The sequence below is a fragment of the Salmo salar genome, unplaced genomic scaffold, assembly GCF_965601325.2.
Source record: "Salmo salar unplaced genomic scaffold, fSalSal1 ptg000408l, whole genome shotgun sequence".
In the NCBI taxonomy this organism is placed as follows: domain Eukaryota; kingdom Metazoa; phylum Chordata; class Actinopteri; order Salmoniformes; family Salmonidae; genus Salmo; species Salmo salar.
Genome location: NW_027675377.1, coordinates 739196 through 1027553, shown reverse-complemented (window position 1 = coordinate 1027553; position 288358 = coordinate 739196). Strand labels below are relative to the sequence as shown.

At 42.1% G+C, this 288358-nt stretch overlaps 6 protein-coding genes and 1 long non-coding RNA gene across 8 annotated transcripts in view; 3 read left to right on the top strand and 4 right to left on the bottom strand.

Annotated features, from left to right (window-relative positions):
• The window catches only part of LOC145875968 (uncharacterized), an 18712-nt gene extending 18084 nt beyond the window's left edge, over positions 1–628 (bottom strand). Inside the window, exon 1 of the mRNA XM_082971738.1 lies at positions 334–628. Within this exon, the coding sequence (XP_082827864.1) occupies positions 334–628 (295 nt within the window). The remainder of the gene's footprint in view (positions 1–333) is intronic.
• Positions 629–50871: 50243 nt separating this feature from the next.
• On the top strand, positions 50872–271804 carry LOC145875960 (uncharacterized). Of its 2 annotated transcripts, none has more exons than XM_082971732.1 (2): positions 50872–51410; positions 54016–56690. In XM_082971732.1, the coding sequence occupies exons 1-2, from the start codon at positions 51056–51058 to the stop codon at positions 54501–54503; spliced, it is 843 nt and encodes a 280-aa protein (XP_082827858.1). In that variant the 5' UTR covers positions 50872–51055; the 3' UTR covers positions 54504–56690. The 2 variants fall into 2 exon arrangements, with proteins under 2 accessions (XP_082827858.1, XP_082827859.1); XM_082971733.1 differs by lacking the exon at positions 54016–56690 and adding an exon at positions 271640–271804 and having other exon boundaries at positions 50880–51410.
• LOC123732966 (uncharacterized) lies at positions 61658–74907 on the top strand. The gene is made up of 2 exons (XM_045712308.2): positions 61658–62578; positions 73887–74907. The coding sequence occupies exons 1-2, from the start codon at positions 62239–62241 to the stop codon at positions 74771–74773; spliced, it is 1227 nt and encodes a 408-aa protein (XP_045568264.1). The 5' UTR covers positions 61658–62238; the 3' UTR covers positions 74774–74907.
• LOC145875972 (uncharacterized) lies at positions 88960–204865 on the bottom strand. The gene is made up of 4 exons (XM_082971740.1): positions 204808–204865; positions 201638–201838; positions 111653–112468; positions 88960–89015 (listed from the first exon to the last, which is right to left on the bottom strand). Exons 1-4 carry the CDS (start codon positions 204863–204865, stop codon positions 88960–88962), a joined length of 1131 nt encoding a protein of 376 aa, XP_082827866.1.
• On the bottom strand, positions 174475–180974 carry LOC123741873 (uncharacterized). Its single transcript, XM_082971734.1, has 2 exons — positions 180959–180974; positions 174475–176111 (listed from the first exon to the last, which is right to left on the bottom strand). Exons 1-2 carry the CDS (start codon positions 180972–180974, stop codon positions 174643–174645), a joined length of 1485 nt encoding a protein of 494 aa, XP_082827860.1. The 3' UTR covers positions 174475–174642.
• Positions 205679–217655, top strand: LOC145875959 (uncharacterized). Its single transcript, XM_082971731.1, has 2 exons — positions 205679–206187; positions 215344–217655. The coding sequence occupies exons 1-2, from the start codon at positions 205920–205922 to the stop codon at positions 216060–216062; spliced, it is 987 nt and encodes a 328-aa protein (XP_082827857.1). The 5' UTR covers positions 205679–205919; the 3' UTR covers positions 216063–217655.
• Positions 271805–284600: 12796 nt separating the features above from the next.
• Positions 284601–288358, bottom strand: part of LOC106593703 (uncharacterized) — a 4349-nt gene continuing 591 nt past the window's right edge. Inside the window, exons 1-2 of the long non-coding RNA XR_014391377.1 lie at positions 288280–288358; positions 284601–286149 (exon numbers count right to left, since the gene is read on the bottom strand). The exon at positions 288280–288358 is cut by the window's right edge and continues 591 nt beyond it. This is a non-coding gene — a long non-coding RNA (uncharacterized LOC106593703). The remainder of the gene's footprint in view (positions 286150–288279) is intronic.

The following is a 288358-nucleotide window of genomic DNA, read 5'->3' as shown; positions in this document are numbered from 1 at the left end:
CTTCAACGGGTTCAATGTTATTTATGCTGAGCACCCATTCATTTTCTCCTTTGGTTATTGTTAAGTCACATCCTTTCGGATCCCAAATCACTTCTCCCTTCGTCTGATGATGAGTCCATCCACAGTACGCGACATCAGGTAGGGGTTTTACCCTGTATATCGTGACCGATCTTTGTTCTCCTGTTTCCGTTATGATCTGAGGTGGGACTGGAATGCTAACCTTGTTTGTCCTACCCGGTTGTTCGGCAGGTTCCTCTCTTTTTTTCCTATTCAATTGTTCATCAAGGGGACCGGGTGAGTGTCGAGAAGTCAATTGTGGGAAAAGTCCCTTGCCCTTCGGCCCTTGGAACGTCTCCCTCTTTTCTCCATTGGGAAGTTTCTCCTCCTGCTGTTTGAGTAGTCTCTCCTTCAGTAGCTTCTGTTGGGATATTTCCTTCTTCAGTGGCTCCTGTAGGGGTATTTCCTTCTTTAGCTTGTGGATCTCCCTCCTCCCCTCCCCATCTGGGTAGTCATTAATTCCAGGGAATAATTGTTCCCATTCTCTGGGGTGTACTTCTGGGTCCCATTGTATTGGGCTTTCGCCATAGATATCTGCCACAGCAGGCATATCACCAGGAGTATCAGGCATATCGTTTCCCCCCCCTTGGAGTCTCTGGTCCCACAGGTTTGAATATTGTTGGTTGGCAGGTTTCTTCTCCCGCCCTGTTTCTTCGTTTACTTCTTCTGAGAGCAGTTGGTGGTGTATCAGTTGTTTCTTGGCTTCCACTTGGCCTGTTAGCTTCCTGGCTTCCTTTTGGAGCCACAATTTCTTCCGCTGCTTCTTCTCCTGTCGCGCCCCCGTTTGGTGTATCAGCATCCTCTTTTCTATCCGGTTGTTTCTTCCTTTCTGTTGGGACTCTGGTGCAGTGGTTGAGATGATACCACGTCTTGCTTCCTTTCACCTGGACGGCTGTTGATGTTGCTTCGGCCACCTCCTTCTCTCCTTGGTTGATCCCACTTTCTCCGGAACACCCGAATGTAGACCAGATCCCCTGGTATCACCTGGCGTGGCCCCTCTGGTCTCTACTCCGGTTCCTTCTTTTTCTCCTGTGAATATATAACTTCATGTATCTTGGTTAGGTGCTTTACATATGATTTTAGTTCTGTTTCTAGTATGTCTAAAGAGGGACCTTTGTACAGTCCCCCTAGTGATGGCACAGGCATGGGTCGACCCGTAAGCATTTCATGCGGTGACAAGTGCGTGTTTCTGTTAGTTTCCATGCGACTGCTCATTAGTGCAAGCGGCAAAGCATCTACCCAGTTAACCTCTTACATCTAGACGTTCCGCTAGCGGAACACCTGCTCCAATATCCAATGATAAGCATGGCGCGAATTACAAATTCCTCAAAAATACAAAAACTTCAATTTTTCAAACATATGACTATTTCACAGCATTTTAAAGACAAGACTCTCCTTTATCTAACCACACTGTCCGATTTCAAAAAGGCTTTACAGCGAAAGCAAAACATTAGATTATGTCAGCAGAGTACCAAGCCAGAAATAATCAGACACCCATTTTTCAAGCTAGCATATAATGTCACAAAAAACAAAACCACAGCTAAATGCAGCACTAACCTTTGATGATCTTCATCAGATGACACACCTAGGACATTATGTTATACAATACATGCATGTTTTGTTCAATCAAGTTCATATTTATATCAAAAAACAGCTTTTTACATTAGCATGTGATGTTCAGAACTAGCATACCCCCCGCAAACTTCCGGGGAATTTGCTAACAATTTACTAAATTACTCACGATAAACGTTCACAAAAAGCATAACAATTATTTTAAGAATTATAGATACAGAACTCTATGCACTCGATATGTCCGATTTTAAAATAGCTTTTTGGTGAAAGCACATTTTGCAATATTCTAAGTACATAGCCCAGCCATCACGGGCTAGCTATTTAGACACCCGGCAAGTTTAGCCTTCACCAAAATCAGATTTACTATTATAAAAGTTTGATTACCTTTTGTTGTCTTCGTCAGAATGCACTCCCAGGACTGCTACTTCAATAACAAATGTTGGTTTGGTCCAAAATAATCCATCGTTATATCCGAATAGCGGCGTTTTGTTCGTGCGTCCCAGACACTATCCGAAATGGTAAATCAGGGTCGTGCGCATGGCGCAATTCGTGACAAAAAATGTCTAAATATTCCATTACCGTACTTCGAAGCATGTCAACCGCTGTTTAAAATGAATTTTTATGCAATTTATCTCGTAAAAAAAGCGATAATATTCCGACCGGGAATCTCCTTTTCGGCAAACAGAGGAAAAATCACAAAGACGGGGGCGGCCAGGGCACGCGCCTAAGCCCACAGTCCCTTGATCGGCCACTTGAGAAAGGCGATAATGTGTTTCAGCCTGGGGCTGGGATGACGACATTCTGTTTTTCCCGGGCTCTGAGCGCCCATGGAAGACGTAGGAAGTGTCACGTTAGAGCAGAGATCCTTTGTAAAAGATAGAGATGGCAAAGAAGTTCAAGAAATGGTCAGACAGGCCACTTCCTGTAAAGGAATCTCTCAGGTTTTGACCTGCCATTTGAGTTCTGTTATACTCATAGACATCATTCAAACAGTTTTAGAAACTTTGGAGTGTTTTCTATCCAAAGCCAATAATTATATGCATATTCTAGTTACTGGGCAGGAGTAGTAACCAGATTAAATCGGGTACGTTTTTTATCCAGCCGTGAAAATACTGCCCCCTAGCCATGTGAAGCCCTGTGAATAGGCAAATCTTTAATGCAAGGCTGCCAATCCCTGATAACAGGGTGGGTAGCCTTGGGCTACTGGATCTAATTTAGTACTGTAGCACGCAATAGGCTGTTTCTTCCTACCACTACATGTTTCCTGCATGAGAATAGCAGCCGCATAGTTGTCACACCTATTTGCTACGTATAACAAAAATGGTTTAGTGTAGTCGGGGGCCGCTAGGGCCGGTGCTGTCTGCATCTCTTTTTTAAGTGTTTCAAACGCAACTACAGCATCCGCGTTCCACTCCAGCGGTGCTCTTAGATTAAGCTGTCCTGCTTCCTTCATTATTTCTCTCAGAGGAGCTGTCTTGACTACATACTCCTTTGTCCAGTCAGGTTAAGTCCTGTCATTCCTAAAAAGGTCATCATTTGCGCTACCGTTTGTGGTAATGGTGCTTTGCTAATACCCTCTAGCTGTCCTGGAGCTATGGCTTTGGTTCCATTGGCTATTGTTCTGCCTAAGTACCTGGGGTTGACAGTATTGTAATTTTGTTTTAGAGACCTTGTGTCCTCCGTCTGCTAACCGCTGCAGTACTTTTAGTGAGTCTGAGTGGCACTGTTCTACTGTGGAGGCACAGATTAACAGGTCATCTACATATTGGATCAGAGTGCCGTCAAGCATTAATTCTTCTAGATCTGCTCTCAATATTTGATTGAACAAGTGCGGGCTATTTTTAAATCCTTGGGGGAGACGAGAGTAAGACAGAGTTTTTCCTCTGTACCTAAATGCAAACAAGTACCTACATTCCTCCGCCAGGGGGACACAAAAAAATGCTCCACATAGATCAATCACGGTGAAGTATTTGGCATCTGGGGGAACGTTAGTCAACAGCGTGTGAGGATTGGGAACTTCCGCTGGACAATCTTGTGCTATATCATTAATAGCCCTTAAGTCATGTACCAATCTCCATTTTTTTACCATCGGCTTTAAGCACAGGTAGCAAAGGTGTATTGCAAACACTTGGCATCTCAATCAATACTCCTGTCTTGATCAATCCTTCAATTGTTGAATTTATTCCTTCTTCAGCTTCAGGCTTCATAGGATACTGGGCTTTCCAGGGGAGTTTGGCGTCTGGTTTTACTTTTATGTTGATCGGACTTGCTGATTTGACAAGCCCCACGTCGGTGTCATGTTGTGACCATACTTCTGATGGTATGGTTTTTTTCCATTTCTTCTCTAAGCTCACTAAGTAGCCCTATCCCTTCACCTAACACTACTTGTTGGCCTGCACTGACCTCTATCTCCCTAGAATCGCCAATCATCATTGTAGTGGTTACTATCTTGATAAATGCTTTATCTTCGGAATGGAAGATCAATGGATTGTCTGTTTTGTCCCATATTGTCTTTTTAGCTTTCCTCATCATGGGTCCTAGATCTTTTGATGTGAAACCTTGATTCACCAGCAATGTGATGTGAGGGATAGAGTCAGAAACATTGAACCATTTTTGTACAAATTCAGATCCATCTTCGTCCATCACATCCATGGCTGCTCCCTGTTCTCCAATGATTATATATTGGGACATAATTGGTGCTTTCCTACCATTTGCCCCCATAACCCAGAGCTGTTCTAATAATGGGTCCTGATGTGGGTCAAATTGCATTGTGCAGTGATATTCAGCTTTTGCTCTAACGGCTTTAGGTATTTGGGCCTGAATAAATTTACCCCATCTCCTCGCTGTTCTGTCTACATCTGTCTCAATTCCTCCTAACCAATATACGTTGGCCATGACTCCTGTGCTTACCACTGGTAATTGTAGTCCTATTTTTTCTATTATCACCCCGTCGGGGGAACATTTAATTTGTATACCCATTTTGCATAGGGCATCTCTTCCTAAAAGATTAACTGGTGTTTGATCTGATACCAGTATTGGGATTGTGGCTGATTTACCATTGGCAGTAAGATGAACTGGAGCGGTCATTGGAATTAGCTGCGTATTTCCCGAGAATCCTATTGTTTTGGCATATTTACCAGACATGGGGAGATGAGAGGCATAATTTGAACTCACACATGTGTAAGTGGCTCCAGTATCTATCATCATGGGTATGTCTTTATTCTCTATTTGAACCTGCAACACAGGTTCTTGGTCAGCTCTTGTGGTTAGAATTGGGAACTGACCCTCCCCTTTAGGATTCTCTGGGCACCCCTAGTACGTCTGATTGGTTCCTGACCATGGGTTCACAGGGCCCGGGGGTGGGTTTTGGCTGCCCTGCCATCCCCCAGTAGGGCCCCAGCCATTCTGGTTTCCACCAGCAGGTGGCCGCCAGCCACCGGAGCTGTTGTTTGTTGGTGGACGCCTATTGTAGGTGTTATCCCCAGTCCGATCCTGCCACGGGTTTGCGGGACATTCACGTCTGGTGTGTCCTGGTTGGTAGCAACCCCAACACACACCAGGCGGCCCCCGCGGGGTCCTGGGCCCTCTCCCTTGATCCACCTGTATGTTTTTCTGTTGTATATTCCCACCATTCCAATTCGGGGGCTGTGCATACACATTTGCTACTGGCAATGGGGCAGGCACTTGGGTCCGGCCGGGGGTTAACGGTTGCGGCCCTCCTGGGGAAACAGCAGCCATTGTTCCAATCTCGGGCACAGGGGTGGTTACTGAGGCCTGGACTTTCTTCTTTCCCTTGGTCAGTTCTTCCAGCTGCAACTGGGCCAACCTTCTCTGGAATTCCTTTCCTTGTTCAGCTTGTTTCTGCTCTTCCTTTCTATGTTTCTCCACAGCGTGAATTACATAGTCACAGAAATTCTTTGTAAGGTTTTGAAGTAAGTCCCACTACGTCCTCCAGTTGGTTCCTTACTGGCTGGGGCATAGCTTCCACCACTGAGGTCCGGAATATTGTTGTCATCAGTTCATTTTCCTCCGGGTCCTGCTCTGTTTCCATTCTCCATCTTTTCAATTGTCCATGCAGGTATGCAGCCGGGTTTTCTGTATCTCCAATGGCCTCTCCCCTTAGTGCCTTGGGGTCCACTTTTGTTGGGTATGCTGCCCTTAGGGCCCTCCAGACGGCAGGCCTATACCTGTCAAACATCAGTCCATCCCTTGACACTTCCCACTCTGTGCCGTTGATTCCTCCCTCCTGCATGATTTCTCCCATTCTCTGCACGTTCGTTACCCTTGCCAACAATGCCCTTATGTCGCCTACCGCCAGCAATTTCCCCATTGTAAATTCTTCAAAGGTCCTGATCCACTTTCCAGCTCCCTCATGGAGGTCCGGCAACCGGGCAACCAACCCTTCCAGGTCCTGCGTAGCCCATGGTATGTAGTGTCCTTGATTTCCTTTAATCAGGATTGGACTTTGTTTATTCGGGACTATAGTGTCCTGCTTTCTTCTTTGCCCCTTCTCTGAGTACTCTGCGATCTGTTTCTGTGGGCTCATATCTCAGGCTCTCCTGTAGGTTGCGAGCTATCGCCTCATCTTGTCTTTCTTGCTCTTGTACATATTCTTCCTGTGCTCGTTCATACTCCTCTTGTATCTGTTGTGTTAATAGTTTACTTCTTCTTTCTAGTTGATTTATACCAAGTCTACCACTTTCTTCCTCTTCTTCAGATTCTTCACCAAGACTGTTCCCTATTTGGGATTCCTCTGGTGTTTAAAAGGGCTTCCTTGGTTGCTCTTTCTTCTGGTCCTTTTCTTTTCTTCCTTCTTTTGTGTTTCAATGTTTCCTTTTTCCCTATTTCTGTTTCCATTGCTTTTAGGGCTTCCATCAATCCACCATAGCAATTGAAACCTTCTTCTTCAATTCTTGTGTGTCTCTTTGTTTTTGTTGGGCCTCTTCCTGTTGAGTGAGAGGGTGCGCATTCTGCTCCAGGTGTGCAGGCCCCCTCTTCCTCCGTTACTTCTACCGTTCCTCTTATTTCCATGTGTCCGGTTATCATGGGAATCTGTCCATGGGAGTAAGGTGGGGGTTCGTTCTCCCTCTTCCTCATGGGAATCTGTCCATGGGAGTAAGGTGGGGGTTCGTTCTCCCTCTTCCTCATGGGAATCTGTCCATGGGAGTAAGGTGGGGGTTCTCCCTTTTCCTCATGGGAATCTGTCCATGGGAGTAAGGTGGGGGTTCGTTCTCCCTTTTCCTCATGGGAATCTGTCCATGGGAGTAAGGTGGGGGTTCGTTCTCCCTCTTCCTCATGGGAATCTGTCCATGGGAGTAAGGTGGGGGTTCGTTCTCCCTTTTCCTCATGGGAATCTGTCCATGGGAGCAAGGTGGGGGTTCGTTCTCCCTCTTCCTCATGGGAATCTGCCCATGGGAGTAAGGTGGGGGTTCGTTCTCCCTTTTCCTCATGGGAATCTGTCCATGGGAGTAAGGTGGGGGTTTGTTCTCCCTCTTCCTCATGGGAATCTGTCCATGGGAGTAAGGTGGGGGTTCGTTCTCCCTTTTCCTCATGGGAATCTGTCCATGGGAGTAAGGTGGGGGTTCGTTCTCCCTCTTCCTCATGGGAATCTGTCCATGGGAGTAAGGTGGGGGTTCGTTCTCCCTTTTCCTCATGGGAATCTGTCCATGGGAGTAAGGTGGGGGTTCGTTCTCCCTCTTCCTCATGGGAATCTGTCCATGGGAGCAAGGTGGGGGTTCGTTCTCCCTTTTCCTCATGGGAATCTGTCCATGGGAGCAAGGTGGGGGTTCGTTCTCCCTTTTCCTCATGGGAATCTGTCCATGGGACGTTCTCCCTCTTCCTCATGGGAATCTGTCCATGGGAGTAAGGTGGGGGAATCTGTCCATGGGAGTAAGGTGGGGGTTCGTTCTCCCTTTTCCTCATGGGAATCTGTCCATGGGAGTAAGGTGGGGGTTCGTTCTCCCTCTTCCTCATGGGAATCTGTCCATGGGAGTAAGGTGGGGGTTAGTTCTCCCTCTTCCTCATGGGAATCTGTCCATGGGAGTAAGGTGGGGGTTTGTTCTCCCTTTTCCTCATGGGAATCTGTCCATGGGAGTAAGGTGGGGGAATCTGTCCATGGGAGTAAGGTGGGGGTTCGTTCTCCCTCTTCCTCATGGAAATCTGTCCATGGGAGTTAGGTGGGGGAATCTGTCCATGGGAGTAAGGTGGGGGTTCGTTCTCCCTCTTCCTCATGGGAATCTGTCCATGGGAGTAAGGTGGGGGTTCGTTCTCCCTCTTCCTCATGGGAATCTGTCCATGGGAGTAAGGTGGGGGGTTCGTTCTCCCTCTTCCTCATGAGAATCTGTCCATGGGAGTAAGGTGGGGGAATCTGTCCATGGGAGTAAGGTGGGGGAATCTGTCCATGGGAGTAAGGTGGGGGAATCTGTCCATGGGAGTAAGGTGGGGGAATCTGTCCATGGGAGTAAGGTGGGGGAATCTGTCCATGGGAGTAAGGTGGGGGAATCTGTCCATGGGAGTAAGGTGGGGGAATCTGTCCATGGGAGTAAGGTGGGGGAATCTGTCCATGGGAGTAAGGTGGGGGTTCGTTCTCCCTTTTCCTCATGGGAATCTGTCCATGGGAGTAAGGTGGGGGAATCTGTCCATGGGATTAAGGTGGGGGAATCTGTCCATGGGAGTAAGGTGGGGGTTCGTTCTCCCTCTTCCTCATGGGAATATGTCCATGGGAGTAAGGTGGGGGAATCTGTCCATGGGAGTAAGGTGGGGGAATCTGTCCATGGGAGTAAGGTGGGGGAATCTGTCCATGGGAGTAAGGTGGGGGAATCTGTCCATGGGAGTATGGTGGGGGTTCGTTCTCCCTCTTCCTCATGGGAATCTGTCCATGGGAGTAAGGTGGGGGTTCGTTCTCCCTCTTCCTCATGGGAATCTGTCCATGGGAGTAAGGTGGGGGTTCGTTCTCCCTTTTCCTCATGGGAATCTGTCCATGGGAGTAAGGTGGGGGTTTGTTCTCCCTCTTCCTCATGGGAATCTGTCCATGGGAGTAAGGTGGGGGTTCGTTCTCCCTCTTCCTCATGGGAATCTGTCCATGGGAGTAAGGTGGGGGTTCGTTCTCCCTCTTCCTCATGGGAATCTGTCCATGGGAGTAAGGTGGGGGTTCGTTCTCCCTTTTCCTCATGGGAATCTGTCCATGGGAGTAAGGTGGGGGTTCGTTCTCCCTCTTCCTCATGGGAATCTGTCCATGGGAGTAAGGTGGGGGTTCGTTCTCCCTCTTCCTCATGGGAATCTGTCCATGGGAGTAAGGTGGGGGAATCTGTCCATGGGAGTAAGGTGGGGGAATCTGTCCATGGGAGTAAGGTGGGGGAATCTGTCCATGGGAGTAAGGTGGGGGAATCTGTCCATGGGAGTAAGGTGGGGGAATCTGTCCATGGGAGTAAGGTGGGGGAATCTGTCCATGGGAGTAAGGTGGGGGAATCTGTCCATGGGAGTAAGGTGGGGGAATCTGTCCATGGGAGTAAGGTGGGGGAATATGTCCATGGGAGTAAGGTGGGGGAATCTGTCCATGGGAGTAAGGTGGGGGAATCTGTCCATGGGAGTAAGGTGGGGGAATCTGTCCAAGGGAGTAAGGTGGGGGAATCTGTCCATGGGAGTAAGGTGGGGGAATCTGTCCATGGGAGTAAGGTGGGGGAATCTGTCCATGGGAGTAAGGTGGGGGTTCGTTCTCCCTTTTCCTCATGGGAATCTGTCCATGGGAGTAAGGTGGGGGTTCGTTCTCCCTTTTCCTCATGGGAATCTGTCCATGGGAGTAAGGTGGGGGAATCTGTCCATGGGAGTAAGGTGGGGGAATCTGTCCATGGGAGTAAGGTGGGGGTTCGTTCTCCCTCTTCCTCATGGGAATCTGTCCATGGGAGTAAGGTGGGGGAATCTGTCCATGGGAGTAAGGTGGGGGAATCTGTCCATGGGAGTAAAGTGGGGGAATCTGTCCATGGGAGTAAGGTGGGGGAATCTGTCCATGGGAGTAAGGTGGGGGTTCGTTCTCCCTCTTCCTCATGGGAATCTGTCCATGGGAGTAAGGTGGGGGTTCGTTCTCCCTTTTCCTCATGGGAATCTGTCCATGGGAGCAAGGTGGGGGTTCGTTCTCCCTCTTCCTCATGGGAATCTGCCCATGGGAGTAAGGTGGGGGTTCGTTCTCCCTTTTCCTCATGGGAATCTGTCCATGGGAGTAAGGTGGGGGTTCGTTCTCCCTCTTCCTCATGGGAATCTGTCCATGGGAGTAAGGTGGGGGTTCGTTCTCCCTTTTCCTCATGGGAATCTGTCCATGGGAGTAAGGTGGGGGTTCGTTCTCCCTCTTCCTCATGGGAATCTGTCCATGGGAGTAAGGTGGGGGTTCGTTCTCCCTTTTCCTCATGGGAATCTGTCCATGGGAGTAAGGTGGGGGTTCGTTCTCCCTCTTCCTCATGGGAATCTGTCCATGGGAGCAAGGTGGGGGTTCGTTCTCCCTTTTCCTCATGGGAATCTGTCCATGGGAGCAAGGTGGGGGTTCGTTCTCCCTTTTCCTCATGGGAATCTGTCCATGGGAGTAAGGTGGGGGTTCGTTCTCCCTCTTCCTCATGGGAATCTGTCCATGGGAGTAAGGTGGGGGTTCGTTCTCCCGTTTCCTCATGGGAATCTGTCCATGGGAGTAAGGTGGGGGTTCGTTCTCCCTTTTCCTCATGGGAATCTGTCCATGGGAGTAAGGTGGGGGTTCGTTCTCCCTCTTCCTCAGGGGAATCTGTCCATGGGAGCAAGGTGGGGGTTCGTTCTCCCTTTTCCTCATGGGAATCTGTCCATGGGAGTAAGGTGGGGGTTCGTTCTCCCTCTTCCTCATGGGAATCTGTCCATGGGAGTAAGGTGGGGGTTCGTTCTCCCTCTTCCTCATGGGAATCTGTCCATGGGAGTTAGGTGGGGGTTCGTTCTCCCTTTTCCTCATGGGAATCTGTCCATGGGAGTAAGGTGGGGGTTCGTTTCTCCCTCTTCCTCATGGGAATCTGTCCATGAGAGTAAGGTGGGGGTTCGTTCTCCCTCTTCCTCATGGGAATCTGTCCATGGGAGTAAGGTGGGGGAATCTGTCCATGGGAGTAAGGTGGGGGTTCGTTCTCCCTTTTCCTCATGGGAATCTGTCCATGGGAGTAAGGTGGGGGTTCGTTCTCCCTCTTCCTCATGGGAATCTGTCCATGGGAGTAAGGTGGGGGTTAGTTCTCCCTCTTCCTCATGGGAATCTGTCCATGGGAGTAAGGTGGGGGTTCGTTCTCCCTCTTCCTCATGGGAATCTGTCCATGGGAGTAAGGTGGGGGAATCTGTCCATGGGAGTAAGGTGGGGGTTCGTTCTCCCTCTTCCTCATGGAAATCTGTCCATTGGTGTTAGGTGGGGGAATCTGTCCATGGGAGTAAGGTGGGGGTTCGTTCTCCCTCTTCCTCATGGGAATCTGTCCATGGGAGTAAGGTGGGGGTTCGTTCTCCCTCTTCCTCATGGGAATCTGTCCATGGGAGTAAGGTGGGGGTTCGTTCTCCCTCTTCCTCATGGGAATCTGTCCATGGGAGTAAGGTGGGGGAATCTGTCCATGGGAGTAAGGTGGGGGAATCTGTCCATGGGAGTAAGGTGGGGGAATCTGTCCATGGGAGTAAGGTGGGGGAATCTGTCCATGGGAGTAAGGTGGGGGAATCTGTCCATGGGAGTAAGGTGGGGGAATCTGTCCATGGGAGTAAGGTGGGGGAATCTGTCCATGGGAGTAAGGTGGGGGAATCTGTCCATGGGAGTAAGGTGGGGGAATCTGTCCATGGGAGTAAGGTGGGGGAATCTGTCCATGGGAGTAAGGTGGGGGTTCGTTCTCCCTTTTCCTCATGGGAATCTGTCCATGGGAGTAAGGTGGGGGAATCTGTCCATGGGATTAAGGTGGGGGAATCTGTCCATGGGAGTAAGGTGGGGGTTCGTTCTCCCTCTTCCTCATGGGAATATGTCCATGGGAGTAAGGTGGGGGAATCTGTCCATGGGAGTAAGGTGGGGGAATCTGTCCATGGGAGTAAGGTGGGGGAATCTGTCCATGGGAGTAAGGTGGGGGAATCTGTCCATGGGAGTAAGGTGGGGGTTCGTTCTCCCTCTTCCTCATGGGAATCTGTCCATGGGAGTAAGGTGGGGGTTCGTTCTCCCTCTTCCTCATGGGAATCTGTCCATGGGAGTAAGGTGGGGGTTCGTTCTCCCTTTTCCTCATGGGAATCTGTCCATGGGAGTAAGGTGGGGGTTTGTTCTCCCTCTTCCTCATGGGAATCTGTCCATGGGAGTAAGGTGGGGGTTCGTTCTCCCTCTTCCTCATGGGAATCTGTCCATGGGAGTAAGGTGGGGGTTCGTTCTCCCTCTTCCTCATGGGAATCTGTCCATGGGAGTAAGGTGGGGGTTCGTTCTCCCTTTTCCTCATGGGAATCTGTCCATGGGAGTAAGGTGGGGGTTCGTTCTCCCTCTTCCTCATGGGAATCTGTCCATGGGAGTAAGGTGGGGGTTCGTTCTCCCTCTTCCTCATGGGAATCTGTCCATGGGAGTAAGGTGGGGGAATCTGTCCATGGGAGTAAGGTGGGGGAATCTGTCCATGGGAGTAAGGTGGGGGAATCTGTCCATGGGAGTAAGGTGGGGGAATCTGTCCATGGGAGTAAGGTGGGGGAATCTGTCCATGGGAGTAAGGTGGGGGAATCTGTCCATGGGAGTAAGGTGGGGGAATCTGTCCATGGGAGTAAGGTGGGGGAATCTGTCCATGGGAGTAAGGTGGGGGAATCTGTCCATGGGAGTAAGGTGGGGGAATATGTCCATGGGAGTAAGGTGGGGGAATCTGTCCATGGGAGTAAGGTGGGGGAATCTGTCCATGGGAGTAAGGTGGGGGAATCTGTCCATGGGAGTAAGGTGGGGGAATCTGTCCATGGGAGTAAGGTGGGGGAATCTGTCCATGGGAGTAAGGTGGGGGAATCTGTCCATGGGAGTAAGGTGGGGGAATCTGACCATGGGAGTAAGGTGGGGGAATCTGTCCATGGGAGTAAGGTGGGGGTTCGTTCTCCCTTTTCCTCATGGGAATCTGTCCATGGGAGTAAGGTGGGGGTTCGTTCTCCCTTTTCCTCATGGGAATCTGTCCATGGGAGTAAGGTGGGGGAATCTGTCCATGGGAGTAAGGTGGGGGAATCTGTCCATGGGAGTAAGGTGGGGGTTCGTTCTCCCTCTTCCTCATGGGAATCTGTCCATGGGAGTAAGGTGGGGGAATCTGTCCATGGGAGTAAGGTGGGGGAATCTGTCCATGGGAGTAAAGTGGGGGAATCTGTCCATGGGAGTAAGGTGGGGGAATCTGTCCATGGGAGTAAGGTGGGGGTTCGTTCTCCCTCTTCCTCATGGGAATCTGTCCATGGGAGTAAGGTGGGGGTTCGTTCTCCCTCTTCCTCATGGGAATCTGTCCATGGGAGTAAGGTGGGGGTTCGTTCTCCCTTTTCCTCATGGGAATCTGTCCATGGGAGTAAGGTGGGGGTTTGTTCTCCCTCTTCCTCATGGGAATCTGTCCATGGGAGTAAGGTGGGGGTTCGTTCTCCCTCTTCCTCATGGGAATCTGTCCATGGGAGTAAGGTGGGGGTTCGTTCTCCCTTTTCCTCATGGGAATCTGTCCATGGGAGTAAGGTGGGGGTTCGTTCTCCCTCTTCCTCATGGGAATCTGTCCATGGGAGTAAGGTGGGGGTTCGTTCTCCCTTTTCCTCATGGGAATCTGTCCATGGGAGTAAGGTGGGGGTTCGTTCTCCCTTTTCCTCATGGGAATCTGTCCATGGGAGTAAGGTGGGGGTTCGTTCTCCCTCTTCCTCATGGGAATCTGTCCATGGGAGTAAGGTGGGGGTTCGTTCTCGATTATCCTCATGGGAATCTGTCCATGGGAGTAAGGTGGGGGTTCGTTCTCCCTCTTCCTCATGGGAATCTGTCCATGGGAGTAAGGTGGGGGCTCGTTCTCCCTTTTCCTCATGGGAATCTGTCCATGGGAGTAAGGTGGGGGTTCGTTCTCCCTCTTCCTCATGGGAATCTGTCCATGGGGGTAAGGTGGGGGTTCGTTCTCCCTCTTCCTCATGGGAATCTGTCCATGGGAGTAAGGTGGGGGTTCGTTCTCCCTCTTCCTCATGGGAATCTGTCCATGGGAGTAAGGTGGGGGTTCGTTCTCCCTCTTCCTCATGGGAATCTGTCCATGGGAGTAAGGTGGGGGAATCTGTCCATGGGAGTAAGGTGGGGGAATCTGTCCATGGGAGTAAGGTGGGGGAATCTGTCCATGGGAGTAAGGTGGGGGAATCTGTCCATGGGAGTAAGGTGGGGGAATCTGTCCATGGGAGTAAGGTGGGGGAATCTGTCCATGGGAGTAAGGTGGGGGAATCTGTCCATGGGAGTAAGGTGGGGGAATCTGTCCATGGGAGTAAGGTGGGGGAATCTGTCCATGGGAGTAAGGTGGGGGAATCTGTCCATGGGAGTAAGGTGGGGGAATCTGTCCATGGGAGTAAGGTGGGGGAATCTGTCCATGGGAGTAAGGTGGGGGAATATGTCCATGGGAGTAAGGTGGGGGAATCTGTCCATGGGAGTAAGGTGGGGGAATCTGTCCATGGGAGTAAGGTGGGGGAATCTGTCCATGGGAGTAAGGTGGGGGAATCTGTCCATGGGAGTAAGGTGGGGGAATCTGTCCATGGGAGTAAGGTGGGGGAATCTGTCCATGGGAGTAAGGTGGGGGAATCTGACCATGGGAGTAAGGTGGGGGAATCTGTCCATGGGAGTAAGGTGGGGGTTCGTTCTCCCTTTTCCTCATGGGAATCTGTCCATGGGAGTAAGGTGGGGGTTCGTTCTCCCTTTTCCTCATGGGAATCTGTCCATGGGAGTAAGGTGGGGGAATCTGTCCATGGGAGTAAGGTGGGGGAATCTGTCCATGGGAGTAAGGTGGGGGTTCGTTCTCCCTCTTCCTCATGGGAATCTGTCCATGGGAGTAAGGTGGGGGAATCTGTCCATGGGAGTAAGGTGGGGGAATCTGTCCATGGGAGTAAAGTGGGGGAATCTGTCCATGGGAGTAAGGTGGGGGAATCTGTCCATGGGAGTAAGGTGGGGGTTCGTTCTCCCTCTTCCTCATGGGAATCTGTCCATGGGAGTAAGGTGGGGGTTCGTTCTCCCTCTTCCTCATGGGAATCTGTCCATGGGAGTAAGGTGGGGGTTCGTTCTCCCTTTTCCTCATGGGAATCTGTCCATGGGAGTAAGGTGGGGGTTTGTTCTCCCTCTTCCTCATGGGAATCTGTCCATGGGAGTAAGGTGGGGGTTCGTTCTCCCTCTTCCTCATGGGAATCTGTCCATGGGAGTAAGGTGGGGGTTCGTTCTCCCTTTTCCTCATGGGAATCTGTCCATGGGAGTAAGGTGGGGGTTCGTTCTCCCTCTTCCTCATGGGAATCTGTCCATGGGAGTAAGGTGGGGGTTCGTTCTCCCTTTTCCTCATGGGAATCTGTCCATGGGAGTAAGGTGGGGGTTCGTTCTCCCTTTTCCTCATGGGAATCTGTCCATGGGAGTAAGGTGGGGGTTCGTTCTCCCTCTTCCTCATGGGAATCTGTCCATGGGAGTAAGGTGGGGGTTCGTTCTCGATTATCCTCATGGGAATCTGTCCATGGGAGTAAGGTGGGGGTTCGTTCTCCCTCTTCCTCATGGGAATCTGTCCATGGGAGTAAGGTGGGGGCTCGTTCTCCCTTTTCCTCATGGGAATCTGTCCATGGGAGTAAGGTGGGGGTTCGTTCTCCCTCTTCCTCATGGGAATCTGTCCATGGGGGTAAGGTGGGGGTTCGTTCTCCCTCTTCCTCATGGGAATCTGTCCATGGGAGTAAGGTGGGGGTTCGTTCTCCCTTTTCCTCATGGGAATCTGTCCATGGGAGTAAGGTGGGGGTTCGTTCTCCCTCTTCCTCATGGGAATCTGTCCATGGGAGTAAGGTGGGGGTTCGTTCTCCCTTTTCCTCATGGGAATCTGTCCATGGGAGTAAGGTGGGGGTTCGTTCTCCCTCTTCCTCATGGAAATCTGTCCATGGGAGTTAGGTGGGGGAATCTGTCCATGGGAGTAAGGTGGGGGTTCGTTCTCCCTCTTCCTCATGGGAATCTGTCCATGGGAGTAAGGTGGGGGTTCGTTCTCCCTCTTCCTCATGGGAATCTGTCCATGGGAGTAAGGTGGGGGTTCGTTCTCCCTCTTCCTCATGGGAATCTGTCCATGGGAGTAAGGTGGGGGTTCGTTCTCCCTTTTCCTCATGGGAATCTGTCCATGGGAGTAAGGTGGGGGTTTGTTCTCCCTCTTCCTCATGGGAATCTGTCCATGGGAGTAAGGTGGGGGTTCGTTCTCCCTCTTCCTCATGGGAATCTGTCCATGGGAGTAAGGTGGGGGTTCGTTCTCCCTCTTCCTCATGGGAATCTGTCCATGGGAGTAAGGTGGGGGTTCGTTCTCCCTTTTCCTCATGGGAATCTGTCCATGGGAGTAAGGTGGGGGTTCGTTCTCCCTCTTCCTCATGGGAATCTGTCCATGGGAGTAAGGTGGGGGTTCGTTCTCCCTCTTCCTCATGGGAATCCTTCCATGGGAGTAAGGTGGGGGAATCTGTCCATGGGAGTAAGGTGGGGGAATCTGTCCATGGGAGTAAGGTGGGGGAATCTGTCCATGGGAGTAAGGTGGGGGAATCTGTCCATGGGAGTAAGGTGGGGGAATCTGTCCATGGGAGTAAGGTGGGGGAATCTGTCCATGGGAGTAAGGTGGGGGAATCTGTCCATGGGAGTAAGGTGGGGGAATCTGTCCATGGGAGTAAGGTGGGGGAATCTGTCCATGGGAGTAAGGTGGGGGAATATGTCCATGGGAGTAAGGTGGGGGAATCTGTCCATGGGAGTAAGGTGGGGGAATCTGTCCATGGGAGTAAGGTGGGGGAATCTGTCCATGGGAGTAAGGTGGGGGAATCTGTCCATGGGAGTAAGGTGGGGGAATCTGTCCATGGGAGTAAGGTGGGGGAATCTGTCCATGGGAGTAAGGTGGGGGAATCTGACCATGGGAGTAAGGTGGGGGAATCTGTCCATGGGAGTAAGGTGGGGGTTCGTTCTCCCTTTTCCTCATGGGAATCTGTCCATGGGAGTAAGGTGGGGGTTCGTTCTCCCTTTTCCTCATGGGAATCTGTCCATGGGAGTAAGGTGGGGGAATCTGTCCATGGGAGTAAGGTGGGGGAATCTGTCCATGGGAGTAAGGTGGGGGTTCGTTCTCCCTCTTCCTCATGGGAATCTGTCCATGGTAGTAAGGTGGGGGAATCTGTCCATGGGAGTAAGGTGGGGGAATCTGTCCATGGGAGTAAAGTGGGGGAATCTGTCCATGGGAGTAAGGTGGGGGAATCTGTCCATGGGAGTAAGGTGGGGGTTCGTTCTCCCTCTTCCTCATGGGAATCTGTCCATGGGAGTAAGGTGGGGGTTCGTTCTCCCTCTTCCTCATGGGAATCTGTCCATGGGAGTAAGGTGGGGGTTCGTTCTCCCTTTTCCTCATGGGAATCTGTCCATGGGAGTAAGGTGGGGGTTTGTTCTCCCTCTTCCTCATGGGAATCTGTCCATGGGAGTAAGGTGGGGGTTCGTTCTCCCTCTTCCTCATGGGAATCTGTCCATGGGAGTAAGGTGGGGGTTCGTTCTCCCTCTTCCTCATGGGAATCTGTCCATGGGAGTAAGGTGGGGGTTCGTTCTCGATTATCCTCATGGGAATCTGTCCATGGGAGTAAGGTGGGGGTTCGTTCTCCCTCTTCCTCATGGGAATCTGTCCATGGGAGTAAGGTGGGGGCTCGTTCTCCCTTTTCCTCATGGGAATCTGTCCATGGGAGTAAGGTGGGGGTTCGTTCTCCCTCTTCCTCATGGGAATCTGTCCATGGGGGTAAGGTGGGGGTTCGTTCTCCCTCTTCCTCATGGGAATCTGTCCATGGGAGTAAGGTGGGGGTTCGTTCTCCCTTTTCCTCATGGGAATCTGTCCATGGGAGTAAGGTGGGGGTTCGTTCTCCCTCTTCCTCATGGGAATCTGTCCATGGGAGTAAGGTGGGGGTTCGTTCTCCCTTTTCCTCATGGGAATCTGTCCATGGGAGTAAGGTGGGGGTTCGTTCTCCCTCTTCCTCATGGAAATCTGTCCATGGGAGTTAGGTGGGGGAATCTGTCCATGGGAGTAAGGTGGGGGTTCGTTCTCCCTCTTCCTCATGGGAATCTGTCCATGGGAGTAAGGTGGGGGTTCGTTCTCCCTCTTCCTCATGGGAATCTGTCCATGGGAGTAAGGTGGGGGTTCGTTCTCCCTCTTCCTCATGGGAATCTGTCCATGGGAGTAAGGTGGGGGTTCGTTCTCCCTTTTCCTCATGGGAATCTGTCCATGGGAGTAAGGTGGGGGTTTGTTCTCCCTCTTCCTCATGGGAATCTGTCCATGGGAGTAAGGTGGGGGTTCGTTCTCCCTCTTCCTCATGGGAATCTGTCCATGGGAGTAAGGTGGGGGTTCGTTCTCCCTCTTCCTCATGGGAATCTGTCCATGGGAGTAAGGTGGGGGTTCGTTCTCCCTTTTCCTCATGGGAATCTGTCCATGGGAGTAAGGTGGGGGTTCGTTCTCCCTCTTCCTCATGGGAATCTGTCCATGGGAGTAAGGTGGGGGTTCGTTCTCCCTCTTCCTCATGGGAATCTGTCCATGGGAGTAAGGTGGGGGAATCTGTCCATGGGAGTAAGGTGGGGGAATCTGTCCATGGGAGTAAGGTGGGGGAATCTGTCCATGGGAGTAAGGTGGGGGAATCTGTCCATGGGAGTAAGGTGGGGGAATCTGTCCATGGGAGTAAGGTGGGGGAATCTGTCCATGGGAGTAAGGTGGGGGAATCTGTCCATGGGAGTAAGGTGGGGGAATCTGTCCATGGGAGTAAGGTGGGGGAATCTGTCCATGGGAGTAAGGTGGGGGTTCGTTCTCCCTCTTCCTCATGGGAATCTGTCCATGGGAGTAAGGTGGGGGTTCGTTCTCCCTCTTCCTCATGGGAATCTGTCCATGGGAGTAAGGTGGGGGTTCGTTCTCCCTTTTCCTCATGGGAATCTGTCCATGGGAGTAAGGTGGGGGTTTGTTCTCCCTCTTCCTCATGGGAATCTGTCCATGGGAGTAAGGTGGGGGTTCGTTCTCCCTCTTCCTCATGGGAATCTGTCCATGGGAGTAAGGTGGGGGTTCGTTCTCCCTCTTCCTCATGGGAATCTGTCCATGGGAGTAAGGTGGGGGTTCGTTCTCCCTTTTCCTCATGGGAATCTGTCCATGGGAGTAAGGTGGGGGTTCGTTCTCCCTCTTCCTCATGGGAATCTGTCCATGGGAGTAAGGTGGGGGTTCGTTCTCCCTCTTCCTCATGGGAATCCTTCCATGGGAGTAAGGTGGGGGAATCTGTCCATGGGAGTAAGGTGGGGGAATCTGTCCATGGGAGTAAGGTGGGGGAATCTGGCCATGGGAGTAAGGTGGGGGAATCTGTCCATGGGAGTAAGGTGGGGGAATCTGTCCATGGGAGTAAGGTGGGGGAATCTGTCCATGGGAGTAAGGTGGGGGAATCTGTCCATGGGAGTAAGGTGGGGGAATCTGTCCATGGGAGTAAGGTGGGGGAATCTGTCCATGGGAGTAAGGTGGGGGAATATGTCCATGGGAGTAAGGTGGGGGAATCTGTCCATGGGAGTAAGGTGGGGGAATCTGTCCATGGGAGTAAGGTGGGGGAATCTGTCCATGGGAGTAAGGTGGGGGAATCTGTCCATGGGAGTAAGGTGGGGGAATCTGTCCATGGGAGTAAGGTGGGGGAATCTGTCCATGGGAGTAAGGTGGGGGAATCTGACCATGGGAGTAAGGTGGGGGAATCTGTCCATGGGAGTAAGGTGGGGGTTCGTTCTCCCTTTTCCTCATGGGAATCTGTCCATGGGAGTAAGGTGGGGGTTCGTTCTCCCTTTTCCTCATGGGAATCTGTCCATGGGAGTAAGGTGGGGGAATCTGTCCATGGGAGTAAGGTGGGGGAATCTGTCCATGGGAGTAAGGTGGGGGTTCGTTCTCCCTCTTCCTCATGGGAATCTGTCCATGGTAGTAAGGTGGGGGAATCTGTCCATGGGAGTAAGGTGGGGGAATCTGTCCATGGGAGTAAAGTGGGGGAATCTGTCCATGGGAGTAAGGTGGGGGAATCTGTCCATGGGAGTAAGGTGGGGGTTCGTTCTCCCTCTTCCTCATGGGAATCTGTCCATGGGAGTAAGGTGGGGGTTCGTTCTCCCTCTTCCTCATGGGAATCTGTCCATGGGAGTAAGGTGGGGGTTCGTTCTCCCTTTTCCTCATGGGAATCTGTCCATGGGAGTAAGGTGGGGGTTTGTTCTCCCTCTTCCTCATGGGAATCTGTCCATGGGAGTAAGGTGGGGGTTCGTTCTCCCTCTTCCTCATGGGAATCTGTCCATGGGAGTAAGGTGGGGGTTCGTTCTCCCTCTTCCTCATGGGAATCTGTCCATGGGAGTAAGGTGGGGGTTCGTTCTCGATTATCCTCATGGGAATCTGTCCATGGGAGTAAGGTGGGGGTTCGTTCTCCCTCTTCCTCATGGGAATCTGTCCATGGGAGTAAGGTGGGGGCTCGTTCTCCCTTTTCCTCATGGGAATCTGTCCATGGGAGTAAGGTGGGGGTTCGTTCTCCCTCTTCCTCATGGGAATCTGTCCATGGGGGTAAGGTGGGGGTTCGTTCTCCCTCTTCCTCATGGGAATCTGTCCATGGGAGTAAGGTGGGGGTTCGTTCTCCCTTTTCCTCATGGGAATCTGTCCATGGGAGTAAGGTGGGGGTTCGTTCTCCCTCTTCCTCATGGGAATCTGTCCATGGGAGTAAGGTGGGGGTTCGTTCTCCCTTTTCCTCATGGGAATCTGTCCATGGGAGTAAGGTGGGGGTTCGTTCTCCCTCTTCCTCATGGAAATCTGTCCATGGGAGTTAGGTGGGGGAATCTGTCCATGGGAGTAAGGTGGGGGTTCGTTCTCCCTCTTCCTCATGGGAATCTGTCCATGGGAGTAAGGTGGGGGTTCGTTCTCCCTCTTCCTCATGGGAATCTGTCCATGGGAGTAAGGTGGGGGTTCGTTCTCCCTCTTCCTCATGGGAATCTGTCCATGGGAGTAAGGTGGGGGTTCGTTCTCCCTTTTCCTCATGGGAATCTGTCCATGGGAGTAAGGTGGGGGTTTGTTCTCCCTCTTCCTCATGGGAATCTGTCCATGGGAGTAAGGTGGGGGTTCGTTCTCCCTCTTCCTCATGGGAATCTGTCCATGGGAGTAAGGTGGGGGTTCGTTCTCCCTCTTCCTCATGGGAATCTGTCCATGGGAGTAAGGTGGGGGTTCGTTCTCCCTTTTCCTCATGGGAATCTGTCCATGGGAGTAAGGTGGGGGTTCGTTCTCCCTCTTCCTCATGGGAATCTGTCCATGGGAGTAAGGTGGGGGTTCGTTCTCCCTCTTCCTCATGGGAATCTGTCCATGGGAGTAAGGTGGGGGAATCTGTCCATGGGAGTAAGGTGGGGGAATCTGTCCATGGGAGTAAGGTGGGGGAATCTGTCCATGGGAGTAAGGTGGGGGAATCTGTCCATGGGAGTAAGGTGGGGGAATCTGTCCATGGGAGTAAGGTGGGGGAATCTGTCCATGGGAGTAAGGTGGGGGAATCTGTCCATGGGAGTAAGGTGGGGGAATCTGTCCATGGGAGTAAGGTGGGGGAATCTGTCCATGGGAGTAAGGTGGGGGAATATGTCCATGGGAGTAAGGTGGGGGAATCTGTCCATGGGAGTAAGGTGGGGGAATCTGTCCATGGGAGTAAGGTGGGGGAATCTGTCCATGGGAGTAAGGTGGGGGAATCTGTCCATGGGAGTAAGGTGGGGGAATCTGTCCATGGGAGTAAGGTGGGGGAATCTGTCCATGGGAGTAAGGTGGGGGAATCTGACCATGGGAGTAAGGTGGGGGAATCTGTCCATGGGAGTAAGGTGGGGGTTCGTTCTCCCTTTTCCTCATGGGAATCTGTCCATGGGAGTAAGGTGGGGGTTCGTTCTCCCTTTTCCTCATGGGAATCTGTCCATGGGAGTAAGGTGGGGGAATCTGTCCATGGGAGTAAGGTGGGGGAATCTGTCCATGGGAGTAAGGTGGGGGTTCGTTCTCCCTCTTCCTCATGGGAATCTGTCCATGGGAGTAAGGTGGGGGAATCTGTCCATGGGAGTAAGGTGGGGGAATCTGTCCATGGGAGTAAAGTGGGGGAATCTGTCCATGGGAGTAAGGTGGGGGAATCTGTCCATGGGAGTAAGGTGGGGGTTCGTTCTCCCTCTTCCTCATGGGAATCTGTCCATGGGAGTAAGGTGGGGGTTCGTTCTCCCTCTTCCTCATGGGAATCTGTCCATGGGAGTAAGGTGGGGGTTCGTTCTCCCTTTTCCTCATGGGAATCTGTCTTTGGGAGTAAGGTGGGGGTTTGTTCTCCCTCTTCCTCATGGGAATCTGTCCATGGGAGTAAGGTGGGGGTTCGTTCTCCCTCTTCCTCATGGGAATCTGTCCATGGGAGTAAGGTGGGGGTTCGTTCTCCCTTTTCCTCATGGGAATCTGTCCATGGGAGTAAGGTGGGGGTTCGTTCTCCCTCTTCCTCATGGGAATCTGTCCATGGGAGTAAGGTGGGGGTTCGTTCTCCCTTTTCCTCATGGGAATCTGTCCATGGGAGTAAGGTGGAGGTTCGTTCTCCCTTTTCCTCATGGGAATCTGTCCATGGGAGTAAGGTGGGGGTTCGTTCTCCCTCTTCCTCATGGGAATCTGTCCATGGGAGTAAGGTGGGGGTTCGTTCTCGATTTTCCTCATGGGAATCTGTCCATGGGAGTAAGGTGGGGGTTCGTTCTCCCTCTTCCTCATGGGAATCTGTCCATGGGAGTAAGGTGGGGGTTCGTTCTCCCTTTTCCTCATGGGAATCTGTCCATGGGAGTAAGGTGGGGGTTCGTTCTCCCTCTTCCTCATGGGAATCTGTCCATGGGGGTAAGGTGGGGGTTCGTTCTCCCTCTTCCTCATGGGAATCTGTCCATGGGAGTAAGGTGGGGGTTCGTTCTCCCTTTTCCTCATGGGAATCTGTCCATGGGAGTAAGGTGGGGGTTCGTTCTCCCTCTTCCTCATGGGAATCTGTCCATGGGAGTAAGGTGGGGGTTCGTTCTCCCTTTTCCTCATGGGAATCTGTCCATGGGAGTAAGGTGGGGGTTCGTTCTCCCTCTTCCTCATGGAAATCTGTCCATGGGAGTTAGGTGGGGGAATCTGTCCATGGGAGTAAGGTGGGGGTTCGTTCTCCCTCTTCCTCATGGGAATCTGTCCATGGGAGTAAGGTGGGGGTTCGTTCTCCCTCTTCCTCATGGGAATCTGTCCATGGGAGTAAGGTGGGGGTTCGTTCTCCCTCTTCCTCATGGGAATCTGTCCATGGGAGTAAGGTGGGGGTTCGTTCTCCCTTTTCCTCATGGGAATCTGTCCATGGGAGTAAGGTGGGGGTTTGTTCTCCCTTTTCCTCATGGGAATCTGTCCATGGGAGTAAGGTGGGGGTTCGTTCTCCCTCTTCCTCATGGGAATCTGTCCATGGGAGTAAGGTGGGGGTTCGTTCTCCCTCTTCCTCATGGGAATCTGTCCATGGGAGTAAGGTGGGGGTTCGTTCTCCCTCTTCCTCATGGGAATCTGTCCATGCGAGTAAGGTGGGGGAATCTGTCCATGGGAGTAAGGTGGGGGAATCTGTCCATGGGAGTAAGGTGGGGGAATCTGTCCATGGGAGTAAGGTGGGGGAATCTGTCCATGGGAGTAAGGTGGGGGAATCTGTCCATGGGAGTAAGGTGGGGGAATCTGTCCATGGGAGTAAGGTGGGGGAATCTGTCCATGGGAGTAAGGTGGGGGGATCTGTCCATGGGAGTAAGGTGGGGGGGATCTGTCCATGGGAGTAAGGTGGGGGAATCTGTCCATGGGAGTAAGGTGGGGGAATCTGTCCATGGGAGTAAGGTGGGGGAATCTGTCCATGGGAGTAAGGTGGGGGAATCTGTCCATGGGAGTAAGGTGGGGGAATCTGTCCATGGGAGTAAGGTGGGGGAATCTGTCCATGGGAGTAAGGTGGGGGTTCGTTCTCCCTTTTCCTCATGGGAATCTGTCCATGGGAGTAAGGTGGGGGAATCTGTCCATGGGATTAAGGTAGGGGAATCTGTCCATGGGAGTAAGGTGGGGGTTCGTTCTCCCTCTTCCTCATGGGAATATGTCCATGGGAGTAAGGTGGGGGAATCTGTCCATGGGAGTAAGGTGGGGGAATCTGTCCATGGGAGTAAGGTGGGGGAATCTGTCCATGGGAGTAAGGTGGGGGAATCTGTCCATGGGAGTAAGGTGGGGGTTCGTTCTCCCTCTTCCTCATGGGAATCTGTCCATGGGAGTAAGGTGGGGGTTCGTTCTCCCTCTTCCTCATGGGAATCTGTCCATGGGAGTAAGGTGGGGGTTCGTTCTCCCTTTTCCTCATGGGAATCTGTCCATGGGAGTAAGGTGGGGGTTTGTTCTCCCTCTTCCTCATGGGAATCTGTGCATGGGAGTAAGGTGGGGGTTCGTTCTCCCTCTTCCTCATTGGAATCTGTCCATGGGAGTAAGGTGGGGGTTCGTTCTCCCTTTTCCTCATGGGAATCTGTCCATGGGAGTAAGGTGGGGGTTCGTTCTCCCTTTTCCTCATGGGAATCTGTCCATGGGAGTAAGGTGGCGGTTCGTTCTCCCTTTTCCTCATGGGAATCTGTCCATGGGAGTAAGGTGGGGGTTCGTTTCTCCCTCTTCCTCATGGGAATCTGTCCATGGGAGTAAGGTGGGGGAATCTGTCCATGGGAGTAAGGTGGGGGAATCTGTCCATGGGAGTAAGGTGGGGGTTCGTTCTCCCTCTTCCTCATGGGAATCTGTCCATGGGAGTAAGGTGGGGGTTCGTTCTCCCTCTTCCTCATGGGAATCTGTCCATGGGAGTAAGGTGGGGGAATCTGTCCATGGGAGTAAGGTGGGGAAATCTGTCCATGGGAGTAAGGTGGGGGAATCTGTCCATGGGAGTAAGGTGGGGGAATCTGTCCATGGGAGTAAGGTGGGGGAATCTGTCCATGGGAGTAAGGTGGGGGAATCTGTCCATGGGAGTAAGGTGGGGGAATCTGTCCATGGGAGTAAGGTGGGGGAATCTGTCCATGGGAGTAAGGTGGGGGAATCTGTCCATGGGAGTAAGGTGGGGGAATCTGTCCATGGGAGTAAGGTGGGGGAATCTGTCCATGGGAGTAAGGTGGGGGAATCTGTCCATGGGAGTAAGGTGGGGGAATCTGTCCATGGGAGTAAGGTGGGGGAATCTGTCCATGGGAGTAAGGTGGGGGAATCTGTCCATGGGAGTAAGGTGGGGGTTCGTTCTCCCTTTTCCTCATGGGAATCTGTCCATGGGAGTAAGGTGGGGGTTCGTTCTCCCTTTTCCTCATGGGAATCTGTCCATGGGAGTAAGGTGGGGGAATCTGTCCATGGGAGTAAGGTGGGGGAATCTGTCCATGGGAGTAAGGTGGGGGTTCGTTCTCCCTCTTCCTCATGGGAATCTGTCCATGGGAGTAAGGTGGGGGAATCTGTCCATGGGAGTAAGGTGGGGGAATCTGTCCATGGGAGTAAAGTGGGGGAATCTGTCCATGGGAGTAAGGTGGGGGAATCTGTCCATGGGAGTAAGGTGGGGGTTCGTTCTCCCTCTTCCTCATGGGAATCTGTCCATGGGAGTAAGGTGGGGGTTCGTTCTCCCTCTTCCTCATGGGAATCTGTCCATGGGAGTAAGGTGGGAGTTCGTTCTCCCTTTTCCTCATGGGAATCTGTCCATGGGAGTAAGGTGGGGGTTTGTTCTCCCTCTTCCTCATGGGAATCAGTCCATGGGAGTAAGGTGGGGGTTCGTTCTCCCTCTTCCTCATGGGAATCTGTCCATGGGAGTAAGTGGGGGTTCGTTCTCCCTTTTCCTCATGGGAATCTGTCCATGGGAGTAAGGTGGGGGTTCGTTCTCCCTCTTCCTCATGGGAATCTGTCCATGGGAGTAAGGTGGGGGTTCGTTCTCCCTTTTCCTCATGGGAATCTGTCCATGGGAGTAATGTGGGGGAATCTGTCCATGGGAGTAAGGTGGGGGAATCTGTCCATGGGAGTAAGGTGGGGGAATCTGTCCATGGGAGTAAGGTGGGGGAATCTGTCCATGGGAGTAAGGTGGGGGAATCTGTCCATGGGAGTAAGGTGGGGGAATCTGTCCATGGGAGTAAGGTGGGGGGATCTGTCCATGGGAGTAAGGTGGGGGAATCTGTCCATGGGAGTAAGGTGGGGGAATCTGTCCATGGGAGTAAGGTGGGGGAATCTGTCCATGGGAGTAAGGTGGGGGAATCTGTCCATGGGAGTAAGGTGGGGGAATCTGTCCATGGGAGTAAGGTGGGGGAATCTGTCCATGGGAGTAAGGTGGGGGTTCGTTCTCCCTTTTCCTCATGGGAATCTGTCCATGGGAGTAAGGTGGGGGAATCTGTCCATGGGATTAAGGTGGGGGAATCTGTCCATGGGAGTAAGGTGGGGGTTCGTTCTCCCTCTTCCTCATGGGAATATGTCCATGGGAGTAAGGTGGGGGAATCGGTATATGGGAGTAAGGTGGGGGAATCGGTCCATGGGAGTAAGGTGGGGGAATCTGTCCATGGGAGTAAGGTGGGGGAATCTGTCCATGGGAGTAAGGTGGGGGTTCGTTCTCCCTCTTCCTCATGGGAATCTGTCCATGGGAGTAAGGTGGGGGTTCGTTCTCCCTCTTCCTCATGGGAATCTGTCCATGGGAGTAAGCTGGGGGTTCGTTCTCCCTTTTCCTCATGGGAATCTGTCCATGGGAGTAAGGTGGGGGTTTGTTCTCCCTCTTCCTCATGGGAATCTGTCCATGGGAGTAAGGTGGGGGTTCATTCTCCCTCTTCCTCATGGGAATCTGTCCATGGGAGTAAGGTGGGGGTTCGTTCTCCCTTTTCCTCATGGGAATCTGTCCATGGGAGTAAGGTGGGGGTTCGTTCTCCCTTTTCCTCATGGGAATCTGTCCATGGGAGTAAGGTGGGGGTTCGTTCTCCCTTTTCCTCATGGGAATCTGTCCATGGGAGTAAGGTGGGGGTTCGTTTCTCCCTCTTCCTCATGGGAATCTGTCCATGGGAGTAAGGTGGGGGAATCTGTCTATGGGAGTAAGGTGGGGGTTTGTTCTCCCTTTTCCTCATGGGAATCTGTCCATGGGAGTAAGGTGGGGGTTCGTTCTCCCTTTTCCTCATGGGAATCTGTCCATGGGAGTAAGGTGGGGGTTCATTCTCCCTCTTCCTCATGGGAATCTGTCCATGGGAGTAAGGTGGGGGTTCGTTCTCCCTCTTCCTCATGGGAATCTGTCCATGGGAGTAAGGTGGGGGAATCTGTCCATGGGAGTAAGGTGGGGGAATCTGTCCATGGGAGTAAAGTGGGGGAATCTGTCCATGGGAGTAAGGTGGGGGAATCTGTCCATGGGAGTAAGGTGGGGGTTCGTTCTCCCTCTTCCTCATGGGAATCTGTCCATGGGAGTAAGGTGGGGGTTCGTTCTCCCTCTTCCTCATGGGAATCTGTCCATGGGAGTAAGGTGGGGGTTCGTTCTCCCTTTTCCTCATGGGAATCTGTCCATGGGAGTAAGGTGGGGGTTTGTTCTCCCTCTTCCTCATGGGAATCTGTCCATGGGAGTAAGGTGGGGGTTCGTTCTCCCTCTTCCTCATGGGAATCTGTCCATGGGAGTAAGTGGGGGTTCGTTCTCCCTTTTCCTCATGGGAATCTGTCCATGGGAGTAAGGTGGGGGTTCGTTCTCCCTCTTCCTCATGGGAATCTGTCCATGGGAGTAAGGTGGGGGTTCGTTCTCCCTTTTCCTCATGGGAATCTGTCCATGGGAGTAAGGTGGGGGTTCGTTCTCCCTTTTCCTCATGGGAATCTGTCCATGGGAGTAAGGTGGGGGTTCGTTCTCCCTCTTCCTCATGGGAATCTGTCCATGGGAGTAAGGTGGGGGTTCGTTCTCCCTTTTCCTCATGGGAATCTGTCCATGGGAGTAAGGTGGGGGTTCGTTCTCCCTCTTCCTCATGGGAATCTGTCCATGGGAGTAAGGTTGGGGTTCGTTCTCCCTTTTCCTCATGGGAATCTGTCCATGGGAGTAAGGTGGGGGTTCGTTCTCCCTCTTCCTCATGGGAATCTGTCCATGGGAGTAAGGTGGGGGTTCGTTCTCCCTCTTCCTCATGGGAATCTGTCCATGGGAGTAAGGTGGGGGTTCGTTCTCCCTTTTCCTCATGGGAATCTGTCCATGGGAGTAAGGTGGGGGTTCGTTCTCCCTCTTCCTCATGGGAATCTGTCCATGGGAGTAAGGTGGGGGTTCGTTCTCCCTTTTCCTCATGGGAATCTGTCCATGGGAGTAAGGTGGGGGTTCGTTCTCCCTCTTCCTCATGGAAATCTGTCCATGGGAGTTAGGTGGGGGAATCTGTCCATGGGAGTAAGGTGGGGGTTCGTTCTCCCTCTTCCTCATGGGAATCTGTCCATGGGAGTAAGGTGGGGGTTCGTTCTCCCTCTTCCTCATGGGAATCTGTCCATGGGAGTAAGGTGGGGGTTCGTTCTCCCTCTTCCTCATGGGAATCTGTCCATGGGAGTAAGGTGGGGGTTTGTTCTCCCTTTTCCTCATGGGAATCTGTCCATGGGAGTAAGGTGGGGGTTCGTTCTCCCTCTTCCTCATGGGAATCTGTCCATGGGAGTAATTTGCGGGAATCTGTCCATGGGAGTAAGGTGGGGGAATCTGTCCATGGGAGTAAGGTGGGGGAATCTGTCCATGGGAGTAAGGTGGGGGAATCTGTCCATGGGAGTAAGGTGGGGGAATCTGTCCATGGGAGTAAGGTGGGGGAATCTGTCCATGGGAGTAAGGTGGGGGAATCTGTCCATGGGAGTAAGGTGGGGGAATCTGTCCATTGGAGTAAGGTGGGGGGATCTGTCCATGGGAGTAAGGTGGGGGAATCTGTCCATGGGAGTAAGGTGGGGGAATCTGTCCATGGGAGTAAGGTGGGGGAATCTGTCCATGGGAGTAAGGTGGGGGAATCTGTCCATGGGAGTAAGGTGGGGGTTCGTTCTCCCTTTTCCTCATGGGAATCTGTCCATGGGAGTAAGGTGGGGGAATCTGTCCATGGGATTAAGGTGGGGGAATCTGTCCATGGGAGTAAGGTGGGGGTTCGTTCTCCCTCTTCCTCATGGGAATATGTCCATGGGAGTAAGGTGGGGGAATCGGTATATGGGAGTAAGGTGGGGGAATCGGTCCATGGGAGTAAGGTGGGGGAATCTGTCCATGGGAGTAAGGTGGGGGAATCTGTCCATGGGAGTAAGGTGGGGGTTCGTTCTCCCTCTTCCTCATGGGAATCTGTCCATGGGAGTAAGGTGGGGGTTCGTTCTCCCTCTTCCTCATGGGAATCTGTCCATGGGAGTAAGCTGGGGGTTCGTTCTCCCTTTTCCTCATGGGAATCTGTCCATGGGAGTAAGGTGGGGGTTTGTTCTCCCTCTTCCTCATGGGAATCTGTCCATGGGAGTAAGGTGGGGTTTCATTCTCCGTCTTCCTCATGGGAATCTGTCCATGGGAGTAAGGTGGGGGTTCGTTCTCCCTTTTCCTCATGGGAATCTGTCCATGGGAGTAAGGTGGGGGTTCGTTCTCCCTTTTCCTCATGGGAATCTGTCCATGGGAGTAAGGTGGGGGTTCGTTCTCCCTTTTCCTCATGGGAATCTGTCCATGGGAGTAAGGTGGGGGTTCGTTTCTCCCTCTTCCTCATGGGAATCTGTCCATGGGAGTAAGGTGGGGGAATCTGTCCATGGGAGTAAGGTGGGGGTTTGTTCTCCCTTTTCCTCATGGGAATCTGTCCATGGGAGTAAGGTGGGGGTTCGTTCTCCCTTTTCCTCATGGGAATCTGTCCATGGGAGTAAGGTGGGGGTTCGTTCTCCCTCTTCCTCATGGGAATCTGTCCATGGGAGTAAGGTGGGGGTTCGTTCTCCCTCTTCCTCATGGGAATCTGTCCATGGGAGTAAGGTGGGGGAATCTGTCCATGGGAGTAAGGTGGGGGAATCTGTCCATGGAAGTAAAGTGGGGGAATCTGTCCATGGGAGTAAGGTGGGGGAATCTGTCCATGGGAGTAAGGTGGGGGAATCTGTCCATGGGAGTAAGGTGGGGGAATCTGTCCATGGGAGTAAGGTGGGGGAATCTGTCCATGGGAGTAAGGTGGGGGAATCTGTCCATGGGAGTAAGGTGGGGGAATCTGTCCATGGGAGTAAGGTGGGGGAATCTGTCCATGGGAGTAAGGTGGGGGAATCTGTCCATGGGAGTAAGGTGGGGGAATATGTCCATGGGAGTAAGGTGGGGGAATCTGTCCATGGGAGTAAGGTGGGGGAATCTGTCCATGGGAGTAAGGTGGGGGAATCTGTCCATGGGAGTAAGGTGGGGGAATCTGTCCATGGGAGTAAGGTGGGGGAATCTGTCCATGGGAGTAAGGTGGGGGAATCTGTCCATGGGAGTAAGGTGGGGGAATCTGTCCATGGGAGTAAGGTGGGGGAATCTGTCCATGGGAGTAAGGTGGGGGTTCGTTCTCCCTCTTCCTCATGGAAATCTGTCCATCGGAGTTAGGTGGGGGAATCTGTCCATGGGAGTAAGGTGGGGGTTCGTTCTCCCTCTTCCTCATGGGAATCTGTCCATGGGAGTAAGGTGGGGGTTCGTTCTCCCTCTTCCTCATGGGAATCTGTCCATGGGAGTAAGGTGGGGGTTCGTTCTCCCTCTTCCTCATGGGAATCTGTCCATGGGAGTAAGGTGGGGGTTTGTTCTCCCTTTTCCTCATGGGAATCTCTCCATGGGAGTAAGGTGGGGGTTCGTTCTCCCTCTTCCTCATGGGAATCTGTCCATGGGAGTAAGGTGGGGGTTCGTTCTCCCTCTTCCTCATGGGAATCTGTCCATGGGAGTAAGGTGGGGGAATCTGTCCATGGGAGTAAGGTGGGGGAATCTGTCCATGGGAGTAAGGTGGGGGAATCTGTCCATGGGAGTAAGGTGGGGGAATCTGTCCATGGGAGTAAGGTGGGGGAATCTGTCCATGGGAGTAAGGTGGGGGAATCTGTCCATGGGAGTAAGGTGGGGGAATCTGTCCATGGGAGTAAGGTGGGGGGATCTGTCCATGGGAGTAAGGTGGGGGAATCTGTCCATGGGAGTAAGGTGGGGGAATCTGTCCATGGGAGTAAGGTGGGGGAATCTGTCCATGGGAGTAAGGTGGGGGAATCTGTCCATGGGAGTAAGGTGGGGGAATCTGTCCATGGGAGTAAGGTGGGGGAATCTGTCCATGGGAGTAAGGTGGGGGTTCGTTCTCCCTTTTCCTCATGGGAATCTGTCCATGGGAGTAAGGTGGGGGAATCGGTCCATGGGAGTAAGGTGGGGGAATCTGTCCATGGGAGTAAGGTGGGGGAATCTGTCCATGGGAGTAAGGTGGGGGAATCTGTCCATGGGAGTAAGGTGGGGGTTCGTTCTCCCTCTTCCTCATGGGAATCTGTCCATGGGAGTAAGGTGGGGGTTCGTTCTCCCTCTTCCTCATGGGAATCTGTCCATGGGAGTAAGGTGGGGGTTCGTTCTCCCTTTTCCTCATGGGAATCTGTCCATGGGAGTAAGGTGGGGGTTCGTTCTCCCTTTTCCTCATGGGAATCTGTCCATGGGAGTAAGGTGGGGGTTCGTTCTCCCTTTTCCTCATGGGAATCTGTCCATGGGAGTAAGGTGGGGGTTCGTTTCTCCCTCTTCCTCATGGGAATCTGTCCATGGGAGTAAGGTGGGGGAATCTGTCCATGGGAGTAAGGTGGGGGTTTGTTCTCCCTTTTCCTCATGGGAATCTGTCCATGGGAGTAAGGTGGGGGTTCGTTCTCCCTTTTCCTCATGGGAATCTGTCCATGGGAGTAAGGTGGGGGTTTGTTCTCCCTTTTCCTCATGGGAATCTGTCCATGGGAGTAAGGTGGGGGTTCGTTCTCCCTCTTCCTCATGGGAATCTGTCCATGGGAGTAATTTGCGGGAATCTGTCCATGGGAGTAAGGTGGGGGAATCTGTCCATGGGAGTAAGGTGGGGGAATCTGTCCATGGGAGTAAGGTGGGGGAATCTGTCCATGGGAGTAAGGTGGGGGAATCTGTCCATGGGAGTAAGGTGGGGGAATCTGTCCATGGGAGTAAGGTGGGGGAATCTGTCCATGGGAGTAAGGTGGGGGAATCTGTCCATTGGAGTAAGGTGGGGGGATCTGTCCATGGGAGTAAGGTGGGGGAATCTGTCCATGGGAGTAAGGTGGGGGAATCTGTCCATGGGAGTAAGGTGGGGGAATCTGTCCATGGGAGTAAGGTGGGGGAATCTGTCCATGGGAGTAAGGTGGGGGTTCGTTCTCCCTTTTCCTCATGGGAATCTGTCCATGGGAGTAAGGTGGGGGAATCTGTCCATGGGATTAAGGTGGGGGAATCTGTCCATGGGAGTAAGGTGGGGGTTCGTTCTCCCTCTTCCTCATGGGAATATGTCCATGGGAGTAAGGTGGGGGAATCGGTATATGGGAGTAAGGTGGGGGAATCGGTCCATGGGAGTAAGGTGGGGGAATCTGTCCATGGGAGTAAGGTGGGGGAATCTGTCCATGGGAGTAAGGTGGGGGTTCGTTCTCCCTCTTCCTCATGGGAATCTGTCCATGGGAGTAAGGTGGGGGTTCGTTCTCCCTCTTCCTCATGGGAATCTGTCCATGGGAGTAAGCTGGGGGTTCGTTCTCCCTTTTCCTCATGGGAATCTGTCCATGGGAGTAAGGTGGGGGTTTGTTCTCCCTCTTCCTCATGGGAATCTGTCCATGGGAGTAAGGTGGGGTTTCATTCTCCGTCTTCCTCATGGGAATCTGTCCATGGGAGTAAGGTGGGGGTTCGTTCTCCCTTTTCCTCATGGGAATCTGTCCATGGGAGTAAGGTGGGGGTTCGTTCTCCCTTTTCCTCATGGGAATCTGTCCATGGGAGTAAGGTGGGGGTTCGTTCTCCCTTTTCCTCATGGGAATCTGTCCATGGGAGTAAGGTGGGGGTTCGTTTCTCCCTCTTCCTCATGGGAATCTGTCCATGGGAGTAAGGTGGGGGAATCTGTCCATGGGAGTAAGGTGGGGGTTTGTTCTCCCTTTTCCTCATGGGAATCTGTCCATGGGAGTAAGGTGGGGGTTCGTTCTCCCTTTTCCTCATGGGAATCTGTCCATGGGAGTAAGGTGGGGGTTCGTTCTCCCTCTTCCTCATGGGAATCTGTCCATGGGAGTAAGGTGGGGGTTCGTTCTCCCTCTTCCTCATGGGAATCTGTCCATGGGAGTAAGGTGGGGGAATTTGTCCATGGGAGTAAGGTGGGGGAATCTGTCCATGGAAGTAAAGTGGGGGAATCTGTCCATGGGAGTAAGGTGGGGGAATCTGTCCATGGGAGTAAGGTGGGGGAATCTGTCCATGGGAGTAAGGTGGGGGAATCTGTCCATGGGAGTAAGGTGGGGGAATCTGTCCATGGGAGTAAGGTGGGGGAATCTGTCCATGGGAGTAAGGTGGGGGAATCTGTCCATGGGAGTAAGGTGGGGGAATCTGTCCATGGGAGTAAGGTGGGGGAATCTGTCCATGGGAGTAAGGTGGGGGAATATGTCCATGGGAGTAAGGTGGGGGAATCTGTCCATGGGAGTAAGGTGGGGGAATCTGTCCATGGGAGTAAGGTGGGGGAATCTGTCCATGGGAGTAAGGTGGGGGAATCTGTCCATGGGAGTAAGGTGGGGGAATCTGTCCATGGGAGTAAGGTGGGGGAATCTGTCCATGGGAGTAAGGTGGGGGAATCTGTCCATGGGAGTAAGGTGGGGGAATCTGTCCATGGGAGTAAGGTGGGGGTTCGTTCTCCCTCTTCCTCATGGAAATCTGTCCATCGGAGTTAGGTGGGGGAATCTGTCCATGGGAGTAAGGTGGGGGTTCGTTCTCCCTCTTCCTCATGGGAATCTGTCCATGGGAGTAAGGTGGGGGTTCGTTCTCCCTCTTCCTCATGGGAATCTGTCCATGGGAGTAAGGTGGGGGTTCGTTCTCCCTCTTCCTCATGGGAATCTGTCCATGGGAGTAAGGTGGGGGTTTGTTCTCCCTTTTCCTCATGGGAATCTCTCCATGGGAGTAAGGTGGGGGTTCGTTCTCCCTCTTCCTCATGGGAATCTGTCCATGGGAGTAAGGTGGGGGTTCGTTCTCCCTCTTCCTCATGGGAATCTGTCCATGGGAGTAAGGTGGGGGAATCTGTCCATGGGAGTAAGGTGGGGGAATCTGTCCATGGGAGTAAGGTGGGGGAATCTGTCCATGGGAGTAAGGTGGGGGAATCTGTCCATGGGAGTAAGGTGGGGGAATCTGTCCATGGGAGTAAGGTGGGGGAATCTGTCCATGGGAGTAAGGTGGGGGAATCTGTCCATGGGAGTAAGGTGGGGGGATCTGTCCATGGGAGTAAGGTGGGGGAATCTGTCCATGGGAGTAAGGTGGGGGAATCTGTCCATGGGAGTAAGGTGGGGGAATCTGTCCATGGGAGTAAGGTGGGGGAATCTGTCCATGGGAGTAAGGTGGGGGAATCTGTCCATGGGAGTAAGGTGGGGGAATCTGTCCATGGGAGTAAGGTGGGGGTTCGTTCTCCCTTTTCCTCATGGGAATCTGTCCATGGGAGTAAGGTGGGGGAATCGGTCCATGGGAGTAAGGTGGGGGAATCTGTCCATGGGAGTAAGGTGGGGGAATCTGTCCATGGGAGTAAGGTGGGGGAATCTGTCCATGGGAGTAAGGTGGGGGTTCGTTCTCCCTCTTCCTCATGGGAATCTGTCCATGGGAGTAAGGTGGGGGTTCGTTCTCCCTCTTCCTCATGGGAATCTGTCCATGGGAGTAAGGTGGGGGTTCGTTCTCCCTTTTCCTCATGGGAATCTGTCCATGGGAGTAAGGTGGGGGTTCGTTCTCCCTTTTCCTCATGGGAATCTGTCCATGGGAGTAAGGTGGGGGTTCGTTCTCCCTTTTCCTCATGGGAATCTGTCCATGGGAGTAAGGTGGGGGTTCGTTTCTCCCTCTTCCTCATGGGAATCTGTCCATGGGAGTAAGGTGGGGGAATCTGTCCATGGGAGTAAGGTGGGGGTTTGTTCTCCCTTTTCCTCATGGGAATCTGTCCATGGGAGTAAGGTGGGGGTTCGTTCTCCCTTTTCCTCATGGGAATCTGTCCATGGGAGTAAGGTGGGGGTTCGTTCTCCCTCTTCCTCATGGGAATCTGTCCATGGGAGTAAGGTGGGGGTTCGTTCTCCCTCTTCCTCATGGGAATCTGTCCATGGGAGTAAGGTGGGGGAATCTGTCCATGGGAGTAAGGTGGGGGAATCTGTCCATGGGAGTAAGGTGGGGGAATCTGTCCATGGGAGTAAGGTGGGGGAATCTGTCCATGGGAGTAAGGTGGGGGAATCTGTCCATGGGAGTAAGGTGGGGGAATCTGTCCATGGGAGTAAGGTGGGGGAATCTGTCCATGGGAGTAAGGTGGGGGAATCTGTCCATGGTAGTAAGGTGGGGGAATCTGTCCATGGGAGTAAGGTGGGGGAATCTGTCCATGGGAGTAAGGTGGGGGAATCTGTCCATGGGAGTAAGGTGGGGGAATATGTCCATGGGAGTAAGGTGGGGGAATCTGTCCATGGGAGTAAGGTGGGGGAATCTGTCCATGGGACTAAGGTGGGGGAATCTGTCCATGGGAGTAAGGTGGGGGAATCTGTCCATGGGAGTAAGGTGGGGGAATCTGTCCATGGCAGTAAGGTGGGGGAATCTGTCCATGGGAGTAAGGTGGGGGTTCGTTCTCCCTTTTCCTCATGGGAATCTGTCCATGGGAGTAAGGTGGGGGTTCGTTCTCCCTTTTCCTCATGGGAATCTGTCCATGGGAGTAAGGTGGGGGAATCTGTCCATGGGAGTAAGGTGGGGGAATCTGTCCATGGGAGTAAGGTGGGGGTTCGTTCTCCCTCTTCCTCATGGGAATCTGTCCATGGGAGTAAGGTGGGGGAATCTGTCCATGGGAGTAAGGTGGGGGAATCTGTCCATGGGAGTAAAGTGGGGGAATCTGTCCATGGGAGTAAGGTGGGGGAATCTGTCCATGGGAGTAAGGTGGGGGTTCGTTCTCCCTCTTCCTCATGGGAATCTGTCCATGGGAGTAAGGTGGGGGTTCGTTCTCCCTCTTCCTCATGGGAATCTGTCCATGGGAGTAAGGTGGGGGTTCGTTCTCCCTTTTCCTCATGGGAATCTGTCCATGGGAGTAAGGTGGGGGTTTGTTCTCCCTCTTCCTCATGGGAATCTGTCCATGGGAGTAAGGTGGGGTTCGTTCTCCCTCTTCCTCATGGGAATCTGTCCATGGGAGTAAGGTGGGGGAATCTGTCCATGGGAGTAAGGTGGGGGAATCTGTCCATGGGAGTAAAGTGGGGGAATCTGTCCATGGGAGTAAGGTGGGGGAATCTGTCCATGGGAGTAAGGTGGGGGTTCGTTCTCCCTTTTCCTCATGGGAATCTGTCCATGGGAGTAAGGTGGGGGTTCGTTCTCCCTCTTCCTCATGGGAATCTGTCCATGGGAGTAAGGTGGGGGTTCGTTCTCCCTCTTCCTCATGGGAATCTGTCCATGGGAGTAAGGTGGGGGTTCGTTCTCCCTTTTCCTCATGGGAATCTGTCCATGGGAGTAAGGTGGGGGTTCGTTCTCCCTCTTCCTCATGGGAATCTGTCCATGGGAGTAAGGTGGGGGTTCGTTCTCCCTTTTCCTCATGGGAATCTGTCCATGGGAGTAAGGTGGGGGTTCGTTCTCCCTCTTCCTCATGGGAATCTGTCCATGGGAGTAAGGTGGGGGTTCGTTCTCCCTCTTCCTCATGGGAATCTGTCCATGGGAGTAAGGTGGGGGTTCGTTCTCCCTCTTCCTCATGGGAATCTGTCCATGGGAGTAAGGTGGGGGTTCGTTCTCCCTCTTCCTCATGGGAATCTGTCCATGGGAGTAAGGTGGGGGTTCGTTCTCCCTCTTCCTCATGGGAATCTGTCCATGGGAGTAAGGTGGGGGTTCGTTCTCCCTTTTCCTCATGGGAATCTGTCCATGGGAGTGAGGTGGGGGAATCTGTCCATGGGAGTAAGGTGGGGGTTCGTTCTCCCTCTTCCTCATGGGAATCTGTCCATGGGAGTGAGGTGGGGGAATCTGTCCATGGGAGTGAGGTGGGGGAATCTGTCCATGGGAGTAAGGTGGGGGAATCTGTCCATGGGAGTAAGGTGGGGGGATCTGTCCATGGGAGTAAGGTGGGGGAATCTGTCCATGGGAGTAAGGTGGGGGAATCTGTCCATGGGAGTAAGGTGGGGGAATCTGTCCATGGGAGTAAGGTGGGGGAATCTGTCCATGGGAGTAAGGTGGGGGAATCTGTCCATGGGAGTAAGGTGGGGGAATCTGTCCATGGGAGTAAGGTGGGGGTTCGTTCTCCCTTTTCCTCATGGGAATCTGTCCATGGGAGTAAGGTGGGGGAATCGGTCCATGGGAGTAAGGTGGGGGAATCTGTCCATGGGAGTAAGGTGGGGGAATCTGTCCATGGGAGTAAGGTGGGGGAATCTGTCCATGGGAGTAAGGTGGGGGTTCGTTCTCCCTCTTCCTCATGGGAATCTGTCCATGGGAGTAAGGTGGGGGTTCGTTCTCCCTCTTCCTCATGGGAATCTGTCCATGGGAGTAAGGTGGGGGTTCGTTCTCCCTTTTCCTCATGGGAATCTGTCCATGGGAGTAAGGTGGGGGTTCGTTCTCCCTTTTCCTCATGGGAATCTGTCCATGGGAGTAAGGTGGGGGTTCGTTCTCCCTTTTCCTCATGGGAATCTGTCCATGGGAGTAAGGTGGGGGTTCGTTTCTCCCTCTTCCTCATGGGAATCTGTCCATGGGAGTAAGGTGGGGGAATCTGTCCATGGGAGTAAGGTGGGGGTTTGTTCTCCCTTTTCCTCATGGGAATCTGTCCATGGGAGTAAGGTGGGGGTTCGTTCTCCCTTTTCCTCATGGGAATCTGTCCATGGGAGTAAGGTGGGGGTTCGTTCTCCCTCTTCCTCATGGGAATCTGTCCATGGGAGTAAGGTGGGGGTTCGTTCTCCCTCTTCCTCATGGGAATCTGTCCATGGGAGTAAGGTGGGGGAATCTGTCCATGGGAGTAAGGTGGGGGAATCTGTCCATGGGAGTAAGGTGGGGGAATCTGTCCATGGGAGTAAGGTGGGGGAATCTGTCCATGGGAGTAAGGTGGGGGAATCTGTCCATGGGAGTAAGGTGGGGGAATCTGTCCATGGGAGTAAGGTGGGGGAATCTGTCCATGGGAGTAAGGTGGGGGAATCTGTCCATGGGAGTAAGGTGGGGGAATCTGTCCATGGGAGTAAGGTGGGGGAATCTGTCCATGGGAGTAAGGTGGGGGAATCTGTCCATGGGAGTAAGGTGGGGGAATATGTCCATGGGAGTAAGGTGGGGGAATCTGTCCATGGGACTAAGGTGGGGGAATCTGTCCATGGGAGTAAGGTGGGGGAATCTGTCCATGGGAGTAAGGTGGGGGAATCTGTCCATGGCAGTAAGGTGGGGGAATCTGTCCATGGGAGTAAGGTGGGGGTTCGTTCTCCCTTTTCCTCATGGGAATCTGTCCATGGGAGTAAGGTGGGGGTTCGTTCTCCCTTTTCCTCATGGGAATCTGTCCATGGGAGTAAGGTGGGGGAATCTGTCCATGGGAGTAAGGTGGGGGAATCTGTCCATGGGAGTAAGGTGGGGGTTCGTTCTCCCTCTTCCTCATGGGAATCTGTCCATGGGAGTAAGGTGGGGGAATCTGTCCATGGGAGTAAGGTGGGGGAATCTGTCCATGGGAGTAAAGTGGGGGAATCTGTCCATGGGAGTAAGGTGGGGGAATCTGTCCATGGGAGTAAGGTGGGGGTTCGTTCTCCCTCTTCCTCATGGGAATCTGTCCATGGGAGTAAGGTGGGGGTTCGTTCTCCCTCTTCCTCATGGGAATCTGTCCATGGGAGTAAGGTGGGGGTTCGTTCTCCCTTTTCCTCATGGGAATCTGTCCATGGGAGTAAGGTGGGGGTTTGTTCTCCCTCTTCCTCATGGGAATCTGTCCATGGGAGTAAGGTGGGGTTCGTTCTCCCTCTTCCTCATGGGAATCTGTCCATGGGAGTAAGGTGGGGGAATCTGTCCATGGGAGTAAGGTGGGGGAATCTGTCCATGGGAGTAAAGTGGGGGAATCTGTCCATGGGAGTAAGGTGGGGGAATCTGTCCATGGGAGTAAGGTGGGGGTTCGTTCTCCCTCTTCCTCATGGGAATCTGTCCATGGGAGTAAGGTGGGGGTTCGTTCTCCCTCTTCCTCATGGGAATCTGTCCATGGGAGTAAGGTGGGGGTTCGTTCTCCCTTTTCCTCATGGGAATCTGTCCATGGGAGTAAGGTGGGGGTTCGTTCTCCCTCTTCCTCATGGGAATCTGTCCATGGGAGTAAGGTGGGGGTTCGTTCTCCCTCTTCCTCATGGGAATCTGTCCATGGGAGTAAGGTGGGGGTTCGTTCTCCCTTTTCCTCATGGGAATCTGTCCATGGGAGTAAGGTGGGGGTTCGTTCTCCCTCTTCCTCATGGGAATCTGTCCATGGGAGTAAGGTGGGGGTTCGTTCTCCCTTTTCCTCATGGGAATCTGTCCATGGGAGTAAGGTGGGGGTTCGTTCTCCCTCTTCCTCATGGGAATCTGTCCATGGGAGTAAGGTGGGGGTTCGTTCTCCCTCTTCCTCATGGGAATCTGTCCATGGGAGTAAGGTGGGGGTTCGTTCTCCCTCTTCCTCATGGGAATCTGTCCATGGGAGTAAGGTGGGGGTTCGTTCTCCCTCTTCCTCATGGGAATCTGTCCATGGGAGTAAGGTGGGGGTTCGTTCTCCCTCTTCCTCATGGGAATCTGTCCATGGGAGTAAGGTGGGGGTTCGTTCTCCCTTTTCCTCATGGGAATCTGTCCATGGGAGTGAGGTGGGGGAATCTGTCCATGGGAGTAAGGTGGGGGTTCGTTCTCCCTCTTCCTCATGGGAATCTGTCCATGGGAGTGAGGTGGGGGAATCTGTCCATGGGAGTGAGGTGGGGGAATCTGTCCATGGGAGTGAGGTGGGGGAATCTGTCCATGGGAGTGAGGTGGGGGAATCTGTCCATGGGAGTAAGGTGGGGGAATCTGTCCATGGGAGTGAGGTGGGGGAATCTGTCCATGGGAGTGAGGTGGGGGAATCTGTCCATGGGAGTAAGGTGGGGGAATCTGTCCATGGGAGTAAGGTGGGGGAATCTGTCCATGGGAGTAAGGTGGGGGAATCTGTCCATGGGAGTGAGGTGGGGGAATCTGTCCATGGGAGTAAGGTGGGGGAATCTGTCCATGGGAGTGAGGTGGGGGAATCTGTCCATGGGAGTAAGGTGGGGGAATCTGTCCATGGGAGTGAGGTGGGGGAATCTGTCCATGGGAGTAAGGTGGGGGAATCTGTCCATGGGAGTAAGGTGGGGGAATCTGTCCATGGGAGTGAGGTGGGGGAATCTGTCCATGGGAGTAAGGTGGGGGAATCTGTCCATGGGAGTGAGGTGGGGGAATCTGTCCATGGGAGTAAGGTGGGGGAATCTGTCCATGGGAGTAAGGTGGGGGAATCTGTCCATGGGAGTAAGGTGGGGGAATCTGTCCATGGGAGTAAGGTGGGGGAATCTGTCCTATTCATTTTGAGGGTTATCTATACCTCAGCTTTACTTTATTCAATCCTTTTGTTTTTTGTTTTCTTATAATGTCTATTCTTTTCTTTTTATATTTATTTGCTCGCTAGTTTGTCCGATTGCTTCTTATTGCTTCGTTCCTATTTTATTCTGTCTATTTTATTATTCTGTCTGTTTATTTTATTCTGTCTATCTTAGTCCTGGTTCCTATTTTTCAGGGTTTTTCCAGCCCCTCTCTGTCTCTCCTAGTTATCGTAATCTGATCCTTTTTCCCCTAGGCTGCGGCCCCCTAGGGAACCAGCAGCTCTATGGTATTTTATTCTTTACTAGTGTTTCTACTGCGCTATGCTATAACTTTATATCGCGGTTCGGTGTTTTATGCTAGAATAAAATAACTTGGCTTTATTTAACTAGTCTCTGTAGTTTATATTTTATTCTTTACTAGTGTTTCTACTGCGCTATGCTATAACTTTATATCGCGGTTGGGTGTTTTATCTTAGCTAGAATAAAATAACTTGGCTTTATTTAACTCTGTAGTTTATATTTTATTCTTTACTAGTGTTTCTACTGCGCTATGCTATAACTTTATATCGCGGTTGGGTGTTTTAGCTACAATAAAATAACTTGGCTTTATTTAACTCTGTAGTTTATATTTTATTCTTTACTAGTGTTTCTACTGCGCTATGCTATAACTTTATATCGCGGTTGGGTGTTTTAGCTAGAATAAAATAACTTGGCTTTATTTAACTACTCTCTGTAGTTTATATTTTATTCTTTACTAGTGTTTCTACTGCGCTATGCTATAACTTTATATCGCGGTTGGGTGTTTTATCTTAGCTAGAATAAAATAACTTGGCTTTATTTAACTCTGTAGTTTATATTTTATTCTTTACTAGTGTTTCTACTGCGCTATGCTATAACTTTATATCGCGGTTGGGTGTTTTAGCTACAATAAAATAACTTGGCTTTATTTAACTCTGTAGTTTATATTTTATTCTTTACTAGTGTTTCTACTGCGCTATGCTATAACTTTATATCGCGGTTGGGTGTTTTATCTTAGCTAGAATAAAATAACTTGGCTTTATTTAACTCTGTAGTTTATATTTTATTCTTTACTAGTGTTTCTACTGCGCTATGCTATAACTTTATATCGCGGTTGGGTGTTTTAGCTAGAATAAAATAACTTGGCTTTATTTAACTCTGTAGTTTATATTTTATTCTTTACTAGTGTTTCTACTGCGCTATGCTATAACTTTATATCGCGGTTGGGTGTTTTAGCTAGAATAAAATAACTTGGCTTTATTTAACTCTGTAGTTTATATTTTATTCGTATGTTTTTCCTGCCTACACACTATGTGTATGCGTTTACTGCTTTTTATTGTATCCTATGTATTTCCCAGTTTTATCAGTTTAACATACTTTATTATATCAATGTTCTATTTTTACATATAGCTTTCCTTATCCGTTATCTATTGGTTTTGTCGCCTTTTCCCCAACGAGAGTTTAACCCCACTCTCCCTCCTATATCATATATCAAGCGGCTGTTACAGCGCCTCACAGTTCCTCCTATGTCCCGAAATAGCTCACACACACACACACACACACACACACACTATTTCTTCTTCTTGCTCCACATTTCTGGCTCGCTTGGATATACCTCCTCAGCCTAGAGAAACTTTCACTCATCAGCCTGAAACTGAGGGTTTGTACATTAAGTGTTTAACAAATTGGCCCATAACTTCACCTAGCAACAACATAGACCTACTGTAGGACCCATAACTTCACCTAACAACAACATAGACCTACTGTAGGACCCATAACTTCACCTAACAATAACATAGACCTACTGTAGGACCCATAACTTCACCTAACAACAACATAGACCTACTGTAGGACCCATAACTTCACCTAACAATAACATAGACCTACTGTAGGACCCATAACTTCACCTAACAACAACAACAACATAGACCTAGGACTATAAATCATTTAATATTTCAGGTGAAACATGGACACTAAAATGTCTTTGTTGTGACATTTCATAACCTGATCACCAGATAATTTTGTGAATAATCCCACTAGGCTACTCTGTAATGTGTTGTCATTCTAAATGTCCTGAATAAAGGAAAATAGCTCTGTGTGTTGTACAATAGCCTATCCACCAAGGAACAGTTCTCTACACATTATGAGCTAAGTATCTCTGTGTCCAAACAGACTAACGAGACCCTACAGTAAATCAACCAGACAATAACACATTATAAACATCAATTTGTTAGGGATGTTGGATCCAACATGGAGCACGGAATAACTGTCTTTACCAGAGTAATGAATGAAGAAGCACTTTGGTAAATTTTTTTATTTCACCTTCATTTAACCAGGTAGGCTAGTTGAGAACAAGTTCTCATTTACAACTGCGACCTGGCCAAGATAAAGCAAGGCAGTGCGACAAAAAAACAACAACACATGGGATAAACAAAAGTAGTCAATAACAATAGAAAAGTCTATATACAGTGTGTTTTCAAATGGAGTAAGGAGGTCTCCAGCTTCGGCAATTTTTGCAATTCGTTCCAGTCACTGGCAGCAGAGAACTGGAAGGAAAGGCGGCCAAAGGAGGTGTTGGCTTTGGGGATGACCAGTGAGATATACCTGCTGGAGCGCGTGCTATGGGTGGGTGTTGCTATGGTGACCAGTGAGCTGAGATAAGGTGGAGCTTTTACTAGCAAAGACATATAGATGACCTGGAGCAAATGGGTCTCGCGACGAATATGTAGCGAGGGTCAGCCGACAAGAGCATACAGGTCGCAGTGGTGGGTGGTATATGGGGCTTTGGTGACAAAACGGATGGCACTGTGATAGACTGCATCCAGTTTGCTGAGTAGTGTTGGAAGCTATTTTGTAAATGACATCGCCGAAGTCGAGGATCAGTAGGATAGTCAGTTTTAGGAGGGTATGTTTGGCGGCGTGAGTGAAGGAGGCTTTGTTCCTCTGAGGAGATGGGAGAACCTTCCAGAAGGACAACCATCTCTGCAGCACTCCACCAATCAGACCTTTATGGTAGTGGCCAGACAGAAGCCACTCCTCAGTATAAAGCATATGACAGCCTGCTTGGAGTTTGACAAAAGGCACCTTAAGACTCTAAGACCATGAGAAACAAGATTCTCTGTCTTGATGAAACAAAGATTGAACTCTTTGGTCTGACTGCCAAGAGTCATGTCTGGAGGAAACCTGGCACCATCCCTACGGTGAAGCATGGTGGTGGCAGCATCATGCTGTGGGGATGTTTTTCAGCAGCAGGGACTGGGAGACTAGTCAGATCGAGGGAAATATTAACAGAGCAAAGTGCAGAGAGATCCTTGATGAAAGACCTGCTCCAGAGTGCTCAGGACCTCAGACTGGGGTGAAGGTTCACCATCCAACAGGACAACGACCTTAAGCACACAGCCAAGACAACGCAGGAGTGGCTTCGGGATAAGTCTCTATGTCCTTGAGTGGCCCAGCCAGAGCCCGGACTGGAACCTGATCTAACATCTCTGGAGAAACCTGAAAATAGCTGTGCAGTGACGTTCCCCATCCAACCTGACAGAGGGGTCTGAATACTTTCCGAATGCACTGTATACAGCAACACCTCCCCCATAGGCATTCCTGTCTTTTCTGTAGTTGTTATATTCCTGTATTGCTACTGCTGTATCAAAGGAATTATCTAAGTGAGTTTCAGAGATGAGCACTACAGCGCATTCCAAATTCAATAGGCAGGCTAGTAAACAAAAGTTTCCAAAGAAAAACTTTTCCAGAAAATGTCAAAACGTATAATGCCCGTCCAAGAGACTGTCGACCAATCGCATTTCACATTGTGATGCTGTGACACACAGTTCCTAAGCTAATTGTCACAAAATCTCTTTTAAAAGCCCGGGGGAACACAAGTAAGCTTCATTCACCAGAAGTTATGCATGCTAGCCAACGTTAGTCAGGAGGCTCTTTAGTCTAGCTAGGCTAGGTAGGGCTGGGCGATATGGACAACATTTTCACTATTTTTTTTTATTCAAAAAGTTGGTGAAGCAGCAACTGTACTGGAATGAGAACAATATAGATGCTACTTCGAGAACACAAACTCTCATCTTTCACAGCAAAGAGCAGGGAGTCCAGGGGATCACTGGAGGAGCAATGGAGGAAGCATTGTGGGATTCTCTTGGTGTGAGTACAGTTGGTGAGACTGAGTGGACGATGGTGAAGAACAGTGACTCTGTACAGTTGGTGAGACTGAGTGGATGATGGTGAAGAACAGTGACTCTGTACAGTTGGTGAGACTGAGTGGATGATGGTGAAGAACAGTGACTCTGTACAGTTGTGCAGACTGAGTGGACGATGGTGAAGAACAGTGACTCTGTACAGTTGGTGAGACTGAGTGGATGATGGTGAAGAACAGTGACTCTGTACAGTTGGTGAGACTGAGTGGATGATGGTGAAGAACAGTGACTCTGTACAGTTGGTGAGACTGAGTGGACAATGGTGAAGAACAGTGACTCTGTACAGTTGGTGAGACTGAGTGGACGATGGTGAAGAACAGTGACTCTGTACAGTTGTTGAGACTGAGTGGACGATGGTGAAGAACAGTGGAGTGAAAGGGGTTAAAGTTGGTAATGAACAGCAGTTTATGGTTGGAGTGGGAATCATCAGCAAGGATGTTTTTTAGGGTGACCTGTTAGCGGTCTCAAAGATGGTGAAGGATGAATTGGGTAAAGTGGAATCGGTTCGAGTGACCAGGAGCGGTATGATGCTGATTGTGTGTCAACAGCACAAAAGAAGAAGCTCTGTGACTCAACAAGATGTGGACGTACGATGTGGAAGGCTATGACTTTCAGAGTAGGGCACCGGTTAAAAGTGTCATCTCTGGTGTTGCGTTGGACATAGAGGCTGGGTGGTTTAGGGAAAACATTCCAGGTATACGCACGTCAATAAAATGAATGATAGCAGGAAGGTTTTACTGTCGTTTGGTGAACTGATTCTCCCATCTTATGTAAAACCTGGGTATGTGAGATATGCGGTGAGACCCTATGTACAGAAGCCGCTGCGGTGTTACAATCGTAAAAGTTTGGACACGCGGCAAGTGTTTGTCCAAGGAATAAATATGTCGTAGTTGAAGAGTCAGATGAAGCATGTTGTTGTAATTGTGATGGGAATCACGTTCCCAAGATCCTGGAGTGCCCTGTACGGATGAAGGATGTCACAGTAGCTAGGATCAGGCCCATCCAGCAGGTGTCCTATGTGCAGGCAGTGAAAATAGCTGAAGGAGTGAGTAGAGAGAAGGTAGTGGATGTCCCACAGTCTGCAGTGAAGCCATGCAGGAGAAGGATCCCAACACACTAATAGTGTAGAAGGTGGACTGAGTTGTGTTTATAGCGCAAGTGAGAAATTGCACTAGTCAAACTGTTTATTTTGTATTCTATCATTTTAATTAGAATGATACAACCCCATACAGTAGGTGGCAGAAATACACCTGATGAGTGTAGACTGACAATAAACCTCAGCGAAGAAGAAGACATGGTAAGAACCAAAGTGTTGGTCAGTGTTTCCAGATGACCCTAATTAGATGTTACATTACATGTTTTCTTACTTCATGTAGCCGGCTAGCTAGCCAACATATTCAAACTTCTTATTCCTCTCTGATAAGATACCGCTGCACAAACATGCTTATCTATGCCTACACCAGCACTGGCACCAGGCAGTATTAGCCAGCTACGTTTGACTCTTAATACATTTAGCAAGCTAGCTAGCGATTAGCAGCTAACATTATTTTAGCAACACCTTGCTAAGAAAAGACAAATGTTCGCCTTCAATGTAATGGCATGAAAATAATTGCCAGAATATTATACAATGACTTATCAACAGCTCTAACAATTTGACCCCCACAGGAAATCTTCACTGGCAGTTACAGAAAGACCCATTTACCATCTAGCCATTGATTCTTGAAGAATATAACTTATAAATGCCTCAAATGATTCAACTGTATTACCCCATCAGAAACCAAAACATGAGCTCGTATAAGGCCACTGTTTGTAAACCAATACTATATGGCTGAGGAGTAGGGTCGATCTAAGCGTTCTGACCTCACAAAGACAGTAAAGCAAAGACTAAGCGAACTGGCTACCGTTGGATAGCTTGCTAGACACAAATGAGAAAAAACCTCACTCTTACCATTTTACTTGCCCTAGCAGAGCTGGTTAGGCTGTTTTCATGTTATCCAGAGCGTTGGTGACTAACTGTGCTGCTCGCAACAATTTAATTTGAGCTTTTTTTAACGTTTACTGACACCTGGACATATTCAACGGGTGTTGAGCGCTAGTAAATTGTTCAGTTATTCTAAGCTCCGGTACACTCAGACGAGAGTGCTCTGAAATCGGAGTAGAGAGCCAGAGCGAATTTAGGAACGCACCCGAATTAACAATGTCCACTGAGAAAGCACACAACCCCTTGGCTAAGAATGATGTGAATAATCAAGTCAATAAACGTTGGGTAGTTAGTTAGAATATAGTTAATATACTGGTAAGTTTGATGTATAAGTAGCCAACTAACGTTAGGTAGCTACAGTTGAAGTCGGAAGTTAACATACACTTTAGCCAAATACATTTAAGCTCAGTTTTTCACAATTCCTGACATTTAATCCTAGTAAAAATGCCATGTCTTAGGTCAGTTAGGATCACCACTTTATTTTAAGAATGTGAAATGTCAGAATAATAGTAGAGAGAATGATTTATTTCAGCTTTTATTTCTTTCATCACATTCCCAGTGGGTCAGAAGTTTACATACACTCAATTAGTATTTGGTAACATTGCCTTTAAATTGTTTAACTTGGGTCAAACGTTTCTGGTAGCCTTCCACAAGCTTCCCACAATAAGTTGGGTGAATTTTGGCCCATTCCTCCTGACAGAGCTGGTGTAAGGGAGACAGTTTTGCAGGCCTCCTTGCTAACACACGCTTTTCAGTTCTGCCCACACATTTTCTATGGGATTGAGGTCAGGGCTTTGTGATGGCCACTCCAAGACTTTGACTTTGTTGTCCTTAAGCCAATTTGCCACAACTTTGGAACTATGCTTGGGGTCATTGTCCATTTGGAAGACCCATTTGCGACCAAGCTTTAACCTCCTGACTGATGTCAGACAAGTTAAAGTGTAGGAAGCATGAGTTTTTACTCACCAGCGTAACAACACAGTATGGTTAAAGACTTAGTAAGCTAGTTGTAGTCACAATATGGTTACCTATAAGTACAAACAGTTATGTTTTTGCATTATTACAAATGTATTAACTTATTTTGGTAAATCTTCTAAACTACCCACAATTCACTATTTCCCAACGTCATATGTATTATCAACTCTATACTACCGAGTTTGTATGCCAGTGTAACGGTGTAATGAAGTTACATTTTTTTTATTTTATTTAACCTTCATTTAAACAGGCAAGCCAGCTAAGGACACATTCTTATTTACAATGACGGCCAAACACCTGCCAAACCCTAACCCAGACGATGCTGGGCCACTGTGCGTTGCCCTATGGGACTCCCAATCCGGCCTGTTATGATACAGCCTATTTTTGAACCAGGGTCTGTAGTGACACCTCTAGCACTGAGATGCAGTACCTTAGATCGCTGCTCGTGTGTTTACATTACAGTCAGTGATAAAGGATGTGATTCTGGGTAACCCAATGTGATTCTGGGTAACCCACAGCAGATTTTTTGGAGAAATTGGAAATTGAGTGGTCCTGGGATAGAAATGTATGAAGTTGACATTACATCATAAAATCCAACTTTTACATCATAAATTAGCAATTTATGTTTTAGTAACTTCTGTTGGCCTCTCTTTATATGTAATTTGATGAATCTCAGTTTTCCATGTGGGTTTTATGCTAAAGTTCCCTCTTTCAAGTTGGTAGCAAACTGGAAAATGCCTCATCTTAGGAGTGCTATTTATATCCTGATCATTCATCCACACTGCATCTTCTTTAGGAGTGCTATTTATATCCTGATCATTCATCCACACGGCATCTTCTTTAGGAGAGCTATTTATATCCTGTCGACTACTGATCATTCATCCACACTGCATCTTCTTTAGGAGTGCTATTTATATTCTGATCATTCATCCACACTGCATCTTCTTTAGGAGTGCTATTTATATCCTGATCATTCATCCACACTGCATCTTCTTTAGGAGTGCTATTTATATCCTGATCATTCATCCACACTGCATCTTCTATAGGAGTGCTATTTATATCCTGATCATTCATCCACACTGCATCTTCTATAGGAGTGCTATTTATATCCTGTCACTACTGATCATTCATCCTCACTGCATCTTCTTTAGGAGTGCTATTTATATCCTGATCATTCATCCACACTGCATCTTCTTTAGGAGTGCTATTTATATCCTGATCATTCATCCTCACTGCATCTTCTTTAGGAGTGCTATTTATATCCTGATCATTCATCCACACTGCATCTTCTTTAGGAGTACTATTTATATCCTGATCATTCATCCACACTGCATCTTCTATAGGAGTGCTATTTATATCCTGATCATTCATCCACACTGCATCTTCTATAGGAGTGCTATTTATATCCTGATCATTCATCCACACTGCATCTTCTATAGGAGTGCTATTTATATCCTGATCATTCATCCACACTGCATCTTCTTTAGGAGTACTATTTATATCCTGTCGCCTACTGATCATTCATCCACACTGTGTGTCTCATCAATGCAGGTAATTTATGACATGTATAAAGTATGTGTTTTATAAACTCATGAACACCAGCCAGTTTATCAGCCCCGTACTGTTAGTTTAGGTGGATTATACTTCTTCACCACCAGCGGGGGATGTTGAGTAATATTTCAGGTTAATTTGATATATACTGCTCAAAAAAATAAAGGGAACACTTAAACAACACATCCTAGATCTGAATGAAAGAAATAATCTTATTAAATACTTTTTTTCTTTACATAGTTGAATGTGCTGACAACAAAATCACACAAAAATAATCAATGGAAATCCAATTTATCAACACATGGAGGTCTGGATTTGGAGTCACACTCAAAATTAAAGTGGAAAACCACACTACAGGCTGATCCAACTTTGATGTAATGTCCTTAAAACAAGTCAAAATGAGGCTCAGTAGTGTGTGTGGCCTCCACGTGCCTGTATGACCTCCCTACAACGCCTGGGCATGCTCTTGATGAGGTGGCGGATGGTCTCCTGAGGGATCTCCTCCCAGACCTGGACTAAAGCATCCGCCAACTCCTGGACAGTCTGTGGTGCAATGTGGCGTTGGTGGATGGAGCGATACATGATGTCCCAGATGTGCTCAATTGGATTCAGGTCTGGGGAACGGGCGGGCCAGTCCATAGCATCAATGCCTTCCTCTTGCAGGAACTGCTGACACACTCCAGCCACATGAGGTCTAGCATTGTCTTGCATTAGGAGGAACCCAGGGCCAACCGCACCAGCATATGGTCTCACAAGGGGTCTGAGGATCTCATCTCGGTACCTAATGGCAGTCAGGCTACCTCTGGCGAGCACATGGAGGGCTGTGCGGCCCCCCAAAGAAATACCACCCCACACCATGACTGACCCACCGCCAAACCGGTCATGCTGGAGGATGTTGCAGGCAGCAGAACGTTCTCCACGGCGTCTCCAGACTCTGTCACGTCTGTCACGTGCTCAGTGTGAACCTGCTTTCATCTGTGAAGAGCACAAGGCACCAGTGGCGAATTTGCCAATCTTGGTGTTCTCTGGCAAATGGTTGGGTTGTTGCCCTCCTACGGCCTCCTCCACGTCTCCTGATGTACTGGCCTGTCTCCTGGTAGCGTCTCCATGCTCTGGACACTACGCTGACAGAAACAGCAAACCTTCTTGCCACAGCTCGCATTGAGGTGCCATCCTGGATGAGCTGCACTACCTGAGCCACTTGTGTGGGTTGTAGACTCCGTCTCATGCTACCACTAGAGTGAAAGCACCGCCAGCATTCAGAAGTGACCAAAACATCAGCCAGGAAGCATAGGAACTGAGAAGTGGTCTGTTGTTCCCACCTGCAGAACCACTTCTTTATTGGGGGTGTCTTGCTAATTGCCTATAATTTCCACCTGTTGTCTATTCCATTTGCACAACAGCATGTGAAATTTATTATCAATCAGTGTTGCTTCCTAAGTGGACAGTTTGATTTCACAGAAGTGTGATTGACTTGCATTGTGTTGTTTAAGTGTTCCCTTTATTTTTTTGAGCAGTGTATTATAATTCAATGAAGAATAAAAAAAGTTTTCCCTCCTCAACTGCGTTTCCTCCCTCCAGACAGCAGATGGCGATATGTGTCTTTCAGGCGATTTTTCTTGTGTGACGTATAATCTAGTGGACGGAACGCTTCTTCAACAACTGCAGCCACCTCGGTAGCTCGCTAGCCGACAAAGTCTGAACATTCAAGTTCTTTAGACAATTTCGTGGTTTAATTGCCACTATGATTTAAACATACTTATGTGGAAACAACTAGCTACCCCATTTCATTTAATATTTACGTTGTAAGTCAACTATCTGGCTGGTTAAATTAGCATTAGCCTAGCTAGCTAACATCTCCGACCATGCGCTCACTAAGCTACTCTCCTCCTGCTAAAGAAGAGGTCTGCTGGACGGAGAAAGAGGGAGTGTGGCAGAACGTTGTCGTGAAAGAGGAGAAGGAAGAGGAGGATGTCACATTACAAAGACAAGTAGAAGGTGAGGCTGTTACAGTGAAAGAAGAAGAGAAAGACGTTACAGTTAAAGAAGAGGAAGACGCGTTCAGAGTGAAAGAGGAGGAAGATGCAGTTTTTGGAGTGGAGGATGAAGTGAAAGATGAAGACGTTTTTGGAATAAAGGATGAAGAGGGGGAGATTACTGTCACATTAGAGGAGGACGAAGAAGAGAAGACTGGAGAACTGATTATTACCAGTAAATACAGTGAGTACTATCTAATAAAACAGGGACATTGATCTGATTAACACCAGTAAATACAGTGAGTACTATCTTATAAAACAGGGACATTGATCTGGTTAACACCAGTAAATACAGTGAGTACTATCTTATAAAACAGGGACATTGATCTGATTAACACCAGTAAATACAGTGAGTACTATCTAATAAAACAGGGACATTGATCTGATTAACACCAGTAAATACAGTGAGTACTATCTAATAAAACAGGAACATTGATCTGATTAACACCAGTAAAAACAGTGAGTACTATCTAATAAAACAGGGACATTGATCTGGTTAACACCAGTAAATACAGTGAGTACTATCTAATAAAACAGGGACATTGATCTGATTAACACCAGTAAATACAGTGAGTACTATCTAATAAAACAGGGACATTGATCTGATTAACACCAGTAAATACAGTGAGTACTATCTAATAAAACAGGGACATTGATCTGGTTAACACCAGTAAATACAGTGAGTACTATCTAATAAAACAGGGACATTGTTCTGGTTAACACCAGTAAATACAGTGAGTACTATCTTATAAAACAGGGACACAAACTCTGCAGTTGTTGAACTAATGTGTGATTTTAAAAGGGCATTCTACACTTGAATATGTTTTTGTACTGTATGAATTGTTCATGACGTCCTCCAGGGATTTTTTAACTTTTCCTGTTGAAAAGTGATATATAAATACAGTAAAGTATAAACACACTAAAGGGAAACAAATAAATGTTTTGAGCAAAATAGTGTTTTTTTAACAACTGCAAACTAGAAGGAGTGAGTGATGTCATAGTAAGGCCTTCAAGGAGTTGGCTTGATGGGAAGTCGTGATGTCATCCAATAGGCGACTGATCTTCATGTGAATATTCATTATTCTTTTTAAAATCCTTCCTGTTCTGTCAAGTTGGTTGTTGATCATTGCTTGAAAGCCATTTTCAAGTCTTGCCATTGACTTTCAAGATGATTTTAGTCCAAACTGTAACTAGGCCACTCAGGAACATTCAATGTCATCTTGGTAAGCTCCTCCAGTGTAGATTTGGCCTTGTGGTTTAGGTTATTGTCCTGTTAGGACAGTTTTTTGTATTCAGATCTCTGAAATGCTCTCTACCTACGTAACATTTAGTGTCTCCTTATGTTACGCTGGGAAAACAGTTTTCATGGGCACAGAAATCCTAAATCATTTCAGAGTTTGCTAAATCCAATGGTTCTAACCGAGTCACCTTAACTTTATTGACAACACCCAAATGGATACTGTCATTAACGTCGTTCTTCAATAATTACACATAATTCTTAATACTGTAGCTGTTTAGTTACAGTCACATGTTCAACTATCATCAGCTGATCCAGGAAATCATTTTCTGAATGACAGTCACATGACAAACATCACGACATGCAACAACAACCAAAGTGCTTCTTCATTCATTACTCTGGTAAAGACAGTTGTTCTCCACGTTGGATCCAACATCCCTAACAAATTGATGTTTATAATGTGTTATTGACTGCTTGATTTACAGTAGGGTCTCATTAGTCTGTTTGGACACAGAGATACTTAGCTCATAATGTGTAGAGAACTGTTCCTTGATGGATAGGCTATTTTACAACACACAGAGCTATTTTCCTTTATTCAGGACATTTAGAATGACAACACATTACAGAGTAGCCTAGTGGGATTATTCACAAAATTATCTGGTGATCAGGTTATGAAATGTCATGAAAGACATTTTAGTTTCCATGTTTCACCTGAAGTATGAAATTATTTATAGTCCTAGGTCTATGTTGTTGTTAGGTGAAGTTATGGGTCCTACAGTAGGTCTATGTTGTTGTTAGGTGAAGTTATGGGTCCTACAGTAGGTCTATGTTGTTGTTAGGTGAAGTTATGGGTCCTACAGTAGGTCTATGTTGTTGTTAGGTGAAGTTATGGGTCCTACGGTAGGTCTATGTTGTTGTTAGGTGAAGTTATGAGTCATACAGTAGGTCTATGTTGTTGTTAGGTGAAGTTATGGGTCCTACAGTAGGTATGTTATTGTTAGGTGAAGTTATGGGTCCTACAGTAGGTCTATGTTATAGTTATGGGTCCTACAGTAGGTCTATGTTGTTGTTATGTGAAGTTATGGGTTCTACAGTAGGTCTATGTTGTTGTTAGGAGAAGTTATGGGTCCTACAATAGGTCTATGTTATAGTTATGGGTCCTACAGTAGGTCTATGTTGTTGTTAGGAGAAGTTATGTTAAACACTTAGTGGACAAACACTCATTGTCAGGCTGATGGCAAAGCGCAATATTAGCAAACACAGAAAGGGGCCAATATTGGAGACCAAAAGTCGTCTGGCACACTGCTTAGAGTTTCATCAACTTTAATAACTTATTTCTAGCCTACAATCATCGATGTTACTACTAATGTGAAAACAAGACAAAATATTACTTTTCTTGCTCATTTTAAGACAAATGTCAAATAATTTTAACATTCATTACAGACATCAATTGTTGTCCAACATCATGGCGCCGCTGTTGGCATCACCTTTTACAGTGGATTACCGCTGTTGTGGGCCTTTAATCATCTGTCTGACTTTGTTGTTCACACAGGAGAGAAACTTTACTATTGTGGATCCTCTGGGGAGCCTCAACAACATCATGATGCTGAAGAGGCAGAGAAGAGTCTCTCCACATCAGAACACCTCAAGAAACACCTGCAGAGACCCACAGGGAAGAGAACTCACTGCTGCTCTGACTGTGGGAAGAGATTTACTTCCTCATCAGGCATTAAAATTCATCAGAGAACACACACAGGAGAGAAATCTTATAGCTGTGGTCAATGTGGGAAGAGTTTTGGTCAATCTTGCCATCTGACTCAACACAAGAGAATTCACACAGGAGAGAAACCTTATAGCTGTGGTCAATGTGGGAAGAGTTTTAGTCAATCTAGCTATCTGACAATACACCGACGAACACACACAGGAGAGAAACCTTATAGCTGTAATCAATGTGGGAAGAGTTTTGTTTCATCTAGCGGTCTTACAGTACACAAGAGAACACACACAGGAGAGAAATGTTATAGCTGTGACCAGAGATAATCTGATAAAAGACTTCTGATCAAATATCAGAAAATACATACATGAAGGAGTTGTTTCATGATATCAATGAATTAATGTCACAATGTAGAATGTTTAAACATTGTAGTAGGAGTATATTAATGATGTCACAATGTAGAACCCTAAACGTTTGTCCCCTGTTCTATTGATTTCAGCATGATATGGATATTAGCCTCAGGGGGAAAATCCAGGCTCTGAAATGGAAGAGTTACTATTTATGAGATTTAACAAAAAGTGACTAACAAAAAAAGAGTTGTGTTCCACTTACCACGTTGGTGACCCACTTGAATCAAAATGTAGCTAGCTGTTTTCTACAAATTGTCCTCTAACCAGGGATATACACATTATTCCCAGATTCCGTGTGGTTTTTGAGCTGTTAGTTTTAACAGGACTTGCAACCTCATCTCCCTCCTCTCGCACAATTGATTTCAACATGATATCGATGAGTTATGACAAATAAATGTTGTGTTCCTTTGTTTAGCGACCCCTAAATTGAAATGTATCACTCCAAAATGTAGCTGACTGTCTTCTGCAGGTTGTCCTCTAACCAGTGAGGTAAAATATATCTCCCATTTCCATGTGTTTTTTTTAGTTGTGTTAGTTTCAACAGCACGAACAACCTGATTTCCCCCCTAATATCAGTGATTTATTGCTACTTGTCAAAACAAGGTGCTTGTTTAAAAAAAATACAAGTAATATGATTATTGTGGCAGATGTTTGTGTATATAGCACATTTTATGTTTAGGTTTTCAATTTATCACAAACTGTTTTTGCATATTGGTTATTGATTAGGACACGTTAAAACTGTGTTTTGACATTGGGGATATCCCACCTAGCAACATGTAATTGAAAAGACTTTGAAAATAAGACATGCAACCAAATATTTCACATTTACATTTCATGGAACATTTAGTAATGATTATTATTAATGTAACCAACTGACAATTGTTTTGTACAATTATATTGACATTGTTGCCCTGCTTTTAGAATATCAGGGTTCATTCCCAGATGTGCCAAACCAAATGTACTAGAACATGACATTGGGGACTGGGCCCCGTTCCAACAACATGCCTATCTAGTGAACCCTGAATAGAGAGAGAAGCTCTGTAGTGAGGTGGAAAGTTACTATGGATATTGCAGGAGTTTCCTCTTGAAATCAGACATGTCTGTGTCCTATTGGAGATGAGTTTTGTTTGGGCTCGTTCCAAGAGGACGAGAGTTCTAGAAGCTAAGGAAGGATTGTATAGAACGAAAGATGAAGGAGAAAAGATACTGTATATTATTTAGACATTTTTTTTCTTGTTTTTAATTGTTGACAGCCAGTAGACACCATGTTTATATTGTAGAAGGGAATCATTTTAGTTGATTATAATGTGAAATGGAAGTTGTTTTCTGTTGGTGGTGAGCAAACTTTTCCAAAAGAAATATAGGATATATTTGTTGTCTTAAGGGGGAAGGTGTTACAGGCTTTGGTTTTTCCATTTATGTTTTGAGGTTGGACTTTAGCATGTCTAACTCGTTAGCCCGTCTAGCTCGTTAGCCCGTCTAGCCCGTCAGCACGTCTAGCTCGTCAGCCCGTCTAGCTCGTTAGCCCGTCTAGCTCGTTAGCACGTCTAGCTCCGTTAGCACGTCTAGCTCCGTTAGCACGTCTAGTTCCGTTAGCACGTCTAGCTCGTTAGCACGTAGGACGCACTGATTGGTGTCACCTCGTTAGTCAGTATGTGTTACACCTGTGCTGGCTTGTCCATCTCGTTAGTGGGAAGGTGTTTCACCTGAGCTGGTCCAGGTTCTATTTAAGAGTGTCTGGCCCAGTGCTCCAGTTGTCTTGATACATGTGGAGAGTCAACACCTTTAGTTGCTCCACCTTTTTGGTTTACTTCCTGTCTTTAAGTTTGGTGTGGGATTTTCTTTTGTTTGCCTCTTCTTGGGCAGATTTAGTGGGTCTCATGGTGGGTGTCTTTTTAGGTCCCAGTCATGTAGGTTGAAAGGGGTGTATCTTGGCTGTAAAATACCTTTGTACTTTTGTATTGTGGCTCTCAACGAATCATCTGGGGGGGAGTTGTTGACCAGCCATCATTATCGTAGAGCACTCGTTTGATTAATTTTGTATGTGTACGTTGTATTGCCCTGCTCCATTATTAAGTGAATAAAGATTTAGTTTAAGAATAACTCTGACTTGTGTGATAAGTTTGTCTCCTCAATTGATTTTAAAGAAATTAACCACCAAATTTGGGGATGTGAATCTTGACTTGGTGACCGCTCCTGATGACCTGGGTAAATGGTGCACGAGGGATCCCTCTAACTTGGGATCTCAGGGAGACCACACTTGGGATATCCTCAATTGATTAAGACACGTTAAAACAGTTTTAACGTGTCTAAATCAATAACCAATATGCAGAAACAGTTTGGGATAAATTGAAAACCTAAACATAACATGTGCAATATACACAAACATCTGCCACAATAATCATATTACTTGTATTTTTTGAAACAAGCCGCTTATAAACTGCACAAGCACAAAAAACGCTGTTGTTTTGACAAGTAGCAATAAATCACTGATATCGATTAGGGGGGAAATCAGGTTGTACGTGCTGTTGAAACTAACACAACTAAAAAAACACATGGAAATGGAGACATATTTTACCTCACTGGTTAGAGGACAACCTGCAGAAGACAGTCAGCTACATTTTGGAGTGATGCATTTAAATGTAGGGGTCCCTAAAATAAGTAACACTTATTTGTCATAACTAATCAATATCATGCTAAAATCAATTGTGCCGAGAGGAGGGAGATGAGGTTGCACATCCTGTTAAAACTAACAGCTCAAAAACCACACGGAATCTGGGAATAATGTGTACATCCCTGGTTAGAGGACAACTTGTAGAAAACAGCTAGCTACATTTTGAAGTGATGCATTTTGATTCAAGTGGGTCACCAACGTGGTAAGTGTAACACAACTCTTTTTTTGTTAGTACTTTTTGTTAAATCACATAAATAGTACTCTTTCAATTCAGAGCCTGGATTTTCCCCCTGAGGCTAATATCCATATCATGTTGAAATCAATAGAACAGGGGACAAACGTTTAGGGTTCTACATTGTGACATCATTAAAATACTCCTTCTACAATGTTAAAACATTCTACATTGTGACATCATTAAAATACTCCTACTACAATGTTTAAACATTCTACATTGTGACATTATTTCATTGATATCATGAAACAACTCCATGTATTTTCTGATGTTTGATCAGAGATCTTTTATCAGAGTATCTCTTGTCACATTGACCACAGCTATAAGGTTTCTCTCCTGTGTGTGTTCTCTTGTGTTGAGTCAGATCTCCAGATTGACCAAAACTCTTTCCACATTTACCACAGCTATAAGGTTTCTCTCCTGTGTGTGTTCTCTGGTGCACTGTCAGATGTCCAGATTGACCAAAACTCTTCCCACATTGACCACAGCTATAAGATTTCTCTCCTGTGTGTCTTCTCTGGTGTACAGTCAGAATGCTTGATGTAGTGAAACTCTTCCCACATTGATCACAGCTATAAGATTTCTCTCCTGTGTGTATTCTCTGGTGTACTGTCAGATGATCAGATGTAGTAAAACTCTTCCCACATTGATCACAGCTAAAAGGTTTCTCTCCAGTGTGTGTTCTCTGGTGTAAAGTCAGTTCTCCAGATTTACCAAAACTCTTCCCACATTGACCACATATATAAGGTTTCTCTCCTGTGTGTCTTCTCTGGTGTACAGTCAGAATGCAGAGGTCTCGAGGTCAACTATTTTTGATGTGTTTTCGCGTATCATTTTCTCCAGACCATCGGCTCTTTCGTTTCTCTTTGCAGAGACAGCATCGATTATGTTGACCTGTAATTCGCGCAAAGATAATTCTTTATGTGTCTTTTTGGGTGCAGGACTATTGACTGCATTTTCAGAATCAACCGAATGTCCAGAATCCTCCATTTCTTCTCCTGAGGAGTCAGGTGGCGGTTTTTCTCCAACGTATGAGTGCTCAGCTAGCAACTGCCTTCTCCTCCCTTTGCTCTTTCGCACATTTTTTCCTTCCATTTCTCGAAGTTATGAATCAAATTATCGGTCAACTAAGCGTTGTTCTCTATTGTGTTTACTATAAGCCAAGTTCCGTTACATTTAAGTTTGAGAGGGATAAAAGTTAAGGTTACTCGGAGCAAGCTGAAATCTCGTCTACACTCGCCGCCATCTTCCAGCGCCCCCCCCAGCCCAGGTGTGTCCCATTTCACTGACGACCCTCCCGGCTCCGCCCACCGACATCCTATTAAGGAAGAGCAAAGAGAAAGAATTCAGCAGACAGAGTGGGAGGGTCACAGCAGTCTGGTGATATACCAGGGACTGGGGATGTAGTTAGGTTTGTACAGTCTGGTGATATACCAGGGACTGGGGATGTAGTTAGGTTTGTACAGTCTGGTGATATACCAGGGACTGGGGATGCAGTTAGGTTTGTATACAGTCTGATGATATACCAGGGACTGGGGATGTAGTTAGGTTTGTACAGTCTGGTGATATACCAGGGACTGGGGATGCACTTAGGTTTGTACAGTCTGGTGATATACCAGGGACTGGGATGCAGTTAGGTTTGTACAGTCTGGTGATATACCAGGGACTGGGGATGCAGTTAGGTTTGTACAGTCTGGTGATATACCAGGGACTGGGGATGTAGTTAGGTTTGTACAGTCTGATGATATACCAGGGACTGGGGATGTAGTTAGGTTTGTACAGTCTGGTGATATACCAGGGACTGGGGATGCAGTTAGGTTTGTACAGTCTGGTGATATACCAGGGACTGGGGATGTAGTTAGGTTTGTACAGTCTGATGATATACCAGGGACTGGGGATGCAGTTAGGTTTGTACAGTCTGGTGATATACCAGGGACTGGGGATGCAGTTAGGTTTGTATACAGTCTGATGATATACCAGGGACTGGGGATGCAGTTAGGTTTGTACAGTCTGGTGATATACCAGGGACTGGGGATGCAGTTAGGTTTGTATGCAGTCTGGTGATATACCAGGGACTGGGGATGCAGTTAGGTTTGTATGCAGTCTGGTGATATACCAGGGACTGGGGATGCAGTTAGGTTTGTATACAGTCTGGTGATATACCAGGGACTGGGGATGCAGTTAGGTTTGTATACAGTCTGATGATATACCAGGGACTGGGGATGTAGTTAGGTTTGTATACAGTCTGATGATATACCAGGGACTGGGGATGCAGTTAGGTTTGTACAGTCTGGTGATATACCAGGGACTGGGGATGCAGTTAGGTTTGTATACAGTCTGATGATATACCAGGGACTGGGGATGTAGTTAGGTTTGTATACAGTCTGATGATATACCAGGGACTGGGGATGCAGTTAGGTTTGTATGCAGTCTGATGATATACCAGGGACTGGGGATGCAGTTAGGTTTGTACAGTCTGATGATATACCAGGGACTGGGGATGCAGTTAGGTTTGTACAGTCTGATGATATACCAGGGACTGGGGATGCAGTTAGGTTTGTACAGTCTGGTGATATACCAGGGACTGGGGATGTAGTTAGGTTTGTACAGTCTGATGATATACCAGGGACTGGGGATGCAGTTAGGTTTGTACAGTCTGATGATATACCAGGGACTGGGGATGCAGTTAGGTTTGTATGCAGTCTGATGATATACCAGGGACTGGGGATGCAGTTAGGTTTGTATACAGTCTGATGATATACCAGGGACTGGGGATGTAGTTAGGTTTGTACAGTCTGATGATATACCAGGGACTGGGGATGCAGTTAGGTTTGTACAGTCTGGTGATATACCAGGGACTGGGGATGCAGTTAGGTTTGTATGCAGTCTGATGATATACCAGGGACTGGGGATGCAGTTAGGTTTGTATGCAGTCTGGTGATATACCAGGGACTGGGGATGCAGTTAGGTTTGTACAGTCTGGTGATATACCAGGGACTGGGGATGCAGTTAGGTTTGTACAGTCTGGTGATATACCAGGGACTGGGGATGCAGTTAGGTTTGTACAGTCTGATGATATACCAGGGACTGGGGATGCAGTTAGGTTTGTACAGTCTGGTGATATACCAGGGACTGGGGATGCAGTTAGGTTTGTACAGTCTGGTGATATACCAGGGACTGGGGATGCAGTTAGGTTTGTATACAGTCTGATGATATACCAGGGACTGGGGATGCAGTTAGGTTTGTATGCAGTCTGATGATATACCAGGGACTGGGGATGTAGTTAGGTTTGTACAGTCTGGTGATATACCAGGGACTGGGGATGCAGTTAGGTTTGTATGCAGTCTGATGATATACCAGGGACTGGGGATGCAGTTAGGTTTGTACAGTCTGGTGATATACCAGGGACTGGGGATGTAGTTAGGTTTGTACAGTCTGATGATATACCAGGGACTGGGGATGCAGTTAGGTTTGTACAGTCTGGTGATATACCAGGGACTGGGGATGCAGTTAGGTTTGTATGCAGTCTGATGATATACCAGGGACTGGGGATGCAGTTAGGTTTGTATGCAGTCTGATGATATACCAGGGACTGGGGATGCAGTTAGGTTTGTACAGTCTGGTGATATACCAGGGACTGGGGATGCAGTTAGGTTTGTACAGTCTGGTGATATACCAGGGACTGGGATGCAGTTAGGTTTGTACAGTCTGGTGATATACCAGGGACTGGGGATGTAGTTAGGTTTGTACAGTCTGATGATATACCAGGGACTGGGGATGCAGTTAGGTTTGTACAGTCTGGTGATATACCAGGGACTGGGGATGCACTTAGGTTTGTACAGTCTGGTGATATACCAGGGACTGGGATGCAGTTAGGTTTGTACAGTCTGGTGATATACCAGGGACTGGGGATGTAGTTAGGTTTGTATGTAGTCTGGTGATATACCAGGGACTGGGGATGCAGTTAGGTTTGTATACAGTCTGATGATATACCAGGGACTGGGGATGCAGTTAGGTTTGTACAGTCTGATGATATACCAGGGACTGGGGATGTAGTTAGGTTTGTACAGTCTGATGATATACCAGGGACTGGGGATGCCGTTAGGTTTGTACAGTCTGGTGATATACCAGGGCCTGGACATGCAGTTAGGTTTGTTTTCCTCTAGCTACTCTCCAGTTTGCTCCCAGCAGCGTTAATAGAACATAGATCACTGTTCAACTAGGCTGCAGAGTTCCTATTTTGACAGATAATTCAACCAGTGTGACCAGTGGGTTTCTTTAAATGAATGAATATGAAACTGCCTTAAATACAGATGTGAAGGACAGTATGTTTTAAATTCTCACTCAAAATATGCACTGCTCTTTTTGAACGTCTCAATATAATATTATTATTTAATGAAAGGAATGAAAAATACATTTGTGTGCAACAACAACTGCGTTTCCCTCCAGTCAGCAGACGGCGATGTGCGTCTTTCAGGCGATGCTGCAGCGTGACGTATAATCTAGTGGACGGAACACTTCTTCAACAACATCTAGTCAGCCACCTCGGTAGCCAACAGCCGAAACATTTAGACTGTTTCTGTGCATATTTGCCTCTGTTTTTTAAATATACTTCTGACATCTAGTTAATTTCCCCCATTTAAATGTTATAGGTACATTGTTAGTCAACTAGCTGGCTTGATAAATTAGCCTAGCACTAAACTAGTCGCTCATGCTAACTAGCTAGCTAGCTAACATCCCCGAACATGAGCTCCCTAAACTACTCCCCTCCTGTTAAAGAAGAGGAGGTCTGCTGGACGGAGAAAGAAGCTCTGGGGCTGAACATTGTCGTGAAAGAGGAGAAGGAAGAGGAGGATGTCACAGTAAAACAAGAAGTAGAGGGTGAGGCTGTTACCGTGAAAGAAGAAGAGAAAGACGTTTCAGTGAAAGAAGAAGATGCGTTCAGAGTGAAAGAGGAGGAGGATGTTACAGTAAAAGAAGAGGAAGAGGTGAAAGAGGAGGATGTAGTTTTTGAAGTGAAGGAGGGGAAACAGGGAGAGAGAACTGTCATATTGACAGAGGAGTCAGGAGATCTGATTACCACCAGTAAGTACTGTCTTAAAAACGGGCTCTAACTGCAAAGGTTTTGAACGAATGTGTTGTTTTAAAGCAGCATGCTACTGAAATTCTATACTTGAAAATGTTGTTCTGTACTATAGGAATTTATGTTATAATATAATGTTGAAGCTACATTTTAAATCCCTGAATGCTGATTGGCTGACAGCCGTGGTATATCAGGCCGTATACCATGGGTATGACAACATGTATTTTTACTGTTCTGATTACGTTGGTAACCAGTTTATAATAGCAATAAGACACCTCAGTGATAGATGGCCAATATACCACGGCTAAGGGCTGTATCCAGGTACTCTGTGTTGCGTCGTGCATAAGGACAGTCTTTAACCGTGCTATATTGGCCATATACCACACTTCCTCTGGTCTTATTGCTTAACTGTAACATGTGTATACCATCAGAGTCCCTCCCACCACAAAATCACAACTTAATTGTCTCACAGAATGGCAAACAAGTTATAAATGAAACTTTTGATGTGTGTCTATTGTAGGCCTTGTGTGGAGTGTGTATACCAACAAAAAGCAGATTTCTAAATAATGTTGGAGAAATACATAAAATAAGATGCATTATTGACATGAAATGGACATGTGTTATGGGGAGACTGAACATATTAGCAAAAGGACAAGCGTTTTGGGGAGACTGAACATATTAGCAAACGTTTGTAAGTCTACAAAAAAACATAAAATAAAATAGCCATTTCAAGGAAAGGCTGAACTAAAGAATTATCATTTAGAAAGTATGGTAATTATTACTTTAGAGATGAAGTGGGACACCAACAAAATGTTATTTACATTGGATCAAATACAGCCTATAACATGACATTATCTATTATTATAGAGCTCTGATCAGCCTATAACATGACATTATCTATTATTATAGAGCTCTGATCAGCCTATAACATGACATTATCTATTATTATAGAGCTCTGATCAGCCTATAAACATGATCTATTATTATAGAGCTCTGCTCAGCCTATAACATGACATTATCTATTATTATAGAGCTCTGATCAGCCTATAACATGACATTATCTATTATTATAGAGCTCTGCTCAGCCTATAAACATGACATTATCTATTATTATAGAGCTCTGCTCAGCCTATAACATGACATTATCTATTATTATAGAGCTCTGATCAGCCTATAACATGACATTATCTATTATTATAGAGCTCTGATCAGCCTATAACATGACATTATCTATTATTATAGAGCTCTGATCAGCCTATAACATGACATTATCTATTATTATAGAGCTCTGATCAGCCTATAACATGACATTATCTATTATTATAGAGCTCTGTTCAGCCTATAAACATGATCTATTATTATAGAGCTCTGATCAGCCTGTAAACATGACATTATCTATTATTATAGAGCTCTGATCAGCCTATAACATGACATTATCTATTATTATAGAGCTCTGATCAGCCTATAACATGACATTATCTATTATTATAGAGCTCTGATCAGCCTATAAACATGACATTATCTATTATTATAGAGCTCTGATCAGCCTATAACATGACATTATCTATTATTATAGAGCTCTGATCAGCCTATAAACATGACATTATCTATTATTATAGAGCTCTAATCAGCCTATAACATGACATTATCTATTATTATAGAGCTCTGATCAGCCTATAACATGACATTATCTATTATTATAGAGCTCTGTTCAGCCTGTAAACATGACATTATCTATTATTATAGAGCTCTGATCAGCCTATAAACATGACATTATCTATTATTATAGAGCTCTGTTCAGCCTATAAACATGATCTATTATTATAGAGCTCTGCTCAGCCTATAACATGACATTATCTATTATTATAGAGCTCTGATCAGCCTATAAACATGACATTATCTATTATTATAGAGCTCTGATCAGCCTATAACATGACATTATCTATTATTATAGAGCTCTGATCAGCCTATAACATGACATTATCTATTATTATAGAGCTCTGATCAGCCTATAAACATGACATTATCTATTATTATAGAGCTCTGATCAGCCTATAACATGACATTATCTATTATTATAGAGCTCTGATCAGCCTATAACATGACATTATCTATTATTATAGAGCTCTGATCAGCCTATAAACATGACATTATCTATTATTATAGAGCTCTGATCAGCCTATAAACATGACATTATCTATTATTATAGAGCTCTGATCAGCCTATAAACATGATCTATTATTATAGAGCTCTGATCAGCCTATAACATGACATTATCTATTATTATAGAGCTCTGATCAGCCTGTAAACATGACATTATCTATTATTATAGAGCTCTGATCAGCCTATAACATGACATTATCTATTATTATAGAGCTCTGATCAGCCTATAACATGACATTATCTATTATTATAGAGCTCTGTTCAGCCTATAAACATGACATTATCTATTATTATAGAGCTCTGATCAGCCTATAAACATGACATTATCTATTATTATAGAGCTCTGATCAGCCTATAACATGACATTATCTATTATTATAGAGCTCTGATCAGCCTATAACATGATCTATTATTATAGAGCTCTGATCAGCCTATAACATGACATTATCTATTATTATAGAGCTCTGATCAGCCTATAACATGACATTATCTATTATTATAGAGCTCTGATCAGCCTATAAACATGACATTATCTATTATTATAGAGCTCTGATCAGCCTATAAACATGACATTATCTATTATTATAGAGCTCTGATCAGCCTATAAACATGACATTATCTATTATTATAGAGCTCTGATCAGCCTATAAACATGATCTATTATTATAGAGCTCTAATCAGCCTATAAACATGACATTATCTATTATTATAGAGCTCTGATCAGCCTATAAACATGACATTATCTATTATTATAGAGCTCTGATCAGCCTATAAACATGACATTATCTATTATTATAGAGCTCTGATCAGCCTATAAACATGATCTATTATTATAGAGCTCTAATCAGCCTATAAACATGACATTATCTATTATTATAGAGCTCTGATCAGCCTATAAACATGACATTATCTATTATTATAGAGCTCTGATCAGCCTATAAACATGACATTATCTATTATTATAGAGCTCTGATCAGCCTATAAACATGACATTATCTATTATTATAGAGCTCTGTTCAGCCTATAAACATGATCTATTATTATAGAGCTCTGCTCAGCCTATAAACATGACATTATCTATTATTATAGAGCTCTGATCAGCCTGTAAACATGACATTATCTATTATTGTAGAGCTCTGTTCAGCCTATAAACATGACATTATCTATTATTAAAGAGCTCTGTTCAGCCTATAAACATGACATTATCTATTATTATAGAGCTCTGATCAGCCTATAAACATGACATTATCTATTATTATAGAGCTCTGATCAGCCTGTAAACATGACATTATCTATTATTGTAGAGCTCTGCTCAGCCTGTAAACATGACATTATCTATTATTGTAGAGCTCTGCTCAGCCTATAAACATGACATTATCTATTATTATAGAGCTCTGCTCAGCCTATAACATGACATTATCTATTATTATAGAGCTCTGATCAGCCTATAAACATGACATTATCTATTATTATAGAGCTCTGATCAGCCTATAACATGACATTATCTATTATTATAGAGCTCTGATCAGCCTATAAACATGACATTATCTATTATTATAGAGCTCTAATCAGCCTATAACATGACATTATCTATTATTATAGAGCTCTGATCAGCCTATAACATGACATTATCTATTATTATAGAGCTCTGTTCAGCCTGTAAACATGACATTATCTATTATTATAGAGCTCTGATCAGCCTATAAACATGACATTATCTATTATTATAGAGCTCTGTTCAGCCTATAAACATGATCTATTATTATAGAGCTCTGCTCAGCCTATAACATGACATTATCTATTATTATAGAGCTCTGATCAGCCTATAAACATGACATTATCTATTATTATAGAGCTCTGATCAGCCTATAACATGACATTATCTATTATTATAGAGCTCTGATCAGCCTATAACATGACATTATCTATTATTATAGAGCTCTGATCAGCCTATAAACATGACATTATCTATTATTATAGAGCTCTGATCAGCCTATAACATGACATTATCTATTATTATAGAGCTCTGATCAGCCTATAACATGACATTATCTATTATTATAGAGCTCTGATCAGCCTATAAACATGACATTATCTATTATTATAGAGCTCTGATCAGCCTATAAACATGACATTATCTATTATTATAGAGCTCTGATCAGCCTATAAACATGATCTATTATTATAGAGCTCTGATCAGCCTATAACATGACATTATCTATTATTATAGAGCTCTGATCAGCCTGTAAACATGACATTATCTATTATTATAGAGCTCTGATCAGCCTATAACATGACATTATCTATTATTATAGAGCTCTGATCAGCCTATAACATGACATTATCTATTATTATAGAGCTCTGTTCAGCCTATAAACATGACATTATCTATTATTATAGAGCTCTGATCAGCCTATAAACATGACATTATCTATTATTATAGAGCTCTGATCAGCCTATAACATGACATTATCTATTATTATAGAGCTCTGATCAGCCTATAACATGATCTATTATTATAGAGCTCTGATCAGCCTATAACATGACATTATCTATTATTATAGAGCTCTGATCAGCCTATAACATGACATTATCTATTATTATAGAGCTCTGATCAGCCTATAAACATGACATTATCTATTATTATAGAGCTCTGATCAGCCTATAAACATGACATTATCTATTATTATAGAGCTCTGATCAGCCTATAAACATGACATTATCTATTATTATAGAGCTCTGATCAGCCTATAAACATGATCTATTATTATAGAGCTCTAATCAGCCTATAAACATGACATTATCTATTATTATAGAGCTCTGATCAGCCTATAAACATGACATTATCTATTATTATAGAGCTCTGATCAGCCTATAAACATGACATTATCTATTATTATAGAGCTCTGATCAGCCTATAAACATGATCTATTATTATAGAGCTCTAATCAGCCTATAAACATGACATTATCTATTATTATAGAGCTCTGATCAGCCTATAAACATGACATTATCTATTATTATAGAGCTCTGATCAGCCTATAAACATGACATTATCTATTATTATAGAGCTCTGATCAGCCTATAAACATGACATTATCTATTATTATAGAGCTCTGTTCAGCCTATAAACATGATCTATTATTATAGAGCTCTGCTCAGCCTATAAACATGACATTATCTATTATTATAGAGCTCTGATCAGCCTGTAAACATGACATTATCTATTATTGTAGAGCTCTGTTCAGCCTATAAACATGACATTATCTATTATTAAAGAGCTCTGTTCAGCCTATAAACATGACATTATCTATTATTATAGAGCTCTGATCAGCCTATAAACATGACATTATCTATTATTATAGAGCTCTGATCAGCCTGTAAACATGACATTATCTATTATTGTAGAGCTCTGCTCAGCCTGTAAACATGACATTATCTATTATTGTAGAGCTCTGCTCAGCCTATAAACATGACATTATCTATTATTATAGAGCTCTGCTCAGCCTATAAACATGATCTATTATTATAGAGCTCTGATCAGCCTATAAACATTATCTATTATTATAGAGCTCTGCTCAGCTTATAAACATGACATTATCTATTATTATAGAGCTCTGATCAGCCTATAAACATGATCTATTATTATAGAGCTCTGCTCAGCCTATAAACATGATCTATTATTATAGAGCTCTGTTCAGCCTATAAACATGACATTATTTATTATTATAGAGCTCTGATCAGCCTGTAAACATGACATGATCTATTATTATAGAGCTCTGCTCAGCCTATAAACATGACATTATCTATTATTATAGAGCTCTGTTCAGCCTATAAACATGACATTATCTATTATTATAGAGCTCTGATCAGCCTATAAACATGATCTATTATTATAGAGCTCTGCTCAGCCTATAAACATGATCTATTATTATAGAGCTCTGTTCAGCCTATAAACATGACATTATTTATTATTATAGAGCTCTGATCAGCCTGTAAACATGACATGATCTATTATTATAGAGCTCTGCTCAGCCTATAAACATGACATTATCTATTATTATAGAGCTCTGTTCAGCCTATAAACATGACATTATCTATTATTATAGAGCTCTGCTCAGCCTATAAACATGACATTATCTATTATTATAGAGCTCTGTTCAGCCTGAAGACATGACATTATCTATTATTATAGAGCTCTGATCAGCCTATAACATGACATTATCTATTATTATAGAGCTCTGATCAGCCTATAACATGACATTATCTATTATTATAGAGCTCTGATCAGCCTATAAACATGACATTATCTATTATTATAGAGCTCTGATCAGCCTATAAACATGACATTATCTATTATTATAGAGCTCTGATCAGCCTATAAACATGACATTATCTATTATTATAGAGCTCTGATCAGCCTATAAACATGATCTATTATTATAGAGCTCTAATCAGCCTATAAACATGACATTATCTATTATTATAGAGCTCTGATCAGCCTATAAACATGACATTATCTATTATTATAGAGCTCTGATCAGCCTATAAACATGACATTATCTATTATTATAGAGCTCTGATCAGCCTATAAACATGATCTATTATTATAGAGCTCTAATCAGCCTATAAACATGACATTATCTATTATTATAGAGCTCTGATCAGCCTATAAACATGACATTATCTATTATTATAGAGCTCTGATCAGCCTATAAACATGACATTATCTATTATTATAGAGCTCTGATCAGCCTATAAACATGACATTATCTATTATTATAGAGCTCTGTTCAGCCTATAAACATGATCTATTATTATAGAGCTCTGCTCAGCCTATAAACATGACATTATCTATTATTATAGAGCTCTGATCAGCCTGTAAACATGACATTATCTATTATTGTAGAGCTCTGTTCAGCCTATAAACATGACATTATCTATTATTAAAGAGCTCTGTTCAGCCTATAAACATGACATTATCTATTATTATAGAGCTCTGATCAGCCTATAAACATGACATTATCTATTATTATAGAGCTCTGATCAGCCTGTAAACATGACATTATCTATTATTGTAGAGCTCTGCTCAGCCTGTAAACATGACATTATCTATTATTGTAGAGCTCTGCTCAGCCTATAAACATGACATTATCTATTATTATAGAGCTCTGCTCAGCCTATAACATGACATTATCTATTATTATAGAGCTCTGATCAGCCTATAAACATGACATTATCTATTATTATAGAGCTCTGATCAGCCTATAACATGACATTATCTATTATTATAGAGCTCTGATCAGCCTATAAACATGACATTATCTATTATTATAGAGCTCTAATCAGCCTATAACATGACATTATCTATTATTATAGAGCTCTGATCAGCCTATAACATGACATTATCTATTATTATAGAGCTCTGTTCAGCCTGTAAACATGACATTATCTATTATTATAGAGCTCTGATCAGCCTATAAACATGACATTATCTATTATTATAGAGCTCTGTTCAGCCTATAAACATGATCTATTATTATAGAGCTCTGCTCAGCCTATAACATGACATTATCTATTATTATAGAGCTCTGATCAGCCTATAAACATGACATTATCTATTATTATAGAGCTCTGATCAGCCTATAACATGAAATTATCTATTATTATAGAGCTCTGATCAGCCTATAACATGACATTATCTATTATTATAGAGCTCTGATCAGCCTATAAACATGACATTATCTATTATTATAGAGCTCTGATCAGCCTATAACATGACATTATCTATTATTATAGAGCTCTGATCAGCCTATAACATGACATTATCTATTATTATAGAGCTCTGATCAGCCTATAAACATGACATTATCTATTATTATAGAGCTCTGATCAGCCTATAAACATGACATTATCTATTATTATAGAGCTCTGATCAGCCTATAAACATGATCTATTATTATAGAGCTCTGATCAGCCTATAACATGACATTATCTATTATTATAGAGCTCTGATCAGCCTGTAAACATGACATTATCTATTATTATAGAGCTCTGATCAGCCTATAACATGACATTATCTATTATTATAGAGCTCTGATCAGCCTATAACATGACATTATCTATTATTATAGAGCTCTGTTCAGCCTATAAACATGACATTATCTATTATTATAGAGCTCTGATCAGCCTATAAACATGACATTATCTATTATTATAGAGCTCTGATCAGCCTATAACATGACATTATCTATTATTATAGAGCTCTGATCAGCCTATAACATGATCTATTATTATAGAGCTCTGATCAGCCTATAACATGACATTATCTATTATTATAGAGCTCTGATCAGCCTATAACATGACATTATCTATTATTATAGAGCTCTGATCAGCCTATAAACATGACATTATCTATTATTATAGAGCTCTGATCAGCCTATAAACATGACATTATCTATTATTATAGAGCTCTGATCAGCCTATAAACATGACATTATCTATTATTATAGAGCTCTGATCAGCCTATAAACATGATCTATTATTATAGAGCTCTAATCAGCCTATAAACATGACATTATCTATTATTATAGAGCTCTGATCAGCCTATAAACATGACATTATCTATTATTATAGAGCTCTGATCAGCCTATAAACATGACATTATCTATTATTATAGAGCTCTGATCAGCCTATAAACATGATCTATTATTATAGAGCTCTAATCAGCCTATAAACATGACATTATCTATTATTATAGAGCTCTGATCAGCCTATAAACATGACATTATCTATTATTATAGAGCTCTGATCAGCCTATAAACATGACATTATCTATTATTATAGAGCTCTGATCAGCCTATAAACATGACATTATCTATTATTATAGAGCTCTGTTCAGCCTATAAACATGATCTATTATTATAGAGCTCTGCTCAGCCTATAAACATGACATTATCTATTATTATAGAGCTCTGATCAGCCTGTAAACATGACATTATCTATTATTGTAGAGCTCTGTTCAGCCTATAAACATGACATTATCTATTATTAAAGAGCTCTGTTCAGCCTATAAACATGACATTATCTATTATTATAGAGCTCTGATCAGCCTATAAACATGACATTATCTATTATTATAGAGCTCTGATCAGCCTGTAAACATGACATTATCTATTATTGTAGAGCTCTGCTCAGCCTGTAAACATGACATTATCTATTATTGTAGAGCTCTGCTCAGCCTATAAACATGACATTATCTATTATTATAGAGCTCTGCTCAGCCTATAAACATGATCTATTATTATAGAGCTCTGATCAGCCTATAAACATGATCTATTATTATAGAGCTCTGCTCAGCTTATAAACATGACATTATCTATTATTATAGAGCTCTGATCAGCCTATAAACATGATCTATTATTATAGAGCTCTGCTCAGCCTATAAACATGATCTATTATTATAGAGCTCTGTTCAGCCTATAAACATGACATTATTTATTATTATAGAGCTCTGATCAGCCTGTAAACATGACATGATCTATTATTATAGAGCTCTGCTCAGCCTATAAACATGACATTATCTATTATTATAGAGCTCTGTTCAGCCTATAAACATGACATTATCTATTATTATAGAGCTCTGATCAGCCTATAAACATGATCTATTATTATAGAGCTCTGCTCAGCCTATAAACATGATCTATTATTATAGAGCTCTGTTCAGCCTATAAACATGACATTATTTATTATTATAGAGCTCTGATCAGCCTGTAAACATGACATGATCTATTATTATAGAGCTCTGCTCAGCCTATAAACATGACATTATCTATTATTATAGAGCTCTGTTCAGCCTATAAACATGACATTATCTATTATTATAGAGCTCTGCTCAGCCTATAAACATGACATTATCTATTATTATAGAGCTCTGTTCAGCCTGAAGACATGACATTATCTATTATTATAGAGCTCTGATCAGCCTGTAAACATGACATTATCTATTATTATAGAGCTCTGATCAGCCTGGAAACATGACATTATCTATTATTATAGAGCTCTGATCAGCCTGTAAACATGACATTATCTATTATTATAGAGCTCTGATTAGCCTGTAAACATGACATTATCTATTATTATAGAGCTCTGCTCAGCCTATAAACATGACATTATCTATTATTATAGAGCTCTGATCAGCCTGAAGACATGACATTATCTATTATTATAGAGCTCTGCTCAGCCTATAAACATGACATGATCTATTATTATAGAGCTCTGATCAGCCTATAAACATGACGTTATCTATTATTATAGAGCTCTGATCAGCCTATAAACATGGCATTATCTATTATTGTAGAGCTCTGTTCAGCCTATAAACATGATCTATTATTATAGAGCTCTGCTCAGCCTATAAACATTATCTATTATTATAGAGCTCTGATCAGCCTGTAAACATGACATTATCTATTATTATAGAGCTGTGATCAGCCTGTAAACATGACATTATTTATTATTATAGAGCTCTGCTCAGCCTATAGACATGACATTATCTATTATTATACAGCTCTGCTCAGCCTATAAACATGATCTATTATTATACAGCTCTGCTCAGCCTATAAACATGACATTATCTATTATTATAGAGCTCTGCTCAGCCTAAAATACGACATTATGTAGCCTGGCAGGTAGGAGCCAGTAACCGAAAGGTTGCTGGATCAAATCCCCGAGCTGACAAGGTAAAAACGCTGTCATTCTGCCCCTGAGCAAGGAAGTTAACCCACTGTTCCCTGGCTGCCGATGACGTGGATGTCTATTAAGGCAGCCCCCCGCACCTCTCTGATTCAGAGGGGTTGGGTTAAATACGGGAAACACATTTCAGTTGAATCCATTCAGTTGACTAGGTATCCCCCTTTCCCTATTGTAGAGCTCTGCTCAGCCTATAAACATGTGAGAAAGATTAGATTTTATGTTCTACATTATTATTATTATTAGGGCAGCCACCAAGTTTTTATTAAATTATGTAATGTTCTGAAAACTGACTTCAGGTTTTTGAGGAATCTAGCCTCACAGGAAGACAGTTTTATTTTATGGAGGTTTAATTCAGTTCTCTGTTTAATATTGAACTAAATACTCTGTCTTTGGTAGGAGAGGGACCAGACTCTCACTCTGACAGCGGGGAGACTCCTTCAGGGGAACCAGACCCAGAGACGCCCAAACCAGCGAGACAACACCACTGTTCCCAGTGTGAAAAGAGTTTTAAGTGGTTAAGGAACCTGAAAGTACATGAGAGAACGCATACAGGAGAAAACCCTTACGAATGCTCCCACTGTGGAAAGAGTTTTACCAAGTTAGGGAACCTAAAAGAGCATGAGAGGACACACACAAGAGAAAAGAGTTTCCAATGTTCCCAGTGTGGAAAGAGGTTTACCCAGTTACGGTACCTGAAACAACATGAAGAAATACACACAGAAGATAGGAAGACCTACCACTGCTCTCAGTGTGGAAAGATATTTACTGGGTTAGGGAACCTGAAAATACATATGAGAAGACACTCTGGAGAGAAGCCGTACCACTGTTCCCACGGTGTAAAGAGTTTTACTCAGTTAGGGAGCCTGAAACCACATGAGAGGGGACACACTGGAGAGAAGCCTTATCACTGTTCCCACTGTGGAAGGAATTTTAGGTGGTATGCGAGCCTGAAGGAGCATGAGAGAATACACACAGGAGAAAAGCCTTACCACTGTTCCAATAGTGAAAATAGTTTTACCCATCGAGGGAGCCTGAAAGCGCATGAGAGAATACACTCAGGAGAAAAGCCTTACAAATGTTCCCGATGTGAAAAGAGTTTTACCCGGTTAGGGAGCCTGAAAAAGCATGAGAGAACACACACAGGAGAAAAGCCTTTCCAACATACTAATACACAGGAGGAGAAGACATACCACTGCTCTCATTGTGAAAAGACATTTTCCCAGTCAGAGGACCTGAAATCACATGAGAGAATAGAGAGGCTGTGTTCTGACTTATGTTTTTGATTGAGAAATTGTGTTTTTGTTCATTCTACATTAAATAATATTGTATGAATGAAATCATACTGAAAAATAGGTCTACATGTTTTTCCCAGCTCAAGACATGATCATGTCGAAAAAATCGGACTAAAAGAGTAAAAAAAAATGTTTTGATTATGAACTTAAGATTGATTGAATGCAGGTGTAAACCCCTAAATGTTGTTCACTATATCATTGGGATATTTCAAACATGTTAATTATTAAATATATTGATATTAGTATTTCTTCATTCAGATTGTCATTGTAAATGCGTATTGGTTCTCAATTGACATATCTGATTAAATAAATGTGAAATAAAGTAAATGCCATATTATTTTTGGGAAGTCTATTTGGTTCTATGTTGGGACTATAAGAATATTTTGAAGATAAATACACAAGGCAGAGTACGAGAGAGACAGAGGACGAGAGGTCAGTACAGTACTAACAACCAATGGAAATAGTGTTTTTTCCTGTAATAGGGAGTTATTGATCAGTGGTTCAGCAACATGGGAGGATGTAGATGTACACTACCGTTCAACAGTTTGGGGTCACTTAGAAATAACCTTGTTTTTAAAAGAAAGCAATTTTTTGTCCATTAAAATAACATCAAATTGATCTGAAATACAGTGTAGACATTGTTAATGTTGTAAATGACTATTGTAGCTGGAAACAGATGATTATTAATGGAATATCTACATAGGCGTACAGAGGCCCATTATCAGCAACCATCTCTCCTGTGTTCCTATGGCACGTTGTGTTAGTTAATCCAAGTTTATCATTTTAAAAGGCTAATTGATCATTAGAAAACCCTTTTGCAATTATGTCAGCACAGCTGAAAACTGTTGTTATGATTAAAGAAGCAATAAAACTGGTCTGCTTTAGACTAGTTGAGTATCTGGAGCATCAATGTAACCTCTCAAATTCATAGACAGGTGTCGCGTCTTTTTTACCCAAAAGTAGTTTTTTACCCGGAGACTGTAGTGCTACTTTCTCAAAATGAACATAAATGCTGTAGGGGGAGGGTTCTGGTGTTTTACCAGGAGACTGGGGCCGATCCCCATTTAGGAATGTATGTCTTGCTTACTCACACTCTGCATGTGTTGATACCTGGCTGAAAACCCTCACAGTTGTTGGCCAACAGATTTTGTCATGGAGTTTTCATTCAATAGGGTTTAGAGTACATTTCATCTTAAGCCATTCTTTTAAATACGGTAATACCTTTAATTAGAATGTTGTGCCTTTAAATACCTTTTCATTCTAATTTTGTTGACGGACTCAATAGAATACACGGAGTCAGAAACTAGGGATCAATTCAAGAAAGTCATCATTCGTCTCTGTTTCAACACCAACTGGTAGATTTAAAAATACTCTGATCTTATAGATTATTTAGGTACATTTTAGGGTTAGGAAAGTATGTATGAATCATAAAAACAATAGTCCTATAAATCTACCCTAATTCTTACTAATCATGGAAGTTTGATGACAACGGCCCAATCCTACATTTACATAAGTGTTCAGACCCTTAACTCAGTACTTTGTTGAAACACCTTTGGCAGCGATTACAGCCTTGAGTCTTCTTGGGTATGACACTAGAAGCTTGGCACATCTGTATTTGGGTAGTTTCTTCCATTCTTCTCTGCAGATCCTCTCAAGCTCTGTCAGGTTGGATGGGGAGCATCGCTGCACAACTATTTTCAGGTCTCTCCAGAGATGTTTGATCGGGTTCAAGTCCGGGCTCTGGCTGGACCACTCAAGGACAACAGTGCAATAATATGTAACAACTTCACAACAAATACACACATCTAAAGTAAAGGAATGGAATTAAGAATATATAAATATTTGGATGAGCAATGTCAGAGTGGCATAGACTAAAATACAGTAGAATAGTATAGAATACAGTATATACATATGAGATGAGTAATACATAGACAGATACAGTAGAATAGGATAGAATACAGTATATACATATGAGATGAGTAATACATAGACTAAGATACAGTAGAATAGGATAGAATACAGTATATACATATGAGATGAGTAATACATAGACAGATACAGTAGAATAGGATAGAATACAGTATATACATATGAGATGAGTAATGCATAGAGAGATACAGTAGAATAGGATAGAATACAGTATATACATATGAGATGAGTAATACATAGACAGATACAGTAGAATAGGATAGAATACAGTATATACATATGAGATGAGTAATGCATAGAGAGATACAGTAGAATAGGATAGAATACAGTATATACATATGTGATGAGTAATACATAGACAGATACAGTAGAATAGGATAGAACCTAGTCTGTTCATTATATACTTCTACATGATGTATTGTTACACCATGTAGGAGCAGTATAGACCTAGTCTGTTCATTATATACATCTACATGATGTATTGTTACACCATGTAGGAGCAGTATAGACCTAGTCTGTTCATTATATACATCTACATGATGTATTGTTACACCAACACAAAAAAAGGAAATTATATTATTTTATACTAATACAATTGCTCAGAGAAAGAGATTTAGTTTAAAATGTAATTCTCAAAAGGTTGGGGTCTGAATTATTGCCACCCATGTTTTCAATACTCCAGCACCCTCCCCTTGGGAGGATAATGACACTGAAATGTTTAATGAGATTAGAGAACACATTGGGTGGGATCTTAGACCATTCCTCCAAACAGAATCTCTCCAGGTCTTTGATTTATTTAGTCTGTCTTGTGGACTGCCCTGTTCAATTCAAACCACAGGTTTTCAATGGAGTTCAAGTCCGAAGACTGAGATGGCCATTGAAAATGTTGATTTTGTGCCCAATTAACCATTTCTTCATGGATGTTGATGTGTCTTGCTGGAAGATCCACTTATGGCCAAGTTTCAGCCTCCTAGCAGAGAGGTAACCAGGTTTTGGGCTAAAATATCCTGGTAGTGGGTAAAGTTTATTTATTTATTTTATACAGTAATTTTTGCTCGTCTTTATCAAGGGTATCAATAACTAGGTGCTTATTTTGATATCTAGTTATTTGACTGAATCAGAAATACAGATGTGGAGTAGATGTAGAGTTTGTTTTAAATTCTCATAAAAATCTGAACTAATCAAACAACACTTGTTGCTCTTTGTACGTGTTGATATAATATTCATATTTAATGGAGAGAAAAAAACGTTTCCCTAAACTGCTTTATAATATTATAATTCAATGAAGAATAAAAATAGTTTTCCCTCCTCAACTGCGTTTCCTCCCTCCAGACAGCAGATGGCGATATGTGTCTTTCAGGCGATGTTTCTAGTGTGACGTATAATCTAGTGGACGGAACTCTTCAACAACTGCAGCCACCTCGGTAGCTCGCTAGCCGACAAAGTCTGAACATTCAAGTTCTTAAGACAATTTCGTGGTTTAATTGCCACTGTGATTTAAACATAGTACTCCATTTTATGTAATATTTACGTTGTAAGTCAACTAGCTGGCTGGTTAAGTTAGCACTAGTCTAGTCGCTAATGCTAACTAGCTATTATCCCCGACCATGAGTTCACTAAGCTACTCTCCTGTTAAAGAAGAGGTCTGCTGGACGGAAAAAGACACTCTCGTGGAAGAGGAGGCTGTTTCAATACAAAAACAAGTAGAGGGTGAGGCTGTTACCGTGAAAGAAGAAGAGAAAGACGTTTCAGTTAAAGAAGAGGAAGACGCGTTCAGAGTGAAAGAGGATGAGGATGTTACTGTGAAAGAAGAGGAGGAAGATGCAGTTTTTGGAGTGGAGGATGAAGTGAAAGAAGATGAAGACGTTTTTGGAATGAAGGATGAAGAGGGGGAGATTACTCACATTAGAGGAGGACGAAGAAGAGAAGACTGGAGAACTGATTAACACCAGTAAATACAGTGAGTACTATCTAATAAAACAGGGACATTGTTCTGGTTAACACCAGTAAATACAGTGAGTACTATCTAATAAAACAGGGACATTGATCTGATTATTACCAGTAAATACAGTGAGTACTATCTAATAAAACAGGGACATTGATCTGGTTAACACCAGTAAATACAGTGAGTACTATCTAATAAAACAGGGACATTGATCTGATTAACACCAGTAAATACAGTGAGTACTATCTAATAAAACAGGGACATTGATCTGATTAACACCAGTAAATACAGTGAGTACTATCTTATCAAACAGGGACATTGATCTGATTAACACCAGTAAATACAGTGAGTACTATCTAATAAAACAGGGACATTGATCTGGTTAACACCAGTAAATACAGTGAGTACTATCTTATAAAACAGGGACATTGATCTGATTAACACCAGTAAATACTGTGAGTACTATCTTATAAAACAGGGACATTGTTCTGGTTAACACCAGTAAATACAGTGAGTACTATCTTATAAAACAGGGACACAAACTCTGCAGTTGCATTCTATACTCATATGTTTTTGTACTGTATGAATTGTTCACTTTTCCTGTTGAAAAGTGATATAAATACAGTAAAGTATAAACACACTAATGGGAAACAAATAAATGTTTTGAGCAAAATAGTGCTTTTTTAACAACTGCAAACTAGAAGGAGTGAGTGATGTCATAGTAAGGTCTCCAAGGAGTTGGCTTGATGGGAAGTCGTGATGTCATCCAATAGGAGACTGATCTTCATGTGAATATTCATTATTCTTTTTAAAATCCTTCATGTTCTGTCAAGTTGGTTGTTGATCATTGCTAGAAAGCCGTTTTCAAGTCTTGCCATAGACTTTCAAGACGATTTAAGTCCAAACTGTAACTAGGCCACTCAGGAACATTCAATGTCATCTTGGTAAGCTCCTCCAGTGTAGATTTGGCCTTGTGGTTTGGGTTATTGTCCTGTTAGGACAGTTTTTTGTATTCAGATCTCTGAAATGCTCTCTAACTACGTAACATTTAGTGTCTCCTTATGTTAAGCTGGGAAAACAGTTTTCATGGGCACAGAAATCCTAAATCATTTCAGAGTTTGCAAATCCAATGGTTCTAACCGAGTGTCACCTTAACTTTATTGACACCCAAATGGATACTGTCATTAACGCGGTTCTTCAATAATTACACATAATACTGTAGCTGTTTAGTTACAGTTACATGTTCAACTATCATCAGCTGATCCAGGAAATCATTTTCTGAATGACAGTCACATGACAAACATCACGACATGCAACAACAACCAAAGTGCTTCTTCATTCATTACTCTGGTAAAGACAGTTATGCCGTTCTCCACGTTGGATCCAACATCCCTAACAAATTCATGTTTATAATGTGCTATTGTCTGGTCGATGTACTGTAGGGTCTCGTTAGTCTGTCTGGACACAGAGATACTTAGCTCATAATGTGTAGAGAACTGTTCCTTGATGGATAGGCTACTGTACAACACACAGAGCTATTTTCCTATATTCAGGACATTTAGAATGACAACACATCACAGAGTAGCCTAGTGGGATTATTCACAAAACTATCTGGTGATCAGGTTATGAAATGTCATGACAAAGACATTTTAGTTTCCATGTTTCACCTGAAATATTGAATGATTTATAGTCCTACGTCTATGTTGTTGTTAGACCTACTGTAGGACCCATAACTTTATCTATGTTATTGTTACGTGAAGTTATGGGTCCTACAGTAGGTCTATGTTGTTGTTAGGTGAAGTAGGTCTATGTTGTTGTTAGAAGTTATGGGTCCTACAGTAGGTCTATGTTATTGTTGTGTGAAGTTATGGGTCCTACAGTAGGTCTATGTTGTTGTTAGAAGTTATGGGTCCTACAGTAGGTCTATGTTGTTGTTAGGTGAAGTAATGGGTCCTACAGTAGGTCTATGTTATTGTTAGGTGAAGTTATGGGTCCTACAGTAGGTCTATGTTGTTGTTAGGTGAAGTTATGGGTCCTACAGTAGGTCTATGTTATTGTTAGGTGAAGTTATGGGTCCTACAGTTATAATCCAAAGTAGTGTGAAATGCATTCATAAGCAACCTGGAAATGGAGGCTATATTTGCTGTCAACCTATGAGAACTCCCCTGAGTTTTCCCCCACGGTGGTGAATTAGTGAATAGACACAGAGCTTAATGTGAGTTTCCTTGAGTAGCACTCCTGATCTTGTCCTGACATTGAGCTGTAATATTCAGAAAACGTTGTGGAAAACTTAAATCTTCGCTCACCATTTTTGGTTTACCAGATATACTACATCCATAACTAGTGGTTTCCTCATTACCAGATATACTACATCCATAACTAGCGGTTTCCTCATTACCAGATATACTACATCCATAACTAGTGGGTTCCTCATTACCAGATATACTACATCCATAACTAGTGGTTTCCTCATTACCAGATATACTACATCCATAACTAGTGGTTTCCTCATTACCAGATATACTACATCCATAACTAGTGGTTTCCTCATTACCAGATATACTACATCCATAACTAGTGGTTTCCTCATTACCAGATATACTACATCCATAACTAGTGGTTTCCTCATTACCAGATATACTACATCCATAACTAGTGGTTTCCTCATTACCAGATATACTACATCCATAACTAGTGGTTTCCTCATTAGCAGATATACTACATCCATAACTAGTGGTTTCCTCATTACCAGATATACTACATCCATAACTAGTGGTTTCCTCATTACCAGATATACTACATCCATAACTAGTGGTTTCCTTATTAGCAGATATACTACATCCATAACTAGTGGTTTCCTCATTACCAGATATACTACATCCATAACTAGTGGTTTCCTCATTACCAGATATACTACATCCATAACTAGTGGTTTCCTCATTACCAGATATACTACATCCATAACTAGTGGTTTCCTCATTACCAGATATACTACATCCATAACTAGTGGTTTCCTCATTACCAGATATTCTACATCCATAACTAGTGGTTTCCTCATTACCAGATATACTACATCCATAACTAGTGGTTTCCTCATTACCAGATATACTACATCCATAACTAGTGGTTTCCTCATTACCAGATATACTACATCCATAACTAGTGGTTTCCTCATTACCAGATATACTACATCCATAACTAGTGGTTTCCTCATTACCAGATATACTACATCCATAACTAGTGGTTTCCTCATTACCAGATATACTACATCCATAACTAGTGGTTTCCTCATTAGCAGATATACTACATCCATAACTAGTGGTTTCCTCATTACCAGATATACTACATCCATAACTAGTGGTTTCCTTATTAGCAGATATACTACATCCATAACTAGTGGTTTCCTCATTACCAGATATACTACATCCATAACTAGTGGTTTCCTCATTACCAGATATACTACATCCATAACTAGTGGTTTCCTCATTACCAGATATACTACATCCATAACTAGTGGTTTCCTCATTACCAGATATACTACATCCATAACTAGTGGTTTCCTCATTACCAGATATACTACATCCATAACTAGTGGTTTCCTCATTACCAGATATACTACATCCATAACTAGTGGTTTCCTCATTACCAGATATACTACATCCATAACTAGTCGTTTCCTCATTACCAGATATAGTACATACATAACTAGCGGTTTCCTCATTAGCAGGGAGGAGTTTCTACAACCAAATTGCGTGTGCATCGCCCTCGTGCCGCAATTTTAGCAAACACAGAAAGGGGCCTATATTGGAGACCAAAAGTCGTCTGGCACACTGCTTAGAGTTTCAACAACATGAATAACTTATTTCTAGCCTACAATCTTAATGTTACTACTAATGTGAAAACAAGACAAAATATGACTATTCTTGCTCATTTTAAGACAAATGTCAAATAATTTTAACATTCATTACAGATGTCAATTGTTGTCCAACATCATGGCTCCGCTGTTGGCATCACCTTTTACAGTGGATTACCGCTGTTGTGGGCCTTTAATCATCTGTCTGACTTTGTTGTTCACACAGGAGAGAGACGGGACTATCGTGGATCCTCTGGGGAGCCTCAACAACCTCTTGATGCTGAAGAGGCAGAGAAGAGTCTCTCCAGATCAGAACACCTCAATAAACACCTGCAGAGATCCACAGGGAAGAGAACTCACTGCTGCTCTGACTGTGGGAAGAGACTCACCTCATCAGGCATTAAAATTCATCAGAGAATACACACAGCAGAGAAACCTTGTAGCTGTGATCAATGTGGGAATAGTTTTACTACATCTGATCATCTGACTTTACACCAGAGAACACACACAGGAGAGAAACCTTATAGCTGTGATCAATGTGGGAAGAGTTTTGGTCAATCTGGAAAACTGAGAGTACACCAGAGAATACACACTGGAGAGAAATCTTTTAGCTGTGATCAATGTGGGAAGAGTTTCACTACATCAAGCATTCTGACTCTACACCAGAGAATACACACAGGAGAGAAATCTTATAGCTGTGGTCAATGTGGGAAGAGTTTTGGTCAATCTGGCTCTCTAACTCTACACCAGAGAATACACACATGAGAGAAATCTTATAGCTGTGGTCAATGTGGGAAGAGTTTTGGTCAATTTTGCCATCTGACTCAACACCAGACAACACACACAGGAGAGAAATCGTATAACTGTGATCAATGTTGGAAGAGTTTTGCGTGATCTGGAGAGCTGACAGCACACCAGAGAACACACACAGGAGAGAAACCTCATCTCTGATTAAACATCAGAAAATTCATGAAGGAGTTGTTTCATGATATCAGTGAAATAAAATGTAGAATGTTTAAACATTGTAGTAAGAGTATTTTAATGATGTCACAATGTAGAACCCTAAACGTGTGTCCCCTGTTCTATTGATTTCAACATGATATGGATATTAGCCTCAGGGGGAAAATCCAGGCTCTGAAATGGAAGAGTTACTATTTATGTGATTTAACAAAAAGTGACTAATAAAAAGAGTTGTTACACTTACCATGTTGGTGACCCACTGGAATCAAAATGCAACACTTCAAAATGTATCTGGCTGTTTTCTATGAATTGTCCTCTAACCAGGGATGTACACATTATTCCCAGATTCCGTGTGGTTTTTGAGCTGTTAGTTTTAACAGGACGTGCAACCTCATCTCCCTCCTCTCGCACAATTGATTTCAACATGATATTAATGAGTGATGACAAATAAGTGTTGTGTTCCTTTGTTTAGTGACCCCTACATTTAAATGCATCAGTCCAAAATGTAGCTGACTGTCTTCTTCAGGTTGTCCTCTAGTGAGGTAAAATACATCTCCCATTTCCATATGTTTATTTTTTAGTTATGTTAGTTTCAACAGCACGTACAACCTGATTTCCCCCCTAATCGATATCAGTGATTTATTCCTACTTGTCAAAACAACAGCGTTTCTGGTGCTTGTACAGTTTTATAAGGTGCTTGTTTTAAATAATACAAGTAATATGATTATTGTGGCAGATGTTTGTGTATGTATTACATTTTATGTTTAGGTTTTCAATTTATCACAAACTGTTTCTGCATATTGGTTATTGAAAGTTGAAAAGAAAACAATTTAATTTCAACTTACTTGCAGCCTATACACATAGTCGCAGTACAATAATCAATTATATGAACAATCCTACATCACTCCAGTATTTATTTACAACATTCAAGTACTAATTGTCTTTATTCCACTACTGAAGAAGCAGGACTCAAACATTCAGCCTGACAAAAGATACATTTTATGCCTCACCATTAAGGGAATTATTGCTAATACATATTAACAAAGGGGTGTACATTTGGTTTTTATATTTCATGTTTAATATTCATGTAAGATTTAGTAATCATAATTATTTATGCAACCAACTGACAATTTTTGGTACAATTACATTGACATTGCTGCCCTGCTTTTAGAATATCAGGGTTCCTTCTCAGATGTGCCAACCCAAATGTACTAGAGCATGACATTGGGGACTGGGCCCCGATCCAACAACATGCCTATCTAGTGAACCCTGAGAAGAGAGAGAAGCTCCGCAGTGAGGTGGAAAGTTACTATGGATATTAAGGAGCTAGTTCTAGAAGCTAGTGAGTTTTAGGAAGACGAGAGTTCTAGAAGCTAGTTAGTTTTAGGAAGACGAGAGTTCTAGAAGCCAGTGAGTTTTAGGAAGACAAGTGTTCTAGAAGCTAGTGAGTTTTAGGAAGACGAGAGTTCTAGAAGCTAGTGAGTTTTAGGAAGACGAGAGTTCTAGAAGCTAGTGAGTTTTAGGAAGACGAGAGTTCTAGAAGCCAGTGAGTTTTAGGAAGATGAAAGTTCTAGAAGCTAGTGAGTTTTAGGAAGAAGAGAGTTCTAGAAGCTAGTGAGTTTTAGGATTCTATAGAAAGAAAAAGGCAAAAAAAAGAATATGATTGTATATTATTATTTAGAAATGCATGTTTTTAATTGTTGACAGCCAGTAGACACCATATTTATATTCTAGAAGGTGAAGCATTGTAGTTGATTATAATGTGAAATGGAAGTTGTTTTCTGTTGGTGGTGAGCAAACTTGTCCAACAAAAATATAGGATATATTTGTTGTCTTAAGGGGTAAGGTGTTACAGGCTTTGGTTTTTCCATTTATGTTTTGAGGTTGAACTTTAGCTCGTTAGCACGTCTAGCTCGTCAGCTCGTTAGCACGTCTAGCTCGTTAGCACGTCTAGCTCGTTAGCACGTCTAGCTCGTTAGCACGTCTAGCCCGGCTAGCTCGTTAGCCCGTCTAGCTCGTTAGCCCGTTAGCACGTCTAGCTCGTTAGCACGTTTAGCTCGTTAGCCCGTCTAGCTCGTTAGCCCGTTTAGCTCGTTAGCCCGTTAGCACGTCTAGCTCGTTAGCACGTCTAGCTCGTTAGCACGTCTAGCTCGTTAGCCCGTCTAGCTCGTTAGCACGTAGGACGCACTGATTGGTGTCACCTCGTTAGTCAGTATGTGTTACACCTGTGCTGGCTTGTCCATCTCGTTAGTGGGAAGGTGTTTCACCTGAGCTGGTCCAGGTTCTATTTAAGAGTGTCTGGCCCAGTGCTCCAGTTGTCTTGATACATGTGGAGAGTCAACACCTTTAGTTGCTCCACCTTTTTGGTTTGCTTCCTGTCTTTAAGTTTGGTGTGGGTTTTTCTTTTGTTTTCCTCTTCTTGGGCAGATTTAGTGGGTCTCATGGTGGGTGTCTTTTAGGTCCCAGTTGTTGTTACTAGTCAACTTCCAGTGGACACCCCCATAGTGTCTTTCAGAGACCCTCCTAAAAAACAAGTTATATTTTGGGTTGGATATTGCATCATATTGTTGATATTTTAATCAATGGCATTTCCTTACAATGCTCATTAGTCTTTCAGTTGTTATTATTGTTTTTTATCCTCATATTTGTGTACTAAATATTTCTGATTATTTTCATAGTTTTTTCCTGTGAAGCCATTGTGTTGCATCCATGTCTGAAATGTGCTTTATAAATAAAGCTTGATTTGATGTCAACAAATTGTAAAACAAATTAACCCAATGACTGACCAATCAACAAACTATTGGTCCACCTTAGTATGAAAAACAGTATCAATCCCACTTTTCCAGCCTGCTGAAGGCGTGGTGGAGTGGTAAACACCACCCCCGGCTCTACCAGGGGCTTGAGGTGGTCTCCCACAGCTCTGCTTATGTCATGTTCTGTGGCCTTGCTGTTCCATTTCTTGACTGCCCCTGCAACACAGAAACACATTTAGTCATATTATATAAAACACAGAGCCGGTTTCACATAGAAGGCTTAAGCTTAGTCCCAGACTAAAATGCTTGTTTGAGCTGTCTTAACTCAAAGCGACTTGCACAGACTTATCTTAAAATAGTCGTAGATTTAGACTGTTCTGGACAAATCAAAGGCGATTGCAAGAGGGAGGATTAGAGCTACTCCAGGACTAAATGGAAGATTAAATGAATCTTTCAAAGAGGCAGGTTTAACTTCTACTTAGTGCTGTTTGTGAGGGAGCCTGGATGATGTGGAATGTCTAAAGGAAGACCAGCATGCACTACAGAGGCCAGACCAGTACTTGTGGATAGGAGGAATCCATTACATTACCTTGAGACCGCTTTCTTATGTACAAAGAAAATGCATTGGAGATTATATCTCTGCTTGAGCCTAGACTTTCCTCTCTGTCTCAAAGAGGAAGGCCTTCACCCAATTCTCTCCAAGTTCTGATCACTGTGAGATTTTTGGCATCTGGAATCTTTCATTGTGAAACTGGTGATTTGTGTCGGTGCCAGTGAAGCAACTGTGTGTTTAATAGTTCACAAAGTCTGCAGGAGGAGTCTTTACATCTAGTTTCCTGATGCTGCTGGCCAAGCCAACTATAAAGTCTGCAGGAGGAGTCTTTACATCTAGTTTCCTGATGCTGCTGGCCAAGCCAACTATAAAGTCTGCAGGAGGAGTCTTTACATCTAGTTTCCTGATGCTGCTGGTCAAGCCAACTATAAAGTCTGCAGGAGGAGTCTTTACATCTAGTTTCCTGATGCTGCTGGTCAAGCCAACTATAAAGTCTGCAGGAGGAGTCTTTACATCTAGTTTCCTGATGCTGCTGGCCAAGCCAACTATAAAGTCTGCAGGAGGAGTCTTTACATCTAGTTTCCTGATGCTGCTGGTCAAGCCAACTATAAAGTCTGCAGGAGGAGTCTTTACATCTAGTTTCCTGATGCTGCTGGCCAAGCCAACTATAAAGTCTGCAGGAGGAGTCTTTACATCTAGTTTCCTGATGCTGCTGGCCAAGCCAACTATAAAGTCTGCAGGAGGAGTCTTTACATCTAGTTTCCTGATGCTGCTGGTCAAGCCAACTATAAAGTCTGCAGGAGGAGTCTTTACATCTAGTTTCCTGATGCTGCTGGCCAAGCCAACTATAAAGTCTGCAGGAGGAGTCTTTACATCTAGTTTCCTGATGCTGCTGGTCAAGCCAACTATAAAGTCTGCAGGAGGAGTCTTTACATCTAGTTTCCTGATGCTGCTGGTCAAGCCAACTATAAAGTCTGCAGGAGGAGTCTTTACATCTAGTTTCCTGATGCTGCTGGTCAAGCCAACTATAAAGTCTGCAGGAGGAGTCTTTACATCTAGTTTCCTGATGCTGCTGGCCAAGCCAACTATAAAGTGCAATATGAATATCTGAATGTGGGCAGCTCCCAGGAGTGATTGGCTGGTTAGATGGATGTCATGTTCCCATCAAGTGTCCATCAACTCCTGATGCTGCGGGGTACCGTAACCATAACAACTGGTTTTCCATCAACTCCTGATGCTGAGGGGTACCGTAACCATAACAACTGGTTTACCATCAACTCCTGATGCTGAGGGGTACCGTAACCATAACAACTGGTTTACCATCAACTCCTGATGCTGAGGAGTACCGTAACCATAACAACTGGTTTTCCATCAACTCCTGATGCTGCGGAGTACCGTAACCATAACAACTGGTTTTACATCAACTCCTGATGCTGAGGAGTACCGTAACCATAACAACTGGTTTACCATCAACTCCTGATGCGGAGGAGTACCGTAACCATAACAACTGGTTCTCCATCAACTCCTGATGCTGAGGAGTACCGTAACCATAACAACTGGTCAACCATCAATGTTCAGGGTGGATGCTAATCCTCATTTAGAGTTCTCAAACATTGTTGCCTGTTGGAAAGGTGCAACTCACCATTGAAGGATTTCCCTCAACTCTTCATTGGTCTCAGTTTCAGAGAGGACAACATAGTGGACTACTAGAGTAACTTTTTATTCACTCCAGACATAAATCCCACAACAGCTGAGCAGCAAAGATACAACAGACCTCATATCCACACGAGAGGGATGGTCCAGCGTGTGTTTGGCGTATGGAAAAATAGATTCCAGTGTTTTCGCAATACACTTGGTTTCAAGCCAAGAAGTTGCTGCAAGGTGATCATTGCTACAGCTGTGCTGCACAACTACCTGAAGCAGCATGGCTGTCCTGATCCTCCCATGATCAGCATCAAGCAGATGTACCCATGACTGTCCTGATCTTCCCATGATCAGCATCAAGCAGATGTTCCCATGACTGTCCTGATCCTCCCATGATCAGCATCAAGCAGATGTACCCATGACTGTCCTGATCCTCCCATGATCAGCATCAAGCAGATGTACCCATGACTGTCCTGATCCTCCCATGATCAGCATCAAGCAGATGTTCCCATGACTGTCCTGATCCTCCCATGATCAGCATCAAGCAGATGTTCCCATGACTGAGGCAGATGTGATTGAGGCAGATGTGTCCATGACTGAGGCAGGCAATGACCAACGAGGACTTGCACAGTTGCACAGGGAGATGCTTCACATTGCAGCACTTCAACTAGATGAGATGCATTTAAATATGGAATGTATTCATTATGGATTATTTTTGCTTTGATAATGTTTGTTCTGTACACAATTCAAATAGTGTGGAGCAAAATGAAATGAGTGACTAAACCAAGGCTGGTTTAAAATGTAGTTTGTGGTGTTTAAAATACTCTCATGAATATCCAAATGACAAAACATGTATTGTTTTACATATCATATTGTTCACCATGGCTGGTCATCACTATTGTCTCATTACTGTCTCTTTGTTGGATCATACCTCTCTCTTCCAACTTCATATCCAATTCAACCTGGACAATTCTCATCTCATGTTCTTCCTTCAGATATTTCATTTTATGCTCATGGAATTCTTTGGTTAACGTTTCATGCCTGGTCATCTACTTTGTTCTCTGCTGAAAGGTGGTGGCAGCATCTTCTCTCAGGGATGTTATAGCAGATGTGGAGGGAACACACTCACTGTGTACTGGCTCTTCCAACCTGTTCACATTACACCCTCACTGTGTACTGGCTCTTCCAACCTGTTCACATTCCACCCTCACTGTGTACTGGCTCTTCCAACCTGTTCACATTACACCCTCACTGTGTACTGGCTCTTCCAACCTGTTCACATTACACCCTCACTGTGTACTGGCTCTTCCAACCTGTTGGTCATCATCTGGTATACCATCTAGAGGTTGGTCATCATCCGGTATACCATCCAGAGGTTGGTCATCGTCTGGTATACCATCCAGAGGTTGGTCATCATCTGGTATACCATCCAGAGGTTGGTCAACATCTGGTATACCATCCAGAGGTTGGTCATCGTCTGGTATAGCATCCAGAGGTTGGTCATCGTCTGGTATACCATCCAGAGGTTGGTCATCATCTGGTATACCATCCAGAGGTTGGTCATCGTCTGGTATACCATCCAGAGGTTGGTCATCATCTGGTATACCATCCAGAGGTTGGTCATCATCTGGTATACCATCCAGAGGTTGGTCAACATCTGGTATACCATCCAGAGGTTGGTCATCGTCTGGTATAGCATCCAGAGGTTGGTCATCGTCTGGTATACCATCCAGAGGTTGGTCATCGTCTGGTATACCATCCAGAGGTTGGTCATCGTCTGGTATACCATCCAGAGGTTGGTCATCGTCTGGTATACCATCCAGAGGTTGGTCATCGTCTGGTATACCATCCAGAGGTTGGTCATCGTCTGGTATACCATCCAGAGGTTGGTCATCGTCTGGTATACCATCCAGAGGTTGGTCATCGTCTGGTATACCATCCAGAGGTTGGTCATCGTCTAGTATACCATCCAGAGGTTGGTCATCATCTGGTATACCATCCAGAGGTTGGTCATCATCTGGTATACCATCCAGAGGTTGCTGCTGCTCTATTTTTCCTGACAGGAAGTCACTCAATTCATCAGTGTTGTCTTGTTTTGGTGGTCCACCACCAGTAGTAAATCTCTCTCTTCCAATCTGCTTTCTCTCTTTTTAAAGTCAGTTTAAGGTTCTTCCACAGTCTATAAAAGGCAGACATCATTTAATAATAAAAGTGATGTCACAAAAATATGAATATGAGAAATGTGTAATCCTGATAATAATGCAGATATCTCACCTCTAGTTGTTGTTTCTTCCTGTAATCCTGATAATAATGCAGATATCTCACCTCTAGTTGTTGTTTCTTCCTGTAATCCTGATAATAATGCAGATATCTCACCTCTAGTTGTTGTTTCTTCCTGTAATCCTGATAATAATGCAGATATCTCACCTCTAGCTGTTGTTTCTTCTTGTAATCCTGATAATAATGCAGATATCTCACCTCTAGTTGTTGTTTCTTCCTGTAATCCTGATAATAATGCAGATATCTCACCTCTAGTTGTTGTTTCTTCCTGTAATCCTGATAATAATGCAGATATCTCACCTCTAGTTGTTGTTTCTTCCTGTAATCCTGATAATAATGCAGATATCTCACCTCTAGTTGTTGTTTCTTCTTGTAATCCTGATAATAATGCAGATATCTCACCTCTAGCTGTTGTTTCTTCCTGTAATCCTGATAATAATGCAGATATCTCACCTCTAGTTGTTGTTTCTTCCTGTAATCCTGATAATAATGCAGATATCTCACCTCTAGTTGTTGTTTCTTCCTGTAATCCTGATAATAATGCAGATATCTCACCTCTAGTTGTTGTTTCTTCCTGTAATCCTGATAATAATGCAGATATCTCACCTCTAGTTGTTGTTTCTTCTTGTAATCCTGATAATAATGCAGATATCTCACCTCTAGTTGTTGTTTCTTCCTGTAATCCTGATAATAATGCAGATATCTCACCTCTAGTTGTTGTTTCTTCCTGTAATCCTGATAATAATGCAGATATCTCACCTCTAGTTGTTGTTTCTTCCTGTAATCCTGATAATAATGCAGATATCTCACCTCTAGTTGTTGTTTCTTCCTGTAATCCTGATAATAATGCAGATATCTCACCTCTAGTTGTTGTTTCTTCCTGTAATCCAGATAATAATGCAGATATCTCACCTCTAGTTGTTGTTTCTTCCTGTAATCCTGATAATAATGCAGATATCTCACCTCTAGTTGTTGTTTCTTCCTGTAATCCTGATAATAATGCAGATATCTCACCTCTAGTTGTTGTTTCTTCCTGTAATCCTGATAATAATGCAGATCTCACCTCTAGTTGTTGTTTCTTCCTGTAATCCTGATAATAATGCAGATCTCACCTCTAGTTGTTGTTTCTTCCTGTAATCCTGATAATAATGCAGATATCTCACCTCTAGTTGTTGTTTCTTCCTGTAATCCTGATAATAATGCAGATATCTCACCTCTAGTTGTTGTTTCTTCCTGTAATCCTGATAATAATGCAGATATCTCACCTCTAGTTGTTGTTTCTTCCTGTAATCCTGATAATAATGCAGATATCTCACCTCTAGTTGTTGTTTCTTCCTGTAATCCTGATAATAATGCAGATATCTCACCTCTAGTTGTTGTTTCTTCCTGTAATCCTGATAATAATGCAGATATCTCACCTCTAGTTGTTGTTTCTTCCTGTAATCCTGATAATAATGCAGAAATCTCACCTCTAGTTGTTGTACTCTTCTTGTAATCCTGATAATAATGCAGATATCTCACCTCTAGTTGTTGTTTCTTCTTGTAATCCTGATAATAATGCAGATATCTCACCTCTAGTTGTTGTTTCTTCCTGTAATCCTGATAATAATGCAGATATCTCACCTCTAGTTGTTGTTTCTTCCTGTAATCCTGATAATAATGCAGATATCTCACCTCTAGTTGTTGTTTCTTCTTGTAATCCTGATAATAATGCAGATATCTCACCTCTAGTTGTTGTTTCTTCCTGTAATCCTGATAATAATGCAGATATCTCACCTCTAGTTGTTGTTTCTTCTTGTAATCCTGATAATAATGCAGATATCTCACCTCTAGTTGTTGTTTCTTCCTGTAATCCTGATAATAATGCAGATATCTCACCTCTAGTTGTTGTTTCTTCCTGTAATCCTGATAATAATGCAGATATCTCACCTCTAGTTGTTGTTTCTTCCTGTAATCCTGATAATAATGCAGATATCTCACCTCTAGTTGTTGTTTCTTCTTGTAATCCTGATAATAATGCAGATATATCACCTCTAGTTGTTGTTTCTTCCTGTAATCCTGATAATAATGCAGATATCTCACCTCTAGTTGTTGTTTCTTCCTGTAATCCTGATAATAATGCAGATATCTCACCTCTAGTTGTTGTTTCTTCTTGTAATCCTGATAATAATGCAGATATCTCACCTCTAGTTGTTGTTTCTTCCTGTAATCCTGATAATAATGCAGATATCTCACCTCTAGTTGTTGTTTCTTCTTGTAATCCTGATAATAATGCAGATATCTCACCTCTAGTTGTTGTACTCTTCTTGTAATCCTGATAATAATGCAGATATCTCACCTCTAGTTGTTGTTTCTTCCTGTAATCCTGATAATAATGCAGATATCTCACCTCTAGTTGTTGTTTCTTCCTGTAATCCTGATAATAATGCAGATATCTCACCTCTAGTTGTTGTTTCTTCCTGTAATCCTGATAATAATGCAGATATCTCACCTCTAGTTGTTGTTTCTTCCTGTAATCCTGATAATAATGCAGATATCTCACCTCTAGTTGTTGTTTCTTCCTGTAATCCTGATAATAATGCAGATATCTCACCTCTAGTTGTTGTTTCTTCTTGTAATCCTGATAATAATGCAGATATCTCACCTCTAGTTGTTGTTTCTTCCTGTAATCCTGATAATAATGCAGATATCTCACCTCTAGTTGTTGTTTCTTCCTGTAATCCTGATAATAATGCAGATATCTCACCTCTAGTTGTTGTTTCTTCCTGTAATCCTGATAATAATGCAGATATCTCACCTCTAGTTGTTGTTTCTTCCTGTAATCCTGATAATAATGCAGATATCTCACCTCTAGTTGTTGTTTCTTCCTGTAATCCAGATAATAATGCAGATATCTCACCTCTAGTTGTTGTTTCTTCCTGTAATCCTGATAATAATGCAGATATCTCACCTCTAGTTGTTGTTTCTTCCTGTAATCCTGATAATAATGCAGATATCTCACCTCTAGTTGTTGTTTCTTCCTGTAATCCTGATAATAATGCAGATATCTCACCTCTAGTTGTTGTTTCTTCCTGTAATCCTGATAATAATGCAGATCTCACCTCTAGTTGTTGTTTCTTCCTGTAATCCTGATAATAATGCAGATCTCACCTCTAGTTGTTGTTTCTTCCTGTAATCCTGATAATAATGCAGATATCTCACCTCTAGTTGTTGTTTCTTCCTGTAATCCTGATAATAATGCAGATATCTCACCTCTAGTTGTTGTTTCTTCCTGTAATCCTGATAATAATGCAGATATCTCACCTCTAGTTGTTGTTTCTTCCTGTAATCCTGATAATAATGCAGATATCTCACCTCTAGTTGTTGTTTCTTCCTGTAATCCTGATAATAATGCAGATATCTCACCTCTAGTTGTTGTTTCTTCCTGTAATCCTGATAATAATGCAGATATCTCACCTCTAGTTGTTGTTTCTTCCTGTAATCCTGATAATAATGCAGAAATCTCACCTCTAGTTGTTGTACTCTTCTTGTAATCCTGATAATAATGCAGATATCTCACCTCTAGTTGTTGTTTCTTCTTGTAATCCTGATAATAATGCAGATATCTCACCTCTAGTTGTTGTTTCTTCCTGTAATCCTGATAATAATGCAGATATCTCACCTCTAGTTGTTGTTTCTTCCTGTAATCCTGATAATAATGCAGATATCTCACCTCTAGTTGTTGTTTCTTCTTGTAATCCTGATAATAATGCAGATATCTCACCTCTAGTTGTTGTTTCTTCCTGTAATCCTGATAATAATGCAGATATCTCACCTCTAGTTGTTGTTTCTTCTTGTAATCCTGATAATAATGCAGATATCTCACCTCTAGTTGTTGTTTCTTCCTGTAATCCTGATAATAATGCAGATATCTCACCTCTAGTTGTTGTTTCTTCCTGTAATCCTGATAATAATGCAGATATCTCACCTCTAGTTGTTGTTTCTTCCTGTAATCCTGATAATAATGCAGATATCTCACCTCTAGTTGTTGTTTCTTCTTGTAATCCTGATAATAATGCAGATATATCACCTCTAGTTGTTGTTTCTTCCTGTAATCCTGATAATAATGCAGATATCTCACCTCTAGTTGTTGTTTCTTCCTGTAATCCTGATAATAATGCAGATATCTCACCTCTAGTTGTTGTTTCTTCTTGTAATCCTGATAATAATGCAGATATCTCACCTCTAGTTGTTGTTTCTTCCTGTAATCCTGATAATAATGCAGATATCTCACCTCTAGTTGTTGTTTCTTCTTGTAATCCTGATAATAATGCAGATATCTCACCTCTAGTTGTTGTACTCTTCTTGTAATCCTGATAATAATGCAGATATCTCACCTCTAGTTGTTGTTTCTTCCTGTAATCCTGATAATAATGCAGATATCTCACCTCTAGTTGTTGTTTCTTCCTGTAATCCTGATAATAATGCAGATATCTCACCTCTAGTTGTTGTTTCTTCCTGTAATCCTGATAATAATGCAGATATCTCACCTCTAGTTGTTGTTTCTTCCTGTAATCCTGATAATAATGCAGATATCTCACCTCTAGTTGTTGTTTCTTCCTGTAATCCTGATAATAATGCAGATATCTCACCTCTAGTTGTTGTTTCTTCCTGTAATCCTGATAATAATGCAGATATCTCACCTCTAGTTGTTGTTTCTTCCTGTAATCCTGATAATAATGCAGATATCTCACCTCTAGTTGTTGTTTCTTCCTGTAATCCTGATAATAATGCAGATATCTCACCTCTAGTTGTTGTTTCTTCTTGTAATCCTGATAATAATGCAGATATCTCACCTCTGGTTGTTGTTTCTTCCTGTAATCCTGATAATAATGCAGATATCTCACCTCTGGTTGTTGTTTCTTCTTGTAATCCTGATAATAATGCAGATATCTCACCTCTAGTTGTTGTTTCTTCCTGTAATCCTGATAATAATGCAGATATCTCACCTCTAGTTGTTGTTTCTTCCTGTAATCCTGATAATAATGCAGATATCTCACCTCTAGTTGTTGTTTCTTCCTGTAATCCTGATAATAATGCAGATATCTCACCTCTAGTTGTTGTTTCTTCTTGTAATCCTGATAATAATGCAGATATCTCACCTCTAGTTGTTGTTTCTTCCTGTAATCCTGATAATAATGCAGATATCTCACCTCTAGTTGTTGTTTCTTCCTGTAATCCTGATAATAATGCAGATATCTCACCTCTAGTTGTTGTTTCTTCCTGTAATCCTGATAATAATGCAGATATCTCACCTCTAGTTGTTGTTTCTTCTTGTAATCCTGATAATAATGCAGATATCTCACCTCTAGTTGTTGTTTCTTCCTGTAATCCTGATAATAATGCAGATATCTCACCTCTAGTTGTTGTTTCTTCTTGTAATCCTGATAATAATGCAGATATCTCACCTCTAGTTGTTGTTTCTTCTTGTAATCCTGATAATAATGCAGATATCTCACCTCTAGTTGTTGTTTCTTCCTGTAATCCTGATAATAATGCAGATATCTCACCTCTAGTTGTTGTTTCTTCCTGTAATCCTGATAATAATGCAGATATCTCACCTCTAGTTGTTGTTTCTTCTTGTAATCCTGATAATAATGCAGATATCTCACCTGAAGTTGTTGTTTCTTCCTGTAATCCTGATAATAATGCAGATATCTCACCTCTAGTTGTTGTTTCTTCTTGTAATCCTGATAATAATGCAGATATCTCACCTCTAGTTGTTGTTTCTTCCTGTAATCCTGATAATAATGCAGATATCTCACCTCTAGTTGTTGTTTCTTCCTGTAATCCTGATAATAATGCAGATATCTCACCTCTAGTTGTTGTTTCTTCTTGTAATCCTGATAATAATGCAGATATCTCACCTCTAGTTGTTGTTTCTTCCTGTAATCCTGATAATAATGCAGATATCTCACCTCTAGTTGTTGTTTCTTCTTGTAATCCTGATAATAATGCAGATATCTCACCTCTAGTTGTTGTTTCTTCCTGTAATCCTGATAATAATGCAGATATCTCACCTCTAGTTGTTGTTTCTTCCTGTAATCCTGATAATAATGCAGATATCTCACCTCTAGTTGTTGTTTCTTCCTGTAATCCTGATAATAATGCAGATATCTCACCTCTAGTTGTTGTTTCTTCTTGTAATCCTGATAATAATGCAGATATCTCACCTCTAGTTGTTGTTTCTTCCTGTAATCCTGATAATAATGCAGATATCTCACCTCTAGTTGTTGTTTCTTCCTGTAATCCTGATAATAATGCAGATATCTCACCTCTAGTTGTTGTTTCTTCTTGTAATCCTGATAATAATGCAGATATCTCACCTCTAGTTGTTTCTTCTTGTAATCCTGATAATAATGCAGATATCTCACCTCTAGTTGTTGTTTCTTCCTGTAATCCTGATAATAATGCAGATATCTCACCTCTAGTTGTTGTTTCTTCCTGTAATCCTGATAATAATGCAGATATCTCACCTCTAGCTGTTGTTTCTTCTTGTAATCCTGATAATAATGCAGATATCTCACCTCTAGTTGTTGTTTCTTCTTGTAATCCTGATAATAATGCAGATATCTCACCTCTAGTTGTTGTTTCTTCCTGTAATCCTGATAATAATGCAGATATCTCACCTGTAGTTGTTGTTTCTTCTTGTAATCCTGATAATAATGCAGATATCTCACCTCTAGTTGTTGTTTCTTCCTGTAATCCTGATAATAATGCAGATATCTCACCTCTAGTTGTTGTTTCTTCCTGTAATCCTGATAATAATGCAGATATCTCACCTCTAGCTGTTGTTTCTTCCTGTAATCCTGATAATAATGCAGATATCTCACCTCTAGTTGTTGTTTCTTCTTGTAATCCTGATAATAATGCAGATATCTCACCTCTAGTTGTTGTTTCTTCCTGTAATCCTGATAATAATGTAGATATCTCACCTCTAGTTGTTGTTTCTTCCTGTAATCCTGATAATAATGCAGATATCTCACCTCTAGTTGTTGTTTCTTCCAGTAATCCTGATAATAATGCAGATATCTCACCTCTAGTTGTTGTTTCTTCCTGTAATCCTGATAATAATGCAGATATCTCACCTCTAGCTGTTGTTTCTTCCTGTAATCCTGATAATAATGCAGATATCTCACCTCTAGTTGTTGTTTCTTCTTGTAATCCTGATAATAATGCAGATATCTCACCTGAAGTTGTTTCTTCCTGTAATCCTGATAATAATGCAGATATCTCACCTCTAGTTGTTGTTTCTTCTTGTAATCCTGATAATAATGCAGATATCTCACCTCTAGTTGTTGTTTCTTCCTGTAATCCTGATAATAATGCAGATATCTCACCTCTAGTTGTTGTTTCTTCTTGTAATCCTGATAATAATGCAGATATCTCACCTCTAGTTGTTGTTTCTTCCTGTAATCCTGATAATAATGCAGATATCTCACCTCTAGTTGTTGTTTCTTCCTGTAATCCTGATAATAATGCAGATATCTCACCTCTAGTTGTTGTTTCTTCCTGTAATCCTGATAATAATGCAGATATCTCACCTCTAGTTGTTGTTTCTTCCTGTAATCCTGATAATAATGCAGATATCTCACCTCTAGTTGTTGTTTCTTCCTGTAATCCTGATAATAATGCAGATATCTCACCTCTAGTTGTTGTTTCTTCCTGTAATCCTGATAATAATGCAGATATCTCACCTCTAGTTGTTGTTTCTTCCTGTAATCCTGATAATAATGCAGATATCTCACCTCTAGTTGTTGTTTCTTCCTGTAATCCTGATAATAATGTAGATATCTCACCTCTAGTTGTTGTTTCTTCCTGTAATCCTGATAATAATGCAGATATCTCACCTCTAGTTGTTGTTTCTTCTTGTAATCCTGATAATAATGCAGATATCTCACCTCTAGTTGTTGTTTCTTCCTGTAATCCTGATAATAATGCAGATATCTCACCTCTAGTTGTTGTTTCTTCCTGTAATCCTGATAATAATGCAGATATCTCACCTCTAGTTGTTGTTTCTTCCTGTAATCCTGATAATAATGCAGATATCTCACCTCTAGTTGTTGTTTCTTCTTGTAATCCTGATAATAATGCAGATATCTCACCTCTAGTTGTTGTTTCTTCCTGTAATCCTGATAATAATGCAGATATCTCACCTGAAGTTGTTGTACTCTTCTTGTGGTTACATTTCCATTGAATTCACAGCAAATTGCAGCCCAACCCGCTTGTTCTACTGCTCAGTAGCAGCAGTGTGGCTCAGTTGGTAGAGCATGGTGTTTACAACGCCAGCATGGTGTGTTATACATACTGGCCTTCCCCGTGGCTCAGTTGGTAGAGCATGGTGTTTGCAACGCCAGGGTTGTGGGTTTGATTCCCACGGGGGGCCAGTACAAAAAATGCATGAAAATGAAATTAAATGTATGCATTCACTACTGTAAGTCGCTCTGGATAAGAGCATCTGCTAAATGACTAAATTTAGCAGACTAAATGTACCTTCAATAACTGGATGGTTTGACAACATTTGTTTTGGAGCGTTTTTTTGAACAAATTATTTTTGCCTCTGCCGTTGTTTCGTCTCCAGATTCACACCAGTATTGGTGTTTTCTATTCCGGGTTTTAATGAGCACCACTAGACCAACAGCATGTGTTCATACTGAACCTAATCAGGATTAACCCAGGTGTTCATACTGAACCTAATCAGGATTAACCCAGGTGTTCATACTGGACCTAATCAGGATTAACCCAGGTGTTCATACTGAACCTAATCAGGATTAACCCAGGTGTTCATACTGAACCTAATCAGGCTTAACCCAGGTGTTCTCATTTAGGCTTACTTACCTTACTCCAGTCTCCGACTAACTAAGCCAAATTTAAGACACGATCACGAAAGCTACTTAAATATCCTAGTTTAACTAGTTCTGGCTTAATCTAAACCCTGCAGGGTCTGAATGAAACCTAATGTCCAGTGGGATTGATCTGTTTGATCCAATTGTTTGTTTCAGTTTTCAGTTGTTGAATCCTTGACGTATTGTTGACTTCAAAACTTTTCAGTTTCAACAAATGCACTGGGTTGGTTGAAAAGTGATACTGTTTTGACATAGTGGAAGATATACTGAATTGATACTGTTTATCATACTAAGATATGTGCTCATTGGTTATGCAAGAGGGCGGCAGGTAGCCTAGTGGTTAGAGCTGACAAGGTAAAAATACACTGCTCAAAAAAATAAAGGGAACACTTAAACAACACAATGTAACTCCAAGTCAATCACACTTCTGTGAAATCAAACAGTCCACTTAGGAAGCAACACTGATTGACAATACATTTCACATGCTGTTGTGCAAATGGAATAGACAATAGGTGGAAATTATAGGCAATTAGCAAGACACCCCCAATAAAGGAGTGGTTCTGCAGGTGGGGACCACAGACCACTTCTCAGTTCCTATGCTTCCTGGCTGATGTTTTGGTGACTTTTGAATGCTGGCGGTGCTTTCACTCTAGTGGTAGCATGAGATGGAGTCTACAACCCACACAAGTGGCTCAGGTAGTGCAGCTCATCCAGGATGGCACATCAATGCGAGCTGTGGCAAGAAGGTTTGCTGTGTCTGTCAGCGTAGTGTCCAGAGCATGGAGGCGCTACCAGGAGACAGGCCAGTACATCAGGAGACGTGGAGGAGGCCGTAGGAGGGCAACAACCCAGCAGCAAGACCGCTACCTCCGCCTTTGTGCAAGGAAGAGCAGGAGCACTGCCTGAGCCCTGCAAAAGGACCTCCAGCAGGCCACATGTGCATGTGTCTGCTCAAACGGTCAGAAACAGACTCCATGAGGGTGGTATGAGGGCCCGACGTCCACAGGTTGGGGTTGTGCTTACAGCCCAACACCGTACAGGACGTTTGGCATTTGCCAGAGAACACCATGATTGGCAAATTCGCCACTGACACCCTGTGCTCTTCACAGATGAAAGCAGGTTCACACTGAGCACGTGACAGACGTGACAGAGTCTGGAGACGCCGTGGAGAACGTTCTGCTGCCTGCAACATCCTCCAGCATGACCGGTTTGGCGGTGGGTCAGTCATGGTGTGGGGTGGTATTTCTTTGGGGGGCCGCACAGCACTCCATGTGCTCGCCAGAGGTAGCCTAACTGCCATTAGGTACCGAGATGAGATCCTCAGACCCCTTGTGAGACCATATGCTAGTGTGGTTGGCCCTGGGTTCCTCCTAATGCAAGACAATGCTAGACCTCATGTGGCTGGAGTGTGTCAGCAGTTCCTGCAAGAGGAAGGCATTGATGCTATGCACTGGCCCGCCCGTTCCCCAGACCTGAATCCAATTGAGCACATCTGGGACATCATGTCTCGCTCCATCCACCAACGCCACGTTGCACCACAGACTGTCCAGGAGTTGGCGGATGCTTTAGTCCAGGTCTGGGAGGAGATCCCTCAGGAGACCATCCGCCACCTCATCAGGAGCATGCCCAGGCGTTGTAGGGAGGTCATACAGGCACGTGGAGGCCACACACACTACTGAGCCTCATTTTGACTTGTTTTAAGGACATTACATCAAAGTTGGATCAGCCTGTAGTGTGGTTTTCCACTTTAATTTTGAGTGTGACTCCAAATCCAGACCTCCATGGGTTGATAAATTGGATTTCCATTGACTATTTGTGTGTGATTTTGTTGTCAGCACATTCAACTATGTAAAGAAAAAAGTATTTGATAAGATTATTTCATTCATTCAGATCTAGGACGTGTTATTTTAGTGTTCCCTTTATTTTTTTAAGCAGTATATGTTGTTCTGCCCCTGAACAAGGCAGTTAACCCACTGTTCCCTGGTAGGCAATCATTGTAAATAAGAATTTGTTCTGTTGGGGCTAGGGGGCAGTATTGAGAATTTAGAAAAAAATATGCGCCCATTTTTAACTGCCTCCTACACCAACTCAGAAGCTAGGATATGCATATTATTAACATATTTGGATAGAAAACACTCTGAATTTTCTAAAACTGTTTGAATGGTGTCTGTAAGTATAACAAAACTCATATGGCAGGCAAAAACCTGAGAAGAATACAAGCAGGAAATGAGAATTTTGTGGCTGTACTATTTTCGAGTCATTGCTAATAGATCACACAGTGACAAAGGATTCATTTTGCACTTCCTACGGCTTCCACTAGATGTCAACGATCTTTATAAAGTTGTTTGAAGCGTCTATGATGAACAGAGACTGGATGACAAGGAAGGGAAGTTGACGTCCCTGGGATGTCGTCACTTCATTATTGTGCGCACATGGGCGTTCATGTGAGGCAAGAAATTTTTCAAAACGTTTTTCAAGACACAGGAGAGGTCGGGTTGAAATATTACTGATGTTTCACGTTAAAAATGGCCCTAAAGATTGATGCTAAACAACGTTTGACATGTTTGAACGAACGTAAATAGATTTTTACTTTTCGTCGTGACTCCTCCCCCCCCCTACATTTTGAGGAGCCTACTGAACGCGCTAACAACATGGAACAACTTGGAGTTATTTGGACATAAATTATGAACTTTGTCGAAAGAAACCACATTTGTTGTGGATCTGGGATTCCTGGAAGTTCCTTCTGATGAAGATAATCAAAGGTAAGGGATTATTTACAATAGTATTATTGATATTAGATGGTTCCAAGATGGTGCTAACCTGTATATCCTAGCCTATTGTTCTTAGCATAGCACCCCGTTTATTGCAAAGTGTGATTTCCCAGTAAAGTTATTTTGAAATCTGGCAATGCGGTAGCATTTATGAGATGTTAATCTATAATTCTTTGAATGACAATATTATAATTTACCAATGTTTTCGAATAGTAATTTTGTAAATTGTAACGCTGATTCACCGGAAGCATTTGAGGGAAAAAAAAATCTGAATTTCACCGCCACTGTAAAATGCTGTTTTTGGTTATAAATATGAACTTGATGGAACAAAAAATGCATGTATTGTATAACATAATGTCCTAGGAGTGTCATCTGATGAAGATTGTCAAAGGTTAGTGCATAATTTTAGGATCGGTAGGATAGTCAGTTTTACTAGGGTAAGTTTGGCGGAGTGACTGAAGGAGGCTTTGTTGCGAAATAGATAGCCGATTCATGATTTGATTTTGGAGATGTTTGCTATGAGTCTGGAAGGAGAGTTTGCAGTCTAGCCAGACACCTAGGAATTTGTAGTTGTCCACGTATTCTAGATCAGAACCGTCCAGAGTAGTGATGCTAGTCGGGCGGGCGGTTGCTGGCAGCAAACGGTTGAAAGCATGCATTTGGTTTTACTAGCGTTTAAGAGCAGTTGGAGGCCACAGAAGGAGTGTTGTATGGCATTGAAGCTCGTTTGGAGGTTAGTTAACCTCTTGGGGCTATGTGGGACGCAAGCGTGCCACCCGTGGTGCACCCTATCAACAACAGGTGCATATCAAGAGCGGCAAATTTGAAACCAATTAAATGTCAAAATTCAAATTTTTCAAACATACAACTATCTTACACCCTTTGAAAGATAAACATCTCCTTAATCTAACCACGTTGTCTGATTTCAAAAGGCTTTACGGCGAAAGCATAAAGTTAGATTATGTTAGGAGAGTACATTGACAATAGCTGTGTGTAATGTTTTGTCAATTCAAAGACCAAAACCAGAAAATCACCAAAACCAGAAAATCTGCTAAAATTATGCACTAACCTTTGACAATCTCCATCAGATGACACTCCTAGGACATTATGTTAGACAATACATGCATTTTTAGTTCTATCAAGTTCATATTTATATCCAAAAACAGCGTTTTACTATGGCGTTGATGTTCAGGAAATCGTTTCCCTCCAATAACCGGCAGTCAAGTCAGCACAACAAATTAAATAATTACTATTCGAAAACATTGGTAAAATATTATATTGTCATTCAAAGAATTATAGATTTACATCTCTTGAACGCAACCGGCTTGCCAGATTTAAAAATAACCTTACTGGGAAATCACACTTTGCAATAATCTGAGCACTGCGCCCAGAAAAATACGCATTGCGATACAGACTAACCGCCATGTTGGAGAGATCTAAAATCGAAAATACTATGTAAATAATCCATTACCTTTGATTCTCTTCATCAGATGTCACTTCCAGGTATCACAGGTCCATAACGAATGTAGTTTTGTTCAAAAAAGCTCATCATTTATGTCCAAAAATCTCCGTCTTGTTAGCAGATGATCTAAGCCAGCCGGACTTCTCGTCATGAACGAGGGGAAAAAATATATTTACGTTCGTTCAAACATGTCAAACGTTGTATAGCATAAATCATTAGGGCCTTTTTTAACCAGAACATGAATAATATTCAAGGTGGACGAATGCATACTCTTTTATAACGTATTGGAACGAGGGTACCCAACATGAACTCGCGCGCCAGGTGTCTAATGGGACATCATCGTTCCATGGCTCTTGTTCGGTCAGATCTCCCTCCAGAAGACTCAAAACACTTTGTAAAGGCTGGTGACATCTAGTGGAAGCAATAGGAAGTGCCAAAATATTCCTCAGCCCCTGTGTTTTTCAATGGGATAGGTTTAAAGTCAATACAACACATCAGGTATCCACTTCCTGTCAGAAAATGTCTCAGGGTTTTGCCTGCCAAATGAGTTCTGTTATACTCACAGACACCATTCAAACAGTTTTAGAAACTTTAGAGTGTTTTCTATCCATATATAATAAGTATATGCATATTCTAGTTACTGGGTAGGATTAGTAACCAGATTAAATCGGGTACATTTTTTTTATCCAGACGTGCAAATGCTGCCCCCTAGCCCTAACAGGTTAAGTATAGTCTGGCCCAGGAGTGTGAAGGTGAACGGAAAGGCTGGAGCAACGAACCGCCCTTGCTGTCTCTGCCTTGCCGGTTCCCCTCTTTCCACTGGGATTCTCTGCCTCTAACCCTATTACAGGGGCTGAGTCACTGACTTACTGGTGTTCTTCCATGCCGTCCATGGGAGGGGTGCGTCACTTGAGTGGGTTGAGTCACTGACGTGGTCTTCCTGTCTGGGTTGGCGCCCCCCCCTTGGGTTGTGCCATGGCGGAGATCTTTGTGGGCTTTACTCGGCCTTGTCTTCGGACGGTAAGTTGGTGGTTGTAGACATCCCTCTAGTGGTGTGGGGGCTGTGCTTTGGCAAAGTGGGTGGGGTTATATCCTGCCTGTTTGGCCCTGTCTGGGGGTGTCATCGGATGGGGCCACAGTGTCTTCTGATCCCTCCTGTCTCAGCCTCCAGTATTTATGCTGCAGTAGTTTATGTGTCGGGGGGCTAGGGTCAGTCTGTTACATCTGGAGTATTCTCTTGTCTTATCCGGTGTCCTGTGTGAATTTAAATATGCTCTCTCTAATTCTCTCTTTCTCTCTTTCTTTCTTTCTCTCGGAGGACCTGAGCCCTAGGACCATGCCTCAGGACTACCTGGCATGATGACTCCTTGCTGTCCCCAGTCCACCTGGCCATGCTGCTACTCCAGTTTCAACTGTTCTGCCTGCGGCTACGGAACCCTGACCTGTTCACCGGACGTGCTTGTTGCACCCTCGACAACTACTATGATTATTATTATTTGACCATGCTGGTCATTTATGAACATTTTAACATCTTGACCATGTTCTGTTATAATATCCACCCGGCACAGCCAGAAGAGGACTGGCCACCCCTCATAGCCTGGTTCCTCTCTAGGTTTCTTCCTAGGTTTTTGGCCTTTCTAGGGACATTTTTTCCTAGCCACCGTGCTTCTTTCACATGCATTGCTTGCTGTTTGGGGTTTTAGGCTGGGTTTCTGTACAGCACTTTAAGATTTCAGCTGATGTACGAAGGGCTATATAAATACATTTGATTTGATTTGATAGCGCCCCGCATACTTGCTGCATAGAAATATTTCTCAAACCAGCACAGCCGTCACAAAAATCAAAAATAGCGATAAAATAAATCACTTACCTTTGAAGATCTTCCTCTGTTTGCAATCCCAAGGGTCCCAGCTACACAATAAATGGTTGTTTTGTTTGATAAAGTCCCTCTTTATATCCCAAAAACTCAGTTTGGTTGGCGCGTTTTGTTCAGTAATCCACCCGTTCAACATGCAGACAAAATAATCCAAAAAGTTACCAATAAACTTCATCCAAACAAGTCAAACAACGTTTCTAATCAATCCTCAGGTACCCTAATATGTAAATAAACAATAAAACTGTAAATCAAGCAAAGTGTTTTCTATCAAATACAACCAATTATATGCATATCCTAGCTTCTGGGTCTGAGTAACAGGCAGTTTCCTTTGGGCATGCCAGACTCTCCGAACTTCCGAACACTGCCCCCTAGCCCGAAGAAGTTAACAAATTGGCCCATAACTTCAACAAACAACATAGACCTAGGACTATAAATAATTTCATACTTCAGGTGAAACATGGAAACTAAAATGTCTTTCATGACATTTCATAACCTGATCACCAGATAATTTTGTGAATAATCCCACTAGGCTATTCTGTAATGTGTTGTCATTCTAAATGTCCTGAATAAAGGAAAATAGCTCTGTGTGTTGTACAGTAGCCTATCCATCAAGGAACAGTTCTCTACACATTATGAGCTAAGTATCTCTGTGTGCAAACAGACTAACGAGACGCTACTGTAAATCAGGCAGACAATAACACATTATAAACATCAATTTCTTAGGGATGTTGGATCCAACGTGGAGCACGGCATAACTGTCTTTACCAGAGTAATGAATGAAGAAGCACTTTGGTTGTTGTTGCATGTCGTGATGTTTGTCATGTGACTGTCATTCAGAAAATGATTTCCTGGATCAGCTGATGATAGTTGAACATGTGACTAACTAAACAGCTACAGTATTAAGAATTATGTGTAATTATTGAAGAACTGCGTTAATGACAGTATCCATTTGGGTGTTGTCAATAAAGTAAAGATGACTCTTGGTTAGAACCATTGGATTTAGCAAACTCTGAAATGATTTAGGATTTCTGTGCCCATGAAAACTATTTTCCCAGCGTACCATAAGGAGACACTAAATGTTACGTAATTAGAGAGCATTTCAGAGATCTGAATACAAAAAAACTGTCCGACAGCAAGATCCAGTATTTAAGTTAAAGTTCATCATTTGACAAGCGTAACGTTATGACTATAACTACTGTTCCCTGAAGGAGGGAAACTAGGTACAACATACTATTAAATCCACATGTTATGACTATAACTACTGTTCCCTGAAGGAGGGAAACTAGGTACAACATACTATTAAATCCACACGTTATGACTATAACTACTGTTCCCTGAAGGAGGGAAACTAGGTACAACATACTATTAAATCCACGCCTCGCTGGAAGCCCCGCCTTCTACAGGTGATGAGCGCGAGGCTCGGATTTCTTCCTTAAATTTAATACCGCTCTTCACCGACCCAGGAAGGGGTGGGGCCAAACAGGTGTTGTACCTCGTTTCCCTCCTTCAGGGAACAGTAATTATAGTCAAAGTTACATTTGGGGATGTCTGATAGTATTTCTGATTGTCTTAACACACCACCACTAATGAGTTGGCGTGTTTAAATTTTTGGGCTTTATGTAGGTCATTTTAAACTTAGCAATGGAAATAAAAATGTATATTTATAATTTTCATTTAAATAGAATGTAGATTAACCACAGAGAATGATGTTGAGATAAAGACAATTATAATTATTAATACTATTATAAATTAAATGAAACTGTTCCAGTAAAATGTGAATATGAAAATCATAACTAGCACCAGATCAGTAGAAATGATCAGAAATTGGCACCAAATGGAAAAGGTTGCTGACTGCTGGTGTAGCCTAATACCAGAAACTATAGGAGCATAACGACTGCTGGTGTAGTCTATTACCAGAAACTATAGGAGCATAACGACTGCTGGTGTAGTCTATTACCAGAAACTATAGGAGCATAACGACTGCTGGTGTAGCCTATTACCAGAAACTATAGGAGCATAACGACTGTAGTCTATTACCAGAAACTATAGGAGCATAACGACTGCTGGTGTAGTCTATTACCAGAAACTATAGGAGCATAACGACTGCTGGTGTAGTCTATTACCAGAAACTATAGGAGCATAACGACTGCTGGTGTAGTCTATTACCAGAAACTATAGGAGCATAACGACTGCTGGTGTAGTCTATTACCAGAAACTATAGGAGCATAACGACTGCTGGTGTAGCCTATTACCAGAAACTATAGGAGCATAACGACTGCTGGTGTAGCCTATTACCAGAAACTATAGGAGCATAACGACTGTAGTCTATTACCAGAAACTATAGGAGCATAACGACTGCAGGTGTAGTCTATTACCAGAAACTATAGGAGCATAACGACTGCTGGTGTAGTCTATTACCAGAAACTATAGGAGCATAACGACTGCTGGTGTAGTCTATTACCAGAAACTATAGGAGCATAACGACTGTAGTCTATTACCAGAAACTATAGGAGCATAACGACTGCTGGTGTAGCCTATTACCAGAAACTATAGGAGCATAACAACTGCTGGTGTAGCCTATTACCAGAAACTTTAGGAGCAGAACATCAGAATGTACGAAGGCCAGCAGCAGCGGGAGGAGTAGGCTAAGGAAGAGGTTTTTCTGATGGTTAGGCTCTTATTTCAGAGGGGTGTCATCAATAGCCCATAATGACAAAGTGAAAACAGGTAAAAAACAGAAATACCTTATTTACTGAAGCATTCAGACCCTTTGCTATGAGACTCGAAATTGCTTTCAGGTGCATCTTGTTTCCATTAATCATCCTTGAGATGTATCTACAACTTGTTTGGAGTCCACCTGTGGTAAATTCAATTGATTGGATATGATTTGGAAAGGCACACACCACTAACGAGATGGACAAGCCAGCACAGGTGTAACACATACTGACTAACGATGTGACACCAATCAGTGCGTCCTACGTGCTAACGAGCTAGCTTGTTATGGATAGGGGGCAGTATTTTCACGGCCGGATAAAAAACGTACCCGATTTAATCTGATTATTACTCCTGCCCAGAAACTAGAATATGCATATAATTATTAGCTTTGGATAGAAAACACTCCAAAGTTTCTAAAACTGTTTGAATGGTGTCTGTGAGTATAACAGAACTCATTTGGCAGGCCAAAACCTGAGAAGATTCCAAACAGGAAGCGCCCCCTCTGACTATTTCTTGGCCTTCTTGATCATCTCTATCCAAAACAGGGGATCTCTGGCATAACGTGACATTTTCTAACGCTCCCATAGGCTCTCAGAAGGCGCCAGAAATTTGAATGATGACTTTGCAGGCCATGGCTGAAAAACAGTAGCGCATTTGGATAGTGGTCGATCTGAAAACAATGAGACTGGGGGCGCGTGCACGAGCCGACACCATGTTTTTATTTTTTCGTCTTTGAACGAAAACAGGGTTTCCCAGTCGGAATATTATCGCTTTTTTACGAGAAAAAAATCGCATAAAAATTGATTTTAAACAGTGTTTGACATGCTTTGAAGTACGGTAATGGAATATTTTGAATTTTTTTGTCACGAAACACGCCGGGCGCGTCACCCTTCTTTACCCTTCGGATAGTGTCTTGAACGCACAAACAAAACGCCGCTATTTGGATATAACTATGGATTATTTGGAACCAAACCAACATTTGTTATTGAAGTAGAAGTCCCGGGAGTGCATTCTGACGAAGAACAGCAAAGGTAATCCAATTTTTCTTATAGTAAATCTGAGTTTGGTTAGTACCAAACTTGGTGGCTGTCAAAATAGCTAGCCATGATGGCCGGGCTATCTACTCAGAATATTGCAAAATGTGCTTTCACCGAAAAGCTATTTTAAAGTCGGACACCGCGATTGCATAAAGGAGTTCTGTATCTATAATTCTTAAAATAATTGTTATGTTTTTTGTGAACGTTTATCGTGAGTAATTTAGTAAATTCACCGGAAGTGTTCGGTGGGAATGCTAGTTCTGAACGTCACATGCTAATGTAAAAAGCTGGTTTTTGATATAAATATGAACTTGATTGAACAAAACATGCATGTATTGTATAACATAATGTCCTAGGAGTGTCATCTGATGAAGATCATCAAAGGTTAGTGCTGCATTTAGCTGTGGTTTTGGTTTTTGTGACATTATATGCTAGCTTGAAAAATGGGTGTCTGATTATTTCTGGCTGGGTACTCTGCTGACATAATCTAATGTTTTGCTTTCGTTGTAAAGCCTTTTTGAAATCTGACAGTGTAGTTAGATAAAGGAGAGTCTTGTCTTTAAAATGCTGTAAAATAGTCATATGTTTGAAAAATGGAAGTTTTCGGATTTTTGAGGACTTTGTATTTCGCGCCATGCCCATCATTGGATATTGGAGCAGGTGTTCCGCTAGCGGAACGTCTAGATGTAAGAGGCTAGACGTGCTAACGAGCTAGACGTGCTAACGAGCTAGACGTGCAAAAATCCAAACCTCAAAACATAAATGGAAAAACCAAAGACTGTAACACCTTAAGAGAATGCTTACCACCAACAGAAAACAACTTCCATTTCATATTAAAATCAACTAAAATGCTTCACCTCCTGTCAACAATTAAAAACAAGAAAAACACACTTATTTCTAAATAATAATATACAATTGAAATATTTTTTTCTCCTTTTTCTTTCTATAGAATCCTAAAACTCACTAGCTTCTAGAACTCTCGTCTTCCTAAAACTCACTAGCTTCTAGAACTCTCGTCTTCCTAAAACTCACTAGCTTCTAGAACTCTCGTCTTCCTAAAACTCACTAGCTTCTAGAACTCTCGTCCCCTTGGAACGAGCCCAAACAAAACTCATCTCCAATACGGAAAAACGTGCAGTCATAATAAGATCCATGGCAACGGACTGGCTAAACGCAAAACACAAAACTTTTTGACTACCCAACCTTGAGACAGTTACAAACCAAATTGTCCTCGTCATGGACACAACAATCAAAAACACTGTTGTTTTGACAAGTAGCAATAAATCAATGATATCGATTAGGCGGGAAATCAGGTTGTACGTGCTGTTGAAACTAGCATAACTAAAAAAACACATGGAAATGGGAGATATATTTTACCTCACTGGTTAGAGGACAACCTGCAGAAGACAGTCAGCTACATTTTGGACTGATACATTTAAATTTAGGGGTCGCTAAACAAAGGAACACAACACTTATTTGTCATAACTCATCGATATCATGTTCAAATCAATTGCGCGAGAGGAGGGAGATGAGGTTGCACGTCCTGTTAAAACTAACAGCTCAAAAACCACACGGAATCTGGGAATAATGTGTACATCCCTGGTTAGAGAACAACTTGTAGAAAACAGCCTGTTGCATTTTGATTCCAGTGGGTCACCAACATGGTAAGTGTAACACAACTCTTTTTTTGTTAATCACTTTTTGTTAAATCACATAAATAGTAACTCTTCCATTTCAGAGCCTGGATTTTCCCCCTGAGGCTAATATCCATATCATGTTGAAATCAATAGAACAGGGGACAAACGTTTAGGGTTCTACATTGTGACATCACTAAAATACTCCTACTACAATGTTAAAACATTCTACATTGTGACATTAATTCATTGATATCATGAAACAACTCCTTCATGTATGTATTTTCTGATATTTGATCAGAAGTCTTTTATCAGATTATCTCTGGTCACAGCTATAAGATTTCTCTCCTGTGTGTGTTCTCTTGTGTACTGTCAGACCGCTAGATGAAACAAAACTCTTCCCACATTGACCACAGATATAAGGTTTCTCTCCTGTGTGTATTCTCTGGTGTGAAGTCAGAGAGCCAGATGTAGTAAAACTCTTCCCACATTGATTACAGCTATAAGGTTTCTCTCCTGTGTGTGTTCTCTGGTGTAGTGTCAGAGTTCTAGATGCAGCAAAATTCATCCCACATTGACCACAGCTATAAGATTTTTCTCCTGTGTGTATTCTCTGGTGCACTATCAGCGCTCCAGATCGACCAAAACTCTTCCCACATTGATCACAGCTATAAGATTTCTCTCCTGTGTGTATTCTCTGGTGTTGAGTCAGAGTGCTAGATGCAGTAAACCTCTTCCCACATTGACCACAGCTATAAGGTTTCTCTCCTGTGTGTGTTCTCTGGTGTAGAGTCAGAGCTTTAGATGTAGCAAAACCTGTTCCACATTGACCACAGCTATAAGGTTTCTCTCCTGTGTGTGTTCTCTGGTGTGATACCAGATGGCAAGATCGACCAAAACTCTTCCCACATTGACCACAGCTATAAGGTTTCTCTCCTGTGTGTATTCTCTGGTGTAGAGTCAGAGCGCTAGATGTAGCAAAACTCGTCCCACATTGACCACAGCTATAAGGTTTCTCTCCTGTGTGTGTTCTCTGGTGTGATACCAGCTGGCCAGATTGACCAAAACTCTTCCCACATTGACCACAGCTATAAGGTTTCTGTCCTGTGTGTATTCTCTTGTGTTGAGTCAGATGGCTAGATCGACCAAAACTCTTCCCACATTCAACACAGCAATAAGGTTTCTCTCCTGTGTGTGTTCTCTGATGCATTTTAATGCCTGATGAGGTGAATCTCTTCCCACAGTCAGAGCAGCAGTGAGTTCTCTTCCCTGTGGGTCTCTGCAGGTGTTTCTTGAGGTGTTCTAATGTGGAGAGACTCTTCTCTGCCTCTTCAGCATCATGAGGTTGTTGAGGCTCCCCAGAGGATCCACGATAGTCCCATATCTCTCCTGTGTGAACAACAAAGTCAGACAGATGATATAAAGGCCCACAACAGCGGTAATCCACTGTAAAAGGTGATGCCAACAGCGGAGCCATGGTGTACAACAACTGACGTCTGTAATGAATGTTACAATTATTTAATTTCTTAAAATGAGCAAGAATAGTCATATTTAGTCTTGTTTTCACATTAGTAGTAAAACTGATGATTGTAGGCTAGAAATCAATTATTAAAGTTGTTGAAATCCTAAGCAGTGTGCCAGACGACTTTTGGTCTCCAATACAGGCCCCTTTCTGTGTTTGCTAAAATTGCGGCACGAGGGCAAAGCACACACAATTTGGTTGCAGAAACTCCTCCCTTCTAATGAGGAAACCACTAGTTATGGATGTAGTATATCTGGTAATGAGGAAACCACTAGTTATGGATGTAGTATATCTGCTAATGAGGAAACCACTAGTTATGGATGTAGTATATCTGGTAATGAGGAAACCACTAGTTATGGATGTAGTATATCTGGTAATTAGGAAGCCACTAGTTATGGATGTAGTATATCTGCTAATGAGGAAACCGCTAGTTATGGATGTAGTATATCTGGTAATGAGGAAACCACTAGTTATGGATGTAGTATATCTGGTAATGAGGAAACCACTAGTTATGGATGTAGTATATCTGGTAATGAGGAAACCACTAGTTATGGATGTAGTATATCTGCTAATGAGGAAACCACTAGTTATGGATGTAGTATATCTGGTAATGAGGAAACCACTAGTTATGGATGTAGTATATCTGGTAATGAGGAAACCACTAGTTATGGATGTAGTATATCTGGTAATTAGGAAGCCACTAGTTATGGATGTAGTATATCTGCTAATGAGGAAACCGCTAGTTATGGATGTAGTATATCTGGTAATGAGGAAACCACTAGTTATGGATGTAGTATATCTGGTAATGAGGAAACCACTAGTTATGGATGTAGTATATCTGGTAATGAGGAAACCACTAGTTATGGATGTAGTATATCTGCTAATGAGGAAACCACTAGTTATGGATGTAGTATATCTGGTAATGAGGAAACCACTAGTTATGGATGTAGTATATCTGGTAATGAGGAAACCACTAGTTATGGATGTAGTATATCTGGTAATGAGGAAACCACTAGTTATGGATGTAGTATATCTGGTAATGAGGAAACCACTAGTTATGGATGTAGTATATTTGGTAATGAGGAAACCACTAGTTATGGATGTAGTATATCTGGTAATGATGAAACCACTAGTTATGGATGTAGTATATCTGGTAATGAGGAAACCACTGGTTATGGATGTAGTATATTTGGTAATGAGGAAACTACTAGTTATGGATGTAGTATATTTGGTAACGAGGAAACTACTAGTTATGGATGTAGTATATTTGGTAACGAGGAAACCACTAGTTATGGATGTAGTATATCTGGTAATGAGGAAACCACTAGTTATGGATGTAGTATATCTGGTAATGAGGAAACCACTAGTTATGGATGTAGTATATCTGGTAATGAGGAAACCGCTAGTTATGGATGTAGTATATTTGGTCATGAGGAAACCACTAGTTATGGACGTAGTATATCTGGTAATGAGGAAACCCCTAGTTATGGATGTAGTATATCTGCCAGGAGAAAAAAATGGTGAGCAAAGATTTTAGTTTTTCACGATGTATTCTGAATATTACAGCACAAGATCAGGAGTGCTACTCAAGGAAACTCACATTAAGCTCTGTGTCTATTCACTAATTCACCACCATGGGGGAAATCTCAGGGGAGTTCTCATAGGCTGACTGCAAAAATAGCCTCCATTTCTAGGTTGATTATGAGTGCATTTCACACTACTATTAGATTATAACTGTAAGGATCGTTTGAATCTCCAACTTAACTTTGTGATATAAACCAACTGCTTTATACTTAAACACTTCAACCAGTAAAATGCTCTTTGGCAAGTTTAGCTTTGCCATCAGCCTGACAATGAGGGTTTGTACGCTAAGTGTTTAACTTCTTACGGATCAGTGTTCTGCTAGCGTTCCACTTAGACAACATCCGGTAAATTGCAGAGCGTGAAATTCAAAATACAAAAATCGTAATATTAAACATTCATGAAAATACAAGTGTCATACATGATTCTTTAGTTTAGAATCTTGGTAATCGAACCGCATTGTCCGATTTACAATAGGCTTTACGGTGAAAGCATAGCATTTTATTATCTGAGGACAAAGCTAACCTACAAAGCATTACATGGGCTTCCTCCTACCTATCTTTCCGATTTGGTCCTGCCGTACATACCTACACGTACGCTACGGTCACAAGACGCAGGCATCCTAATTGTCCCTAGAATTTCTAAGCAAACAGCTGGAGGCAGGGCTTTCTCCTATAGAGCTCCATTTTTATGGAATGGTCTGCCTACCCATGTGAGAGACGCAGACTCAGTCTCAACCTTTAAGTCTTTACTGAAGACTTATCTCTTCAGTAGGTCCTATGATTAAGTATAGTCTGGCCCAGGAGTGTGAAGGTGAACGGAAAGGCTGGAGCAACGAACCGCCCTTGCTGTCTCTGCCTTGCCGGTTCCCCTCTTTCCACTGGGATTCTCTGCCTCTAACCCTATTACAGGGGCTGAGTCACTGACTTACTGGTGTTCTTCCATGCCGTCCATGGGAGGGGTGCGTCACTTGAGTGGGTTGAGTCACTGACGTGGTCTTCCTGTCTGGGTTGGCGCCCCCCCCTTGGGTTGTGCCATGGCGGAGATCTTTGTGGGCTTTACTCGGCCTTGTCTTCGGACGGTAAGTTGGTGGTTGTAGACATCCCTCTAGTGGTGTGGGGGCTGTGCTTTGGCAAAGTGGGTGGGGTTATATCCTGCCTGTTTGGCCCTGTCTGGGGGTGTCATCGGATGGGGCCACAGTGTCTTCTGATCCCTCCTGTCTCAGCCTCCAGTATTTATGCTGCAGTAGTTTATGTGTCGGGGGGCTAGGGTCAGTCTGTTACATCTGGAGTATTCTCTTGTCTTATCCGGTGTCCTGTGTGAATTTAAATATGCTCTCTCTAATTCTCTCTTTCTCTCGGAGGACCTGAGCCCTAGGACCATGCCTCAGGACTACCTGGTATGATGACTCCTTGCTGTCCCCAGTCCACCTGGCCGTGCTGCTGCTCCAGTTTCAACTGTTCTGCCTGCGGCTATGGAGCCCTGACCTGTTCACCGGACGTGCTTGTTGCACCCTCGACAACTACTATGATTATTATTATTTGACCATGCTGGTCATTTATGAACATTTTAACATCTTGACCATGTTCTGTTATAATATCCACCCGGCACAGCCAGAAGAGGACTGGCCACCCCTCATAGCCTGGTTCCTCTCTAGGTTTCTTCCTAGGTTTTTGGCCTTTCTAGGGAGTTTTTCCTAGCCACCGTGCTTCTTTCACATGCATTGCTTACTGTTTGGGGTTTTAGGCTGGGTTTCTGTACAGCACTTTAAGATTTCAGCTGATGTACGAAGGGCTATATAAATACATTTGATTTGATTTGATAGCGCCCCGCATACTTGCTGCATAGAAATATTTCTCAAACCAGCACAGCCGTCACAAAAATCAAAAATAGCGATAAAATAAATCACTTACCTTTGAAGATCTTCCTCTGTTTGCAATCCCAAGGGTCCCAGCTACACAACAAATGGTTGTTTTGTTTGATAAAGTCCCTCTTTATATCCCAAAAACTCAGTTTGGTTGGCGCGTTTTGTTCAGTAATCCACCCGTTCAACATGCAGACAAAATAATCCAAAAAGTTACCAATAAACTTCATCCAAACAAGTCAAACAACGTTTCTAATCAATCCTCAGGTACCCTAATATGTAAATAAACAATAAAACTGTAAATCAAGCAAAGTGTTTTCTATCAAATACAACCAATTATATGCATATCCTAGCTTCTGGGTCTGAGTAACAGGCAGTTTCCTTTGGGCATGCCAGACTCTCCGAACTTCCGAACACTGCCCCCTAGCCCGAAGAAGTTAACAAATTGGCCCATAACTTCAACAAACAATAACATAGACATACTGCAGGACCCATAACTTCACCTAACAACATAGACCTACTGTAGGACCCATAACTTCACCTAACAACAACATAGACCTAGGACTATAAATAATTTCATACTTCAGGTGAAACATGGAAACTAAAATGTCTTTCATGACATTTCATAACCTGATCACCAGATAATTTTGTGAATAATCCCACTAGGCTATTCTGTAATGTGTTGTCATTCTAAATGTCCTGAATAAAGGAAAATAGCTCTGTGTGTTGTACAGTAGCCTATCCATCAAGGAACAGTTCTCTACACATTATGAGCTAAGTATCTCTGTGTGCAAACAGACTAACGAGACGCTACTGTAAATCAGGCAGACAATAACACATTATAAACATCAATTTCTTAGGGATGTTGGATCCAACGTGGAGCACGGCATAACTGTCTTTACCAGAGTAATGAATGAAGAAGCACTTTGGTTGTTGTTGCATGTCGTGATGTTTGTCATGTGACTGTCATTCAGAAAATGATTTCCTGGATCAGCTGATGATAGTTGAACATGTGACTAACTAAACAGCTACAGTATTAAGAATTATGTGTAATTATTGAAGAACTGCGTTAATGACAGTATCCATTTGGGTGTTGTCAATAAAGTAAAGATGACTCTTGGTTAGAACCATTGGATTTAGCAAACTCTGAAATGATTTAGGATTTCTGTGCCCATGAAAACTATTTTCCCAGCGTACCATAAGGAGACACTAAATGTTACGTAATTAGAGAGCATTTCAGAGATCTGAATACAAAAAAACTGTCCGACAGCAAGATCCAGTATTTAAGTTAAAGTTCATCATTTGACAAGCGTAACGTTATGACTATAACTACTGTTCCCTGAAGGAGGGAAACTAGGTACAACATACTATTAAATCCACACGTTATGACTATAACTACTGTTCCCTGAAGGAGGGAAACTAGGTACAACATACTATTAAATCCACATGTTATGACTATAACTACTGTTCCCTGAAGGAGGGAAACTAGGTACAACATACTATTAAATCCACGCCTCGCTGGAAGCCCCGCCTTCTACAGGTGATGAGCGCGAGGCTCGGATTTCTTCCTTAAATTTAATACCGCTCTTCACCGACCCAGGAAGGGGTGGGGCCAAACAGGTGTTGTACCTCGTTTCCCTCCTTCAGGGAACAGTAATTATAGTCAAAGTTACATTTGGGGATGTCTGATAGTATTTCTGATTGTCTTAACAGACCACCACTAATGAGTTGGCGTGTTTAAATTTTTGGGCTTTATGTAGGTCATTTTAAACTTAGCAATGGAAATAAAAATGTATATTTATAATTTTCATTTAAATAGAATGTAGATTAACCACAGAGAATGATGTTGAGATAAAGACAATTATAATTATTAATACTATTATAAATTAAATGAAACTGTTCCAGTAAAATGTGAATATGAAAATCATAACTAGCACCAGATCAGTAGAAATGATCAGAAATTGGCACCAAATGGAAAAGGTTGCTGACTGCTGGTGTAGCCTAATACCAGAAACTATAGGAGCATAACGACTGCTGGTGTAGTCTATTACCAGAAACTATAGGAGCATAACGACTGCTGGTGTAGTCTATTACCAGAAACTATAGGAGCATAACGACTGCTGGTGTAGCCTATTACCAGAAACTATAGGAGCATAACGACTGCTGGTGTAGCCTATTACCAGAAACTATAGGAGCATAACGACTGCTGGTGTAGTCTATTACCAGAAACTATAGGAGCATAACGACTGCTGGTGTAGCCTATTACCAGAAACTATAGGAGCAGAACATCAGAATGTACGAAGGCCAGCAGCAGCAGGAGGAGTAGGCTAAGGAAGAGGTTTTTCTGATGGTTAGGCTATCTTGTTTCAGAGGGGTGTCATCAATAGCCCATAATGACAAAGTGAAAACAGGTAAAAAACAGAAATACCTTATTTACTGAAGTATTCAGACCCTTTGCTATGAGACTCGAAATTGCTTTCAGGTGCATCTTGTTTCCATTAATCATCCTTGAGATGTATCTACAAGTTGTTCGGAGTCCACCTGTGGTAAATTCAATTGATTGGATATGATTTGGAAGGCACACACCTGTCTATATAACGTCCCAGAGTTGACAGTGCATGTCAGAGCAAAAACCAAGCCATGAGGTCGAAGGAACTGTCCGTAGAGCTCCAGGACAAGCTTGTGTCGAGGCACAGATCTGGGGAACGGTACCAAAAACAAATTCTGCAGCATTGAAGGTCCCCAAGAACACAGTGACCTCCATCATTCTTAAATGGAATACTCTTCCTAGAGCTGGTCACCCGGCCAAACTGAGCGATTGGAGGAGGAGGGCCTTGGTCAAGGAGGTGACCACAAACCTGATGGTCACTCTGACAGAGCTCCAGAGTTCCTCTGTGGAGATGGGAGAACCTTCCAGAAGGACAACCATATCTGCAGCACTCCAACAATCAGACTTTTATGGTAGAGGCCAGACAGAAGCCACTCCTCAGTATAAAGCATATGACAGCCCTCTTGGAGTTTGACAAAAGGCACCTTAAGGGATGTTTTTCAGCAGCAGGGACTGGGAGACTAGTCCGGAAAGTATTATGTGAAATTATTTTGATGTGATATTTAAGTATTGTGTGAAATTATTTTGATGTGATATGAAAGTACAGCAATTTATGTTTCTAGAAACGTATTGCAATTGAGAATCGATTCACATTTAGATGGAATATTTGGCTATTTTACCTGAACAGAGCCAGTCTACCTCTGAAAATAACATACAGTCCTTGGACCTTGAGGAGTAACGGGGGCAGCAATCAGCAGTAGAAACAATAATAAAGCGTACTCCCTGCCCGTTTCGGTAAAAAGCTGAGGGATGGGGCTGGAGAAATGCAACCATCCATGATATCAACATTCTAGTTTTAACCATGTTTTGAGGATATACAGTGTTTGTTTATATTTACTGACAAACATTGGAGTAAAAGAAGCTTATATTTTGGGTTCTGATGGGGTTCAACAGTTGAACTAAGCTCATGAGGCATTTATAAGTGAATTCTTCAAGAAACAGATGGGTACATATCATTAATGTATAAGTCCCTAAATGGATGTAACAACTGCTGATTGCCCCTTTAAGAGAACATCTTGGGCTAATCTAATAGGAGATATTGAGGACTACAGTATTTCAGGCATTGTCATTGGATGCATTTGATCAATTGTTAACGTTTTGTTGATGGTCCAGTCTTGATGTTCTACACGTTACAGTGAAGCTTCAGCCATTCCTACAGAACAACATTAAAGTGTAGAACCCCTTTACTGCATATTGGTTCAACGACTGCAGAGACGGTACTTACTGGTGTTAAACAGATCTCCAACCTCCTCTTCTTCCTCCAATGTGACAGTCATCTCCCCCTCCTCCTCTTTCACTCCAAAAACTGCCTCCTCTTTCTCTTCCTCCTCTTCTTTTACTGTAACATCCTCCTCCTCTTTCACTCTGAACGCGTCTTCCTCTTCTTTCACTGAAACGTCTTTCTCTTCTTCTTTCACGGTAACAGCCTCATCCTCTACTTCTTGTTTTACTGTAGGAGGAGAGTAGCTTCGTGAACTCATGGTCAGTATGTTAGCTAGCTGGCATTAGCGACTAGCCTAGTTCTAAGCTAACTTAGCAAACCAGCTAGCTGACAAACAACGTAAATGTATAATTAAATGGACCAACAAGTACATACGACAGAAGTGTGTTTAATACACAGCGACTAATATACATCAAAACAGTGTAAAGAGCGTGAATGTTGTAGCTATGTTTGCTAGAAAGCTACCGAGGTGTCTGACTAGCTGTTGTTGTTGAAGGAGCGTCCCGTCCACTAGATTATACGTCACACTGGCAGCATCGCCTGAACCTAAAAGACGCACATCGCCATCTGCTGACTGGACTGGGCAACGCAGTTGAGGAACCAAACGTTTATTTTTCATTTATTTCAGAAAAGTTTAAGATTATATTAACCTCTCTAGATATTTACAACACATGGACACTTACCGAGGCTGAATCAAAGGTACTGAAAACATACTACGATCGTTTTGAAGCATATGTTGTGCCGAAGACTAATACAATTTTCGCTAGGTACAAATTCCATGAGAAAGTACAGGGAGCTAGCGAGTCTTTTGAACAGTTTGTGACTGAGCTGCGTCTGCTTGTGAAAGACTGTGATTATGCAAACAAGGATGAGATGGTCAGGGACCGTATTGTATTTGGAATACACTCACCGCGAGTGAGAGAGAAACTTTTGAATGTTGGGTCTGAGCTAACGCTGGACAAAGCTATCGACATAGCCAGATCTCATCGCACAGGCTCAGATGAAAAGCATTTCGCGCCGCAGCACGAGCGCATCACGTGAACAAGCAGTGCACGCAGTCAGGCAGACGTCAAAGCACACCTCCGGTGCCCGGAGAGAGCGTTTCAGAACGGAGAGACATGACTCCAAAACAGAGCGACACAGACTCAAAACATGTGGATATTGTGGATACAAAGTGCATGGCGAACAAGGAAATTGCCCAGCTAAAGGCAAACAGTGTACTAAATGTGGTAAATGGAATCACTTTGCAAAAGTGTGCAGAGCTTACCGTGGAAAAACAGTACACACAGTGAGTGAAGATGAAATGTCAATCAAAGAGTCAAATGATGATGAACTGTTTATTGATTCAGTGACACAGAAAAGTCACATATCAGAGACAGAGCAAGCCTTTGCTGACATTGAGATAGGAACACAAGGCACAAAGCTAAAGTTCAAACTAGACACTGGTGCACAAGTAAACATTATTCCTCTGAATAAGTACCGCAGCTTGACATCTGAGTGCGAGCTACAGCCCACCATGCGCAGACTGACTGGTTATGGTGGTGAACAGCTCCCAGTAAAAGGCACATGCACTTTCAAATGCAAATACAAGGAAAGTGACATGATGTTGGACTTTTACGTTGTTGACACTAGAGCACCTGCAGTGCTAGGTCTTAAAGCATGTTTAGACATGGACCTCATCAAGCTAGTTTTATCAGTAACAGCACCAGTAGAGACAGGAAATGTACTGGAGCAGTTTGCTGATGTCTTTACAGGAATAGGATTTTTCCCAGGAGAATGTACCATTCACCTTGACCCAGAAGCAACCCCTGTGGTCTACCCCCAGAGAAAGATTCCCCTTGCTCTCCGTGCCCGTCTGAAGAAAGAGTTGGAGAGCATGGAGCAATCTGACATAGTCACCAAGGTTACAGAACCGACTGACTGGGTAAACGTGTTAGTGGTGGTGGAGAAACCACGCACAGGCAAGCTCCGAGTATGCCTCGACCCAAGAGACTTGAACAAGGCTATCAAACGGCCCCATTACCCTTTACCGACGCTAGATGGTATCACGCACAAGCTAGCGGGAGCACGCTACTTCAGTGTCATGGACGCTAGATCAGGCTACTGGGCTATCAAGCTCACAGAAGAGTCATCTAAGCTCACAACATTCAACACACTGATGAGATGAACTGTTCCCCTGAAAGAGAACGTGATGGACTAAACACACACACAGCACAACATACACCACACTTACCTGCAACACCACAAGAGCTGTTGACTGACACAGAAGCATGCTCAACATCATATCGCACAAGGTCAGGAAGAGAGGTCAAGCCCAGAGCTGTCCTCGACCTGTGAAATGTCAAAGGGTGTAGGCGGATCGCTGCCCTAAAAGCGTTCCAGACTGTAAACTTGTTATTGAAAGTTCACTTGACATGCTTTGGTATTGTATTTGTTTCAAATGTTAAGATGTAATTTCTACAGCGAAGCTGAGTTGCTGAGAATCCCTTGTTTGAAAAGTAACAGTATGTTGGATCATTGTTTCAGAGTCTATGTTGATTCAGTTGGTGTATTATGCAATATAAATGGTTACTTACCTTGAGTTCAAACTACAGAGCATGTATCCAAAAGAAAAGCTTAGAATATGTAAAACATTTGTATTTTGTTTAAAAGAAGGGGGATGTAATATTCATATGTGAATACATACTGAATTATAATTGGATGCATTTTACCGCCGTATCATACTGTGCGGTGATTGGTTAAGACCACCCAGACGGTTAGGTCATGTTCAGTTGATCGTGGTTGGAGATAGGCTAACATGTAGTTGTAACTAGTTAATAAAGAGTTATGTTAAGAAACATCCTGTGGTTCTGCGTTTTATTATTTTGTACAAAGCGTACAAAACAAGACAATATGTATTATCAACTCTATGCTACCGAGTTTGTATGCCAGTGTAACGGTGTAATGAAGTTACATTTAAAAAATGTATTTAACCATTATTTAACCAGGCAAGCCAGCTAAGAACAAATTATTATTTACAATGACCGACCTACCCCTGCCAAACCCTAACCCAGACGATGCTGGGCTACTGTGCGTTGCCCTATGGGACTCCCTATCCCGGCCTGTTATGATACAGCCTAGTTTTGAACCAGGGTCTGTGGTGACGCCTCTAGCACTGAGATGCAGTACCTTAAATCTCTGTTCGTGTGTTTACATTACAGTCAGTGATAAAGGATGTGATTCTGGGTAACCCAATGTGATTCTGGGTAACCCACAGCAGATTTCTGGAGAATTTGGAAATTGAGTGGTCCTGGGATAGAAATGTATAAAGTTGACATTACATCATAAAATCCACCTTTTACATCATAAATTAGCAATTTATGTTTTAGTAACTTCTGTTGTTGGTTTGGCCTCTCTTTATATGTTATTTGCCGAATCTCAGTTTTCCATGTGGGTTTTATGCTAAAGTTCCCTCTTTCAAGTTGGTAGCAAACTGGAAAATGCATCTTCTTTAGGAGTGCTATTAATATCCTGATCATTCATCCACACTGCATCTTCTTTAGGAGTGCTATTTATATCCTGATCATTCATCCACACTGCATCTTCTTTAGGAGTGCTATTTATATCCTGATCATTCATCCACACTGCATCTTCTTTAGGAGTGCTATTTATATCCTGATCATTCATCCACACTGCATCTTCTTTAGGAGTGCTATTTATATCCTGATCATTCATCCACACTGCATCATCTTTAGGAGTGCTATTTATATCCTGATCATTCATCCACACTGCATCTTCTTTAGGAGTGCTATTAATATCCTGATCATTCATCCTCACTGCATCTTCTATAGGAGTGCTATTTATATCCTGATCATTCATCCACACTGCATCTTCTTTAGGAGTGCTATTTATATCCTGTCGACTACTGATCATTCATCCACACTGCATCTTCTTTAGGAGTGCTATTTATATCCTGATCATTCATCCTCACTGCATCTTCTATAGGAGTGCTATTTATATCCTGATCATTCATCCTCACTGCATCTTCTATAGGAGTGCTATTTATATCCTGATCATTCATCCATACTGCATCATCTATAGGAGTGCTATTTATATCCTGATCATTCATCCTCACTGCATCTTCTATAGGAGTGCTATTTATATCCTGATCATTCATCCACACTGCATCTTCTTTAGGAGTGCTATTTATATCCTGATCATTCATCCTCACTGCATCTTCTTTAGGAGTGCTATTTATATCCTGTCGACTACTGATCATTCATCCTCACTGCATCTTCTTTAGGAGTGCTATTTATATCCTGTCACTACTGATCATTCATCCACACTGCATCTTCTTTAGGAGTGCTATTTATATCCTGATCATTCATCCACACTGCATCTTCTTTAGGAGTGCTATTTATATCCTGATCATTCATCCACACTGCATCTTCTTTAGGAGTGCTATTTATATCCTGATCATTCATCCACACTGTGTATCTCATCAATGCAGGTAATTTATGACATGTATAAAGTATGTGTTTTATAAACTCATGAACACCAGCCAGTTTATCAGCCCGGTTCTGTTAGTTTAGGTGGATTATACTTCTTCACCACCAGAGGGGGACGTTGAGTAATATTTCAGGTTAATTTGATATATTTTAATACTAAAATGGATGACAGTTTATTCTGATGTTGTGAATATGAGATTTCACATGGAAACAATGTATTTATTTTATTATAGTAAATTAGGAATTATTAGGAACTGTTAAATCCACTATATGATCATAATAACTTTGACAGACATCTTGATAGTTTTTTGTTAGTATATTATAGGGTAGATTTATGGAGAATTGCTGTGGGAGTGCTATTTATATCCCGTCACTACTGATCATTCATCCATACTGTGTGTGTCCCATCATTGCAGCTTTGGAAATAAATGAACTGTCCATCCATTGCTCCTTCCTGTGTTGACTCACTGACTTGAGGGACCAGGAAGGTCACACTAGGTCGATATCTAGCTCAAGCTTGCAAACGTTAAACACATCTCCATCTCCATTAACTACATCACACCTGCCCAGACCCACTAGAACACACCCCCATCTCCATGAACTACATCACACCTGTCCACTAGAACACACCTCCATCTCCATTAACTATATCACACCTGCCCAGACCCACTAGAATCAAATCAAATGTATTTATATAGCCCTTCTTACATCAGCTGATATCTCAAAGTGCTGTACAGAAACCCAGCCTAAAACCCCAAACAGCAAGCAATGCAGGTGTAGAAGCACGGTGGCTAGGAAAAACTCCCTAGAAAGGAACACACCTCCATCTCCATTAACTACATCACACCTGCCCAGACCCACTAGAACACACCTCCATCTCCATTAACTACATCACACCTGTCCACTAGAACACACCTCCATCTCCATTAACTACATCACACCTGCCCAGACCCACTAGAACACACCTCCATCTCCATTAACTACATCACACCTGTCCACTAGAACACATCTCCATCTCCATTAACTACATCACACCTGTCCACTAGAACACACCCCCATCTCCATGAACTACATCACACCTGTCCAGACCCACTAGAACACCCCCATCTCCAGCGCCCGAATCAGCACCATTTTATTTCTCTCCGTCACTTTCATCTTTTAGATAATAAAGCATTATACCTTTCTATTGAATTAACAACAGAGGATTGGTTGATTTCAAGGTTTTAATTAAGTATAATATTTAGGATGATTGACGAGAAAAGTATCGTCCAACTCTGGGGGTATCTCACTGCACCCTCAAATGCCATGTCTTGAAATATGCAGACAGACGGATTAAAAGTAAGTTTACATTATAATCCTGTACTTCTGACAGACAACTTTCTAACTCCTCCCATAACTTTATGACATCATCACATTCCCAGAAGGATTATTGAGTCATTGTTAGTTTTACACTGAAGACATGACTCTGCCGTTGTGCTGTAGAATTAGGGGATTTTGTCTCTTGTATAATAAGGGACTATCATCTGTCCCAACATCACAGGCAACAGACTTTGATACAGTTAAAGACTTCCAAAAGTGTTTTAATGGGGTTTCTCCCTGTGCACCTGCCAATGTAAATCTATTGAACAAGACAAGTTACCAGACAGGACATATTGCTAATGCTCTTCCCATTGATAACCTGAATGACAATTAACTAGTGGGCGGTAGTCGTGACGACGGCCTATTCGATGACGTCGTCCATCGGGATTCTCCAAAGAAGAAGACACTCTGGATTGATCATCAGGAGTCAGATGTGAAGGAGGAGGTTGATCATCAGGAGTCAGATGTGAAGGAGGAGGTTGATCATCAGGAGTCAGATGTGAAGGAGGAGGTTGATCATCAGGAGTCAGATGTGAAGGAGGAGGTTGATCATCAGGAGTCAGATGTGAAGAAGGAGGTTGATCATCAGGAGTCAGATGTGAAGGAGGAGGTTGATCATCAGTGAACCTCTAGGATTGTGGCTGGGCTGGCGTTTACACTTCCAGCTTGGTCATATATTTTGATACATTGAATGTTGATATTGTGAACCTATGTTATATATTTGTACCTCCTGTTTAATTAAGTGATGTCACTAAGTACTTCCCCAATATATACAGTGCAGTCGGAAAGTATTCAGACCCCTTCACCTTTTCTACATTTTGTTACGTTACAGCCTTATTCTAAAATGTATTAAATCATTTTTTTCCCTCATCAATCTACACACAATACCCCATAAGACATCACATTGCCCCATAATGACATCACGTTGCCCCATAATGACATCACAATACCCTATAATGACATCACAATACCCCATAATGACAAAGCAAAAACAGGTAAATAAATGAAACATTTTGATTTTCTTTCAAAAACAAGGACATTTCTAAGTGACCCCAAACTTTTTGTATAGACCTAGGCTGTTCATTATATACATCTACATGATGTATTGTTACACCATGTAGGAGCAGTATAGACCTAGTCTGTTCATTATATACATCTACATGATGTATTGTTACACCATGTAGGAGCAGTATAGACCTAGTCTGTTCATTATATACATCTACATGATGTATTGTTACACCATGTAGGAGCAGTATAGACCTAGTCTGTTCATTATATACATCTATATGATGTATTGTTACACCATGTAGGAGCAGTATAGACCTAGTCTGTTCATTATATACATCTACATGATGTATTGTTACACCATGTAGGAGCAGTATAGACCTAGTCTGTTCATTATATACATCTACATTATGTATTGTTACACCATGTACACCAACAAAAAAAGGGAGATTATATTATTTTATACTAATACAATTGCTCAGAGAAAGATATTTAGTGTAACATGTAATTCTCAAAAGGTAGGGGTCTGAATTATTGCCACCCATGTTTTCAATACTCCAGCACCCTCCCCTTGGGAGGAAAACGACACTGAAATGTTTTATGAGATTAGAGAACACATTGGGTGGGATCTTAGACCCTTCCTCCATACAGAATCTCTCCAGGTCCTTGATTTATTTAGTCTGCGCTTATGGACTGCCCTGATCAATTCAAACCACAGGTTTTCAATGGAGTTCAAGTCCGAAGACTGAGATGGCCATAGAAAATGTGGATTTTGTGCCCAATTAACCATTTCTTTGTGGATGTTGATGTGTCTTGCTGGAAGATCCACTTATGGCCAAGTTTCAGCCTCCTAGCAGAGAGGTAACCAGGTTTTGGGCTAAAATATCCTGGTAGTGGGTAAAGTTTATTTATTCATTTATACAGTCATTTTTTTCTCGTCTTTATCAAGGGTATCAATAACTAGGTGCTTATTTTGATATCTAGTTATTTGACTGAATCAGAAATACAGATGTGGAGTAGATGTAGAGTTTGTTTAAAATTCTCATAAAAAATCTGAACTAATCAAACAACACTTGTTGCTCTTTGTACGTGTTGATATAATATTAATATTTAATGGAGAGAAAAAAACGTTTCCCTAAACTGCTTTATAATATTATAATTCAATGAAGAATAAAAATAGTTTTCCCTCCTCAACTGCGTTTCCTCCCTCCAGACAGCAGATGGCGATATGTGTCTTTCAGGCGATGTTTCTAGTGTGACGTATAATCTAGTGGACGGAACGCTTCTTCAACAACTGCAGCCACCTCGGTAGCTCGCTAGCCAACAAAGTCTGAACATTCAAGCTGTTTGGACAATTTCGTGGTTTAATTGCCACTGTGATTTAAAAATACTTATGTGGAAACAACTAGCTACCCCATTTAATTTAATATTTACGTTGTAAGTCAACTATCTGGCTGGTTAAGTTAGCACTAGTCTAGTCGCTAATGCTAACTAGCTATTATCTCTAGCTAACATCTCCGACCATGAGTTCACTAAGCTACTCTCCTCCTGTTAAAGAAGCGGAGGTCTGCTGGACGGAGAAAGAAGCTCTGGTGAAAGAGGAGGAAGAGGAGGCTGTTACAATACAAAAACAAGTAGAGGGTGAGGCTGTTACAGTGAAAGAAGAAGAAGAGAAAGACGTTTCAGTGAAAGAAGAGGAGGAAGATGCAGTTTTTGGAGTAGAGGATGAAGTGAAAGAAGATGAAGACGTTTTTGGAATGAAAGATGAAGAGGGGGAGATTACTGTCACATTAGAGGAGGACGAAGAAGAGAAGACTGGAGAACTGATTAACACCAGTAAATACAGTGAGTACTATCTAATAAAACAGGGACATTGATCTGATTAACACCAGTAAATACAGTGAGTACTATCTAATAAAACAGGGACATTGATCTGATTAACACCAGTAAATACAGTGAGTACTATCTAATAAAACAGGGACATTGATCTGATTAACACCAGTAAATACAGTGAGTACTATCTAATAAAACAGGGACATTGATCTGATTAACACCAGTAAATACAGTGAGTACTATCTTATAAAACAGGGACATTGATCTGATTAACACCAGTAAATACAGTGAGTACTATCTTATAAAACAGGGACATTGATCTGATTAACACCCGTGAATACAGTGAGTACTATCTTATAAAACAGGGACATTGATCTGTTTAACACCAGTAAATACAGTGAGTACTATCTTATAAAACAGGGACATTGATCTGTTTAACACCAGTAAATACAGTGAGTACTATCTTATAAAACAGGGACATTGATCTGATTAACACCCGTGAATACAGTGAGTACTATCTTATAAAACAGGGACATTGATCTGATTAACACCAGTAAATACAGTGAGTACTATCTAATAAAACAGGGACATTGATCTGATTAACACCAGTAAATACAGTGAGTACTATCTAATAAAACAGGGACATTGATCTGATTGACACCAGTAAAAACAGTGAGTACTATCTAATAAAACAGGGACATTGATCTGATTAACACCAGTAAATACAGTGAGTACTATCTTATAAAACAGGGACATTGATCTTTTATTTTATTTATTTTTTATTTCACCTTTATTTAACCAGTCTGTTGGGTCCATACTGTGTTGATTAACGTTTGGTTCTGGTCCCTGAGTAGAGGGTCAGGAAACCCTGTTCTGATGGGTCTGTTGGGTCCATACTGTGTTGATTAACGTTGGGTTCTGGTCCCTGAGTAGAGGGTCAGGAAACCCTGTTCTGATGGGTCTGTTGGGTCCATACTGTGTTGATTAACGTTGGGTTCTGGTCCCTGAGTAGAGGGTCAGGAAACCCTGTTCTGATGGGTCTGTTGGGTCCATACTGTGTTGATTAACGTTGGGTTCTGGTCCCTGAGTAGAGGGTCAGGAAACCCTGTTCTGATGGGTCTGTTGGGTCCATACTGTGTTGATTAACGTTGGGTTCGTTCGACATGGCGGCCGACTTTTTTATTTTTTAAAGTTGAGTCAACTGACTGATCACCTTGCATCGTGTGTATAACTGCTCGATATTATTTGTACATCAGTCAGTCGCAATTTACCCATGGTACATCAGTTTTGATGCTCTCAAACACGGCCATTCATCCAGACATAAATCTATCGTTGTAGAACATCTGACATGTAGAAGAAGGAATCCCATCCGAAGGCTGTATTTATCAAGCGTCTCAGGAAGGCTGGTCTCAGATCAGTTTTAGATGGACAGGTGGGATCTGTTCCTAGGTCAGAGCTCCTACTCTTATCAACCGTCTCAGTAGGAAGGCTGGTCTCAGATCAGTTTTAGATGGACAGGTAAGATCTGTTCCTAGGTCAGAGCTCCTACTCTTATCAACCGTCTCAGTAGGAAGGCTGGTCTCAGATCAGTTTTAGATGGACAGGTGGGATCTGTTCCTAGGTCAGAGCTCCTACTCTTATCAACCGTCTCAGTAGGAAGGCTGGTCTCAGATCAGTTTTAGATGGACAGGTGGGATCTGTTCCTAGGTCAGAGCTCCTACTCTTATCAACTGTCTCAGTAGGAAGGCTGGTCTCAGATCAGTTTTAGATGGACAGGTGGGATCTGTTCCTAGGTCAGAGCTCCTACTCTTATCAACCGTCTCAGTAGGAAGGCTGGTCTCAGATCAGTTTTAGATGGACAGGTGGGATCTGTTCCTAGGTCAGAGCTCCTACTCTTATCAAGCGTCTCAGTAGGAAGGCTGGTCTCAGATCAGTTTTAGATGGACAGGTGGGATCTGTTCCTAGGTCAGAGCTCCTACTCTGATGAGACATTATATTTATTTCACCTTTATTTAACCAGGTAGGCTAGTTGAGAACAAGTCCTTTATTAAACCAGGTAGGCTAGTTGAGAACAAGTCCTTTAATTAACCAGGTTGGCTAGTTGAGAATAAGTCCTTTAATTAGCCAGGTAGGCTAGTTGAAAACAAGTCCTTTAATTAACCAGGTAGGCTAGTTGAGAACAAGTCATTTATTTAACCAGGTAGACTAGTTGAGAACAAGTTCTCATTTACAATTGCGACCTGGCCAAGATAAAGCAAAGCAGTTCGACAACATACAACAACACAGAGTTACACATGGAGTAAAACAAACATACAGTAGAAAAAGAAGTCTATATACAATGTGAGCAAATGAGGTGAGATAAGGGAGGTAAGGCAAAAAATGCCATGGTGGTGAAGTAAATACAATATAGCAAGTAAAACACTGGAATGGTAGATTTGTAGTGGAAGAAAGTGCAAAGTAGAAATAGAAATAATGGGGTGCAAAGGAGCAAAATAAATAAATTAATACAGTAGGGGAAGCGGTAGTTGTTTGGGCTAAATTATAGATGGGCTATGTACAGGTGCAGTGATCTGTGAGCTGCTCTAACAGCTGGTGCTTAACCTGTTGGGGATAGGGGGCAGTATTTGCACAGCCGGATAAAAAACGTACCCGATTTAATCTGGTTACTACTCCTGCCTAGTAACTAGAATATGCATATAATTGTTTGATTTGGATAGAAAACACCCTAAAGTTTCTAAAACTGTTTGAATGGTGTCTGTGAGTATAACAGAACTCATTTGGCAGGCCAAAACCTGAGAAGATTCTGTACAGGAAGTACCCTGTCTGATCATTTCTTGGCCTTCTTGATCATCTCTATCCAAAACAGGGGATCTCTGCTGTTACGTGACACTTCCTACGGCTCCCATAGGCACTCAGAAGGCGGCAAAAAGCTGAATGGTGGCTTTGCAGGCCCTGGCTGAAAAACATTAGCGCATTTTGATAGTGGTCGATCAGAGAACAGAGACTGGAGGCGCGTGCACGAGGCGACCCCATGTTTTTATTATTTCGTCTTTGAACGAAAACAACGACTCCCGGTCGGAATACTATCGCTTTTTTACGAGAAAAATAGCATAAAAATTGATTTTAAACAGCGGTTGACATGCTTCGAAGTACGGTAATGGAATATTTAGATTTTTTTTGTCACGAAACGCGTCGGCCGTGTAACCCTTCATCACCCTTGGATAGTGTCTTGAACGCACGAACAAAACGCCGCTATTTGGATATAACTATGGATTATTTTGAACCAAACCAACATTTGTTATTGAAGTAGAAGTCCTGGGAGTGCATTCTGACGAAGAACAGCAAAGGTAATCACATTTTTCTAATTGTAAATCTGAGTTTGGTGAGGGCCAAACTTGGTGGGTGTCAAAATAGCTAGCCCGTGACGGCGAGCTATCTACTCAGAATATTGCAAAATGTGCTTTTGCCGAAAAGCTATTTTAAAATCGGACATAGCGATTGCATAAAGGAGTTTTGTATCTATAATTCTTAAAATAATTGTTATGTTTTTTGTGAACGTTTATTGTGAGTAATTGAGTAAATTCACCGGAAGTTTGCGGTGGGTATGCTAGTTCTGAACGTCACATGCTAATGTAAAAAGCTGTTTTTTGATATAAATATGAACTTGATTGAACAAAACATGCATGTATTGTATAACATAATGTCCTAGGAGTGTCACCTGATGAAGATCATCAAAGGTTAGTGCTGCATTTAGCTGTGGTTTGGGTTCATGTGACATTATATGCTAGCTTGAAAAATGGGTGTCTAATTATTTCTGGCTGGGTACTCTGCTGACATAATCTAATGTTTTGCTTTCGCTGTAAAGCCTTTTTGAAATCGGACAGTGTGGTTAGATTAACGAGAGTCTTGTCTTTAAATTGGTGTAAAATAGTCATATGTTTGAGAAATTGAAGTAATAGCATTTCTAAGGTATTTGAATAACGCGCCACGGGATTCCACTGGCTGTTGAGTAGGTGGGACGATTTTGTCCCACATACCCTAGAGAGGTTAACGGGATTGGTTGGACAACAACCAGTGAGATAGCACGGCGTGAAATTCCCCCAAAAAATTTCTCAAAATTTAAATTCAAGTATTATACGGCATTTTAAAGATACTCTACTCGTTAATCCAACCACATTGTCCGATTTCAAAAAGGCTTTACGGTGAAAGCAAAACATTAGATTATTGTAGGATAGCACCTTAGCAACAAAAAAAAGGCATTTTCCAAGCACGGATAGCCATCACAAAACCAGATATACAGCTAAAATTAAGCACTAACCTTTGACAATCTTCATCAGATGACACTCCTAGGACATCATGTTACACAATACATGCATTTTTTGTTCGATCAAGTTCATATTTATATCCAAAAACCCAATTTTTACATTGGCGCATGACGTTCAGAAAATGTTTTCTCCCCATAACTATCGGTGAATGGGCACATTAATTTACAGAAGAACTCATAAACGTTGACAAAATGTATAACAATTTTGTGGTAGTGCTTTGCTGCAGGAGGGACTGGTGCACTTCACAAAATAGATGGCATCATGAGGGAGGAAAATCATGTGGATATATTGAAGCAACATCTCAAGACATCAGTCAGGAAGTTAAATCTTGGTCGAAAATGATTCATCCAGATGGACAATGACCCCAAGCATACTTCCAAAGTTGAGGCAAAATGGCTTAAGGACAACAAAGTCAAGGTATTGGAGTGACCATCACAAAGTCCTGACCTCAACCCTATAGAAATGTTTTGGGCAGAACTGAAAAAGTGTGTGCGAGCTATAAGGCCTACATTCTGACTCAGTTACACCAGCTCTGTCAGGAGGAATGGGCCAAAATTCACCCAACTTATTGTGGGAAACTTGTGGAAGCCTACCCAAAACGTTTGACCCAAGTTAAACAATTTAAAGGCAATGCTACCAAATACTAATTGAATGTATTTCCTACTTCTCACCCACTGGGAATGTGATGAAAGAAATAAAACCTGAAATAAATAATTCTCTACTATTATTCTGACATTACACATTCTTAAAATAAAGTGGTGAACCTAACTGAGCTAAGACAGGGAATATTTACTAGGATTAAATGTCAGGAATTGTGAAAGATGTAGTTTAAATGTATTTGGCTAAGGTTTATGAAAACTTCCGACTTCAAATGTATATTGCAATATATTTCAATCTCTTTTTCCATTTTTAAATTAAATATTCCTTCTGGCAACCCGCCTCACCCAATGTGATACGGATCTGCTATTTTTTTAGACATTATATCTAGAAACTCCATCAGCAGCTAGCCATCAGAAGCTAACCAGCTAATTAGCTACTAGCTATTTAGTCATTGTTAGCCACTGCTAGCGGACCATTACACCGGATAATCGCAGCTAGCTAGCTGCTACCGAGTGGCCCAGCCCATCTCCCGGCCTGCTCAGTGGACTCTATGATCACTCGGCTACACAGCTGATGCCTCCTAGACTCTTCACTAACACAACTAGAAGCCACTACATCACCGGATTCCTGCCGTAAGCTCTGGACCTTTGCACCGGAGTGGCTATAGTGGCTAACACCCTTGTCCCGAAGCTAGCACCAGTTAGCATCAAGCCAGGCGCGTCTCCCGGCTAGCATAGTAACGACTACCTAACGGCTTCCCTGGTTCATATATTGCTGTTCACTGGACCCTATGATCACTTGGCTACATAGCTGATGCCTGCTGTACTGTTAAACAAAACGGAGTTCCGTGATTAATTATCTGTCGGCCCCAGCCTCGAACTCAGGCCCTGTGTGTAGTTAACTGACTCTCTCTGCCCATTCATCGCCATTTTACCTGTTGTTGTTGTCTTAGCTGATTAACTGTTGTCTTACCCGTTGTTGTCTTAGCTAGCTCTCCCAATCAACACCTGTGATTGCTTTATGCCTCGCTTTGTCTCTCTAATGTCAATATGCCTTGTATACTTTTGTTTTATTTTACTGCGGAGCCCCTAGTCCCACTCAACATGCCTCGGAGAACTCTTTTGTCCCACCTCCCACACATGCGGTGACCTCACCTAGCATAACTGGTGCCTCCAGAGATGCAACCTCTCTTATCATCACTCAACGCCTAGGTTTACCTCCACTGTACCCGCACCCTACCATACCCCTGTCTGTACATTATGCCTTGAATCTATCCTACCACGCCCAGAAATCTGCTCCTTTTATTCTCTGTTCACAACGCATTAGATGACCAGTTCAGATAGCCTTTAGCCGTACCCTCATCCTACTCCTCTGTTCCTCGGGTGATGTAGAGGTTAACCCAGGCCCTGTGTGTCCCCAGGCGCTCTCATTTGTTGACTTCTGTAATCGAACAAGCCTTGGTTTCATGCATGTTAACATCAGAGCCTCCTCCCTAAGTTTGTTTTACTCACTGCTTTAGCACACTCCACCAACCTTGATGTCTTTGCCGTGTCTGAATCCTGGCTTTGGAAAGCCACCAAAAATTCTGAAATTTCCATCCCCAGCTACAACATTTTCCGTGAAGATAGAACTGCCAAAGGGGGAGGAGTTGCAATCTACTGCAGAGATGGCCTGCGGAGTTCTATCATACTTTCCAGGTCTATGCCCAAACAGTTCGAGCTTCTAATTAAAAAAATTAATCTCTCCAGAAATAAGTCTCACTGTTGCCGCCTGTTAACAGACCCCCCTCAGCTCCCAGCTGTACCCTGGACACCATATGTGAATTGGTTGGCCCCCATCTATCTTCAGAGTTCGTTCTGTTAGGTGACCTAAACTGGGATATCCTTAACACCCCGGCCATCCTACAATCCAAGCTAGATGCCCTCAATCTCACACAGATTATCAAAGAACCTACCAGGTACAACCCTAAATCCGTAAACATGGGCAGCCTCATAGATATTATCCTGACCAACTTGCCCTCCAAATACACCTCTGCTGTTTTCAATCAGTATCTCAGTGATCAATGCCTCATTGCCTGCATCCGTTATGGGTCCGCGGTCAAACGACCACCCCTCATCACTGTCAAACGCTCCCTAAAGCACTTCTGCAAGCAGGCGTTTCTAATCAACCTGGCCCTGGTCTCCTGGAAGGATATTGACCTCATCCCGTCAGTAGAGGATGCCTGCTTGTTCTTTAATTATAATTTCCTCACCACCTTAAATAAGCATGCCCCTTTCAAAAAATGTAGAACTAAGAACAGATATAGCCCTTGGTTCACTCCAGACCTGACTGCCACTCGACCAGCAGAAAAACATCCTGTGGCGTACTGCACTAACAGCTCCCCACCCCCCGCAGCTACTTCCCCAAGCCTCCCCAGCTTCTCCTTCACCGAAATTCAGATAGCTGATGTTCTGAAAGAGTTGCAAAACTTGGACCCGTACAAATCAGCTGGGCTTGATAATCTGGACCCTCTCTTTCTAAAATTATCCGCCGCCATTGTGGCAACCCCTATTACTAGTCTTTTCAACCTCTCTTTCGTATCGTCCGAGATTCCTAAAGATTGGAACGCTTCCGCGGTCATCCCCCTCTTCAAAGGGGGTGACACTCTAGACCCAAACTGTTACTGACCTATATCCAACCTGCCCTGCCTTTCTAAAGTCTTCGAAAGTCAAGTTAACCTCTTACATCTAGACGTTCCGCTAGCGGAACACCTGCTCCAATATCCAATGATGGGCGTGGCGCGAAATACAAATTCCTCTAAAATCCGAAAACTTCAATTTTTCAAACATATGACTATTTTACACCTTTTTAAAGACAAGACTCTCGTTAATCTAACCACACTGTCCGATTTTAAAAAGGCTTTACAGCGAAAGCAAAACATTAGATTATGTCAGCAGAGTACCCAGCCAGAAATAATCAGACACCCATTTTTCAAGCTAGCATATAATGTCACAAAAACCCAGAAGACAGCTAAATGCAGCACTAACCTTTGATGATCTTCATCAGATGACACACCTAGGACATTATGTTATACAATACATGCATGTTTTGTTCAATCAAGTTCATATTTATATCAAAAACCAGCTTTTTACATTAGCATGTGACGTTCAGAACTAGCAAACTAGCAAACTTCCGGGGAATTTACTAACAATTTACTAAATTACTCACAATAAACGTTCACAAAAAGCATTACAATTATTTTAAGAATTATAGATACAGAACTCCTCTATGCACTCGATATGTCCGATTTTAAAATAGCTTTTTGGTGAAAGCACATTTTGCAATATTCTAAGTACATAGCCCGGCCATCACAGGGCTAGCTATTTAGACACCCGGCAAGTTTAGCCTTCAGCAAAATCAGATTTACTATAATAAAAATGGTCTTACCTTTCCTGTTCTTCGTCAGAATGCACTCCCAGGACTTCTACTTCAATAACAAATGTTGGTTTGGTCCCAAATAATCCATCGTTATGTCCAACAGCGGCGTTTTGTTCGTGCGTTCTAGACACTATCCGAATGGTAAATCAGGGTCGCGCGCATGGCGCATTTCGTGACAAAAGAATTCTAAATATTCCATTACCGTACTTCGAAGCATGTCAACCGCTGTTTAAAATCAATTTTTATGCAATTTATCTCATAGAAAAGCGATAATATTCCGACCGGGAATCTGCGTGACTGTAAACAGAGGGAAAAACAGAAAGGCGGGGGCGGCCAGTGCTCGCGCCTAAGCCCTTTGTCCTCTGATAGACCACTTAGCAAAAGCGCTCGTGTGTTTCAGCCAGGGCTTTGAATTACGTCATTCAGCTTTTTGCCGCCTTCTGAGAGACCATGTGAGCCGTAGGAAGTGTCACGTTAGAGCAGAGATCATTTGTAATGGATAGAGATGGCAAACAAGTTCAAGAAATGGTCAGACAGGGTACTTCCTGTACAGAATCTTCTCACGTTTTGGCCTGCCAAATGAGTTCTGTTATACTCACAGACACCATTCAAACAGTTTTAGAAACTTTGGAGTGTTTTCTATCCAAAGCTAATAATTATACGCATATTCTAGTTTCTGGGCAGGACTAATAATCAGATTAAATCGGGTACGTTTTTTATCCAGCCGTGAAAATACTGCCCCCTAGCCATAAGAGGTTAACAAACAGATCACTGACCATTTTGAATCCCATCGTACCTTCTCCGCTGTGCAATCCAGTTTCCGAGCTAGTCACAGGTGCACCTCAGCCACGCTCAAGGTACTAAATGATATCATAACCGCCATCGATAAAAGACAGTACTGTGCAGCCGTCTTCATCAACCTGGCCAAGGCTTTCGACTCTGTCAATCACCGTATTCTTATCGGCAGACTCAATAGCCTTGGTTTCTCAAATGACTGACTCCCCTGGTTCACCAGCTACTTCTCAGACAGAGTTCAGTGTGTCAAATCGGAGGGCCTGTTGTCCGGACCTCTGGCAGTCTCTATGGGAGTACCACAGGGTTCAATTCTCGGACCGACTCTTTTCTCTGTATATACCAATGATGTTGCTCTTGCTGCGGGTGATTCTTTGATCAACCTCTACGCAGAAGACACCATTCTGTTTACATCTGGCCCATTCTGTTTACACTGTGTTTGCAAACCTCCAAACGAGCTTCAATGCCATACAACACTCCTTCCATGGCCTCCAACTGCTCTTAAACGCTAGTAGAACTAAATGTATGCTCTTCAACCGATCGCTGCCTGCACCCGCCCATCCAGCATCACTACTCTGGACGTTTCTGACTTAGAATATGTGGACAACTATAAATACCTAGGTGTCTTGCTAGACTGTAAACTCTCCTTCCAGGCTAATATTAAGCATTTCCAATCCAAAATGTAATCTAGAATCGGCTTCCTATTTCGCAACAAAGCCTCTTTCACTCACGCTGCCAAACATACCCTCGTAAAACTGACTATCCTACCGATCCTTGACTTTGGCGATGTCATTTTCAAAATAGCCTCCAACACTCTACTCAGCAAACTGGATGCAGTCTATCACAGTGCCATCCGTTTTGTCACCAAAGCCCCATATACCACCCACCACTGGGACCTGTATGCTCTCGTCGGCTGGCCCTCGCTACATATTCGTCGCCAAACCCACTGGCTCCAGGTCATCTATAAGTCTTTGCTAGGCCTCCTTAACTCAGCTCACTGGTCACCATAGCAACACCCACCCATAGCACGCGCTCCAGCAGGTATATCTCACTGGTCATCCCCAAAGCCAACACCTACTTTGGACACATTTCTTTCCAGTTCTCTGCTGCCAATCACTGGAACGAATTGCAAAAATTTCTGAAGTTGGAGACTTATATCTCCCTCACTAACTTTAAGCATCAGCTATCTGAGCAGCTTACCGATCGCTGCAGCTGTACACAGCCCATCTGTAAATAGCCCATCCAACTGCCTACCTCATCCCCATGTTTTTATTTACTTTCTCTGCTCTTTTGCACACCAGTATTTCTACTTGCACATCATCATCTGCACATCCATCACTTCAGTGTTAAATTGTAATTACTTCGCTACTATGGCCTATTTATTGCTTTTCCTCCGTACTCCAGATTTTTCTATTGTGTTATTGACTGTTCGTTTGTTTATCCCATGTGTAACTCTGTTGTGTTTTTGTCGCACTGCTTTGCTTTATCTTGGCCAGGTCGCAGTTGTAAATGAGAACTTGTTCTCGACTGGCCTACCTGGTGAAATAAAGGTGAAATAAAAAATAAAATCTTAACTTTATTGACAACACCCAAATGGATACTGTCATTAACACGGTTCTTCAATAATTACACACAATTCATAATACTGTAGCAAATATTATATTAAACAGGACATTCAAATGAGCCTTACAATTATAATCCAAAGTAGTGTGAAATGAACTCATCATCAACCTGGAAATGGAGGTTACTCCCCTGAATTTCCCCCCATTCACATTCAGAATACATTGTGAAAAACTAAAATCTTTGCTCACCATTTTTGCTCCAGGCAGATATACTACATCCATAACTAGTGGTTTCTTCATTAGCAGGGAGGAGTTTCTGCAATCAAATTGCCCTCGTGCTGCAATTTTAGCAAACACAGAAAGGGGCCTATATTGGAGACCAATTAGTCGTCTGGCACACTGCTTAGAGTTTCAACAACATGAATAACTTATTTCTAGCCTACAATCATCTATGTTACTACTAATGTGAAAAGAAGACAAAATATGACTATTCCTACTCATTTTAAGACAATTGTCAAATCATTTTAACATTCATTACAGACGTCAATTGTTGTCCAACATCATGGCTACGCTGTTGGCATCACCTTTTACAGTGGATTTCCGCTGTTGTGGGCCTTTAATCATCTGTCTGACTTTGTTGTTCACACAGGAGAGAGACGTGACTATCGTGGATCCTCTGGGGAGCCTCAACAACCTCTTGATGCTGAAGAGGCAGAGAAGAGTCTCTCCACTTTAGAACACCTCAATAAACACCTGCAGAGATCCACAAGGAAGAAAACTCACTGCTGCTCTGACTGTGGGAAGAGATTCACCTCATCAGGCATTAAAATTCATCAGAGAACACACACAGGAGAGAAACCTTACAGCTGTGATCAATGTGGGAAGAGTTATACTACATCTGGCTCTCTGAATCTACACCAGAGAACACACACAGGAGAGAAATCTTATATCTGTGATCAATGTGGGAAGAGTTTTGGTCGATCTTGCCATCTGACTAGTGAGTTTTAGGATTCTATAGAAAGAGAAAGGATAAAAAAGTATGATTGTATATTATTATTTAGAAATACGTGTAGCCAGTAGACACCATGTTTATATTGTAGAAGGTGAAGCTTTGTAGATGATTACGTGAAATGGAAGTTGTAGAGATACTCTGAATGATCGGCTATGAAAAGCCAACTGACATTTACTCCTGAGGTGCTGACCTGTTGCACCCTCGACAACCACTGTGATTATTATTATTTGACCCTGCTGGTCATCTATGAACATTTGAACATCTTGGCCATGTTCAGTTATAATCTCCATCCGGCACAGCCAGAAGAGGACTGGCCACCCCTCATAGCCTGGTTTCTTCCTTGGTTTTGGCCTTTCTAGGGAGTTTTTCCTAGCCACCGTGCTTCTACGCCTGCATTGCTTGCTGTTTGGGGTTTTAGGCTGGGTTTCTGTACAGCACATTGAGATATCAGCTGATGTAAGAAGGGCTTTATAAATACATTTGATTGATTGATTGTACAACTGAATACATTCAACTGAAATGTGTCTTGGGTGCACTGATTGGTGTCACCTCGTTAGTCAGTATGTGTTACACCTGTGCTGGCTTGTCCATCTCGTTAGTGGGAAGGTGTTTCACCTGAGCTGGTCCAGGTTCTATTTAAGAGTGTCTGGCCCCGTGCTTCAGTTGTCTTGATACATGTGGAGAGTCAACACCTTTAGTTGCTCCACCTTTTTGGTTTGCTTCCTGTCTTTAAGTTCGATGTGGATATGTCTTTTGTTTGCCTCTTCTTGGGCAGATTTAGTGGGTCTCATGGTGGGTGTCTTTTAGGTCCCAGTTGTTGTTACTAGTCAACTTCCAGTGGACACCCCCATAGTGTCTTTCAGAGCCCCTCCTAAAAAACAAGTTATATTTTGGGTTGGATGTTGCATCATATTGTTGATATTTTAATCAATGGCATTTCCTTACAATGCTCATTAGTCTTTCAGTTGTTAGTCTTCTGTTTGTTGTTTACTAAATATTTCTGATTATTTTCATAGTTTTTTCCTGTGAAGCCATTGTGTTCCATCCATGTCTGACATGTGCTGTATAAATAAAGCTTGATTTGATTTGAACATATTGTAAAACAAATGAACCCAATGACTGACCAATCAACTGACTCTTGGTCCACCTTAGTATGAAAAACAGTATCAATCCCACTTTTCCAGCCTGCTGAAGGCGTGGTGGAGTGTGTAAACACCACCCCCGGCTCTACCAGGGGCTTGAGGTGGTCTCCCACAGCTCTGCTTATGTCATGTTCTGTGGCCTTGCTGTTCCATTTCTTGACTGCCCCTGTAACACAGAAACACATTTAGTCATATTATATACAACACTCAAAGTAATGGATATGGAGCATCTACAGCCTCAGTTACACCTGGCACCTAAATGTGACTTCTGTCATCTGATCACTCCAAGCTGCATTAGGTTCAGATCTACCAGGATGGGCCTTTGACATAGTCTGGATGCAGTCAGGCCACCAAATATGCATAAGCAATGTAAAGAGATGTTGGGGAAAGTACATTATACACAAATGACCTTCGTAATATCAGTGAAAAAGTAAAGGAAAAAGTTTAATGTTACCCCTTCCTTGTGTTGTTTGTAATAAATAATAATATATATATATATTTTTAAATCAGTCGGGGTCTAAACTTACTGTTGAGAGTTAGAATAGAAGAATAGACAGTGTAATTTCGAAAAGTACATCAGCAGTTTTTCTCTTGAAAAAAAAATAAAGATGAATGAGTGGGTAAAAGTACATTCTACAGAAATGACCTTCATTATATCAAAGAACAAATGTGTGTGTCTGAGGGGAAATTAACTTTCATACAGCCAAAAGGGGTGAGAAGTTATACCCATATCAGTGGACAATTTTCACTGCTGCTGAAAAACATCTCCACAGCATGATGTTGCCACCACCATGCTTCACCGTAGGGATGGTACCAATTTTCCTCCAGATGTGACACATGACATTCATGCCAAAGAGTTCAATCTAGGTTTAATCAGACCAGAGAATCTTGTTTTTCAATTAGGTGCCTTTTGTCAAACTCCAAGCTGGCTGTCATGTGCCTTTTACTGAGGAGTGGCTTCCGTCTATGGTAGAGTGGCCAAAGGCCTGATTGGTGGAGTGCTGCAGAGATGATTGTCCTGGAAGGTTCTCCCATCTCCACAGAGGAACTCTGGAGTTCTGTCAGAGTGAACATTGGGTTCTTGGTCACCTCCCTGACCAAGGCCCTTCTCCCCTGATTGCTCAGTTTGGCCGGGCGGCCAGATCTAGGTAGAGTCTTGGTGGTTCCAAACTTCTTCCATTTAAGAATGATGGAGGCCACTGTGTTCTTGGGTACCTTCAATGCTGCAGAAATGTTTTGGTACCCTTCCCCAGATCTGTGCCCCGACACAATCCTGTCTCAGAGCTCTACAGACAATTCCTTTGACCTCATGACTTGGTTTTTGCTCTGACATGCACTGTAAACTGTGGGACCTTACATAGACAGGTGTGTGCCTTTCCAAATCATGTCCAATCAATTGAATTTACCACAGGTGGACTCCAATCAAGTTGTAGAAACATCTCAAGGATGATCAATGGAAACAGGATGTACCTGAGCTCAATTTCAAGTCTCATAACAAAGGGTCTGAATACTTAAGTAAAAACATGTTTTTGGTTTGTCATTATGGGGTATTGTGTGTGTAGATTGATGAGGGGGAAATGATTCAATTTTAGAATAAGGCTGTAACGTAACAAAATCTGGAAAAGGTGAAGGGGTCTGAATACTTAACGAATGCACTGTATACCACTGGCAGAGTTGTCTACCATTGGCAGTTTTGTACACAGTCACGTGATACAGAAAAGTCCAATCTTAGCAGAGTACATGGAGGCACTATAATGTGTGTCTGCAGGTGTCTATCTGGTCAAAATCACTGATACAGGTGCCCCTCCACCCTCTGGTGGGATGGATCATGTCTACAGAGAAACCTAGATTCAAATACTTAGATGTGTGTGTATTGGGTATATGTTGTGAAATTGTTAGATATTACTTTTTAAGTATTACTGCACTGTCGCAGCTAGAAACACAAGCATTTCGCTACACCTGCAATAACATCTGCTAAACATGTGTATGTGACCAATAAAATGTGATTTGATTTGAAATAAACGTCCTATTTATCAAAGGTGCTTTTGGCTGGAGTCAAAATGACTCCAAAGGATTTGAATTTGTTAAAAGTCCATATTGATACAGAAACACTAAACCATGATATAGATTTATTAAGAACAAGTTGATTGACAAAGTCATGAAGAATTGAATAAACTACATTTTGGCTATGATAAAAGATATGCCTCTGGGGTCAAAATGATCCATGTCAGAAGTATGGTTCAATGCAAATATGTAGTGGGTTTAAAGTTGGTTTTAAATTCTCACTCATTAAAAACGAATCAATCAACACATGCTTCTCTTTGAACGACTTAATATAATATTAAACTTTTATGAAATAAATGAAAAATAAACGTTTGGTTCCTCAACTGCGTTGCCCAGTCCAGTCAGCAGATGGCGATGTGCGTCTTTTAGGTTCAGGCGATGCTGCCAGTGTGACGTAGAATCTAGTGGACGGGACGCTCCTTCAACAACAACAGCTAGTCAGACACCTCGGTAGCTTTCTAGCAAACATAGCTACAACATTCACGCTCTTTACACTGGTTTGGTGTATATTTGTCGCTGTGTATTAAACACACTTCTGTCGTATGTACTTGTTGGCCCATTTAATTATATATTTACGTTGTTTGTCAGCTAGCTGGTTTGCTAAGTTAGCTTAGAACTAAGCTAGTCGCTAATGCTAACTAGCTAACATACCGACCATGAGTTCACTAAGCTACTCTCCTCCTGCTAAAGAAGCGGAGGTCTGCTGGACGGAGAAAGAAACTCTTGTGAAAGAGGAGGAGGAAGAGAAAGATGTTACAATACAAAAACAAGTAGAGGGTGAGGCTGTTACCGTGAAAGAAGAAGAGAAAGACGTTTCAGTGAAAGAAGAGGACGACTCTTTTAGAGTGAAAGAGGAGGAGGATGTTACAGTAAAAGAGGAGGAGGAAGAGAAAGAGGAGGGTGCAGTTTTTGGAGTGAAAGAGGAGGAGGGGGAGATGACTGTCACATTGGAGGAAGAAGAGGAGGTTGGAGATCTGTTTAACACCAGTAAGTACCGTCTCTGCAGTCGTTGAACCAATATGCAGTAAAGGGGTTCTACACTTTAATGTTGTTCTGTAGGAATGGCTGAAGCTACACTGTAACGTGTAGAACATCAAGAGTGGACCATCAACAAAACGTTAACAATTGATCAAATGCATCCAATGACAATGCCTGAAATACTGTAGTCCTCAATATCTCCTATTAGATTAGCCCAATATGTTCTCTTAAAGGGGCAATCAGCAGTTGTTACATCCATTTAGGGACTTATACATTAATGATATGTACCCATCTGTTTCTTGAAGAATTCACTTATAAATGCCTCATGAGCTTAGTTCAACTGTCGTACCCCATCAGAACCCAAAATAAGCTTTTTTTACTCCAATGTTTGTCAGTAAATATAAACAAACACTGTATATCCTCAAAACATGGTTAAAACTAGAATGTTGATATCTGTCACGTCCTGACCCTGGTAAGAGGTCATTTTTCCTTTATGGTCAGGGCGTGACAGGTGGTTGTTTTGGGTGGTTTGGGGTTTTCTGTTTCTATGTGGGGTTTTTCTAGATTTTTATGTTTTGGCCGGGTATAGTTTCCAATCAGAGGCAGCTGTCTATCATATTGTCTCTGATTAGAAGCCATACCATACATAGGAAGCCTGTTTTTCAGGTAGTTGTTTTCCGTTTTGTATAGTGTCCTGACGGAACTGTTTGGCTGTCGTTTTTTAAAATATTTTTTTATTAAGTGTTTCATTAATAAATTCATATGAGCACTCTACACGCTGCGCCTTGGTCTCCTTTAGACGACCCCTGTGACAGTATCATGGATGGTTGCATTTCTCCAGCCCCATCCCTCAGCTTTTTACTGAAACGGGCAGGGAGAACGCTTTGTTATTGTTTCTACTGCTGATTGCTGCCCCCGTTACTCCTCAAGGTCCAAGGACTGTATATTATTTTCAGAGGTAGACTGGCTCTGGCAGCTAAAATAGTCAACTATTCCATCTAAATGTGAATCGATTCTCAATTGCGATACGTTTCTAGAAACATAAATCGCTGTACTTTCATATCACATCAAAATAATTTCACATCATACTTTCATATCACATCAAAATAGGTAACCAGTTGCGACGCCCCAAACGGTAAACCAAATTAGTTTCTCATCATCTCTCCTCCTTCCTTCAGGATTCTTTTTTCTTCTTTGGACTATATGGCGGTTGGCAACCAACTTTAAAGTGTATTACCACCATCAACTGGACTGGAGTGTGGACCTCAGTTCATCTTTCAATCACCCACGTGGGTTTATACCAAGACAGTCATGAAGAGGGCACAACAAAACCTTTTCCCCCTCAGGAGACTGAAAAGATTTGGCATGGGTCCCCAGATCCTCAAAAGGTAATACAGCTGCACCATCGAGAGCATCCTGACCGGTTGCATCACCGCCTGGTATGGCAACTGCTTGGCATCTGACCGTAAGGCGCTACAGAGGGTAGTGCGAACGGCCCAGAACATCACTGTTGCCAAGCTTCCTGCCATCCAGGACCTATATAATAGGCGGTGTCAGAGGAAAGCCCACAAAATTATCAGAGACTCCAGTCACCCAAGTCGTAGACTGTTTTCTCTGCTACCGCACGGCAAGTCTAGGACCAAAAGCCTCCTCAACAGCTTCTACCCCCCAAGCCTTAGGACTGCTGAACAATTCATAAAATCATCACCAGACAATTTACATTGACCCCACCCCCCTCCCTTTTGTGCACTGCTGCTACTCGCTGTTTTTTTGTTACCTATGCCACTACGCCCCCACCTTCATGTACCAGATTACCTCAACTAGCCTGTACCCCTGCACACTGACTCGGTACCGGTGTATTTAGCCTCGTTATTGTTATTCTCATTGTGTTACTTTTTATTATTACTTTTTATTTTTGTCTTTTTGGTAAATATTTTCTTCTTCTTGAACTGCACTGTTGGTGACTATATACCAATATACCAAACCATATATATCATATGTACCTATGACTGGTTGATAGGGGAGTGGTTTCAGTCTGTCCCATTCCCAGCTAGGTTACGAGGTGCTTTGTCACCAGTACCTATGACTGGTTGATAGGGGAAACCTCCATGCTTATAATAGACAAAGTAATTAGGGGGAAACTATTTAGTAAACTGAAATAAAATACCAAACCTGTTTGAAAACTATTCCAAAACTATCTTTGACTCCAAAACTAAAATAGTCTAAAATAATAACCAGCATGAATTATGTTCAGTTTGAATAATTTATATCTTAACTTTGGGCAAAAATAGAATTGGGTTTAAAATATTTTTTATGTGGTTTTAAAGCTTCTGAACCTGGTGGCTGGTAAATGCTGCCATGGGATGGCAATGTTTCAAATAGACCTAGCTTGTGTATCACTATCACTAGCTATCACCAGAAATACTTTAAGATATGAGGATATTGGAAACTCCTTTCGATTCGTATTAACAGCTTAAAGAAAAGAACATTGGCATGAATTACACTATGTGAACTAGAAGTACAACATTACAAATATTTTCAGAGATGTGAGATAATTAACTTGTTCTCTGTAATATTGTATAGCTTTGCAATCGTAACATTACATACTTTCAAGGATAATAGGCATGTTTCTCGACTCATACCCTGACTTTAAAAAGGGGATTTCGTGAGAATTAGCATGACAGCATGACAATGTGAACGCGATTGGTCGACAGTCTCTTGGATGGGTGTTAAATACGCCCTGACATTTTCTGGAATAGTTTTTATTTGAAAACCCTTTTGTTTACTTGCCTGCCTATTGAATTTGGACTGTACTGTTCATCTGAAACTCACTGAGATAATTCCTTTCATACAGCAGTAGCAATACAGGGATATAACATCTACAGAAAAGACAGGAATGCTTATGGGGGAGGTGTTGCTGTATACAGTGCATTCGGAAAGTATTCAGACCCCTTGACTTTTTCCACATTTTGTTACGTTAAAGCCTTATTCTAAAATTGATTAAATTCTCCCCCCCCCCTTTCATTTAGCTCATTTATTTGGCACACCTGCATTTGGGGAGTTTCTCCCATCCTTCTCTGCAGATCCTCTCTAGCTCTGTCAGGTTGGATGGGGAACATCACTGCACATCTATTTTCAGGTCACTCCCGAGATGTTAGATTGGGCTCAAGTCCGGGCTCTGGCTGGGCCACTCAAGGACATTCAGAGACCTCTACCGAAGCCACTCCTGTGTTGTCTTGGCTGTGTGCTTAAGGTCGTTGTCCTGTTGGACGGTGAACCTTTGCCCCAGTCTGAGGTCCTGAGCACTCTGGAGCAGGTCTTTCATCAAGGATCTCTCTGCACTTTGCTCTGTTAATATTTCCCTGGATCCTGACTAGTCTCCCAGTCCCTGCTGCTGAAAAACATACCCACAGCATGATGCTGCCACCACCATGCTTCACCGTAGGGATGGTGCCAGGTTTCCTCCAGACGTGACGCTTGGCATTCAGGCCAAAGCGTTCAATCTTGGTTTCATCAAGCTAGAGAATCTTGTTTCTCATGGTCTTAGAGTCTTAACCTGTTAGGGCTAAGGGGCAGCATTGACACGGCTGGATAAAAAACATACCCGATTTAATCTGGTTACCACTCCTACCCAGTAACTAGAATATGCATATACTTATTACATATGGATAGAAAACACCCTAAATTTTCTAAAACTGTTTGAATGGTGTCTGTGAGTATAACAGAACTCAAATGGCAGGTCAAAACCTGAGAGATTCCTTTACAGGAAGTTGCCTGTCTGACCATTTGTTGAACTTCTTTTCCATCTCTATCATTTACTATCATTTACTAAGGATCTCTGCTCTAACGTGACACTTCTCACATCGTCCATAGGCACTCAGAGCCCGGGAAAAAACAGAATGTCGTCATTCCAGCCCCAGGCTGAAACACATTATCGCCTTTCTCAAGTGGCCGATCAAGAGACACTGGCTTATGCGCGTGACCCCGACCGCCCCCGCCTTTGGGATTTTTTCCTCTGTTTGCCGAAAAGGAGATTCCCTGTCGGAATATTATCGCTTTTCTACGAGAAAAATGTCGTAAAAATTGATTTTAAACAGCGGTTGACATGCTTCGAAGTACGGTAATGGAATACTTAGAATTTTATTGTCACGAATTGCGCCATGCGCGTGACACTTCTTTACTATTTCGGATAGTGTCTGGAACGCACGAACAAAACGCCGCTATTCGGATATAACGATGGATTATTTTGGACCAAACCAACATTTGTTATTGAAGTAGCAGTCCTGGGTGTGTATTCTGACGAAGACAACAAAAGGTAATGAAACTTTTATAATAGTAAATATGATTATGGTGAGTGCTAAACTTGCCGGGTGTCTAAATAGCGAGCCCGTGATGCCTGGGCTATGTACTTAGAATATAGCAAAATGTGCTTTCACCAAAAAGCTATTTTAAAATCGGACATATCGAGTGCATAGAGGAGGTCTGTATCTATAATTCTTAAAATAATTGTTATGCTTTTTGTGAACGTTTATCGTGAGTAATTTAGTAAAATGTTAGCGAATTCCCCGGAAGTTTGCGGGGGGTATGCTAGTTCTGAACGTCACATGCTAATGTAAAAAGCTGGTTTTTGATATAAATATGAACTTGATTGAACAAAACATGCATGTATTGTATAACATAATGTCCTAGGGTTGTCATCTGATGAAGATCATCAAAGGTGAGTGCTGCATTTAGCTGTCTTCTGGGTTTTGGTGACATTATATGCTGGCTTGAAAAATGGGTGTCTGATTATTTCTGGCTTGGTACTCTGCTGACATAATCTAATGTTTTGCTTTCGTTGTAAAGCCTTTTTGAAATCGGACAGTGTGGTTAGATTAACGAGAGTCTTGTCTTTAAATGGCTGTAAAATAGTCATATGTTTGAGAAATTGAAGTAATAGGATTTTTAAGGTTTTGAAAATCGCGCCACAGGATAGCAGTGGCTGTTACGTAGGTGGGACGAATTCGTCCCGCCTAGCCTAGAGAGGTTAAGGTGCCTTTTGTCAAACTCCAAGCAGGCCGTCATGTGCCTTTTACTGAGGAGTGGTTTCCATCTGGCCACTCTACCATAAAGGTCTGATTGGTGGAGTGCTGCAGAGATGGTTGTCCTTCTGGAAGTTTCTCCCATCTCCACAGAGGAACTCTGGAGCTCTGTCAGAGTGACCATCAGGTTTTTGGTCACCTCCTTGACCAAGGCCCTCCTCCTCCAATCGCTCAGTTTGGCCAGGTGACCAGCTCTAGGAAGAGTATTCCATTTAAGAATGGAGGCCACTGTGTTCTTAGGGACCTTTAATGCTGCAGAGTGTTTTTTGGTACCCTTCCCCAGATCTGTGCCTCAACACAATCCTGTCTCGGAGCTCTACGGACAATTCCTTCGTCCTCATTGCTTGGTTTTTGCTCTGACATGCACTGTCAACTCTGGGACCTTATATAGACAGGTGTGTGCCTTCCAAATCATATCCAATCAATTGAATTTACCACAGGTGGACTCCGAACAAGTTGTTGATGCATCTCAAGGATGATTTAATGGAAACAGGATGCACCCGAAAGCAATTTCGAGTCTCATAGCAAAGGGTCTGAATACTTAAGTAAATAAGGTATTTCTGTTTTTTACCTGTTTTCACTTTTTCATTATTGTGGATTAATGAGGATTCTATTTTTTTTAGTCCATTTTAAAATAATGCTGTAACATAACAAAATGTGTAAAAAGGGAAGGGGTGTGAACTTTCTGAATGAACTATGTTTTATTTCATTTTTAAAAATGTAACCTTTATTTAACTCGCAATCACGGCCGGTTGTGACACAGCCTGGACTCGAACCGGGGTGTCTGTAGTGACGCCTCAAGCATTGAGATAGTGTCTTAGACCGCTGCGCCACTCAGGGGCCCCAAAATTATATTCTAGTGCTGTCCCCAACTAAAATACATCTTGGTCAACCAAGAGTCATCTGTTCTTTCTACAAATCGCCCCATGTGTTTTTATAAAATCAACTATATGTACTGAACTTGTCTGATGCTTTAAGCACACTGTTTGATTAAATAATTTAAACACAAATGACTGGAGGGAGCCAGTCATCACTATAACCTGACTAGAGGGAGGGAGCCAGTCATCACTATAACCTGACTAGAGGGAGGGAGCCAGTCATCACTATAACCTGACTAGAGGGAGGGAGCCAGTCATCACTATAACCTGACTAGAGGGAGGGAGCCAGTCATCACTATAACCTGACTAGAGGGAGGGAGCGAGCCAGTCATCACTATAACCTGACTAGACGGAGGGAGCGAGCCAGTCATCACTATAACCTGACTAGAGGGAGCCCAGCTGCTTTTAGCCTGGATAATACCTGCCAGTCTGCACAGCACAATATCAACCCTGAGCATATTGGACTGTTTTTCTCCACTACATCACCATATTCCTGCCGTAAGCTCTGGACCATTACACCGGATAATCGCAGCTAGCTAGCTGCCACCGAGTGGCCCAGCCCCGAAGCTAGCCTTGAGCCAGGCGCATCTCCCGGCCTGCTCAGTGGACCCTATGATCACTCAGCTACACAGCTGATGCCTCCCAGATTCTTCACTAAGACGACTAGAAGCCACTACATCACCGGATTCCTGCCGGAAGCTCTGGACCTTTGCACCGGAGTGGCTATAGTGGCTAATGCCCTTGTCCCGAAGCTAGCACCAGTTAGCCTCAAGCCAGGCGCATCTCCCGGCTAGCGTAGTAACGACTTCCTAATGGTTTCCCTGTTTCATATATTGCTGTTCACTGAACCCTATGATCACTTGGCTACATAGCTGATGCCTGCTGGACTGTTCATTAATCACGGTACTCCATTTTGTTTGTTTTGTTTATCTGTCGGCCACAGCCTCGAACTCAGGCCCCGTATGTAGTTAACTGACCCTCTCTGCCCATTCATCGACATTTTACCAGTTATTATCTTAGCTGATTAACTGTTGTCTTACCCGTTGTTGTCTTAGCTAGCTCTCCCAATCAACACCTGTGATTGCTTTATGCCTCGCTTTATGTCTCTCTAATGTCAATATGCCTTGTATACTGTTGTTTATGGTAGTTATCCTTGTTTTATTTTACTGCAGAGCCCCTAGTCCTACTCAACATGGCTCAGAGAGCTCTTTTGTCCCAACTCCCACACATGCGGTGACCTCACCTAGCATAACTGGTGCCTCCAGAGGAGAAACCTCTCTCATCGTCACTCAACACCTAGGTTTACCTCCAGTGTACCCGCACCCTACCATACCCCTGTCTGTACATTATGCCTTGAATCTATCCTACCACGCCCAGAAATCTGCTCCTTTTATTCTCTGTTCCCAACACACTATTCGACCAATTCTGATAGCCTTTAGCCGTACCCTCATCCTACTCCTCTGTTCCTTGGGTGATATAGAGGTTAACCTAGGCCCTGTGTGATGTCCTGGCCGTGTCTGAATCCTGGCTTAGGAAGGCAATAATATATTGGTCATATATTTTGATACATTGAATGTTGATATTGTGAACCTATGTTATATATTTGTACCTCATGTTTAATGAAGTGATGTCACTAAGTACTTCCCCAATATATACAGTGCAGTCGGAAAGTATTCAGACCCTTTCACTTTTTCTACATTTTGTTACGTTACAGCCTTATTCTAAAATGGATTAAATCATTTTTTTCCCAATCTACACACAATACCCCATAAGACATCACAATACCCCATAATGACATCACAATACCCTATAATGACATCACAATACCCCATAATGACAAACAAAAACAGGTAAATAAATGAAACATTTTGATTTTCTTTCAAAAACAAGGACATTTGTAAGTGACCCCAAACTTTTTGTATAGACCTGGGCTGTTCATTATATACATCTACATGATGTATTGTTACACCATGTAGGAGCAGTATAGACCTAGTCTGTTCATTATATACATCTACATGATGTATTGTTACACCATGTAGGAGCAGTATAGACCTAGTCTGTTCATTATATACATCTACATGATGTATTGTTACACCATGTAGGAGCAGTATAGACCTAGTCTGTTCATTATATACATCTACATGATGTATTGTTACACCATGTAGGAGCAGTATAGACCTAGTCTGTTCATTATATACATCTACATGATGTATTGTTACACCATGTAGGAGCAGTATAGACCTAGTCTGTTCATTATATACATCTACATGATGTATTGTTACACCATGTAGCAGCAGTATAGACCTAGTCTGTTCATTATATACATCTACATGATGTATTGTTAGTCCATGTAGGAGCAGTATAGACCTAGTCTGTTCATTATATACATCTACATGATGTATTGTTACACCATGTAGGAGCAGTATAGACCTAGTCTGTTCATTATATACATCTACATGATGTATTGTTACACCATGTAGGAGCAGTATAGACCTAGTCTGTTCATTATATACATCTACATGATGTATTGTTACACCATGTAGCAGCAGTATAGACCTAGTCTGTTCATTATATACATCTACATGATGTATTGTTACACCATGTAGCAGCAGTATGGAGGTACAGTGGGGGACAAAATTGTTGACACCCTTGATAAAGATGAGCAAAAACAACTCTATAAAATAAAGAATTCAAATACTTCTATGTAAAAAAAAGGGTGAATTATATTATTGTATGCTGAAACAATAGCTCAGAGAAAGAGATTTAGTTGAACATGTTATTCTCAAAAGGTAAGGGTCTGAATTACTGCCACCCATGTTTTCAATACTCCAGCACCCTCCCCTTGGGAGGAAAACGACACTGAAATGTTTTATGAGATTAGAGTACACATTGGGTGGGATCTTAGACCATTCCTCCATACAGAATCTCTCCAGGTCCTTGATTTCTTTTGTCTGCGCTTGTGGACTGCCCTGTTCAATTCAAACCACAGGTTTTCAATGGAGTTCAAGTCCGAAGACTGAGATGGCCATTAAAAATGTTGATTTTTGTGCTCAATTAACCATTTCTTTGTGGATGTTGATGTGTCTTGCTGGAAGATCCACTTATGGCCAAGTTTCAGCCTCCTAGCAGAGAGGTAACCAGGTTTTGGGCTAAAATATCCTGGTAGAGGGTAAAGTTTATTTATTTTATACAGTAATTTTAGCTCATCTTTATCAAGGGTATCAATAACTAGGTGCTTATTTTGATATCTAGTTATTTGACTGAATCAGAAATACAGATGTGGAGTAGATGTAGAGTTTGTTTTAAATTCTCATAAAAAAATGAACTAATCAAACAACACTTGTTGCTCTTTGTACGTGTTGATATAATATTAATATTTAATGGAGAGAAAAAAAACGTTTCCCTAAACTGCTTTATAATATTATAATTCAATGAAGAATAAAAATAGTTTTCCCTTCTCAACTGCGTTTCCTCCCTCCAGACAGCAGATGGCGATATGTGTCTTTCAGGCGATGTTTCTAGTGTGACGTATAATCTAGTGGACGGAACGCTTCTTCAACAACTGCAGCCACCTCGGTAGCTCGCTAGCCGACAAAGTCGGAACATTCAAGTTCTTTAGACAATTTCGTGGTTTATTTGTCACTATGATTTAAACATACTTATGTGGAAACAACTAGCTACCCCATTTAATGTAATATTTACGTTGTAAGTCAACTAGCTGGCTGGTTAAGTTAGCACTAGCCTAGCTAGCTAACATCCCCGACCATGAGTTCACTAAGCTACTCTCCTCCTGCTAAAGAAGAGGGCTGTTGGACGGAGAAAGAAGCTCTCGTGAAAGAGGAGGAGGAAGAGGAGGCTGTTTCAATACAAAAACAAGTAGAGGGTGAGGCTGTTACAGTGAAAGAAGAAGAGAAAGACGTTACAGTGAAAGAAGAGGAAGACGCCTTCAGAGTGAAAGAGGAGGAGGATGTTACAGTAAAAGAAGAGGAGGAAGATGCAGTTTTTGGAGTGAAAGATGAAGAGGGGGAGATGACTGTCACATTAGAGGAGGACGAAGAAGAGAAGACTGGAGAACTGATTAACACCAGTAAATACAGTGAGTACTATCTAATAAAACAGGGACATTGATCTGATTAACACCAGTAAATACAGTGAGTACTATCTAATAAAACAGGGACATTGATCTGATTAACACCAGTAAATACAGTGAGTACTATCTTATAAAACAGGGACATTGTTCTGGTTAACACCAGTAAATACAGTGAGTACTATCTAATAAAACAGGGACATTGATCTGATTAACACCAGTAAATACAGTGAGTACTATCTAATAAAACAGGGACATTGATCTGATTAACACCAGTAAATACAGTGAGTACTATCTAATAAAACAGGGACATTGATCTGATTAACACCAGTAAATACAGTGAGTACTATCTAATAAAACAGGGACATTGATCTGATTAACACCAGTAAATACAGTGAGTACTATCTAATAAAACAGGGACATTGATCTGATTAACACCAGTAAATACAGTGAGTACTATCTAATAAAACAGGGACATTGATCTGATTAACACCAGTAAATACAGTGAGTACTATCTAATAAAACAGGGACATTGATCTGATTAACACCAGTAAATACAGTGAGTACTATCTAATAAAACAGGGACATTGATCTGATTAACACCAGTAAATACAGTGAGTACTATCTAATAAAACAGGGACATTGATCTGATTAACACCAGTAAATACAGTGAGTAATATCTAATAAAACAGGGACATTGATCTGATTAACACCAGTAAATACAGTGAGTACTATCTAATAAAACAGGGACATTGATCTGATTAACACCAGTAAATACAGTGAGTACTATCTAATAAAACAGGGACATTGATCTGATTAACACCAGTAAATACAGTGAGTACTATCTAATAAAACAGGGACATTGATCTGATTAACACCAGTAAATACAGTGAGTACTATCTAATAAAACAGGGACATTGATCTGATTAACACCAGTAAATACAGTGAGTACTATCTTATAAAACAGGGACACAAACTCTGCAGTTGTTGAACTAATGTGTGATTTTTAAAAGGGCATTCTACACTCAAATATGTTTTTGTACTGTATGAATTGTTCATGAAGTCCTCCAGGGATTTTTAAACTTTTCCTGTTGAAAAGTGATATATAAATACAGTAAAGTATAAACACACTAAAGGGAAACAAATACATGTTTTGAGCAAAATAGTGTTTTTTTAACAACTGCAAACTAGAAGGAGTGAGTGATGTCATAGTAAGGCCTTCAAGGAGTTGGCTTGATGGGAAGTCGTGATGTCATCCAATAGGAGGCTGATCTTCATGTGAATATTCATTATTCTTTTTAAAATCCTTCCTGTTCTGTCAAGTATGTTGTTGATCATTGCTAGAAAGCCATTTTCAAGTCTTGCTATAGACTTTCAAGACTATTTAAGTCCAAACTGTAACTAGGCCACTCAGGAACATTCAATGTCATCTTGGTAAGCTCCTCCAGTGTAGATTTGGCCTTGTGGTTTAGGTTATTGTCCTGTTAGGACAGTTTTTTGTATTCAGATCTCTGAAATGCTCTCTAACTACGTAACATTTAGTGTCTCCTTGTGTTACGCTGGGAAAACAGTTTTCATGGGCACAGAAATACTAAATAATTTCAGAGTTTGCTAAATCCAATGGTAAAAACCGAGAGTCACCTTAACTTTATTGACAACACCCAAATGGATACTGTCATTAATGCGGTTCTTCAATAATTACACATAATACTTAATACTGTAGCTGTTTAGTTACAGTCACATGTTCAACTATCATCAGCTGATCCAGGAAATCATTTTCTGAATGACAGTCACATGACAAACATCACGACATGCAACAACAACCAAAGTGCTTCTTCATTCATTACTCTGGTAAAGACAGTTATGCTGTGCTGCACATTGGATCCAACATCCCTAACAAATTGATGTTTATAATGTGCTATTGTCTGGTTGATGTACTGTAGGGTCTCGTTAGTCTGTCTGGACACAGAGATACTTCGCTCATAATGTGTAGAGAACTGTTCCTTGATGGATAGGCTATTGTACAACACACAGAGCTATTTTCCTATATTCAGGACATTTAGAATGACAACACATTACAGAGTAGCCTAGTGGGATTATTCACAAAATTATCTGGTGATCAGGTTATGAAATGTCATGACAGACATTTTAGTTTCCATGTTTCACCTGAAATATTAAATGATTTATAGTCCTAGGTCTATGTTATTGTTAGGTGAAGTTATGGGTCCTACAGTAGGTCTATGTTATTGTTAGGTGAAGTTATGGGTCCTACAGTAGGTCTATGTTATTGTGAGGTGAAGTTATGGGTCCTACAGTAGGTCTATGTTATTGTTAGGTGAAGTTATGGGTCCTACAGTAGGTCTATGTTATTGTTAGGTGAAGTTATGGGTCCTACAGTAGGTCTATGTTGTTGTTAGGTGAAGTTATGGGTCCTACAGTAGGTCTATGTTGTTGTTAGGGGAAGCTATGGGTCCTACAGTAGGTCTATGTTATTGTTAGGTGAAGTTATGGGTCCTACAGTAGGTCTATGTTATTGTTAGGTGAAGTTATGGGTCCTACAGTAGGTCTGTGTTGTTGTTAGGTGAAGTTATGGGTCCTAAAGTTGGTCTATGTTGTTGTTAGGTGAAGTTATGGGTCCTACAGTAGGTCTATGTTGTTAGGTGAAGTTATGGGTCCTACAGTAGGTCTATGTTATTGTTAGGTGAAGTTATGAGCCAATTTGTTAAACACTTGGTGTACAAACCCTCATTGTCAGGCTGATGGAAAAGCCAAAGAGCATTTTACTGGTTGAAGTGTTTTTTAAGTATAAAGCAGTTGATTTGCGACAATAACACAAACATATTAAGCAGGAGATTCAAACGAGCCTTACAATTATAATCCAAAAGTAATGTGAAATGCACTCATAAGCAACCTGGAAAAGGAGGCTAATTTTGCTGTCAGCCTATGAGAACTCCCCTGAGTTTTCCCCCATGGTGGTGAATTAGTGAATAGACACAGAGCTTAATGTGAGTTTCCTTGAGTAGCACTCCTGATAGTGTGCTGTAATATTCAGAATACATTGTGAAAAATGTAAATCTTTGCTCACCATTTTTGCTCCATGCAGATATACTACATCCATAACTAGTGGTTTCCTCATTACCAGATATACTACATCCATAACTAGTGGTTTCCTCATTACCAGATATACTACATCCATAACTAGTGGTTTCCTCATTACCAGATATACTACATCCATAACTAGTGGTTTCCTCATTACCAGATATACTACATCCATAACTAGTGGTTTCCTCATTACCAGATATACTACATCCATAACTAGTGGTTTCCTCATTAGTTAAATGATTTGACCATTAAGACAGTTAACAGAAGTCAACTGTTGTACAACTTCATGGGTATGATCTGGGCATCACCTTTTACCTCAAATAAACAGTGGATTTCTGCTGTTGTGGGCCTTTAACCATCTGTATGACTTTGTTGTTCACACAGGAGAGAGATGTGACTATCGTGGATCCTCTGAGGAGCCTCAACAACCTCATGATGCTGACGAGGCAGAGAAGAGTCTCTCCAGATCAGAACACCTCAATAAACACCTGCAGAGATCCACAGGGAAGAGAACTCACTGCTGCTCTGACTGTGGGAAAAGATGCACCTCATCAGGCATTATATCACACCGGAGAATTCACACAAGGGATAATTCTCACTGCTGCTCTGATTGTGGGGAATTTTTTAAATCTTCATCAGAACTCAAAATACACCTGAGAAATCACACAAAAGAGAAACCTTACTTCTGCTCTGACTGTGGGAAGAGTTTTCCTCTGTCAACCAGCCTGATATCACACCAGAGAACACACACAGGAGAGAAACCTTATAGCTGTGATCAATGTGGGAAGAGTTTTTATAAATCTAGGAATGTTATTATACACCAGAGAACACACACAAGAGAGAGAACTTACAGTTGTGATCAATGTGAGAGGAGTTTTCCTATTTTAATCGCTCTGATATCACACCAGAGAACACACACAGGAAAGAAACCGTATAGCTGTGATGAATGTGGGAAGAGTTTTGCTTCACCTGGCGGCCTGACAGCACACCAGAGAACACACACAGGAGAGAAACCTTTTGGCTGTAATCAATGTGGGAAGAGTTTTGCTTCACCTGGCGGCCTGACAGCACACCAGAGAACACACACAGGAGAGAAACCTTTTGGCTGTAATCAATGTGGGAAGAGTTTTACTCTGCTAAGCAGCCTGATATCACACCAGAAAACACACACAGAAGAGAAATCTTATAGCTGTGCTCAATGTGGGAAGAGTTTTGCTTACTTTAGCATGTGGACCAGACACCAAAGAACACACACAGGAGAGAAACCTTATAGCTGCAATCAATGTGGGAAGAGATACTCTCAAAAACGTTCTCTGATTAAACATCAGAAAATACATGAAGGAGTTGTTTCATGATATCAATGAATTAATGTCACAATGTAGAATGTTTTAACATTGTAGTAGGAGTATTTTAATGATGTCACAATGTAGAACCCTAAACGTTTGTCCCCTGTTCTATTGATTTCAACATGATATGGATATTAGCCTCAGGGGGAAAATCCAGGCTCTGAAATGGAAGAGTTACTATTTACGTGATTTAACAAAAAGTGACTAACAAAAAAAGAGCTGTGTTACACTTACCACGTTGGTGACCCACTGGAATCAAAATGCAACACTTCAAAAGGTAGCGAGCTGTTTTCTACAAATTGTCCTCTAACCAGTGATGTACACATTATTCCCAGATTCCGTGTGGTTTTTGAGCTGTTAGTTTTAACAGGATGTGTAATCTCATCTTCCTCCTTTCGCACAATTGATTGCCAGCAGCATACCACCCTGCATCCCACTGCTTGCTTTAACCCAGCAGCATACCACCCTGCATCCCACTGCTTGCTTGCTTCTGAAGCTAAGCAGGGTTGGTCCTGGTCAGTCCCTGGATGGGAGACCAGATGCTGCTGGAAGTGGTGTTGGAGGGCCAGTAGGAGGCGCTCTTTCCTCTGGTCTAAACAATATCCAAATTCCCCAGGGCAGTGATTGGGGACAGTGCCCAGTGTAGGGTGCCGTCTTTCAGATGGGACGTTAAACGGGTGTCCTGACTCTCTGAGGTCATTAAAGATCCCATGGTGCTTATCGTAAGAGTAGGGGTGTTAACCCCTGGTGTCCTGGCTAAATTCCCAATCTGGCCCTCATACCATCATGGATATCTAATCATCCCCAGCTTACAATTGGCTCATTCATCCCCCTCCTCTCCCCTGTAACTATTCCCCAGGTTGTTGCTGTAAATGAGAATGTGTTCTCAGTCAATTTACCTGGTAAAATAAAGGTAAAAAAAAAATTAAATAAAAAAATTCCACATGATATCGATGAGTTATGACAAATAAGTGTTGTGTTCCTTTGTTTAGTGACCCCTAAATTTAAATGCATCACTCCAAAATGTAGCTGACTGTCTTCTGCAGGTTGTCCTCTAACCAGTGAGGTAACAGATATCTCCCATTTCCATGTGTTGTGTTTATTGTGGCAGATGTTTGTGTAAATAGGCACATGTTATGTTTAGGTTTTCAATATATCCCAAACTGTTTCTGCATATTGGTTATTGATTTGGACACGTTAAAACTGTGTTTTGACATTGGGGATATCCCACCTAGCAACACGTCATTGAAAAGCTGTTGAAAGTAGACTATGCAACCAAATATTTCATATTTACATTTCATGTAACATTTAGTAATGATTATTTTTAATGCAACCAATTTACATTTTTTGGGTACAATTATATTGACATTGTTGCCCTGCTATTAGAATATCAGGGTTCATTCTCAGATGTGCCAACCCAAATGTACTAGAGCATGACATTGGGGACTGAGCCCCGATCCAACAACATGCCTATCTAGTGAACCCTGAAAAGAGAGAGAAGCTCTGCAGTGAGGTGGAAAGTTACTACGGATATTGCAGGAGTTTCCTCTTGAAATCAGACATGTCCGTGGTAAGGACAACTTGGTTGCTGATTGTCTCAAGGGTGGGCAGTCAAAAAGATTTGTATTTTGCGTTTAACCAGTGCGTTGCCATGGATCACAATTTATTTTGACACGTTTTTCCGTTTTGGAGATGAGTTTTATCTCTTATTATTTTCTGTATGTTTTTGAAACTGGTTAGGGGCTCGTAAGTCAGCATTTCACTGTTAGGTCTACAGGTCTACTACACCTGTTGTATTCGGCGCACGTGACTAATACAATTTGATTTGAGTTTATTTTTGGGTTCCTTCCAAGGGGACGAGAGTTCTAGAAGCTAGTGAGTTTTAGGATTCTATATGAAGAAAAAGGAGAATAAAATAATACGATTGTATATTATTATTTAAATACGTGTTTTTAATTGTTGACAGCCAGTAGACACCATGTTTATATTGGTGAAGGTGAAGCATTGTAGTTAATTATAATGTGAAATGGAAGTTGTTTTCTGTTGTTGGTAAGCAAACTTGTCCATCAAAAATATAGGATATATTTGTTGTCTTAAGGGGGAAGGTGTTACAGGCTTTGGTTTTTCCATTTATGTTTTGAGGTTGAACTTTAGCTCGTTAGCGCGTCTAGCTCGTTAGCGCGTCTAGCCCGTTAGCCCGTCTAGCTCGTTAGCCCGTCTAGCTCGTTAGCACGTCTAGCTCCGTCAGCACGTCTAGCCCGTTAGCCCGTCTAGCTCGTTAGCCCGTCTAGCTCGTTAGCGCGTCTAGCCCGTTAGCCCGTCTAGCTCGTTAGCCCGTCTAGCTCGTTAGCACGTCTAGCTCCGTCAGCACGTCTAGCCCGTTAGCCCGTCTAGCTCGTTAGCCCGTCTAGCTCGTTAGCGCGTCTAGCCCGTTAGCCCGTCTAGCTCGTTAGCCCGTCTAGCTCGTTAGCACGTCTAGCTCCGTCAGCACGTCTAGCCCGTTAGCCCGTCTAGCTCGTTAGCCCGTCTAGCTCGTTAGCGCGTCTAGCCCGTTAGCCCGTCTAGCTCGTTAGCACGTCTAGCTCGTTAGCCCGTCTAGCTCGTTAGCACGTAGGACGCACTGATTGGTGTCACCTCGTTAGTCAGTATGTGTTACACCTGTGCTGGCTTGTCCATCTCGTTAGTGGGAAGGTGTTTCACCTGAGCTGGTCCAGGTTCTATTTAAGAGTGTCTGGCCCAGTGCTCCAGTTGTCTTGATACATGTGGAGAGTCAACACCTTTTTGGTTTACTTCCTGTCTTTAAGTTTGGTGTGGGTTTTTCTTTTGTTTTCCTCTTCTTGGGCAGATTTAGTCGGGTCTCATGATGGGTGTCTTTTAGGTCCCAGTTGTTGTTACTAGTCAACTTCCAGTGGACACCCCCATAGTGTCTTTCAGATCCCCTCCTAAAAAACAAGTTATATTTTGGGTTGGATATTGCATCATATTGTTGATATTTTAATCAATGGCATTTCCTTACAATGCTCATTAGTCTTTCAGTTGTTATTATTGTTTTTTATCCTCATATTTGTGTACTAAATATTTCGGATTATTTTCATAGTTTTTTCCTGTGAAGCCATTGTGTTGCATCCATGTCTGACATGTGCTGTATAAATAAAGCTTGATTTGATTTCAACATATTGCAAAACTAATGAACCCTATGACCGACCAATCAACAGACTCTTGGTCCACCTTAGTATGAAAAACAGTATCAATCCCACTTTTCCAGCCTGCTGAAGGCGTGGTGGAGTGGTAAACACCACCCCCGGCTCTACCAGGGGCTTGAGGTGGTCTCCCACAGCTCTGCTTATGTCATGTTCTGTGGCCTTGCTGTTCCATTTCTGACTGCCCCTTGTCATGACGTTGGCCTCTTTGAGTACAGGGAGGACAGTTGACCCCCTCCCCCCTTACACCATCCCCCAACCTACCTTACCCCACCCAGGCCCTGTGTGAAAGGGTTGTAAAAACTCTGAGGAGAATCTCTTGCCACATGGCCCATAGAGAGACACAGGAAATTCTTCCAACTCACAGAATTGGGGAGCCAAGCGACATTTGTGTTCTGGAGAAGGTATGGAAGATTGGTGAAGAATCCAGCTACGAACTGGTCCGCTTGGTACAATTTTGTGATACTCAGAAGAGACAACATAGCCATATTACCATAAAACTGTTTATATAATAGCCTCAGCGATGAGACTTGCATCCACATGGTTGTATAGAATGTATTAATAAGGATAAAGCTTTTGTAATACATTGAGATGCTATGTACTGATGTTAATGTGATAGAATTGTATTCCTGTACCAAGCTTAACTCAGTCATCGGCACGCCCCCCAGGGACACAGACAGGACCAGGCGTCATGTGACAAGCTGTTCTATGTCACTATAAAACCCACCCTGATTTACTTTTCTCCAGACCAGGCCTCCACTCCATTGTGAGTTGGCCAATAGGTTTGACCATCCAAGTACTCTACTGAAAGTGAACTATACCACGTGGTTAACTTTTAGACTATCGAGACCAACAGAATAAGAACAAGTCTTTGATATTAATTAATAGTCTGCAGCTAGAAATTATATCATTGAACGCGAAGACCGACGAAACATCTATTCTATGACGACATTAATGAATGTCGCTTTGAAAGATCCATTCTAACCGAGAGAGAGACAAAACTCTCCAACAGAACGACTCTTCAACAAGGATCCCGACGACACACTGAGCGTAAATATATATTGATTGCAGTTGTTCCCGAATGAGTGAGCGTTCATGTACAAAGGATTAGCATATCAATTGTTAATATTAATGAACCCTGTGTGTCTCCTCAGTTGACCGTTTATGACCCTTTGTTCAACAGGCCTGTTTAGACCACTAAAGCACATTACTCTACCAATTCTTTGTGATGATAATTACTGTTTGTATACTTTCTGTGAATTACTTAGTTTAGTAAATAAATGATTTTAAGACAATTGATGTATGGATGATTTTAGTAAAGACTGGGTTCGTGCAGATACAACAATTTACGACGTTTGGAATGAGACTGGACGCGAGGTAAAATACACCATTTAAACCAGAAGATAATCGGCCTATACTATAATATATAATGTTATAATATAGGAAAGTTATATTAGGAAAATTATAACTTTGTAATCTGAATATTTTCCTTGGTGCCCCGATCTCCTAGTTAATTACAATTAAACGATTAATCAGTTTAATCGCGTGATAATAATTACAGGGAGTTAATTGATAAACATGTCTTCAGTTTAATCGTACCCCAAAGACACGACACCCTGCAACACAAAAACACATTTAGTCATATTATACAAAACACTCAAGTAATGGATATGGAGCATCTATGGCCTCAGTTACACCTGGCACCTAAATGTGACTTCTGTCATCCGATCACTCCAAGCTGCATTAGGTTCAGATCTACCAGGATGGGCCTTTGACACAGTCAGGCCACTGATTATGCATCAGCAATGTAAAGAGGTGGGGTGAATGAGGGGAAAAGTACATTTGACACAAATGACCTTCATAATAAATCAAATGTTGTTGGTCACATACAGGTGTTCAGCAGATGTTATTGCAGGTGTAGTGAAATGCTTGTCCTTCTAGTTCCCACAGTGCAGTAATATCTAACAATTAATATCTAACAATTTCACAACAAATACCTAATACACACAAATCTTTGCCCTCGTGCTGCAATTTTAGCAAACACAAAAATTTGACATAGTCTGGATGCAGTCAGGCCACTGAATATGCATAAGCAATGTAAAGAGATGGGGTGAATGACGGGAAAAGTACATTTGACACAAATTACCTTCATAATATCAAAGAACAAATGTGTGTGTCTGAGGGAAAATGAACTTTCATACAGCCAAAAGGGGTGAGAAATTACACCAATATCAGCGGACAATTTGCACTAATGTAAATAAACATAGATGATGGAACATATTCCCTTTTGCTGACGTGATGAACCGCTAAGGGGACATAAATATTTACCATCTAAACCATGTGTGACCTCTCACCTCTCTGGCTGTAGAAGTGTTCTTCCTAACCAGTCCCTCAACAGCTCTCTGACTGAGCTCCACCCTCACTGGGTCTTCAGAGGAGAGGAAGGCTGAGGAGGGATGGAAGGATGAATGGATCAGTCAGTCAATAAAGTGTAGAGCTGCTGTCTATGCTGTCTGACAAAATCACTATTTTAGTAGTTCGTTAAAGTAAATAAGGCTTTATGACTGCTGAATACCAACTATCAATCACTTAGATCATGTATTTCCAGGTAGAGATACATCCTTGGGACGTCCCTAGCCCGTTGAAGTTGACATTTAAAATGGTTAAGGTAGGGGATAAGGTTAGGGTTTAGGGTAGGGATGTCCCAAGGATCCCAGATAGCATTGACCATTGTGCATTCTTCTGTCTCTTTTACATAGCAGGTGATGAGTTCTGACTTCTGAACTTGAAAATATTAAATATCCTTATTATGTGAAATTGAATGAAACAATAATGTATGTTGATGCTAATATGATGTACAATATTCCATGATGTTTCTATATGATAACAATAGAGTAATATATTTAATATGATGTACAATATTCCATGATGTTTCTATATGATAACAATAGAGTAATATATTTAATATGATGTACAATATTCCATGATGTTTCTATATGATAACAATAGAGTAATATATTTAATATGATGTACAATATTCCATGATGTTTCTATATGATAACAATAGAGTAATATATTTAATATGACAAATACTATTTTTTAATAGTTTCACTAATTCATTTTAATTAACTTAATCATTATGATTCAACATCAGTTCACCGTCTCACCTCATACTGTGTTGGAGCAGCAGCAGCTGACTGCCCAGTTCAACATCAGTTCACCGTCTCACCTCATACTGTATTGGAGCAGCAGCAGCTGACTGCCCAGTTCAACATCAGTTCACCGTCTCACCTCATACTGTATTGGAGCAGCAGCAGCTGACTGCCCAGTTCAACATCAGTTCACCGTCTCACCTCATACTGTATTGGAGCAGCAGCAGCTGACTGCCCAGTTCAACATCAGTTCACCGTCTCACCTCATACTGTATTGGAGCAGCAGCAGCTGACTGCCCGGTTCAACATCAGTTCACCGTCTCACCTCATACTGTATTGGAGCAGCAGCAGCTGACTGCCCAGTTCAACATCAGTTCACCGTCTCACCTCATACTGTATTGGAGCAGCAGCAGCTGACTGCCCAGTTCAACATCAGTTCACCGTCTCACCTCATACTGTATTGGAGCAGCAGCAGCTGACTTGACAGTTGATACTAATCATCATGTTTGAATCTGAGAGTAAATAGAGCCGACTACACTCTAAAAATGAAGGGTTCAACTGGAGTTGTTCTCAGATCCCCTAAGAACCGTAGGGTTCTTGGTCAATGAAAAACAGCCCCAAAAGGTTCTTCAAAGAACTTGTTAGAAGGTGGGTTCATCGAGGAACCTCCGTTGTTGCTGGACTTCTTCCGGGAACTTCGCAATTACAACTGAAAACGATGGTGACAAGTTTGGATGCGACAACAGTTAAAAAGGTTAAGTTGGGTTGATGTTTGGCTCTGAATATGTCTCGAAATAATGTATTATAATAATATAACATACTAATAATGAATAACGAAGACAATGATGGTTTTCTGTGAATATCTTCCATAACGTTACTATAGTTAATGAACGTAAATATTAGAAAGCCGGGTTTGACCGTCGGCGTTGTATGAGCTACAGTACAGTACCGTTAGCTAGCTAGCTAACGTTATGTCCTAACTAGGCACAACTAGGTTTGGATTATTTCCTCAACTATATTCTTTCCCATATATTGTATATCGTTCCCATAAAGCCAACATGGCTTTACACTCATTAATGTAAGTTTCCAATCTAGAGCAGTTCTCACTTTTGTGATAATGAACTAGCTAACGTTAGTTAGTTAGTTGGTTAGTTAACGAAGCTAACTAAGGACGGTGACCTGTCCAGACGAGATGTTACAACGAACTGAATCGTCAATGGAGGTCTTCCTCTTTATATAGCCTGCTATAGCATGCAATACTATTAACTCACAAGGGGGCAGAACGTTACATGTACAATACTATCCCATTTTGGAAACATTACATGTACAATACTATCCCATTTTGGAAACGTTACATGTACAATACTATCCCATTTTGGAAACGTTACATGTACAATACTATCCCATTTTGGAAACGTTACATGTCCGTCCCCTTGTGGAGGGAAATTAATATCTTGATGGTAGCTGTAGATGGGATTCAAATGCATAATGGTATTAATACAGTGTCTAGACTACCTCTTTTGTATAAATGCCCTTCAGAATCCAAACACAGTATTGCCACGCAGCAAAATGTTGAGTATAATCTTTCAAGTCAGCCTGATAAAATATTGAACAATTTGTGTACAAAGATATCTTGAAATGTGATATTAGGCCTGTATGGCAGTACTGTTACTGTATGGCAGTACTGTATTGGCTAGTGCTTTCTCCAATATGTTCTTCTATTTTACATTACATTGTATGTTGATGCCATTTATCTTTCAATATTTATTTAATATATATATAAGTTTTAATGCTTGTAAGACTGTTCTTTGACACATTTTCTCTTCCTTTGAAATTCTTATAGGACAGAACATGGACACAATGCAATTGGGATCAAGAAGAAGGTACAGATATGTTGTAGGACAGCTGCATTTAAAGTGTACATTTAACCTACATAGCAGTCAATACAAACATAGAACATCACCCAAAACACACAAAACAAACACTCCCTGCCACGCCCTGACCAAACTACAATAACAAATAACCCCTTTTACTGGTCAGGACGTGACAGCACCCCCCAAAGTTGCTCCCCCCCAAAGGTGCAGACCCCGAAATGCACCTCAAACAAAAAAAAAACACAAAAACAACCCCAAACTTAAAGGGAGGGAAGGGAGGGTGGCCACCGTCAAGGACGGTTCCTGTGCTACACCCCCCCATCCCAATCCTCCCCCCACGGATGTGGCTCTTGGCGTAGCTCCCGTTCCGTAGACTCTAGGCTGGGGAGCGTCGCTGCAGACACCTGGCTGGGGAGCATCTCTGCCGGCTCCGGACTGTAGGCCGTCTCTGCCGGCTCCGGACTGTAGGCCGTCTCTGCCGGCTCCGGACTGTAGGCCGTCTCTGCCGGCTCCGGACTGTAGGCCGTCTCTGCAGGCTCCGGACTGTAGGCCGTCTCTGCAGGCTCCGGACTGTAGGCCGTCTCTGCAGGCTCCGGACTGTAAACTGTCGCCGGAAGCTCCGGGCGGGGAACTGTTGCCGGAAGCTCCGAACAGGGAACTATCGCCGGAAGCTCTGGACGGGGAACTGTCGCCGGAAGCTCTGGACGGGGAACTGTCGCCGGAAGCTCTGGACGGGGAATGCGCACTGGAGGCCTGATGCGTGGGGCTGGCTTTGGAGGCGCCAGACTAGTAACACGCACCACAGGGCTAGTGCGAGGAGCAGAAACAGGACGTACTGGACTGAGCAGGCGCACTGGAGGCCTGATGCGTGGGACTGGCATTGGAGGCGCCAGACTAGTGACACGCACCTCAGGGCTAGTGCGAGGAGCAGGAACAGGACGTACTGGGCTATGGAGGCGTACCGGAGATCTGGAGCTCAGGGCTGGCACACACCGTCCTGGCTGGATGGTCACTATAGCCCGGCACGGGCAGAGCGCTGGCACAGGGCGAACTGGGCTGTGCTGGGGAATGATGGCTGCCGTGCGTAGAGCAGGCGCAGGGTAGGCTGGACCTAGGAGACGCACTGGTGGCCAGATGTGCTGTGCCGGCGCACTTCTCCCTGGCTGAGTGCCAACTCTAGCACGGCAATGCTGAGGAGCCCGTATCGACCGCACCGGGCTATAGCTGCGCACTGGCGACACAGTGCGTAACTCAGCATAACAGGGTGCCTGCTTGATCCGTCGCTCCCATAATAAGCACGAGGAGTTGGCTCAGGTCTCCAACCTGACTTACCCCAACTCCCTGTGTGCCCCCCCCCCCCCCCCCATTTTTTGGGGGGGCTGCCTCTCAGGCTCCTGTAGCTCCCTTAATTTGTCCTCCCAGAATCATCGTTCCTCCTTCCATGTCGATCCTTCTCCCCGGTGCTCCAGTCCACGCTGCTTGGTCTTCTTGTGGTGGGTGGTTCTGTAACGGCCGTCGAAGGGAGTAGACCAAGGCGCAGCGGGTTGAGTGCTCATATTTCAATTTTTATTCGAACATTTAAACAAAACAAGAAAAACGACAGCCAAACAGTACTGTCAGGTACACTAAACACTAAACAGAAAATAACCACCCACAAAACACAATGAGAAAACCCCTACTTAAATATGGTCTCTAATCAGAGGCAACGGGTTTCAGCTGCCTCCTATTAGAGACCAACCCCAAATAATTCCAAGATAGAAAACCTAGATTAAACATAGAAATAGAATAACATAGAACATCACCCAAAACAAACACCCCCTGCCACGCCCTGACCAAACTACAATAACAAATAACCCCTTTTACTGGTCAGGACGTGACAATACACACTAAAGCTGAAAAAATCTGTATTTAGCATCAAGTCTTCAATGTTGTTAGTTTACCTATGATTCATCTTTAATGTTGTTTTTATTGTACATCATTAGTTGTATTTTTTAAATGTCATGTATTCCACTGTGGCTCAGTTGGTAGAGGATGGTGTTTGCAACGCCAGGGTTGTGGGTTTGATTCCCACGGGGGGCCAGTACAACAACAACAAAAATTCATGAAATGAAATGTATGCATTCACTACTGTAAGTCGCTCTGGATAAGAGCGTCTGCTAAATGACTAAAATGTAAAAAAAAATGTCATGAAAAGCACTATACAAAGTAAATGTATTATGGTCTGACATGCCTGCAGAAATGTTGCAATTTTGTAATGTGTTTTGTTTGGTAAATTGTTTTGTTAATATGAATTTACATTTGTGGTGCCACTAAATAAACAATGAATTATTTAAATCAATACTGTCAATATTGCTATTATTAATATTAAAATATGTTTTTATAATGGAGGGAGGGTGGACAGGGAGTTTAAAAAATGAACCCCAAAAGGTTATTTGAGGAACCATGATAAGGGGTTCTTCAAAGAACTTAGAGGTTCCCACAAAAGGTTCTTCAAATAACTTTTAGGGGTTCCCCCACAGTTTCAATTTGAAGAACCCCTAAAGGATACTCCAGGAACCTTTACTTTTTAGAGTGTATATTGATAAAAGTCACCTTGTCCGAGAGACATTTACATAGTTATACACAGCCCAAATTGGGATGATTATTTTAGGGCGAAATAGCGGCCACAACAGACAGACCTGATATCGACCATAATTCAACATCCTTGGACGTCACGTGCTGAGTAGGTATGACCAAAGTTATTCTATTTGTCTACACTTGTAGTACATTTTTACACTATAATAAATGTTTATGATGCCACATCATCCGTTTTCAAAGGGAGTCGTTGGTTTTTAGTGGCAGTCGCTTTTGAGCTTTTTGTCTGAAAGTATTTTCTCAACTGCGATACCAACTCCAGTCAGCAGATGGCGATGTGCGTCTTTCAGGTGATTCTGCCACTGTGACGTATAATCTAGTGGACAGGACGCTTGTTCAGCATCAACAGCTAGTCAGCCACCTTGGTTCACTCTAACTTTATGGAAAAAGGTTTATTCAATAAATCTAGCAACTCCTCTCATACTGGGAAGAACCCCCCCCCCCCCCCCCCCACAGGCCTTAAGGGCAGTTTTATTTCAAATGTAGTACCTGGATGGAGAAAATCCAATTAGCGTTTTATAGTTACATCGTTAGGGTAACTTAACCTAAAGTGGACACACTCCCATCAGTTTCTGAGACAACTGCCCAGACTTTGTAGACAGTTTAATAATGCTTAAAACTCATCTTTATCAAATGATCCATTAAAGATACCAACTCAAAACCTACGTTCGTCTACATATGGATTGTTTAAATTGAATCTAATTATATTCCCAGTATTACTTCATCAAATCTCTAGTAATCATTATACACGCATACAATTCATCATATTTTCATATATTCACAGAATCCATATAAAACGTAAGAAATTCTCAGGTACTCACAACAACCATTCCATTTGCTTTTTCAAGGACTCTCCAAACATACTCCCAGCAGAACAAAAAATTAACTTTTGTTTCCCGAACAATGACCATGGGATCCTCAACGGTTCTCTAACCTCCCAGAGACCACGGCAAAATCAAGCCTCCCAGGAACTATAGACCTTCCGCTGCTTTCTAAAATATCATCCCGCTTATTATCCACATTTCAATCATCTGATTAAGCATATTTCTATGTTACTATCCAAACGTCAGATTAAGACTCATATCACAGTCACACAACTCCCATATCACAGTCACACAACTCTCATATCACAGTCACACAACTCTCATATCACAGTCACACAACTCTCATATCACAGTCACAACTCTCATATCACAGTCACACAACTCTCATACCAGTCACACAACTCTATCACAGTCACACAACTCTCATATCACAGTCACACAATGCTATTCCCAAACATACCTAATCAATTAGTTGTTTTTCAACAATATTTTAACCTGCAGGAATATTTTCACATTTCTATCTCATGGTTAGTTCCTAGGATAATGTAAGTCATACATTTACATCTCTCAATACTTCTAAAATGGGGTCCAGGTTTAAAACAATTACAGGTGCACCGTACCATCTTATACTATATCACAAATGGTCTTAACTAGTAAACACAGATTCTAGTTTTCATCCAGTTCACACCTCCACACAGGAATACACACAGAGCCTACGAGGATTTTCTAAAATCTCCACTTTGCGTGTTTCGCTCACCTCATTCTTTTTTAAAAATTAGGTTTGAGTTGTGGTATCCACTCAGATCAAAGGTGGGTTCATCTGCTCCGTTCCCGAAGTCTCCCTGAGATCCCAAGTTAGAGGGATCCCTCGTGCACCATTTACCCAGGTCGTCAGGAGTCAGGTAATTTATCCAGGTCGTCAGGAGCCAGGTCATTTACCCAGGTCGTCAGGAGCCAGGTCATTTACCCAGGTCATCAGGAGTCAGGTCATTTACCCAGGTCATCAGGAGTCAGGTCATTTACCCAGGTCGTCAGGAGACAGGTCATTTACCCAGGTCATCAGGAGTCAGGTCATTTACCCAGGTCGTCAGGAGTCAGGTCATTTACCCAGGTCATCAGGAGCCAGGTCATTTACCCAGGTCATCAGGAGACAGGTCATTTACCCAGGTCGTCAGGAGTCAGGTCATTTACCCAGGTCATCAGGAGTCAGGTCATTTACCCAGGTCATCAGGAGTCAGGTCATTTACCCAGGTCATCAGGAGTCAGGTCATTTACCCAGGTCGTCAGGAGTCAGGTCATTTACCCAGGTCATCAGGAGTCAGGTCATTTACCCAGGTCATCAGGAGCCAGGTCATTTACCCAGGTCGTCAGGAGTCAGGTCATTTACCCAGGTCGTCAGGAGTCAGGTCATTTACCCAGGTCATCAGGAGCCAGGTCATTTACCCAGGTCATCAGGAGCCAGGTCATTTACCCAGGTCATCAGGTCATTTACCCAGGTCATCAGGAGCCAGGTCATTTACCCAGGTCGTCAGGAGTCAGGTCATTGACCCAGGTCGTCAGGAGTCAGGTCAAGATTCACATCCCCATCGCCAAATGTGGAGGTTAATTTCTTTAATATCAATTGAGGAAACAAACTTATCACACAAGTCAGCGTTATTCTAAAACTAAATCTTTATTCACTTATTAATACGGGAGCAGGTCAATACAACACACATATAAAGTGAATCAATTGAGTGTTCTACGAAAATGATGGCTGGTCGACAAATCACCCCCAGATGATTCGTTGAGAGATGAATCACCCCCAGATGATTCGTTGAGAGATGAATCACCCCCAGATGATTCGTTGAGAGATGAATCACCCCCAGATGATTCGTTGAGAGCCACGATACAAAAGTACAAAGGTCTTTTACAGCCAAGATACACCCCTTTCAACCTACATGACCAACAACAGATGTATAGAACGGGTCACAAGGTTAAGATTTGTATGAAAGATACTTATAATTCTCAGCAGACAGTATCTGCTGTAAAAACAGTACTCTTTATGTAGAGACCAGGGTCTGGCCCTGAGGTCATCTCTCCCTGGTACCATATAGAACAGAAACATTAACTCATGTTCTGGAATGCAGTCTCTTTAGGTTTTATCACCCAAAAGACATTGTAAATCTCCTGTCAGTGTTTTCTCCCAGAGGCCCATCCTCAGTAGAACACACAGACACAATAGTTCTAAGAACCCTCTATTCAGTTGCATAAAACAACCATTTGATGCAATAAAAGTATTATAACAATGTTGCAGTTTTGCTCTCTCAGTGTCCACTGAAAGTTGACTGGTAACAACAACTGGGACCTAAAAGACACCCACCATGAGACCCACTAAATCTGCCCAAGAAGAGTAAAACAAAATAAAAACCCACACCAAACTTAAAAACAGGAAGCAAACCAAAAAGGTGGAGCAACTAAAGGTGTTGACTCTCCACATGTATCAAGACAACTGGAGCACTGGGCCAGACACTCTTAAATAGAACCTGGACCAGCTCAGGTGAAACACCTTCCCACTAACGAGATGGACAAGCCAGCACAGGTGTAACACATACTGACTAACGAGGTGACACCAATCAGTGCGCCCAACGAGCTAGACGTGCTAGACGTGCTAACGAGCTAGACGGGCTAACGGGCTAGACGTGCTAGACGTGCTAACGAGCTAGACGGGCTAACGGGCTAGACATGCTAACGAGCTAGACGTGCTAACGAGCTAGACGTGCTAACGAGCTAGACGTGCTAACGAGCTAGACGTGCTAAAGTCCAACCTCAAAACATAAATGGAAAAACCAAAGCCTGTAACACCTTAAGACAACAAATATATCCTATATTTCTTTTGGACAAGTTTGCTCACCACCAACAGAAAACAACTTACTTTCCCAATATAATCAACCACAATGATTCACCTTCACCAATATAAACATGGTGTCTACTGGCTGTCAACAATTAAAAACAAGAAAAAAACACGTATTTCTAAATAATAATATACAATAGGATTATTTGTTTCTCCTTTTTCTTTCTATAGAATCCTAAATCCCACTAGCTTCTAGAACTCTCGTCTTCCTACAACTCACTAGCTTCTAGAACACTCATCTTCCTAAAACTCACTAGATTCTAGAACTCTCCTCTTCCTAAAACTCACTAGATTCTAGAACTCTCATCTTCCTAAAACCCACTAGCTTCTAGAACTCTCGTCCCCTTGGAACGAGCCCAAACAAAACTCATCTCCAATACGGAAAAACGTGCAGTCAAAATAAATTCTGATCCATGGCAACGCACTGCCTAAACACAAAACACAAATCTTATATCCATTTGGGGGGAAATCAGGTTGAACCTGCTCCTGAAACTAACACAACAAAACACATGGAAATGGAGATATATTTTACCTCACTGGTTAGAGGACAACCTGCAGAAGACAGTCAGCTACATTTTGGAGTGATGCATTTAAATGTAGGGGTCACTAAACAAAGGAACATAACACTTATTTGTCATCACTCATCGATATCATGTTGAAATCAATTGTGCGAGAGGAGGGAGATGAGGTTGCACGTCCTGTTAAAACTAACAGCTCAAAAACCACACGGAATCTGGGAATAATGTGTACATCCCTGGTTAGAGGACAACTGGTAGAAAACAGCTGGCTACATTTTGATTCAAGTGGGTCACCAATGCTGTAAATGTAACACAGCTCTTTTTTTGTTAGTCACTTTTTGTTAAATCACATAAATAGTAACTCTTCCATTTCAGAGCCTGGATTTTCCCCCTGAGGCTAATATCCATATCATGTTGAAATCAATAGAACAGGGGACAAACATTTAGGGTTCTACATTGTGACATCATTAAAATACTCCTACTACAATGTTAAAACATTCTACATTGTGACATCATTAAAATATATTGATATCATTTAACAACTCCTTCATGTATTTTCTGATATTTGATCAGAGGTCTTTTATCAGATTATCTCTGGTCACAGCTATAAGGCTGTGTGTGTTCTCTTGTGTACTGTCAGCTCTCCAGATCGACCAAAACTCTTCCCACAATGATTACAGCTAAAAGGTTTCTCTCCTGTGTGTATTCTCTGGTGCACTGTCAGCTCTCCAGATCGACCAAAACTCTTCCCACATTGATCACAGCTATAAGGTTTCTCTCCTGTGTGTATTCTCTGGTGCACTGTCAGCTCTCCAGATCGACCAAAACTCTTCCCACACTGATCACAGCTAAAAGGTTTCTCTCCTGTGTGTGTTCTCTGGTGTAAAGTCAGAGAGCCAGACTTACTAAAACTCTTCCCACATTGATCACAGCTATAAGGTTTCTCTCCTGTGTGTATTCTCTGGTGCACTGTCAGCTCTCCAGATCGACCATAACTCTTCCCACACTGATCACAGCTAAAAGATTTCTCTCCTGTGTGTGTTCTCTGGTGTAAAGTCAGAGAGCCAGACTTACTAAAACTCTTCCCACATTGATCACAGCTATAAGGTTTCTCTCCTGTGTGTATTCTCTGGTGCACTGTCAGCTCTCCAGATCGACCATAACTCTTCCCACACTGATCACAGCTATAAGGTTTCTCTCCTGTGTGTATTCTCTGGTGTAGAGTCAGCGTGCTAGATGCAGCAAAACTCTTCCCACATTGACCACAGCTATAAGGTTTCTCTCCTGTGTGTGTTCTCTGGTGTAAAGTCAGAGAGCCAGACATACTAAAACCCTTCCCACATTGATCACAGCTATAAGGTTTCTCTCCTGTGTGTGTTCTCTGGTGTGATATCAGGCTGGTTGACTGAGTAAACCTCTTCCCACATTGACCACAGCTATAAGATTTCTCTCCTGTGTGGGTTCTCTGGTGTAAAGTCAGAGAGCCAGACTTACTAAAACTCTTCCCACATTGATCACAGCTATAAGGTTTCTCTCCTGTGTGTGTTCTCTGGTGCACTGTCAGATCTCCAGATCGACCAAAACGCTTCCCACACTGATCACAGCTATAAGGTTTCTCTCCTGTGTGCGTTCTCTGGTGTCGAGTGAGAGTGCTAGGTGCAGCAAAACTCTTCCCACATTGACCACAGCTATATGGTTTCTCTCCTGTGTGTGTTCTCTGGTGTAAAGTCAGAGAGCCAGACTTACTAAAACTCTTCCCACATTGATCACAGATATAAGATTTCTCTCCTGTGTGTGTTCTCTGGTGTAATGTCAGCTGGCCAGATTGAACAAAACTCTTCCCACATTGACCACAGCTATAAGATGTCTCTCCTGTGTGGATTCTCTGATGAATTTTAATGCCTGATGAGGTGAATCTCTTCCCACAGTCAGAGCAGCAGTGAGTTCTCTTCCCTGTGGATCTCTGCAGGTGTTTCTTGAGGTGTTCTGATCTGGAGAGACTCTTCTCTGCCTCGTCAGCATCACGAGGTTGTTGAGGCTCCCCAAAGGATCCACGATAGTGAAGTATCTCTCCTGTGTGAACAACAAAGTCAGACAGATGATTTAAAGGCCCACAACAGCAGAAATCCACTGTAAAAGGTGATGCCAACAGCGTAGCCATGATGTTATACAACAATTGACGTCTGTAATGAATGTTAAAATGATTTAACAATTGTCTTAAAATGAGCAAGAACAGTCATATTTTGTCTTGTTTTCACATTAGTAGTAACATCTAAGATTGTAGGCTAGAAATAAGTTATTCATGTTGTTGAAACTCTAAGCAGTGTGCCAGACGACTTTTGGTCTCCAATATAGGCCCCTTTCTGTGTTTGCTAAAATTGCGGCACGAGGGCGATGCACATGCAATTTGGTTGTAGAAACTCCTCCCTGCTAATGAGGAAACCGATAGTTATGGATGTAGTGTATCTGCTAATGAGGAAACCACTAGTTATGGATGTAGTATATCTGCTAATGAGGAAACCGATAGTTATGGATGTAGTATATCTGCCTGGAGCAAAAATGGTGAGCAAAGATTTTCGTTTTTCACAATGTATTCTGAATGTGAACGGGGAAAAACTCAGGGAAGTAACTTCCATTTCCAGGTTGCTTATGAGTGCATTTCACGCTACTTTGGATTATAATTGTAAAGCTCGCTTGAATGTCCTGCTTAATATAATGTTTGCTACAGTATTAAGAACCGAGTTAATGACCGTATCCATTTGGGTGTTGTCAATAAAGTTATGATTTTTTAAATGTATTTTTAATTACATTTTGTTTTTCACCTTTATTTAAGCAGGTAGGCCAGTTGAGAACAAGTTCTCATTTACAACTGCGACCTGGCCAAGATAAAGCAAAGCAGTGCGACACAAACAATACAGAGTTACACATGGAATAAACAAACGTACAGTCAATAACACAATAGAAAAATCTATATACAGTGTGTGCAAATATCTATATACAGTGTGTGCAAATGGAGTACGGAGGTAAGGCAATAAATAGGCCATAGTAGCGAAGTAATTACAATTTAACCTGTTGGGTCTAGGGGGCAGCATTTGCACGTCTGGATAAAAAAAATGTACCCGATTTAATCTGGTTACTAATCCTACCCAGTAACTAGAATATGCATATACTTATTATATATGGATAGAAAACACTCTAAAGTTTCCAAAACTGTTTGAATGGTGTCTGTGAGTATAACAGAACTCATTTGGCAGGCAAAACCCTGAGACATTTTCTGACAGGAAGTGGATACCTGATGTGTTGTATTGACTTTAAACCTCTCCCATTGAAAAACACAGGGGTTTAGGAATATTTTGGCACTTCCTATTGCTTCCACTAGATGTCACCAGCCTTTACAAAGTGTTTTGAGTCTTCTGGAGGGAGATCTGACCGAACAAGAGCCATGGAACGGTGATGTCCCATTAGACACCTGGCGCGCTACTTCATGTTGGGTACCCTCGTTCCAATACGTTATAAAAGGCTATGCATTCGTCCACCTTGAATATTATTCATGTTCTGGTTAAAAAAGGCCCTAATGATTTATGCTATACAACGTTTGACATGTTTGAACGAACGGAAATATATTTTTTCCCCTCGTTCATGACGAGAAGTCCGGCTGGCTTACATCATGTGCTAACGAGACGGAGATTTTTGGACATAAATGATGAGCTTTTTTGAACAAAACTACATTCGTTATGGACCTGTGATACCTGGAAGTGACATCTGATGAAGAGAATCAAAGGTAATGGATTATTTACATAGTATTTTCGATTTTAGATCTCCCCAACATGACGTCTAGTCTGTATCGCAACGCGTATTTTTCTGGGCACAGTGCTCAGATTATTGCAAAGTGTGATTTCCCAGTAAGGTTATTTTTAAATCTGGCAAGTTGATTGCGTTCAAAAGATGTAAATCTATAATTCTTTAAATGACAATATAATATTTTACCAATGTTTTCTAATTTTAATTATTTAATTTCTGACGCTGACTTGACTGCCGGTTATTGGAGGGAAACGATTTCCTCAACATCAATGCCATAGTAAAACGCTGTTTTTGTATATAAATATGAACTTGATAGAACTAAAAATGCATGCATTGTCTAACATAATGTCCTAGGAGTGTCATCTGATGGAGATTGTAAAAGGTTAGTGTATCATTTTAGCTGGTTTTATGGTTTTGGTGACCCTGTCTTTGACTTGACAAAACATTACACACAACTCTTGTAAATGTACTGTCCTAACATACTCTAAATTTATGCTTTCGCCGTAAAACCTTTTTGAAATCGTAAAACGTGGTTAGATTAAGGAGATGTTTATCTTTCAAATGGTGTAACATAGTTGTATTTTTGAAAAATTTGAATTTTGACATTTATTTGGATTCAAATTTGCCGCTCTTGAAATGCACCTGCTGTTGATGGAGTGCACCACAGGTGGCACGCTAGCGTCCCACCTAGCCCCAAGAGGTTAACAAATGAACACTGGAGTGATAGATGTGCAGATGATGATGTGCAAGTAGAAATACTGGTGTGCAAAAGAGCAAAAAAGTAAATAAAAACATGGGGATGAGGTAGGCAGTTGGATGGACTATTTACAGATGGACTGTGTACAGCTGCAGCGATCGGTAAGCTGCTCAGATAGCTGATGCTTAAAGTTAGTGAGGAAGATATATGTCTCCAACTTCAGCGATTTTTGCAATTCGTTCAAGTGATTGGCAGCAGAGAACTGGAAAGAAATGTGTCCAAAGTAGGTGTTGGCTTTGGTGATGACCAGTGAGATATACCTCTTTGAGTGCGTGCTATGGGTGGGTGTTGCTATGGTGACCTGTGAGCTGAGTGAAGGTGGCCTAGCAAAGACCTATAGATGACCTGGAGCCAGTGGGTTTGGCGACGAATATGTAGAGAAGGCCAGCCAACGAGAGCATACAGGTCGCAGTGGTGGGTGGTATATGGGGATTTGGTGACAAAACGGATGGCACTGTGATAGACTGCATCCAGTTTGCTGAGTAGAGTGTTGGAGGCTATTTTGAAAATGACATCGCCGAAGTCAAGGATCGGCAAGAAAGTCAGTTTAACGAGGGTATGTTTGGCAGCGTGAGTGAAGGAGGCTTTGTTGCGAAATATGAAGCTGATTCTAGATTTCATTTTGGATTGGAAATGCTTAACTTCATCGGGGTAGGGGGCAGTATTTTCATGTCCGGATGAAAAGCATGCCCAGAGTAAACTGCCTGCTACTCAGGCCCAAAAGCTAGAATATGCATATAATTAGTAGATTTGGATAGAAAACACTGAAGTGTCTAAAACGGTTTGAATAATGTCTGTGAGTATAACAGAACTCATATGTCAGGCAAAACCTTAGAAAAATCCAACCAGGAAGTGTGGAAATCTGAGGTTTGTAGTTTTTCAAGTGATTGCCTATCTAACACACAATATACATCCAATATACAGTGTCTATGGGGTCATATTGCACTTCCTAAGGCTTCCACTAGATGTCAACAGTCTTTAGAATGTTGTTTCAGGCTTCTACTGTGAATGGGGAGAGAATAAGAGCTGATTGAGTCAGGTGTCTGGCCGTCAGCCATTATTTTAGTTACGCACGCAGCCATGAGCACAAGCTCAGTTCTCTTTCCTTTATGAAGACAAAGGAATTATCCGGTTGGAATATTTTTGAAGATTTGTGATAAAAACATCCTAAAGATTGATTCTACACATCGTTTGACGTGTTTCTACAAACTGTAATATAACTTTTTTGACTTTTCGTCTGGACTTTAGTGCGCGCGCCTTCTGCATTTGGAATAGTGAACCTAACGCGCGAACAAAATGGAGGTATTTGGACATAAACATGAACTTTATCGAACAAAACGTACATGTATTGTGGAACTGGGATTCCTGGGAGTGCATTCCGATGAAAATCATCAAAGGTAAGTGAATATTTATAATGGTATTTCTGACTTCTGTTGACTCCACAACATGGCGGGTATCTGTATGGCTTGTTTTGGTGTCTGAGCGCTGTACTCAGATTATTGCAAAGTGTGCTTTCGCCGTAAAGCTTTTTTGAAATCTGACACAGCGGTTGCATTAAGGAGAAGTATATCTTTAATTCTATGCATAACAGTTGTATATTTTATCAACGTTTATGATGAGTATTTCTGTAAATTGATGTGCTCATTCATCGGGGGTTTTGGAGGCAAAACATTTCTGAACATTACATACCAATGTAAAATGGGGTTTTTGGATATAAATATGAACTTTATCGAGCAAAACATACATATATTGTGTAACATGAAGTCCTATGAGTGCCATCTGATGAAGATCATCAAAGGTTAGTGATTCATTTTAGCTATATTTCTGGTTTTTGTGACGCCTCTCCTTGCTTGGAAAATGGCTGTGTGGTTTTTCTTGTCTAGGTGGTGTCCTAACATAATCTTTCGCCGTAAAGTGTTTTTGAAATCGGACACTGTGGTTGGATTAATGAGAAGTGTACCTTTACAATGGTGTATAATACTTGTATGTGTGAGAAATTTGAATTATGAGATTTTTGTTGTTTTGAATTTGGCGCCCTGCTATTTCAATGGCTGTTGGCGAGGTGTGACGGTAGCGTCCCACCTACCCCAGAGAGGTTTTAACATGCCGGTACATACTGCTGTAATAACATGCAAGCAAATTGTCAGCCAAAATATCGTGTAAGGTAACTTACTTGAAAAGAAATGTCTTTATTACATTGCTTAACATGTTCTTAACATTTGTCATAATTAGTTAAAGCAATGAATTTGTATCGGCTCTCGTTGGACTTCGGCTGCATATTTTCCGCCATTTTCTTCAAATCTGAAAATGATGTGAAGCTACGTCCATTTCCTGAAGAATTGCATTATGGGCCCTAAAGTACTGCGTGTATACGTCATATTTTGGCGAATTTAGTACGACATCCGGGAACTTTTGGCATACTAACTACATCAACGACATCATAACCGCCATCGATAAGAGACATTACTGTGCAGCCGTATTCATCGACCTGGCCAAGGCTTTCGACTCTGTCAATCACCACATTCTTATTGGCAAACTCGACAGCCTTGGTTTCTCAAATGATTGCCTCGCCTGGTTTACCTACTACTTCTCTGATAGAGTTCAGTGTGTCAAATCGGAGGGCCTGTTGTCCGGGCCTCTGGCAGTCTATGGGGGTGCCACAGGGTTCAATTCTCAGGCCGACTCTCTTCTCTGTATACATCAATGATGTCGCTCTTGCTGCTGGTGAGTCTCTGATCCACCTCTACGCAGATGACACCATTCTGTATACTTCTGGCCCCTCTTTGGACACTGTGTTAACCTGTTAGGGCTAGGGGGCAGTATTTACACGGCCGGATAAAAAACGTACCCGATTTAATCTGGTTATTACTACTGCCCAGAAACTAGAATATGCATATAATTATTGGCTTTGGATAGAAAACACCCTACAGTTTCTAAAACTGTTTGAATGGTGTCTGTGAGTATAACAGAACTCATATGGCAGGCAAAAACCTGAGAAGATTCCAAACAGGAAGTACCCTCTCTGACCATTCCTTGGGCTTCTTGGCTCTGTTTAAAGAAAATTTAGGATATTTGCTGTAACGTGACACTTCCTACGGCTCCCATAGGCTCTCAGAACCCGGGAAAAAGCTGAATGATGTAATTCCAGCCGCTGGCTGAAAAACTTTAGCGCGTTTGGATGGAAGTCGATCAGAGGGCCATCAGACTGAGGCTCGTGCACGAGGGGATCCCATGCTTTTACTTTCTCTCTCTTTGAACGTAAACACGCTTTCCCTGTCGGAATATTATCGCTTTTTTACGAGAAAAATTGCATAAAAATTGATTTTAAACAGCGGTTGACATGCTTCGAAGTACGGTAATGGAATATTTAGAATTTTTTTGTCACAAAACGCGTCGGGCGCGTAACCCTTATTTACCCTTTCAGATAGTGTCTTGAACGCACGAACAAAACGCCGCTATTTGGATATAACTATGGATTATTTGGGACCAAACCAACATTTGTTATTGAAGTAGAAGTCCTGGGAGTGCATTCTGACGAAGAACAGCAAAGGTAATAACATTTTTCTTATAGTAAATCTGAGTTTGGTGAGTGCTAAACTTGCTGGGTGTCTAAATAGCTAGCCCTGTGATGCCGGGCTATCTACTTAGAATATTGCAAAATGTGCTTTCACCGAAAAGCTATTTTAAAATCGGACATATCGAGTGCATAGAGGAGTTCTGTATCTATAATTCTTAAAATAATTGTTATGCTTTTTGTGAACGTTTATCGTGAGTAATTTAGTACATTTTTTGTAAATTCACCGGAAGTTTGCGGGGGGTATGCTAGTTCTGAACGTCACATGCTAATGTAAAAAGCTGTTTTTTGATATAAATATGAACTTGATTGAACAAAACATGCATGTATTGTATAACATAATGTCCTAGGGTTGTCATCTGATGAAGATCATCAAAGGTTAGTGCTGCATTTAGCTGTCTTTTGGGTTTATGTGACATTATATGCTAGCTTGAAAAATGGGTGTCTGATTATTTCTGGCTGGGTACTCTGCTGACATAATCTAATGTTTTGCTTTCGTTGTAAAGCCTTTTTGAAATCGGACAGTGTGGTTAGATTAACAAGAGTCTTGTCTTTAAAATGGTGTAAAATAGTCATATGTTTGAGAAATTGAAGTAATAGCATTTCTAAGGTATTTGAATAACGCGCCACTGGCTGTTACGTAGGTGGGACGAAATCGTCCCACTGGCCCTAGAGAAGTTAACTAACCTCCAAACGAGCTTCAATGCCATACAACTCTCCTTCCGTGGCCTCCAACTGCTCTTAAACGCAGGTAAAACTAAATGCATGCTATTCAATCGATCACTGCCCGCACCTGCTCGCCCGTCCAGCATCACTACTTTGAACGGCTCTGACTTAGAATACGTGGACAACTACAAATACCTGGGTGTCTGGTTAGACTGTAAACTCTCCTTCCAGACTCACATTAAGCATCTTCAATCCAAAATTAAATCTAGAATCGGCTTCCTATATCTCAACAAAGCATCCTTCATACCCTCGTAAAACTGACCATCCTACCGATCCTCGACTTCGGTGATGTCATCTATAAAATAGCCTCCAAATCTCTACTCAACAAACTGGATGCAGTCTATCACAGTGCCATCCGTTTTGTCACCAAAGTCCCATATACCACCCACCATTGCGACCTGTACGCTCTCGTTGGTTGGCCCTCGTTTCATACTCGTCGCCAAACCCACTGGCTACAGGTTATCTACAAGTCTCTGCTAGGTAAAGCCCCGTCTTATCTCAACTCACTGGTCACCATAGCACCACCCACTCGTAGCATGCGCTCCAGCAGGTATATCTCACTGGTCACCCCCAAAGCCAACACCTCCTTTGGTCGTCTTTCCTTACAGTTCTCTGCTGCCAATGACTGGAACGAACTGCAAAAATCTCTGAAGCTGGAGACTCATATCTCCCTCACTAGCTTTAAGCACCAGCTGTCAGAGCAGCTCACAGATCACTGCACCTGTACATAGCCCATCTGTAAACAGCCCATCTATCTACCTACCTCATCCCCATACTGTATTTATTTATCTTGCTCCTTTGCACCCCAGTATCTCTACTTGCACATTCGTCTTCTGCACATCTACCATTCCAGTGTTTAATTGCTTTATTGTAATTATTTGACCACCATGGTCTATTTATTGTCTTAACTTACCTCATTTGCACTCACTGTATATAGACTTTTTGTTTTCTTTTGTTCTACTGTATTATTGACTGTATGTTTTGTTTATTCCATGTGTTGTTGTATGTGTCGAATTGCTACGCTTTATCTTGGCCAGGTCGCAGTTGCAGTTGCAAATGAGAACTTGTTCTCAACTAGCCTACCTGGTTAACAATTTGACCCCCACAGGAAATCTTCACTGGCAGTTATAGAAAGACCCATTTACTATATAACCATTGATTCTTGAAGAATATAAATTATAAATGCCTCAAACTGTATTACCCCACCAGAAACCAAAACATAAGCTTGTATAACGCCACTGTTTGTAAACAAGCACTGTATAGCTGTGAAATCTGGTTAAAACTATCATTTTGACCTGATGGATGGCCAGTCCTTGTATTTATAGTGTAGTGAATTCAGGGGGTAGTCCTGAGCTGAACTCAATCCTGGGTCCAGCAACTGTCAAGCCAACACCTTATAACTGTTATGTCAAGATGTCTGAACTTCTTGAAGAGGTCTCTAGGTGTTGGGTTACGGTTGCTACAATAGCTTTCTCTATGAATTTGAGAGTGGTTACATTTCTCCTTCCCCCATCCCTCAGCTGTTTACCAAACCAAGTCTCAGGGCTGACAATTGTTTGCTATTTAAATCCTAGGTTATCCCTATAAAATAGCCACACATCTATCAACCAATCTGCAGTTGAAACAATAACAAAGCTGTCATTCCACCACTAGTTTGGTTATAAGATGATGATGGGGTTGGAGAAATGTAACTAATCTCAAATTCATAGACAGACCTGCGGATGCAAGGACTGACCATCCATGATATCAACATTATAGTTTTAACCATGTTGAGGCTATACAGTGTTGGTTTACATTGTTTCTAAACATTGGAGTAAAAAAAGCTTATTTAGGGTTATGATGGGGTACAACAGTTGAACTAAGCTCATGAGGCATGTGTTATATTCTTCAAGAATCAATGGCTATAAATAAATCATGTAAAAAGTCTAAATATGGATGTAGCTATTGCATATTTCCCCTTTAACACCAAACATCAGTTCAACAACTGCAGAGTTTGTGCCTCTGTATTTAAGACAGTACTTACTAGTGTTAATCAGGGAACGGTTTCTCAAAACCATCTTATGGCTAAGTTCACCGTTAGAACCATTGGACGCCTTAAGATGCGTTTGGGAAACCGGGCCCAGATGTCCAGTTTCCTCCTCTTCATCTTCTTCCAATGTGACAGTCATCTCCCCCTCCTCCTCTTTCACCCCATAAACTGCATCCTCCTCTTTCTCTTCCTCCTCGTCTTTTACAGTAGCATCCTCCTCCTCTTTCACTCTGAACGGGTCTTCCTCTTCTTTCACTGAAACGTCTTTCTCCTCTTTCACTCTGAACGCGACTTCCTCTTCTTTCACTGAAACGTCTTTCTCTTCTTCTTTCACAGTTACAGCCTCACCCTCTACTTGTTTTTGTATTGAAACAGCCTCCTCTTCCTTCTCCTCTTTCACGAAAACGTTCAGCCACAGTCCCTCTTTCTCCGTCCAGCAGACCTCTTCTTTAGCAGGAGGAGAGTAGCTTAGTGAGCACATGGTCGGGGATGTTAGCTAGGCTAATGCTAACTTAACCAGCCCGCTAGCTGATCAATAACAAAAACACCGTAAATATGAAATTAAAACGGATAACTAACTAGACGACAGAAGTGGGTTTAAAACACAGTGGCTAATATACACTAAAGCATCTAAAGAGCTTTATTGGTTCGGCTATTTTGTCTAGCAAGCTACCGAGGTGGCTGAATAACTGTTGCTGCTGTTGAAAGAAGAGTTCCGTCCACTACATTATACGTCACACCAACAGCATTACCTTAAATTCCCAGACCGCCATCTGCTGACTGGAGTGGGTAACGCAGTTGAGTAAAATGTATACTTTATTTTCAGACAAGTTTGATTGTAGGAAGATTTTTTTACTCACCAGTGTAACAACACAGTGTGGTTAAAGACTTAGTAAGCTAGTTGTAGTCACGATCTGGTTCCCTATAAGGACAAACAGTTATGTTTTTTGCGTTATTACAAATGTATTGTAATGAAACAGCAGGGAGCAGGTCTCGAACCCTCGACTTTCAAGCCCGAAGTCCAGCGCGCTATCGACTGTGCCGCAAAAGCTCGAACGGCAGAGTCAATATCCGTGCTTATAAACCCAGGGTCGTTACAGTATTAACTTATTTAGGGAAATCTTCTAAACTACCCACAATGCACTATTTTCCAACGTCATATGTATTATCAACTCTATGCTACCGGGTTTGTATGCCAGTGTAACGGTGTAATGAAGTTACATTTAAAACATTTATTTAACCTTTATTTAACAAGGCAAACCAGCTAAGGACAAATTCTTATTTACAATAACGGACCCGTGTCTGTAGTTTTGATCCCGGGTCTGTAGTGATGCCTCTACCACTGAGATGCAGGACCTTAGACTGCTGCTCGTGTGTTTACATTACATTCAGTGATAAAGGTATGGGATTCTGGGTAATCCACAGCAGATTTATGGAGAATTTGAAAATTGGGTGGTCCTGGGATAGAAATGTATAAAGTTGACATTACATCATAAAATCCACCTTTTACATCATAAATTAGCAATTTATGTTTTAGTAACTTCTGTTGTTGGTTTGGCCTCTCTTTATATGTTATTTGCCGAATCTCAGTTTTCCATGTGGGTTTTATGCTAAAGTTCCCTCTATCAAGTTGGTAGCAAACTGGAAAATGCATCTTCTTCAGGAGTGCTATTTATATCCTGATCATTCATCCACACTGCATCTTCTTTAGGAGTGCTATTTATATCCTGATCATTCATCCACACTGCATCTTCTTTAGGAGTGCTATTTATATCCTGTCACTACTGATCATTCATCCACACTGTGTATCTCATCAATGCAGGTAATTTATGACATGTATAAAGTATGTGTTTTATAAACTCATGAACACCAGCCAGTTTATCAGCCCGGTTCTGTTAGTTTAGGTGGATTATACTTCTTCACCACCAGAGGGGGACATCGAGTAATATTTCAGGTTAATTTGATATATTTTGATACTAAAATGGATGACAGTTTATTCTGATGTTGTGAATATGAGATTACACATGGAAACTATGTATTTATTTTATTATAGTAAATTAGGAATTATTAGGAATTGTTAAATCCACTATATGATCACAATAACTTTGACAGACATCTTGATAGTTTTTTGTTAGTATATTATAGGGCAGATTTATGGAGAATTGCTGTGGGAGTGCTATTTATATCCCGTCACTACTGATCATTCATCCATACTGTGTGTGTCCCATCATTTCAGCTTTGGAAATAAATGAACTATCCATCCATTGCTCCTTCCTGTGTTGACTCACTGAGTTGAGGGACCAGGAAGGTCACACTAGGTTGATATCTAGCTCAAGCTTGTAAACGTTAGTCACACCTCATGCTTTTCATGAACTGTGTGGTTGTGTTATCTAGAGGGAACCCGTTAGCAAGACAAGTAGGCACGCATTTTTTTTGGTCCAAAAAGAGGACATGTCCGGGAAAAAGAGGACGTATGGTCACCCTACATAATTAGATGCTATTTTTAAACTACAATGACCATAATGCACTGCGTGCCTACTTGTCTTGTCTGTGTTTATTTTACACCTGCTATGTAAAAGAGACAGAATAATGCACGATGGTCAATGCTTTCTGGGATCCTTGGGACATCCCTACCCTAAACCCTAACCTTAACCCCTACCTTAACCATTTTAAATGTCAACTTCAATGGGCTATGGACGTCCCAAGGATGTATCTCTACCTGAAAATACATGATCTAAGTGATTGATAGTTGGTATTCAGCAGTCATAAAGCCTTATTTACTTTAATGAACTACTAAAATAGTGATTTTGTCAGACAGCAGCTCTACACTTTATTGACTGACTGATCCATTCATCCTTCCATCCCTCCTCAGCCTTCCTCTCCTCTGAAGACCCAGTGAGGGTGGAGCTCAGTCAGAGAGCTGTTGAGGAACTGGTTAGGAAGAACACTTCTACAGCCAGAGAGGTGTGAGGTCACACATGGTTTAGATGGTAAATATTTATGTTCCCTTAGCGGTTCATCACCTCAGCAAAAGGTAATATGTTCCATCATTGTTTATTTACATTAGTGCAAATTGTCCACTGATATTGGTGTAATTTCTCACCCCTTTTGGCTGTATGAAAGTTAGTTTCCCCTCAGACACACACATTTGTTCTTTGATATAATGAAGGTCATTTGTGTCAAATGTATTTTTCCCCACTTATTCACCCCATCTCTTTACATTGCTGATGCATATTCAGTGGCCTGACTGTGTCAAAGGCCCATCCTGGTAGATCTGAACCTAATGCAGCTTGGAGTGATCAGATGTCACATTTAGGTGCCAGGTGTAACTGAGGCCATAGATGCTCCATATCCATTACTTTGAGTGTTTTATATAATATGACTAAATGTGTTTCTGTGTTGCAGGGGCAGTCAAGAAATGGAACAGCAAGGCCACAGAACATGACATAAGCAGAGCTGTGGGAGACCACCTCAAGCCCCTGGTAGAGCCGGGGGTGGTGTTTACCACTCCACCACGCCTTCAGCAGGCTGGAAAAGTGGGATTGATCTGGTTGATCCATTTGTTTGTTTCGGTTTGCAGTAGTTGAATCCTTTGACATATTGTTGAATTAAACATTTATCTTCAACAAATGCACTGGGTTGGTTGAAAAGTGATACTAAACGTACATACCAGCACTATTTTGACATAGTGGGAGATATACTGAATTATACTTTTTTCATAATAAGATGGACCAAGATACATATTGGTTTTGCAAGAGTCTGTTGATTGTCAGTCATTGGGTTAATTTCTTTTGCAATATGTTCAAATCAAGCTTTATTTATACAGCACATTTCAGACATGGATGCTTCACAGGAAAAAAATAAAACAATGAAAATAAACAGAAATATTTACCACAACAAACATAAGATTAACAACTGAAAGACGAATTAGCATTCTAAGGAAAATCCATTGATTAAAATATTAATTGGATGCAACATCCAACCCAAAATATAAGCTTGTTTTTAGGAGGGGCTCTGAAAGACACTATGGGGGTGTCCACTGGAAGTTGACTAGTAACAACAACTGGGACATAAAAGACACCCACCAAATCTGCCCAAGAAGAGGCAAACTAAAGAAAAACCCACACCAAACTTAAAGACAGGAAGCAAACCAAAAAGGTGGAGCAACTAAAGGTGTTGACTCTCCACATGTATCAAGACAACTGGAGCACTGGGCCAGACACTCTTAAATAGAACCTGGACCAGCTCAGGTGAAACACCTTCCCACTAACGAGATGGACAAGCCAGCACAGGTGTAACACATACTGACTAACGAGGTGACACCAATCAGTGCGTCCTACGTGCTAACGAGCTAGACGGGCTAACGAGCTAGACGTGCTAACGAGCTAGACGGGCTAACGAGCTAGATGGGCTAACGAGCTAGACGTGCTGACGAGCTAGACGGGCTAACGGGCTAACGAGCTAGACGTGCTAACGAGCTAAACGTGCTAACGAGCTAAACGTGCTAACGAGCTATACCTGCTACGAGCTAGACGTGCTAACGAGCTATAAATGCTAACTAACTATAAATGCTAACGCGCTATAAATGCTAACGAGCTATACCTGCTACGAGCTATACCTGCTAACGAGCTATAAATGCTAACTAACTATAAATGCTAACGAGCTATAAATGCTAACGAGCTATACCTGCTAACGAGCTATACCTGCTAACGAGCTATACGTGCTAAAGTCCAACCTCAAAACATAAATGGAAAAACCAAAGCCTGTAACACCTTAAGACAACAAATATATCCTATATTTTTGTTGGAAAAGTTTGCTCACCACCAACAGAAAACAACTTCCATTTCACATTATAATCAACTACAATGCTTCACCTTCACCAATATAAACATGGTGTCTACTGGCTGTCAACAATTAAAAACAATAAAAAAACACGTATTTCTAAATAATAATATACAATAGGATTATTTGTTTCTCCTTTTTCTTTCTATAGAATCCTAAATCCCACTAGCTTCTAGAACTCTCGTCTTCCTACAACTCACTAGCTTCTAGAACACTCATCTTCCTAAAACTCACTAGATTCTAGAACTCTCCTCTTCCTAAAACTCACTAGATTCTAGAACTCTCCTCTTCCTAAATCCCACTAGCTTCTAGAACTCTCGTCTTCCTAAAACTCACTAGATTCTAGAACTCTCCTCTTTCTAAATCCCACTAGCTTCTAGAACTCTCGTCTCCTTGGAACGAGCCCAAACAAAACTCATCTCCAATACAGAAAAACGTGCAGTCAAAATAAATAAAGATCCATGGCAACGCACTAGCTAAATGCAAAACACAAATCTTATATCCATTTGGGGGGAAATCAGGTTGAACCTGCTCTTGAAACTAACACAACAAAACAAAAAACACATGGAAATGGAGATGTATTTTACCTCACTGGTTAGAGGACAACCTGTAGAAGACAGTCCGCTACATTTTGGAGTGATGCATTTAAATTTAGGGGTCCCTAAACAAAGGAACACAACACTTATTTGTCATAACTCATCGATATCATGTTGAAATCAATTGTGCCGAGAGGAGGGAGATGAGGTTGCACGTCCTGTTAAAACTAACAGCTCAAAAACCACACGGAATCTGGGAATAATGTGTACATCCCTGGTTAGAGGACAATTTGTAGAAAACAGCTCGCTACATTTTGAAGTGTTGCATTTTGATTCCAGTGGGTCACCAACGTGGTAAGTGTAACACAACTCTTTTTTTGTTAGTCACTTTTTATTAAATCTCATAAATAGTACTCTTCCATTTCAGAGCCTGGATTTTCCCCCTGAGGCTAATATCCATATCATGTTGAAATCAATAGAACAGGGGACAAAGTTTAGGGTTCTACATTGTGACATCATTAAAATACTCCTACTACAATGTTAAAACATTCTACATTGTGACATTATATCATTGATATCATGAAACAACTCATTCATGTATTTTCTGATGTTTGATCAGATGTCTTTTACCGGAGAATCTCTTGTCACACTGATCACAGCTATAAGGTTTCTCTCCTGTGTGTTCTCTGGTGTTTTGTCAGTTGGCTAGATGAAGCAAAACTCTTCCCACATTGACCACATCTATAAGGTTTCTCTCCTGTGTGTGTTCTCTGGTGTGATATCAGGCTGCATGGCTGAGTAAAACTCCTCCCACATTGACCACAGTTATAAGGTTTCTCTCCTGTGTGGATTCTCTGGTGTGCAGTCAGATTTCCAGATTGACCAAAACTCTTCCCACATTGATTACAGCTAAAAGGTCTCTCTCCTGTGTGTATTCTCCGATGAATTTTAATGCCTGATGAGTTGAATCTCTTCCCACAGTCAGAGCAGCAGTGAGTTTTCTTCCTTGTGGGTCTCTGCTGGTGTTTCTTGAGGTGTTCTGATCTGGAGAGACTCTTCTCTGCCTCTTCAGCATCATGAGGTTGTTGAGGCTCCCCAGAGGATCCACGATAGTCCCGTATCTCTCCTGTGTGAACAACAAAGTCAGACAGATGATTAAAGGCCCACAACAGCAGAAATCCACTGTAAAAGGTGATGCCAACAGCGGAGCCATGATGTTGGACAACAATTGACGTCTGTAATGAATGTAAAAATTATTTGACAATTGTCTTAAAATGAGCAAGAATAGTCATATTTTGTCTTGTTTTCACATGAGTAGTAACATAGATGATTGTAGGCTAGAAATACGTTATTCATGTTGTTGAAACTCTAAGCAGTGTGCCAGACTACTTTTGGTCTCCAATATAGTCCCCTTTCTGTGTTTGCTAAAATTGCGGGACGAGGGCAATTTGATTGCAGAAACTCCTCCCTGCTAATGAGGAAACCGATAGTTATGGATGTACTATATCCGCCTGGAGCAAAAATGGTGAGCAAAGATTTTAGTTTTTCACAATGTATTCTGAATGTGAATGGGGGAAATTCAGGGGAGTAACCTCCATTTCCAGGTTGATGATGAGTTCATTTCACACTACTTTGGATTATAATTGTAAGGATATTTGAATGTCCTGTTTAATAAAATGTTTGCTAAAGCATTAAGAATTATGTGTAATTATTGAAGAACCGCGTTAATGACAGTATCCATTTGGGTGTTGTCAATAAAGTTCAGATTTTATTTATTTATTTAACCAGGTAGGCCAGTTGAGAACAAGTTCTCATTTACGACTGCGACCTGGCCAAGATAAAGCAAAGCAGTGCGACACAAACAACACAGAGTTACACATGGAATAAACAAGCATACAGTCAATAACACAATAGAAAAATCTGTATAAATAAAGCTTGATTTGAACATATTGCAAAAGAAATTAACCCAATGACTGACAATCAACAGACTCTTGTAAAACCAATACGTATCTTGGTCCATCTTATTATGAAAAAAGTATAAATTCAGTATATCTCCCACTATGTCAAAATAGTGCTGGTATGTACGTTTAGTATCACTTTTCAACCAACCCAGTGCATTTGTTGAAGATAAATGTTTAATTCAACAATACGTCAAAGGATTCAACTACTGCAAACCGAAACAAACAAATGGATCAACCAGATCAATCCCACTTTTCCAGCCTGCTGAAGGCGTGGTGGAGTGGTAAACACCACCCCCGGCTCTACCAGGGGCTTGAGGTGGTCTCCCACAGCTCTGCTTATGTCAAACATATGACTATTTTACAGCTATTTAAAGACAAGACTCTCGTTAATCTAACCACACTGTCCGATTTCAAAAAGGCTTTACAACGAAAGCAAAACATTAGATTATGTCAGCAGAGTACCAAGCCAGAAATAATCAGACACCCATTTTTCAAGCCAGCATATAATGTCACCAAAATCCAGAAGACAGCTAAATGCAGCACTCACCTTTGATGATCTTCATCAGATGACAACCCTAGGACATTATGTTATACAATACATGCATGTTTTGTTCAATCAAGTTCATATTTATATCAAAAAACAGCTTTTTACATTAGCATATGACGTTCAGAACTAGCATACCCCCCGCAAACTTCCGGGGAATTCGCTAACATTTTACTAAATTACTCACGATAAACGTTCACAAAAAGCATAACAATTATTTTAAGAATTATAGATACAGACCTCCTCTATGCACTCAATATGTCCGATTTGAACCTCTATGGGCTAGGTGGGACGCTAGCGTGCCACCCGTGGTGCACTCCATCAACAGCAGGTGCATTTCAAGAGCGGCAAATTTGAATCCAAATAAATGTCAAAATTCAAATTTTTCAAACATACAACTATTTTACACCCTTTGAAAGATAAACATCTCCTTAATCTAACCACGTTTTACGATTTCAAAAAGGTTTTACGGCGAAAGCATAAATTTAGAGTATGTTAGGACAGTACATTTACAAGAGTTATGTGTAATGTTTTGTCAATTCAAAAACAGGGTCACCAAAACCATAAAACCAGCTAAAATGATGCACTAACCTTTTACAATCTCCATTAGATGACACTCCTAGGACATTATGTTAGACAATGCATGCATTTTTAGTTCTATCAAGTTCATATTTATATCCAAAAACAGCGTTTTACTATGGCATTGATGTTGAGGAAATCGTTTCCCTCCAATAACCGGCAGTCAAGTCAGCGTCACAAATTAAATAATTAAAATTAGAAAACATTGGTAAAATATTATATTGTCATTTAAAGAATTATAGATTTACATCTCTTGAACGCAATCAACTTGCCAGATTTAAAAATAACCTTACTGGGAAATCACACTTTGCAATAATCTCAGCACTGCGCCCAGAAAAATACGCGTTGCTATACAGACTAGACGTCATGTTGGGGAGATCTAAAATCGAAAATACTATGTAAATAATCCATTACCTTTGATTCTCTTCATCAGATGTCACTTCCAGGTATCACAGGTCCATAACGAATGTAGTTTTGTTCAAAAAAGCTCATCATTTATGTCCAAAAATCTCCGTCTTGTTAGCACATGATCTAAGCCAGCCGGACTTCTCGTCATGAACGAGGGGAAAAAATATATTTACGTTCGTTCAAACATGTCAAACGTTGTATAGCATAAATCATTAGGGCCTTTTTTAACCAGAACATGAATAATATTCAAGGTGGACGAATGCATACTCTTTTATAACGTATTGGAACAAGGGTACCCAACATGAACTCGCGCGCCAGGTGTCTAATGGGACATCATCGTTCCATGGCTCTTGTTCGGTCAGATCTCCCTCCAGAAGACTCAAAACACTTTTTAAAGGCTGGTGACATCTAGTGGAAGCAATAGGAAGTGCCAAAATATTCCTCAGCCCCTGTGTTTTTCAATGGGATAGGTTTAAAGGTAATACAACACATCAGGTATCCACTTCCTGTCAGAAAATGTCTCGGGGTTTTGCCTGCCAAATGAGTTCTGTTATACTCACAGACACCATTCAAACAGTTTTAGAAAATTTAGGGTGTTTTCTATCCATATGTAATAAGTATATGCATATTCTAGTTACTGGGTAGGAGTGGTAACCAGATTAAATCGGGTATGTTTTTTATCCAGCCGTGTCAATACTGCCCTCTAGCCCTAACAGGTTAAGGAGAAGTATATCTTTAATTCTATGCATAACAGTTGTATATTTTATCAACGTTTATGATGAGCATTTCTGTAAATTGATATGCTCATTCACCAGAGGTTTTGGAGGCAAAACATTTCTGAACATTACATGCCAATGTAAAATGGGGTTTTTGGATATAAATATGAACTTTATCGAGCAAAACATACATATATTGTGTAACATGAAGTCCTATGAGTGCCATCTGATGAAGATCATCAAAGGTTAGTGATTAATTTTAGCTGTATTTCTGGTTTTTGTGACGCCTCTCCTTGCTTGGAAAATGGCTGTGTGGTTTTTCTTGTCTAGGTGGTGTCCTAACATAATCTAATGCTATGCTTTCGCTGTAAAGCGTTTTTGAAATCGGACACAGTGGTTGGATTAATGAGAAGTGTATCTTTAAAATGGTGTATAATACTTGTATGTGTGAGAAATTTGAATTATGAGATTTTTGTTGTTTTGAATTTGGCGCCCTGCTATTTCAATGGCTGTTGGCGAGGTGTGACGGTAGCGTCCCACCTACCCCAGAGAGGTTTTAACATGCCGGTACATACTGCTGTAATAACAAGCAAGCAAATTGTCAGCCAAAATATTGTGTAAGGTAACTTACTTGAAAAGAAATGTCTTTATTACATTGCTTAACATGTTCTTAACATTTGTCATAATTAGTTAAAGCAATGAATTTGTTTCGGCTCTCGTTGGACTTCGGCTGCATATTTTCCGCCATTTTCTTCAAATCTGAAAATGTTGTGAAGCTACGTCCATTTCATGAAGAATTGCATTATGGGCCCTAAAGTACTGCGTGTATACGTCGTATTTTGGCGAATTTAGTACGACATCCGGGAACTTTTGGCATACTAACTACATCAACGACATCATAACCGCCATCGATAAGAGACATTACTGTGCAGCCGTATTCATCGACCTGGCCAAGGCTTTCGACTCTGTCAATCACCACATTCTTATTGGAAAAATCGACAGCCTTGGTTTCTCAAATAATGGCCTTGCCTGGTTTACCAACTACTTCTCTGATAGAGTTCAGTGTGTCAAATCGGAGGGCCTGTTGTACGGGCCTCTGGCAGTCTATGGGGGTGCCACAGGGTTCAATTCTCGGGCCGACTCTCTTCTCTGTATACATCAATGATGTCGCTCTTGCTGCTGGTGAGTCTCTGATCCACCTCTACGCAGATGACACCATTCTGTATACTTCTGGCCCCTCTTTGGACACTGTGTTAACTAACCTCCAAACGAGCTTCAATGCCATACAACTCTCCTTCCATGGCTCCTTCCAAACTAAATGCATGCTATTCAATCGATCACTGCCCGCACCTGCTCGCCCGTCCAGCATCACATCACAGCAGCAGGTATATCTCACTGGTCACCCCCAAAGCCAACACCTAAAATTGCGACAAGGGCGATGCGCACACAATTTGATTGCAGAAACACCTCCCTGCTAATGCAGAAACCGCTAGTTATGGATGTAGTATATCTGCCTGGAGCAAAAATGGTGAGCAAGTGGCCTAAGCTGTGCCATTAGAGATTCTGGGTTCGAGTCCAAGCTCTGTTGCAGCCGGCCGCGACCGGGAGGCCCATGGGGCGACGCACAATTGGCCCACCGTCGTCCGGGTTAGGGGAGGGTTTGCCCGGCAGGGATATCCTTGTCTCATCGCGCACTAGCAACTCATGTGGCGGGCCGGGCGCAGTGCACACTGACCAGGTCGCCAGGTGTACGGTGTTTCCTCCGACACATTGGTGCTGCTGGCTTCCGGGTTGGATGGGCATTGTGTCAAGAAGCATCGCGGCTAGGTTGGGTTGTGTTTCGGAGGACGCATGGCTCTCGACCTTCGCCTCTCCAGAGTCCGTATGGGAGTTGCAGCGATGAGACAAGACTGTAAGTACCAATTGGGGAGAAAAAAGGGGTCAAAAAAATATATATATTTAAAAAATGGTGAGCAAAGATTAGTTTTCACAATGTATTCTGAATATTACAGCACTAGATCAGGAGTGCTACTCAAGGAAACTCACATTAAGCTCTGTGTCTATTCACTAATTCACCACCGTGGGGGAAACTCAGGGGAGTTCTCATAGGCTGACAGCAAATAAAGCCTCCGTTTCCAGGTTGATTATGATTATTATTATTATTATTTGACACTACTTTGGATTATAATTGTAAGGCTCGTTTGAATGTCCTGATTTAATATAATGTTTGTGTTATTGTCGAAAATGTACTACTTTATATTTAAAAACGACTTCAACCAGTAAAATGATCATTGGCCAGTTTACCATCAGCCTGACATCAGCCTGACAATGAGGTTTTGTCCACTAAGTGTATGCCAAAATGGTCTATAATCTCACCTAACAATAACATAGACCTACTGTAGGACCCATAACTTCACCTAACAACAACATAGACCTAGGACTATAAATCATTTAATATTTTAGGTGAAATAAGGAGACTAAAATGTCTTTGTCATGACAATTCATAACCTGATCACCAGATAATTTTGTGAATAATCCCACTAGGCTATTCTGTAATGTGTTGTCATTCTAAATGTCCTGAATAAAGGAAAATAGCTCTCTGTGTTGTACAATAGCCTATCCATCAAGGAACATTTCTCTACACATTATGAGCTAAGTATCTCCGTTTCCAAACGAGACCCTACTGTAAATCAAGTAGACAATAACACATTATAAATATCGATTTGTTTGGGATGTTGGATCCAACGTGGAGCACGGCATAACTGTCTTTACCGGTGTAATGAATGAAGAACTACATTTGACTGGCATGCAGAAAATTATTTCCTGGATCAGCTGATGATAGTTGAACATGTGACTGTAACTAAACAGCTACAGTATTAAGTATTATGCGTAATTATTTAAGAACCGCATTAATGACAGTATCCATTTGGGTGTTGTCAATAAAGTTAAGGTGACTCTCTGTTAGAACCATTGGATTTAGTAAACTGAAATGATTTAGGATTTCTGTGCCCATGAAAACTGTTTTCCCAGCGTAATATAAGGAGACAATAAATGTTACGTAGTTAGAGAGCATTTCAGAGATCTGAATACAAAAAACTGTCCCACAGCAAGATCCAGTATTTAAGTTAAAGTTCATCATATGACAAGCTTAACGTTATGACTATAACTACTGTTCCCTGAAGGAGGGAAACTAGGTACAACATACTATTAAATCCACACGTTATGACTATAACTACTGTTCCCTGAAGGAGGGGAACTAGGTACAACATACTATTAAATCCATGCCTCGCTGGGAGCCCCGCCTTCCACAGGTGATGAGCGTGAGACTCGGATATATTCCTTAAATGATTTAATCCTTAAATTTAATACCTCACTTCACCGACCCAGGAAGTGGCGGAGCCAAACAGGTGTTGTAACTCGTTCATAACTGGCACGCAGATCGGTAGAAATGGTAAGATAAATTGGCACTTCAAACGGAAATGGAAAAAGTTTGCCTATTTTACCAAAAACTTCAGGAGCATAACGTCAGAATTAACGAAGGCCAGCAGCAGGTGGGGAATTGGTTATTTTCTTCTGGTTATATTGACCTCTGGCTTCCTCAAGTCATTTGTGTGTCTTAATTATTTAATCAAACGCTTGAAGCATCAGTTCAGTTCAAGTTCTGCACATACAGTTGATTTTATTAAACACATGGGGTGTGTCCATATGGAAAAATACACGTCATAACATTTCAACCAATCAATTGGTAGAAAGAAAATAAAAAAAAATTAAAATCTGCCCTAGAACATACAACATACATGCAATCAGACCCCTTCCCTTTTTACACATTTGGTTATTATAAAAATGTTTTCTTTTTTCAATTATCAATTTTCAGACAATACCTCATAAAGACATCACAATACCCCAGAAAAGTGAGAAAAAAAGTTTATAAATGCTTGTATATATATATCTAGGTCATGCCAGTAGGCTACAGTAGGTTGTATCTCTCTAGGTCATGCCAGTAGGTTACAGTAGGTTGTGTCTCTCTAGGTCATGCCAGTAGGTTACAGTAGGTTGTATCTCTCTAGGTCATGCCAGTAGGTTACAGTAGGTTGTATCTCTCTAGGTCATGCCAGTAGGCTACAGTAGGTTGTATCTCTCTAGGTCATGCCAGTAGGTTACAGTAGGTTGTATCTCTCTAGGTCATGCCAGAAAGCTACAGTAGGTTGTAACTCTCTAGGTCATGCCAGTAGGTTACAGTAGGTTGTATCTCTCTAGGTCATGCCAGTAGGTTACAGTAGGTTGTATCTCTCTAGGTCATGCCAGTAGGCTACAGTAGGTTGTATCTCTCTAGATCATGCCAGTAGGTTACAGTAGGTTGTATCTCTCTAGGTCATGCCAGTAGGTTACAGTAGGTTGTATCTCTCTAGGTCATGCCAGTAGGCTACAGTAGGTTGTATCTCTCTAGGTCATGCCAGTAGGTTACAGTAGGTTGTATCTCTCTAGGTCATGCCAGTAGGTTACAGTAGGTTGTAACTCTCTAGGTCATGCCAGTAGGTTACAGTAGGTTGTATCTCTCTAGGTCATGCCAGTAGGTTACAGTAGGTTGTATCTCTCTAGGTCATGCCAGTAGGCTACAGTAGGTTGTATCTCTCTAGGTCATGCCAGTAGGTTACAGTAGGTTGTATCTCTCTAGGTCATGCCAGTAGGTTACAGTAGGTTGTATCTCTCTAGGTCATGCCAGTAACCTACAGTAGGTTGTAACTCTCTAGGTCATGCCAGTAGGTTACAGTAGGTTGTATCTCTCTAGGTCATGCCAGTAGGTTACAGTAGGTTGTATCTCTCTAGGTCATGCCAGTAGGTTACAGTAGATTGTATCTCTCTAGGTCATGCCAGTAGGCTACAGTAGGTTGTAGCTCTCTAGGTCATGCCAGTAGGCTACAGTAGGTTGTATCTCTCTAGGTCATGCCAGTAGGCAACATTATGTTGTATCTCTCTAGGTCATGCCAGTAGGCTACAGTAGGTTGTACTCGTCTAGGTCATGCCAGTAGGCTAAAGTAGGTTGTATCTCTCTAGGTCATGCCAGTAGGCTACAGTAGGTTGTATCTCTCTAGGTCATGCCAGTAGGTTACAGTAGGTTGTATCTCTCTAGGTCATGCCAGTAGGCTACAGTAGGTTGTAGCTCTCTAGGTCATGCCAGTAGGCTACAGTAGGTTGTATCTCTCTAGGTCATGCCAGTAGGCAACAGTATGTTGTATCTCTCTAGGTCATGCCAGTAGGCTACAGTAGGTTGTACTCGTCTAGGTCATGCCAGTAGGCTACAGTAGGTTGTATCTCTCTAGGTCATGCCAGTAGGTTACAGTAGGTTGTATCTCTCTAGGTCATGCCAGTAGGCTACAGTAGGTTGTACCTCTCTAGGTCATGCCAGTAGGCTACAGTAGGTTGTATCTCTCTAGGTCATGCCAGTAGCTTACAGCAGGTTGTAATTCTCTAGGTCATGCCAGTAGGTTACAGTAGGTTGTATCTCTCTAGGTCATGCCAGTAGGTTACAGTAGGTTGTAACTCTAGGTCATGCCAGTAGGTTACAGTAGGTTGTATCTCTAGGTCATGCCAGTAGGTTACAGTAGGTTGTATCTCTCTAGGTCATGCCAGTAGGTTACAGTAGGTTGAACCTCTCTAGGTCATGCCAGTAGGTTACAGTAGGTTGTATCTCTCTAGGTCATGCCAGTAGGCTACAGTAGGTTGTATCTCTCTAGGTCATGCCAGTAGGTTACAGTAGGTTGTATCTCTCTAGGTCATGCCAGTAGGTTACAGTAGGTTGTATCTCTCTAGGTCATGCCAGTAGGTTACAGTAGGTTGTATCTCTCTAGGTCATGCCAGTAGGTTGTAACTCTCTAGGTCATGCCAGTAGGTTACAGTAGGTTGTATCTCTCTAGGTCATGCCAGTAGGTTACAGTAGGTTGTATCTCTAGGTCATGCCAATAGGTTACAGTAGATTGTATCTCTCTAGGTCATGCCAGTAGGCTACAGTAGGTTGTATCTCTCTAGGTCATGCCAGTAGGTTACAGTAGGTTGTATCTCTGTAGGTCATGCCAGTAGGTAACAGTAGGTTGTAACTCTCTAGGACATGCCAGTATGTTACAGTAGGTTGTAACTCTCTAGGTCATGCCAGTAGGCTACAGTAGGTTGTATCTCTCTAGGTCATGCCAGTAGGTTGTATCTCTCTAGGTCATGCCAGTAGGCTACAGTAGGTTGTAACTCTCTAGGTCATGCCAGTAGGTTACAGTAGGTTGTATCTCTCTAGGTCATGCCAGTAGGTTGTATCTCTGTAGGTCATGCCAGTAGATTACAGTAGGTTGTATCTCTCTAGGTCATGCCAGTAGGTTACAGTAGGTTGTATCTCTCTAGGTCATGCCAGTAGGTTACAGTAGGTTGTATCTCTCTAGGTCATGCCAGTAGGTTACAGTTGGTTGTATCCAAGTGGAAACAATTATCAACCCAATGTGGAAAGTGTTGAATTTGGTCAACAACAAAATTAATGGCTTATTTGCTACGTGAGGTTTACTTGATCTAACAGAAGTTTCGTAATGATTAAGTTGTTACGTGGACACGTGACATACCGACAACTTTGATAAAACACTATAGGAGTTGTCTCCAGATCGCTATGCATATTCATGCTAGTAGCTTAGCATCTCTCTCCATTGAATACAGGCGGTTGACGACATAGAATATAAACAATAGATTACAATAATAAGTTGTATCCACCAATCCAAAGACAGGATAGGTGAGCGCGAGACAACCCACAGTGCTGCTTTGTGGACCACGACTCCCCTTGTCAGGACGGAGAGACATCTTGTCAGTATATCCATAATCTTTGGTGTAGCCAACCCAACTCTCACATGGCTCTATTGGGGGTCACGGTGTGTAGTAAAACATCACTACATTAAAATCACTACATGCCGTGGCCCCCAGTCTGCGGTCAGCAGATAGACCCTCCTCAAATATATATGTTAAGTCACTTTTTGGAAACGGAACGTCGTCCGATTCTAGACATATCAGTCATCATCCCAGGGCCCTCCGTTGAAGAGGTATTGACGAGCCAACTCCGAATATCCAAAGTTAAAAACTAATTGAAGGCGGTACTTACTGGTGTTACTCAGATCTCCTATCTCCTCCTCTTCATCTTTCAATGTGACAGTAATCTCTCCTTCCTTCTTCACTCCAAACACTGCAACCTCCTCCTCTTTCACAGTAACATCCTCCTCTTTCCCTTCCTCATCTTCTTTCACATCCTCCTCTTCTTTCACTCTGAACGCGTCTTTCTCTTCTTTCACTGAAACTTCTTTCTCTTATTCTTTCACAGTAACAGCCTCACCCTCTACTTCTTGTTTTACTGTAACATCCTCCTCTTTCACGACAATGTTCAGCCCCAGAGCTTCTTTCTCCGTCCAGCAGACCTCCTCTTCTTTAACAGGAGGGGAGTAGTTTAGGGAGCTCATGTTCGGGGATGTTAGCTAGCTAGCTATCATTAGCGACTAGGCTAATGCTAACTTAACCAGCCAGCTACTATAGCTGACTAATAAAAAATAACGTAATATTAAATTAAATAGGTTAACAAGTAGATACGACAGAAGTGTGTCTAAAACACAGTAGCTAATATAGACTGAAAGCGTATAAATAGCTTGATTCTTTCGGCTATGTTGGCTAGCAAGCTACCGAGGTGGTTGACGAGCTGTTTATGAAGAACCGTCCACTAGATTATACGTCACGCTGCAGCATCGCCTGAAAGACGCACATCGCCGTCTGCTGACTGGAGGGAAACGCAGTTGAGGATCAGATTTTATTTTCAGACAAAGATTATTTTACATGGATTTAATTAAATAATACTATTATATTGAGACATACAAAGACAGGGATGTGTTGGTTGATTAGTGAGAATAAAACATGTTTACCACAGAACATTTAAGGCAGTTTCATTCAGTCAAAGAACATATAAATAAGAAGCCAGCTACTGTAGGTCTATACTGCTCCTACATGGTGTAACAATACATCATGTAGATGTATATAATGAACAGACTAGGTCTATACTGCTCCTACATGGTGTAACAATACATCATGTAGATGTATATAATGAACAGACTAGGTCTATACTGCTCCTACATGGTGTAACAATACAGCATGTAGATGTATATAATGAACAGACTAGGTCTATACTGCTCCTACATGGTGTAACAATACATCATGTAGATGTATATAATGAACAGACTAGGTCTATACTGCTCCTACATGGTGTAACAATACATCATGTAGATGTATATAATGAACAGACTAGGTCTATACTGCTCCTACATGGTGTAACAATACATCATGTAGATGAATATAATGAACAGACTAGGTCTATACTGCTCCTACATGGACTAACAATACATCATGTAGATGTATATAATGAACAGACTAGGTCTATACTGCTCCTACATGGTGTAACAATACAGTGCATTCAGAAAGTATTCAGACCCCTTCACTTTTTCCACATTTTGTTACATTACAGCCTTATTCTAAAATGATTAACACTACCGTTCAAAAGGTTGGAGTCACTTAGAAATGTTCTTGTTTTTGAAAGAAAAACACTTTTTTTGTCCATTAAAATAACATCAAATTGATCTGAAATACAGTGTAGACATTGTTAATGTTGTAAATGACTATTGTAGCTGGAAACAGCTGATTGTTTATGGAATATCTACATAGGCGTACAGAGGCCCATTATCAGCAACCATCACTCCTGTGTTCCAATGGCACGTTGTGTTAGCTAATCCAAGTTTATCATTTTAAAAGGCTAATTGATCATTAGAAAACCCTTTTGCAATTATGTTAGCACAGCTGAAAACTGTTGTGCTGATTTAACAAAGCTTTTGTAAACAGTGTTGTTGCATAACAATCAGGCAGTAGAACAACAATAATCATCACCCTCTTGACCAATCTTCCCTCCCCTTAACATTGGGTTGATTCAGACCCTGTCAGTGTACCAGGTGGACATTGGGTTGATTCAGACCCTGTCAGTGTACCAGGTGGACATTGGGTTGATTCAGACCCTGCCAGTGTACCAGGTGGACATTGGGTTAGATTCAGACCCTGTCAGTGTACCAGGTGGACATTGGGTTTGATTCAGACCCTGTCAGTGTACCAGGTGGACATTGGGTTTGATTCAGACCCTGTCAGTGTACCAGGTGGACATTGGGTTGATTCAGACACTGTCAGTGTACCAGGTGGACATTGGGTTTGATTCAGTCCCTGTCAGTGTACCAGGTGGACATTGGGTTTGATTCAGACCCTGTCAGTGTACCAGGTGGACATTGGGTTTGATTCAGACCCTGCCAGTGTACCAGGTGGACATTGGGTTTGATTCAGACCCTGTCAGTGTACCAGGTGGACATGGGTTTGATTCAGACCCTGCCAGCATGGCCAGAAATGTATTCCAAGGTCAGTAACTTATAACCACAGAACCACCCCAGACCTTTCATGCATGACTAAAAACACCTAACTATTAGATTTACTGCCATGGTCTAGTATGTCACCGCATCAGACACCAGTCACAATGCTGGCTGAGGTACGAGTAAAACATGACATATTATTTCCTAACCATTCACAATGCTGGCTGAGGTACGAGTAAAACATGACATATTATTTCCTAACCATTCACAATGCTGGCTGAGGTACGAGTAAAACATGACATATTATGTCCTAACCATTCACAATGCTGGCTGAGGTACGAGTAAAACATGACATATTATTTCCTAACCATTCACAATGCTGGCTGAGGTACGTGTAAAACATGACATGTTATTTCCTAACCATTCACAATGCTGGCTGAGGTACGAGTAAAACATGACATATTATTTCCTAACCATTCACAATGCTGGCTGAGGTACGAGTAAAACATGACATATTATTTCCTAACCATTCACAATGCTGGCTGAGGTACGAGTAAAACATGACATATTATTTCCTAACCATTCACAATGCTGGCTGAGGTACGAGTAAAACATGACATATTATTTCCTAACCATTCACAATGCTGGCTGAGGTACGAGTAAATTATGACATATTATTTTCTAACATTTCACAATCCTGGCTGAGGTACGAATACTTCAGTAAATAAATTTGCAAAAATGTAAAAAAAACAGTTTTTGGTTTGTCATTATGGGGTATTGTGTGTAGATTGATGAGGGGAAAAATTATGACATTTTAGAATACGGCTGTAACGTAACAAAATGTGGAAAAAGTGAAGGGGTCTGAATACTTAACGAATGCACTGTATACCACTGGCAGAATTTTCTACCACTGCAGAGTTTTCTACCACTGCAGAGTTTTCTATCATTGGCAGTTTTGTACACAGTCATGTGATACGTGGTATAGAAAAGTCCAATCTTAGGAGAGTACATGGGAGGCACTATACTGTGTATCTGCAGGTGTCTATCTGGTCAAAACCACTGATACAGGAGCCCCTCCACCCTCTGGTGGGATGGATCATGTCTACAGAGAAACCTAGATTCAAATACTTAGATGTGTGTGTATTGGGTCTATGTTGTGAAATTGTTAGATATTACTTGTTAGATATTACTGCACTGTCGCAGCTAGAAACACAAGCATTTCGCTACACCCGCAATAATATCTGCTAAACACGTGTATGTGACCAATAAAATGTGATTTGATTTGAAATAAACGTCCTATTTATCAAAGGTGCTTTTGGCTGGAGTCAAAATGACTCCAAAGGATTTTAATTTGTTAAAAGTCCATATTGATACAGAAACACTAAACCATGATATAGATTTATTAAGAACAAGTTGATTGACAAAGTCATGAAAATTTGGAAGAATTGAATAAAATACATTTTGGCTATGATAAAAGATATTCCTCTGGGATCAAAATGATCCATGTCAGAAGTATGGTTCAACGCAAATATGTAGTGGGTGTAAAGTTTGTTTTAAATTCTCACTCATTAAACACGAATCAATCAACACATGCTTCTATTTGAACGACTTAATATAATATTCAACTTTTATGAAATAAATGAAAAATAAACGTTTGGTTCCTCAACTGCGTTGCCCAGTACAGTCAGCAGATGGCGATGTGCGTCTTTTAGGTTCAGGCGATGCTGCCAGTGTGACGTATAATCTAGTGGACGGGACGCTCCTTCAACAACAACAGCTAGTCAGACACCTCGGTAGCATTCTAGCAAACATAGCTACAACATTCACGCTCTTTACACTGGTTTTGGTGTATATTAGTCGCAGTGTTTTAAACACACTTCTGTCGTATGTACTTGTTGGCCCGTTTAATTTTATATTTACGTTGTTTGTCAGCTAGCTGGTTTGCTAAGTTAGCTTAGAACTAGGCTAGTCGCTAATGCTAGCTAGCTAACATCCCCGACCATGAGTTCACTAAGCTACTCTCCTCCTGCTAAAGAAGCGGAGGTCTGCTGGATGGAGAAAGAAGCTCTAGTGAAAGAGGAGGAAGAGGATATCACACCACAAAAACAAGTAGAGGGTGAGGCTGTTACAGTGAAAGAAGAAGAGAAAGACGTTTCAGTGAAAGAAGAGGAAGACGCGTTCAGAGTGAAAGAGGAGGAGGGGGAGATTACTGTCACATTGAAAGAGGAGAAGGAGGTAGAAGAGGAGGTTGGAGATCTGTTTAACACCAGTAAGTACCGTCTCTGCAGTCGTTGAACCGTCTCTGCAGTAAAGGGGTTCTACACTTTAATGTTGTTCTGTAGGAATGGCTGAAGCTACACTGTAACGTGTAGAACATCAAGAGTGGACCATCAACAAAACGTTAACAATTGATCAAATGCATCCAATGACAATGCCTGAAATACTGTAGTCCTCAATATCTCCTATTAGATTAGCCCAAGATGTTCTCTTAAAGGGGCAATCAGCAGTTGTTACATCCATTTAGGGACTTATACATTAATGATATGTACCCATCTGTTTCTTGAATAAATCACTTATAAATGCCTCATGAGCTTAGTTCAACTGTCGAACCCCATCAGAACCCAAAATATAAGCTTTTTTTACTCTTTTTTTACTATGTTTGTCAGTAAATATAAACAAACACTGTATATCCTCAAAACATGGTTAAAACTATAATGTTGATATCATGGATGGTTACATTTCTCCAGCCCCATCCCTCAGCTTTTTACTGAAACGGGCAGGGAGTTCGCTTTGTTATTGTTTCTACTGCTGATTGCTGCCCCCGTTACTCCTCAAGGTCCAAGGACTGTATGTTATTTTCAGAGGTAGACTGGCTCTGTTCAGGTAAAATAGTCAAATAATCCATCTAAATGTGAATTGATTCTCAATTGCAATACGTTTCTAGAAACATAAATTGCTGTAGTTTCATATCACATCAAAATAATTTCACACAATACTTAAATATCACATCAAAATAATTTCACATATACTTTCATATCAATTCAGAATAATTTCACACAATATTTAAATATCACATCAAAATAATTTCACATAATACTTTCCGGACTAGTCTCCCAGTCCCTGCTGCTGAAAAACATCCCCACAGCATGATGCTGCCACCACCATGCTTCACCGTAGGGATGGTGCCAGGTTTCCTCCAGACCTGACTCTTGGCATTCAGGTCAATGAGTTCAATCTTGGTTTCATTAAGCCAGAGAATCTTGTTTCTCATGGTCTTAGAGTCCTTAAGGTGCCTTTTGTCAAACTCCAAGCAGGCTGTCATATGCCTTATACTGAGGAGTGGCTTCTGTCTGGCCACTACCATAAAGGTCTGATTGGTGGAGTGCTGCAGAGATGGTTGTCCTTCTGGAAGGTTCTCCCATCTCCACAGAGGAACTCTGGAGCTCTGTCAGAGTGACCATCAGGTTTGTGGTCACCTCCCTGACCGAGGCCCTTCTCCCCCAATTGCTCAGTTTGGCCTGGTGACCAGCTCTAGGAAGAGTATTCCATTTAAGAATGATGGAGGTCACTGTGTTCTTGGGGACCTTCAATGCTGCAGAATTTGTTTTTGGTACCGTTCCCCAGATCTGTGCCTCGACACAAGCTTGTCCTGGAGCTCTACGGACAGTTCCTTCGACCTCATGGCTTGGTTTTTGCTCTGACATGCACTGTCAACTCTGGGACGTTATATAGACAGGTGTGTGCCTTCCAAATCATATCCAATCAATTGAATTTACCACAGGTGGACTCCGAACAACTTGTAGATACATCTCAAGGATGATTAATGGAAACAAGATGCACCTGAAAGCAATTTTGAGTCTCATAGCAAAGGGTCTGAATACTTAAGTAAATAAGGTATTTCTGTTTTTTACCTGTTTTAACTTTGTCATTATGTCATTATGGGCTATTGATGACACCCCTCTGAAACAAGATAGCCTAACCATCAGAAAAACCTCTTCCTTAGCCTACTCCTCCCGCTGCTGCTTGCCTTCGTACATTCTGATGTTCTGCTCCTAAAGTTTCTGGTAATAGGCTACACCAGCAGTCGTTATGCTCCTATAGTTTCTGGTAATAGGCTACACCAGCAGTCGTTAAGCTATAGTTTCTGGTAATAGTCTACACCAGCAGTCGTTATGCTCCTATAGTTTCTGGTAATAGGCTACACCAGCAGTCGTTATGCTCCTATAGTTTCTGGTAATAGGCTACACCAGCAGTCGTTAAGCTATAGTTTCTGGTAATAGTCTACACCAGCAGTCGTTATGCTCCTATAGTTTCTGGTAATAGTCTACACCGGCAGTCGTTATGCTCCTATAGTTTCTGGTAATAGGCTACACCAGCAGTCGTTATGCTCCTATAGTTTCTGGTAATAGGCTACACCAGCAGTCGTTATCATCAAATCAAATTTATTTATATAGCCCTTTGTACATCAGCTGAAATCTCAAAGTGCTGTACAGAAACCCAGCCTAAAACCCCAAACAGCAAGCAATGCATGTGAAAGAAGCACGGTGGCTAGGAAAAACTCCCTAGGAAAAACTCCCTAGAAAGGCCAAAAACCTAGGAAGAAACCTAGAGAGGAACCAGGCTATGAGGGGTGGCCAGTCCTCTTCTGGCTGTGCCGGGTGGATATTATAACAGAACATGGTCAAGATGTTAAAATGTTCATAAATGACCAGCATGGTCAAATAATAATAATCATAGTAGTTGCCGAGGGTGCAACAAGCACGTCCGGTGAACAGGTCAGGGTTCCATAGCCACAGGCAGAACAGTTGAAACTGGAGCAGCAGCATGGCCAGGTGGACTGGGGACAGCAAGGAGTCATCATGCCAGGTAGTTCTGAGGCATGGTCCTAGGGCTCAGGTCCTCCGAGAGAAAGAAAGAAAGAGAGAATTAGAGAGAGCATATTTACATTCACACAGGACACCGGATAAGACAAGAGAATACTCCAGATGTAACAGACTGACCCTAGCCCCCCGACACATAAACTACTGCAGCATAAATACTGGAGGCTGAGACAGGAGGGATCAGAAGACACTGTGGCCCCATCCGATGATACCCCCGGACAGGGCCAAACAGGCAGGATATAACCCCACCCACTTTGCCAAAGCACAGCCGCCACACCACTAGAGGGATGTCTACAACCACCAACTTACCGTCCGAAGACAAGGCCGAGTATAGCCCACAAAGCTCCTATAGTTTCTGGTAATAGGCTACACCAGCAGTTGTTATGCTCCTATAGTTTCTGGTAATAGGCTACACCAGCAGTCGTTATGCTCCTATAGTTTCTGGTAATAGGCTACACCAGCAGTTGTTATGCTCCTATAGTTTCTGGTAATAGGCTACACCAGCAGTTGTTATGCTCCTATAGTTTCTGGTAATAGACTACACCAGCAGTCGTTATGCTCCTATAGTTTCTGGTAATAGGCTACACCAGCAGTCGTTATGCTCCTACAGTTTCTCGTAATAGGCTACACCAGCAGTCGTTATGCTCCTATAGTTTCTGGTAATAGGCTACACCAGCAGTCATTATGCTCCTATAGTTTCTGGTAATAGGCTACACCAGCAGTCGTTGTGCTCCAATAGTTTCTGGTAATAGACTACACCAGCAGTCGTTATGCTCCTATAGTTTCTGGTAATAGGCTACACCAGCAGTCGTTGTGCTCCAATAGTTTCTGGTAATAGACTACACCAGCAGTCGTTATGCTCCTATAGTTTCTGGTAATAGGCTACACCAGCAGTCGTTGTGCTCCAATAGTTTCTGGTAATAGGCTACACCAGCAGTCGTTATGCTCCTATAGTTTCTGGTAATAGGCTACACCAGCAGTCGTTGTGCTCCAATAGTTTCTGGTAATAGGCTACACCAGCAGTCGTTGTGCTCCTATAGTTTCTGGTAATAGGCTACACCAGCAGTCGTTATGCTCCTATAGTTTCTGGTAATAGACTACACCAGCAGTCAGCAACCTTTTCCATTTGGTGCCAATTTATCTGACCATTTCTACTGATCTGGTGCCAGTTATGATTTTCATATTTTCATTTTCGTGGAACAGTTTCATTTTAATTCCTAATAGTCTCTCAAAATCATTGTCTGTGATTAATCTACATTCTATCTAAATCTAAATATAAATTATACAAATCTAAAAGTAACTTTTATTGCCAACTATGTAAAAATAGCCAACAAATAAAAACATTGCAGACTGCAGTTAGAAAATATCCTGATCAAAATAAATACCTTATAAATCACATTGGCTGCACATGGCCTGTCTACAATGATTTTGAAACATTGTATCTACTATCAACTGGGTAGCCTGAAACTGAAGAATGCAAGCTTGCAACATTGTATAAAATATTCTGGGCCCACAGAGTTTCCTGCGCCAGTGAGTTTGGGACAGACACAGCTGTAGGCTATTAGACTAATCCTACTTCTATATGTGTAATTAGGTGTGCGTCCTTACTCAACATTGACAGGAGTGTTTCAAACAAAAGACAATTAATAAATTGACAACTGAAGCATCTTGTGGGGTCAGGTCTGGGTGGTCTGCCAGGGGCCGTTTCATTTAGTATCTGTTTGGGTCAGTTGAGGAATGATTGTATTGTCCCATAGTATTTTGTACCGAAGTTGACCGACTGAAAGGGAGTGTAACTTTATGACTATAATTACTGTTCCCTGAAGGAGGGAAATGAGGTACAACACCTGTTTGGCCCCACCCCTTCCTGGGTCGGTGAAGAGCGATATTAAATTGAATATGACCTAAGGCTCGTATTTCTGTGTTTATTATATTATAATTAAGTCTATGATTTGATATTTGATAGAGCAGTCTGACTGAGCGATGGTAGGCAGCAGCAGGCTCGTAAGCATTCATTCAAACAGCACTTTCCTGCGTTTGCCAGCAGCTCTTAGCAATGCTTGAAGCACAGCGCTGTTTATGACATCAAGCCTATCAACTCCTGAGATTAGGCTGGCAATACTAAAGTGCCTATAAGAACATCCAATAGTCAAAGGTGTATAAAATACAAATGGTATAGAGAGAAATAGTCCTATAATTCCTATAATAACTGCAACCTAAAACTTCTTACCTGGGAATATTGAAGACTCATGTTAAAAGGAACCACCAGCTTCCATATGTTCCCATGTTCTGAGCGAGGAACTTAAACGTTAGCTTTCTTACATGGCACATATTGCACTTTTACTTTCTTCTCCAACAGTGTTTTTGCACTATGGAACATGTTTCATTATTTATTTAAACCAACTGGAACATGTTTCATTATTTATTTGAGACTAAATTGATTTTATTGATGTATTATATTAAGTTCAAATAAATGTGTTAATTCAGTATTGTTGTAATTGTCATTATTACAAATATATATTTAAAATCGGCCGATTTAATCGGTATGTTTTTTTTGGGGGGGTCATCCAATAATCGGTATCGGCGTTGAAAAATCATAATCGGTCGACCTCTACTATGTTATTGTTTGTTAAACACTTACTGTTCAAACCCTCATTGTCAGGCTGATGTTAAAGCTAGCCAAGGAGCATTTTACTGGTTGAAGTGTTTTTTAAGTATAAAGCAGTTGATTTGCGACAATAACACAAACATATTAAGCAGGAGATTCAAACGAGCCCTACAATTCTAATCCAAAAGTAATGTGAAATGCACTCATAAGCAACCTGTAAATGGAGGCTATTTTTGCTGTCAGCCTCTGAGAACTCCCCTGAGTTTTCCCCCACGGTGGTGAATTAGTGAGTAGACACAGAGCTTAATGTGAGTTTCCTTGAGTAGCACTCCTGATCTTGTCCTGATATGCGCTGTAATATTCAGAATACATTGTGAAAAACTAAAATCTTTGCGCACTATTTTTTGCTCCAGGCAGATATACTACATCCATAACTAGTGGTTTCCTCATTACCAGATATACTACATCCATAACTAGTGGTTTCCTCATTACCAGATATACTACATCCATAACTAGTGGTTTCCTCATTACCAGATATACTACATCCATAACTGGTGGTCCATAACTAGTGGTTTCCTCATTACCAGATATACTACATCCATAACTAGTGGTTTCCTCATTACCAGATATACTACATCCATAACTAGTGGTTTCCTCATTACCAGATATACTACATCCATAACTAGTGGTTTCCTCATTACCAGATATACTACATCCATAACTAGTGGTTTCCTCATTACCAGATATACTACATCCATAACTAGTGGTTTCCTCATTACCAGATATACTACATCCATAACTAGCTGTTTCCTCATTACCAGATATAGTACATCCATAACTAGTGGTTTCCTCATTACCAGATATACTACATCCATAACTAGTGGTTTCCTCATTACCAGATATACTACATCCATAACTAGTGGTTTCCTCATTACCAGATATACTACATCCATAACTGGTGGTCCATAACTAGTGGTTTCCTCATTACCAGATATACTACATCCATAACTAGTGGTTTCCTCATTACCAGATATACTACATCCATAACTAGTGGTTTCCTCATTACCAGATATACTACATCCATAACTAGTGGTTTCCTCATTACCAGATATACTACATCCATAACTAGTGGTTTCCTCATTACCAGATATACTACATCCATAACTAGTGGTTTCCTCATTACCAGATATACTACATCCATAACTAGTGGTTTCCTCATTACCAGATATACTACATCCATAACTAGTGGTTTCCTCATTACCAGATATACTACATCCATAACTAGCTGTTTCCTCATTACCAGATATAGTACATCCATAACTAGTGGTTTCCTCATTACCAGATATAGTACATCCATAACTAGTGGTTTCCTCATTACCAGATATACTACATCCATAACTAGTGGTTTCCTCATTAGCAGATATACTACATCCATAACTAGTGGTTTCCTCATTAGCAGATATACTACATCCATAACTAGTGGTTTCCTCATTAGCAGATATAGTACATCCATAACTAGTGGTTTCCTCATTACCAGATATACTACATCCATAACTAGTGGTTTCCTCATTACCAGATATACTACATCCATAACTAGTGGTTTCCTCATTACCAGATATACTACATCCATAACTAGTGGTTTCCTCATTACCAGATATACTACATCCATAACTAGTGGTTTCCTCATTACCAGATATACTACATCCATAACTAGTGGTTTCCTCATTACCAGATATACTACATCCATAACTAGTGGTTTCCTCATCACCAGATATACTACATCCATAACTAGTGGTTTCCTCATTAGCAGATATACTACATCCATAACTATCGTTTTCCTTATTAGCAGATATACTACATCCATAACTAGTGGTTTCCTCATTACCAGATATACTACATCCATAACTAGTGGTTTCCTCATTACCAGATATACTACATCCATAACTAGTGGTTTCTTCATTACCAGATATACTACATCCATAACTAGTGGTTTCCTCATTACCAGATATACTACATCCATAACTAGTGGTTTCCTCATTACCAGATATACTACATCCATAACTAGTGGTTTCCTCATTACCAGATATACTACATCCATAACTAGTGGTTTCCTCATTACCAGATATACTACATCCATAACTAGTGGTTTCCTCATTAGCAGATATACTACATCCATAACTAGTGGTTTCCTCATTACCAGATATACTACATCCATAACTAGTGGTTTCCTCATTACCAGATATACTACATCCATAACTAGTGGTTTCTTCATTACCAGATATACTACATCCATAACTAGTGGTTTCCTCATTACCAAATATACTACATCCATAACTAGTGGTTTCCTCATTACCAGATATACTACATCCATAACTAGTGGTTTCCTCATTACCAGATATACTACATCCATAACTAGTGGTTTCCTCATTACCAGATATACTACATCCATAACTAGTGGTTTCCTCATTACCAGATATACTACATCCATAACTAGTGGTTTCCTCATTAGCAGATATACTACATCCATAACTAGTGGTTTCCTCATTACCAGATATACTACATCCATAACTAGTGGTTTCCTCATTAGCAGATATACTACATCCATAACTAGTGGTTTCCTCATTAGCAGATATACTACATCCATAACTAGTGGTTTCCTCATTAGCAGATATACTACATCCATAACTAGTGGTTTCCTCATTACCAGATATACTACATCCATAACTAGTGGTTTCCTCATTACCAGATATACTACATCCATAACTAGTGGTTTCCTCATTACCAGATATACTACATCCATAACTAGTGGTTTCCTCATTACCAGATATACTACATCCATAACTAGTGGTTTCCTCATTACCAGATATACTACATCCATAACTAGTGGTTTCCTCATTACCAGATATACTACATCCATAACTAGTGGTTTCCTCATTACCAGATATACTACATCCATAACTAGTGGTTTCCTCATTACCAGATATACTACATCCATAACTAGTGGTTTCCTCATTACCAGATATACTACATCCATAACTAGTGGTTTCCTCATTACCAGATATACTACATCCATAACTAGTGGTTTCCTCATTACCAGATATACTACATCCATAACTAGTGGTTTCCTCATTACCAGATATACTACATCCATAACTAGTGGTTTCCTCATTACCAGATATACTACATCCATAACTAGTGGTTTCCTCATTACCAGATATACTACATCCATAACTAGTGGTTTCCTCATTACCAGATATACTACATCCATAACTAGTGGTTTCCTCATTACCAGATATACTACATCCATAACTAGTGGTTTCTTCATTACCAGATATACTACATCCATAACTAGTGGTTTCCTCATTACCAAATATACTACATCCATAACTAGTGGTTTCCTCATTAGCAGATATACTACATCCATAACTAGTGGTTTCCTCATTACCAGATACACTACATCCATAACTAGTGGTTTCCTCATTACCAGATATACTACATCCATAACTAGTGGTTTCCTCATTACCAGATATACTACATCCATAACTAGCGGTTTCCTCATTTGCAGATATACTACATCCATAACTAGTGGTTTCCTCATTAGCAAGGAGGTGTTTCTGCAATCAAATTGCATGTGCATTGACCTCGTGCCGCAATTTTAGCAAACACAGAAAGGGGCCAATATTGGAGACCAAAAGTCATCTGGCACACTGCTTAGAGTTTCAACAACTTTAAAAACTTTTCTAGTTACTACTAGTGTGAAAACAAGACAAAATATGATTGTTGCTAAGTTGACTGTCTTAATTTTCAAATATTTTAACAGACGTCAATTGTTGTACAACTTCATGGGTACGCTCTGGGCATCACCTTTTACCTTAAATAAACAGTGGATTTCTGCTGTTGTGGACCTTTAACCATCTGCCTGACTTTGTTCTCACAGGAGAGAGACGGGACTATTGGGATCCTGGGGATCCTCAACAACATCATGATGCTGACGAGGCAGAGAAGAGTCTCTCCAGATCAGAACTCCTCAAGAAACACCAGCGAGTTCACACAGGAGAGAAATCTCACTGCTGCTCTGACTGTGGGAAAAGATTCAACTCTTCACTAGGCCTTAAAATACATCAAAGAATTCACACTGGAGAGAAATCTTATGGCTGTGATCAATGTGGGAAGAGTTTTATTCGGCTACAAACTCTGAAATCACACCAGAGGATACACACAGGAGAGAAACCTTTTGGCTGTGATCAATGTGGGAAGGGTTTTACTCAGCTAAACAGCCTGATAGTACACCAGCGGACACACACAGGAGAGAAACCTTATGGCTGTAATCAATGTGGGAAAAGTTTTACGACATCTAGCTATCTAACTATACACAAGAGAACACACACAGGAGAGAAACCATATAGCTGTAATCAATGTGGGAAGAGTTTTACTCAGCTAAACAGCCTGATAGTACACCAGCGGACACACACAGGAGAGAAACCTTATGTCTGTGATCAATGTGTAAAGAGTTTTAGTACGTTTGGCTGTCTGACTATACACCAGAGAACACACACAGGACAGAAACCTTATAGCTGTGATCAGTGTGGGAAGAGATACTCTGATAAAAGATCTCTGATCAAACATCAGAAACTACATGAAGGAGTTGTTTCATGATATCAGTGAAATAATGTCACAATGTAGAATGTTTTAACATTGTAGTAGGAGTATTTTAATAACGTCAGAATGTAGAACCCTAAACGTTTGTTGTTCAATTGATTTTAGCCTTAGGGGGAAAAATCCAGGCTCTGAAATGGAAGAGTTACTATTTATGTGATTTAACAAAAAGTGACTAACAAAAAAAGAGTTGTGTTACACTTACCACGTTGGTGACCCACTGGAATCACAATGCAACACTTCAAAATGTAGCTAGCTGTTTTTTACAAATTGTCCTCTAACCAGTGATGTACACATTATTCCCATATTCCATGTGGTTTTTGAGCTGTTAGTTTTAACAGGACGTGCAACCTCATCTCCCTCCTCTCGCACAATTGATTTCAACATGATATCGATGAGTGATGACAAATAAGTGTTGTGTTCCTTTGTTCAGCGACCCCTAAATGTAAATGCATCACTGTTGCCCTGCTTTTAGAATATCAGGGTTAATTCTCAGATGTGCCAACCCAAGTGTACTAGAGCATGACATTGGGGACTGGGCCCCGATCCAACAACATGCCTATCTAGTGAACACTGAAAAGAGAGAGAAGCTCTGCAATGAGGTGGAAAGTTACTACGGATATTGCAGGAGTTTCCTCTTGAAATCAGACATGTCTGTGGTCAGGACAACTTGGTTGCTGATTGTCTCAAGGGTGGGCAGTTAAAACGTTTTGTGTTTTGCGTTTAGCCAGTCCGTTGCCATGGATCACAATTTATTTTGACTGCACGTTTTTCCGTATTGGAGATGAGTTTTGTTTGGGCTCGTTCCAAGGAGACGAGAGTTCTAGAAGCTAGTGAGTTTTAGGAAGAGGAGAGTTCTAGAATCTAGTGAGTTTTAGGAAGACGAGAGTTCTAGAAGCTAGTGAGTTTTAGGAAGACGAGTGTTCTAGAAGCTAGTGGGATTTAGGATTCTATAGAAAGAAAAAGGAGAAACTAATAATACTATTGTATATTATTATTTAGAAATACGTGTTTTTTCTTGTTTTTAATTGTTGACATCCAGTAGACACCATGTTTATATTGGTGAAGGTGAAGCATTGTAGTTGATTATAATGTGAAATGTAAGTTGTTTTCTGTTGGTGGTGAGCAAATTTGTCCAAAAGAAATATAGGATATATTTGTTATCTTAAGGGGGAAGGTGTTACAGGCTTTGGTTTTTCCATTTATGTTTTGAGGTTGGACTTTAAGACGTCTAGCTCGTTAGCACGTCTAGCTCGTTAGCACGTCTAGCTCGTTAGCACGTAGGACGCACTGATTGGTGTCACCTCATTAGTCAGTATGTGTTACACCTGTGCTGGCTTGTCCATCTCGTTATGGTTGAATATAACATCCAATTGTTAATATTGTAATCAATTAATTTTCCTTAGAATGCTCATTAGTCTTTCAGTTGTTATTCTTCATTTTTTTTATCCTCTTATGTTTGTGGTAAATATTGCTGTTTATTTTCATTGTTTTTTTGTTTTCTTTTCCCTGTGAAGCCATTGTGTTTCATCCATGTCTGAAATGTGCTGTATAAATAAAGCTTGATTTGAACATATAAAACTAATGAACCCAATGACTGACAATCAACAGACTTTTGCAAAACTAATGAAGAAATATGTGCAAAAGCAACACGTATCTTGGTCCATCTTAGTATGAAAAACAGTATATCTTCCACTATGTCAAAATAGTGCTGGTATGTAAGTTTAAGTATCACTTTTCAACCAACCCAGTTCATTTGTTGAAAATGAAAAATGTTGAAATCAACAATATGTTAAAGGATTCAACTACTGGAAACTGAAACAAACAAATGGATCAAACAGATCAATCCTACTGGATATTGGGTTTGATTCAGACCCTGCCAGCATGGCCAGAGATGTAACTTATAACCACAGAACCACCCCAGACCTTTCATGCCTAAAAACACCTAAGTATTAGATTTACTGCCATGGTCTAGTATGTCACTGCATCAGACACCATTCACAATGCTGGCTGAGGTACTCGTAAAACATGACGTATTATTTCCTAACCATTCACAATGCTGGCTGAGGTACGAGTAAAACATGACATTATTTCCTAACCATTCACAATGCTGGCTGAGGTACGAGTAAAACATGACATATTATTTCCTAACCATTCACAATGCTGGCTGAGGTACGAGTAAAACATGACATATTATTTCCTAACATTTCACAATCCTGGCTGAGGTACGAATACTTCAGTAAATAAATTTGCAAAAATGTAAAAAAAACTGTTTTTGGTTTGTCATTATGGGGTATTGTGATGTCATTATGGGGTATTGTGTGTAGATTGATGAGGGGAAAAATTATGACATTTTAGAATACGGCTGTAATGTAACAAAATGTGGAAAAGTGAAGGGGTCTGAATACTTTACGAATGCACTGTATACCACTGGCAGAGTTTTCTACCGCTGGCAGTTTTGTACACAGTCACGTGATACATGGTATAGAAAGGTCCAATCTTAGGAGAGTACATGGGAGGCACTATACTGTGTATCTGCAGGTGTCTATCTGGTCAAAACCACTGATACAGGTGCCCCTCCACCATCTGGTGGGATGGATCATGTCTACAGAGAAACTTAGATTCAAATACTTAGATGTGTGTGTATTGGGTCTATGTTGTGAAATTGTTAGATATTACTTGTTAGATATTACTGCACCGTCTGAGATAGAAACACAAGCATTTCGCTACACCCGTAGTAACATCTGCTAAACATGTGTATGTGACCAATAAAATGTGATTTTGATTTGAAATAAACGTCCTATTTATCAAAGGTGCTTTTGTCTGGGGTCAAAATGACTCCAAAGGATTTGAATTTGTTAAAAGTCCATATTGATACAGAAACACTAAACCATGATATAGATTTATTAAGAACCAGGTGATTGACAAAGTCATGAATAAAATACATTTTGGCTATGATAAAAGATATGCCTCTGGGGTCAAAATGATCCATGTCAGAAGTATGGTTCAATGAAAATATGTAGTGGGTGTAAAGTTTGTTTTAAATTCTCACTCATTAAAAACGAATCAATCAACACATGCTTCTCTTTGAACGACTTAATATAATATTAAACTTTCCTGAAATAAATGAAAAATAAACGTTTGGTTCCTCAACTGCGTTGCCCAGTCCAGTCAGCAGATGGCGATGTGCGTCTTTTAGGTTCAGGCGATGCTGCCAGTGTGACGTATAATCTAGTGGACGGGAGGCTCCTTCAACAACAACAGCTAGTCAGACACCTCGGTAGCTTTCTAGCAAACATAGCTACAACATTCACGCTCTTTACACTGGTTTGGTGTATATTAGTCGCTGTGTATTAAACACACTTCTGTCGTATGTACTTGTTGGCCCATTTAATTATATATTTACGTTGTTTGTCAGCTAGCTGGTTTGCTAAGTTAGCTTAGAACTAGGCTAGTCGCTAATGCTAACTAGCTAACATACCGACCATGAGTTCACTAAGCTACTCTCCTCCTGTTAAAGAGGAGGTCTGCTGGACGGAGAAAGAAGCTCTTGTGAAAGAGGAGGAGGAAGAGAAAGATGTTACAATACAAAAACAAGTGGAGGGTGAAGCTGTTACAGTGAAAGAAGAAGAGAAAGACGTTTCAGTGAAAGAAGAGGACGACTCTTTCAGAGTGAAAGAGGAGGAGGATGTTACAGTAAAAGAAGAGGAGGATGCAGTTTTTGGAGTGAAAGAGGAGGAGGGGGAGATGACTGTCACATTGGAGGAAGAAGAGGAGGTTGGAGATCTGTTTAACACCAGTAAGTACCGTCTCTGCAGTCGTTGAACCAATATGCAGTAAAGGGGTTCTACACTTTAATGTTGTTCTGTAGGAATGGCTGAAGCTTCACTGTAACGTGTAGAACATCAAGAGTGGACCATCAACAAAACGTTAACAATTGATCAAATGCATCCAATGACAATGCCTGAAATACTGTAGTCCTCAATATCTCCTATTAGATTAGCCCAAGATGTTCTCTTAAAGGGGCAATCAGCAGTTGTTACATCCATTTGGGGACTTATACATTAATGATATGTACCCATCTGTTTCTTGAATAAATCACTTATAAATGCCTCATGAGCTTAGTTGAACTGTCGAACCCCCATCAGAACCCAAAATATAAGTTTCTTTTACTCCAATGTTTGTCAGTAAATATAAACAAACACTGTATATCCTCAAAACATGGTTAAAACTAGAATGTTGATATCATGGATGGTTACATTTCTCCAGCCCCATCCCTCAGCTTTTTACTGAAACGGGCAGGGAGTACGCTTTGTTATTGTTTCTACTGCTGATTGCTGCCCCCGTTACTCCTCAAGGTCCAAGGACTGTATGTTATTTTCAGAGGTAGACTCGCTCTGGCAGTCAAAATAATCAAATATTCCATCATCAAATCAAATGTATTTATATAGCCCTTCTTACATCAGCTGAGTGGCAAGTTATCTGACCATTTCTACCAATCTGTGTGCCAGTTGTGATTTTCATATGTACATTTTACTGGAACAGTTTCATTTCATTTATAATAGTATCTCAAAATCATTGCCTGTGATTAATCTACATTCTATCTAAATGAAAATTATACAAATCTAAAAGTAACTTTTATTGCCATCTATGTAAAAAAAAACGCAAGTAAAACTAAATGCATGCTATTCAACCGATCGCTGCCTGCACCTGCCCGCCCGTCCAGCATCACTACTCTGGACGGCTCTGACTTAGAATACGTGAACAACTACAAATACCTGGGTGTCTGGTTAGACTGTAAACTCTCCTTCCAGACTCACATTAAGCATCTCCAATCCAAAATTAAATCTAGAATCGGCGTCCTATATCGCAACAAAGCATCCTTCACTCACGCTGCCAAACACACCCTCGTAAAACTGACCATCCTACCGATCCTCGACTTCGGCGATGTCATCTATAAAATAGCCTCCAACACTCTACTCAACAAACTGGATGCAGTCTATCACAGTGCCATCCGTTTTGTCACCAAAGCCCCATATACTACCCACCACTGCGACCTGTACGCTCTCGTTGGCTGGCCTTCGCTTAATACTCGTTGCCAAACCCACTGGCTACAGGTTATCTACAAGTCTCTGCTAGGTAAAGCCCCGCCTTATCTCAGCTCACTGGTCACCATAGCAGCACCCACTCGTAGCATGCGCTCCAGCAGGTATATCTCACTGGTCACCCCCAAAGCCAATTCCTCCTTTGGTCGTCTTTCCTTACAGTTCTCTGCTGCCAATGACTTGAACGAACTGCAAAAATCTCTGAAGCTGGAGACTCATATCTCCCTCACTAGCTTTAAGCACCAGCTGTCAGAGCAGCTCACAGATCACTGCACCTGTACATAGCCCATCTGTAAACAGCCCATCTATCTACCTACCTCATCACCATACTGTGTTTATTTATTTATCTTGCTCCTTTGCACCCCAGTATCTCTACTTGCACATTAATCTTCTGCACATCTACCATTCCAGTGTTTAATTGCTATATTGTAATTACTTCGCCACCATGGCCTATTTATTGTCTTAACTTACCTCATTTGCACTCACTGTATATAGACTTTTTGTTTTCTTTTGTTCTACTGTATTATTGACTGTATGTTTTGTTTATTCCATGTGTAACTCTGTGTTGTTGTATGGGTCGAATTGCTATGCTTTATCTTGGCCAGGTCGCAGTTGCAAATGAGAACTTGTTCTCAACTAGCCTACCTGGTTAAATAAAGGTGAAATAAAAAAATAAAAAAATAAATGATGGGTCCTACAGTAGGTCTATGTTATTGTTAGGTGAAGTTATGGGTCCTACAGTAGGTCTATGTTATTGTTAGGTGAAGTTATGGGTCCTACAGTAGGTCTATGTTATTGTTAGGTGAAGTTATGGGTCCTACAGTAGGTCTATGTTATTGTTAGGTGAAGTTATGGGTCCTACAGTGGGTCTATGTTGTTGTTAGGTGAAGTTATGGGTCCTACAGTAGGTCTATGTTATTGTTAGGTGAAGTTATGGGTCCTACAGTAGGTCTATGTTGTTAGGTGAAGCTATGGGTCCTACAGTAGGTCTATGTTGTTGTTAGGTGAAGCTATGGGTCCTACAGTAGGTCTATGTTGTTGTTAGGTGAAGTTATGGGTCCTACAGTAGGTATATGTTGTTAGGTGAAGTTATGGGTCCTACAGTAGGTCTATGTTATTGTTAGGTGAAGTTATGGGTCCTACAGTAGGTCTATGTTATTGTTAGGTGAAGTTATGGGTCCTACAGTAGGTCTATGTTATTGTTAGGTGAAGTTATGGGTCCTACAGTAGGTCTATGTTGTTAGGTGAAGTTATGGGTCCTACAGTAGGTCTATGTTTTTAGGTGAAGTTATGGGTCCTACAGTAGGTCTATGTTGTTGTTATGGGTCCTACAGTAGGTCTATGTTATTGTTATGGGTCCTAGAGGACACTATGTGTGTCATGCAACAACAACCAAAGTGCTTCTTCGTTCATTACATAGGTATGATTGTTGTTAGGTGAAGTTATGGGCCAATTTGGCAAAGAGTGTACAAACCCTCATTGTCAGGCTGATGGAAAAGCCAAAGAGCATTTTACTGGTTTAAGTGTTTTTTAAGTACAAAGCATTTGATTTGCGACAATAACACAAACATATTAAGCAGGAGATTCAAATGAGTCTTACAATTATAATTCAAAGTAGTGTGAAATGAACTCATCATCAACCTGGAAATGGAGGTTACTCCCCTGAGTTTCCCCCATTCACATTCAGAATACATTGTGAAAAACTAAAATCTTTGCTCACCATTTTTGCTCCAGGCAGATATACTACATCCATAACTAGTGGTTTCCTCATTACCAGATATACTACATCCATAACTAGTGGTCTCCTCATTACCAGATATACTACATCCATAACTAGTGGTTTCCTCATTAGCAGATATACTACATCCATAACTAGTGGTTTCCTCATTAGCAGATATACTACATCCATAACTAGTGGTTTCCTCATTACCAGATATACTACATCCATAACTAGTGGTTTCCTCATTACCAGATATACTACATCCATAACTAGTGGTTTCCTCATTACCAGATATACTACATCCATAACTAGTGGTTTCCTCATTACCAGATATACTACATCCATAACTAGCCATTTCCTCATTAGCAGGGATGAGTTTCTGCAACCAAATTGTGTGCATTGCCCTCGTGCTGCAATTTTAGCAAACACAGAAAGGGGCCTATATTGGAGACCAAAAGTCGTCTGGCACACTGCTTAGAGGTTCAACAACATGAATAACTTATTTCTAGCCTACAATCGTAATGTTACTACGAATGTGAAAACAAGACAAAATATTACTTTTCTTGCTCATTTTAAGACAATTGTCAAATAATTCTAACATTCATTACAGATGTCAATTGTTGTACAACATCATGGCTACGCTGTTGGCATCACCTTTTACAGTGGATTACCGCTGTTGTGGGCCTTTAACCATCTGTCTGACTTTGTTGTTCACACAGGAGAGATATGGGACTATCGTGGATCCTCTGGGGAGCCTCAACAACCTCATGATGCTGAAGAGGCAGAGAAGAGTCTCTCCAGATCAGAACACCTCAAGAAACACCTGCAGAGATCCACAGGGAAGAGAACTCTCTGCTGCTCTGACAGTGGGAAGAGATTCACCTCATCAGGCATTAAAATTCATCAGAGAACACACACAGGAGAGAAACCATTTAGCTGTACTCAATGTGGGAAGAGATTTACTACATCTGGCTCTCTGACATTACACCAGAGAACACACACAGGAGAGAAATATTTTGGCTGTGGTCAATGTGACAAGAGATACTTTGATAAAAGCTCTCTGATCAAACATCAGAAAATACATGAAGGAGTTGTTTCATGATATCAATGATATAATGTCACAATGTAGAATGTTTTAACATTGTAGTAGGTGTATATTAATGATGTCACAATGTAGAACCCTAAACGTTTGTCCCCTGTTCTATTGATTTCAACATGATATGGATATTAGCCTCAGGGGGAAAATCTAGGCTCTGAATTGAAAGAGTTACTATTTATGAGATTTAACTAAAAGTGACTAACACAAAAAGAGTTGTGTTACACTTACCATGTTGGTGACCCACTGGAATCAAAATGTATCTGGCTGTTTTCTACAAATTGTCCTCTAACCAGGGATGTACACACTATTCCCAGATTCTGTGTGGTTTTTGAGCTGTTAGTTTTAACAGGACGTGCAACCTCATCTCCTTCCTCTCGGCACAATTGATTTCAACATGATATCGATGAGTTATGACAAATAAGTGTTGTGTTCCTTTGTTTAGTGACCCCTACATTTAAATGCATCACTCCAAAATGTAGCTGACTGTCTTCTGCAGGTTGTCCTCTAACCAGTGAGGTGAAATATATCTCCATTTCCATGTGTTTTTTGTTTTGTTGTGTTAGTTTCAAGAGCAGGTTCAACCTGATTTCCCCCCAAATGGATATAAGATTTGTGTTTTGCGTTTAGCTAGTGCGTTGCTATGGATCTTTATTTATTTTGACTGCACGTTTTTCCGTATTGGAGATGAGTTTTGTTTGGGCTCGTTCCAAGGAGACGAGAGTTCTAGAAGCTAGTGGGATTTAGAAAGAGGAGAGTTCTAGAATCTAGTGAGTTTTAGGAAGACGAGAGTTCTAGAAGCTAGTGAGTTTTAGGAAGACGAGTGTTCTAGAAGCTAGTGAGTTTTAGGATTCTATAGAAAGAAAAAGGAGAAACAAATAATACTATTGTATATTATTATTTAGAAATACGTGTTTTTTCTTGTTTTTAATTGTTGACATCCAGTAGACACCATGTTTATATTGGTGAAGGTGAAGCATTGTAGTTGATTATCATGTGAAATGGAAGTTGTTTTCTGTTGGTGGTGAGCAAACTTTTTCAACAAAAATATAGGATATATTTGTTGTCATAAGGGGGAAGGTGCTACAGGCTTTGGTTTTTCCATTTATGTTTTGAGGTTGGACTTTAGCTCTTTAGCACGTCTAGCTCGTTACCACGTCTAGCCCGTTAGCACGTCTAGCTCGTTAGCACATCTAGCTCGTTAGCACGTCTAGCTCGTTAGCACGTAGGACGCACTGATTGGTGTCACCTCGTTAGTCAGTATGTGTTACACCTGTGCTGGCTTGTCCATCTCGTTAGTGGGAAGGTGTTTCACCTGAGCTGGTCCAGGTTCTATTTAAGAGTGTCTGGCCCAGTGCTCCAGTTGTCTTGATACATGTGGAGAGTCAACACCTTTAGTTGCTCCACCTTTTTGGTTTGCTTCCTGTCTTTAAGTTTGGTGTGGGTTTTTCTTTTGTTTGCCTCTTCTTGGGCAGATTTAGTGGGTCTCATGGTGGGTGTCTTTTAGGTCCCAGTTGTTGTTACTAGTCAACTTCCAGTGGACACCCCCATAGTGTCTTTCAGAGCCCCTCCTAAAAAACAAGTTATATTTTGGGTTGGATATAGCATCATATTGTTGATATTTTAATCAATGGCATTTCCTTCCAATGCTCATTAGTCTTTCAGTTGTTATTATTGTTTTTTATCCTCATATTTGTGTACTAAATATTTCTGATTATTTTCATAGTTTTTTCCTGTGAAGCCATTGTGTTGCATCCATGTCTGACATGTGCTGTATAAATAAAGCTTGATTTGATTTGAACATATTGTAAAACAAATTAACCCAATGACCGACCAATCAACAAACTAGTGGTCCACCTTAGTATGAAAAACTGTATCAATCCCACTTTTCCAGCCTGCTGAAGGCGTGGTGGAGTGGTAAACACCACCCCCGGCTCTACCAGGGGCTTGAGGTGGTCTCCCACAGCTCTGCTTATGTCATGTTCTGTGGCCTTGCTGTTCCATTTATTGACTGTCCCTGCAACACAGAAACACATTTAGTCATATTATATAAAACACTCAAAGTAATGTATATGGAGCATCTATGGCCTCAGTTACACCTGGCACCTAAATGTGACTTCTGTCATCCGATCACTCCAAGCTGCATTAGGTTCAGATCTACCAGGATGGGCCTTTGACACAGTCAGGCCACTGAATATGCATAAGCAATGTAAAGAGATGGGGTGAATCAGTAGGGAAAAGTACATTTGACACAAATTACCTTCATAATAAATCAAATGTTGTTGGTCACATACAGGTGTTCAGCAGATGTTATTGCAGGTGTAGTGAAATGCTTGTCCTTCTAGTTCCCACAGTGCAGTAATATCTAACAATTAATATCTAACAATTTCACAACAAATACCTAATACACACAAATCTAAGTAAAGGAATGGAATTAGGAATATATAAATATATGGATAAACAATGTCAGAGCAGCATAGACTGAGATACAGTTTATACATAGAGATGAGAAATGATATGCAAACATTATTAAAGTGACTAGTGTTCCATTTATTAAAGTGGCCAATGATGTCAAGTCTATATGTAGGCTGCAGCCTCTCTGTGCTATTTAACAGTCTGATGGCCTTGAGATAGAAGCTGTTTTTCAGTCTTTCGGTCCCAGCTTTGATGCACCTGTACTGATCTCGCCTTCTGAATGATAGCGGGGTGAACAGGCAGTGGCTCCGGTAATAACAAAGAACATGTATGTATGCCTGGGGGGAAAATTCACTTTCATACAGCAATACCAGTGGACAATTTGCACTAAATAAACATAAATGGAACATATTCCCTTTTGCTGACGTGATGAACCACTAAGGGGACATAAATATTTAATCCCAAAACTTTCCCTTTGGTTTAACTGTTTAAGACGGTCCCCTTTTCTAATAGAGGCCGGAATGTGATCAATACCCACAGCTTGTAGGTGTAACCGATGTGAAATGGCTAGTTAGTTAGCGGTGGTGCGCGCTAATAGCGTTTCAATCAGTGACGTCACTCGCTCTGAGACTTGAAGTAGGGTTTCCCCTTGCGTTGCAAGGGCCGCGGCTTTTGTGGCGCGATGGGTAACGTTGCTTCGTGGGGTGTCAGTTGTTGATGTGTGCAAGGGTCCCTGGTTTGAGCCCGGGTTGGGGCGAAGAGAGGGAGGCAGGGTTGCCTTGGTGTAAGGACTTATAGTGCCTTGCCATGGGGTAGTCGTCATTGCCTACCCGTATGGCATACTTGTGTTCCGCTAGGCGGTCTTGAAGGCGTCTCTTTGTCCGTCCAATGTAGAACACCTTGCACTGTGGACATTCCAATCTATAGATGACATGAGTGGTTTTGCAGTTAATGAAATGCTTGACGTAATACTCCATTTTGGAAGCTGTATCAACAAAATACTTTTTCTGTGCAATATTTCTGCAGTGGTTATATTTAAAAGAGCCCTTGGGTTTGTGGTCAAGCCAAGTTTTTTTTTTGAGAGTCACCCGGAAGATAACTGTGTACTAATTTATCATTTAGGGTAGGACATCTTTTAAAGCTTATGACTGGTGGCTCAGGAAAGACTTGGCGTAGTAGAGTATCACTTTGGATAATTCCCCAATTATTTTGAATGATTATTTTAATGTTCTCTGCTTCAGTACTGTATTTTGTGGGTATTGATCACATTCCGGCCTCTATTAGAAAAGGGGGCCGTCTTAAACAGTTAAACCAAAGGGAAAGTTTTTGGATTTACAAACTACAGGCCACTAAATACCCTGGTTTACATGAAGATATGGATTTACAAACTACAGGCCACTAAATACCCTGGTTTACATGAAGATATGGATTTACAAACTACAGGCCACTAAATACCCTGGTTTACATGAAGATATGGATTTACAAACTACAGGCCACTAAATACCCTGGTTTACATGAAGATATGGATTTACAAACTACAGGCCACTAAATACCCTGGTTTACATGAAGATATGGATTTACAAACTACAGGCCACTAAATACCCTGGTTTACATGAAGATATGGATTTACAAACTACAGGCCACTAAATACCCTGGTTTACATGAAGATATGGATTTACAAACTACAGGCCACTAAATACCCTGGTTTACATGAAGATATGGATTTACAAACTACAGGCCACTAAATACCCTGGTTTACATGAAGATATGGATTTACAAACTACAGGCCACTAAATACCCTGGTTTACATGAAGATATGGATTTACAAACTACAGGCCACTAAATACCCTGGTTTACATGAAGATATGGATTTACAAACTACAAGCCACTAAATACCCTGGTTTACATGAAGATATGGATTTACAAACTACAAGCCACTAAATACCCTGGTTTAAATGAAGATATGGATTTACAAACTACAGGCCACTAAATACCCTGGTTTACATGAAGATATGGATTTCTCACCCTTCCTGTAGGGTTGTGATAGGTCCATTCCTGTAGGGTTGTGATAGGTCCATTCCTGTAGGGTTGTGATAGGTCCATTTGCTGTCATTTAGTGGTCTTTCTTCTCAATTGCCCTCAGCTATGTTTAGACTGTTGTTCATGTTTTGTTGGGTTCAAGTGTACTAGGGAATAGATTGCTTTCTTGTTCTTGACTTCTCTCCCAGACATGTTTAGGGTTGGAACTACCTTGCTGGGTGTTCTAGTGCCTCTAGCTTGGTGTTGTATTATCTTTCCTTTTTTGTGATAACACAGCCACAGTGTTTCACTTTTTAATGTGTATACTATTGCTTACTAGGTGTGTCCAATCAATTTTGTAACCACTCCCTCTCCAATTAGGGCTAATTGGAAAAGCTGTTAAAAAGAGGACATTGTATCATTTCTTTGTACTCCCTGACGAAGGCCATGCAGCCGAAACGCGTTGGATTTTTTTTAAACATTGTTTCTATTGAACCTGCCATACTAATAAAGGCATTTTAATCAATTATATGAAGAGTGCCTTGGTCCTCCTTTCTTTTTGATGACCAACTCACCCCTTTTACCAAAGAGCACCTTCTGTCTACCAACATTTACTATTGTGTACCTCAGTAGCGCTTCCCTTCCTCATTTTTCCACTAGTTGAAAATAACTTCTATTTCACATTATAATCAACTACAATGCTTCACCTTCACCAATATAAACATGGTGTCTACTGGCTGTCAACAATTATAAACAAGAAAAAATATATATATTCTCCCCACTAGCTTCTAGAACTCTCATCTTCCTAAAACTCCCTAGCTTCTAGAACTCTCATCCCCTTGGAACGAGCCCAAACAAAACTCATCTCCGACACGGAAAAATGTGTAGTCAAAATAAATTGTGATCTATAGCAACGCACTAGCTAAACGCAAAAAAACAAATCTTTTTGACTGCCCACCCTTGAGACAATCAGCAACCAAGTTGTCCTCACCACAGACATGTCTGATTTCAAGAGGAAACTCCTGCAAATATCCGTAGTAACTTTCCACCTCACTGCGGAGCTTCTCTCTCTTTTCAGGGTTCACTAGATAGGCATGTTGTTGGAACGGGGCCCAGTCCCCAATGTCATGCTCTAGTACATTTGGGTTGGCACATCTGAGAATGAACCCTGATATTCTAAAAACAGGGCAACAATGTCAATATAATTGTACCAAAAAATTGTCAGTTGGTTGCATAAATAATTATCACTACTAAATGTTACATGAAATATTTGATTGCATAGTCATATTTTCAATGTCATTTTGCTAGATGGGATATCCCCAATGTCAAAACACAGTTTTAACGTGTCCAAATCAATAACCAATATGCAGAAACAGTTTGTGATAAATTGAAAACCTAAACATAAAATGTGCTATGTACACAAACATCTGCCACAATGATTATATTACTTGTATTATTTAAAACAAGCACCTTATAAAACTGTACAAGCACCAGAAACACTGTTGTTTTGACAAGTAGCAATAAATCACTGATATCCATTAGGGGGGAAATCAGGTTGTACGTGATGTTGAAACTAACACAACTAAAAAAACACATGGAAATGGGAGATATATTTTACCTCACTGGTTAGAGGACAACCTGCAGAAGACAGTCAGCTACATTTTGGAATGATGCATTTAAATGTAGGGGTCCCTAAACAAAGGAACACAACACTTATTTGTCATAACTCATCGATATCATGTGGATTTTTTTGTCTTTTTACCATTGTTTTACCAGTTAAGTTGACTGAGAACACATTCTCATTTACAGCAACAACCTGGGGAATAGTTACAGGGGAGAGGAGGGGGATGAATGAGCCAATTGTAAGCTGGGGATGATTAGATGGCCGTGATGGTATGAGGGCCAGATTGGGAATTTAGCCAGGACACCGGGGTTAACACCCCTACTCTTATAATAAGTGCAATGGGATCTTTAATGACCTCAGAGAGTCAGGACACCCGTTTAACGTCCCATCCGAAAGACGGCACCCTACACAGGGCAGTCACTGCCCTGGGGCATTGGGATATTGTTTAGACCAGCGTTTTGATTCAAGTGGGTCAGCAACATGGTAAGTGTAACACAACTCTTTCTTTTGTTAGTCACTTTTTGTTAAATCACATAAATAGTAACTCTTCCATTTCAGAGCCTGGATTTTCCCCCTGAGGTTAATATCCATATCATGTTGAAATCAATAGAACAGGGGACAAACGTTTAGGTTCTACATTGTGACATCATTAAAATACTCCTTCTACAATGTTTAAACATTCTACATTGTGAGATTTCATTTCATTGATATCATGAAACAATTCCTTCATGTATGTATTTTCCTGATGTTTGATCAGAGATATTTTATCAGAGTATCTCTTGTCACACTGATCACAGCTATGAGGTTTCTCTCCTGTGTGTATTCTATGGTGAAGAGTCAGAGTGCTCAATGCAGCAAAACTCTTCCCACATTGATCACAGCTATAAGGTTTCTCTCCTGTGTGTATTCTCTGGTGTGATACCAGATGGCCAGATCGACCAAAACTCTTCCCACATTGATCACACCTATAAGGTTTCTCTCCTGTGTGTGTTCTCTGGTGTAGAGTCAAACTGCGAGATGCAGACAAAACTCTTCCCACATTGACCACAGATATAAGATTTCTCTCCTGTGTGTGTTCTCTGGTGCACTGTCAGCCCTCCAGATACACCAAAACTCTTCCCACATTGATCACACCTATAAGATTTCTCTCCTGTGTGTATTCTCTGGTGTTGAGTCAGAGTGCTAGATTTAGCAAAACTCTTCCCACATTGACCACAGCTATAAGATTTCTCTCCTGTGTGTATTCTCTGGTGTTGAGTCAGAGTGCCAAATGTAGTAAAACTCTTCCCACATTGATCACAGCTATAAGGTTTCTCTCCTGTGTGTGTTCTCTGGTGTGATATCAGGGTGGTTAACTGAGTAAAACTCTTCCCACATTGAGTACAGCTATAAGGTCTCTCTCCTGTGTGTGTTCTCTGATGAATTTTAATGCCTGATGAGGTGAATCTCTTCCCACAGTCAGAGCAGCAGTGAGTTCTCTTCCCTGTGGATGTCTGCAGGTGTTTATTGAGGTGTTCTAATGTGGAGAGACTCTTCTCTGCCTCGTCAGCATCATGACGTTGTTGAGGCTCCCCAGAGGATCCACGATAGTTAAGTATCTCTCCTGTGTGAACAACAAAGTCAGACAGATGATTAAAGGCCCACAACAGCGGTAATCCACTGTAAAAGGTGATGCCAACAGCGTAGCCATGATGTTGGACAACAATTGACGTCTGTAATGAATGTTAAAATTATTTGATATTTGCCTTAAAATGAGCAAGAATAGTCATATTTTGTCTTGTTTTCACATTAGTAGTGACATCGATGATTGTAGGCTAGAAATAAGTTATTCATGTTGTTGAAACTCTAAGCAGTGTGCCAGACGACTTTTGGTCTCCAATATAGGCCCCTTTCTGTATTTGCTAAAATTGCGGCACGAGGGCAATTTGATTGCAGAAACTCCTCCCTGCTAATGAGGAAACCACTAGTTATGGATGTACTATATCTGCCTGGAGCAAAAATGGTGAGCAAAGATTTTAGTTTTTCACAATGTATTCTGAATGTGAACGGGGGAAAACTCAGGGGAGTAACCTCCATTTCCAGGTTGCTTATGAGTACATTTCACACTACCTTGGATTATAATTGTAAGGATATTTTTGAATGTCCTGTTTAATAAAATGTTTGCTAAAGCATTAAGAATTATGTGTAATTATTGAAGAACTGCGTTAATGACAGTATCCATTTGGGTGTTGTCAATAAAGTTAAGATTTTATTTATTTATTTAACCAGGTAGGCCAGTTGAGAACAAGTTCTCATTTACAACTGCGACCTGGCCAAGATAAAGCATAGCAGTGCGACACAAACAACACAGAGTTACAAGTGGGATAAACAAACGTACAGTCAATAACATGACAGAAAAATCTATATACAGTGTGTGCAAATGGATTAAGGAGGTAAGGCAATAAATAGGCCATAGTAGCAGAGTAATTACAATTTAGCAAATTAACCTCTATGGGCTAGGCGGGACGAATTCGTCCCACCTACGTAACAGCCACTTGAAGCCTGTGGCGCGATTTTCAAAACCTTAAAAATCCTATTACTTCAATTTCTCAAACATATGACTATTTTACAGCCATTTAAAGACAAGACTCTCGTTAATCTAACCACACTGTCCGATTTCAAAAAGGCTTTACAACGAAAGCAAAACATTAGATTATGTCAGCAGAGTACCAAGCCAGAAATAATCAGACACCCATTTTTCAAGCCAGCATATAATGTCACCAAAACCCAGAAGACAGCTAAATGCAGCACTCACCTTTGATGATCTTCATCAGATGACAACCCTAGGACATTATGTTATACAATACATGCATGTTTTGTTCAATCAAGTTCATATTTATATCAAAAACCAGCTTTTTACATTAGCATGTGACGTTCAGAACTAGCATACAGAACTAGCATACCCCCCGCAAACTTCCGGGGAATTCGCAAACATTTTACTAAATTACTCACGATAAACGTTCACAAAAAGCATAACAATTATTTTAAGAATTATAGATACAGACCTCCTCTATGCACTCGATATGTCCGATTTTAAAATAGCTTTTTGGTAAAAGCACATTTTGCTATATTCTAAGTACATAGCCCAGGCATCACGGGCTCGCTATTTAGACACCCGGCAAGTTTAGCACTCACCATAATCATATTTACTATTATAAAAGTTTCATTACCTTTTGTTGTCTTCGTCAGAATACACACTCAGGACTGCTACTTCAATAACAAATGTTGGTTTGGTCCAAAATAATCCATCGTTATATCCGAATAGCGGCGTTTTGTTCGTGCGTTCCAGACACTATCCGAAATAGTAAAGAAGTGTCACGCGCATGGCGCAATTCGTGACAATAAAATTCTAAGTATTCCATTACCGTACTTCGAAGCATGTCAACCGCTGTTTAAAATCAATTTTTACGACATTTTTCTCGTAGAAAAGCGATAATATTCCGACAGGGAATCTCCTTTTCGGCAAACAGAGGAAAAAATCCCAAAGGCGGGGGCGGTCGGGGTCACGCGCATAAGCCAGTGTCTCTTGATCGGCCACTTGAGAAAGGCGATAATGTGTTTCAGCCTGGGGCTGGAATGACGACATTCTGTTTTTTCCCGGGCTCTGAGCGCCTATGGACGACGTGGGAAGTGTCACGTTAGAGCAGAGATCCTTAGTAAATGATAGAGATGGAAAAGAAGTTCAACAAATGGTCAGACAGGCCACTTCCTGTAAAGGAATCTCTCAGGTTTTGACCTGCCATTTGAGTTCTGTTATACTCACAGACACCATTCAAACAGTTGTAGAAAATTTAGGGTGTTTTCTATCCATATGTAATAAGTATATGCATATTCTAGTTACTGAGTAGGAGTGGTAACCAGATTAAATCGGGTATGTTTTTTATCCAGCCGTGTCAATGCTGCCCCCTAGCCCTAACAGGTTAACGCGGTCACACTCCATCACCACCCCCGAGGTGGAAATGCGATAACCCAGGAAGGAGACGGCTCGTTTGGAGAACTCACACTTCTCAGCCTTGACGTATAGGTCATGCTCCAGCAATCTCCCAAGCACCCTACGCACCAGGGACACATGCTCGGCGCGGGTGGCGGAGTAAATCAGGATATCGTCGATATACACTATCACGCCCTGCCCATGCAGGTCCCTGAGAATCTCGTCCACAAAGGTTTGAAAGACGGCTGGAGCATTCTTCAACCCATACGGCATGACGAGGTACTCATAGTGGCCCGATGTGGTACTAAATGCGGTTTTCCACTCGTCTCCCCCCGAATACGCACCAGATTATACGCGCTCCTGAGATCCAGTTTCGTGAAAAAACGCGCTCCGTGAAATGATTCCACCGCCGTAGCGATGAGAGGTAGCGGGTAACTGAACCGCACTGTAATGGAATTGAGACCTCTATAATCAATGCACGGACGCAGACCTCCCCCCTTTTTCTTCACGAAAAAGAAACTCGAGGAGACGGGTGAAATGGAGGGCCGAATGAACCCCTGTCTCAGAGATTCCGTGACATATGTCTCCATAGCTAACGTCTCCTCCTGGGACAATGGGTACACGTGACTCTTGGGAAGTGCAGCGTTTATCTGGAGGTTTATTGCACAATCCCCCTGTCGATGAGGTGGTAATTTAGTCGCCTTCTTCTTACAGAAAGTGATCGCCAAATCGGCATATTCAGGGGGATAGCGCACGGTGGACACCTGGTCTGGACTCTCCAATGACGTGGCACCTATGGAAACTCCTAGACACTTCCCTGAACACTCCTCTGACCACCCCTGTAGAATCCCCTGTTTCCACGAAATCTGGGGATTGTGATCAGCCAGCCAGGGGACCCCCAGCACCACCGGAAACACAGGTGAATCAATGAGGAAAAAACGAATCCGTTCCTTATGATTCCCCTGCGTCCCCATGTCCAGTGGAACCGTAGACTCCCTGACTAGCCCTGACCCTAATGGTCGGCTATCTAGGGAGTGCACGGGGAAGGGAGAATCTATCGGCACTCGCGGAATGCCCAGCTTAATGGCAAGTCCGCGATCCATAAAGTTCCCAGCTGCGCCTGAATCGACTAGCGCCCTATGCTGGGAAGAGGGAAAAAAAATCAGAAAACAAAATAGGTAAGAACACGTGACCAACAGGGGGATCTGGGTGAATTTGGTGCTGACTCACCTGGGGTGACCGAGAAGTGTTCTGCCTGCCCTATCGACTCCCAGACTGGCTCCTCCAGCACCGGTCGGCCGTGTGTCCTCTCCAACCACAGCTGGTGCAGGAGGAGCCACCTCCTTCGGTGCCCCTTGGCACAGCCCCCCCCCCCCCCCCCACCTCCATCGGAGTAGGGGCGGGGGTGCACGGGGGTGGAACGGACAGGACCCTTTCCGAACGCCCGCAGGCAGCCAGCAGATTGTCCAGATGGATGGACATATCGATAAGCTCATCCAGGGACAGAGCGGTGTCTTGACAGGCTAGCTCCCTGTGGACGTCCGCCCGGAGACTGCACCGGTAATGGTCTATAAGGGCCCTGTCGTTCCAACCCGCCCCAGCAGCCAAGGTCCTGAACTCCAGCGCGAAGTCCTGCGCGCTCCTCGTCTCCTGCCTGAGGTGGAACAGCCGCTCACCTGCCGCTCTTCCTTCCGGAGGGTGGTCGAACACGGCCCGAAAGCGGCGGGTGAACTCTGGGTAGTGGTCCCTCGCCGAGTCTGGACCATTCCTGACAGCATTTGCCCACTCCAGAGCTCGGCCCGTCAGGCAGGAAACGAGGGCACTCACGCTCTCCTCTCCCGAGGGAACAGGTCTAACGGTGGCCAGGTACAGCTCAAGCTGGAGCAGAAATCCCTGGCACCCAGCCGCCGCTCCATCATACTCCCTCGGGAGTGCCAGATGAAGCGCGCCAGAGCCAGACGCAGTGGGAGGCGGAGGTGGCTGCGTCGGAGGAGCCGGAGGTGGAGAGAGGAGACCACTCCTCTCCCATCTTTCCATCCTCTCCATCATCTGGTCCATCGCGGATCCGATTCGGTGGATGACAGTAGTGTGGTGGAGCACGCGTTCCTCCATCGAGGGAAGGGGGTTGGCCGCTGCTCCTGCTGACTCCATAGTCATGGTGCGGGATTCTGTAAGACGTGGGTGTTTGCTGACGAGGAATCAAGTGCAGGAAGCAGCGATTCAGGGTATTGGCTTTAATAGGCACAATGGCTAAACGACAAGCCAACCCAAACAGCGCACAGAGCGCACTACCAAACAAAGTGCCCCAAACACAAGGGACAAAACACAGCTTGCGCAAAACACATGCACCACTGAAAATGTACAACAAACAGCGTGTCACCACACACAGCATACAATGAAATTAACGCAATCCCGCACAAAGAAAAGGCGGACCAGCTAATAAAAATAGCCCCGCTAATCACCCCCACATCAGTACTGACCCAGAGACACGGGGGAAAAAAAATAGTCCTATTACTTACTATTCCTCCCGATTAGCCTCTATGGGCTAGGCGGGACGAATTCGTCCCACCTACGTAACAGCCACTTGAAGCCTGTGGCGCGATTTTCAAAACATTAAAAATCCTATAACTTCAATTTCTCAAACATATGACTATTTTACAGCTATTTAAAGACAAGACTCTCGTTAAACTCTATGGGACCGGCGGGACGAATTCGTCCCACCTACGTAACAGCCACTGCCAGCCTGTGGCGCGATTTTCAAAATCTTAAAAATCCTATTACTTCAATTTCTCAAACATATGACTATTTTACAGCCATTTAACCTCTATGGGCTAGGCGGGACGAATTCGTCCCACCTACGTAACAGCCACTTTAAAATCCATTTTTATGCCATTTTTCTCGTAAAAAAGCGATAATATTCCGACCGGGAATGTCCATTTAGCTAAACAGAGGAAAGAAAACAAAGCTTTCGGTCGACGCGGGCACGAGCCTGAGTCTCACAGTACTGTAACCAGCCACTACCCAAACGCGCTACTTTTTTTCAGCCAGAGCCTGCAAAGCCACGATTAAGCATTTTGCCGCCTTCTGAGAGCCTGTCACGGGACAGCTAAGATCCTCACTCTTCCATAAACAGAGACAAGAAGAACGACACCTTGTCAGACAGGCCACTTACTGCATGAAATCTTCTCAGGTTTTTGCCTGCCATATGAGTTCTGTTATACTCACAGACACCATTCAAACAGTTTTAGAAACTTTAGGGTGTTTTCTATCAAAAGCCAATAATTATATGCATATTCTAGTTACTGGGCAGGAGTAGTAACCAGATTAAATCGGGTACGTTTTTTATCCAGCCGTGAAAATACTGCCCCCTAGCCATAACAGGTTAAAAGTTCCTCATGCCGTATCCATACTGTTGTTAGAGCATTAGATGGCTTACATGTCACCAGCTAGACATTTGTCTCGTATGATAATTCTTTTGAACATGCCTAATTTGACAATAGGATGTTGTACTACTCTGAACCCCTCAACATTAGTTCCTATTGCAACAGATGGCAGCCCACATGATTGTGTAACAGAAACTGAGAAAGTTGTCCTACCAAGACCCGATTTGACTTATGTAGCTTTACCTGATGGGGAACTGACTATGTTTGTAGATGGATCATCAAGAAAGAACCATGATGGTACTAATGCGACAGGATATGCTATAGTTACAGACACAGAGGTCTTGGAAGCAGAGCCGTTACCGAGAAACTATTCAGCACAATAGGCAGAAATAGTAGCACTTACCCGTGCGTGTCAGTTAGGGACAGGAAAACGTATTACTATTTACACAGACAGTGCCTATGCATTTAACATAGTACACATATTTGCAGCCCAATGGAGAAACAGGGCAATGGTAACCACTTCTGGGAAACCTATTACACACACTCAGTTGATTTAGAATCTATTAGATGCTGTACTTTTGCCAGAAAAGTTAGCTATTTGTAAATGTGAGGCCCACATTAGAGGGACAGATAGTGTCAGTAACAACAACAGAAAAGCAGATGTGGAAACGAAAAAGGCAGGTCTTAAACCGCAGCCGTCGACACAGCAGTTCTTAAAAGAGGAAGTAAACATAGACAAAGCTATATTAAAATTGTCAGTCTAGAGCACAAGTGATAGGGATTTCGAAATGGGAGAAGTTAGGAGCAATTTTGATGTGATTGGCCTGACTGAAACATGGCTTAAGCCTGATGAATTTACTGTGTTAACCTCTTGGGGCTAGGTGGGACGCTAGCGTGCCACCTGTGGTGCACTCCATCAACAGCAGGTGCATTTCAAGAGCGGCAAATTTGAATCCAAATAAATGTCAAAATTCAAATTTTTCAAAAATACAACTATGTTACACCATTTGAAAGATAAACATCTCCTTAATCTAACCACGTTTTACGATTTCAAAAAGGTTTTACGGCGAAAGCATAAATTTAGAGTATGTTAGGACAGTACATTTACAAGAGTTGTGTGTAATGTTTTGTCAAGTCAAAGACAGGGTCACCAAAACCATAAAACCAGCTAAAATGATACACTAACCTTTTACAATCTCCATCAGATGACACTCCTAGGACATTATGTTAGACAATGCATGCATTTTTAGTTCTATCAAGTTCATATTTATATACAAAAACAGCGTTTTACTATGGCATTGATGTTGAGGAAATCGTTTCCCTCCAATAACCGGCAGTCAAGTCAGCGTCACAAATTAAATAATTAAAATTAGAAAACATTGGTAAAATATTATATTGTCATTTAAAGAATTATAGATTTACATCTTTTGAACGCAATCAACTTGCCAGATTTAAAAATAACCTTACTGGGAAATCACACTTTGCAATAATCTGAGCACTGTGCCCAGAAAAATACGCGTTGCGATACAGACTAGACGTCATGTTGGGGAGATCTAAAATCGAAAATACTATGTAAATAATCCATTACCTTTGATTCTCTTCATCAGATGTCACTTCCAGGTATCACAGGTCCATAACGAATGTAGTTTTGTTCAAAAAAGCTCATCATTTATGTCCAAAAATCTCCGTCTCGTTAGCACATGATGTAAGCCAGCCGGACTTCTCGTCATGAACGAGGGGAAAAAATATATTTCCGTTCGTTCAAACATGTCAAACGTTGTATAGCATAAATCATTAGGGCCTTTTTTAACCTGTTGGGTCTAGGGGGCAGCATTTGCACGTCTGGATAAAAAAAATGTACCCGATTTAATCTGGTTACTAATCCTACCCAGTAACTAGAATATGCATATACTTATTATATATGGATAGAAAACACTCTAAAGTTTCCAAAACTGTTTGAATGGTGTCTGTGAGTATAACAGAACTCATTTGGCAGGCAAAACCCTGAGACATTTTCTGACAGGAAGTGGATACCTGATGTGTTGTATTGACTTTAAACCTATCCCATTGAAAAACACAGGGGTTTAGGAATATTTTGGCACTTCCTATTGCTTCCACTAGATGTCACCAGCCTTTACAAAGTGTTTTGAGTCTTCTGGAGGGAGATCTGACCGAACAAGAGCCATGGAACGGTGATGTCCCATTAGACACCTGGCGCGCTACTTCATGTTGGGTACCCTCGTTCCAATACGTTATAAAAGGCTATGCATTCGTCCACCTTGAATATTATTCATGTTCTGGTTAAAAAAGGGCTGATTTCAAGGTTTTACTGCTAACCTACAAAGCATTACATGGGCTTGCTCCTACCTATCTTTCCGATTTGGTCCTGCCGTACATACCTACACGTACGCTACGGTCACAAGACGCAGGCCTCCTAATTGTCCCTAGAATTTCTAAGCAAACGGCTGGAGGTAGGGCTTTCTCCTATAGAGCTCCATTTTTATGGAATGGTCTGCCTACCAATGTGAGAGACGCAGACTCAGTCTCAACCTTTAAGTCTTTACTGAAGACTTATCTCTTCAGTATGTCCTATGATTAAGGCAAGGGCTGATTTCAAGGTTTTACTGCTAACCTACAAAGCATTACATGGGCTTGCTCCTACCTATCTTTCCGATTTGGTCCTGCCGTACATACCTACACGTACGCTACGGTCACAAGACGCAGGCCTCCTAATTGTCCCTAGAATTTCTAAGCAAACGGCTGGAGGTAGGGCTTTCTCCTATAGAGCTCCATTTTTATGGAATGGTCTGCCTACCAATGTGAGAGACGCAGACTCAGTCTCAACCTTTAAGTCTTTACTGAAGACTTATCTCTTCAGTATGTCCTATGATTAAGGCAAGGGCTGATTTCAAGGTTTTACTGCTAACCTACAAAGCATTACATGGGCTTGCTCCTACCTATCTTTCCGATTTGGTCCTGCCGTACATACCTACACGTACGCTACGGTCACAAGACGCAGGCCTCCTAATTGTCCCTAGAATTTCTAAGCAAACGGCTGGAGGTAGGGCTTTCTCCTATAGAGCTCCATTTTTATGGAATGGTCTGCCTACCAATGTGAGAGACGCAGACTCAGTCTCAACCTTTAAGTCTTTACTGAAGACTTATCTCTTCAGTATGTCCTATGATTAAGGCAAGGGCTGATTTCAAGGTTTTACTGCTAACCTACAAAGCATTACATGGGCTTGCTCCTACCTATCTTTCCGATTTGGTCCTGCCGTACATACCTACACGTACGCTACGGTCACAAGACGCAGGCCTCCTAATTGTCCCTAGAATTTCTAAGCAAACGGCTGGAGGTAGGGCTTTCTCCTATAGAGCTCCATTTTTATGGAATGGTCTGCCTACCAATGTGAGAGACGCAGACTCAGTCTCAACCTTTAAGTCTTTACTGAAGACTTATCTCTTCAGTATGTCCTATGATTAACCTGTTAGGGCTAGGGGGCAGTATTGACACGGCTGGATAAAAAACATTCCCGATTTAATCTGGTTACCACTCCTACCCAGTAACTAGAATATGCATATACTTATTACATATGGATAGAAAACACCCTACATTTTCTAAAACTGTTTGAATGGTGTCTGTGAGTATAACAGAACTCAAATGGCAGGTCAAAACCTGAGAGATTCCTTTACAGGAAGTGGCCTGTCTGACCATTTCTTGAACTTGTTTTCCATCTCTATCATTTACTAAGGATCTCTGCTCTAACGTGACACTTCCCACGTCTTCCATAGGCTCTCAGAGCCCGGGAAAAAACAGAATGTCGTCATTCCAGCCCCAGGCTGAAACACATTATCGCCTTTCTCAAGTGGCCGATCAAGGGACACTGGCTTATGCGCGTGACCCCGACCGCCCCCGCCTTTGGGATTTTTTCCTCTGTTTGCCGAAAAGGAGATTCCCTGTCGGAATATTATCGCTTTTCTACGAGAAAAATGTCGTAAAAATTGATTTTAAACAGCGGTTGACATGCTTCGAAGTACGGTAATGGAATATTTAGAATTTTATTGTCACGAATTGCGCCATGCGCGCGACACTTCTTTACTATTTCGGATAGTGTCTGGAACGCACGAACAAAACGCCAATATTCGGATATAACGATGGATTATTTTGGACCAAACCAACATTTGTTATTGAAGTAGCAGTCCTGGGTGTGTATTCTGACGAAGACAACAAAAGGTAATCAAACTTTTATAATAGTAAATATGATTATGGTGAGTGCTAAACTTGCCGGGTGTCTAAATAGCGAGCCCGTGATGCCTGGGCTATGTACTTAGAATATTGCAAAATGTGCTTTCACCAAAAAACTATTTTAAAATCGGACATATCGAGTGCATAGAGGAGGTCTGTATCTATAATTCTTAAAATGATTGTTATGCTTTTTGTGAACGTTTATCGTGAGTAATTTAGTAAAATGTTAGCGAATTCCCCGGAAGTTTGCGGGGGGTATGCTAGTTCTGAACGTCACATGCTAATGTAAAAAGCTGGTTTTTGATATAAATATGAACTTGATTGAACAAAACATGCATGTATTGTATAACATAATGTCCTAGGGTTGTCATCTGATGAAGATCATCAAAGGTGAGTGCTGCATTTAGCTGTCTTCTGGGTTTTGGTGACATTATATGCTGGCTTGAAAAATGGGTGTCTGATTATTTCTGGCTTGGTACTCTGCTGACATAATCTAATGTTTTGCTTTCGTTGTAAAGCCTTTTTGAAATCGGACAGTGTGGTTAGATTAACGAGAGTCTTGTCTTTAAATGGCTGTAAAATAGTCATATGTTTGAGAAATTGAAGTAATAGGATTTTTAAGGTTTTGAAAATCGCGCCACAGGATAGCAGTGGCTGTTACGTAGGTGGGACGAATTCGTCCCGCCTAGCCTAGAGAGGTTAAGGCAAGGGCTGATTTCAAGGTTTTACTGCTAACCTACAAAGCATTACATGGGCTTGCTCCTACCTATCTTTCCGATTTGGTCCTGCCGTACATACCTACACGTACGCTACGGTCACAAGACGCAGGCCTCCTAATTGTCCCTAGAATTTCTAAGCAAACGGCTGGAGGTAGGGCTTTCTCCTATAGAGCTCCATTTTTATGGAATGGTCTGCCTACCAATGTGAGAGACGCAGACTCAGTCTCAACCTTTAAGTCTTTACTGAAGACTTATCTCTTCAGTATGTCCTATGATTAACCTGTTAGGGCTAGGGGGCAGTATTGACACGGCTGGATAAAAAACATTCCCGATTTAATCTGGTTACCACTCCTACCCAGTAACTAGAATATGCATATACTTATTACATATGGATAGAAAACACCCTAAATTTTCTAAAACTGTTTGAATGGTGTCTGTGAGTATAACAGAACTCAAATGGCAGGTCAAAACCTGAGAGATTCCTTTACAGGAAGTGGCCTGTCTGACCATTTCTTGAACTTCTTTTCAATCTCTATCATTTACTAAGGATCTCTGCTCTAACGTGACACTTCCCACGTCGTCCATAGGCGCTCAGAGCCCGGGAAAAAACAGAATGTCGTCATTCCAGCCCCAGGCTGAAACACATTATCGCCTTTCTCAAGTGGCCGATCAAGGGACTGTGGGCTTAGGCGCGTGACCCCGACCGCCCCCGCCTTTGGGATTTTTTCCTCTGTTTGCCGAAAAGGAGATTCCCTGTCGGAATATTATCGCTTTTCTACGAGAAAAATGTCGTAAAAATTGATTTTAAACAGCGGTTGACATGCTTCGAAGTACGGTAATGGAATACTTAGAATTTTATTGTCACGAATTGCGCCATGCGCGCGACACTTCTTTACTATTTCGGATAGTGTCTGGAACGCACGAACAAAACGCCAATATTCGGATATAACGATGGATTATTTTGGACCAAACCAACATTTGTTATTGAAGTAGCAGTCCTGGGTGTGTATTCTGACGAAGACAACAAAAGGTAATCAAACTTTTATAATATTAAATATGATTATGGTGAGTGCTAAACTTGCCGGGTGTCTAAATAGCGAGCCCGTGATGCCTGGGCTATGTACTTAGAATATTGCAAAATGTGCTTTTACCAAAAAACTATTTTAAAATCGGACATATCGAGTGCATAGAGGAGGTCTGTATCTATAATTCTTAAAATAATTGTTATGCTTTTTGTAAACGTTTATCGTGAGTAATTTAGTAAAATGTTAGCGAATTCCCCGGAAGTTTGCGGGGGGTATGCTAGTTCTGAACGTCACATGCTAATGTAAAAAGCTGGTTTTTGATATAAATATGAACTTGATTGAACAAAACATGCATGTATTGTATAACATAATGTCCTAGGGTTGTCATCTGATGAAGATCATCAAAGGTGAGTGCTGCATTTAGCTGTCTTCTGGGTTTTGGTGACATTATATGCTGGCTTGAAAAATGGGTGTCTGATTATTTCTGGCTTGGTACTCTGCTGACATAATCTAATGTTTTGCTTTCGTTGTAAAGCCTTTTTGAAATCGGACAGTGTGGTTAGATTAATGAGAGTCTTGTCTTTAAATGGCTGTAAAATAGTCATATGTTTGAGAAATTGAAGTAATAGGATTTTTAAGGTTTTGAAAATCGCGCCACAGGCTGGCAGTGGCTGTTACGTAGGTGGGACGCAAGCGTCCCACCTAGCCCATAGAGGTTAAGTATAGTCTGGCCCAGGAGTGTGAAGGTGAACGGAAAGGCTGGAGCAACGAACCGCCCTTGCTGTCTCTGCCTTGCCGGTTCCCCTCTTTCCACTGGGATTCTCTGCCTCTAACCCTTTTACAGGGGCTGAGTCACTGGCCTACTGGTGTTCTTCCATGCCGTCCATGGGAGGGGTGCGTCACTTGAGTGGGTTGAGTCACTGACGTGGTCTTCCTGTCTGGGTTGGCGCCCCCCCTTGGGTTGTGCCATGGCGGAGATCGTTGTGGGCTATACTCGGCCTTGTCTTAGGACGGTAAGTTGGTGGTTGGAGACATCCCTCTAGTGGTGTGGGGGCTGTGCTTTGGCAAAGTGGGTGGGGTTATATCCTGCCTGTTTGGCCCTGTCCGGGGGTATCATCGGATGGGGCCACAGTGTCTTCTGATCCCTCCTGTCTCAGCCTCCAGCATTTATGCTGCAGTAGTTTATGTGTCGGGGGGCTAGGGTCAGTCTGTTACATCTGGAGTATTTCTCTTGTCTTATCCGGTGTCCTGTGTGTATTTAAATATGCTCTCTCTAATTCTCTCTTTCTCTCTTTCTGTCTTTCTCTCGGAGGACCTGAGCCCTAGGACCATGCCTCAGGACTACCTGGTATGATGACTCCTTGCTGTCCCCAGTCCACCTGGCCGTGCTGCTGCTCCAGTTTCAACTGTTCTGCCTGCGGCTATGGAACCCTGACCTGTTCACCGGACTTGCTTGTTGCACCCTCGACAACTACTATGATTATTATTATTTGACCATGCTGGTCATTTATGAACATTTTAACATTTTAACATCTTGACCATGTTCTGTTATAATATCCACCCTGCACAGCCAGAAGAGGACTGGCCACCCCTCATAGCCTGGTTCCTCTCTAGGTTTCTTCCTAGGTTTTTGGCCTTTCTAGGGAGTTTTTCCTAGGGAGTTTTTCCTAGCCACCGTGCTTCTTTCACATGCTTTGCTTGCTGTTTGGGGTTTTAGGCTGGGTTTCTGTACAGCACTTTGAGAATATCAGCTGATGTACGAAGGGCTATATAAAAATAAATTTGATTTGAAATTTGAATTTATATAAGGACGGTATTTGGTATCATGATAAGTTAACAAATACTACCTAAGTCATTGTTTAGAGATGCGGCAAGATTGACACATGGGCAGAGCCATGTGTCAACAGGGGGGATAGTAGAGCAGGTTCTGAAACACTTTGTGGCCTATTGGATAACGAACTACTTAAAAAAAACATTTTTTATAATAGATAAGTATATTAAATGCGAAGAAGCGGTCCCAACTTCCTGGGTGGACATGATTAGGGTAGTTGGTTTACTAGGATCTATCTCTTTAAATAATAGATTACATTTTAGCTGATCAGGTAAACCATATAGAATGCCAGAGTTAGGGAGGCCAGAACAGGTAGACATAGAAGTTGAAGATATACTAACAGAACACATGGTTAACCAAACCCGTATGTCCGAGACTTTGTGTCCAACAGGTGAATTACAGGAGAAGATGATTCACTCAATCCAACCAGGATGTGGATCCAGTCCCTGAGGAGAAAAGAACTGGAAGCAGCCACGGTGGGAGGGCCCATACCAAGTGTTCCTGGTAATAGCCTTTGCGGTGAGAATAGCTGAAAGAGCTACCTGGGTTCATATCACACATTGCGGGAGGGTAAGACACACTGACACTGTCGAACAATCACAGAGTTAGGAGAAGAACCGAATACCAATAAGGTTCAGGGGTTACCTCTCTAATGAAGATTCCCTAACCCGCCCGATCCTCACTGTGTGCGTTCATAGAAGTGAAAGTGTGGGTTGGCCTCTAGCCAGTGATATATTCTCCGGGAGGGGGTGGGGCTTTACACGGTGTACTGGTCAGTCTGAGCTGTCTGATTGTGGGAGCCATATTCCTAATACACCATGAACTACTCGACAAGTCAGAAAGTGGTAACTTGACCCATAGTCTAGAAGATGAGGAGTTTTTATGGCCTAGGTACAAAAGGTCACTCGATCTGGATAAAAAGGAAGTGAGAGTAAAGTTAGGGAAGGATGTCTCAATAGAGTTCTATGCAGACCAAATGGGGTCCCTAACCTCCTGGCAGTCTAGGACTCGGACTTCATGGGGAAGATATCTGTGTAGATCCCGGTGTAACTCATGGAATCAGGTCATAGCTCACACAGAGAGAGAAGGCTATGTCAATCCACACACCCAATATAGAAACAGATGGAGTATAGTGAAGGCCAGGGTTTTTGACTGCAATCCAGAGCAAGGGAAGTATTGCTTGAAGATAGGAATGACCATTAAAAGCATAAAGAAAGAGGATTTAGGGTTATGGTATGTTGGCCTTGACCAGACCATTGTCGACACTGCGATACCATTCCGAGTTGTAAAGGTTAGGACAGGAGATAGTTCTACCGCAAGCCAGAATACCAGTAGTACCCCTGATAAAACGGACATTACCCGTGTAGTCATCCAGAGCCAAGGACCGGTGAGGATAGTTCAGACGAAAGATCTTAACCTGTTGGGGCTAGGGGGCAGCATTTGCACGTCTGGATAAAAAAAATGTACCCGATTTAATCTGGTTACTAATCCTACCCAGTAACTAGAATATGCATATACTTATTATATATGGATAGAAAACACTCTAAAGTTTCCAAAACTGTTTGAATGGTGTCTGTGAGTATAACAGAACTCATTTGGCAGGCAAAACCCTGAGACATTTTCTGACAGGAAGTGGATACCTGATGTGTTGTATTGACTTTAAAGCTATCCCATTGAAAGACACAGGGGTTTAGGAATATTTTGGCACTTCCTATTGCTTCCACTAGATGTCACCAGCCTTTACAAAGTGTTTTGAGTCTTCTGGAGGGAGATCTGACCGAACAAGAGCCATGGAACGGTGATGTCCCATTAGACACCTGGCGCGCTACTTCATGTTGGGTACCCTCGTTCCAATACGTTATAAAAGGCTATGCATTCGTCCACCTTGAATATTATTCATGTTCTGGTTAAAAAAGGCCCTAATGATTTATGCTATACAACGTTTGACATGTTTGAACGAACGGAAATATATTTTTTCCCCTCGTTCATGACGAGAAGTCCGGCTGGCTTACATCATGTGCTAACGAGACGGAGATTTTTGGACATAAATGATGAGCTTTTTTGAACAAAACTACATTCGTTATGGACCTGTGATACCTGGAAGTGACATCTGATGAAGAGAATCAAAGGTAATGGATTATTTACATAGTATTTTCGATTTTAGATCTCCCCAACATGACGTCTAGTCTGTATCGCAACGCGTATTTTTCTGGGCACAGTGCTCAGATTATTGCAAAGTGTGATTTCCCAGTAAGGTTATTTTTAAATCTGGCAAGTTGATTGCGTTCAAAAGATGTAAATCTATAATTCTTTAAATGACAATATAATATTTTAACAATGTTTTCTAATTTTAATTATTTAATTTCTGACGCTGACTTGACTGCCGGTTATTGGAGGGAAACGATTTCCTCAACATCAATGCCATAGTAAAACGCTGTTTTTGTATATAAATATGAACTTGATAGAACTAAAAATGCATGCATTGTCTAACATAATGTCCTAGGAGTGTCATCTGATGGAGATTGTAAAAGGTTAGTGTATCATTTTAGCTGGTTTTATGGTTTTGGTGACCCTGTCTTTGACTTGACAAAACATTACACACAACTCTTGTAAATGTACTGTCCTAACATACTCTAAATTTATGCTTTCGCCGTAAAACCTTTTTGAAATCGTAAAACGTGGTTAGATTAAGGAGATGTTTATCTTTCAAATGGTGTAACATAGTTGTATTTTTGAAAAATTTGAATTTTGACATTTATTTGGATTCAAATTTGCCGCTCTTGAAATGCACCTGCTGTTGATGGAGTGCACCACAGGTGGCACGCTAGCGTCCCACCTAGCCCCAAGAGGTTAAGGAAGTGATTGAGGTGGAGACTTGGTTTGGGGATTCCAACCTATGGCTGGAATGGATTCAGTATACAGCTAGATCAGTAGCTAAAGAAGAAGGTTATGCCTGCGCAACAGCCAAACTTCAGTTGACAACCATCCCCTTTCTACTCGATGGAATTCATTTACCAAGGGGAATGGCCTGTATGGTAAAGCTGTTCATGAAGGCAAGGATGCCAGACAGTTGCACTGATCTGCATTATCTGTATCCTATGTGCCCATTAGATTTGTAAGTCGATTTGTAAGTCGCTCTGGATAAGAGCGTCCGCTAAATGACTTAAATGTAAATGTAAATTAGATCCAGACTTCCCCCTTTCACAGTCGCAGGAGGAGACTATTATTGTGTGGCTCGACACAACACACACGGATGGAACGTAGGGGAAGTAAGAACATGCAATAGGACAGAGAATGTTACAAATGACGAGACAATGAGGGACCTGACTGGGTGGTTGAGTTCCGAGGACTTTAGTAAGATAAAAAGGCAGAGAGCGGATGTCTGGTGGTTGTGTGGAGGTATGAAGCTGTGGCCAAACCTGCCTGCAAATTGGACTGGTATTTGTGCATTGGTACAGTTAGGCATGCCCTTCACCCTTATACAACACAAAGACCTAGTGCCAGGTGAAAGAGAGGGGAGGAGTGCTCCGTCAGGGTCCTTTGACGATAGAATTTACATTGATAGCATTGGGGTTCCAAGGGGGGTGCCTGATGAGTTTAAAGCTAGGAATCAGATATGGGCTGGATTGGAATCAAACATTTTTTGGTGGTCGACTCTCAATAAAAATGTGGATTGGATAAATTACATTTATTATAACCAACAGCGTTTCATCAACTATACCAGAGAGGCAATTCAAGGGTTAGCAGAACAGACAGCTTTGACCACTTTGATGGTATTGCAGAATAGAATACCTTTGGATATGCTTCTGGCTGAAAAGGGTGGTGTGTGTGTGATGTTCAGATCTGAATGCTGTACTTTCATCCCTGAGAACACAGCTCCAGATGGATCAGTGACCAAGGCCCTGGCCGGTCTAAACAATTTAGCTCAGGAGATAGCAGAAAATTCAGGGGTGGACACGGCACTCACGGGATGGTTTGATAGTACGTTCGGAAAATGGAAAAAGGTTGTAATCACTGTGTTGTGGGCTGCTTTCACCTGTATGACTGTGTTGATATTATGTGGTTGTTGTTTGGTCCCTTGTGCGAGAGGTCTCATTTCCAGGGCTCTGGAGAGATCGATGATGGAGCAGATGGTGAGATACGGACCGATTCCAAGTTCAGACCAGTGGGATGACAAATACCAACTGCCGAGCCTGGCGGAGGATTCATTCAATTAGGAGGAGCCCATGTTAGACGAGACCATCTTTAATGTTTAGGAAGACTGTTTCTCTAAATGAAGGTCATAGCAAAAATCCTAATCCGAAGAGTTATGACTGGACATAGGCTTAGAACAGTCATTGATAAGTATGTAATGAAAATACATGTATTCGTTTTCTTTGATCTAGTTTGATTTTGTGTGACATTTCTGAATCCAATAAAAATAGATGTGTTATAGTGTATGTGAAATATTTAGCCAATAGGGTGGATTGTAATGGAAATAATATGATTAAAGGTTTGACTAAATGATTTCACCCTGAAAAGGTATAACCGAGTGATTATAAGATGAATGTACTAATGTGTGTGTGTCGGAAAAGTTGAAGCTTAATGATTTAGCAATGTAAGCAACCAGACAGCATACATCTTGTGACCACTGTGAAACTGATAACAGGAAGAAGGTCTCCCCACCCAGGGAGGGGAGAAACCTTTAGGCTCGCAGTAGATTATGTAACATGGGGCAGGATATGATAAGCAATGTATGAGATGGAGAAGACTTGTAAATAAGCATTGACAGTGTTAAAGAAGAGGAGGGGCATTTGTAAGGGGTATGACATATGGTATGACCAAATGTCAGGTATAAAAGGCTGTGTACATTGTATGATATTCAGAGCTCTCGTAAATAAACATTCTGACCAATTGTAGGCTGGCTCTCCGTCTGCTTCATCCAACCAGAATCTTACACCCTCTGGGGGGCAGACTGAGTAGTTTAATTGAAGTTCGGTTTATGAACATTGGGAACAGAATTCCCATGACAATTTGGTCCTTCGAGCCGGATTCCAAAATCTGTCCCTGTCTTCCTAAGGTAACGCGGCGAAAACCGTGTACGGGCGGGTCATTGACTCGTAAATTGTCCTGTCCCCTGAAATTGGGCTTCCATATCAGGCCGGTAAATATCTACGGTTGACAGGGACGGTGACGGAATCCAACCTACATTGCTTTTCCCAGCCTACAAGACAAAGGTCAGTAAATCTTTATTTACGCGGATTTGGGGGAATAATACCTGTATGATTGCATGTAGTGGATAAGGAAAAAATTATGTCCGTTTGAGATAGGTTTACTGACCAGTTAAAAGTAAGTGGTGTATGTGTGAGACCTAATAACTTTTCAAAAGTCACAATAGTAATTATTCCTAAATTCTGAGAAGGGGAAAAAGAGACAGAAACAACGAGGAAGAGAGCAGAGGGTGAAAAGAAAAAGGAAGTTACTAAGAAAGTTGAAAAGTAGGTTTGTCAATTTACATGTTACTTTTAAGTCTTGGACATTTCATAATTTTGAAGCCGAAAGAGAAGAGAAAGTTGAAAAGTTGGTTTTACTCTTACGATAGAGGACGTTGTTGGAGTAGAGGTGATATATTTTTTTAGATTGTTTAGTTAACATCTATGATAGGGCGTGGCGCGAATTACAAACTCCTCAAAAATCCCAAAACTTCCATTGTTCAAACATATGACTATTTGACACCATTTTAAAGACAAGACTCTCCTTTATCTAACCACATTGTCCGATTTCAAAAAGGCTTTACAACGAAAGCAAAACATTAGATTATGTCAGGAGACTACCCAGCCAGAAATAATCACACACTCATTTTCAAGCCAGCACATAATGTCACAAAAACCAAAACCACAGCTAAATGCAGCACTAACCTTTGATGATCTTCATCAGATGACACTCCTAGGACATTATGTTATACAATACATGCATGTTTTGTTCAATCAAGTTCATATTTATATCAAAAACCAGCTTTTTACATTAGCAAGTGACGTTCAGAACTAGCATACCCACCGAAAGTTCCGGTGAATTTACTAAATTACTCACGATAAACGTTCACAAAAAACATAACAATTATTTTAAGATTTATAGATACAGAACTCCTTTATGCAATCGCTATGTCAGATTTTAAAATAGCTTTACGGTGAAAGCACATTTTGCAATATTCTGAGTAGATAGCCCGGCCATCATGGCTAGCTATTTTGACACCCATCAAGTTTGGCACTCACCAAACTCAGATTTACTATAAGAAAAATTGGATTACTTTTGGTGTTCTTCGTCAGAATGCACTACCAGGACTTCTACTTCACCAACAAATGTTGGTTTGGTTCAAAATAATCCATAGTTATATCCAAATAGCTGCGTTCGTTCTTGCGTTCAAGACACTATCCGAAGGGTGACGCGCCGGCACATATCGTGACAAAAAAATTCTAAATATTCCATTACCGTACTTCGAAGCATGTCAAATGCTGTTTAAAATCAATTTTTATGCGATGTTTCTCGTAAAATAGCGATAATATTCCAAGCGGGCGACGTTGTTTTCGTTCAAAGACTGAAAATGTAAAATGGACTCTTCACGTGCATGCGTGCGCCCATTTCATTGTTCTCAGATCGACCACTATCCAAATGTGCTACTGTTTTTCAGCCAGGGACTGCAGAGTCATCATTCAACGTTCTGGCGCCTTCTGAGAGCCTATGGGAGTCTTAGAAAATGTCACGTTACAGCAGGGATCCTCTGTTTTTGATAAAGAGGCTATAGAAGGCCAAGATATGGTCAGAGAGGGCACTTCCTGTATATAATCTTCTCAGGTTTTGACCTGCCATATGAGTTCTGTTATACTCACAGACACCATTCCAACAGTTTTAGAAACTTTAGGGTGTTTTCTATCCAAATCAAACAATTATATGCATATTCTAGTTTCTGGGCAGGAGTAATAACCAGATTAAATCGGGAACGTTTGTTATCCGGCCGTGAAAATACTGCCCCCTATCCTAAACAGGTTAAACCGCAGCCATCGACACAGCAGTTCTTAAAAGAGGAAGTAAACATAGACAAAGCTATATTAAAATTGTCAGTCTAGAGCACCAGTGAAAGGGATTTCGAAATGGGAGAAGTTAGGAGCAATTTATATAAGGACGGTATTTGGTATCATGATAAGTTACCAATACTACCTAAGTCATTGTTTAGAGATGCGGCAAGATTGACACATGGGCAGGGCCATGTGTCAACAGGGGGGATAGTAGAGCAGGTTCGGAAACACTTTGTGGCCTATTGGATAACGAACTACTTAAAAAAACATTTTTTATAATAGATAAGTATATTAAATGGGAAGAAGCGGTCCCAACTTACTGGGTGGACACGATTAGGGTAGTTGGTTTACTAGGATCTATCTCTTTAAATTATGGAATACATTTTAGCTGATCAGGTAAACCATTTAGAATGCCAGAGTTAGGGAGGCCAGAACAGGTAGACATAGAAGTTGAAGATATACTAACAGAACACATGGTTAACCAAACCCGTATGTCCGAGACTTTGTGTCCAACAGGTGAATTACAGGAGAAGATGATTCACTCAATCCAACCAGGAGACTGGGTGTGGATCCAGTCCCTGAGGAGAAAAGAACTGGAAGCAGCCACGGTGGGAGGGCCCATACCAAGTGTTCCTGGTAATAGCCTTCGCGGTGAGAATAGCTGAAAGAGCTACCTGGGTTCATATCACACATTGCGGGAGGGTAAGACACACTGACACTGTCGAACAATCACAGAGTTAGGAGAAAAACCGAATACCAATAAGGTTCAGGGGTTACCTCTCTAACAAAGATTCCCTAACCCGCCCGATCCTCACTGTGTGCGTTCATAGAAGTGAAAGTGTGGGTTGGCCTCTAGCCAGTGATATATTCTCCGGGAGGGGGTGGGGCTTTACAGGGGTACTGGTCAGTCTGAGCTGTCTGATTGTGGGAGCCATATTCCTAATACACCATGAACCACTCGAGAAGTCAGAAAGTGGTAACTTGACCCATAGTGTAGAAGATGAGGAGTTTTTATGGCCTAGTTACAAAAGGTCACTCGATCTGGATAAAAAGGAAGTGAGAGTAGAGTTAGGGAAGGATGTCTCAATAGAGTTCTATGCAGACCAAATGGGGTCCCTAACCTCCTGGCAGTCTAGGACTCGGACTTCATGGGGAAGATATCTGTGTAGATCCCGGTGTAACTCATGGAATCAGGTCATAGCTCACACAGAGAGAGAAGGCTATGTCAATCCACACACCCAATACAGAAACAGATGGAGTATAGTGAAGGCCAGGGTTTTTGACTGCAATCCAGAGCAAGGGAAGTATTGCTTGAAGATAGGAATGACCATTAAAAGCATAAAGAAAGAGGATTTAGGGTTATGGTATGTTGGCCTTGACCAGACCATTGTCGACACTGCGGTACCATTCCGAGTAGTAGAGGTTAGGACAGGAGATAGTTCTACCGCCAGCCAGAATACCAGTAGTACCCCTGATAAAACGGACATTACCCGTGTAGTCATCCAGAGCCAAGGACTGGTGAGAATAGTTCAGACGAAAGACCTTAACCTCTATGGGCTAGGTGGGACGCTAGCGTGCCACCCGTGGTGCACTCCATCAACAGCAGGTGCATTTCAAGAGCGGCAAATTTGAATCCAAATAAATGTCAAAATTCAAATTTTTCAAACATACAACTATTTTACACCCTTTGAAAGATAAACATCTCCTTAATCTAACCACGTTTTACGATTTCAAAAAGTTTTTACGGCGAAAGCATAAATTTAGAGTATGTTAGGACAGTACATTTACAAGAGTTGTGTGTAATGTTTTGTCAATTCGAAGACAGGGTAACCAAAACCATAAAACCAGCTAAAATGATGCACTAACCTTTTACAATCTCCATCAGATGACACTCCTAGGACATTATGTTAGACAATGCATGCATTTTTAGTTCTATCAAGTTCATATTTATATCCAAAAACAGCGTTTTACTATGGCATTGATGTTGAGGAAATCGTTTCCCTCCAATAACCGGCAGTCAAGTCAGCGTCACAAATTAAATAATTAAAATTAGAAAACATTGGTAAAATATTATATTGTCATTTAAAGAATTATAGATTTACATCTCTTGAACGCAATCAACTTGCCAGATTTAAAAATAACCTTACTGGGAAATCACACTTTGCAATAATCTGAGCACTGCGCCCAGAAAAATACGCGTTACGATACAGACTAGAAGTCATGTTGGGGAGATCTAAAATCGAAAATACTATGTAAATAATCCATTACCTTTGATTCTCTTCATCAGATGTCACTTCCAGGTATCACAGGTCCATAACGAATGTAGTTTTGTTCAAAAAAGCTCATCATTTATGTCCAAAAATCTCCGTCTTGTTAGCACATGATCTAAGCCAGCCGGACTTCTCGTCATGAACGAGGGGAAAAAATATATTTACGTTCGTTCAAACATGTCAAACGTTGTATAGCATAAATCATTAGGGCCTTTTTTTACCAGAACATGAATAATATTCAAGGTGGACGAATGCATACTCTTTTATAACGTATTGGAACGAGGGTACCCAACATGAACTCGCGCGCCAGGTGTCTAATGGGACATCATCGTTCCATGGCTCTTGTTCGGTCAGATCTCCCTCCAGAAGACTCAAAACACTTTGTAAAGGCTGGTGACATCTAGTGGAAGCAATAGGAAGTGCCAAAATATTCCTCAGCCCCTGTGTTTTTCAATGGGATAGGTTTAAAGGTAATACAACACATCAGGTATCCACTTCCTGTCAGAAAATGTCTCAGGGTTTTGACTGCCAAATGAGTTCTGTTATACTCACAGACACCATTCAAACAGTTTTAGAAACTTTAGAGTGTTTTCTATCCATATATAATAAGTATATGCATATTCTAGTTACTGGGTAGGATTAGTAACCAGATTAAATCGGGTACATTTTTTTTATCCAGACGTGCAAATGCTGCCCCCTAGCCCTAACAGGTTAACCTGTTAAGGGTGGTGTGTGTGTGATGTTCGGATCTGAATGCTGTACTTTCATCCCTGAGAACACAGCTCCAGATGGATCAGTGACCAAGGCCCTGGCCGGTCTAAACAATTTAGCTCAGGATTTAGCAGAAAATTCCGGGGTGGACACGGCACTCACGGGATGGTTTGATAGTACGTTCGGAAAATGGAAAAAGGTTGTAATCACTGTGTCGTGGGCTGCTTTCACCTGTATGACTGTGTTGATATTATGTGGTTGTTGTTTGGTCCCTTGTGCGAGAGGTCTCATTTCCAGGGCTCTGGAGAAATCGATGACGGAGCAGATGGTGAGATACGGACCGATTCCAAGTTCAGACCAGTGGGATGACAAATACCTACCGCCGAGCCTGGTGCAGGATTCATTCAATTACGAGGAGCCCATGTTTAGCAAGACTGTTTCTCTAAATGAAGGTCATAGCAAAAATCCTAATCCGAAGAGTTATGACTGGACATAGGCTTAGAACAGTCATTGGTAAGTATGTAATGAAAATACATGTATTCGTTTTCTTTGATCTAGTTTGATTTTGTGTGACATTTCTGAATCCAATAAAAATAGATGTGTTATAGTGTGTGTGAAATATTTAGCCAATAGGGTGGATTGTAATGGAAATAATATGATTAAAGTTTTGACTAAATGATTTCACCCTGAAAAGGTATAACCGAGTGATTATAAGATGAATGTACTAATGTGTGTGTGTCGGAAAAGTTGAAGCTTAATGATTTAGCAATGTAAGCAACCAGACAGCAGACAACTTGTGACCACTGTGAAACTGATAACAGGAAGAAGGTCTCCCCACCCAGGGAGGGGAGAAACCTTTAGGCTTGCAGTAGATTATGTAACATGGGGCAGGATATGATAAGCAATGTATGAGATGGAGAAGGCTTGTAAATAAGCATTGACAGTGTTAAAGAAGAGGAGGGGCATTTGTAAGGGGTATGACATATGGTATGACCAAATGTCAGGTATAAAAGGCTGTGTACATTGTATGATATTCAGAGCTCTCGTAAATAAACATTCTGACCAATTGTAGGCTGGCTCTCCGTCTGCTTCATCCAACCAGAATCTTACACCCTCTGGGGGGCAGACTGAGTAGTTTAATTGAAGTTCGGTTTATGAACTTTGGGAACAGAATTCCCATGACAGAAGGTAGAAACTAGGGCCTGTAGGACTTGCCTTGTTGATAGTGTTGTTAATAAGAAGGTAGAGCAGGGATTTATTATGGACAGACTTCTCCCCATCTTAGCTACTGTCGTATCAATATGTTTTGACCATGGCAGTTTACAATCCAGGGTTACTCCAAGCAGTTTAGTCCGTTTAGACCGTTAAAACGTCTTAGGGCTAGGGGGCAGTTTTCGGAAGTTCGGAGAGTCTAGCGAGCCCAAAATAAAATGCCTGTTACTCAGGCCCAGAAACTATGCATATAATTCGTAGATTTGGAAAGAAAACACTCTGACGTTTCCAAAATTGTTAAAATAATGTCTGTGAGTATAACAGAACAGATATGGCAGGCGAAAACCCGAAGAAAATCCGACCAAAAAATAAATAAATAAAATCACAGGCTCATATTTTGTAAAGCTATTGAAAACTCCTATGTCCGTCACCCAGATTGCAATTCATAATAGCTTCCACTAGATGTCAACAGTATTTATTCATGGTTTTGAGGCTTCTATTTTAAAAAATAAATAAATATTTACACTTTCAGTGAGCTGACTGCTTGGGTCACATCAGTGTTTTTGTGCGCGATGGAGAGGCTGCACACTTGCGTATTTGTCATTCCTATTGAACACAGTACTTTCCGTATGAAATATTATAGTTTATTTACATTTTAGACAACCTGAGGATGATATAGACACATTATTTGACTTGTTTGGATGAAATTTACTGGTAGCTTTTAGAACTTCTTTGTCTGCATGTTGAAGGAGTGGATTTCTGAAGTCACGGCGCCTGCTAAACAGACTATTTTGGTATATAAAGAAGGACTTTATCGAACAAAACGACCATTAATTGTGTAGCTGGGACCCTTGGGATTGCAAACAGAGGAAGATCTTCAAAGGTAAGTGATTTATTTTATCGCTATTTGGGATTCTGTGACGCCTGTGCTTGTTTGGAAAATATGTTATTGTGGGGTGCTGTCCTCAGATAATCGAAAGCTATGCTTTCACCGTAAAGCCTTTTTGAAATCTGACAATGCAGTTCGATTGCCAAGATTCTAAGCTTTTAAATGATGTATGACACTTGTATTTTCATGAATGTTTAATACATTCCAATTTTGAATTTGGCGCTCTGCAATTTCACCGGATGTTGTCGTAGGTGTTTCGCAAGCGGTCCGCGAGCCCTAAGAGTTATTAAAACCATGTGCCCTGATTAGTTAAAACTGGTTACATCAGAGCCCTTACAAAACCTTTTTACAACTGATTCATCACTGTCATACCTTATAGGGTCCAGAGTTTTCCTGGTTAGGTCAACAGATAAGGACAAACTCTGGGCCCCAGGGCAAAAAACCCCCCCCCCACTCTGGGACCTATGGTTGCCACCAGTCTGCTTGCCGTTCTCAGTTATCGTCAGGTTCTGTTTGTGGATGATCAGGGCTTTATTCAGAAAAAGTTTCTTGGGCTACTTTGATTTGCCAAGTGGGCGAGATGTGAATTCCGTGTTTATCTTCATGGACAAACTTGTTGTTCAAACCTACGATGGCTCAGCTTCAAGGGAACGCATCTGCTATTTGTATTTCCAGCTGAGTCCCCTCCTGTTCCATGATTTAACAAGTGATGACCACTCCACTACCATTGTCAACTACCTCCTCACATGAACTGGAAGCCACGTCTCATGTGGCCCACTCATCCACTGGCACATTGAATGTTTCCTCTCCAAGCACTGTGAGGAAACCCCTGTCAATTTTTCTCTCATTACTTTATGTAGAGTCAATCACAAACACAATCACATTATTACACGTCTATGATTTTACTCCTTGCTTGGACTAACTCATTCTTAGCTCTGTTGACTAACTGTGTAGTGTGATGTGTTATTGTCTTCCCAGTCAAATCCTGTCCTGCACTGGTCAAGCCTCTGAACACCTCAACTCATGCCTCATACCCTATTTCAATCACTGCTGTGATCCCTTCCCAAAATGGTGTAAGTAGGCCTCTCATTCCTATTCCCCATAATATTGTACTATAAGTGTCTTTATTAAATGCTTTAGGTTAAAATAATGACTCTTTGACGATTTTTGAAACACATTTTTGACGTCTCTGTGCGTTACGCACCTATACTGTGGGTCTCCCATCCTCCTCAACAACAGAAATGTCTAATAACGTCTAATACAATTCATCATTAATAATTCTGCAAGTTTTCTGTGTTCAGAAGCCTGATTCTACTCACTGTGGTAGTGTGGAAGTGTTGAGCTGTATTATTTGGCCTGTGGTCCTGTTGTCCCCAGTCCCAGTGGTGAAGATAATGTCTTAATTGAGCTTCTTGTCTGTGACTGAGAAACGTAATCTGCACATTTACTAAAACGTCAGCTTTCATCTCTCCCAATGTTCTCAATGTCAAACCATGAAGGCCGGGTAGTTTTTTTTCATGATTGCAACCCAGGTCATTTTAGTCGGCTGGGCCTCGCTACAATGTCGTCGCCAGACCCACTGGCTCCAGGTCATCTACAAGTCTATGCTAGGTAAAGCTCCGCCTTATCTCAGCTCACTGGTCATGATAACAACACCCACCCGTAGCACGCGCTCCAGCAGGTACATCTCACCGGTCATCCCCAAAGCCAACACCTCCTTTGGCCGCCTTTCCTTCCAGTTCTCTACAGCCAATGACTGGAACGAAGTGCAAAAATCGCTGAAGCTGGAGACTTATATTTCCCTCACTAACTTTAAACATCAGCTATCTGAGCAGCTAACCGATCGCTGCAGCTGTACATAGCCCATCTGTAAATAGCCCATCCAATCTACCTACCTCATCCCCATATTGTTTTTATTTACTTCGCTGCTCTTCTGCACACCAGTATCACTACTTGCACATCATCATCTGCTCATCTATCACTCCAGTGTTAATCTGCTAAATTGTGACTACTTTGCTACTATGGCCTATTTATTGCCATACCTCCTCACGCCATTTGCACACACTGTATATAGACTTTCTTTTTTCTTTTGTGTTGACTGTACGCTTGTTTATTCCACGTAACTCTGTGTTGTTGTTTGTGTCGAACTGCTTTGCTGTATCTTGGCCAGGTCGCAGTTGTAAATGAGAACTTGTTCTCAACTGGCCTACCTGGTTAAATAAAGGTGAAATAATAAAAATAAAAAGATCCTATATCATAATGAGTCAGATTACATGGAGAGGGGGGACCTGATCCTAGATCATAATGAATCAGATTACATGGAGAGGGGGGACCTGATCCTAGATCATAATGAGTCAGATTACATGGAGAGGGGGGGACCTGATCCTAGATCATAATTAATCAGATTACATGGAGAGGGGGGACCTGATCCTATATCATAATGAATCAGATTACATGGAGAGGGGGAACTGATCCTATATCATAATGAATCAGATTACATGGAGAAGGGGGACCTGATCCTAATGAATCAGATTACATGGAGAGGGGGGGACCTGATCCTAGATCATAATGAATCAGATTACATGGAGAGGGGGGGACCTGATCATAATGAATCAGATTACATGGAGAGGGGGGACCTGATCCTAGATCATAATGAATCAGATTACATGGAGAGGGGGGACCTGATCCTATATCATAATGAATCAGATTACATGGAGAGGGGGGGACCTGATCATAATGAATCAGATTACATGGAGAGGGGGGACCTGATCCGAGATCATAATGAATCAGATTACATGGAGAGGGGGGACCTGATCCTATATCATAATGAATCAGATTACATGGAGAGGGGGGACCTGATCCTAGATCATAATGAGTCAGATTACATGGAGAGGGGGGGACCTGATCCTAGATCATAATGAATCAGATTACATGGAGAGGGGGGACTGATCCTATATCATAATGAATCAGATTACATGGAGAAGGGGGACCTGATCCTAATGAATCAGATTACATGGAGAGGGGGGGACCTGATCCTAGATCATAATGAATCAGATTACACGGTCAGTTGGTGAGGGTAGACTTGGAGGCTGCCTGACATGGAGTAAGTCCCCCCTCCTCTCCCGTACCTTCCCTATACCCCCTCCTCTCCCCTACCTTCCCAATACCCCCCTCCTCTCCCCTACCTTCCCTATACCCCCCTCCTCTCCCCTACCTTCCCTATACCCCACCTCCTCTCCCCTACCTTCCCTATACCCCCTCCTCTCCCCTACCTTCCCTATACCCCCTCCTCTCCCCTACCTTCCCTATACCCCCTCCTCTCCCCTACCTTCCCTATACCCCCCTACTCTCCCCTACCTTCCCTATACCCCCTCCTCTCCCTTACCTTCCCTATACCCCCTCCTCTCCCCTACCTTCCCTATACCCCCTCCTCTCCCCTACCTTCCCTATACCCCCTCCTCTCCCCTACCTTCCCTATACCCCCCCCCCCCCATTATGTTGGACCATCATGTTTATTTGTTTGAATCTTGTCTTTGTTTGTGATCAGGTTAGAAGAGAATGACTCCTCAACCCAAGAGGCCCTGGAGCAGCTGTGATCAGGTTAGAAGAGAATGACTCCTCAACCCAAGAGGCCCTGGAGCAGCTGTGATCAGGTTAGAAGAGAATGACTCCTCAACCCAAGAGGCCCTGGAGCAGCTGTGAGAGAGCAGCAGTGTGGAAGCATTTGGGGAAATTTAAAGAAGGTTTCCTGGAAAAGAGGATTGACTGTTACGTAAAGGGTCAGAGCCACTGAGTGGACAAAATATTAAGGATACCTTCCTAATATTGAGTTACGCCTGGTCAGTTTGTCATGGAAAGAAAGGTGTCCTTAATGTTTTGTGTAAATTACATAATAATTATACATTTATGGATTGTTTTATGTTGCCTATTGTTTTCTTTTTATTAAACCTGCCATCTACCCACCTGGGGACTGAGGGTTATGAGAGAACCCCCACATCACTAGCTTCTCTTTATTCAACCTGCCATCTACCCACCTGGGGACTGAGGGTTATGAGAGAACCCCCACATCACTAGCTTCTCTTTATTCAACCTGCCATCTACCCACCTGGGGACTGAGGGTTATGAGAGAACCCCCACATCACTAGCTTCTCTTTATTCAACCTGCCATCTACCCACCTGGGGACTGAGGGTTATGAGAGAACCCCCACATCACTAGCTTCTCTTTATTCAACCTGCCATCTACCCACCTGGGGACTGAGGGTTATGAGAGAACCCCCACATCACTAGCTTGCATGTTCTGCAGCCTTGTAAAGATTAGGAGGGGATGACTGGGAGGCAGGTTGGCATTTATTGTCATGAATCTTGCCCTGGAGGCAGTTCAGCAAAGTATTCCCTAGCTGGCACAGGCACAAAGTAATACAATCTGATTTTAATCCTAACCTCAACCCTAACCACACTGCTAATCCTTCCCTTAAATTAAGACCATAAAACAACATTATTTTCCACAGCGAATTCTGACTTTGCAGCTGACATATCTAGAGGAAATCGCACAGTTCTGCCTCCAGGTCAAGATTCATGCCAAACGTCAACATGAGACAGAGAGAAGCAATGTAAAAATCAATAACAAAACTGTTTCCACAATTAACATGCTTTTTCTTGTTTCAAGTATGTTTTATTATGAAAAGTACAATATAACCATGTATACTTGTACAACTATGGAGCGTATGTCCACATATAATTGTACAATTAGTTTTTCCAACATAAAAGACAAGAAATGATCACATTGGTATTTTAACGTTGTTATTGTAAGAGTTTAAATGTTTAAACAGAGGATACATCTAAAACAGGATAAAACAAGTGCAGTATGTTGTGAGAATGTTACTTTAACGTCCACTCATAACGTCACACTATAACGTCATGGGAGTCTTGTGGAAAGACTGCATGTTGTTTTGGGTGGATTGAGTGACGTCTTCATCAACATTTTGCTGAATATTCCGGTAATATTTTCACCTCTTGTCGGCTGCAGACATTCATAAGGAGTTCCAGTAGTTTATTTGTCATTTGCAGGTATTAAAAGTAATACATACATTGTAATTCCTTGTTGGATCTCTGTCACATACAGGACAGTACATACCAGAGGAGGCTGCTGAGGGGAGGACGGCTCATAATAATGTCTGGAACAGAGTGAATGAAATGGAACACATGGAAACGTGTTTGATACCATTCCACTTATTCCACTCCAGCCATTACAAGCCTGTCCTCCCTAAATAAGGTCCCACCAACCTCCTGTGGTACAAACACAAACAGTAAAATATATCATAAAAAATGCAAAGTGGTAAAAGATCAGAAAAGGAACCAAAAGTTCAGTCATGTTGTAATAGTCTGATGACAACAGTTTAGGTTGATGATTTAACAGGCAGATAGAACTGGGATAGAAGCTGTTCTAGAACCTGTGGTCCAGAAACTGATTTAACAGGCAGATAGAACTGGGATAGAAGCTGTTCTAGAACCTGTGGTCCAGAAACTGATTTAACAGACAGATAGAACTGGGATAGAAGCTGTTCTAGAACCTGTGGTCCAGAAACTGATTTAACAGGCAGATAGAACTGGGATAGAAGCTGTTCTAGAACCTGTGGTCCAGAAACTGATTTAACAGGCAGATAGAACTGGGATAGAAGCTGTTCTAGAACCTGTGGTCCAGAAACTGATTTAACAGGCAGATAGAACTGGGATAGAATCTGTTCTAGAACCTGTGGTCCAGAAACTGATTTAACAGGCAGATAGAACTGGGATAGAAGCTGTTCTAGAACCTGTGGTGCAGAAACTGATTTAACAGACAGATAGAACTGGGATAGAAGCTGTTCTAGAACCTGTGGTCCAGAAACTGATTTAACAGGCAGATAGAACTGGGATAGAAGCTGTTCTAGAACCTGTGATCCAGAAACTGATTTAACAGGCAGATAGAACTGGGATAGAAGCTGTTCTAGAACCTGTGGTCCAGAAACTGATTTAACAGGCAGATAGAACTGGGATAGAAGCTGTTCTAGAACCTGTGGTCCAGAAACTGATTTAACAGGCAGATAGAACTGGGATAGAAGCTGTTCTAGAACCTGTGGTCCAGAAACTGATTTAACAGGCAGATAGAACTGGGATAGAAGCTGTTCTAGAACCTGTGGTCCAGAAACTGATTTAACAGGCAGATAGAACTGGGATAGAAGCTGTTCTAGAACCTGTGGTCCAGAAACTGATTTAACAGACAGATAGAACTGGGATAGAAGCTGTTCTAGAACCTGTGCTCCAGAAACTGATTTAACAGGCAGATAGAACTGGGATAGAATCTGTTCTAGAACCTGTGGTCCAGAAACTGATTTAACAGACAGATAGAACTGGGATAGAAGCTGTTCTAGAACCTGTGGTCCAGAAACTGATTTAACAGGCAGGTAGAACTGGGATAGAAGCTGTTCTAGAACCTGTGGTCCAGAAACTGATTTAACAGGCAGATAGAACTGGGATAGAAGCTGTTCTAGAACCTGTGGTCCAGAAACTGATTTAACAGGCAGGTAGAACTGGGATAGAAGCTGTTCTAGAACCTGTGGTCCAGAAACTGATTTAACAGGCAGGTAGAACTGGGATAGAAGCTGTTCTAGAACCTGTGGTCCAGAAACTGATTTAACAGGCAGATAGAACTGGGATAGAAGCTGTTCTAGAACCTGTGGTCCAGAAACTGATTTAACACGTGTGAGTGTCCAGTGTGTGTTTGTCAATTGTGTGTTTCAGTGTTTATGTGTGTCAGTGTGTGTGTGTTCAGTGTGTTTGTGTGTGTGTGTGTATCCAGTGTGTTTGTGTGTGTGTGTGTGTGTGTGTGTGTATCCAGTGTGTTTGTGTGTGTGTGTGTGTGTATCCAGTGTGTGTGTGTGTGTGTATCCAGTGTGTGTGTGTGTGTGTTCAGTGTGTTTGTGTGTGTGTGTGTGTGTGTGTGTGTGTATCCAGTGTGTTTGTGTGTGTGTGTGTGTGTATCCAGTGTGTGTGTGTGTGTGTGTGTATCCAGTGTGTGTGTGTGTGTGTGTGTGTGTGTGTGTGTGTGTATCCAGTGTGTTTGTGTGTGTGTGTATCCAGTGTTTGTGTGTGTGTGTGTGTGTGTGTGTGTATCCAGTGTGTGTGTGTGTGTGTGTGTATCCAGTGTGTGTGTGTGTGTGTGTGTATCCAGTGTGTGTGTGTGTGTGTGTGTGTATCCAGTGTGTGTGTGTGTGTGTGTGTGTGTGTGTGTGTGTGTGTGTATCCAGTGTGTTTGTGTGTGTGTATCCAGTGTGTGTGTCAAGCGTGTGTGTGTGTCAAGCGTGTGTGTCCAGTGAGTGTGTGTGTCCAGTGTGTGTGTGTTTATCCAGTGTGTGTGTGTTTATCCAGTGTGTGTGTGTTTATCCAGTGGGTCCAGTGTGTGTGTGTGTGTGTGTGTGTGTCCAGTGTGTTTGTGTGTGTCCAGTGTGTGTGTGTGTCCAGTGTGTTTCCAGTGCGTTTGTATGTCCGTTTGAGTGAGTGTGTGTATGTCATTCCAGTGTTTGTGTTTGTCCAGTTTAAGTGGGTGGCCAGTGTGTGTGTGTTTCAGTGTGTGTGTGTGTGTGTGTCCAGTGAGTGTGTGTGTGTATGTGTGTCCAGTGAGTGTGTGTGTGTATGTGTGTCCAGTGAGTGTGTGTGTGTATGTGTGTGTCCAGTGTGTGTGTGTTCAGTGTGTGTGTGTCCAGTGTGTATGTGTGTGTCCAGTGTGTGTGTGTTGAGTGTGTGTGTCCAGTGTGTATTTATGTGTGTGTCCAGTGTGTGTGTGTGTCCAGTGTGTGTGTGTGTGTGTGTGTCCAGTTATTATTTCAGGGACACTGAGTCGCCAACATTATAAATCCCAAATCCTGGATAGAGGGGCTCAGTGAATGTGGAGGTGAATGTGATCAGGTGGGTCAGTGTGTCAGAGGAGGCTCTATAGAAGGACAGAGTGCCGGCTGGCCAGTCCAGATACACTCCTACTCTGTGGGAGCTGGAGGAGGGGACGTCTATGGTAGTGGAGTTATTATTATACCAGCTGGAGGAGGGGACGTCTATGGTAGTGGAGTTATTATTATACCAGCTGGAGGAGGGGACGTCTATGGTAGTGGAGTTATTATTATACCAGCTGGAGGAGGGGACGTCTATGGTAGTGGAGTTATTATTATACCAGCTGGAGGAGGGGACGTCTATGGTAGTGGAGTTATTATTATACCAGCTGGAGGAGGGGACGTCTATGGTAGTGGAGTTATTATTATACCAGCTGGAGGAGGGGACGTCTATGGTAGTGGAGTTATTATTATACCAGCTGGAGGAGGGGACGTCTATGGTAGTGGAGTTATTATTATACCAGCTGGAGGAGGGGACGTCTATGGTAGTGGAGTTATTATTATACCAGCTGGAGGAGGGGACGTCTATGGTAGTGGAGTTATTATTATACCAGCTGGAGGAGGGGACGTCTATGGTAGTGGAATTATTATTATACCAGCTGGAGGAGGGGACGTCTATGGTAGTGGAGTTATTATTATACCAGCTGGAGGAGGGGACGTCTATGGTAGTGAGATTATTATTATACCTGGCAATGTATCTGTTGTCAGAGCAGGTCAGACTCCAGGACTTGTCATTGTATCCAAGACAACAGTCCTTAACCACTCCTCTCCTGCTGATTCCTTTATATGTCACTCCTATACCAGCCCCCATTATCCCACTCCACTCTACCTCCCAGTAACAGCGCCCAGTCAGACCCTCTCTACACAGCACCTGTCTACAGTCCTCAAATCTCTCTGGGTGATCAGGATACGGCTGCTCCTCTGTCCTCCATGTCACCTTTCTGTTCTCCTCAGACAGAGAGAGGAGTCTGTTTACTGTGTTTAGGTCCAGTGTGAGATCACAGACATCTGATGGATGAAACCAGACAAAATATTAGAAATCATCATCATTCACATTAGAATGTTAACTCACTTTTCACTAATTCATTTAATGTAGATGTTTCTAGGTATCAAAAGGAGAAGTTAAGGTAACTTGAGACTTGTTGAATGATCATATGTTATACTGTATGGTAATATAATACACACTTATTCACATTAATTACACACACACACACACACACACACACACACACACACACACACTGTCAAAGCAACTCTTTGTAAACTTTGGTGTCCCTGATTTGTGCTTCTGTAGAACTACAGATGATATTTAATATGACCAAGTCAGTAATGATGGTGGTCTTTGACTTAACTTGAATTAAGACTTATTCTTAGTCATATTCTTCACAGCAGTCAACACTCACATTTTCTAAGTCCAGGTTTCATTCTGTTCTCTCCACCATGTTCCACACTGTAGCGGTAAGCAGAAAAACAGACAGTCATTGAGGGATACACCTGAACTCACACACACACACACACACACACACACACACACACACACACACACACACACACACACACACACACACACACACACACACACACACACACACACACACACACACACACACACACACACACACACACACACAGGACACACACACACACACACAGCATATAACTTTGTCCACGACACACACAAGACACTCACACAGAGACACAAACACTGGACACACACACACACACACACACACACACAAAACACACAGGACACACACACACACACACACACAACACACAGGACACTCGCACAGAGTGGAGAGACACAAACACTGGACACACACACACACACACAGGACACACAGGACACACACACACACACACACACAGGACACACACACAGGACACACACACACACACAGGACACGCACTCACACACACAGGACACACACACAGGACACGCACACACACACACAGGAAACACACACACACACACACAGGACACACACACACACACAGGAAACACACACACACACACAGGACACACACACGCACACACAGGACACACACACACACACAGGACACGCACACACACACACAGGAAACACACACACACACACACAGGAAACACACACACACACACACAGGACACACACACACACACAGGACACACACACACACACAGGACACACACACACACACAGGACACACACACACGACACACACACACACACACACACACAGGACACACACGACACACACACACACACAGGACACACAGGACACACACGACACACACAGGACACACAGGACATGCACACACACACACAGGACACACACACACACAGGACACACACACACACAGGACACACACACACACACAGGACACACACACACACACAGGACACACACACACGCACACACACAGGACACACACACACACACACACAGGACACGCACACAGGACACGCACACAGGACACGCACACAGGACACGCACACACACACACAGGACACACACACACACACACACAGGACACACACACACACAGGACACACAGGACACACAGGACACACACACACAGGACACACACACACACACACACACACGACACACACACACGACACACACACACACACACACAGGACACACACAGGACACTCACACAGAGTGGAGAGACACAAACACTGGACACACACACACACACAAACACAGGAAACACACACAGGACATACACACACACACACACAGGACATACACACACACACACAGGACATACACACACACACACACACACACACACACACAGGACATACACACACACACACACACACACAGGACATACACACACACACACACACACACACACACACACACACACACACACACACACACACACACACACACACACACACACACACACACACACACACACACACACACACACACACACGGACACACACACACAGGACAAACACACACACAGTCAGCATATAACTTTGTCCAAGTGGTGGTCAGAATGTTTGTCTTAACTAGCCTGAAAAGTCCAACATGTCTGATATGAACATTGACATAAACCCTCTACATACTTGAGTTTCTCCAGTCTGCAGTGTGGATCCTCCAGTCCAGCAGAGAGCAGTCTGACTCCTGAGTCTCCTGGGTGATTGTAGCTCAGGTCCAGCTCTCTCAGGTGTGAGGGGTTTGACCTCAGAGCTGAGACCAGAGAAGCACAGCCTTCCTCTGTGACTAGACAGCCTGACAGCCTGCAAAGAGTCAAATCATATTAAAACCACACTGCTATTCTCTGGTGGTGAAAATAGTGGCAGTATAATTTTTCAACATATTCAGATATCAGTGTCCTGAAACCTTTCATATCTATTCGTAAATGAATGTATCATCATTAAAAATGACAAATTATCAAAGTTTTGCCTGCAGATAGAAACATGTATAGTACAAATATTTGAGTAGACTGATCAGACCAGTTTAAATGCAGTATCAGTCAAAAGACAGACAGTGAGGTATCAGATTTAGATTGTATTGAGTATACAGTCCACACCATATCTATTTTGACAGTGAACCTAACATTTTAAATGTGGCTCTAAACTCCAACATTTTGGATTTCAGATCAAATGTTTCATATGAGGTGACAGTATATAATGTCACCTTTTATTTGAGGATATTTTAATACATACAGTTGAAGTCAGAAGTTTACATACACCTTAGCCAAATACATTTAAACTCAATTTTTACAATTCCTGACATTTAATCCTAGTAAAAATCCCCTGTCTTAGGTCAGTTAGGATCACCACTTTATTTTAAGAATGTGAAATGTCAGAATAATAGTAGAGAGAATGATTTATTTCAGCTTTTATTTCTTTCATCACATTCCCAGTGGGTCAGAAGTTTACATACACTCAATTAGTATTTGGTAGCATTGCCTTTAAATGGTTTAACTTGGGTTAAACGTTTCGGGTAGCCTTCCACAAGCTTCCCACAATAAGTTGGGTGAATTTTGTCCCATTCCTCCTGACAGAGCTGGTGTAACTGAGTCAGGTTTGTAGGCCTCTTGCTCGCACACGCTTTTTAATTCTGGCCACACATTTTCTATAGGATTGAGGTCAGGCTTTTGTGATGGCCACTCCAATACCTTGACTTTGTTGTCCTTAAGCCATTTTGCCACAACTTTGGAAGTATGCTTGGGGTCATTGTCCATTTGGAAGACCCATTTGTGACCAAGCTTTAACTTCCTGACTGATGTCTCGAGATGTTGCTTCAATATATCCACAATTTTCCTGCCTCATGATGCCATCTATTTTGTGAAGTGCGCCAGTCCCTCCTGCAGCAAAACACCCCCACAACATGATGCTGCCACCGCCGTGCTTCACAGTTGGGATGGTATGATGGCTGTGTGGTCCCATGGTGTTTAGACTTGCGTACTATTGATTGAACGTGTTACCTTCAGGCGTTTGGAAATTGCTCCCAAGGATGAAGCAGACTTGTGGAGGTCTACAATTTTTTTTTCTGAGATTTTGGCTGATTCCTTTTCATTTTCCCATGATGTCAAGCAAAGAGGCACTGAGTTTGAAGGTAGGCCTTGAAATACATCCAAATTATGTCAATTAGTCTATCAGATGCTTCTAAAGCCATAACATCATTTTCTGGAATTTTCCAAGCTGTTTAAAGGCACAGTCAACTTAGTCTATGTAAACTTCTGACCCACTGGAATTGTGATACAGTGAATTATAAGTGAAATAATCTGTAAACAATTGTTTCAAAAATGACTTGTGTCATGCACAAAGTAGATGTCCTAACCGACTTGCCAAAACTATAGATTGATAACAAGAAATTTGTGGAGTGGTTGAAAAACACGTTTTAATGACTCCAACCTAAGTGTATGTACACTTCCGACTTCAACTGTATGTGATTCGCGATTAAAAACGAAATTCTGATGATGCCATGATTAAGAAAAATCATGAATAAATCATGAATCAGAATGAGTGAGAAAGTTACAGAGGCCACAACAAAACATGCTAACCTCTCACCATTACCAATAACAGAGGCTACAACAAAACAGCTAACCTCTCACCATTACCAATAACAGAGGATACAACAAAACATGCTAACCTCTCACCATTACCAATAACAGAGGCTACAACAAAACATGCTAACCTCTCACCATTACCAATAACAGAGGCTACAACAAAACATGCTAACCTCTCACCATTACCAATAACAGAGGATACAACAAAACATGCTAACCTCTCACCATTACCAATAACAGAGGCTACAACAAAACATGCTAACCTCTCACCATTACCAATAACAGAGGCTACAACAAAACATGCTAACCTCTCACCATTACCAATAACAGAGGATACAACAAAACATGCTAACCTCTCACCATTACCAATAACAGAGGCTACAACAAAACATGCTAACCTCTCACCATTACCAATAACAGAGGCTACAACAAAACATGCTAACCTCTCACCATTACCAATAACAGAGGCTACAACAAAACATGCTAACCTCTCACCATTACCAATAACAGAGGATACAACAAAACATGCTAACCTCTCACCATTACCAATAACAGAGGCTACAACAAAACATGCTAACCTCTCACCATTACCAATAACAGAGGCTACAACAAAACATGCTAACCTCTCACCATTACCAATAACAGAGGCTACAACAAAACATGCTAACCTCTCACCATTACCAATAACAGAGGCTACAACAAAACATGCTAACCTCTCACCATTACCAATAACAGAGGGGGTTTGATCTTTGTGCCTCCGTTTCTCATTTATCATCATTCACGATTCATTCATGGTTATTCATAATCATGGTAGTATCCACATGAATGTAGAAGTCACTGACAATAGAAGTGAAGTGACTCCAAAATGACAGGACATTATTTACTATTCAGTATCTATTAGGAAAAACATCATCCAAAACACAACCAAGACCAACTGCAAATGAATTCAACAAGTTAGTAGAATCACAAGCCTCACTGCAGGTGTCAGGAATCCCACTTCCTGAGTCTGTTTCTGCCTGAGCTGACTGTTTTCTGTTTGGAGTCTAAGGTTTCTGAACGAAACCTATCTGGTTGCCAGGCGACGAAGTTAGGCGGGAGATCTAGTGATATTATTACCCTATCTGGTTGCCAGGCGACGAAGTTAGGCGGGAGATCTAGTGATTACCATACACCTGCATCTCATCAACCTTCTGCACACCTGGTCCTGATCATCACCTCTTCATAAGCCCTGAGCTGACATCCATTCCCTGCTGGATCGTTAGCAACGAACAGCCTCATGTTTCCTGAGCTAGTCTTGTTGTTTTGTTCTTGTTACTGGTTACCCCCCCCCCCCCGTTTACTCTGTCTACAGTCATCCTCCCGGAACATTCAACTCCCTTGACTGGCCGTCGGTGGATACAGTGACTTCATTGAATCCACCCATCTACTCTCATCAACTCACCTCCGCTGCCGCTCCGTCTCCTGGATCACTCAAATTACACATCAAGACTACCAATAAATACTCACCTTCATTTTACTCACCTTGTCCTGGTCTGCTTCTGGGTTCTGTCTTAGAGAAACGTGACAGCGGGCATGGAATATGGGACAACATGCTAAACTTATGACTACTTTAATACACTATAAGTAATATGTCCGAATAATTACGACTTTTTCAAATGGGAGAACTACATGCATAAAGTACTTTCATATCTGATAATACTGACCTCAGAGTCTCCAGTTTACAGTGGGGATTATCCAGTCCAGCAGAGAGCAGCTTCACTCCTGAATCCTTCAGGTCATTGTTACTCAGGTCCAGCTCTCTCAGGTGTGAGGGGTTTGACCTCAGAGCTGAGACCAGAGAATCACAGCCTTCCTCTGTGACTCCACAGCCTGACAGCCTGCAAAGAGTCTAATCATATTAAAACCACACTGCTATTCTTTGGAGACAAAGAGATCATGACTTCAAACACATTGTTAATTTAGTGTAGAAGGACAATGGCAGATGCATTTGGTTAATTCTCCCAAACAACATATAGATTCTTCTTCTGTCTCCTAGAATTGTATGGTCATATTGTTATACTAATGTGAAAATCAATGCATTTATTCAATGTTTTCAATATAATATTATACACATATTATAATGCATATTTTTCTTTAACCTGAATATTTCTTCCTGATGATTAGATTTTATATGTCATTTTATGTACTCACAGAACAGCTCTGGAGGCTTTGACCACTGGCAGCAGCCTCAGAAGACCTTCCTCTGATCTGGAGTATTTCTTCAGGTCAAACACATCCAGCTCCTTTTCTGAAGTCAGCAACACAAAGACCAGAGCTGACCACTGTGCAGGTGACAGATTGGGTTCTGAGAGACTTCCTGATCTCAGGTAGCTTTGGATCTCCTCCACTAGAGAATGGTCATTCAGTTCATTCAGACAGTGGAACAGATTGATGCTCCTCTCTGGAGAGGGATTCTCCCTGATCTTCTCCTTGATGTACTTGACTGTCTCTTCATGGCTCTGTGAGCTGCTTCTTGTCTTTGTCAGCAGACCTCGTAAGTGCTTCTGATTGGACTTCAGTGAGAGTCCCAGAAGGAAGCGGAGGAACAGGTCCAGGTTTCCCGTCTCACTGTGTAAGGCTTTATCCACAGCACTCTTGTAGAAAGAAACTTCAGACTTGTCTCTGAACAGCGCAGAAAGGTTCCTGGACGTTGATTGCGGTTCGGCCATTAGATTCTCATTGTTGTTGATGAATGAGAGGAACACATATACAGCAGCCAGAAACTCCTGAATGCTCAGATGAACGAAGCAGTACACCTTGTCCTGGTACAGCGAAAATTCCTCTTTAAAGAGCTGTGTGCACAATCCTGAGTACACCGAGGCTTCATTGACATCAATGCCAGCCTCTTTCAGGTCTTCTTCATAGAAAATCAGATTGCCCTTCACAAGCTGTTGAAAAGCCAGTTTTCCCAGTGACAGAATGCTCTCTTTATTCCAGTGTGGACCTGTCTCTTCTTTCCCAAGATACTTTTCATTCTTCTGTTTGGTATGAAACACCACAAGGTGTGTGTACATCTCAGTCAGAGTCTTGGGCATCTCTTCTCTCTTATGTTTCAGCATGTGTTCAAGGACTGTTGCAGAGATCCAACAGAAGACTGGAATGTGGCACATGATGTGGAGGCTCCTTGATGTCTTTATGTGTGAGATGATTCTGTTGGCCAGGTCCTCATCCCTGAATCTCTTCCTGAAGTACTCCTCCTTCTGTGGGTCATTGAACCCTCGTACCTCTGTCACCTGGTCAACACACCCTGAAGGGATCCTATTGGCTGCTGCAGGTCGGGTAGTTATCCAGAGGAGAGCAGAGGGAAGCAGATTTCCCTTGATGAGATTTGTCAGCAGAACATCCACTGAGGTTGACTCTGTGACGTCCCAACAGATCTTGTTCTTCTGGAAGTCTAGGGGCAGTCGGCACTCATCCAGACCATCAAAGATTAACACAACTTTGTACTTGTCGTAGTTGGAGATTCTTGATTGTTTGGTTTCCATTGAGAAGTGATTGAGAAGTTCAATGAAAGTGTGTTTGTCCTCTTTCATCAAATTCAGCTCCCGAAAAGGGAATGAAAATACAAATTGGATATCCTGATTGGCTTTTCCTTCAGCCCAGTCCAGAATGAACTTCTGCACAGAGACTGTTTTTCCAATGCCAGCGACTCCCTTTGTCAGCACAGTTCTGATGAGTTTGTCTTGTCCAGTTAAGGGTTTGAAGATGTCGTTACATTTGATTGCAGTCTCTGGTCTTGCTTGTTTCCTGGTTGTTGTCTCAATCTGTCTCAGCTCATGTTCATTATTGACCTGTCCTGTTCCACCCTCTGTGATGTAGAGCTCTGTGTAGATCTTATTGAGAAGTGTTGGGTTTCCTTGTTTAGCGATCCCCTCAAATACACATTGAAACTTCTTCTTTAGATTAGATTTGAGTTCACGTTGGCAAATTCCCGCAAGCTCATCTGAATGAAGAATTAACACAGATGATATCAATATTACGTCTGTTTTAATGCCAACTGTATTGAAGGACTGTTGTAAAGTTTTAAATTATAATATTTTTTTCTCTTAACTGACTGTATAAATGTGTAAATGTTTTCATAATGCATTACAGACTGGTGTGACTGATAATGTAATTATTGGTATTATTGATGGTATTATTAATGTTGTCTCTCTCTCTCTCTCTCTCTCTAAATTAATCAACACAACACATCCCTTCTGCTACTTGATGAGGTCACTAGGTGTTGTGTTAAGGCTGCTACAATATAATTGAGTTACACAGCTACTTTAGCTGTATTTTAGCTACAGCTTTTAAATGTTATAAAACAGCATTCAACACGAGGCAGACAGATCTTACATTTCTCCAGTGTTTTAATGCCTACAGTATTGTAGGACTGTTATAAAGTTTTACATTATAATGATTTCTTCTCTTAACTGACTGTATAAATGTGTAGATGTTTTCATAATGCATTACAGATGTTAAATGTTATAAAACAGCATTCAACATGAGGCAGACAGATCTTACATTTCTCCAGTGTGTCAGCGAGCTCCTTCTGGTTCATTTTCCTCAGGACGTGCAGTGTGATCTTCAGAGCCCCCTCTCTGGCACTGCTCTCCTGCTTCTCATCTTCAGCATCCACCACTTCCTCATCCTGCTTCTGACTCTCAAAGCCTTCTGGGAGTTCAGGACTAAGAATCCTCTTGAACATCTTCAGCTCGTTCTTCACAAATGTCATAATTTTCTCTTCAAGCAACTGAAATAAATCAAGTAAATAAGTTAAGCAAGAGAAGAAATGCTTTCTCATTAACACATTATTGAATAATTGACAGATCAACTTTACTTGAGGTCAACAAAAACAAATGTTCATAACAGGACCACATACACTGAATATAGAGTCCAGGTCTGTTTGATGACTCTGGGAAGACTGACCACTGAGAATCTCTGACTCTGATCTCTGCTGTTGGTTTCTGTGGACAAAACATGAGATTACAGCACACACACACACACACACACACACACACACACACACACACACACACACACACACACACACACACACACACACACACACACACACACACACACACACACACACACACACACAGGGAGGGAATATTGTGTTTGTTTAATATTGTTTTAGGACTATGAAAATGGACTAAAGGATTAGCCTACGGATTATGAAAACAACCAAAAGAAATGTGAAAATGGGAGAGGAGAAATGACTAGAGACAGTGTTGTTTAACTCACTGACCATGACCCATGAGTTCTTCTTACCTTTGTTCAGTAGAAAAGTCTCCCTCTCTAAACATTATAGGAGGTTCCATCGACTGGTCACTCTTCATGGACACACAGCTGGGAACAGGGGAGGCTGGTCTCTCCTGCTGGATTGGTCTTCAACACAACAGAGTCAAACATTACATCTCTCATCTACTCTGATCTCAGATGGGAAACATAAGAAGAGTTCCAAAACGCAACATATCACTTTACAGAAATGAGCTTTTATTGTTTAAAGAAATGATGTATTAATTATTACATCTCTCACAGACAAGGATTTGTTTAAAATCTATCACTTGATGGTTTCATTTCAGAGACAGAAATCATGTTTTTTTATGCAAAATGCTATATATCTCCCTCACTCTCAAATGTGACCGACCGGCTCAATTTGGTAATTAATTAAATAACTACATATATAGTGATTTTGGTTTATGTCAGTTTAATTGTTTGTTATGGTATAAGTTCTTATTTTATGATTGTAAGTGATAAAATTAACTAGTAATTCTCAGTAATTACTACTTTAGTAAGGAATAACACATTTTTTCAGCACTACTGCAGTTGCTAAATAATTCCAATAGATGGGAGCATAAGACCACAATGACATTTCAGAATATTAGATTAGTTTTCTCCCTGGATACACCACCACTCCCCACGCTTCCTGCAGAACCCCTGCAGTACCTCCGCAGACCCCGGATTGAGAACCCCTGATTTAGCAGATGCTCTTATCCAGAGAGATTTACAGTAAGTGCATTCACCTTAAGATAGCTATTTATTTAGGAAATAAACTTAATGAATTATTCATAAAATTGTTATCTCACCTCTTAGCTTTGGTGTCATGTCCCCCAGAGAGATGCATTTTAGAGGCAGGGGCCCCCTCCTCTATCTCCCCAGAGAGACTCATTTTAGAGGCAGGGCCCCCCTCCTCTCTCTCCCCAGAGAGACTCATTTTAGAGGCAGGGCCCCCCTCCTCTCTCTCCCCAGAGAGACTCATTTTAGAGCACTGTCCCCTGTAAACAGAGATCCAGCATGTTGGTTGTGGTTAACACAGTGACAACTAAACAGAGATCCAGCATGTTGGTTGTGGTTAACACAGTAACAACTAAACAGAGATCCAGCATGTTGGTTGTGGTTAACACAGTGACAACTAAACAGAGATCCAGCATGTTGGTTGTGGTCAACACAGTGACAACTAAACAGAGATCCAGCATGTTGGTTGTGGTCAACACAGTGACAACTAAACAGAGATCCAGCATGTTGGTTGTGGTTAACACAGTAACAACTCATTATTTTATTCATTATCTCTTAGAAAAAAAAACGTTTTCTAACAGACACATCCAAACAGTCAGGTTATTTAATGTAATGACTTTTTCTAGCCCAATGACTACTCAAAACCCTCCCACAAGGCCTGAACACTAACTAATAGCCCCTGATTGGCCTACATCTTATTTTGGAGCGGCAGGTAGCCGGACGCGCGCACACGCACACGCACACAGGGAGGAAATGTTGTGTTTGTTTAATATTGTTTTAGGACTGTGAAAATGGACATAAGGAAAAGCCTATGGATTATGAAAACAACAACAATAAATGGGAAAAGGGGAGAGGAGAAATGACTAGAGACAGTGTTGTTTAACTCACTGACCATGACCCATGAGTTCTTCTTACCTCTGTTCTGTAGAAAAGTATCCCTCTCTAAAGTGATTAGGTTCATTCATAGACTGGTCACTCTTCATGGACACACAGCTGGGTACAGGGGAGGCTGGTCTCTCCTGCTTGATTGGGCTTCAACACAACAGAGACAAACATTACATCTCTCATCTACTCTGAGCTCAGATGGGGAAACATAAGAGTTTCATTACAAAACGCTATATATCACTTTTCAGAAATGTTGGTAAATTATCTCATTATTTAAAGAAATGATTAAACCACTACAAGGCTTTATAAAGACTTTTAAAGTGGGTAATTTCCACATAAAATGCACATTTGCTGTTATTTTCCCGACGTGAGAAACTGGGTCGAATTAACATGGCATCTGTAAGTGAATTCATCTTTAGATATCTAGGTGAGACAACCACATATCACAGTCAGATATACAGAATACCAACATTCCATTCCTGTTAAACAATGGATATATAGATGTCTAGGTGGATATATAGATATCTAGGTGGATATATAGATATCTAGGTGGATATATAGATATCTAGGTGGATATATAGATATCTAGGTGGATATATAGATGTCTAGGTGGATATATAGATATCTAGGTGGATATATAGATGTCTAGGTGGATATATAGATATCTAGGTGGATATAAAGATGTCTAGGTGGATATATAGAATATATAGATGTCTAGGTGGATATATAGATATCTAGGTGGATATATAGATATCTAGGTGGATATATAGATGTCTAGGTGGATATATAGATGTCTATGTGGATATACAGATATCTAGGTGGATATATAGATATCTAGGTGGATATATAGATATCTAGGTGGATATATAGCGTTTTAGAAAAAAACATATTTTCATACAGATCTAAAATCTAGAACAGTTATATAGAATGTCCCCATTAGCAATCATTTCTGAATAAAAAGCATTTTAGAACATACATTCTTAAACAATATTGTCAGCTCACCTCTTAGTTTTGGTGTCATGTCCCCCAGAGACACTCATTTTAGAGGCGGGCCCCCCCTCCTCTCTCTCCCCAGAGAGACTCATTTTAGAGGCAGGGACCACCTCCTCTATCTCCCCAGAGAGACTCATTTTAGAGCACTGAGCCCTAAACAGAGAAACAGAGATCCAACATGTTGGTTGTGGTCAACAGTGACCCCTAAACAGAGATCCAGCATGTTGGTTGTGGCTAACACAGTAACAACTAAACAGAGATCCAGCATGTTGGTTGTGGTCAACACAGTGACAACTAAACAGAGATCCAGCATGTTGGTTGTGGTTAACATAGTGACAACTAAACAGAGATCCAGCATGTTGGTTGTGGTTAACACAGTGACAACTAAACAGAGATCCAGCATGTTGGTTGTGGTTAACACAGTGACAACTAAACAGAGATCCAGCATGTTGGTTGTGGTTAACACAGTGACAACTAAACAGAGATCCAGCATGTTGGTTGTGGTTAACACAGTGACAACTAATTATTTTATTCATTATCTCTTAGAAATAAAACCGTTTACAGACACATCCAAACAGTCAGGTGATTTAATGCAATTACTTTTTCTAGCCCAATGACTACTCAAAACCCTCCCACAATGCCTGAAAACTAACTAATAGCCCCTGATAGGCCTACATCTTATTTTGGGGTGGCAGGTAGTCTAGTGGTTAGAGCGTTGGGGTGGCAGGTAGCCTAGTGGTTAGAACGTTGTGGCGGCAGGTAGTCTAGTGGTTAGAGCATTGGGGCGGCAGGTAGCCTAGTGGTTAGAGCGTTGGGGCGGCAGGTAGCCTAGTGGTTAGAGCATTGGGGTGGCAGGTAGCCTAGTGGTTAGAGCGTTGGGGCGGCAGGTAGCCTAGTGGTTAGAGCGTTGGGGCGGCAGGTAGCCTAGTGGTTAGAGCGTTGGGGCGGCAGGTAGCCTAGTGGTTAGAGCGTTGGGGCGGCAGGTAGCCTAGTGGATAGAGTGTTGGTGCGGCAGGTAGCCTAGTGGTTAGAGCGTTGGGGCGGCAGGTAGCCTAGTGGATAGAGTGTTGGTGCGGCAGGTAGCCTAGTGGTTAGAGCGTTGGGGCGGCAGGTAGCCTAGTGGATAGAGTGTTGGGGCGGCAGGTAGCCTAGTGGTTAGAGCGTTGGGGCAGTAACCGAAAGGTTGCAGGATTGAATCCCAGAGCTGACAAGGTAAAGATCTGTCGTTCTGCCCCTGAACAAGGCAGTTAACCCACTGTGTTCCCCGGTAGGCCATCATTGTAAATAAGAATTTGTTATTAACTGACTTGCGAATTAAATAAAGGTTTAAAAAAAATTATGTGTTAAGCTTCAGTAGCTGTAGTATAATACTATGGTAATGAACTGAAGAGGTCTATCTAATATTAATACTATGGTAATGAACTGAACAGGTCTATCTAATATTAATACTATGGTAATGAACTGAACAGGTCTATGAATCTAATATTAATACTATGGTAATGAACTGAACAGGTCTATGAATCTAATATTAATACTATGGTAATGAACTGAACAGGTCTATCTAATATTAATACTATGGTAATGAACTGAACAGGTCTATGAATCTAATATTAATACTATGGTAATGACCTGAACAGGTCTATCTAATATTAATACTATGGTAATGAACTGAACAGGTCTATGAATCTAATATTAATACTATGGTAATGAACTGAACAGGTCTATCTAATATTAATACTATGGTAATGAACTGAACAGGTCTATCTAATATTAATACTATGGTAATGAACTGAACAGGTCTATGAATCTAATATTAATACTATGGTAATGAACTGAACAGGTCTATGAATCTAATATTAATACTATGGTAATGAACTGAACAGGTCTATCTAATATTAATACTATGGTAATGAACTGAACAGGTCTATGAATCTAATATTAATACTATGGTAATGAACTGAACAGGTCTATCTAATATTAATACTATGGTAATGAACTGAACAGGTCTATCTAATATTAATACTATGGTAATGAACTGAACAGGTCTATGAATCTAATATTAATACTATGGTAATGAACTGAACAGGTCGATGCTTGTCAACAACAGCCAGTGTTTTATTACCTGTAGCCTAATCTGACTGTTACCTTCAATCTAATGCATTCTAACATCTTACCATGGTCACACTTGATAACTGTCACGACTCCTACCGAGGGTGGCCCCTCTCCCTGTTCGGGTGGCGCTCGGTGTTCGTCGTCCCCGGGCTACTAGCTGCCACCGATCCCCTTTTCGTTTTTCTGTTGGTTATGTCTTTATTAGTTGCACCTGTGTTCATTTAGGTAATTAGTGGTGTTATTTAAGGCCGCCTCCCCACCTGTTCTGTGTGTGGGCTTGTTACGTTTTGTTTCACTGTGTTTGTGTAGTGGATCGTGTTTTGGACTTTGGGTTTTGTTACGCCCTGTTGTTTTTGGGCATTTTCTCTTTTGTGGTACTTATTAAATAGTATTGTACCAAACATTTTTCTGCCTACTGCGCCTGACTCCACACCCACAACGTCCAAGCGTTACAATAACTTCCTACTGAATTAACTCAACATGGACATTAATAGTTGCATAATAACACAAGGCTACAACAACAATAAACTGAAGTTATAGGCTATTTATTAAATCCATTTACCAGCTCCAGGTAGGCTACACAAGTGACACAAAATGATTTGCAACAACTCCTGTCATTTCAACATATTTATAGTATTAAATGGTAGGCTACAATAGCCTAGGTAGGCATAAAGATTAATAGGCTACAGTAGCCTAGATAGGCATAAAGATTAATAGGCTACAGTAGCCTAGATAGGCATAAAGATTAATAGGCTACAGTAGCCTAGATAGGCATAACGATTAATAGGCTACAGTAGCCTAGATAGGCATAACAATTAATAGGCTACAGTAGCCTAGATAGGCATACAGATTAATAGGCTACAGTAGCCTAGATAGGCATACAGATTAATAGGCTACATTAGCCTAGATAGGCATACAGATTAATAGGCTACTTGATGTTCAACAGATGTTTAATTCTCCACATTTAATGTCAGTTTCATTTTGGAGTTTTTCTCATAACAGAAGCACATGATGGAGTTCCAGAACTTTCTTTTCACATTTCCACTCCAGAGACCCAAGAACTGAGCATGCGTAGAAACCTTAGTTGATAGGTAATCGACTAGCTGGGCTGTTCTCCAGACTCCGTGTGTAGGGACTTGTACAATGCTTGAACAAGGCTAGTGAAATTGACATTTGTGTCTGTCTGTATTCTTGGTATCGTTCACTAGATGGCAGTAAACACCTGCTGTAACTAGACTTTACAACAACAGTGACCACGTTAATTAACATGCACACCAATATCCCGTTATTATTCTAGGTACTCTGAAGTATTGTGTTTTTAAATTGATGCATGTACACATCTTATCCCATTTACTGTTGTTTCTGCTGTCTCCTCAGGCTGTTTCACATATTATGTTTTCATCTGATTGTCAAAAAAAATTGAACTCAAAAAATAGGCTACCTGTGCGGTTTGATACTCTGTACTGGACTGTATAACCTACTGGCTACAATTTAGACACATTTCTGCCTATAATTTTCAACATTTGGTAGGCCATTTGTTTGTCAAATATAGTTTGATACATGCAGCTTCTCTTTTGTCATAAATTGTTGCCCCAGAAGACTAAATAAAGTAGTTCTCTCCAGAATAATAATTTACATTGATAGAATGAATGCATTAGTAATCCACTAAAGTTGACCTTTAGTTTAGGGACCGGGGAGAAAACGCAATAACTCCAGAACAGTGGAAAGATTGGTCCTGTGCAAAATGTCATCAGTCTGAAGGGTTTAGTTTAGGGACCGGGGAGAAAACTCAATAACTCCAGAACAGTGGAAAGATTGGTCCTGTGCAAAATGTCCATATGTCATCCGTCTGAAGGGTTTTAAGGAAATGAAAAGCTGAGAAAAAGATGAAACACGTTTCTGATAAGGTTGAAAGTACCGTCTGCTTGCATCATAGTGTCAAAGATAACACCTTACACTCTCATTCACATTATCTCAAGAGATACTGAAATAAATAATATTTCTCCACGCCTAAATTAACATTTGTTGTTTCATTTAAATGCAAAAAATGCATAATTCTGCATTTCATATTATATTCGTTTATAGGCCTACAGTCAGTGTCCAGATTTCAGTTAATATTATATTAGTTTATAGGCCTACAGTCAGTGTCCAGATTTCAGTTAATATTATATTAGATTATAGGCCTACAGTCACTACAGTCAGTGTCCAGATTTCAGTTAATATTATATTAGATTATAGGCCTACAGTCAGTGTCCAGATTTCAGTTAACGTTACTATTTAATTTAACCCATTTGAATTGAAATGAGGAATATTCTGTTTATTTATGGCTACAGGGATACTCGTGAACGGGATATCAGAGAACACCGCAGTTCCGGGAGAGTAGTGGGGGAAACCATTCACCTCAGAAAGAGGGGTGATATTAATAACGTTTCCTTTCATTATGTGTTGTCGAATTCATAAAAATATATTTTCTGCCATTGTAGTAAGGTTGTTAATACGAGAGGTCTTCAGACTTACCATTTTTGTATTATTTTCCTTGAAAGAACAAGTAGAGGGTTTTGAGTGCTTCTCCCCTATTTGGAAAGTTGGTCTGCCTGCTGTTCAGTCAGAGATATTCTGACAGGACGTCTCCTTCTGCTGGACATAAAAACTGTTTAAAACTGTATAACACTATAGTGTATCTGGAACACTGGTTCATATATCACAAAGTCAATAGTGAATGTGACTATGTATATATTTATTGTGTATTTAAAGCATATTTCTGCAAGTTTATCAGGTGTCTGCTAGCTTAGCTAGCCATGATAATGACGAGCTAACTAGCACCGTCAATCAGTGCACTGTAATGTCACGCTAGTTGTTGCTAGCAGGTGATTTATTTGTAATTCAAGACTTCTTTATTGAAATATTAAGTCAATGTTTATTTTCTTACTACCTTAAAAGGTTTATATAAAAATGGTTGTACTTGTGCTCTGTATTTATGGTTTAATGTCACTTCACATTGAGGGCATGTATCATTACTGTTGTTCCTATCTAACAGTTATCTTGTGTTCTACCTAACCATGTATCATTACTGTTGTTCCTATCTAACAGTTATATTGTGTCCTACCTCACCATGTATCATTACTGTTGTTCCTATCTAACAGTTATCTTGTGTCCTATCTAACCATGTATCATTACTGTTGTTCCTATCTAACAGTTATATTGTGTCCTACCTAACCATGTATCATTACTGTTGTTCCTATCTAACAGTTATCTTGTGTCCTACCTAACCATGTATCATTACTGTTGTTCCTATCTAACAGTTATCTTGTGTCCTACCTAACCATGTATCATTACTGTTGTTCCTATCTAACAGTTATCTTGTGTCCTACCTAACCATGTATCATTACTGTTGTTCCTATCTAACAGTTATCTTGTGTCCTACCTAACCATGTATCATTACTGTTGTTCCTATCTAACAGTTATCTTGTGTCCTACCTCACCATGTATCATTACTGTTGTTCCTATCTAACAGTTATCTTGTGTTCTACCTAACCATGTATCATTACTGTTGTTCCTATCTATCAGTTATCTTGTGTCCTACCTCACCAGTGAACGTGTGGCTGTGACCGTCCTGTCAATGCCTGTCCTGGTGACTCATTTTACATTTTAGTCATTGAGCAGACGCTCTTATCCAGAGCAATTTAAAGTTGGTCCTGGTGACTCCTGGGGCCTAATTCGTAAAGGAAGTGTCTCAGAGCTGATCTAGGATCAGGTCCTCCCTCTCCATGTAATCTGATTCATTATGATCTAGGATCAGGTCCCCTTCTCCATGTAATCTGATTCATTATGATCTAGGATCAGGTCCCCTCCTCTCCATGTAATCTGATTCATTATGATCTAGGATCGGGCCCCCCTCTCCATGTAATCTGATTAATTATGATCTAGGATCAGGTCCCCACTCTCCATGTAATCTGATTCATTATGATCTAGGATCAGGTCCCTCCTCTCCATGTAATCTGATTCATTATGATCTAGGATCAGGTCCCCCCTCTCCATGTAATCTGATTCATTATGATCTAGTTGTCAGAGCTAGAGTGGTGTTTGTCAGACTATGAGACATCCCGGTTTGGCCAACAAACTATTATGATACCACTCTATTGTAAACTGTGACTTGTACAAACAAGCTGGTGTTCTATGTGTTGCTCTAGGAATTACAGCAAACTAACAGGGTGGAAAGTGATATTAGGGACACACAGAAAAACTTAAATTAAATAATATGAATGAACAAATGAATGAACAAATGAATGAATGAATGACATTTTATTTCCATGTCAAATCGCCAACTGGCAACCCATCCCTTATGGGGTTAATTGCCACATAAACAAACATTACAATAATTGACTGTGGTAATTAAATGATAATTCCTCTTCAGTGCTCTCTGCATTGGGCATCGCATGAAGAATGAAAACAACGTAAGGTAAAAATCAATACATAATAGTAAATAAGGTGATGCAAACAATAATTATATCCCTAGAGCAGAACAATAATATACATATATACATACACACTGTATATATACACATACATACATATATACATACTGTATATATATACATACATAACATATACAGATAAATAAATACAGAAATACAGTCTGACACAAAGAGAAGATTCATATGGGAGACAAGTCTATACACAATCTATATATACACATACCATTTACCACATAGAAGATTCATATGGGAGACAAGTCCATACACAATCTATATATACACATGTACCATTTACCACATAGAAGACTCATATGGGAGACAAGTCTATACACAATCTATATACACATACCATTTACCACATAGAAGACTCATATGGGAGACAAGTCTATACACAATCTATATACACATACCATTTACCACATAGAAGACTCATATGGGAGACAAGTCTATACACAATCTATATACACATGTACCATTTACCACGCAGAAGCTAAATATTTTTACAATTTAATTATAGGTAAACATTTTTCTTATATTCCAGGATTTATCTAAATATTCCACAAACGGAAATACACAATGGACAAAAAAACATTTCAATTTCTCCTCATCACTCATCACATACTGCCAGGGTATATCTGGTGGTCTTTCTGGAATAAGAGCAAGCGTATATCATGGTAGAACAGGAAATAGAGGATTAAATCAGTTTAATTCTCTATTTCTTTAAGGTCACAATAGTTACATAGTCTTTCCTCCATTTCACCACAATACTGACCTGTTTCAATACTCAGAGAAAATATCCCTGATCTTACCTGTTTCAATACTCAGAGGCAATATCCCTGATCTGACCTGTTTCAATACACAGAGACAATATCCCTGATCTGACCTGTTTCAATAGGCAGAGACAATATCCCTGATCGTACCTGTTTCAATACACAGAGACAATATCCCTGAAATAACCTGTTTCAATACTCAGAGACAATATCCCTGATCTGACCTGTTTCAATACTCAGAGACAATATCCCTGATCTGACCTGTTTCAATACACAGAGACAATATCCCTGATCTGACCTGTTTCAATACACAGAGACAATATCCCTGATCTTCCCTGTGCACATAGAGATCTCTTGCTTTTAGGTAGGTTATACATAATATATCTCTCACACACCAATTCACCCTGAATCAAACAAAAGGTTCTCAATTTGGGTTGATGATTCATCTCCTCCACCCATCTTTTTTTCATGTCGCATCAACAGTTGTTTTTTAATCATATCTATGTCTCCCTTCATTTGGTTTTGGTACAGATGTTCATAGTTACACTGTTGAAAAAGCTCAGACATTTCAGTTGCCCAGGCTTCCCCTATGGATAGATAAATACAATAATCATGAAAAAAGTCATTGATGAAAGAGACTTCAACTAGGACTATAAAATAATGAAGAAACAGTTTAACATTTTGTTATTTTATGGCTTATATTTATTGTAGAAGTTGATAAATAACACCTGGGGACAAAAACGCCTACATCTTCTGACAAAAAGTGTTAAAATGCATAACATTCCCTTTCAGGATCCATATTTTGGTGTTTATAAGGTAAAGGACACCTGATATTTAAAGCCTTTTTGAATCCACATTTTACACTAAATAAGAACTGATTTTTCCCGGGGACAGAAAAGACACCACATGGTAGGAATGACTCAGCAGCACCTAGACACTAGTTTAGTGGATTCCAAATGTTCCCTCTACTTTATTCTACATTATTAACCTGAAATACTCACTTTACTTGGAAACTGAGTTGCAGTTTAGAGGTTAAACTATGAGCTGCTCTGTCATCTCAAAATGACCCTGTACAGATACTTTCTTATATTCAGTTTCAACTGTAGTCAAGGAGTCACCCTTCATATAACAACAGTAACCAGAGGGTGGAGCTAACAGTCAGTTTCAACTGTAGTCAAGGAGTCACCCTTCATATAACAACAGTAACCAGAGGGTGGAGCTAACAGTCAGTTTCAACTGCAGTCAAGGAGTCACCCTTCACATAACAACAGTAACCAGAGGGTGGGGCTAACAGTCAGTTTCAACTGTAGTCAAGGAGTCACCCTTCATATAACAACAGTAACCAGAGGGTGGGGCTAACAGTCAGTTTCAACTGTAGTCAAGGTGTCACCCTTCATATAACAACAGTAACCAGAGAGTGGAGCTAACAGTCAGTTTCAACTGTAGTCAAGGAGTCACTCTTCATATAACAACAGTAACCAGAGGGTGGGGCTAACAGTCAGTTTCAACTGTAGTCAAGGTGTCACCCTTCATATAACAACAGTAACCAGAGGGTGGAGCTAACAGTCAGTTACAACTGTAGTCAAGGAGTCACTCTTCATATAACAACAGTAACCAGAGAGTGGAGCTAACAGTCAGTTTCAACTGTAGTCAAGGTGTCACCCTTCATATAACAACAGTAACCAGAGGGTGGAGCTAACAGTCAGTTTCAACTGTAGTCAAGGTGTCACCCTTCACATAACAACAGTAACCAGAGGGTGGGGCTAACAGTCAGTTTCAACTGTAGTCAAGGTGTCACCCTTCACATAACAACAGTAACCAGAGGGTGGAGCTAACAGTCAGTTTCAACTGTAGTCAAGGTGTCACCCTTCATATAACAACAGTAACCAGAGGGTGGAGCTAACAGTCAGTTTCAACTGCAGTCAAGGAGTCACCCTTCATATAACAACAGTAACCAGAGGGTGGAGCTAACAGTCAGTTTCAACTGCAGTCAAGGAGTCACCCTTCACATAACAACAGTAACCAGAGGGTGGAGCTAACAGTCAGTTTCAACTGCAGTCAAGGAGTCACCCTTCACATAACAACAGTAACCAGAGGGTGGAGCTAACAGTCAGTTTCAACTGTAGTCAAGGAGTCACCCTTCACATAACAACAGTAACCAGAGGGTGGGGCTAACAGTCAGTTTCAACTGTAGTCAAGGTGTCACCCTTCACATAACAACAGTAACCAGAGGGTGGGGCTAACAGTCAGTTTCAACTGTAGTCAAGGTGTCACCCTTCACATAACAACAGTAACCAGAGGGTGGGGCTAACAGTCAGTTACATGAGACAGCAGTAACGTGACATTGTTCTGAATCTTGATTAAAAAATGTTATAGTCCTTCTTCAAGACATCTCTCTTACATTATTTTAGCTAAACTTATAATTTACTGGAAATCAGGTTTAGTTGTGTTTTTCCCCTGTAAGGTGTGTACGTGCTGGATAAGAACCAAAGGATGAGAAACCCTGAGATAAACATAAAACCATATAATGTAAAAGCTCCTCCACCATCTTTACCAGACGTTTTACTGATAACATGTAGACCTACTGATTAGTTTCCACTTTGAAAACTGCTGTCAGCAAGTCAGCTCAACAGTTCTTCTAACTAGTAATATCTCATTCCAGGTATTCATTCACATACTCTGTCATTTAGAATGAATTATTGTTCATAAATACTTACTTTATTTGTCAGTATTGTCCATATAGTGTTTTCTGCTCTGTCATCTCAAAATGGATCCTGTACAAAATCACATATTTAC

Bases quoted from the DNA above. Each gene is read 5' to 3' on its own strand.
- LOC145875960 (XM_082971732.1), top strand. From the start codon at position 51,056: ATGCGCTCACTAAGCTACTCTCCTCCTGCTAAAGAAGAGGTCTGCTGG. The intron at 51,411-54,015 runs GTGAGTACTATC...TTGTTCACACAG, and splicing joins GATTATTACCAGTAAATACA to GAGAGAAACTTTACTATTGT.
- LOC123732966 (XM_045712308.2), top strand. From the start codon at position 62,239: ATGAGCTCCCTAAACTACTCCCCTCCTGTTAAAGAAGAGGAGGTCTGC. The intron at 62,579-73,886 runs GTAAGTACTGTC...TGTCTTTGGTAG, and splicing joins AGGAGATCTGATTACCACCA to GAGAGGGACCAGACTCTCAC.
- LOC145875972 (XM_082971740.1), bottom strand. From the start codon at position 204,865: ATGATAGAAAACTCTGCAGTGGTAGAAAACTCTGCAGTGGTAGAAAAT. The intron at 201,839-204,807 runs GTATACAGTGCA...TGAAAGAATAAG, and splicing joins GGTAGAAAATTCTGCCAGTG to AGAAAGAAGTTTCAGTGAAA. The intron at 112,469-201,637 runs GTAAGTACCGCC...TTGTTCACACAG, and splicing joins AGGAGATCTGAGTAACACCA to GAGAGATATGGGACTATCGT.
- LOC145875959 (XM_082971731.1), top strand. From the start codon at position 205,920: ATGAGTTCACTAAGCTACTCTCCTCCTGCTAAAGAAGCGGAGGTCTGC. The intron at 206,188-215,343 runs GTAAGTACCGTC...TTGTTCTCACAG, and splicing joins TGGAGATCTGTTTAACACCA to GAGAGAGACGGGACTATTGG.